Source organism: Phyllostomus hastatus, unplaced genomic scaffold (assembly GCF_019186645.2).
Source record: "Phyllostomus hastatus isolate PE091 unplaced genomic scaffold, TTU_PhHast_1.1 phas_scaffold_78, whole genome shotgun sequence".
In the NCBI taxonomy this organism is placed as follows: Eukaryota; Metazoa; Chordata; class Mammalia; order Chiroptera; family Phyllostomidae; genus Phyllostomus; species Phyllostomus hastatus.
Window position 1 is genome coordinate 71,207,457 of NW_025334041.1, and position 283,817 is coordinate 71,491,273.

Below are 283,817 nucleotides of genomic sequence, written 5' to 3' on the forward strand. Positions count from 1 at the left end.
AGGTGGGCTGTGGTGAGGACTCTGGTTGTTATTCTGGGTGCGATGTGAAGCCATTAGAGAGTTCTGATAGGGGCCCAGTATGACACAGTGCGTCCTTGACCCCTGCTCATGGCTGGGTGGACATTTCACTGTAAGGAGTGAGGACAGGGGCAAGGTGACCAGTTAAGGGTTATTGCAATACTCCAGGGGAGAGAGCTTACAGTGGATTTCAGAGAATAGAACCAAAGCCAGTAGTTACGAGTTTACATGGAGGCAGATTTTGGCATAGAATGAGTAGGATTTTTTAACTTTCAGGGATGATGGACAATATTGGGCTTCAAGGGTAATGATTCCCTTCCATGCAGTTGCTGAGGTTGAGTGTGATCCCCCGTTCAGAGTTAGGAAGCCACAGGCCTCCCAGGTCCCTCCTACCCAACTAGTCCCCTCTGTTGGGCACCATACAGGTTTCAGAACCCATCACAGGACACAGGCCTGCATCTCAGCCTCTGGAAACACTCTTCACAGTAGTTAAGAATGGACAGATCTGGCTTCTAACGTGGCTAAATTTCTTAGTAGCTATGTGATTTTAGGTAAGCTTTGTCATTTCTCAGGGCCTCTGGTTTTTTTGCATGAGAAATAAAAATTAATGGCCCCTAAAGGGTTGTTGTGAGGATTAAAAGATTAATAAGGTACATCTCTGACAGCTTTAACAAACAGAACAAGCTTTCGATGTTGGTTATGTAAAACTCCTGGGAGAGTTACTTACAAGGAGATGGTGGATGTTCCCAATCAGATGTGAATGAGGTGTGGTTCATGCAGTCGGTGAATCAAGACAGTCACACCTCTGTCCCCAAGGCGGTCCGGAAGAAACTTCTCCTCTGTAACAATGCATCTGGCCTTGGCTGTATTTCATCATGGTTGTCTTTGACACGTGAACTGCTTTGGTTTGAACTGCTTTGGTTAGCACAGGACCCCAGAACGGCCACACCTGTGTTGCCACACAGTCACTCATTGACACTTCACGGGATCTCTATGCTAGACCAGCTTTCTTAACAAAGTGGGCACGCCCAGAACCAGGAAATGACCCTCTTGCCCATTAAAAGGCCCAGGAGTCCTAGACAGCTGGTGTAGTCTGACGTCGGCCCAGGGACAAGAGCATCTCTTGGAATGGAGGTAACTTCTGCCGCTCAGAAGCCATGTGTAGGGCAGCTTCTTTCACTGCTCTGTGTCTCATCCTGAGGAACCTCTGGGGCTGAGGGGCCTGGGGTCTGAGGCACAGGGCATCAGAGGAGCTGGGGCTGTTTCCACAAGCATAGCTGGCTGCTTACTCCCTCCTAGGGATAACAGTAGAATTGAACATGGGGGGCCCTGAGGCAGGGAGAGTGCTGAACAACTGGTTCTCACTGTAGGGAGTCTGTGGTCATTTGGGGGAACTGTCCTGGTTCCCCAACTCAAAGCCCAGAGAGATGCCGTCTGACAGTGAAACATCTAATGGAGCCAGTGGATGTCCATGGATCCATAGAGATGCCCATTTGGATGGGGAATGGGGGGAGATGGGGGTCAGAGAGACAGGCTTGCTGAGAGTTATTTTGAATGTTCAAGCTTGAAGTCAGGGTAATTGGTCACTTACCAGCTGTCGAGGCCTAAATAGAGAATACACACTCCCTTCCTCCTCTAAACCTAGAAACTTGTTGTCCTAGAAGGCTGCTGGGGGATGCTCTGGAATCCCCTAGCAATCCCAGATGTGATGGGTGGAGGGCACCCCAAGGCCATCACAGCCTGGAAAGCCAGGACCATCCAGTCATGACAGAGAAGGAAGCTTCCATTTGGGGGTCTCTGGCTTTGGACTATGCTCTTCCCATCCTTAGTCTCAAATGTGCACCAAGGACAGGATCTCAGGGCATCTTCCTCCAAATGATATTTACACAAATTTATCCAGGTGGATGGGAGAGCAATGAATAACACACTTTTCTTCCTTCCTTCCTCCACAAGACCAGCTGCTCACAATCTCCTGGTGAACACCTACCTGACCTTGTCCTCTTTACAGAAAGCCCTGAAGCCAACATGTCGACCCCACAAAGTAAGTGGCAAATTACAGACCAGCTTGGCAGTCTCTGTCCAGCCTCCCCAAGAACAATAGGGCACAAGGGCCCCTTTCATTTGCTCAGTTATAGTGGTATTTGCTAAAATGTTTGTATCATGAAGCCTACACTTTCATTCTTGTCTTATTACATATATTTGGAACTGTTTACTTATTTTGATAAAGGGGGCAAAGGAAGAAACAAACTACATACAGATGACCCATTGAAATACTTTTGGGTTATTTTAGTACCCAGAGACTATCACTCAGAAAAGGACAAGTCACTGACATCCTAGAAAATCCCTGGGGATCGTGCATGCACATACGTCCTTTCAGACACCTTGATGCACAAACCAGCCCCTGCCTTGGTTCCCCTCCCTTCCTCCTCAGAGCTGTTTTCTCAGAACAGTGAGCCTACCCTAGACATTCAGAAGCCAGCACAGTTGCCTCCCTCATCTGAGGGAGGTATGTTTCAAGATCCCCAGCAGATGCCTAAAATCACAGATAGTGCTGAACCCTGTATGTACCTTGTTTTCTCTCAAACGTGCACACCTTTTCACGCAGGAAATGCTTTACAGCTGCTCTTTGGTTTATCTGAATTGCCAGCATCACTACTCTTGTGCTTTGGGGCCACAGTTACGTAAAATAAGTGTGACTGGAACACAAGCACTGTGGTACCACAGTAGCAGATTTGATAACCCAGAGGGCTATCAAGTGATGCATGGGTGGGGAGTGGACACAGTGTGGACATGCTGAAGAAAGGGATGATTCCCATGACAGGTGGGATGGAGGGGATGGTGTGAGATTTTGTCACACTACGCAGAATCGTATGCAATTTAAAATTTATGGATTGTTTATTTCTGCAAATTTCCATTTAATATTTTTGGACCACAGTTGACTGTGGGTAACTGAAATCAAGGGAAATGAGACAGTGGATAAGGGGGACCACTGTATTAGAGAGTGCAGCTGAGCTCCTGAAGTTTATAACTCCACATGTGTTTTGCACTTTTTGCTGTCATCCGGCAGGTCAGGCCACTCCAGGATTATATAGTATTCGTGATTCTCACCAGATGGTGTGGGTCCTGGAGGGAAGCTCTTTAATCGCAGTTCCTTCTAGCAGCAATGTCAAACCTGGTGAGTGACAATGAAGCCACTGTTACCTGTTTTAAAAAATCCTCACGCAAGGATGTGTTTTATTGATTTGAAGGAGAGAGAGAGAATCAATGGGGTATTGAACCCACAAACTTTAGGTGCCGGGGATGATGCTCCAAATGGCCGAGCCACACAGCCAGGGCCACTGTTGCCTCTTAAAGGGACGCCGGCTCCAGTGGGGATGAGGCTGAGCTTGTATGAGCCTGGTTGTGGCCTCTCCTACTTCTGGGCACCAGCTCAGTGTCCACAAGAGGGGCAAGAAAGGGCAAGGTGGTTCCTGCTCACAAAGGAAACCCTGTACCTAGAAACAGGTGTGAGAGGTGGGCAGCTCCCCTTACCCAAAGAAAATATGATAAGAGGGGATGGCTCATTCAGTCAGCAGCTGACCTTCTCCTAGGAGCTTCTCCTTTAAATTTCAACCATTGCCACCATGTCCTCAGATTGAACACTTTCACACTCCACCACCAAACCTGTGCATTTTCCTAACTTGGTGTCCTCTCCTCTAGGAAATCAGAGAATATTTCTTTCTCCCATCAAAAGTCAATTCATCTCATGTAAATTACGCCTCAATAAAGCTAGGGGGAAAGTCCAACTCAGCTCTTTCCCTTTGCCCAGGACTTCAGTGTTTGATCCCATCTCTCTGTTCCCTACATACCCCACCTTTCTCTGTCTATTGGGTCCTTTCTGACACTGGAAAACATGCTCTGACACAGTATTTCCTGGCTTAATAAATGTTAAATAGCTTCTCCTGATGCCCACATTTCTTCCGACTGTTGTTCTGTTTTCCTATACACAATGTGCCATTCTATACACCAGCCATGGCCAAATTCCACAGAGGAACTGACTATATGAACTGTTTCCATGTCACCTCCTGCTCACGCTTACCCCAAACACTTTCATGTCTAAACTGACCTTTGACCCCTCCCCTTGAGCTCCTTTTTCCAAGGACACCCAGTGTGTTTCTCTGTGCTCACATCTGGTTCTTTAGCCACAGTCAGCACGACTGCTAACTCTTCCTTTCTTGAACACTCTCCATCTTCTCATTCCGTAAGAACATTCTCTTGTGGTCCACATCCTCCTTTCTGATTCCACTTCCTCTGTAAAATGTCCCAGTGCTGGGAACCCTCCGAGCTCAGTATACAGCCACTCTGTCACGAGTGAAGGGGCTGCAAGACTGTCTCTTGGGTTGATAAGTCACCTCTGTCACTCTGGCATTAATGCTTTCAACCCAGATGAACGTTTCATGCCTGTTTAGTGTCCTTTTGGACTCCTCTAACTTTGTCTAGCCTGAGTGAAACTACAGATCTGACTTCTCGGAGCGGCTGACAAACTCACTCTTCCCCATCTCTGTCACCACCATGGTCCTATCCGCTTGAGCCAGGAGCAGGGGAACCCGTGACTCCTGTTTCTTTGGTCTCCAGCCAGTCCATCAGCAAAGACTGATGAGTCTACATGCACAACAGGCCTTATTTCTATGATTATCATCTCATCTGGAGTCCAGCCCCTGCATCCTCACTGCCCCCCATCCTGCCGCGTTTGTGCTGCCTCTAACCGTCCTCCACCAAGAATCACGAGTGACCCTCTTCCTGGGTTAATTGAAGAGTATCATTCCCATGTGTTTGTGATTTGGGGTGGGGGGGTGGGGGTACATAGGAGGTGGGGAGATCCCAGCCTCTGCAGTCATCTTTGAGGCCTTTAACTTAACAAGCTCTTTTCCACCTGTGGCCTTGACCATTCCTTTCCCCGTAATACTTTCCCTCCCAACTCCGTCCCCCACCCTCTATCCCATTTCCTCATTTACTAGCTTCCTCTTAGCTTTAAGGCCCCGGATTGACTTCACCTCTGCAGAAAGGTCTTTACTGGTTTTCCCCTCTAAAGTTGGTCTCTTTCCTACTGTCCCAGGCTTTGGTCGCTTCCCCCAGAGCAGGTATTACAATTTATTGTGGTTCTGGCCATTTCTCTTCTTACAGTTTTCATCTCATTTTCCGTGGGGTCCATGACAAGGTCTGCCTTGTCCTGAGTGTACATTCGAGAATGTGAGAGTGGATAAATTCCCTGCTCCCTGCCCAAAAGGAGCCCCTGCCTGGGCTCCTGGGCTCAATTAGCCAGCAATAAATTCAGCTGATAGTGACATAAACTCAGCTGATTTACCCATGTGATGCAACTTACATAAGATAACATAGATTTCTTTCTCATGTGAAAGAAGCCTGAGCAGGCAAGCTGAGGCGAACGTGGTGAGTCCATGATGCCTTATCAATCTCAAGGCCACCTCAACTCTCACCTAATTGTAGGAAGAAGATACAGGGTATAAAGGAGGAGCTCCTCCCAGCTGAGTTGGCTCCCCTTGAAGAACATTCTGGAAATCCCACAAAACACTTCCACTTGTAGCGCATGGGCTACAACTTAAGTACATGGTCAAAGTTAGCTGCAAGTGTGGTGGGGAATTTTATTTTTATTTTTGGGAAGCTATGTGCCCTGATGACAGCTGGGTTCTGATAGTAAGAAAGAAAAAGGGAAATGAGTTTCTAATTACAACGGAGGGTTTTTAGCACATGGCTAATTGGAGGAGCCTTCCAGGGCAGACCTGGCCACGGGAGTAGCCCAGTGTTAGGCAGACCTGGACTTCCTGCTGCCTGGGGCCTGACATCTGTTTCCATTTCCAGTCGTCATTTCCTCACTACCATGCACAGATGCAAACGTCCCTATTGAAGGAAAAGGCAGCCTGATATACTTGGGAGTCATGGACACAGACCTCTGTTTGTTCTGTGCAGAAACTGAGGGCCAGCCTACTTTGCAGCTTAAGGTGAGTGGTTGTGCAGCTAATGAAACAGTACTATCTGATGAGTACTATGAGACAAGTTTTTATTTCATTTACTGTGTTGCTGAATAAAAATAACATTGTTTCAATCCTGGATTATTAAGTGTAAGGAAGCCTGAGTTGGCTGATCCCCAAATCAACACATGCTACCTCTGGAATGGCTGTAACACTTATTCCACTCTCAGAGTACCCTCTGAACACCAGAAAGGACTCCCACAAGATGCGTGCTTCAGAAAGCCTGGGACTGGTGGCTTTTCTACTCTCCATCCTCTTTAACTGCCTTCTAGAAATCCTCTGAGATGGTGGGATGCTCCCAATTATGCAAAGGCCACCACACACAGAAGAGACAAGGGGAGAATGTTAGTCTGGATCATGTGGATTTCACATCTGTGGTCCCTGCACTGAAAGCAGCATTAGGGGTCATGATGGATGCTGCAATGTGCAAACAAACCCACTAGAGACTGGGAATCCTGTGAACCTGGCCCAAACCTGCAGATGGGTGCCTAACAGGAACACCTACGAGATAATTAACCCCGCTTTGTTTTCGGGGAAGATGGTGTTGTCTCGAAGAATCAGAAGCACCTGGTTTGGGGAACCAGCATGTTGCCTATCCTGACACCTGTCATCCTCCTCTTGTCCCTCCCTTTGGGGAAAGCAGTCACTCCCAAGGCTGAATTAGTTTAGCTCCCTCCTCCCAGTAATCCTGTCTAATAGGCCTCTTTCCTGCTCCTAGGAGAAAAAGATAATGGACCTCTACATGGAGAATGAAGCGCAGCTGCCCTTTCTCTTTCTGCACAGCATAGAGGGCTCCACCTCCACCTTCCAGTCGGTCGCCTATCCCGGCTGGTTCATAGCCACTTCCTCTGAGGTGGGACAGCCTGTCATCCTCACCAAGGAGAGGGGCAAAACTTACAACACCAACTTCTTTTTCAGTTCTTGGACGGGATTTCAGTGAATCCCACCTGGGTCTGGGGTGGCTGATTCGGAGACAGAGGATCAAGCAGTCAGAGAACTTTCTAGGTCATTGTTAGAGACCACGGAGCACTGATGCCCACCTCATGCTCAGCACCCAAAACCGCCTCCTCTAGGCACACACTGGCACACCACACCCAATGCTGGAGCGTCACCCCCATATGGAACCTGAGAGTCACTTTTCATTCTTGCCTGATCTTGTCCCACCATCCACGCAGCGGCCAAGTCCAGTTAAGTCGACATCTCAAATGCTCCTCCTGACAACCTGTGGCCCAGAGATGATATTTCATGTAACTCTTTCAATAAAAATGTTTTTTATTAACTGTATGCATGTTCATTATAAGTATTGTAGTATGTACTCCCAACGATAAATCTAAAGGGTAAGACAAATGTGAAATGTAATTTTACATGTCAATAATCATGATGAATTTTTAATATCATTAGTTAATAATTTGACACATAATCTATACTTTAGTTAAGATTAATTGTTTAACAATAAGAATGCAGATCAATCCATGTTTCGAAGAATCACTTATATTGGTTTGAATTTTTTTTCAGGCAGCTCCTTAGAACTCATTGTATTTTCCTTGTTTTTACTTTCTAAAGTGGCTGGCAGTAGGAGGGCCCCTGTGAGATTTTCTTGTTATCATTCATACTTCTTTGAATTTTAGTAGAACCTTTGATCTTTATGGGGATGCTTTTAAGCCCATTGTCTACTTTGTGAGGGTTACTTCAGCTGAAGCCTGTAATAGAATCTACAGATGCACTTCACCAATCACATATGAACCTGAGTGTGAGCACGACAGGCTCTTCCCTCAGGAAACATTGCCCTTCTCTGCATGTGACAAGTGGAGTTGTCAGGTTTTGCAATGGGTACCTATTGCTAACTAAGTTCAATTTCTTAGCCAAGCACAATCTGTTCCAAGACCTATCCTTCTGGCATTACCATCTGTTGCTTCACTGCCCATGAGTCTTTGGGATAACACCTTGAACCTCACCTTATACCCTGTTAGCCTACCTTTTTCTCAGTCATTGCTGTGCTTTGAGAACTTTTAACCTGACAGCATGTCATCTTGGCTGCACCAACCATCTCTCCCTGCTCTGGGGCACCTAGGACACCTGGAGAAGGATACTTGCAGGGACCTGCTTGGCACTCATGCATGCACGAGAGCTGCTCCAGAAGAAACCTTCACCAATCGGAGATGGGAGTGGGTGGGGAAATTCTACCTCTTCCAGCTCTCCAGTAGGTAATTCTGAGATGCATTCTATCTACATGATCCTCAGAGAGTCCCAGCAGGACTGTGTCATAGTCTCCCATGGCAGTCTAAGCCCAGGAACACACCCTTGCATTGGCTTCCCTGCTTCAACTCCCCCAGCTCCCACTCCTGTTCCCTTCAGTCATTCTTCATCATCTTGCAGGCAAATCCTTTTCTCAGGCTCTGCTTTCTGGTGTAAATCTAGGCTGAGGTAGATTCAGTCAAAGCAACTTCTTTTCTCTACCAGCTACTTGAAGCGCATTGGCTTTCTTCCCTCCACACCTTCTCTCATGCAAACATCTCAAACACTTTCATCCCTGTGTATCTCACCTACGCATGTCTCTCACATCCTACATTGGTCTGAAGTGTTTAGAGGTCTCTCCTTAACACCCCAACCTCATGCAACATCTTATTTTCTTTGAAGTCCATTGCATTTTGCCTTAACATGCAATATTTCTTTTGCTGGACTTGGTGGTAGAGCTTTTCCCCCTTGCCTTGGCCCCCTTGCTCTCTTCCTTTCAACCAAATTCTAGGTACACAGAGAGCAGAGATTGTATCTTTTAAGTCTATTTACCCCCTGTAGGTGTCAACTATTACCTCTTATATAACAGTTTCTCAAAAAATATTGTAAATACATTCTTTATTTTCAACAGACTGACAATCTACCCTTCAATGTGGCTTTTTCAATTTATATTCCCAACAATATTTATCCTTCTCTGCTCAAAGCTTATTTTTAAATTAAAAATCATTGTTCGTCCAATGTATAGAGAATAATATCTTGTTATTTTAATTTGTTTGCCTCTGATTACCAGTAGGCCATTCACTACTCAGTACATTCCAGTCTCAGCATCTAACTTCACCAAAACCTTTCTTTTGAGCATCACCAGTGACGCCTCTGTTGCCAAATCCAGTGGACACTCTGCTGCCCTCATCTTAATCAGTGTTGGACATAGCCTGCTGCTCTTCCTCATTCTTACACTCATACTCAGTGGCTCTGTGGCCAGTTGTCCCTCATTTTCCTCAACCCCAGTGTCCTTTCCCTCTCACTCCTCTTCTCTGGGTCCTCCTCATGTGACTTCAAAGGTTGAAGTTCCTCAGGGCTCATCTTCAAGTCCTCTTCTCTTCTATGCTGTCTCCCCGGATGACATTATTAGATCTCATGAATGGAACATAGTTCAGATGGCTGGTGACAGTTTGGTCTTATCCAAGGCTCCTGTTGGAACACCAGTTTGTATTGTTTCAGAGTGTGCAGATTTAATATGTCTTAAGTAGTGCCCTTGACCCTTTCCAAACATACCCAATTCCCACACCCAATTACTCAACAGAGAAACTTAGGACTCACCTTTGATTCCTCCTTTCCTGAAGCCCTATATCTATCCCATCAAGTCTATCTCCAAAGACGTCTACCTTCAAAATATACCTCAACTCCACCCATCTCTCTCCAATGTCCCTGCCACTCATCACTGCATGTAAGACAACCACCGTCACTCACCAGACTGTAAGTCAGCATCCTGGCTGGTGCCTCCATCCATGCCTCCAACTATCTATTAAATCCATTCTCCATGAGTCAGCCAGGATTATCTCCATAAGTGGAAATTCAACTGTGTCATTCTAATGTTTAGTCACCTCCAATGCTTCTGTTTGCACGTACAAGGAAATGCAAATTCCCTATCTCTGTCTCCAACACCCATTCCAGCTCTTACTTTCCCTCCATTGCTATCTTCGGCCATGCCAATCCATCAGTTTCTTGAACGTTCCAAGTTCTTTATAACCCCAGAACCTTTGCATATGCCATGCTCATGTATATTCCTATTACCTGTATTAGTTTCTCTTCAGTACTTGCCTTTCTGGACTCTTTGTTACTTTTTCATACGTCACCTCCTCAAGAGGCCTTTCATGCAGCTGTCCCCTCTCTGCACTCTGACTTGTGATCTTTAACAATTTATCTTTGTGGACTCTCAGCTTCATCTCCTCTACTTGAGTAGAATGCTGGGCTCTGCCTGGGTTTCTCTTCCAAAGGATCACTGTCCTCTCCTGGCTGATGCCCAGTGCTCTCAAACCATTGTTTCACAGGTTTTATCCTTTTGTTTTTGTAGACTCAGGTAGGAAGTTGAATTGGTTCTTATTACCACACCTTTCTGGAAGCAGATACAGGAGTCTCAGATTAGCTTCTGGGTGATCCAGTACAAGTTAGGCTTTTTTTTTTTAAATCAATTTGGCTATTTATTGAGTACCTTTTGTAGATATGGTTGGGGTGGGGATGAGGAATACAAAGATGAGAATTTTTTGGGGGGGGAGGGAAGGGAGAGGGGGAGAGAGAGAGAGAGAGAGAGAGGGAGAGAGAGAAACATTAATGTGCGGTTGCTGGGGGTTATGGCCTGCAACCCAGGAATGTACCCTGGCTGGGAATCGAACCTGGGACACTTTGGTTCCCAGGCCACGCTCAATCCACTGAGCTACGCCAGCCAGGCACAAGTTAGGCTTTCAATGTGTCGGATGAACTAGTCTTCTCAGGACTGGACTGTGTGGCTGCAGAGATAACTCACATGGACAAAGGCCTTACCAGAAATACCAGAGCAAAGTTAGGATGCAGGGGATAATTCCAACTGATGTTCATAGCACAATATAGCTTTCTGGTCTAATATACATAAAGCCCATAAAATTGGTCCCAAGTTAGGTATTGTAGAATATAACATGCTGAATAACAAACATAAATTAATTTTTTGAATATGTATACAAAATTTAAGTTAACCATTAGAAGAATAAAAATGGAATTGTATGCCTCTGACACTTAGCAGAAAATTAAGTGAACCCCCCAAAAAAGAGAGAGAGAGAATAAATCAAACAAAAAGCATAAATGGAACAAAACCAAAATTATGGGAGACAGAAAACCTAAACTAAAATGACAAAATAAGCCCAAATATATTAGTTATCCCAATAAAAGAAAATGGATTAAATTTATTAGTCAAAGTGGGACACTTTTAAAAAACACATGTAAAGACAGACTGTTAATACTTATGTTGAAATAACAGGGGTAATCCTAAACTTTTCCCAACAAACTGGACCATAACAAAAAGCAGACAGTGTTTGGTAGGGATTAGGGGTTGGGGTGGAGGCCAGATGTGGCTATAAAGGGGGAGTGTGACAATGGAATAGTTCTGTTTCTGTATTGCATGTTGTTGTACAAAACTATAGTTGGAGAATTCAACATTCCTTTCTCCATCATTACTAGAACAAGTAGAAAGAAAATCAGGTAGAAGAGACCTAAAAAACACTGTCAACCAACTAGACCTGTTTGACATTTACAGGACTGCCTACCCCAAACAGCTGAATACACTTTCTTTTTCAGTGCACACAGAATAGTTACCAAGGTAAGTCATATTCTGAGTTGTAAAACATATCTCAATAAATGTAAAAGAATGGAGATTACACAACATGTATTCTCAAACCACACCTGAATTAACTAGAAGTCAATAATACTTCAAAGCTTACTACAAAGATGAAGCAATCAAAATGGTGTGATACTGTCATAAACAGAGACATACAGGCCAGTGGAATGGAGCGCAGAGCCCAGAAATCAACCTGCACATACGGTCCCATGATTTTCACCAGAGTGCCATTCAATGGAAAAAGACAGCCTCTTCCACAAATGGTGTAGGGAAAACTAGCTATCAACATGCAAAAGAATAAAATTGGACCCTTATCTAATTAACACCATGTACAGAAATGAACTGAACATGGATCAAAGACCAGAATGTAAGAGCTACCCAATAAATCTCTTAGAAGAAGACCTAGGGGAAGAGCTTCATGTCACAGAGTTTGGCAAGAATTTCTTGGATATGACAGGAAAGGACAAAAAAAAAAAAAGAAAGAAAATAGATAAATGGGGCTACATCAAAGGACACTGTTAAATGTCTTTTGAGTGAAAGAATGAAAAGCCTTTCAATAATTGGGAATCATATATCTGGTAAGATGTTAATAGCCAGAATATATAAAGAACTCCAACAACTCAACAACAACAAAACAAACAACCCAATTCAAAGACAGGCAAAGGACTTGGACAGTTTTTTTTAATTTCTCCAAAGAAGACATATAAATGGCCAATAAGAATTTGAAAAGATGCTCAACACACTAGTCATTAGGGAAACACAAATCAAAACCACAATGAGAGACCATCTCACACTTGTCAGGATGGGGATTAAAGACAACAACAAAAAAGTGTTGGTGGGAACGTGGAGAAATTTGGACCCTTGGCATGGTTAGTGGGATTGTAAAATGCAGCCACTATGGAAAACAGTTATGATGGCTCTTCAAAATATTAAACATAGAATTACTATACAATCCAGCAACCCCAGTTCTGGGTGTACACCGAAAAAGATTGAAAGCAGGGACTTAAACAGGTATTTAAACCCCTATGTTCATAGTGGCATGATTCACAACAGCCACAAGGAGGAGGCAACTGAAGTATCCATTGATAGATAAAAGGAAAAATAAGGTATGGTCTATCCATACAATGGAATATTATTCAGCCTTATAAAGACAGGAAATTCTCATACATGTTACAACATGGGTGAGGACACTTTGTTAAGTGAAATAAGCAAGTCACAAAAAAAGTATGCTGTATTATTCTACTTATATGAGGTACTTAGAGTAGTCAAATTCAGAGACAGATATAGAATGGTGGGCGCTAGGGGCTGGGGGAGAGGGATGAGGAGTTATTTTTTAATGGGCTCAGAGTTTCTGTTTTGACAAATAAAGGTTCTGGAGGTGGATGTTGGTGACAGCTGCACAACAATGTGAATGTACTTAACATCACCAAACCCTATTGTGTGTTACCATAATTAAATATAAAAATAATAAAAAAATAGAAAAGACATATGTACAAACATCTATGTAATCATTATTATCAAACACACACATAAGATATTAATTAAAAAGGAAAAAAACAGTCCTCATTCTTGAGGGGCTCATGGAAAGGGATGATTCCACCCCACTGGTGCCCATGTCACCAACAAAAGGAAGGCTGGGCCTCCTCTGGGGGAGCCTGTGCAGCTCTCCTTGCCCTGAGTGGTTCTGCTGTGGGGGCTCACTGCTCCAAGTCCTTTGTGGAAAGAGGCAGGCAAACAGGAGGAAACACTTCATAGATGGTCAGGTAGATGTTTGCCAGATGTGCATGCAGTGTGCCTGCCCCACCCAGCCTGGCTGAGAGCGCCCTCCCTGGTGGGCTCATAGCTGTGCACACAGAGCCTGTGCTCTGGCCAGGATTTCATGCTCCAGAATCTGGCCCAAGTCCTACCTTGAGGTCCACCAATGGCCAAACCACATAACCCCAGGAGGCGAGTAAGTCCTTGGGCTCTGGAGGCCTCTGAGGTACAGCTGAAGGAGATTCCTGGATCTTTCCTGGAGGGTCTCTCTCACCTGGATCCAAAGGGAGGGGGTTACCAGTGGCTCTGGCCCTGCCCTTAGTGACTCAGTCTGGAGAAATTGTCTGTAGGTGTGACATACAGAGCCTCACCCCACCCTGTGGGTTACACAGCACCCCATCCTAGCTTATAGAACTGGCCCTCCTCTAGCCCCCATCCCTTAGTACGGAGCAAACCCATCTCTGGCTGAGCCCCTAGCTGCTGGGCCCTGACCCACAGATTCCCTGTTATTTCACAAAGATTCCATGTTTCTCAAAAGTGCTACGAGCAAAGTGACACTTGTGCTCTGTTGCTCCCCACAGTGACCCAACAATGTGGTTGGAGTTGGAGCAGAAAGTCTGTGTCTACTCACAGCTCCGTGGAGGCCACGTGTCTGTGCATCATGGCCATCTCTCCCTTGCTGGGTGTTTTATGCCAACAAATCACTGCAAGGAGTGGAAGTCTCTGGGTCCTGAGGTGGGCCACACTCTATCTTGGTGGAGCCTGTCTCTGGACTAACTCTGCTGGTTTCCACGGTCTTTCCTGAAGCCTGTTCTTCTCAAGAAACCATTGGTCCTTGCTGCACACAGGCTTCTGGCAGGGAGATCACCAGCCCCCACTCTGCCCTCCATCCCTCTAATGCTGGAACCTGTAAGCTTTACGTGGCATATTGGTTCACAGCGGGGAGTGGGGTGGTCAGTGTGTAATTTAACTGCCAGGGCACCAACACCAGGTACATCCCTTACTAGTTTGGACCTTGAGTGGCTTACCCTCTCCAAGCCTCATTTTGTCCTATCAGTGAGATGGGAGGAGAATAGCACTTACCTCACAGGACTGTGGTACAAGGTGGGTACCACTTTTGAGACAGTGAATGTACAGCACATGTTGACCTTTCTTGTAAGTACAATAATTTGAAAACCCCACGGCATACGCTGCAGCCATCCAGCCAGGCTGGGCCGGCCTCCTCCCTCTCTGAGTCAGCTGAGGCATGTTAGCAAGGGCTTCGTCCTGCACTGGTCTCGGATTTAGGTTGGTGTAAACCTGGCTTCTGCCACATTCTCTGTGCCCTCTTGAATTGCCTGGGATGAGTGCAGGAGAAAGAGACACACGAAGGACAGGGAGCCAGTGTCACTTTGTGCTAAGTGCCGACTCTGGTCTTTACAGCCTCTGACTCAGCTCATCCTCCTGACAGCCCAGAAAGGGGGACATGACTGTCCTCTCTATGGAGAAACAAAAATGAGGCTCAATAATTCATCAAGTCAGAGAGATGGAGCAAGTTTCCCCAGGCCATGCAGCTGACAGCGACAGCAATGACGGCATAGCTGACAGGTGGGCCCCGACTGCGTGCCAGGCACTGCTCTCTCACAGGTGTCGACTCACGTCAGCTTAGCAACCACTCCTGAGGAAGGGCTGTTTTTACCCCCACTGTATAGATAACTACAAAACACAGACAGCCTAAATAACGCGACCAAAGGCACACGCTAATAAGTGACAGATTTAGGACTTGAATCAAAAGAGTTTTGACGAGTGTTCAGCAAACTTTCTTTTTAAGAGAAAGGGCCATTTCTGTCACTAATATCAGCCCTGCTGTTGTGGCACTGATGCAGCCACACACTGTGGAAGCAAATGAGCACAGCTGTGTTCCAATGAAACTTCACTTATACAACAGACAGTGGGCCCATTGTAGCCTACAGGCCACAGTGTGTCCACCTGTGCCCTTAATTCTACATTAAGAGGATGAGGACCCAGAAACATCATAGCTGTCTGAGAAACAAAATCATAATTGTGAACAATATGTTGACAATTCTCTGGTCTTGTCAATGTGATACAGCATACAGTTCACTAGTGATGATGCAACATGATTTATGGAAGACAGACTGTATAACAGGTACTACCTTCCATGCTTGGAATACATCACCAAACAGAATCGACAGGACACACCTCCACATGAGCTTATCTTCCAGCAGGGATGGCGGGGGAGCTGGTGAGTAATGTTTATCACAAACACACACAACACACAGCTGAGTTATGCAATATGCTGATAAGTGCTGAGAGGCCGGGAGAGAAGTAGATCACAGTAAAGGGTGTGGGAACAGGAAGAGAGGCATGGGATGGTGATGCAGGTCTCAGTGAGAAGGTGACATTTAGGCAAGACTCTAAGGAGGTAAGAAAGGAGCAACGCAGGTATCTTGGCAAAGAGCTTTGCAGGCAGAAGGGAGAGCCAGTGCAAAGGCCCTGGACTGAGAGCAAGAGGCCTTTGTGTCCTGAGAGCACTGCACAGGTGGTGAAAGAATGAGGCCAAGAGCTAATGAGAGCCTGATTTGAGAGGTCTCAAAGCAGGGTGAAGATGTGCCTTCTGCTCTGAGACATGTGGAGCAAAGGGGTGATGCAGTCTGACTCAGGTTGTGAAAGGATCGCTCTGACTGCTGTGTTGTACCTCAGGGTCAGTAGCTTTAACTTAGGTTTCCTGGATTTGGTCCTGACTCTGATACTAATTTCTGGTCTTCCTAATAACAGGCAACATAATTAATCATTCTATGCTGGGTTTCCATATCCACAAAACATAATAATAATATTTACCCCACTGAGCAGTTATAAGTCTAAAATCAGAAAATTCAGGCAAACCACTAGACAGAGTTCTAGGGACATAGTGAACACCACATGAATACTAGTTATCCTAAGTATTATAAAATTTACCTTTCTAATAAAAATGACTATTTTTCTATAATGAGCTGTTTGTGAATGTGTGCCTCTACATGACACAAGTGTGGACATGTGGGCTGTGTGAGTCCTCACCTCCACAATGACAGCAGGTGCCACCTCACCTCCAGGCCCTGCCACTCACGAAGGGTGGTAAGAGGTCACTGTGGGGCAATTACCCTCTGTAGACTGGGACAGCTTCTGGCACCTCTGCAGTCACACAGACATCCCATGAGAAGTTGAGATGTTTCCCAAGAAGGGAGGGTACCCACTGAAGACTGTGGGGGATGAGGAAGCAACAGGAGGAGAAAGTGCCAATAGTGGCGACCAGGTGTGCTAGTTCCCAGCTACTGTATAACAAATATCCCAGACTGTAGCAGCTCAGAAAACAGCAAACCTGTATTGTTTCATGGGTTCTCAGAGTCAGGCATCATGGCAGGGACATCAGCTGGGGGTCTGACTTGGAGTGTCTCTTGAAGCAGCAGATGTCAGTCAGGGGGGCAGCATCCGAGGTTTGACTAGGGCTGGGCAGGGGACAGGTTCTGTGTCTATTGCTCCCTCACATGCTGTTGGAAGAGGCCGTAGTTCCTGACTGTGTGCGCCTCTCGACAGGCTGCCTCACTGTCCTGAGAACATGGCAGCCAGTTTCCCCCCAGTAAGTGATCCCAGAAAGATGAAGCAGGGTCTACAGTGCCTTTTAGGATCTGGCCTGAGAAGTGGTACCCTGGCTCCTCTACCACATGGCATGTTCTTCAGAAGCAAGTCACTAGGTTCAGCTTACACTCAAGGAAAGGGACTCAAGCTCCACCTCTTGAAGGTCAAGTATCCAAGAATTGGTGGACATATTTTAAAACCACCACACAGGGTGTATGAGCTTGGGGCACAATAACATTGTCTTTATGTAGTGCCAGCTTAATTTTCAGAAAGTTTAAAACATGACTCTCATGCAAACACATAGTGAGGACACATAAAGGTTTACGATTATTAATAAATGAGGAAGCAGCAGAATGATACAGTAGATTTAAAAGATAAGCCAGGAACAGAGGATGAAATGTGGAATAGTTTGGCTGACTTAGATTTTAAAAAACTGCTTAATGAATTGCAAGGCGGTAAAAGGCACCCTTTGGTGCTGTCTTTTCTATAAGGCAGTCATTCAATTGCAAATTACCATCCTTCTTTTAGTTCAAATCCAGCTTCACAGAGTCTGGTATCTAATACAAAGTATTAGTAAGTTAGAAGAAGGTGTGCTCCCTAGTGAACAGAGTGACTTCTGGTGGGCTGCCTGACAATGCTCTAGTGTGATGCATTGGGCACACGCAATGATCATTTTGTCATATTTTCAAGTTTGGAGAACTTTTCTTAACAAGAGTTTGTTTTATCTTTCTCACTTTCACCTTCCTAGCTCATTCATTTGTCCATATTTGTCTCCACTGAAGTGCATTACAGTGTAGATAGCTCTGGCAGAGGCCTGCCCAGCACCTCAAGGAGCCCACTGGCCTGGGGTTGGGAGAGGGGCGGGAGGGCGGAGGCGTGCACCAGCATCTTTCTTTAATAGGCAGAAGGAAAAAAGTTCTGTGAAGCTGCAGGTTCACTAGCATCAGGGGCTCAGAGAGGGCAGCCTGGGCAGACAGCATTTTACCTTTCTAGGTGAAATAATGTCCACTTCTCCAAAGTCATTTTGCAAATAAAAGCCTGTTTGCTTAAAGTCACTTTGCCTATAGACCAACACCTTTGGGAATTTCTTTCTGTTTTTGCTTTTGTTTTTTTGCAACTATTTGCAATTATTGTCATTTTTTAAAAGATTTTATTTATTTATTTTTAGAGAGGGAAGGGACGGGGAAAGAGAGAGAGAGAGAAACATCAATGTGTGGTTGCTGGGAGTCATGGCCTGCACCCCAGGCATGTACCCTGACTGGGAATCGAACCTGTGACACTTTGGTTCGCAGCCCATGCTCAATCCACTGAGCTACGCCAGCCAGAGCACTCAGTGTCATTTTTATTTGACCAATTTATGGTTATTTTAATAATTTTGTAATAAAGTAACCTCCACATCTTTTATTTTTCTGAAGGTGTTCATCACATTAATGGCATTATGTGAAAAAGAGAAGACTATTTTCTATCTTTTGAACAACTTGATATTTTATTTATTCTTGAGCACTTTAAGGCTCATTTAGGCCAAAAACCTGAAGACAGTTTTCAAAAACTGTATGTCTTAACAGTAAATAGTTATCAATAGTACTCAAGACATAATTAAATTTCATTATTATGCTTGGACACTTACCTTTCATTCAGCTTGATCATGGAGAGTGTGTGGGTGTATTAGCACTGCCTGAGTCACTACACAGTCACATCGGACTTTACCATTTGGAAAGGAAGAAAGATCAATCACAGAGAGCATGAACTAGATTTTACTTCCTACAGAAACCATTAGACACATGAGACAAGATGCTGACACAAGGATGCCTGTCACAACATCACTTTCAACAGCAAATAATAATAATAACAACAATATAAAGGACTGCTAAGAATTGATTACTGTAAATAAATGATGTTGCACCTATGCAGTGAAATACCAAACAGCTATTGAATGTGATGACATCATGATCTATATTTGGTATGGGAAGATACTGTGCTGCCTTGCTACATGCACAAGCATGCTGGCTGAAGAGAGCGTAGTCCTACATCCAGTCATGTGAAAAAGCCATGGGTAATGTGTCCACGTGCAGAGGAAAAGCTGGGCTTACAAGTTTTCCGATGGTGCTATAGTAGTGAAGACAAATTTTCTTCTTTGCCAATCTAGATTTTCAAGTTTTTCTACAATGGCTATGCAGACTAAACATCCTGTAAGCAGGAGAAAGCAGGAAAGCCCCACCTCTAGGGACTTCCACAGGCCTGAGGGTTTGGGGAAGGAGGGAAGGAAAGAAGGAAGGATGGAGAGAGGGAGGAAGGAAGGCGGTAGTTCTAAAGTCTGCTTTCTGAGCTGCTGTCTGCACTGACACCTTTGGGTTTGGAGGGACCTGAGATCCAGGAACCAAGTGCTCAGGAAGACCTAGGAAACCCCAGGATGTCTTCAGAATTGTTAGAAGGAAGACAGTCTCCAGAACCTTCCTTCCCTGGGAGAGATAGGGTGGTGTGAGGTCATCGTGGGAAACCCTGCTCCTCCCATCTGCAGGAGTTTCAGGCCTCTCCCTAGCATGTTATTAAAGGGCCCGGGCGTCCCTGTGCTCATCCTTGCAGGAGCAGCAGGCAGACACGGTAGGCTCCGCCAGGAGAAAGGAGTGGTCTTAGGTGTCCCTGGGGAGCTAGTTTCATTCTCCCCAGCAGGACTGGGGTTCTCTTCTGACCCCAGACCTAGGACTCCCAGCTCTGTGGGGGCTGTCCACATGATGGGGGGTTGGGAGGCTGCCTGCTACCCAGGTCCCCGCCAGCTCAACTCTGTCTCCTCCTAACACCTGTTGTTTCACAACAGGACAGTCCACACGCTGAAGGTCAGGATGGTTCTGAGTGGGGCCCTGTGCTTCCGGTGAGTATCTGAGCCTCTGAGTTGGCCAGGTCCTGGGGGAAGTGAGTGCCAGGTGCACCTGTTGTCCAGCCTTGTCCAGGAGGGGGGGACCTGGACCAACCGAGCTGCAGCTCCCCAGTTTAGATGGGCAGGTGGGTAATTGTGAACAGCCGCTAGCTGCCCTAAGAGAAATTCTTTAGCCTCTTCAGTCAGGTAGCTACCTCATGGGGGCTCCTCCATGTGAAGATGGACAGGTGAGTCACCTGTGTGGAGCTGCAGCCTCATGTGTCCATGTTGAGAGTGGAAGTCAGGAGACCTGCTGTTACACCTGCTGTGGTGACCTGGCATCGCCGGCCCCTCTGCTCCACTGCTCCCTGCTGCCCTTTGGGACAATACAACAGCAACAAAATTACAGCTAGTTTGTCTGTCCTTGGGTGTGTGCTGACCAGGCACTCAGCTACACTCCGGACATCACAGCCACGAATGGCACTCGTTCTTGCTCTTGCCGAACTCAGAGCCTAATCAGCCTTTCCCAAAGTGTGTTCTGTGGAACCCCAGTCCTACAAGCTTCTTCATTAACACAGTGGGGCTCCCTGATCAAGTAAATGTGAAAAATACTGCTGTTTATGTCTCCTCATATGTGAAAGTAGGTTGGGAGCTCTGAAGTAGAGATTTGTCTGTATTTAGCCAACTTTGAACCAATTTGTACACAGCATACTTTTTTCCACGTAACATCCAGGAAAACCCACTGTAGGATATACCATCACCTCACAGGAGGCCAGAAAATCAGCTGTGCTCACACATGAGACATACATTTGAAAAGTCAGAGGAAAGCATTTTAAATGTAAAGAAATTCTTAATGTAGTAGGGGATGTGTGGTCCAGCAGAAGTAAAAGCCCCTGGATGTCTTCAGTAATTACTGAAGAATTAGATGTTAATCTGGACGAGGCCTGGGCATTGGCTAACTCACCGTCTTAGCTTAATGATGGGCAGACCCGAGCCCAGAGGGGATAAGTGGCTTGTCCTTTGTGACCTAGCAGCAGTGGGGAAGAGTAGGACGAGGACCCAGGGCTCTCGTCCTACTCTTTCCAACATGACTTTCCAACATGACACACGAGGGACTGCTCGGTATAGAGAAGATTAAAGAGGGTGAGGGACAGAATCCTTGACTTGTAGGGGGTAGTCTGTGGGGTGGTCCCCTGGCTGGACATGAACCCAGTGGGGCTGGGAAAAGGTTGTGCCATTCCTTTGGCACAGCAGGCAGACAGGGAAACAGTGCCTGGAATGGGGAGACTCTGGAGCTAGGCCAAGCTGGACACACACCCACCCTTCCCTGACTAAGTGTCATTGTCCTGGTGTTCCAGAATGAAGGATGCAGCATTGAAGATACTTTATGTGCATGATAACCAGCTTCTAGCCGGTGGGATGCATGCAGGGAAGGTCATGAAAGGTGGGTACCAATCAGGACCCTTCTTCCTTAGGGCTCTGTGCTCTCTGAGGGAAGGGGATGGAAAGACTTAGAACAGCCACATAAGACCCAGGCTTGACACAGTAGCCAGGGTACCCTGAAACCAGGCTCTGAGCAAGGACAAAAAATGCTACACCTTCTGGCAAAGTGAGACACACGCCCCAGTACCACCTGGTGCCTCTAAACCGAGGTGAGAATGTTTCCCGAGGAGAATGCTTTGTTCTTCCCTCACAGGTGGACCTAGGTCACACATTCCTTTTCCTGGGAGCCAGTGCTGGAGAGAAGTAATCAGGCTCCCTGTGTCTTTATTCCCATTTGGGGGTCCCTTCTGTTCTTGGAGATCCCTGGTCACTCAGAGTGGGAGCTGGTAGCACCATCTGGCCTGGTGTTTACTCAGTGTGCACCAGATACCGCAAGCAGCAGGCCCTTCTCTCTAAAACAGCATGCACCTGCCCACCTGGCACACGTTCACCAGGCGCTGGGGCCAGGCAGAACCTCTGCAAGGACGTGTGTGCACACATGTGCACATGTGTGCATGTATCTGTTATGCGTGTGTGGGTGACACAGAGAGGACTGAGACCTTCTCCTGTTCTTAAGAATCTCACAGGGAGTAGAAAATGCCCACATAACTTTGAAGAGTTCAGAGGGCCTAAGGGTATGAAAGGAGGAAGTCCAATGTCCTGCAGGGGTTGGAGAAGACTTGAAGATCTGATCCTGAGCAAGAGGGTGGGCATGGGGGTGGGAGGTGGTACCATATGCTAGTGCCTGGATGTCTTTTGGGCCAGTTGGCAGGAGAGCACCCTTCTCCACATGACAGTTGCTGAGACCTGGGAACAGCATGCCTCACAGAGACCTGCTTCCCAAAGGTCATGATGGGGGAGGGGGAGGGAAGGCAGTCAAGGCCCCTGAATCTGGCTTCCTTCATCTAGGCGAGGAGATCAGTGTTGTTCCCAATCGGTTTCTGGATGTCAGCCTTTCTCCAGTCATCCTGGGTGTCCAGGGAGGGAGTCAGTGCCTGTCGTGTGGCACAGGGCAGGAACCAACTCTGAAACTAGAGGTGAGTCCTGTGGAGCATCACCTGGCTTCACTAGGCAGCAGATGCTGGACCCCTGGGGTCCATTGCTGCTCTGTGTCCCATGTCCTCAGCCCTGGCTTCCTGGCCACTCCACTCATACCCCTCACTGCCATGCCCTTTGCTCACAGCCAGTGGACATTATGGAGCTCTACTTCAGCCACAAAGAATCCAAGAGCTTCACCTTCTACAGGCAAGACACAGGGCTCACCTCTAGCTTCGAGTCAGCCGCCTTCCCGGGCTGGTTCCTCTGCACTGTGCCCGAAGCTGACCAGCCTCTGAGACTCACCCAGCTCCAGGGAGATGACAGTGGGGACAATCACATCACGGATTTCTACTTCCAGCAATGTGACTAGGGCAAGGCACCCCTCAGGGTCTTGTGGACAGAGCTGACCGGGGCAAGTGGAGGAGGAGGAGGCCCAGGTGACCGCTCCACCTCTGTTCTTGGGCTCCCACCTGATTGGCTGGGCACATAGCCGCTCTTCCTTCTCCTGGTTCCCAGTTTGGGTAAATTCTGCTGAAGACTGGGGCTTAGTTCACAATTTCTTTCCATGCTGGGTGGCACTACTGGTATGGAGCCCTGCAAACATGGCACGAGGGGAGTGGTGGAAATCCTCTGGGCTTTGAGGTGACTTACCCAGTGTCCCTGAACCCCACAGGCCAGTCCTGTCCCAGGTTGAGCCTATTATAGCCACTAGCCACTCACATGGGGTCCTCTCACCACCCCATCCAGAATATGGAGGGGGTCAAAGAGTTAGAGACCCCAGGACCAGCCCTTCCCCCCTTCCCTTTAATTCAGCTGCCATCCTGTGTGCCTTTTCCACCCCCACCCTCTCACTGTCACCATGGGCAGGGCAGGGTAGTGCTGCCCAAGGAAATGGCTCCAGCTCAGAAGACCCAGGATGGGCAGGCATGTCATTCCTTTTGCAACCCAGATACAATTAAAATCCAAGATGCTGGTGTCTATTCACATGGCAAGATGCTCATGACATAGTAAGTGAAAAGAGCAAGTTACAAAGTGGCATATCTGTAATTCTGTTTCAATTAAAAATACTTATTTAAATAAAAAATAGAGAAAAATGTCTGAAAGAGTTTACTTCAATTTTAGCAATGTTGGCATACTGGTATTATATGTGGCCTTCTTTTTGTTTTTTAAATTTATTTGTGTATTCTAATTATTCTATGCTGAAGATGGATTACTGGTGTCATAATGAGAAGAATTAATCTTGAGGTGAGCAGACCAGACATCATTTCTGGTTGTCCTCAGCTCCCATGTTCCCGTACTGAGATCTAAGTTGACTGCATTCTGCTGCTTTGGTCGGCAGCAGCAGGAGTTGGGTCTCAGGAGAGCTGCCAAGGAGGAGGTTAGTGATGGGTTCCTGTGGCTGGAATCTCCTGGGGAGGGGATTCACAGAAAGAAAACCCTGCACTTTGAGCTGGAGTGGTCATGGTCCCTGAGATTTCATGGTGTGGGGTTCAGCCTCCAAAGGTCTTCTGTGCTGGTTGAGTAATGTCCCCATAAATTCATGTCCTTCTGGGAGCCCCAGACTATGACCTTATTTGGAGATAGGGCCTTTGCAGGTGCAATTAGTTGAGGTCCTGCTGTGTTGGGGTGGCCCCACATCCAGTATGCCTGGTGTCCCAGTCAGAACAGGAGACCTTCCTGGTCTACACAGGAAGACCATGTGTAGATAGAGGCTGGACTTGTGCTACAATAAAGCAGAATGCCAATGGCCAATGCTCCTGTCAGGAAGAGGTGTTGTCCCCAGACCCTCCAGGGGAGCATGGCCTGCCAGTCTCCCCAAATAAGACTGGTGTGTTAAACCACCAAGTCTGTGGTAATTGGTCATGGCAACCTTTGGAAATTAATGGTCCAGATCTCCTGGTGTCCCCACACTCTGTCCCCTCCCACACTGCACCCATCATCTCTGTGACCAGTGGAATATGGCAGAAGTAAGGCAATGCTGCTTCTGAGGTTCCCGCAGCTTCTATGTTCGTCTGTTTCCTTGTTCCCTTGAGCTGGGGGAGCAGCTGGATGCTGTAAGCAGCGACAGAGACCTGAGTGATGGAAAATGAAGCTTCTTGCCTAGGGTCACATGAGTGAGTGTGGAGGCAGCTCCTCCGGCCCTAGTCAGGCTGCCAGGATGGTGCCGACTGCAGCCTGGGGAGAGCATGATGCAGAACCACCCAGCCAAGCTGCTGTAGGCGCCAACCCTCAGAAACCATGTGAGAAGATAAATGTGTGGTGCTTTAAGTGGCTGAGTTTTGGAGTCACTTGTTAGGCAGCAATAGATGACTAATACACAGGGAAGAGAAGTAAATGCTTTTATTTATTTTCTTTCTCAAAGTGCACATTGGTCCCTCATTTCCCCAAACATTGTATTTAAAAGCTGATCATACAAAATTTGTTGAATAGTCTCTGTTTTTGCAAAGTTTAGCTCTTCCTTGACTTTGCACCTCCAGCCATGCGTGCTAGGGACTGTGACCCCAATGTTTCCACCTAAACCCTGGGGGTGAGAGCAGAGGCCAGGAAGGAACCCAAATATGAGCCAGGTGTTGCACCTGCTCCTCATCTGTCAGTACAACCTGGATTTCACTGAAGGACTAGCAGGGGGTAGCCAGGCCAGAGGGTCTGCCTCCTGGACCTCCAACTGCAGCCTCCCAGGACTTCGTGTCGAGAACACAGCTCCAGGCCCCAGGCTCTTTCTGCAGACCCAGTTCACACTCTGTACCCATGGGCTCACCCATAGACCCTGATTGCCGCCTCCTCCGGGGAGCCTTTGCTGAGTAAGGATGCCTGGTCTTCTGCTTTGACAGTCTTGTATGCATCTCTATGCAAACTTTCCCTCATTGTAATAAGTTGACTTGGGGTCTGTGGCCCCTAAAATGATTTCAAGGTCAAGGCTGCATCGACTTGTTCCCAAGCTTCTTGCACTGTGTTTGGTAATTGGAATTCAGTGAGTGGAATGTGGAAGCTGTTTCTTAACCTGGAACATTCTTTCTCTTCCACCACATAAATTTCATATGCTCCACCCTCAGGGAGCAGCTGAAATTTTCTCATTCCTGAAGCTTCTTCAGCCTGAAGTGGCTCTTCATCATTTACCAGGCAATAGAACTCAAAAGGGCTTTAGCAGGGATGAGCTGACACATGATGATCGAAAAGGAATGGATTTAAAATGCTATGTGTATGAGTCGGGGTTCCTGGCATCACAACATTCAAGAGAAGCATGTCTAGTGGTTTTAGATTTCTTCCATTTCAGTACCAGCCCCCAGCCTTGGGTGGTATTTACAGAGGTGTGTACCCAAGGCCCGTGCAGTCTGTGCCAGTTGTCAGCACTGAGGACCATGGTGTGTCCTGAAGAGCAGAGGGGCCCAGGCCAAGTCTCAGGGAAGTGGCAAAGGGCTGGGAGCCTGTATCCCGAAGAATCCAGACACTAGGGGCCCCTCCAGTACTCCAAGGCTGCCGGTTGGAGGACTCACTTGTTCGCTGTAATTCCCCAACACACAAGCAGGGCCGGTGAGAGGACAGATAGAGCTGCTTTCTTGTGTGACCTGGAAATTTTAACTGTAAGGACAACATACACCATTAGGGTTTCTCCAAGAGGTTTGTGAGCTCCCTGGCCCTGGAGGTGTTGGAGCAGAGCTGGCTGAGCCTACTTCTCAGGGATACTGTAGCACCAATTAAGTCATGTCTGAGGCCCTTACAGTTCTAGAAATTTGTTTTTCTAATCAAGGAAATTGTCTGCCTGTGTGTTGTCTCCAACACAATAGGCTTTTGGCCCAGATCAAAATCTGGTCTTTTTTTTAATCCTCACCCCCCCGCCCCCCCAGATATGCTCCATTGACACTAGAAAGAGAGGAAGGCGGTGGGGGAAGGGGAGAGAACCATTGACTGGTCCCCCACCTCAGTATGTGTCCTGGCTAAAGATTGAACAGCAACCTGGTTATGTGCCCTGATCAGGAATCAAACCCACAGCTTTTTTAGTACACAGGGTGATGCTCCAACCAACTGAACCAACAGGCCAGGGCTAGAGTCTGGTCTTCTTATCTTTCCAAGTGTTTATGACTTAGATCCCCAGCTGGACTGTAAACTAAACTACTCTGTAGGGACCTTGTGCTGTATTGTCTTTGTCACACAGCAGTGTGTGTGCTCAGTAAACACTCACTGATTACCAGGGACCATACCCCCCATGCTTCTGCCCTTTACACAGCGGGACAAGACATTGAGAGAGGGGGTCAAGAATGACTACTGGCCTTAGAAAATAGAAATCTGGTCCCATTCCTGCCCATCTTCTCTTATCTCTCGCTCTGCAGGTGTCTGGGTGTTGAACTGACCTCTCTCCGTCCTCCCCAAGCCTTTCAATGGAACTTTGCAAATGACCTGAGGGGAAAAATTACAATAGGGAAGTTGGTCCCCAGAGAACAGTATACCTAAGTGTTCTGCCCCTTGTGAGTGGATAGATGGACAAATGGATGGATGGACTGAGTTAAGTTCTGTCAGTTCGGGGCCTGAGTGTTCACCCTGCCCTGCTCCCACTGTGTCAAGTGCCCTAGCTGTCCAGGGCACAGGCTGCCTGTTCAGTCCAGGGTGGATCTAAGGTCAATGTCCTCCTGAGGTGGGTTTTCTAAGATATTCTATCTTGTTGCATTTATACCAGTGATTGGATGCCCTCTCATCTCCCCAGACAGGGTCATACTCACCATGTGGTGAGCCCCACTCTCCCATTGCTGGGCTTCAGCTATCAGACATTGTTCTGCCCTTAGGCCCCTTGGGCACACTCCTTTTCCATGTGCTGCCCTGAAGCCTGGAGTGGAGCCCATGACACACCAAAGGGAAGGCAACACAAGGACATCTGACCCCAGCACTGTTTACCTGGTGGCCCAAACCACCAATAACTGTCAATGACAGTAGCGATGAGCAGGGGCCCAACACCTAGCTTCTACAAACAAACACTCATTAGTACCCTCACCTTCTCATTATCCAGTGTGCTGCAGACATTGTGAAATCCTCAGGCTCTTCTTCCCCATCCTAGAGCCAATTTTAAAGATGCTGCAGGCCCAACCCACCTGTTCAGACAATATAAACCCTGGGCAGGTGCCCTGAAGAAATCAGGTGGCGGTTCCAGGCACCCAGGATCTACAGGTCAGTGGTGGGCAGGCAGTGTTCTCTCTTTTTATCTCTTTTCTTCTCCCTTCTGCCAGCATCTCCAATATGCCCCTTTCCTTAACTCCTCCTGGCAACTTTCTAGATGGCAAGATGTCCTACCCATAGAACATTGGGATTGCTAGATAATTCCAGGGGCACAGAGAAGGGATTTGAGGAGAAGCTGTAGGTTGCGTTAGATATTTTTGATACTTAGAACCATAGATTTTAGAAAGTGATGTCAGAGGAAATATCTAGGCCAGTGGTGTTCAGTAGTGTTTGGTAAGGTGTGGGGTTCCTCAGAGATACCCCAGTGCCTGCTTCAGTGGTCAAGGAAAATGCTCACAAGTTCTGGCATCTCCATCACTCCCTGACTCAGCAAAAGCAGGCCACTTTTATCCATTATACTTTCATTAAGATTCTGTGTACAGATTCAGTGCAAAACTTAGTTTTTAAGAGTATTACCTGCCCAAACTCTCATTTCAATGAGAATAAGTTGTTGGAAGCCCAGGATAAAGGGAGCTTTCCAAGGTGGCGAGGGGAACCCGAATCAGTACCAGCACTACATTTTGAACCCACCCTTGCCATTGAAGTCAGCTGCATGTGCTTCTGTGCCCTGCCCACAGTAGCATTCATGTCAGTTGGGAGGCTGTAGGAAGCTAGGGCCATGCTTCAAGATTGTGTTACTTTTCATAAGGAAAACAAATGTCTATATATAGAACAAGAAAAAATACAGAGAAATTTAATAGGAGTACAGAGGAGGGTATAATAATAGTAAAGGAGAAAATCATTAAACTCCGAGTCATGGCATCATAGATGGTTTGATCTGATTCTTAATAACCACATATTCTAACTTCATGATTTTATAGATGCTGAAACTGAGGGTTGGAGGTTAAGTGACATAGCCTTATATACCTGAGTTGTTACTCTGAGCTGATAATTAATTTGGCAGAACCTTTAGGTAATGATTCCATGTTTAGTGACCCTAATGCCACAGGTCAGAGTGGACAGCAGTGAGAAGGGGTGACTTCCTAGGCAGGGAAATCAAAGACAGCCCTGAGTGTGCCCGCTGGAAGGTAAGAAGAAGTCGCATGCCTGGAGGGGTGGTTCCGTGTCCACAGAGAAGTAAGATACACTCACACGAGGAAATCTGGGCCGGATGGTGGTGAAGTGGGCAGCCACTGTGGATTCTAGAGCTGCAGGGGATGTGGCAGAAGCAGTTCTTAGAAGATGAGTCCAGGTTGGTCTGGACTGAAGGTAGAAAAACCAGGAGTACGGGTCCAATGGCTGTTAAGAAGTCAAAGTTACAGTTTAAAGAATAATCTATCAGAACTTGCTGATAAATCAGATTTGGTCAAGGAGATTTGGGAGAAATGGTCAATGATCGTTAGGTTTTCGAATCTCATGGCTGGAGGAAAATTACGTCAGGGAGAGAAAGAAACTGGGAGGAAGAATGGGCTGAGGGGGCAGGAGGCAGTTAATTTGACCTTAGAGATCTTAGGTTGGGCGTTACAGCAGGATGTCTAGAGGGGGTGTCCTGTAGGCTAGTGGAGGTAATCTGAGGTGTTCCGTCTGGGTTTCAGGGGGAGTAGACCAACATGATTATTGCAATTGTGGAAATGGGTGAATTGAAACTCTGGGAAATGAAAGAGAAGTGGTTAGGACTTTAACTTGTGGCTTCCAGCCTTAGGGATGCCCCCCAAAGGGACGAGAGAGTCTACGACATCTGAGAAGAGGACATGGAGAGGTATGAAGGTGATCCATGGCAAGGGTTCCTTGGGGCAGAGGCCAAATATTGGAGGGATCGAGAAGGAGTCCAAATTTAGTGCCACAGAACCTAACGTTGGTCTTGGATAACATATTCACACACGTAACGTGTAAGGTAACGAGGAGAGGGTAAGATGAGGGTGGTGTGCAAACAGCATGGCGGATGTCTGGGGTGCTGGTGTTTGCTCCAGGATAGGTAAACTGATGAGCTCTGAGACAGCCAGAGACAGTGTTTAGGGAGGGGTACAGCACAAAGTCCAGTGTAAGGCCACTTAGGGACAATAGAGAAGGACAAGTTTGGGAATGGAATGTGTGGCACCCTGGGAGAGACCGAGGCAGCTGTTCAGCAACAGGACCCCTAGGCTCCCTGGTGGACCAGACAGGACTTTTCACCCCTCCTCAGTCCTCTGCACTCCAGGGGAGACACTGGCATTTGGGGCTGCGCCAGAACCAGAGGCTTCTGGGGCCCCAGGGGATCTAGCTGGACTGGACCTGCACTGAATTTCTGCTGGCTCTTTGAGCTGACACTGACTGAGAGTGAGAGTCATCAGTCCCCTTGTCCAGCCTCACAAAGGCACGCCCCCCTGCCAGACTCCGGCACAGCCACCAGGATGCCCATGTTTCTGCTGCCATGACAAAAGGACCCCCAGTAGTTTGGCTGAGACAGAGCACAGCATCAGGTGGCCTTCGTTGAGGCCATGCTGCTGTAGGCCTCCCTGGGCTGGGGGATCACCTAGGGCTTTGCTACTCAAAGTGGGGTCCAGGGACCAGCAGTATTAATGTCACTTGGTTGCATGTTTGAAATAGTCTTGGGTCCCACCCTAGATGGAGGGAATCAGAATCTGCATTTTAATGAGAGCTGTAACTGATTTATTTATATGTTCATCAGAGAGAGATGAACTGAGCTGGTCTAGCAGTCCCAGGGCTGGCTGATCACTGGAATCACTTCAAGCCCAGGAAACTCCCCTCAGTAAGGGCCCCCAGGGGATTCAGTGGGCCGGCACTTTTGAGAACCAGTTAGTCTAACTGAACACCTCCCTTAAAAAAATTAAAACTTACTTTACACTAAAAAGAAAATTCATATTCATACAGGAAGAATGTTGAGGTGTTAAAAAAACAAAACCACTCATGATCCCGTCACTGCAGGTCAGTGCCGTAGCAAAAAGTGGGCAGTCTTTGCTTCTCTGTGTGTCTTGGAATGCATGTGGGTTTAAGTGGAATCATAGCATGTATTATTTATGTCTTGCATTTTTCACTCAGTATATTTTTAATGATTTTTATTGTATTTTCCCATTACCATTCAGTCCCCTTATAACTCCCTCCCCACCTAGCACCACTCTATTGTCCATGTCCATGAGGTCTTTTTCTTTTTTGCTCCATCCCTCCATCCCTCCCCTCTCCACCCCTTAGCTGTCATCCTGTTCTTTATCTATGAATCTGCCTTTCTATGTTGCTTATTAGTTCAGTTTGTTCATTAGATTCCACATATGAGTGAAATCATTTGGTATTTTTCTTTCTCTGACTTGCTTATTTCCCTTGGCATAGTGTTCTCCAGGTCCACCCATGCTGTCACAAAAGGTAAAACTTTCTCTCTCCTCTTTTTTATGGCTGAATAATATTCCATTATGTAAATATCCCATAGATGTTTTACCCACACATGTACTGATGGACACTTGGGCTGCTTCAATATCTTGTCAATTGTAAATAATGCTGCAATGAACAGATGGGTGCTTACTTCTTTGAATTAGTGTTTTAGTTCCTTTGGATGTATTACCAGAAATGGGATAGCTGGGTCAAAAGGCAGATCTATTTTTAATTTTTTGAGGTATCTCCATACTGCTTTCCACAGTGGCTACACCAATCTGTATTCTCACTAAGAGTGCACAGGGGTTCCCCTTTCTCCACATCCTCACTAGCACTTACTGTTTGTTGATTTATTGATGATAGCCATTCTATCAAGTGTGAAATGATATCTCACTGTGGTTTTAATTTGCATTTCTCTGGTGATTAGCAAAGTTGAACATCTTTTCATACGTCTATTGGTTTTCTGTATGTCCTCTTTGGAGAACTGTCTATTCAGGTCTTTTGCCCATTTTTGAATTGGGTTGTTTGAGGGTGTGTGTGTGTGTGTGTGTGTGTGTGGGTGGGTGGGTGTGTATTGAGTTTCATAAGTTCTTTATAAATTTTGGATATTAACCCTTTATCAGATGTATTAGTGAATATGTCCTCCCATTCTGTGGGGTGTCTTTTTATTTTGTTGATGGTCTCTTTTGACATAATTTTTAAATCAATAGCCTGTCTATTATTTGGACACTTAGCTTATTTCCAACTTCTCACTATTGTAAAAAGTGATGTCATAAACACTTTCATGACCAAATGTTTGGGCAACAGGTGAAACTGCCGAGTACACAGACTTCTTTCACACTTTGATCACCTCACCAGCATTTGTCCAGATCTGTACTCCTGCCAGTGCCCTGTTATCCTACACTCGCACCAACCCTTGAACTCTCACCACAAAGCCCAGGGGTAGGGAATGGGATGTCTCAAGGGTCCTAGTGGCAGATTTGTCACTAAGGTTGTCCCTGCTACACCCTCCTAACGCCCAGGCCATGGAGGTTGGTACCACTGCAGTGGCTGGAAGCCCACCATCAGCATCACCCTGTCGTCTCACCTGCCCCCCGAGCGCCCCCAGTGCTACCCTCCCCCTCTCTGAGCCCTGCTCCTTCCCCCACCTTCCTCTTTCCCACCCCCTCTTATTTTCTGCACTCTTATCTTTTTTCTACTATTTTCCCTTCTTGGTGAGAATCTTATCTATTTTGTAAACCTCAGCCTTAGCCATCCTTGCATTTTACTTTTCTGGGCTATTTTCCAACTCTTACTGCCCTCATGCCCTAATTTGATCTGGTTCTTTTCAAACTAGATTCCAGACCAGTCTTTTAAAAGTCATTTTAGGGACAGGTTCTAGGGCAGATAACCTGGTTGAAGGAGAGGAGCCTCGTGGGGCTCTGTGGTCTGGACTTTATATGGGGACACAGGCTTCAGTGTAGAGCACTCATCCTCAAAAACACAAGTGTCTATGCATTGAGCCCATCCTGTTTCTGTGTGGTATAAATGGGGGGTTTATCAGGCTTTGGATGATCTCTTTTCCCTGGTTTCAACAAGGCAACTCAGGCCCTAAGAATAATGCTCTCTAACTCTGCAGGACACCTGCCGTCCATCAGTGCTGGGTCCTCCCCCGCTGCTAAGGGAGGGTGGACTGCAGTGACCCTATGCCACCGGGAAGTGGGACAAGGTTTGAGTGGGCTTATCCTCAAGCTGTGAAGTGAGAGTCCATCATTCCCTTGCCCTTCCCCAGGCTCAGCCCTGGGAGGTACTCCTGGCCAAACAATTTGGGGAAACTTGTTCTCTGGTTTTCCAGGGCTGGCACCAGAGCACAGTCACACAGTCACACCCAGCCAGCTTGACCTGTTCCCAGATGGCCCCAAATGAGGGCTGCCAGAGCTGCCTGGAGCTTGCAGGGCAAGGGAGAGAGTTCTGTGGACTCTGGGGGCCAGTTATGGAACAGCGCCCTGATGGGAACTTCCACCCTGTGACTGGGTATCTGCCCCCAGCCCCACTGCCTTCCTTTGATGGCTCTTCCTTCCTTTCCCCCAGGAAGGACCAGTCACCCCTGCAGGAATGTGCTCCCTCCCCATGGCAAGATACTACATGTAAGTCCTTCCTTTCCTGATCAGGAGCCTGGGATGACACAGGAGAGGGAAAGAGGCTGAGTCAGAAGGACAAGCCTCCTTCTTACCTTAGAAACCTCAAGTGCCCCATAAGTAAGCTTAATGATCACCCCCAATAATAATGGCTTTCTTCCCTGAACATCTGCAAGATGCTAGTCATTCCACTGTCTTGTCTCCACTCTAAGGAATCCAAGAGGTATCACTAAACTCACTTTACAGATCTGGAAACTGAGGCTCAGAGGTTCAGCGAGTTCCCTGATGTCCCCCAGAGCCAGGACCCAGACTGCACATGCCCTGTACCACCCCACCCTCTTTCTACAGGATCAGAGACCAGTTTGAGTCTCGGTGACAACACCTGTGTATGCTGGCCTCTGTGGCCTTTACTCCCAGTCTAGGTTTCCAAGTCTTACTTGTGTTTTCTCCCATTTGACATTTTGGTGTTTATTGACAGTTTACTCTTTACTGTCTGTGGTTTGTGTTGTAAATTTCCTCCAGCCCTTAGGGAAGAAGATGGGATGTAATGAAAATAAAATGTGTTAGCTTCTGGGATGTCTTTCCTCAGCTCCTGCATGGGCCTGTTGTCCTGACAGGGGGCCCACTCAGGGCCCTAGAAAGTTACAGCTTGGCTGGAAGGCAGGACACAGGTACAAAATATGCTAATGACCAGATAGGTACCATACCTTAGAGTATCTAGCTTGGGTCCAGGTCTCCAAATAGCCTGTTGCTGGCAGATGCATGGTGTAGTCTTAATGGACCAGCATGCAAGCTCAGGCTGCTCAGATCTTAATTTTTTATTGTATAAGTGAACTTGTGTTAAACACCTACAGTCATTAGCTAAGGGCATTACAATTAGCTGTTATTGAGAAAGGAAAAGCTCCTGGAGGCAGTGGCCTTGGCCCAGAGCTTCTGCCCTAGAAGGTAAAGAAGCCTTCTTGGACCTGAGGGTGGGTAACAAATGTCTTTGAAACCAGCCGGGCAACTGAGCTAATAGCTGGCTTGACTTTGATGTTGCACGTGCTCGCTCACCAGGGTTTCTCCCCAGCCCAAGGCACATAGCCACCCTCCCAGGCCCATTGTTACAACTGCACCCAAGCCTGGTGACTGCCTGCAGGCCCACTTCAGCTCTCTGCTGACCTCCTTACTTGGCACACATAACGTGGTTGTCCCAGAGCTCACCTGCTTGGTGCAGGGGGCACGTGGCACATTTACCATCACATAGGAATTCTTCCAGTTGTGGATTTTCTCCTATTGAATGGTCTTTAAATATCTGAAAAGCAAATCACACTTCAATATACATTCAATTGATTCCTTTAATAGGACAATAAATATCTATGAAAAATTGAGGCAAGCCCAGAAAACCTGGGATAAGGCTCACTGTATCCCAAAGACATTACAGCCTCATGTGGAGATTTCTCCGGAAGGCGGTGGAAAAGGGCTACATCATCAGGAAAATTCCCTGCCCCTCAGTGAAATGGCATCAGCTCCCTTCAATGCTTTGAAGGCCCTGACAGAGCCCAAGCCTTATAAAGGGCAGAGGTGCAGCCTCTGACAAAATGCAGGACGCCTTTCTTGTCTTAAGATGACCTGGCCTTTACTTGCCCCCTTCACACCTGTGGAAGGAGAAGAACCTCCAGATACTTAGTAAGGTGATCAAACTGTGGGATTTTGAACTCAGTGGTGGTGGAAGGACGTGGGTCATGAGCATTGCCATCCTGTTTCAGAATTAAGGATGCAGATCAGAAGGCTCTGTGCGTAAGAGACAACCAGCTCCTGGTGGGAGATCCTGACTCGGACAACTGCTGTGCAGGTGAGCCCTGGAGCCCCCACCCACTGGGACTCTCCCAGGCTCCCTCTGCCACAGGTTCTGCCCTTCTCTCCTGCCTCTGGTGACACTGAGAAGAGACAGGGAACAGCTGAGGACCTCTCCTAGTGAGAGGGTCATGACCCCAGTAGGAGTCTCAGTTTATCCTACAGCTTGCTTGCAGGGTCCAGGCCAGCTGTGCCCTGGCCCAGTTCCTGCCTGAACTTATCTCATTGAGAGCTTGCAGTGTGGGTCGCCTCACATTCTGGCTCCCTTCTTTCTTCCTTCCCAGAGAAGATCTGCATACTTCCCAACAGAGGCCTGGATCGCACCAAAGTTCCTATCTTCCTGGGGATCCAGGGAGGCAGTCGCTGCCTGGCATGTGTGGAGACAGTGGAAGGGCCTTCCCTGAAGCTGGAGGTGAGATATGGCCTGTTTAGGGGGACCCTGTGGACCTGCCTGTCTTCCAGGACACTCTGGCATCTCTACTCCCATCTGTGGGTTCCCTGCCAGGTCCCCACGTCCCCTCCTGCGAGTCTCCACTATCTCCCTCTGTACTCAGTGCCAAGACCCTTGCCCTTTAGAGCTCTCAGGAGGCAGTTTCCTGGCTAAAGACCCCACCCTCCATCCCATTCAGTCCCTCTCTGGCTAAGTTCTGAGGCCTCCAGGCTGACTGCTTACTTAGCAGCCTCATCCTACAGCCGGTCTCTTGTCCCCCACAGGATGTGAACATCGAGGACCTGTACAAGGGTGGTGAGCGGGCCACAGGCTTCACCTTCTTCCAGAGAAGCTTGGGCTCTGCCTTCAGGCTTGAGGCTGCTGCCTGGCCTGGCTGGTTTCTCTGTAGCCCAGCGGAGCCCCAGCAGCCAGTGCGACTCGCTAAGGAGATTGAACCCTCTGCCTGCACTGAGTTCTACTTCGAACAGAGTCGGTAGGGAGGCAGGGACTGTGCTCAGGGACTGTGGTAGGCAGAGTAATGCCCCCAAAGATGTCCATATCCCAGTCATCAGAATATAGGGATATGTTACCTTAAAAGGCAAAAGGGACTTTGCAGGTGTGATTAAGATAAGCATCTCGAACTCTGGCTATTGTGGTTTAGTGGATTGACTGCTAGCCTGTGAACCAAAAGATTGCTGATTCAGTTCCCAGTCAGGGCACATGCCTGGCTTGTGGTCCAGTTCCCCAGCTGGGGGTGTGCAAGAAGCAATGATCAATGTGTCCCTTGCACATCAGTGTTTCTTTCCCTCTCTTTCTCCCTGCCTTCCCCTCTCTCTAAACATAAATAAATAAAATATTTTTAAAAAAGAGATAACAGGACTTCTGGCCAAATAGAGGTGTAGGTAGACACACTGTGCCTCCTTGCACAACCAAAAGAAGGACAACAACAATTTAGAAACAAAAAACAACCAGTACCAACAGAAAACCAAACTGTATGGAAGTCTGACAACCAAGGAGTTAAAGTAGATACATTCATCCAGACCGGTAGGAGGGGCGGAGATGGGCAGCCGAGATGGAGAGGGCTCCGGGCAAAGCGGTGGCTGGCAGACCCCAGGCACACAAGGCAACAACTGGCAGACCAGGTGATCCCACATTCCCATGCAGGTAAACCAGGGGAAATTGGGGACTGAAACAAACTGCGCAACGCAGGGTCTCAGCTCAGAAAAATAAAGCCTCAAAACACCGATTGAAAACACCTTTGAGGGTTGAGGTGCTGGGAGAAACTCCCAGCCTCACAGGAGAGTTCACTGGAGAGACCCATAGGGCCTAGAAAATACACTAGCCTACCCACATGGGAATCAGCACCAGAAGGGCCCAGTTAGCTTAGGGAAAACGGGGGAAGTGACTTAAAGCCTGCAAAGAGCGCAGCAAGCCACAGTGTTCCCTCTTGGACCCCTCCCCCACATACAGTGTCACAACCCAGCCACTGGGTTGCCCTGCCCTGGTGAATACCTAAAAGGCTCCACTACTCACTACATAACAGGCACATTAAGACAAAGAACAAAAACAGAAACAAAAAAAAAGGCCCAAACAAAGGAACAGATCAAAGCTCCAGAAAAAATACAACTAAGCAATGAAGAGATAGCCAACCTATCACATGCACAGTTCAAAACATTGGTAATCAGGATCCTCACAGAATTGGTTGAATTTGGTTCACAAATTAGATGAAAAAATGAAGACTATGCTGAGCGAAATAAAGGAAAATGCACAGGGAACCAATAGTGATGGGAAGGAAACTGGGATTCAAATCAATGCAGTGGACCAGAAGGAAGAAAGAAACATTGAATCAGAAAAGAATGAAGAAACAAGAATTCAAAAACATGAGGAGAAGCTAAGGAACCTCCAGTACATCTTTAAACATTCCAACATCTGAATTATAGGGGTACCAGAAGGAGAAGAGGAAGAGCAACAAGTGGAAAACTTATCTGAACAAATAATAAAGGAGAACTTCCCCAGTCTGGCAAAGGAAATAAACTTCCAGGAAGTCCAGGAAGCTCAGAGAGTCCCAAAGAAGTTGGACCCAAGGAGGAACACACCAAGGCACATCATAATTACATAACCCACGATAAAAATTAAGCAGAGAATCCTAGAACAGCAAGAAAAAAGGAGACAGTTACCTACAAAGGATTTCCCATAAGACTATCAGTTGATTTCTCAAAAAAGACCTTACAGGCAAGAAGGGGCTGGAAAGAACTATTCCAAAGTCATGAAAGGCAAGGACCTACATCCAATATTGCTCTATCTAGCAAAGCTTTCATTTAGAATGGAAGGGCAGATAACATGCTTCTCACATAAGATCAAGTTAAAGGAGTTCATCATCACCAAGCCCTTATTATATGAAATGGCAAAGGGACTTCTAAGAAAAAGAAGATAAAAAGTGTGCAAAGGAAAATGACAGTAAACTCACAATTATTAACAACCACACCTAAAACAAAAACACAATAAGCAAACAACTAGAACAGGAAGAGAATCACAGCAATGGAGATGACATGGAGAGTTAGCAACAGGGGAGTGGGAGGAGGAAAGAGGGGGAAAGGTACAGAGAATAAGTAGCATAGATGGTGGTAGGTAGAAAATAGAAAGGGGGAGGGCAAGAATAGTATGGGAAATGTAGAAGCTAAAGAACTTATGGCACATGGACATGAACTAAAGAGCAGAATGTGGGTGGGAGGGGGTGGGCAGTGTGGAGGGGTGAAGGGGAATAATGAGACAACTGTAATAACATAATTTAAAAAATACATTAAAAACAAAACAAAACAAGAGATAAGGGTCTTGAGGTAGGGAGACCATCCTGGGTAATGGGGGGAAGGAGGATGGGCAATGTTATCGCATGGGTTCTCATAAGAGGGGTGCAGGAGGGCAAGAGTCAGAACAAGATTGGAATATGCTGTGCTGCTAATTTCATTTCATTTTTAAAAATTATTTATTTATTTTTATTTAAAAAAATATTTTATTGACTATGCTATTGCAGTTGTCCTATATTTTTTCCCCTTTATTCCCCTCCACCCTGTACCTCCCCAGCCACCATCATTCCCCCACCTTAGTTCATGTTCATGGGTCATACATATAAGTTCTTTGACTTTTCCATCTCCCGCACTATTCTTAACTTCCCCCCTATTTTGTACCTACCATTTATGCTTCTTATTCCCTGTACCTTTTCCCCCCATCCTCTTCCCACCCCCTACCTGCTGAAAACCATCTCTATAATCTCTATTTCTGTGATTCTATTCCTGTTCTAGTTGTTTTCTTAGTTTGTTTTTGTTTTTGTTTTTTTAGGTTTGGTTGTTTATAGCTGTGAGTTTGCTGCCATTTTACTGTTCATATATTTGATCATCTTCTTTTTCTTAGATAAGTCCCTTTACCATTTCATATAATAAGGTCTTGGTGATAATGAACTTCTTTAACTTGGCCTTATCTTGGAAGTACTTTATCTGCCTTTCCATTCTAAATGTAGCTTTGCTGGATAGAGTAATCTTGGATGTAGGTCCTTGCCTTTCACAACTTGGAATAGTTCTTTCCAGTCCCTTCTTGCCTATAAGATTTCTTTGGAGAAATCAGCTCATAGTCTTACATGAACTTCTTTGTAGATAACTTCCTCTTTTTCTCTTGCTGCTTTTAAGATTCTCTCCTTATCTTTAATATTGAGTGATGTAATTATGGTGTGCCTTGGTGTGTGCTTCCTTGGGTCCAGCTTCTTTGGGACTCTCTAAGCTTCCTGGACTTCCTGGAAGTCTATTTTCTTTTCCAGATTGGGGAAGTTCCCCTTCATCATTTTTCAAGTATGTTTTCAATTTCTTGCTCTTCCTATTCTCCTTCTGGCACCCCTATGATTCAGAATTTGGAATGTTTAAAGTTGTCCCAGAGGTTGCTAAACCTCTCCTCATTTTTTTTTTGAATTCTTATTTCTTCATTCTGTTCTGGTTGAATGTTTATTTCTTCCTTCTGCTCCAAACTGCTGATGTGAGTCCCAGTTTCCTTCCCTTCACTGTTGGCTCCCTGTCTACTTTTCTTTATTTCACTTTGCATAGCCTTCATTTTTCCCTCTGTTTTGTGACTGTACTCAAGCATTTCTGTGAGCATCCTGGTTACCAGTGTTTGGAACTCTGCATCTGATAGGTTGGCTATCTATTCATCACTTAGTTGTATTTTTTTTTTCTGAAACTTTGATCTGTTCTTTCATTTGGGTCATATTTTTTGTCTAGGCATGCCTGTTCTGTTGTAAGGGGCGGAGCCTTAGGTATTTGCTAGGGTGGGGCAACCCACTTTGTTGTGTTGTGGTGCTGTACATGGGGGATGGGGTCTGAGAGGGAACAGTGCTGCTTGGTTAGCTCTTGGCCAGCTTTCAGTCATTTCCTCCTCTACCCACAATCAAATTGGGCCCTTCTGGTGCTGATTCCCAGGTAGGTGGTTTTGTGTACATTCTGGGATCCTGTGGGTCTCTCCAATGACTTCTCCTGTGAGGCTTGGAGTTTCTCTCACTGCCTCCACCCCCACAGGTTTCTTCAGATGGTGGTTTTGAGGCTTAATTTCCCTGCACTGGTACCCTGGGTTGCCTAGTCTGTCCCCCTCCCTGGGTGTTCTTCCCAGTTTATCTGAATGCAAATGTGGGACTGCCCACTCTGCCGGCTGAGCCTTGCCCCAAGTCCTCTCCACCCCACTTGCCTGTGTCTTCCCCTCCTCCCGGTCTGGAGGAATGTTTCCTCTTTAACTCCTTGGTTGTTAGACTTCCGTACACTTCGATTTTCTGGCAGTTCTGGTTATTTTTTGTTTTTAAATTTGTTGTTGTTCTTTTGGTTGTGCGAGGAGGCAAGTGTATCTACTTATGCCTCCATTTTGGCTGGGAGTCTGTGCTGCTGATTTTAAAGGTGGTTTCTAGAAGCTGAAAAAGGCAAGGAAACAGATTCTTTCCCAGAGCCTCCAAAAGGAACCAGCCCTGCCGGCAACTTGACTTTAACTCCATGAAGCTCATTTCTTGCATAAATGTGTTGTTTTAAGCACTAAGCTTGTGGTAGCTTGTTACAGCAGCTGTGGGAAACTGATACAGGGCCTCAGGCTCTTGTGTGCTGTGTCTAATGAATCTCAGTGAGTTCTTAGAAGGCTGGCCACAGCTTCTCCTCCAGCATTTCTGCTCCAGAGCTTCTAGGAACAGCCAAGAAGCTCCAGGCTGAACCCAGCTCTCCTCCTCTGTCCACAGACAATGCCTTGGGCAGTTTGCAGTTTCAGTTTTCATTCAAGTCTTGCGATTCTTCTGTCAGATACTTCACAATGTATCAGTCATTCAATCTATCAATCAGTACCTTTATTTGTCTCCTAGTTCTGATGTGTGTAAGGAGCAAGGAGGGGCAGTGAGGGATAGGCAGTGGGCTTCTATGTTACAGGTTGACTTTAAGATTCCAGTGCAACCTATTTGTTGAGAAGACTGGTTACAGCTTGGAATACAGGGCTGAAGAGTTGCAATTAGAAGGGACTCTTGTCCTCAGAGTCCTGGTCACTTTCCATTTCACAGATGATCTATGGTAGAGCTCCATGCTGTGAGAGGGTGGGCTGCTGGCTGGCGCTTTTCCTCTCCAGTAAAGCCATTCAGCATTCATGCACAGGTGCCGTGGACCAAGGTGTTTCAGAATAATGTCTTCACCCAGAATGACTGCAAGGGAAGCTCTTTACTCATCCCCCACCTTTTTAAAAACCCTCATTTGAGGACAGTTTTTTCATTGCTTTAGAGCAGGAGTCCTCAACCCCTGGGCCTCAGACCAGTACTGGTTAGGAACTGGTCTGGAACCAGGCTTCACAGCAGGAGGTGAGCAACTTGCAAGTGAGAGAAGCTCCTTGTCTTCTCCCCCAGCCCAGCCCATCCATGGAAAAATTCTCTTCCATGAGATAAACATTGATGTGATAGAGAAGCATCAATTAGTTGCTACATTGATCGATTGCCTTCTCATACATGCCCTGACCATGGTTTGAACCTCCAACCCAGGCATGTGCCCTGACCAAGAATTGAACCTGTGAACTTTCAGTCTATGGGATGGCACTCCAAGCAACTGAGCCACCTGGTGAACACCTGAGTAACTTTTGACAAGTGAGAAACCTGTACTAAGAGAAATGAAATAACTTGCTGTACATGTAGGAGCTCAGGATAACACCTGGACCATTTGAACCCAATGACATTCCTCAAATTTTATTCTACTCTTATTCCAGAAGTTGGGGGTAGACTGAACAAAACCAAGCTCCCTTGGAGTTGACAACTGAGTGTGAGCCATGCTAAAGAAGCAAATAAACAAAATATAAAACAAACAAAGACAATTTATTTGATAGAAGGTGAGGGCAGTAGGTATTCACGGTAGCAGAGAGGGTAGTCAGGAATGTGACTCTGACTTTTTTGAGGGGGTAACATGTGAGGTTGCAGGACAGAGAGGAGTGGGAGAAGGAGTGATCCAGGGGTGAAGCAGCAAACGCAGCGGGTCTGAGACAAAGGGGGGCTTGGTGTTCACATGCCTGTAGAAGTCCAGGGTCACTGGAGCATGGAGAGCGACCATAGGGCTGGATCAGAGGGCCTCGAAGGCAAAGTAAGAGTTTTGGTTCTTTTATAAGTGCAAAGGGAAGCCAAGGGAAGGTTTTAAGTAAAGGATAGACATACTGGCTTCATGGTTCCAATGAATTTAGATTCTTTTCCTGCCTCCCAATGGCCTGGTGTTTATGTGTGGGGACTATGCTGTGCCTTTTGAGGACGTGTTTTGTTTAATTTTGGTTCACCAGTGCTCAGAGCAGCTGCTGGCACACCAGGAGGTGCTGAGCAAATACAAAATCTTGAACAAATTAGTGGATGATCACTTGGTTCTTGTCATATACGGCCTGAAGAGAGCTATGGCAGCAAGGGGACAGATACCACTGTAGCACGAAGGGGAAGCTGGCAGAGGGGCTGGACAGGGTTTCAAAGGACAGGGCATTTAACCTGGGCCTCAGAGGAAAAGTATTTTTCCAGACAGAGAGTGGGGAGGAGCATTCCAGGCAGCAAGAATGACTCAGGGAGGTGTGATGACAGAGAGCTCACCTGGTGCATGGTGAGTCATCACAAGGCTGGGAATCAGGGCTTATGGCTGAGAAGTTGCTGAAAACTAAAATGGGAAGATAGGTAGGACCTGATTGTGAATGCCTTGGAAGGAGGCTAAACTTTATCTAAGAGGCTTGGAGGAATCATCCAAGTATTTCAAGTCATACCTGGATTTTAAGCTTTGGAATTCAACAGTATACTCACCAGCTGCTACTAAAGCTTCAGCTCAGCCAGTTTCCTCTCATTTCCTCCTCACACACATGCCTTCTTGGCATTGCTGAGGGGACAAGTTGGCAGTCTGGTTACAAGGTTGGCTTGACCCATACCTTGCCATAGTCACTCATCTTCATTCATGGTAACTCAATGTGATGCAGCTTAAGCAGAGCCCACAAGTGACAGAGACGTGGGTATGCCTGGGTAGCCATGGGCCCAACCCACAATAGAGGGGCCAGCCAAGGTGAACTGGATCAAGTTCTCTACTTATGTAAAAAAACATTTTGAGCATCTACTATATACCAGCAGAAGAGGATACATGAGATTTAGAAGACACGGTCCCAATGGGGAGCCTTCCAGGCTCTGGTAGGAATAACGATGGATGTTCTGGCCCTGTGGATTTCAGAGTAAGAAGTGGAAGTAACTTTTGCCAGGTGCAGTTCAGAGATGCCACCTTCCAAGGCTGTCCCTTAAATTCTTCCTCCTCCCTGGTGACTACACCTAAGGCTTCATTCCACAACCAGCCCATTAGAACTATTATCACATAAGTTCCCAGGAGAGGCACACTTTAGTTATTACCCATTGTTTATATCTCAGAATAAACTAGAATGTCAGAGCCAGAGAGATTAAACTGGTAATTAGAATGTACTGTGGTAATGTCTCACACAGCATGCGTGGGGCCAGACAGGTGAGGAACTGGGAGGCATGGGCAGGTCAGGATGGTCCAGGCAGAGGAGAGAGCCACAAATAGGCCTGAAGGAAGCACTGTGTGGGGCCATGTGTGTGTCAATGCACACACACACAGACATGTTTGTGATATGCATGTGTGTACACATGAACCTGTGCCTACATGTGTGCCATGTGTGTGCATGGTATCTGGGTGTATGTATGCATGAACTTGTGTCCACTTATGTGCATGTGTGCTGTGTGTCATAAGTGGGTGTGTTCTGTGTGTGCATGAGTGTCCAGGTGTGTGTATTGTGTGTATCCACTAGAGGATCCACACAAGGGCAGTGGCTGATGCATAAAAGGCCATGTATTTATTCCAGGAAGCTCTGGAGCAACACCATACCAGAGGGTGATATGTTCAGGGTTTTCTGTAATCCATGGTGATTCCAACCAGGATTAAAAATGTAGTCACATTCCCTTTTGACTACATGTTCACCTCGTGACCCCACCACACATCAGTGTAGGCCCTACAAACAACTGCTCAAGACGTCAGACACAGAACTTCACTGATGCACAATTTAGGGCAGTTGTAGGCTGCTCTAAACCCAGACTTAGGGAGGAACAGTGGAAGTAAGGAAGAGAACTCTAATGGGAAACAACTTTCCCTGGATACCATTCTGCTAAAATAGATACCCATTTCAGAAATGAACATGACAAAAATGAGTAAAATGAGCATAAACAGAGAAGTTTATGTCTTGGTCAGAAACACTGGCATTTGAGTTTCTACTACATTTCAGGTGGATTTTATATTCATGTAACTAAAGGGGTTTGCTAGTGTTTTACCAAAAAAGAGTCTATCTACCCCCAAGCAAATTCCAGTCTCTACCCTTAAAATGTGTTACCGCTCAGCAATGTAGGCCCATCCTTAGAGCTCATTCTGAGGCCAGGAGCCTGCAGCTCAGGCTCCTGCAGCTCAGTTTTTGGTCCGCAGGTGGCAACAAAGATCTACTTCCATGGCATTTTAGGGGCTGAGCTGTGTGAGCTATTACACTGAAGTCTGGGTATTTAGTATCACTGGTGACAGCTCTGTGGCCCGTCTCCACCTCACTTACAGTAGTTTCATCTATCTCAGACGGTGTGCAACTCCTTCTTCCCCACAACAGCACTTTCCCATCAACCCCTAACAAGAGGAACAGGGTGCTGCTCCCTAGGACCTTAGAGCCTGGGAGGGAAGAGAGATGTAAACACATTTTCTCACCTTTTGTGAGTATATGTAAAGGAGCAACCATGCTTGATTCCCCCTCCCTGTGATGGCCACGCAGCAGTGAGTCCTCTGCTCCCATCCTTTCCCCCTCTACCCGTCTTGGGACACCCAGCCCAGGATCTGCTCATAGCAGGTGAGCACAAAGAAGGCTGGAGCCTGGAGTTTCAGGGAGACTCTTCACTGGAACTTTCCCCACGACTTTTCTGGAGACACAAAGAACAGCATGATCAGGTGACATGTGTACTTAGAGGACTGCAGGCTCAGTTTCTCCAAAACCAGTACCTTCCAGGCTTGTTCCAGGGAACATGGTTCCAGGGGACATTCATGGGTTTATGGGGAAAATGAGTCATTGTGATGGTTAATTTTATACATTAACTTGACTGGGCTAAGTGGTGCACAGATGGCTGACACCCATTATCTCTGGGTGTGTTGATGAGGGTGTCTCTGGAAAAGATTCCATTTGAGTCAGTAAAGCAGATACCCTCCTCCATGTGGGTGGGCAGCATCCAATACACTGAGGGCCCTGATGGAACATAAAAGCAGAGTAAGGGTGAGTCTGACCTCTTTTATTGAGCTGGATTGTCCATCTTCTCTGGTCCTCACACATCAAAGCCCCTGGTTACAGGACATTTGGACTCAGACTGAGTTCTACCTCTGGTTTTCCTGGTCCTTCAGGTTTCAGACGACAGATGGTAGGACTTCTGACTTCCATAATTTCATAATTGTGAGCAAGTTATTATCTATCTATCTATCCATCCACACACACAACTGGTTCTCTTTCTTGCAAGAATCCTCATACCTGTTTGCTCTGCTTTATCCACACTGAGCCCCTAACCTTTCTCTAGAGACTGCAGGCATTGTGCTACCCCAGGGCCTTTACATCAGCCTTCTGTCTGGAATCTCACTTCCTCAATGAGGGCCACTCTGACCACTTCACTTAAAATTGCCACGTGCTCCCCTCCCTGAATCTCTGCACTTCTGAGTCCCTGTGGCACTAGCACATTCTCACACACTCTACTGTGATCTACTTTTATTTATTGTACGTTTTCCCTTCTCCCTCCACTAGAATACAAGTTCCACAGGGCAGAGTTTTTTCTGTTTTGTTCGTTTCTATATCACAAGCATGCACACATTTTTATGACATATGCCAGGCACTCAGCCACATTTGCCAGATGAATGTAGGACTAAATGCACACATAAATTGGGGAATATTGGTTAGTTAGGTCACCATGGTCCCAGGAAACTCAAGTAGGATTTCTGAAATGGTCCACTTTGGAGGTCAGGCCCTGCAGAGAACTGCACGAGGACACCATCCCCGATTTTCAGGAAAGACGGAGGTGGGAGCAGTGGAGAAGGGTCTGGACAGGATCTCAGGGCTCCCAGCTCATGCCTGAAGCACTTCGCAGGTGTCTCAGTTATCCATTGCTGTGTAAAAATCAGTTCAAAACTTAGCGTCTTACAATAGCACTGTTTTGTTTTCCATTATTGTGTGTTTTGGCCCATTGTTCCTCTGCTGGATTTTCCTGGGTTTGCACACATTCAGTGAAGGGTCAGCTGGATCAGGAGGTCCAGAGTGGTCTCACCCACACACCCGGGGTTAACACTGACTGTTGGTTGGGGTCTTGGCTCTCCTCCGTATGTCTTTCCATCTTCCAGGAAGCTCAAGAGACTTCTGTGTGTGGTATCTGAGGGTAGCTGTTCAAAGGTAAAAGGATGAGGCTGCAAGCCCTCGTGTACCTGGGCTCTGGAGCTCTCGTGGTCACTCCTTCCATATCTTACTGGTCAAAGCAAGCTACAGGGCAGCCAGATTCAAGGGGATGTAGGTGGAAAAATAGACTCTACCTCTGGATATGGAGGGTCAAGAAGAGTTTGTGCCCATAGTCACCATGAGGAAGTGGAACGGGTTAAGGTCAGGCAGAGTGATTCCTGAATGCTTACTCTTGACTTCACATTACTCTGCCTTCACAACACGGGCTGTGTAGACCAGCAACCTCTTCTTTCATTCGTTCACTCACTCACTCCTTCACTCCATGATCAAATGCTACTGAGCACTGCAGTGCTGGGCACAGAGGATACAGAATGAGATGGGCCCAGCATGCGGTGCTCCTCAGGAAGATGGGAAAGTCAACCTTGCTCAAGCCATCTCAGATGGTCTTCATTTTGCTAACCAGAAACCCAAGGGAGAGGCCCAGCCTTGGAGTCCAGAGGGAAGGGAAGTCTGCTGGGGCTTTAGTCTAGGGGTGGCCAAGTAGTAGAAGTAAGGGCAGGATCTATGGCTTGAGAAGCACAGACCCAAACAATCTGGAAGTGGAACATCAGAAAACAAAGGGTCTGTGACCCAAGGAATGGGCTGTGAAATAGAGAAATACTTTCTGCCTCTGAGAAGCTAACCTCTGGTGCCCCCTCACCTTATTCAAATAAAAGAACTTGTGCTATTTTTCTGATGTTTCCTTTCCTCCCTTCCATGACTATTTAGTGAACCCTACTTTAGATTCTCTGTTGGGAGATGTGTGTGAGGTTTGGCTTCCTAGCCTTCTTGAGCTCAGAAATTGCCACTCATGCTTCTTCCTCGCTCCCCAGAGCCCCAAGTTCATTGTTGGCACAACTGAGATCAATGGCTCTGAGTGATTCTAAGCTGTGGATGCAAACTGAGAGGAAGACCAGAGACCATTTTCACATATTCTCAAGAGCAGCCTGACCTTCATCCAAGATTCTCTCCCCTTCACACTCTATAAGTCAGAGGGTGACATTCACACTGTGGACAGTATCGACGTGCATGTTTACTATGTTAAATCACAGTTCATCCTCAGAGCACCAGAGGTTCTCAAATCTTTTGACTCTTTATACAAGAATCAGCTGGTTAAAAATATAGCTTTGGTTCCCAGCCCAAACTGGCTGATACAAAATTGTGGGGCTGAGCCCAGGAACCTGAATTTCTAGGAACACCCTAGGTCATCCTTGGAAGGACTCTGAAGCTCCCCATTGTACACTGAACTTCACACCCTCCAGGGTCAGCTGACAGAAATTAGACCCCAGTCAGTGTACGTGATGCTGGGATGTGTGTTTCCATGACAAAAAGGGAATCACTAAAACAGGAAGCTGACATTCAAAACATAACTCTCTTACAAAAAGCATGTGCCACAAATGTGACCAACATGTCACACTCTCTGCTGGGCTTGTTAGTCACAGAAGATCATGGAAAATCATCCTCATCCAGAGGTTGCTCATCAGCCAGTACTTACCCACACTCTGCGAGAGGGTCACTCACATCGAAATTCAGAGAAGTGGATTCTGGGAATTCCTTAGAACAGATTTGGTGGGCTGGAGGTGTTTCACCCAAAGCTGGCTGGTGAGAGCAGGGGCATGGCTTTTGGGAGATGTTACCTCTGTCCTGGAGATTAGGTATCTCTCTTTACACTGTTGTCCATGGCTGCACTTTTGTTGTACCTTGCAGATGGCACTTCCAAAACTGGCCAATCACTTAATCAAAGGGATGGGAGCTCCTGCTCTAAAGGGATCCTGACAAGAGAATACAGTGTGGCAAAGCCCGTTCCGCTCACACAGACACTCTGCCAGAAGGCAGAAGTGTGTGCCAGAAGGAAGCAGATGCTGGCCTTTTACCAATGCCTTATCAATGGCACTGGACTGTGAGCTCTAAGGGGCAGAGACTGGCATTTTATCTCTGTGTGCTTACTAATGGGCACAGAGCTGCCAGGATCACCACATATGAATGTGCAGGTGCTTCTGGGGGCCACCCACATTTGCTCCATAGGCTTGAGTATTTATTATGATAATATTATGATGGTTGGCACCAAAGGATCCTTACTAAAAAGCCAGTATTTCAAATTACTTTCTAGCTGATGAGAATAAAATCAGGAAAAGAAGACTTTTGTAATTCATTCCAAAGGGCCATAGATGGTTGGAACAAAGTGAACAAGGAAAGGGAGTGCGGGAAGGATGTGGCTTTGAGGAAGATGCTGGCATGCTAGAAATCTGGTCCCTAACAGGAAGGCAACACAGGTGGCATGGGTGATTTTAAGAAGGGGAATGACATGTCCAATATACTTCCCAACATAATGGCTTCTGGCCACCGTGTGGAGAATGGTTGTCAGCATGGCCTCCCACAGGCTCCCCTGCCCCTGGTTTGCTCACATCCAATGCAGCTGAGAGCTGTGACGGTTGTTGCAGGAGATCTGGAAGGAGTGAATGGGTGACAGGCATAGGATGAAGGTAGAATTGGCAGATTTTGGTGATTATAGGCAGAAGGACGTTGATAACCAGATTTCTAGATTTGGTGTCTAATGATAGATGTTTCTACTCCTGGGTAATGATCCTATTCACTGACACAGGAATAAAGAAGGAGAAGGTGGCAAACGATGGGGAGAGAAAAGCTCTGCTGCTGACTGTGCTGAGTTTTGAGTGTGCAGTGGGTCATTATTGACACAAATCTGGAGTTCAAGAGAGGAGTCTGAAGTGGATATTTATATTTTGGACTTTAAAAAAAAGATTTTTTTCTTTCTTTTTAGAAAGGAGGAAAGGGAAGGAGAAAGAGGGAGAGAAACATCAATGTGTGATTGCCTCACACACTCCCCCTATTTGGGACCTGGCCCACAACCCAGGCATGTGCCCTGACTGGGAATTGAACTGGAGACCCTTTGGTTTGCAGGCCTGTGTTCAATCCACTGAGCCACACCAGCCAGGGCTATATTTTGTACTTTTTGAGAATAAAGAAGATACTTGGACAGATTTCCGGCCAAGATGGAGGCATAGGTAGATCTACTTCACCTCCTCACTCAACCAAAAGAAGGACAACAACAAATCGAAAAACAGAAAATAACCAGAACTTCCAGAAAATCAAACTGTATGGAAGTCCAACAACCAAGGAGTTAAAGAAGAAATATTCATCCAGACTGCTAGGAGGGGTGGAGACAGGCAGCCAGGGTAGAGAGGAGTCAGGGCAAGGTGGTGTCTGAAGGACTGGGGAGGGCGAGGCTGCAGCTGGTAGAGCAGGCAGTCCCACATTTGTGTGCTAATAAACCAGAGAGAACAACTGGGGAGCGAGACAAACCAAGCAACCCAGGGTTTCAGTGCAGGGAAATAAAGCCTCAAACCCTCTGACTGAAAAAAAACTGTGGGGGTTGCAGCAGCAGGTGAAACTCTCAGACTCCTAGGAGAGTTTATTGGAGAGACCCACAGGGTCCTAGAACATACACAAACCACCCACCCAGGAATCAGCACCAAAAGGGCCCAGTCTGCTTGTGGGTAGTGGGGGAAGTGATTGAAAGCCAGCTGAGAGCTGAGCAAGTGGAACTGTTCCCTCTTGGACCCCTCCCCAACATACAGCACCACAATGCAGTGACATGGGTTGCCTCACACTGGTGAATACCTAAGGCTCTGCCCCTTACTACCTAACAGGCATATGGAGACAAAAAATATAGCCCAAATGAAAGAACAGATCAAAGTTCCATAAAAAATACAACTAAGCGATGAAAAGATAGCCAACCTATCAGATGCAGAGTTCAAAACACTACTAATCAGAATGGTCACAGAAATGGTTGATTATGGTCACAAAACAGAGGAAGAAGTAAAGGCTATGCAAAGTGAAATAAATGAAAATGTTCAGGGAACCAACAGTAATGTGAAGGAAACTGGGACTCAAATCAATGGTTTGGACCAAAAGGAAGAAATAAACATTCAACCAGAACAGAATGAAGAAACAAGAATTCAAAAAAAAAAATGAAGAGAGGCTTAGGAACTGCCAGGACAACTTTAAACATTACAATATCTGAATCATAGGGGTGCCAGAAGGAGAAGAGGAAGAGCAAGAAATGAAAAACTTATTTGAAAACATAATGAAAGAGAACTTCCCTAATCTGGCAAAAGAAATAGACTTCCAGGAAGTCCAGGAAGCCCAGAGAATCCCAAAGAAGTTGGACCCAAGGAAGCACACACCAAGGCACATCATAATTACATTACTCAACATTAAAGACAAGGAGAAAATCAAGAGAAGAAGCAGCAGTTACCTACAAAGAAGTTTCCATAAGACTATCAGCTGATTTCTCAAAAAAGACCTTACAGGCAAGAAGGGGCTGGAAAGAAGTATTCCAAGTCATGAAAGACAAGGACCTCCATCCAAGATTATGCTATCCAGCAAAGCTACACTTAGAATGGTGCTTCCCAGATAAGGTCAGGTTAAAGGAGTTCATCATCACCCAGCCCTTATTATATGAAATGTTAAAGGGACTTACCTAAGAAAAAGATCAAAAATATGAACAATAAAATGGCAGCAAACTCACAACTATCAACAACCAAACCTAAAAAAATAAGAAAAAATGAACTAAGTAAATGAATAGGAATAGACTCACAGAAATGGAAATCCCATGGAGGGTTATTTGGGAAGAGGGAGGGAGGAGAATGAGGGGAAAGGTACAGGGAATAGGAAGCATAAATGGTAGGTACAAAATAGATGGGGGAGGTTAAGCATAGTACAGGAAGTGGAGAAGCCAAAGAACTTATAGGTATGACCAATGGACATGAACTAAGGTGAGGGAATGCTGGTGAGAGGGGCAGTATAGGGTCGAGGGGAATATAAGGGAGAAAAAGATGGAACAACTGTAGTAGCATAATCAATAAAATACATTTTAAAAACAAACAGAAAAAATAATAAAGAAGATAATTGAACTTGTGGGGTGAGTAAAATAGGGGGATTGATTCTTTTAAAGGAGAAGGTAATCCAGGACAGAGAGGTATTTGAGAGTCAGGCAGAAGATGTAGAGCCTTCAGCAAAATCTCAACAGTGAGGCCATAGAGATGCCCAGGGGATGTGGAATGTGGATGTCTAGAGAAAGGAGGGCTTCAAAGTGAGTCGGGAGTGTGGGCACTGACGGTGCATCTGGTCTGGCAAAGTTCAGAGTGTCCATATTGGATCCAGGTGCTGAGAGTCCCTGGAGCTCTTTCAGGAGAGTGGCTGAGCAAAAATCAGATGAAGGGTCTTCAGGAGTGACATCAGACAATCCACAGCTCTATCAGGTAGTACGATGGGAAGGTGGGGCCAGGCAGTGGGAATATTGACCAAAATGGCCCCAGTGAGAGGATGGAAGGAAGTGAAGACAGGAGGAGATGGCAGAGCAAAGCTGACTAGGTCAGAGGATTGGGTCCCTGGTGGTAAAGGACATAGAGAAAATGGGGCAAATGCAGGAGGAGTGAGGGACAGAGGGAGAAAAAGGAGAGAGGGAGAAACAGGTGAGGACATGGAAACAACACATAATTTTTTCAATAAATCTGGCTGTGAGGGTGAGAAAGAGACACAGATGTTACTAGAGGGAGACATGAGGCTGGGGAAGAATTTTTCAGTATGTGACTGGTTTAAACACTTGTAGAGTTTATGGGAAGGAGGTAGTGGAGAACAAGTTGGGAAAAATAGAGGATGCACTAGGGATGACTAAGGTAAGTGCATGGGCTGTGGAGGAAATTTACCTGAGCTTAAATTTCTACTCTGCCATTTCTTAGTAGAGTCAACAGAATGAAACAGACACATTCTAGTTACCTTTAGAATAGTAGATATAACAGTCATAACCTTTTATCTCTCCATGATGCATCTGAGAAGAAGTGCCAATGACCTTCTCAGACTTAACAAGTGTCAATATCACTTAAGGATATGAAAATGCTCTTTAAGGATTATTTCCAAGGCACCTATTTCATTTATGTATTATTGTGAAATAACCCGCCTGAAACTTAGCAGTTTTAAAAAGCAGACAGTATTTATTCTGTTTGTGAATCTGCACTTGACCAGAATTCAGTGGGGTCACCTTGTCCTCTATCCACCCCATGTTAGCTGGGGTTGCAAGAGCAGCTGGGAGCTTCAGTCACCTGATGGCTCACTGACTTGCAGATCTGGAGGTGACACTGGCTCTCCATGAGACTTCACTGGGGCGGTTGGTCACAGCATCATCGCATGTCCTCTCCAGGAAGCATGGGCTTCCCCAAGGCCTGGTGATTGGCTTCCAAGAGTGCCTGTCTTTAGGGAGAGAGCCAGGTAGGAGCTGTGTAAGTTTTGATGACCTGACTGCGGAAGTGATCCAACCTGGCCTTCTCCTCACTCCATTCATTAGAAGTTGTATCACCAATATCAGCCACCTTCAAAAGGAAAGAAATCAGATTCCACCTCTTGAGAAAGTCTCAAAGAAAGTGTGGGCTTGTTTTTAAACCGTAATAGTAATATACTGCCAGTGAAGACAAAAAATTAAAATTACAGGTTTTGGGAGATTATTTGATGAGACAAAACTTTAGTATAAGAACTAAAGTTTTTTAGTTCTATAAAACTTCAGTTTTATAGAATACTGAAGCCATCAGTATTCTATAAAACTTTTTTGTTTAAGTAATTCTTACAAGAGCATATTTATTTTAACTAGGAACAGAAAGCTGGTGATAGTAATTAATACCCATACAGATTTTCATAGTGCACAGGAAGAAAAAGCAACAATCTTGTGGCAGTTCTCAATTCATTGCTTCTCGGAATGGACACTTTGAACTAGTTTATGAGGCAGAACCCTATTTCGTGGTGGAGCCCTGAGGCAAAGGGAACACCCACTGTACTGCTGAGACTTTTTTGTCTGTCATTATGAAGACTAACACCATAGGCAATATTATTTGTATGATAAGCATAGAGCTGGCCTTTGCACTTAATTTTACCTGCAGAAATGGGAAAAGGATGGAATAGCATTTTATTTCATGATAGTGGAATAAGGAGCATAGAGTGTGTTTCTTCTACCAGCTGTGAACTTGGGCTAGTAGAGTGGGTGTGCTGACAGCAATCACCACAGCATAGCTCTCTGGGGAGGGCCAAGCAAGCCAATGCGGGCAGAGCCCCGAGCAGGGGCCAGGCACACAATGTGCTCACTGGTAGCCGAGAATGACTGCTGATGTGAGAACCTCAAGCAGTCTGAATGAGATGGTACCTTGGATAAGAGTGGGCTTCTGCTGGATGAGAGGGAAGAAAGAAAAGTTTCAGTAGGCTTCAGTGTTGGCTGATGGGGAGTTAAGAAAGTCTCCTACCAGTTCTATTATTTTGCTGTAAGTGAGGAAAGAGGAGGGAGGGCAGGAGATTGAACAAGGTGGGGAACATTTGGAATCTTTTCTGAGAAGATGGGACAGCCAGAAAGATACATGAAAGGGTTGCTAAGCAACCATAAGGCTGGTTGCTTTGGGGTATCATAGATGTGCAACGCACTCAGTGACTTTAGTGTGAGGTCCAGGGGGAAGACATCAGACAATCCACAGCTCTGTCAGGTAGTACGATGGGAAGGTGGGGCCAGGCAGTGGGAATATTGACCAAAATGGCCCCAGTGAGAGGATAGAAGGAAGTGAAGACAGGAGGAGATGGCAAAGCAAAGCTGACTAGGTCAGAGGATTGGGTCCCTGGTGGTAAAGGACATAGAGAAAATGGGGCAAATGCAGGAGGAGTGAGGGACAGAGGGAGAAAAAGGAGAGAGGGAGAAACAGGCCATAAAGATGGTCTGTTGTGGTCAGAGGGTAGGATTTTGAACTTTTTAGAGCAAAAGAAGTTGTGAGTGATGACAAAGCACAGGGTGTGCCCCTGGGACTGGATAGAAAGGGGAGAATAGGAGTGCAAGTCGCTGGAAGAGAGAAAGACAAGTGACTGAGTATTCCTTTGGGGTTTAGGACAAAGAGGAGAGTGTGGTTCCAGGTACCAAATATTACCACATAGAGCTGCTCCTGGCAGGAGGCCAGGAGCTCAGACCCTCAAGGAGAGGTGTCAACTTCAAAGCACTGGGGCTTCTGTTTGTTTGTTGTTGCTTGTTTATTGATGGGTTCTTCATTTGTATGGAGGTCACAGTCTTATGCCAGTGGAGAGGTGACCCAGTGTTGGCCTGACTTCCTGGTCTGAAATGTCCGGGCATGAGTTCTCCCTCCCTCAGAAAGCTGCAGAGAAAGCATGGCGCCCAGAGGAGAGCCACATGCCAGCCAGGGCAAGAATCGGGGGAGTATTTGGAAAAGAGAATGGAAAGATAAATTCATTCATTTACAAAACAACCATTGCACACCTGCTGTGTGTATGAAACTGCTTTGGGCTTTGGGTGTATCTGTAAATAAGAGTAAAAGAATCGACATTCCAGTGGAAGAGACGGAGGATAAACACCCAGGTAAATGTACACACAATAAAATGTTGCATTGTGATATAGACTGTGAAGAAAAAATAAACGGCACTATCAAATGGAGAGTGAAGGGTGTGTGGAGGAAGGGAGGACTTGTTTGTCACACACAGTGTCCCCCGGAGGGAATGGAGGGTGCAGTGGGACATGCATTGTTGAGAAGCCTAGATAGGCCATTGGATGAAAGTTTACTGAACAGACAGTTCTGCTTAGAGCAGATGGAGGAGAGCACGTTGGGGGTTGCAAACCATCGCTGTGGGACGGGTGATTTTGCAAAATAACTGCCAAGTTTTCATAGCAGTTCTTTCCCAGTGGAGCCCCCAGGGAAGCTGTGGTCAGTGCATGACCTGCGCTACGTGCCTGACCTCAAGGGCAATGACAGACATTCGCAACCTCTGCCCTCACGTCTAGTAGGTCTCGCACCACTGGAAAGCAGAGACACTTGCCGCCTTGCGGGTGGACAGTTCACAGGCAGCTCAGGAAGCAGTGGTGTTCTTGAAATTGAGCAAAGGGAAGTGGTTCACACTTTAGACATGACACTCTACGAGGCTTAGAGAAGAATTTTTAGGGCAAAGAAAAGGAAGTTTTAGTTTACCAGAAGTTAAGTGCAGGAAATTTACTTTCATAGATCTCTAGATACAGTTAGTGGGAGACCAGGAACAATACTGGCAGACAGAGCTGTAACTGACTGGTAATAAGAACTGGGGACTTTGAAGGGGTCCTCACACCGGGCATCCCCGAGAGCTACACCTTGGGCCCATGTGATGCTGTCTGGTGCCCTGACGGCATCGGAGACGCCACTCAGACCCGGATGGTTGACCCCACCTGATCCTCCTGTGTTGTATCTCAAATCCTGAAGTCCTATTTCTTCATTGTCTCCTCACCTGGGCTACTCCTCAAGATCGTGAGGAAGATATATTTTTCCAGCTATAGTGAGAGCCCTTTCCTTTTAAAATGACTAAACTAAGATATTATTAATTTTTTATTCCAACTTTTTGAGCACTTACTTTATTCAAGATGCTATTGTAGAAAATAGAGACTCAAAGATAAAAATGTGTTAGTTCATAATCCAGGAGGACAGTTGGTTTTTATAAATGACATTACAAAATAGCACACTGTCTCTCTCTCAGGCCTCAGTTGTCACTCACAGATCTTCCATCTGCAGCCTGTGTTCAATTTCAGGTGTGTTAAGTTCAGCTGCCACCTGCACTGGGTGCCCCACCAGCTTCTCAAACAAGTCACATGACTTAAACTGAGTTTACCATCCCCCTCCACAGCCCTCAGAACAATCCCACCCCACTCCTCGAGTCTCCTTCCTCAGTCAGTGATGCCACTGCCTCTCCGTTACCTAAGCAATAAACATGACTGTCCTTGATCTCCACCCTCAGTCGTCACCAAGTCCTGTTAAATTTGCCTCCTAAATTTTTCTATGGTCTTCTGTCCATCCTGATGATCATCTCCATAGTTCACACTTTGTCTTATCCTCTGTGGGTTACCTAGGCAACCTTCCAACCATCCTCCTTACCGCATTTGCCTTGTTCAAAACCTTGGTCCACTGCTACATCTGGGTGGTCCTCTGCCTTTTCTTCTGCCATGGTTCCCCTATGTTTTTGGCAGAGCAGATCCCTCATATTCAGGGCCCTGCCAACCCTGCAGCTTGTCCCTCGGTCGCCCTCATGACTCCCTGTGCACACAGCATGTCACAGGCACTGTAAATCTCTTACAGGTATCCCAGGATGCTGTATGTGCTCTCTTATAAGCTCACTGTTGGCATGTGCTGCTCTTGGTTAGAAATTATACTTCAGGGCTCAGTTCAGGACTCAGCCCCTCAGGGAAACAATGTGTACCTGATTTTCACAGGAAAGTGGCCCAGGTAAGTGGCCAGGGGTTAGGAGATGTGCTCAAGATTACTCAGCTAATAACAGACAGAAACCAGACTCTCACTGGGGTCTAATCTGATTTTAGACTGTGGTACTTTTTTTTTACCATTCCATGGTATTACGGTTCTACTGCAGTTCTGAGGAACAAAGTCAAGACAGGAGACAGAGGTTCTGATTCTTCTCAGTAACACAGATGAGGTCTTCAATAGTTAATGTCAGGGTTAAAGGGGGCATTTTGAGAGGTAAGAGGTAAGTTCAGTGCAATGGCAGTAGGATAAGAGATAAATCTTTGGTAACCTGGAGGAAATGCTTCTCTGAAGGAAAGTTTCTTCACATTATGAGGTCACAGACTCCCAGACCAGTGGGCGTCACTGTGATGTCAGCAGTGACTCATTGTCTGTTGTCTCAGAAGACAGAGGGGGCGGGAGGCTGGATGATGGCCAGGGGACATGACTCCTCCTGCCCCTGCACCAGTCTCTGGGCCCCTCAACATGGACCCAGGAGGAAGTGTGTGAAGGAATTTCCCCAGTGTCTAAGAGCTCCAACAGGACAGGAGAAGCAACTGCTAACTATCGGACTCAGAGTTGGACACCTGTTGCCTCAAGGCACTGGGGACCCCTGTGCTCCATACATCTCCACAGCCCACACCACATGGCACTGAGCTGGGAGCAAGGAATCTGGTTCTGGTCCACAAGCCTGAGTGCATAGCTAACACTTATCGGGCACCTAGCATGTGTTGATAGCCTTATGAAACCATTTTTCTTTCTTTCCTTTTTTATTCTTCTTTTCCTAATAAGAAAACAGGAGTTCAGTGAAGCTCAGTAACTTTTCCAAAGTCAAAAAGAGAGTCAATGATGTGCCCAAAATATATATATTTATTTATTTAATCCTCACCGGAAGACATGCTTCTAGAGAGAATGGAAGGTGGGGAGAAAGAGAGAGAAAGAAAAGCATCAATCAGCCCTTTTGCATGTGCCCTGGCTGAGGACCAAACCCTTGACCCTTAGCCTGCAGGGTGATGCCCAGACAAAATGAGCCACACTGTCCTGGGCCATGTGGCCAAAATTTAAAACTAGGCTTATCCAACTTGAGATCTCATATTTGATCCAATTTTCTATGAGATAAACATGGTTCTTATTTCAAGAAATTCCAAGTAACAGTGAGGAAACAGAAGAAGTCTCAATGTACCCTAACACAGTACAACCATGTGGGAGTAAGGAGAAGGGCATGCGAGCCCTGGGGAAGCTCCAACACTGATGGGAAATGTGTGGGCATAACTCTCAGGGGAGGTGGCCTCAGAGTTTAGGGTGAATGAGTTTCTGGACAGAAGAAAAATCTTCTGAGTAGGACCAATGTGCAAATACATGAAGATAGTAAACATGTTTGGGAAGCGTGAGTAGACTGGTGACCACCATGATGAGTCAAGAGCTCATGGCATCAGGGGCACTGTTGGCATGATGATGACTGAGGTGCTGTAAAAAGAAAACCCCCTTAACTCTTCCAGATGAGCCCTCATCAGAACCGAAAAGGTGAACGTTTGGGCCACTCAGCATTCTGTTCCGTGATCTTTATGTTGCTCACTGGGTATGTGTCAGGGTAGTATTTTTAGTGGTATCTGTTTGCCCAAAACTGTAAAGTCTATACATGTAGTCACAGGCTTCTTGGTATGTTACTCATACAGTATGCTCATCAACCATGAGGCACAACCATCCGCTCGGAACATTTTGAAGGGAGGAATATTTGCATCCTCATTCCACCTCCTCTGAGAACGGTGCACCTCAGAAATGTCCCTGCCTTTTCTGAGCCTGGTGGGTGAGATGACACAGTGTATTATAAGCACTTTTCATATTTGCTACCTGAATTAAACATTTGAAATAGCTGCATAATTTAATTTAAATTAAACATTTCAAATAGCTGCATAATTTTCTAGCAATGTAACATCACTAATTAGTTTTCCTTTTTTGAATGTTGAGGTTTCTTTTACTGTTTTGCTGTTCTCATCTTTGCTGAAACCATTGTGTGGTTTTTATCCTTTGTATTATCTTCTGTTCAAAGATTCCCTGAAATGGGAGCAAAGATTCATCATATCTTTGTGGGTTTGGACACATGTCACACAGTCACCTTCTTAAAAACCTGGAGCTGTAGCCTGTCGCTGGCTTCAGGTTTCGCTGCAGCCTCACCAATGTTGGGAAATGTGCTTTTGCTAATTTTGCTGATTTACAAGGTGTATGTGCCTACTTTAACTATGACTCCCTTCTTAATAATAGAAGTTAAGCATTTTCTATATTTCTGTTTTCCATCTGATTTCAACTTTTTTGCAAATTTTTCTTTGCTCACTTATCTACTGGAATTTTAGTACGTTTCTTTTCAAAATCACATATGGAAAAATTGGCGGAAGTCTTTCTTGGAAGCTACATAAAGATGAACCAGAAGCCAGAATAGGGAAGAGAAAGTGAAAAAAGATATAAAGTAATAACTTAGAGTTTATTTTCATTTTTGAAGTTTCTCCAGAGTAGTGACTCTTAACCTTTTTTGAGACTACATCCTTTTAAGGTGTGGGTCCTTATCTCCAAAATGAACCTAACCTATTGCATAAAATTTAAATGAGATCATGGACCCCATGAAGTCTATCCACAGACCCATGTCATTCAAGGTCCTTTGTTTTACAACTGCTTTAACTAAAATGTTCATTTAATTATGCTGATTTTTGCCTGTCTCAACAAAGAGCTAAGTTGTTATGTTTCATTAGAAGGTTAATGTTATAAATAATTCAATGTAGTTTTTATTTCTCCTCCCACCCTTTTTTGAGAGTTTTCAGGTTATTTCCAGGTGGACTTCCAAGTTCCAGATGGGAACTGGGCTCCATCGTGCAGATGCCTTCAGCTCCATTGTGACGCAGCCTCCATGAGGTGGGGGCTCAGAGTCCGAGGCAGAAACAACAGACTGAGCCCTCCCCTCGCAAAGACTTCAGAGTGATCAGATTCAGACTTTTAAATTACTGTATTTGAAATACTTAAAGTAAAAAAATGAATCAAAAAGTAAGCAAAGACAAGTATAACAAATGATCTGGCAGTTCTGAGGAATAATTTAATCATACTTTTAGAAATAATAAATACAGTATTTGAAAAAGAACTCAGCATATGAGTTTTGACAACAGAAGGAATGAATTGTTGTAAGAAAGAATTATTGCCCTGGAAGAGCCCAAAAAATGACACAGAGTGCAGAACACAGGACAGGACAATTTGATAGGTGGCAGATGTGTTGAAACACTGTGAGGATGAGAAGACCTAACATACATCTGATAACAGCTTCTTAAAGTGGGAATATAGAGCAAAGAAGAAAATGTTCAAGGAATTAATAACTTGGAATATTCCAGACCTGATAAATAAATGAATCCACAGAGCCAGGAAACATAGCTCATCCAAAGAAAGATAAAGAGAAATTTGTACATAGTTACATTGTAATGAATCTGTAAACAAAGTAAAGAGATCATTTTACAAGTAGACTGATGGCTGACCTAATAATAGAAATGGAAGCAGGAAACAGTAGAATGTCATCTTCAAAGTGCTGAGAAAATTAACTGTTTATACAAAATTGTGTACTTACAAAACTATCTGTCAAGAGAAGAGACATAATACAGATATTTCCAGAAAAACAATAAATGAGTTTACCACCAGCAAGGCCTCATTAAAAGAAGTCTAAAGGTTGTTTTTAAAAACAAGAAAAATTGTCCTAGAAAGAAAGTATATTGTTTTTATTAGCTGCTATAACAAAGTGCCACAAACTTAGTGACTCAGAACAACACCAAATTACTCTCTTCCCTTTCTGCAAGGCAGAATTCTAACCCAAGTCTCACAGGCTGGGAACAGGGCATCATGGTGTTGGTGGAGGCTCTGGGAAGAATCTGTGCCCTAGTTTTTCCCACCAGCTGGAGGCTCCTACCTCATCGCTGACGGCCCTTCCTCTGTCTTCAAAGCCAGGAGCTGTGGTTGGTTCCTTCTTGCCTCACATCACTCTGCTTCCTCTCTGCCCTCCTTCTCCATTTTGAAGCACCTGTGAGTCCACTGGGCCCAACCAGATGACCCAGAACAATCTTCCTAGTTTAAAGTCAGCTGATTAGTGACCTTGATTCCATCTGTAACCTAATGCATTCACAAGTCTGGGGATAAAGATGCAGGTGGCTTTGGGAGGCATTCTTCTGCCCATCACACGAGGTCTGGGATGTAAGTAAGAATGATGAATCAAGAAACCAGTAAACATGTAGGAAAATTTAAACAAACTTTATAGTATCTATTAAAAAAATCTAAATGTGGAGTTAAAAAAAGGACAGACCTAAAATGCCATCAACAATGACATACAGGCTGAGAGGGAGATGATTAAGATTAAAAATGCTGATAGATCCATGTATTTGGGGGGAAGGGAGTTTAAATATGTATTAATTATGAAAAGTAAAATATTCATGTTAAATTTCAATGGTAACCACTAAAAGAGCAGAAACAGATTGTGTAACTTCTAAACCAGTAGGGGATTGGGAACTGAAATAAGTTAAAAAAGAAGTAACAACAGCCCCCCTCAGATAAGGCAAGAAAGGAGACATTTGAAGCATTGAAAAGGGTTAAAATAGAAATTAAAAATATAAGTAGTAAAGCAAGTCTAAATTTATTAAAGATTATAAAAAGTGAACATGAATTAGGCTTCCTAGGTGAGAGACAGATTGCAAGACTGGATTTTAAAATGTGGCTTCATGCTATTTATAAGAGATGTGCCCAAAATATTGAACAGAAGAATTGAAAGTATAAGGACAAGAGAGCACAGTCAAGCACTGCTCGGCAGGGAGCTGGGCCAGTCTAGTCGCTCAGAGCACAATTCCTTTGAGAACAGGAAGGGGGCAGCTACCACACGGTGACCAGGTATTTACTTCACAGCAATCAGATGACACTCTGAACTTGCATTGCTGCCAACAAAACAGAGCACCCCAAAACTTCAACATATATAGACTTGGAAGAGCCAGGCTATCAGCTGATGTGAGCATACTGTGTTCATGTCACTCTACTAAAAACTTTGCATTTCATCAAAGTGCTGTCCTCACTCCCAGTTTTCTGATGGGAAGCCATCCCCACAGAGGGAGGGTTTAGACTGGGACCATGCCTTCGCCTCTTCTGGGCTCTGCTCCATCCTCACTGAGCCCACACCTCATCTGGAGGTCTTTGCATCACCCATCAGCGTGAGGAGTAGTGCGCCTTTATCAAAGGGCCACAGCCACACTCTCAAATGTGTTTAGAGAGATCTGCATGGAGGCTTCTCTGGTTGTAAATAAATGAAGAGTCCGTGCCATACACCTGAGCACATGCCAATCACCACATGCTCACAGAACAGGTGCACGTGCACACACGCAGCCCTCTCCTGGCTTGACAATGTCACTAACACCCCATGCCCACATCCTCCTCTGACGCTCTTTAAGAAGCCACTGCCATGCTGGGGCTGTGGGACAGCCGCTTCTCTGTGCCCTTGTCCTCACCCAGAGGTCCTTCATGAGCTGGGGGCTTGAGTCGTGTCTTCAGCATCCTGCAACTTTCTCTGATCAACCACATCAGGCCCCCTGTATATTAACCCCAGAAAGGGCCTCAGACCAATCCCCAAATTCAAGAACAGGGCTTGCTCCAAGAGGTGAAGGCTCTCCTTCTCTCCCACAGCTCGAACTTCTGGGTAGAAACAGGTTCACATGCTGGCTGGCCCTTAGAACTCCCAACATCCCTTCAACTACAGCATTGAAGTCAGTTCCTCACCTGGCAAGTGGCAGTCACGTGTACTAGAGAGGGCCAAGGCCCTACCACTTCCCAGCTCTGTGCTCTTAATACATCACCTCCTACTTCTGAGCCTCTGATTTGCTGGTTGACGACTGCCTTTAGCAATTGGAGAGATGGAAACATAACAGAGCTAACACACCTGGCAGGGTGCCCACCGCAGGTAGGCATCTTTCAAATGTTGCCTGATTCCTAACCCGCTGGGCAGGCCCATGTGCTCTTGGATGGGCTGGCTCATATTTCCATGGTGGCATCAGAGCCATACTGAGGCTATGGTGGACATGATTCCGGGGACTGATTTTTAGCCTAAGTTCTGTCTGCAGACTTTCCTGTCACCTCCATTTCTCCACTTGCCAAACGGAAGCTTTTGTGTTTGGCTTCTGCCACTTGGAGTATCCAAAAGGTTTAGGACCCAGGCCATCCTCAGAGATTTGGGGTGGTCTTATGCTGTCATCTCTTAGATCACGTGCTGTCGCTCACATGCAATAAGAATTCCACCTTATACATGTATAGAGTTAGCAGTTCACAAAGCACTCCCACATCCCCGGTCTTGTTTTAATTGGTCTTGGCAATGATTCTATAAGGGAAATGAAAGCCAGGTCAGGTGTTATGATCCCCATTTCAGAGCCTGGGAAGTGGGATGTCAGAGGGGAATAAGGACTTGTCTGGGACACGGGTGCTGGGTAATGGGAAGATTGCGTTTCCTGAGTGCTAGTGCTTCATTCTTAAGGAGGTATCATGTGGTATCATGGGCTCTGAGTCAAACAGCTCTGTGCCTCAGTTTCCCCATACATAAAATGGGGATAATAGAAAGGCATCTGAAGACTTGTGAAACTCAGTGCAAGTGTCTGTGTGACAGCATGAAGGCTGCTGCGGTCACTGCTACTGTAGATACTGTGTGTGCCCCCAGAGCTCCTCCCTGCCCAGGAGAATGGCCTAGAGCTAAAGAGACCACAGCTCTTCTCCAAGGGAAGCCTGATCCAATGACCAGTCAGTGTGGGGATAGAAAGGCCCGACTCCCTTGCCAGGGCCACCCTCCCCCCGTCTGGGCCGAGGCCTACATTGTGACTGCATTACACTTCAACCTCATTTTCTGCTGTGTCCTTCTCTCTTCACATCTCCAAGTAACTCCCCAGTAAGTGCCCTGTATGCAAATCTCCACTGCATGCTAGGCTTGTGCACATATGAGAACCATCCTCTGCGAGTCAGGTATGAAACACAAAGTGGGGGTGTTTGTATGGAACCATCGCACAGAGCCCCCTCCCAGGGAACACAGAGGCCAGTCTGGGTTGAGTATGCATCTATGTTCTTACAACAGACCGAGATGGGCAGGCCCTCCCACGATCTAAGTCCCGGAGCAGCCTCCAGGCCTGCCTGGGCAAGCCCCGACCCTGGGTGTTGTGTTCCTGGGCACAGCCTTCTTTCCCTAATGATGCAACCCTGCGCAGCTGACCGTAAGACGATTGCTCGTTCCTGTTACCCAGCACAGAGAGGCTTGTGGGTGTCTCTTCAGGAATTCTGACACATTGCAAGACCCTGTGGTGGGAATGTCTTTGCTTTCCCACAAAAGCCTCTGGCCTCAGAAAATAAAGTGTTTTCAGGAGACCGACATTTGGGGCAGGGCTTCCCAAGGCTCATCCACCTTGTGACATGAAACAACCTACAGAGATACTTAACTCAAGTTGTTCTTCGGGGTTAAGACGCTATAATTACCATCAACTCCCCCAGAGAATCACACAACGTAAGAGTGAAAATGCAAACTAAAGAGTTGCCAAACTTTATCCTGTGTCTCCCCTGTCAGAAGTCCTGCCACCTCAATTCTGCTCCAAGTCCAGGCTCCTTGAGGGGGTAATAGGAAAAGGGTCCAGAGGCCAGTCCCCTGAGCCTGTGGGCTCCTCAAGTGGCCTTTCCCCCAACCACTGCAGTTAGTTCTGATGACTTACACCTGTCTGAACACCCACCTAGTCATGCTTCCTCTCACTGCCTCCTGCCCTGCTTGTCCCACTCCACTCCTTGACGCCACCCCAAGCCCCTATAGGGTGGCGTTGTCCCACTCTGTGCTCCCACAAATCTGTGCTTCCTGTGTCCATGCACATATCACCCTGGATGCAATTTCTGGAAGTGGAAGACTCAGACCCAGAGGACAAGGATGCACCTGCCATGCTCCCCGCTGTCCCCTCAGGGTCTTGTAGAACACTTGGCAGGACATGTGGGGCCCAGAGCACTTGGTTTGGTTGATTATTGATTGTTGTTGCAGAAGCTGACTGGCTTCCGCAAAAGCAAGAGGAATCACCCCTTTTCCTTCGTCTCTGCTCCAAAGACACCAGGAGGGTTGAATTGTTCTGACTGAGTTCTATGCCTGATGCCCTGCCATAGAACAGGGGGATGGTGGGAGTGAGAAAAGGAGGAGTGGGCTCCCAATGCAAAGCAGGATGCAGGCAAACAGATGGGGTCTGTGGGGAGCTCGGGGGTGGGGGTGTGCTCTCAGACACAGGAGCTGCTGGGTCCGTTTGTCCCCTGTGCCCACCTGGAGTCCATCCCTCTGCATTTTCACTTTCATTTGGCAGACTTCTCAGTTCCCTTGTGTATCACTTGTTGGCTTGCACAGGATTATTTCAGGTATGGCTCTGGTTGCAGAAAATAGATGTGTTTGAGCTTTAGCTGTGATGGAGAGCCTATGAGACAGAACACAGTGACAGCACATGTAGCCACATCTCACGGGAGATGGTAACTGGGAACAGGAAGGTCATGGGACACAAAGGCAGTCATTGCAGCCTGTCTGTTGGTTACCATCACCCTCGTGTCTGTGTCTCTTCTTCCTTCTAAACTCCGTCTGTGTGATCCTGAAGACATCTGTGAAACAAGGGTCACACAACTGCTCACCTCATGGGGTGGTTGAAGGACTCAGATAGTTAGTGAAGGTCAGGTAAACCTCCAGGCACCAGACCTGCTTCACAGAATGGCCCTCCTGATGTGATAACAGATCCGCACACCAATGTGACAAGATAGGCCTTACTTGCAGGTTCTCTGGCTGTCCCAATGCCCAAATTTCCAGGTCTACAAATCTAGTTCCTGATTTAGAAAAGCATTTCTCTACAAAAGCTGCTTCAGAAGTCCTCAGCTCAGGCTCAGAGGTCTTGGTTCTTGCTGGTGAGCCCAAGCTGAAGAGCAGGAAGTGAGGTTGTGGGAAGTCCCCATGGTCTGGCACAGAGGACAGCACCCTACCCATTTTTCAGCCAGATTTGAGGCCCTTTGGACTGAGCAAAGAGACACTGGGCATGAGTCCAGGCCCCCAGAAACAGGGCTAGGGAGGTGTAAAGGGCTCCAACAGACCCGCTGGACATGTTTACTAATGAGTAGCCCTTCTGCGAGTGAGCACAACCTGTCTGTCCCCACAGAAGAGACAGGTTTGAAGGCAGCCGCCAGAGGCAGCCACTAGGTGCATCTGCCCCTTGCTCTCTACTAAGGTATCACCCACAGCAAGTCCCTGTTTCAATGCATGTACTGTGTAAAGCATTTTACAGTCTGGCTGCCATTCCTCCTTCCAGCCTGCCCCTCATCTAAGGTGGGGTGGGGAGTGCCGGCCATTTTACAGCTGTCAGATGGAGCCCTAGAGAGCAGAAGGGACCTGCCCAGAGCACAGATCTGGGACTTTCATTCTGCTAAAAGAGACCTTGCCTCTGATTCCCCATGTGCCGACCCAATGGCTTTAAGGATTCTGAGTTTATGGTTCTGAATGGCCAAGAGGCGATGGTTTAGACAATAGGGGCTTCCAGAGAAGGGCAGCGTCATGCCAGTACTGGGATGTGGAGCCTGGGGTTAACTGGAAAAGACAGACGCCCTGTTGCTCCCTAAGCCATCTCCCAACCATACTGGCCTGCATGTGATCCTCCGACCACAAAGAACCACAGCCAGGGGCCTTCGTGATTCCTGTTCCCTCCTCGGGGAACACTTTTCTTTGACCTCACTCAGGTCTCAGCTCAAACGTCATCCCTGAGAAGTCTTTCCTGACCACTTTTCCTACGTCCCTTACAAACACCATGTTTTAACTTCCTTTGTAGTGCTTACTGTCACGTGAAGTTAGTTTATTTGTTTACTTGTTTCTCATCTGCCTTCCTCCATTAGCATATCAGAGCCTTGACAGCTTCTCCCCAGTGCCAGGAGGAGTGCCTGGCACATAGGATTAAGTCAGTCTGTATTGTCTGGATGTAGGATGCATGCATGGATCCTACATCCATGGTGGGAGTTGGGGTAGGGTGGACACAAATGTCCAGGCTCACCGTTCCAGCTCAGTGCCTCACACGTGACCTCAGTTCTACGCGGATCAGAACCAGTTTGGCTTCTGTTAGCCTGAGTCACCCTTCTGGCAGCAGGGCCTCACCAGCCCTGCGTGGGCGTGTGGGAAGGCAGGCTGCCGCTCTCCCTCTTCCTCTCCTCAGGTAGTCAAAAGGGAGCAGCAGGTCCTAGGCTGGCACTGGTGGGACAGGTACTGCCCGGTGTCCTCCTTTCTGTGCAGCAGCTCTATCTGGAGCCAGGGGCTGGAAGACCTCGGAAGACCTTGTATTCTATCAGGTTCTCCTCATGGCTTTAGGTAAGCTCCTTCCACTCCTATTTTTTCATCTGAAAAATGGGGAGGAAAAGGTCCAACACCGGTGTTTACTAAATGCTTCCTGACTCTGAAGAGCAAGCTTCCAGGTGTGGAAGCTCCAGGCCTGTTTGGGAGACCTGGCCACCGTTAGGAGACCACGCAGCCATGGCGCCGGGCCAGCAGATGGACAGAGGAGGCTTGCTGCCATGAGGAAAACCATGGAGCTCTTAGGTCTACCTAATAATGAGGCTTGCTCATTATCCATTGTTGATAGAGTGATGGGAATTGGAGAGATATTTCTGTAAAATGGAGAAAGGACAGTGTGAGCTCACTGGGAAACACTGAGAGAAGCTGGTATGGGCCACAAGATCTGAGGGGTCCTAGACGGGGTGGTGGCTGTCACGAGTGAGTTCCAACAGATGCTTGCCCCCATTAGTATGAAGGCTCAGGTGGCCAGAACTTCTTATTTTTCAAGAGTCAGCTATTCTGATTTTGGTATGCATAGTATTTTGATTAAATAAAACAGTAGAGTGATCAAGTAAAACAGTCCATGGGCTTCTGGCTTGCAACCTCTCGTTAAGATCTGTGTGGGGCACAAGAAAGATCTTATGATTGGTGGTCTGAAGACCCAGTTTCCAATTCTTAGTTGGCATCTAGTGGCTAAACTCTTTTTCCTCTGGGTCTCACTTTCCTCCATGTCAAGAGGAGGTTGGCGAACCTTCAGGGTTTCATGGACACAATACAGGCACCTCATTTTATGGTGCCTCATTTTGTTGCATTTTGCAGATACTGCATTTTTTACAAACTGAAGGTTGTGACAATTCTGTGTCGAGCAAGTCAATCGGTACCATTTTTCCCATAGATTTGCTCACTTCATGTTTTGGTGTCACATTTTGGTATTGCAATATTTCAAACTTTTTATTATTAGATTTGTTATGGTGATCTGTGATCAGTGATGTTTGATGTCACTATCATTAATTGTTTTGGGGCACCACAAATGGACCCATATAAGACATCAAAATTAATCAATGTTGTGAGTGTTCTCACTGCTCCACCGACTGGCTGTTCCCCAGTCTCTCTCCCTCTCCTGGGGCCTCTCTACTCCATGAGACACAGCAGTGCTGTAATCAGGCCAAGAATGAGCTTACAACTGCCTCCAAGTGTTCAGATGAAAGGAAGAGTTGCACATCTGCTCCTGGTGAAGATGCTGTGAAGATTGTTGAAGTGACAACAAAACATGGAGACTATTACATGTACTGAGTTGACAAATCAGCAGCAGAGTTTGAGAGGACTGACTGCAATTCTGGAAGAAGTTCTATGGCAGGTAAAATTCTATCCAACAGCTCTGCATGCTACAGAGAAATTGTTTGTGAAAGGAAGAGTCCGTTGATGTGGCAAGCCTCACTGTTGTCTTATTTTAAGAATCTGAACAGCCACCCAACCTTCAGCAACTACCACCCTGATCAGTCAGAAACCATCACCATCAAAACAAGACCTTCCACCAGCAAAACGATTATGACTTGCTGAGGACTCAGAGGGTGGTTAGCATTATTAACGATGAGGTGTTTTTAATTAAGGTGTGTACACTGTTCTTTAGACATAATGCTATTGCACACTTAATAGACTACAGTAGAAGCATAACTTTTATACACACCAAAAAGCCAAAAAAAGTATGACTCACTTTATTGTGATGTTTGCTTTACTGCAGTGGTCTGGAACCCAAACCACAGTATCTCTGAGGTGAGCCTGCAACAGCAAACATGCCCATTATGCTTACTGCTAGCCAAGTGCTCTGCTCAGCTCTTCACTGGGTTTATTTCATTTAATCCTCACAACAGCCATGTGAGGAAGGACTGCTATTGTTCACATTTCCAGAAGAGGAAACTGGGGCTTAGAGAGGTTAAGTGTTTTGCCCAAGGCTAGACAGTCACTATAAGGGGAAGAGTCAGGCTTGCCTGCAGACAGTCTGTCTCCCCACTGGACTATGCTGGAGGGACCGGAGGCCGAATGAGATCACGGAGGGAGAAGTGCTTTGTAAACCACAAGCAACTACTCCTAGGGCAACACTCCTCCTCCTTTCCCCCGTGGGTGTAGCAGTCTCTTGTGCGATGTGTTAATCTATGAGACCATGGTCCTATGCATTCTTCAAATATGTAAAGGAGAGTGCTGGAACCACTCCCAGAACCAGTGATATACCATGAAAAAAATCACTATACTTAAAAAGGGTTCCTTCCAAAATATTTTCAACTGGCACATAGGTGCTAAATAAATGTGTATATACCTGAATTGGATCAAATTCAGGAGACTGTGCATGTAAGCCCAGTGAGGACACCATGCTTCCTGGGAGGAGGAATCACCTTCTCCATCTAAGGCCAGAGGCACAGATAGCACCACAGCTGCCAGGCAGAGCAGGGCTCTAGGAAGCGACAGCATGGAGAGATTCGTGGTTTGATTGAAGAGCAGGGAGAGTGAGGACAGAGGAGCAGGATGAAGATGGGGCCACCCAGTGTACACCTTGGGCAAGTCATCTACCTCACTGGACAGCTGCATCCTCTCTACACCTCTGACCTCAGGGTAAATCCTTTTTAAGACCCAATTTGAAAACAATTTTAAGCTTCTAAATATTGACCACATAATGTTTACATAGTTGGAGGCAATTAGGTATGAATAGCTAAATTAAACTAATTGATCACTGTTGTATCTACTATGGTCTCTCGAGCAGAAGACTTGGATTTGGGGGGTGCTTTTGTGTGTTCTATCTATCTGTCTATTTATCTAATAGAATGGATTGTGTACATCTCTGCTACTAACAACACGTTGAACAGGCAAGGTACAATGCTTGTTAATTGTGCCTGCAATTTAGGGCATCAGCCACCAGATGGCGTCAGCACTTTTTAAAAGTTCATGTAATGTGGTAACTATATCAGTTTTCCAGGGACTGAGGGGTTCCCAAGATGTGAGACTTTTAGTACTGAAACTGTGCAAGTCCTAAAGACCAGGGCAACTGGCCATCTTATCTGTAAGCAGTTAAAGAGCTTTCTCTTTAACCCATGTAAGGTTTTAGAATCATGCTTTTCTTATACAAAAAAAAAAAGGAAGAAAAAAAATACAATTTCAAAGCAACTCTGGAGTAAATTGCTGTTCTGTAAGATATGAATTGAAGCTGATAGGAACACCATAAAAACAAATGTAATTTGCTTGCTTCTGTGAACTGTGATGTGAAGCAGAGAAGAAAAGCCAGCTGCTGTGGGGAGGAATACAGGAACTGGGTTCAAATCCTGCCTCAGGCTATGAGCAAGAGATTTACTGTTTCTGAGCCTTGATTTCTTATTCTTTAGAGTGATTATATGTATTTACCCATTTCAGAAGTGGGTGTAAATGTGCCCGACTTGCACTGCTTACTATTATTGTTATGAAGACCAAACAAGATCTATGTGAGAGAGGAGAACACAGAAGCTGAGCATGAGTTCCAGCTCCTCTCCTGCTCCTGGAGAAGCTGCTTCATGAAGCTTATAGTCAGAGCCAAGACAGCAAGAGCAGACATGTACCTCTGGAAACATGAGATAACTGGATTTTTAAAAAATGGCTTTCAATGCAGATCAATATCAAACCCAGAAACTGCTGGACCAAAACCATCTTGGAAGAAACTGGAGAAGGACTCACTACCAGCTGACTACTTGTACCTGGAATGAGAGCAGGCTTCTTATAAAGCAGGGAATGTGACGGTTGACTTTCTACATACTCTCCTGATGGCCCTTCACTGGCTGGAGGGAAGCTATGGTTACCCTGATGCTGCAGCTCGGAGGGCAGAGATGCCCAGGAGAAAGTCTCCAAACCTGGCCTGCTACTGTAGGGAGCATCCAGTAAGCTGCTGATTTGGCTAAAATGGACTTGGCCACAAAGCAGGGCTGGGTAGATGGAGACTGACAGAGAGGTTGACCGATCGTATTGTATTATCCCTCCTTACTCTGTGGACTGAGGTACTTACCCCTCTCATGGAGGGAGCAACTAAAGTCTTCACACCATTATCTTAGAAAAATTTATATAGTTTGGACAACAATACTGCCAGTATTGCATGCTGTGTGCTATAATACTCAGGCACTCAAGAGTCGGCTGAAGAACCTCAGTATGAGATTCAGTCAGTACAATTTAAGGTGCACACCTGTCCACCCAAAGCTAACTGCTTAAACCTATACTAATGGTGCTTGGATGACATGGAGGCACAGCTAAAAATGTTTGCACTGAGGTTCATTTAGGTTTCCTGATAAACTGGATTTGTCAGTAGGAACTGTTTTCCTACAGATAGGTTTCCTGTCTGCAAGGGGACAGGACCTGTGGGTGAGCTACTGGGCTGGGGAGGGATAAGGTCGGAGTTGGGAAAGGGGATGTTTCTCTCTAGAAAGACTGTGGAAGAGTCAGATCTCCTTGCCTCTGTGGGGCGCTGGGGCCAGCAAGGCCCGACTGTGCACATCCCTTTCCAACTACGCACTCCATGACGTCATGCTGGTGGCTTGAAATCATCCACAGAGAAGGCACTTACAGCAGGAAAATTAGCGATTGCTTCAAATCAAAATGTTTTGTTTTTGAGATCTAGCTGTCAAACATTTGCCAGCATGCTACCACCTGCCTTCAGGCTCAGTCTTCACAAACCACAATCCAAGTCTCATCCATCCGTCCACTGTGCCCAGGATGGTCTTAAAATGAATCTGACAACATCACCCTCTAGTTTACTTGAACATGAGTTCCCTGCTTCCTGGTGTGCAGCCCTTCCTCTTCGGGTTTCTGCCCAAACTTAAACATTTCTTCTCCCCAAACGCTGCTCGGAGTCCAGAATCATGAATAATAAGACTTAAAAAAACAGGCAGCATTAGGTTCCACCTCTGGCCTAGCCTGTTTAGGACCAACCAGCCTTCCTGCTGGGACACCTGGTAAAACTAGACAAAATGTATTTCAAAAATATCTGAGGGCATCAAAGAATTACCAAGGCTTTTCAAAAAATCATTTTTTATTTTTTTAATTACAGTTGACATACATTATTACATTTGTTTCAGGTCTATACTCCAGTGATTAAGCATTATGTAACTTAGTAAGTGATCATCTCAATAAATCTCACACTCATCTGACAGTATACATAGTTATTAGAATATTATTGACTGTATTCCCTACACTGTATTTACATCCCCATAATTATCTGTAACAATCAATTTGTACTTCTCTATCCCCTCACCTTTTCATACTCCTCTCATATCCCTCCTATTTGGCAACCTTCAAAAAGTTATTTGTATCTATGAGTTTGTTTCTATTTGCTTTTTTGTTTATTTTGTTGTTTAGCTTCAATTGTTGATAGATATGTATTTATTGCCATTTTACTGTTCATATTTTTTATTCTTTTCCCCCCTTTTTCTTCCTAAAGAACTAATTCCTATAGATTTTCCTTGTCTCGGATGCTCTTTATGTGTCCTTTGATTCTAAATGAGAGCTTTGCTGGATAGAGTAATCTAGGTTGTAGGTCTTTGTTTTTCATGACTTTGAATGCTTCTTGCCACTGCCTTCTGGCACACAAGGTTTCTGTTAAGAAATCACCTGACAGTCTTATGGGAGCTCCCTTGTGGGTAACTAATTGCTTTCTCTTGCTGCTTTTAAGATTCTCTCTTTGTCTTTAAACTTTTACATTTTAATTATTATTTATCTTGGAGTGGGCTTCTTTGGGTTCATCTTGTTGGGGACTCTCTGTGCTTTCTGGACTTGTATGTCTACTTTCTTTACCAAGTTAGGGAAGTTTTCTGTCATTATTTTTTCAAATAGTTTTTCAATTTCTTGCTCTCTCTTTTCTTCTTCTGGAACCCCTATGATGAGAATCTTGGAATGTTTGAAGTTGCCCCAGAGGCTCCTTATACTATTCTTGCTTCTTTGGATTTTTTTTCTTTTTGCTATTCTGACTGGATGTTTTTTGTTTTTGTTCTTGTTTTTGTTTTTGGCTTCCTTGTATTAAAAATGACTGATTTGATTCTTGGCTTCATCTACTCTACTGTTGATTCCTTCCCTGTAAATTATTCTTCATTTCAGTTAGTATATTCTTCATTTCTGACTAGCTCTTTTTTATAGTTTCTATATCCTTTTTCATGCTATTGAAGTTCCATTAAGTTCCTTAAAGTTCTCACTAAGTTTCTTGAGCATCCTTATAACCATTGTTTTGACCTTTGTATATGGAAGTTTGCTTATCTCCATTTCATTTAGTCCTTTTTCTGGAGATTTTGCCTGTTCTTTCATTTTGAACCTGTTTTTTTGTCTCCACATTTTATCTGCTTCCCTATGTTTGCTTCTATGTATTAGGTGGAGCTGCTATGTCTCTCGGACTTGATAGGGTGGCCTTGTGTAGCAGGTGTACTGTAGGGCCAGTGGCACAGCCTCCCTGATCACTGGAGCTGGGCCCTCCAGGTTCACCCTGTATGGGCTGTGTGCACTGTCCTGTTGCATTTGAGCTTTGATTATTGTTGGCATCACTGGGACAGATTGACCCCCATGCTGAGCAGCTGTGAGGACAGGCTATTACTACAGCAGAGGAGCTTCTGTGCAGGAGTCAACCCAATAGATCAGGATTTGCTTCAGTGGGGTTTTGGTCCCCCCCCCACCTCACTTGAGTGTGTCACTCATGGAGATGGTAGGGTTGTAATCCAGTGTAGTCTTAAGCTCTCCACTGGGTGCATTGGCTCTGTGGAATCTTAGGAGGTGCAAGGTCAGCCATCACCTGTGCCCTGGCTTAGGCCACTCAGCATGAGCTACAATGCCATGTGCAGATGGATACTAATTGTGCTGGGCTTGGAGGTGCTCAGCAAAGGCCAAAATGTGAACCAAGGCCAGCTACTTCTAGTACTGAGCCTTGAACCACTTAGCAAGAGGTATGGGGTACACAGAGGCCAGATGTTGCTTTTTTGAGAGATTTTAGGAAAGTCTAAACCATAAGGCAAGAGAAGCCATTTATATGGTAAAGCCACTGGAAACGGCTTGAGTGGGCCCACAAGTTGGGTGGGGCAGAGCCTCAGGGAACCACCAGGGTGGGGAGAACAGTGTTAGCTAGGTGATTGAGTCTCAGATACAGTGTCCACTGCTCTGTGGCTCTATAGGGGGAGGGGTCAGAAAAGGGACAATGGCCTCTTCCAGCACTTTTGTCTGGGAGAAAGTTGTTCCCCCACAGCTCTCACCCCAATGTTGGACAATTTAGTTCTTCCCTGTATGTCCCTGGTACCTTTTGAGCTGCCACCCTAGTGCAGGAGCTCTGAGGGAGTGAGTCTGAGTGAGTCTGTGCACGGGCCCTTTAGGAGGAATGCCTGGGACCTCAGAAGCCCTCTGTCTCACTCAGCCTCCATCTCCTCTGGCTTTTACAGGCAGAAATCACAGGGACTTCTCTTCCCAGCACTGGAACCCTGGGCTGGGAGGCCTGGTGTGGGGCTAGGACCCCTCACTCCTCAGAGAGGACCTCTGCAGCTGAGACATCCCTCCCCATTTTAAACCACCACACGTGGGTGTGGGACCAGTGTGTTCTGCGTCTCTGCCCCTCCTACCAGTCTCTGTGTAGCTTCTTCTTTAAATCCCTGGTTGTAGGACTACTTCCATTCAGCTAGATTTTAGGTAGTTTTGAATGATGATCGTCCTGTAATTTAGCTATAATTTTGATGTGGTTGTGGGAGGTTTCCAGGACCATGTTTACTTATGCCACCATTTTGACTAAAAGGTTTCTGGCCAAGGCTTCAAGGCACTGAGAAGGTCCAAGGAGTTAGAGCTTAGCATCTGGGCCTTTACCACAGAAGCATTTGCCAGTTTCAAAAGCTGCCACTGATCTTTGTACACACTGGTCGGTCTTGGGGGCAAGGAAGATAACATTTGCCTTTATCTCCCACTGAGGAGGAGGGGCCCCGATAAACACCCCAGGCCTGGGCTGGGACCCCAGAGGGTCAGGAGTGACGAAGTGGAGCAGCCTGCACACCTGCTGAGTCCTCTCCAGCCCTGCCTGGGGGAAAGGCGCCTGGGCTGCAGCATCCTGGCCACACTGCCCGGTGGAGCCAAAGGGAGACAGCCTCATCCAGAGCCTCGTGTGATCCCGACAGTGTATATTATACGGTGTCCAGCAGTCAGCAAAAAATACTCCGGCACAGACCAGGCCCCCTGTGCACAAGAGAAAACAGGCAATAGGAGACCCAGAGGGGGGTTCAAATGAGGGAGTCATCAGGGGCAGCCTTTACATGAACGACAAATAAAATGTTGAGGGATTTAAAAGATGAGAGTGAAATTTGGGCAGAGAACTGGAAACTATACAAGAAAGGAACCAAATGTAAACTCTAGAACTGAGAGGGGCAATGAACTGAAATTGAGAAAGGTGGCATTTATGTGAGTGTCGCTGTGCTGAACACTGTATAGGCACAACAATTAGGGCTTCCCCTGCAGTCTCCGGAGACCTGCCCAGTGCCACTCCAAGGACCCAGACAGCCTGCTTTTCCGATCTCCCTGTAAGTGGTACTTGGTCATTTCTGCTCTCACAAGTGCATAGTCAGGCAGGGCTCAGCATGTGAAAGGCACTAGACACAACCGTGGTGCCTGGAGCTCAGCGGGAAAGGTGAGGGCCCCACAGGGAGGGCCAAGTCCACTACATGATGCAGTCATTAAACTTAATTCAGGAAGCGGAGTGAGGCATGGAGCACCAGAACTGAGAATAAAGTTAGTCAGAGATTTCCTGTGGGCAGAAATCATAGGGACACCAACTGTTTTAAGATGGAACCAAGAGTGGAACTGTGGCCAGAAGCATGAAGAGAAGGAGGCAGCTTCTCCTCCCCCTACTTCCTCCTCACCCCAGGGAGCGAGGACCACAGTACAGGGCAGGGCTGACTGGGTCACGCACATTCTGATTGATCTTACCCCCTTTACTTGGGATGAAATGCACACTCAATGGCAACCTGTTGAGTATTTCCTATGTGCCAAGGTCAGGTCTAAGTTCACCATATTTAGTACCTCAGTTCTCATAGTGACACATGACAAAGCTTCTGTTCTATTAGTCCCAGCTAATTCATAATGAAACTTGGACCAAGAGAGCTTGGGCACATATCCTGGGTGGCCCAGCTCGTGAATGACATAGGAAGATGCAGTCCAGATTCCCTGACATCAAGCTTAGCCCCAGGATGCCCACCCCAGACCCAGAAAGGCCCACTTCTTGGGCACACTGGCCAAAGGGTACATACCTCAGAAAGGTGGGAACTCATGGCTTCTGCTCTGCAGGGGAAATCTGCCTCTGAATTTGGGTTGGGGACTGCAGAACATTCCCAGGAGCCGAACTATAGGAGGACCTTGACTGTGGGTTCATATGCATCACCTTCTTCAGGCAGCACCCCGAAAAGCCAACAAAGACAATAAAACAGCGCCTTGGCCCTCAAAGGGAGATACCATTTCTCAAATGTGTTTCAGGGCTGGACGATTCCCAAATAACAGGGCTATTTGTCCCTCCAAGCAAACACCTAGGGAGGTGATACAACTTTTACATAAATATTCCATTTGCTTTCATGAGCCCTTTGAAGGTATGGGAAATTCCTTTATAACCTTCCTCTTCATTTTCTTATTGAGGTATAATTGACAGATTATATTGGCTTTAGGTGTAGAACATAATGATTTGTTTGTCACAATACATGGTCATAGAATTTTTTTCTTATGATGAGAACTTTTAAGATCTATTCTCTTAACAACTTTCAAATATCCAGTGTAGCCTTCCTCTTTGAAGGGTTTACCCTCATTTGGACAAAGACTCTGATTTGTTTGTTGAAAATCAAGTCAGACTCATTATATCCACTGCTGCAGCAGAACAGCTGGCTGGGGGTCATACTTGTGCCATTAACGAACTGTGTGACTTGGGCAGGTCCCTTTCCTTCTTGGGTCTTTCTGGGTCTTCTTCGAAAGAGTGATGGGGGAGAGAGGGCTGCTGAGCTCACATCCAGCCCTGAAATGCTATGATCTGTTTCTGTGCTGACATGTGTACTCCCATCGTGCCGGTCAAGTAGAAACTCTCCTCATCTTTTTTCTACCCATAAATACAAGTGTGTTTACCTTTCCCTTAACTCTCTAGGAGGTAGTAAGGAAGGAAGTTAATGTTTATTAGTGCCCACTCTGGGCCAGCATTTTCCCCTTCCAACCCCCTCTCCTCCTCTTCCTTTCCTTTCCTTTCCTTTCCTTTCCTTTCCTTTCCTTTCCTTTCCTTTCCTTTCCTTTCCTTTCCTTTCCTTTCCTTTCCTTTCCTCTTCCTCTTCTCTCTCTCTTCCCTCCCTTTCCTCTTTCCCTCCCTTCCCCCTCCCCTTCCCCTCCCCTCCTCTCCCTCCTCACACTGTGAGGAAGATACTACTGACCTCATTCTGGGCATGAGGAGGCAGAGGCCCAAATCAGTGAAGTGACTTATTCAAGGCCACACATGTGGCTACAGGCAAGTGGCAGAGGTAGAATTTGTATCAATTTCTAGCCCAGTTCTGAGTTCCCCCCAGTGTCTCAAGACCGTAATTGAGAGCTGTGGACAATAGGACAGAGCTGGCATCAGAGCGCCTCCCAGGAAGCTAGCTGTCTTGGAAGCAGGAGCCAGAAACCTTCAGGCAAATCCACTGCCACCGGTGTCTGTAAATAAAGTCAGATGGAACCCAACCAGCTTGTTTGTTTACAGAATGTCTACTGCTTTTAAACTCTGACATTGAGTTCAGTGATCACGAGACTGCATGCCCCACACATCCTAAAATGTTTACTATTTGGTGCTTTTCACAGAATGTTCACTGTCCCTGGCCCAGAGTCCAGCAAGGTTGTCCTTCCTGCACGGGACACAGCAGGACACGAGACAGTCCCTGTGCCCTGGCCCTGCCACTCAGCATTAGGAAGGGGGACATTTCTACTCAAATTTGTTTTACGTCAACACACAGTTGCTGGACACCTGTCGGGCGGAAGAGCGTGTTTGGCTTGCACTGCGCTTTCTTCCCAGGAACCCAGTGAAGGGAAATGGAAATCTCCACTTTGGGGAAATTGCACCGGGGGAGGAGAGCGGGATGGTTACAACACTGTGTTGCGACACCCAGCAGGGCTGACCGTGACAACAGCAAGGGTTTCTCGTTTTGGAAATTTGAGGGCATTTCCGTTGCTGAGAGTGGGACAGGGCGGCAACCTCTGGTCTGGGTGAGGGACTATCTTCTTTATAAGCAGCTCCCCTGGGCCCGAAATGGCAGTCCCCAACGCCAGCGGTGCCACAGGATGGGAATCTGCAGGTGCCCCCCAAGTCACCTAATCTCTCTCCTCCTCTTCCTGTTTGCTTCAGAGACAGCCTGCCGCCCCTCAGGGAAGAGGCCCTGCAAGATGCAAGCGTTCAGGTAAGGCCAGCCAAGAAGGTGGGGTGGGCCTGTCGCAGCTGTCTATGCCTGGGCTGGAAAACGATGTCCGTGAGGTTGGAAAAGAGGGTTGCTGTGTGTGGGGCCTTCAGGGCTTGTGTTTCAAAATATCCAAGGTGTGCAAGCTTGGCTGGCTTTGGAGGCCTGGCTGGCTTTCCCTGATACCCTGGCAATGAGTGATGGGCACGTGACCAGGAGCCCGGCTGGGGTTTGCGCTGATTGTGCGAGTGTGCCAGGCAAAGCAGCTGAGAGGGCACCAGGGCAGGGTTGTGCCAAGTGTTAGGTGATGGTTAGCAATGCCTGTCTGTGCTGACATGGTGGAGGATCCTTCCCCCTGGGGCCTCAGTTTCCCCATCTGTGGACACAGGTTTACAAGGACCCCCTGCGTGTCCACCAGAGTGGCTGTGGGGATGGCAGCATGATGGTGCTTTGTGAGCTCTAAAGGGCCCCCTAACTGCTGTGATTTGTAAAAATTGGGCCAGGAGCTCTGTGGATGTCACCATCACTGTTGTGAAGATGGCAGGCTATGATGCAACCACAGGTGCCCTCTATCTTGTCACCCATGACCGAGCTTGTCTGGGTGACTTCGCCATCCAGTGCTGAGTTTCTCTGGCCGGAGGCTGCAGGCCAGACTGTGTGCGCATGCTCCTGGAAGTCCTCCCCTTCCTAGACATGGGAAGGTTTGGTCTGCCTCCTCTTGTGGGATGGGAGCTCCAGGAGGAGCCCCTGGAGGCCTCCAGAAGGGGCTGTTTAGTCCCTTCAGATGCATGCACCCAGAACAAAGAATAACTACAAAAGGTTCCGTGGCTATTTGTGCAAACAGCTTTATGGTTTGCCTGACCACCTCACCAAGCTCTGGGCTCCTCGAAGCCACCTGCTGAGGTGGTGCTGTTGGCAGCACCTCCCAGGACAGGAGTGAGGCACAGGTCTGAGGTCGGGCCAGCAGGCAATAGGGAGCAGAAGGCCCACATCCATCTCATGGCCAGAGAGACCCTTCACCAAGAAGACAAAACCTGGAGCCAGAAACAGACTATCGGGTGAGCTAGACAGGACGCTGACCCCTTCCAGGGACAGCTGCCCCTGTCAGAGCCAGAGCAGGCCCTTGGTGGGCGGTGGACAGACTTGGGAACAGACCTTCCCAAGTTACAAGGTACTCTGTCTCTTGAGACTTCTAGTCTCAGATGACACTCTATGTTTACATTTAAATTAATACTTAATAAAATTAAATTAATAAAAATAAAATTTAAAAATTCAGATCTTCAGTTGCACCACATTTCAAGAGCTCAGTAGCCATGTGCGGCTGGTGGCTGCCATGTGGGCAACAGACCAGACACTCTGCATCCCAGAAAGTCCTACTGGCAGGGGCTTCCCCGGGGCTGAAATCCAGGCACTTGTCCCGGGAACTGGAGGAGGAAGAGCAGGGCAAGTGCTGGGCCTGTCCCCTAAGCAGTGCTGGCCTCAGTCGCCCCTCATGCCGTGGGTGTGCGAAAACACCACTCCCCAGGCAGAAAGTTGGGTGCAGACTCAGTGAATTCAGGGGACACAGGCAAGGCCTGCACACAGGGCCCAGCACAACAGTGTCCAGTACCATGGGTCCTTTCACTTTTCAGAATCTGGGATATTAACCAGAAGACCTTCTACCTGAGGAATAACCAGCTAGTTGCCGGGTATTTGCAAGGACCAAATACCAATTTAGAAGGTGAGTGGTTGCCAGGAACGCTGTTGTGTGGGCTCTGGGTCGCTCTGCCTGGGGTCTGCAATGTTGTGGCCTCTGTGCCATCGGAGGGATGTGTGAGGGCAGGGAGGGGGAAAGCCTAGGTGGGGAGCCACCTCCTGCAGGCCCAGTGGTCCCAGGGCCACAGCTCGGGGTTTGGGGGCAGGAGGCAAGAGGGACCTTTCCTTCCTCCCGTGCCCAGTCAGCCCCTGGGTCCTTTAGTGTTTAAACTCAAACTCACTCACTACAAACACACCACGCAAGTGGGGCCATGTCCCTTATTTGTGGACACGCATTGAGCAGGCCCTGGGCCACATCCTACATAAGCCAGATGAACTCGGGCAGCTGCCCCCAGTCTGTTCCTCAGTTTTCCCTTTAGTACGATGAGGGCAGGTGTGGGGAGAGGTCCAGCACTGGCCTTCTGGGATGCATCGTCTTCACCTCCCCACCCTGTCCCTCCCCTGTTCTCCCCAACCCTCATCCTGCGGGAGGACAAGGCCTGCATTTCCAGTCCTGTATTGCTCCTAGTAAACATGCTAAAGCAGAAGGGCTTGGCTTTACTGCTGCGTGAGGCCCAGGGACCACTGAAGGGAGAAGCGGGTTCAAAGCCACTAAGCTCTAGGGCCCTGCTCACGACCTCGTGTGTGATTTTCCCCTGATCATGAGCAGCACACCTATTGACCTGGAGCACAGGTGTCCCAGGGATTGAAGGAAGGAGAGAAATCACATGGAGCAGAACCTAGGCAGCTGTGTTCCTGAGGTGTGGAGGTGGTTGTTCTTGGTTGGATCTTCTGTTTAGATGCAGACCAAAAAGATAGGGCCTCACTGTGCTCATGACCTTGGGTGTAGTTAGTGGGACAGAAAAGCCCCAGGGAGTCTGGGCTCTTCTCCATCTGTGCCTCCTCCTCTCTACAACCTGACCTTCCCCTCTGCTCTTCCCCAGAGAAGATAGACGTGGTGCCCGTTGAGCCACATACTATGTTCCTGGGGATCCACGGCGGAAAGCTGTGCCTGGCCTGTGTCAAGGTCGGCAATGAGATCCGGCTCCAGTTGGAGGTAAGGACCTGCCTCAGATGACAGCCACCCCGACCACAGTGGCTTCAAACAACCACAGTATGTCCTTTCTCGTGATTCCGCGGTTGTCGGTTCTGTTTCCCAGGGCCAGTGCTGCAGCTGCATCCAGCAGGTAGCTCGGCTGGGGCATCAGGATAGTCTCCCCTGCAGGCTCTTCCCCATGGTCTCCAGTATTTGGTGTTCAGCATTGGCATCTTTACAGCATTGCCTCTAGTTTCCAAGAAGGATTTTCCAGAAAACACACGCACTTTTTAAATGCTTGCTTGCATCATACTGCTAATGTCCCCTTAGCTGAAGCCCATCAGGTGGCTGAGTCCAGCCTCAGTGCAGGAGGGGACTATATAGTGGTCAGCAGTGGGGGAGGCTCATTTGACAACTTCAATCTCTGTGCACCACTCTCTTGTCTGGGGGCCTCCAACCTGATTAGACTTGACCTCTTCCAGTAAAGCCCCCATCTAGGGCCTCTTTCTCCCAATCCTTGTCCACTCAGACCGTGGGTTGGCATCCCATCCAGGGCCCCGCACACTTGGGTCCCATGCAGTGTTAATGGGCTGCCCTCAAAAAAGATAGCTTTGTCTCAGGAGCTTATTGGAACAACTATTAACCCAAATGTGAACCTTGACCCACAGTGGCCATAACAGTGGCACTGTCAGGTCACTCCACTAGTGGGCAGGGCACTTTTTCTGAGAGTGACTTGCCAGTCTGCCTGTTCTGTGAGGAGTGGGATGATGTTGAGTGGACTGCGATGCTCTGCCCACCTCCTGCACTGCCCCGTCCTTGGAGGTGTAGGCTAGCACAGCTCAGCCTCCACAGGCCAGGGTGTCTGCTGATGATGCCACCTGTTCATTAAGCTTTTTGACCCCTGGAGACAGTGGCCAGATTTCCCCAAGCTAAAGTGTGAGGATGGGATGTGTAGTCTCCTGCAGGGGTCTCCAGTCTGCATTTCTCTGGCACTTACTGTGGGCTGGCCTGGGGGCCCTGTCGTGGGCTGGAGGGGTTGATGGCACAGGAGCTCTCACCTGCTCATCTCTTGGCTTCCAGGAGGTCAACATCACTGACCTGAGCAAGACCAGGGAGGAGGACAAGCGCTTCACCTTCATCCGCTCAGAGAATGGCCCCACTACCAGCTTTGAGTCCGCCGCCTGCCCCGGCTGGTTCCTCTGCACAGAGCTGGAGGCAGACCAGCCAGTCAGCCTCACCAACACACCCAAGGAAGCCATCAAAGTCACCAAGTTCTACTTCCAGCAGGACTAGTGGTGCCACCACACCACCGCCCTGCTGCCAGCACCGCTATGACTCCAGACGCCTCTCCACCCTTCCTGTGGTCCCAGTTGTCGCAGGGCTCTTAGAAATACAGCCTTTGCTGGTGGACCCTCAAAGAAACTACAGGGGCCCTGGTGTGAGGACTCTGTCTCCAGCCCCTCAGCTAATGCAGCCTTCCTGCTGCCTCCACAGCTGTCTTTCTAAAGTACAACTTGAAGCACAACACAGCTCACAGCCCTTCCTTCAGTGTCCCCTGTGCCTTCCCAATAACACCTGGGCCACCTGGCCAGCCTGACACCACTGCTCTCCTCTCCCAGCTCCCCCTCCTGCCCCTGTCCATGTTCCAGGTCCCCAAAGCCACTCACTCATCTCCCACCAAGTGGCTCCCAAACCTTATTTTGCAAACTTTGGGACAGCAGCAATGTTAGGCTCTGTGGCAAAAAGAAAAATAAGGATTTCATGATATTTTTTAAAAGCCTACTTTATCCAAGTTTAAAGAGTACTTTATTTGGGCATTATATCCTTCATAGAAGAGGTTGGGAGATCAAATTACTTCTCTGTTTACAATAAACCTTGAGAATGCGTCTACTTTGTTGGCTGTGTCTATGGCTCTGGGGCGCGGGGCAGAGAGTGCTGCGAAATGGAGAGGCCGAGGGCCTCCTCGCCCCGGGCCAGCCTGGCTGCTTCTCCTCTGAGTCCTTCTCTCCTTGGGCCTCGCTCTCCCTGGGCGCTCGAGACCAAGTGTCCCTGCAGGAAGGTGTGTGGCAGCCTTGTCCACAACAGTCCCAAACCGGAAACAACCCAAACCCCGTCACAGAAGAGTGGATCCTGTGTGTTTATACAATCCAGCTCAACAGAAAAAAAATAAAAAGATGAACCACAGCCAGCAGCACAGAACCAAATGGGTGAACCTTGCCCATACTATGGGGACAAACGTCACAGGAGCAGAGAGAAGATTCCACTTATGTGGAGCTCAACATAGGCAGAATCGAGCAGCTGTGTGGAGGGGTGTCTGGACAAGAAGGGGAGAAGTGCAACAAAAACATGGCCTCCCCGACTGCCGGCAGTGGTGGCTCGGGGACATGGAGGGTCAGCTGGGGCCGCCGGAGCTGTGAGGATCCAGGCAACATGCTATTTCTTGGCACAGACGTGGTCAGGCAGTTTTCTGTACGTGTGTTGTATTTCAATTTTAAAATGCCCAACAGATAAAAAGCCCGTCCCCGGATGTGAGGGAGGGCCATCTGGGACATGACAGGATCAACAGGGGGAACGTCACATTTGGCCCCGTGAGGTGGACGTGCTAAACCCGAAGAATGACTGCTCATCAGAGGTCCCTTTGCTAACAGGCGAACAGGGCATGCTGCCGTCCCTCCTGCCGGGAGTCCTGGAGTCAGGCCCAGCTGGACCAGAAGCCCTGCCTGCTCCAGGAGAACTGACTTAGATCTGGTTTCCACAGAGGGCTCCCTAGGACCCTCTCCCAGTGACTGGGGAGGAACTTCATTAAGTGAGGCTGAGCAGCTGGGCTCCCCCCCTCACCCCACTCAGCTTCCTGCTCACAAGCTGGACTGCCCAGTGTTACTGGAGAAGATCTCATTGCTAAGAACAAACTACATTTGGCAGGTTAAATAGCAACCGATTGGAGAAAATTTTCACGATCTTGTCCAGATCTCAGATCCTGTGATGACAATGAGGTCAAAGAGGTTGCCCATCTCAGCTTCTCTTCCTCATGTGTTGAGTTGAAGCAGCCACGCCTGCTCCACCGGGACCATACCTGGATGAAACGAGGTGATACAGGTGCAATGCTGTGTGATAAAAGAGCCTGTGAGGTCATGTTTCCAGTCCAGACAAAGGGGGAAGTTCAAGGCAGAAAACCATTCAAGGATGACTGGTAACAACAGCAGTGAACACGTGATTCTCTGCAGCCATCCTGCCCTTCACATGCTTCATGTGATGAGGTTATTCCAGGTGAGGCAGGGCAAAAGCCCTGGGACCCTGGAGCCACTTCCTGTTTGGATGCATGCTCCTGGACAAGGTCTTGGAGCCTCAGTTTCCTCATTGCTAATGCACAGGGTGGAGTTGCCCCATTTAATCTGTGCAGGGCCCTTCTGTGGTAGGTACTATCATTACTTTTACTAGTGTTGATCCTGGAAGAGTCAACACCCAAAGCTATCCACTTTAAAGCATTGTTGCTCAAAGTGCTGTCTGAAGACCAGGAGCAGCAGCATTTGGGAGGGAAAATGTAGCACCCCAGCCCTCAGGCCAGATGCACTGACTTAGGGCCTAATCCTGAGCAGTCTTCAGGTGATTCTACATGGGTTAAAGTCTGAGAAGCTCATCTTTAAAGTGCAGTACCTCCCTCCAGCTCACTGATGACAGTGAGACCTCCATCTCAGCACCTCTTCGCCGAGGGCAGAGTTCTCCAGGACAGCAAGGGCTGGGAGCCATTGTCATCCTAGAATGTCTGCTCCACACATGCAGGGGTTTCCATGTTTTCTTCTGTGATGCATGCCAGGCACCCAGATCAGTGGTCAGCATGCCCTGCATGTTCAGTAAACATTTGGTGAATAAATGAATTCGCTACTGATAAACCAATAGGAATTAATGCAATCCCTGGGTCAGAACATTTGAGAAGGCAGGGGACTTGGGCTATCAGAGTTTTGAAAAAAGACTAGAAAAAGGGAAAGGCCTAGAGTTAGGAGGTTCCTGCGGTTTGGGGCTTTCGAGGAATGAAATATGAGCATGAGGTGGTGAAGGCACACTCAACCTTGACTGGTGATGCTTTGACAGGATACTTTGGGGAGCCCCCACAGTAGGAATCAGTCCAGAGACCACTCAGTGGTTGTAGCTTAGAGGACAGGAAGGCACAGGGCTGAGGGAGGGGAAGGGGGAAATGGGGCTCATGTGTCTGGACACATTGGGAATCTCGGGGACAGAGAGCACCAAAGGACAGCAGAGCTTGAGGTCTTTGTGGCCTGAGCTTATCTATGGCTGGCAGATGTTCAGTACAGTTTTGAGGGAAGTGCAAAGCAGGCAGGCTCTAAATGGCTAAAAATCTGCTTGGTTGGGTGATGTTTAAAACAATTGGATATGGACACATTGAGTTTGGCATTGGGTAGGCTACTGAGCCTGCTGTGAAGAAATAAACCACCCAGAGCTGGTACGTGGAGGCCACCTCTTGCTCCTTGGCATAACTCAGGCCAGGGATATGGGCCAGGGACCCAGGCTTGGGCAGCATGCTGCAGTGAGGCTTCTGTACAATTCGGGGGAATGTGCAAGGGTGATGGGAGGTGGGGGTTTCAGGTAGGAGAGAAAGCGCAGAGATGGAAGGCAGATGAGAATCCCAGAGGAATGTGGCCTTCCTGTCATATGTAGGCCTGACTACACAATAAAGTCACAGAATACTGATAAACCAATAGGAACAGCCCATATGAAAGGTTGAAACTGAATACACAGCACTCCAGTCTTTAAGGCTTTCAAGTCTACTCAGGGCTTCCCCACTAATGAACAAGGTGACCGTGGTCCGGCAAACTCCACTCAATTTCTCACTTAAGGAGGTAGGGATTAGACTAATCTGTGTTCTCATTAGGCTCACCTGCAGAGTCTTTAAAAAATTATGCCAGTGCAGTACAAACCCCCAGCCTCAGGACTGGTTTGTGGTGTCTGGGGGATGAAGCCATGACATCAACCTGCCAGGCCCAGGGCCTGATTCAAGGACCCTGAAGTCAAGTTCTCCCAGCTGCTCCCTCACTGGGCCTCTGTCTGAAGCTTCTGAAAATGCAAAGGAGAGAATTGGCCTTTCACAAGATAAAAAGACTCTACCAAGTCACAGTGTATTCTGACTGTATTTTAGTTTGAGTTGAAGGGAGAAGAAGGTTTGTTCCACTTTCTCTGGTTAAGATGCAGTTCAAGTTTCATTTTTTTCTTTTTTGGCATAAAGTGTGCTATAATAGCAGGTGTTAAGTTGGGGTTAAATTGCTGCAAATCTTGGGAAAACCAAATAATTTTGTGTTTCATCTTCACATAACTATGAAATCTCTAAATCATAGTGGCAAACCTCAACATGCTTCATAATAAGCCCAGTGCTCAGAAAAGTTTGGAGAGATAGCGAAACGCATCTGTGGGGTTCTTGACCTCAAACTGAAAAAGCTTAAATGTTGAGAGCGGGGCGAGATGGCAGCAGAGTAGCAGAGTAGGTACTAGTTACACTGACCTCCCCCCAGGACCGTATCAGAGTAGTGGCTAAAGAACAGAACAATCAACATGGATAACCATTTGAAGACTAGCTGAACAGAAGTCTTATAAGAAAGGTTTTATAGAGGAACCTGCATCAAGACCAGTAGGAAAAGCACAGATGCAAAAGGAGCTGGCCCCACACCCATAGGTGGGAGGTGAGAATCCAGAGGGCTATCTGGCCTGAGGGGGATCACTGCAGAGGAGCAAAGGGTCTCAGCCCCATTCTAGTGTCCCTACCCAACAGCACTAGAGCCAGGAAGAGAAGCCCACACAATATCTGGCTGTGAAAATCAGTGGGGCTTCTACCTGTCTTAGTGAGAAATGGGACAGCTCTCTTGAAGGACCAGCACGCACAATCTCAGCTGAGGCACTCACCCTGGGCTCTGACAGAGGGGCAGCAGCTTGGAGTGGACCAGAGTCATAAAGGGAAAAGTTGAGAGGCACGGATGTGGGGAGAAGGCTAGAGTGACAGCAGCAAGTGTCCCTATGCTGGGTCTCTCTCCCAAACCACCTGCAAATGTCATCTTCCCTGGGTCAAGCATTCCCATCCACACAGCATCATCCTGGGGAGTGCCACTAGCCTCTCCCTGCTGACTCCTGGAGGACCCACCCTGCCAGGGTCACTCCCAGTGGAGAGGTCTTTGGAGGACGCCAGCCTGAGCCTGTGTGCAGACCTTACTGAGGAGCTCTTGAGGAAAATTGGACAGGCTTGAACAGTGCCAGAGTCACATGAAAAGAGACTGAGCTGTAGGGCTGGAGAGGGGCCATGTTTTCCCCTGTGCCTGAAAGGTGCCTCCATTCCTGTGAGGAGCTCTCCCACCACATGGCCAGATCTTGGTCTGTTTTAGTTTGGTAAGCTCTGCTGGCCTCATCCTGATGACCCCCTGAGACCCTGGCCCACCACCCTGAGACTTTCGCCGAGTGGCCTCAGACCCAGCACTGTCACTGAGTGTAATCTGTATCAACCTGGTAAACACAACTTGCCCCAACCTGATGACTCACTGAGAACCTATCTCATGCAACTCATTCAACTTGTGCCCCACCAGAGGCTCTCCCAAGGACCGAGACTAACAGGCAGCAGGCAGGCAGAAGCAGATCTCTGGGTGCCTTGGGCCTTTTGCTGACCTGACCTTGGGGTCAGAGCTAGTGGAAGCCAGGCTTGGTATGCAGCTTGGACCCTCCCACGTGCACCCATCCCCAGCAGAGGCAGCCACAAACTGAAGATCACTTGGTAGCTTCAGACAGGTAGCCCAAGACCAGGCAGTGTCTGACACTGACCTGTACTGGAGGGTCTTCCAAGAAGCCCCAGAACCAACACAGTCATTGGTGAACTTCAGACCACACCAGAGCACAACCCAATTATACCAGTGGCACATGAAAAAGATCTCTGGAGGCATCAGATCCCACTGGGGCAAATTCTGCTCTGGAGGTCAGCCCCCACATAGCAGTTCGTACACTGTGGTTAGGGTCAATCCCACCCACAGACAGGCCAACAGCAATCAAGACTCAACTACAACAGGAGGGTTCACATAACCTGGAGCACCTAGCTCAGGTGGTCAAGGAGGTTGTGCCACCAAGTCCCACAAGACACGTACTACATAAGACCACCATAAACAGACCAGGAGACATAGAAGATCTACCTAATCAACAGAAACAAATGCAGCGAGGCAGCCAAACATGGAAAATAAAGAAACATGCCTCAAATGAAAGAACAGGAGAAATCCACAGGAAAAGAACAAAATGAAATGGAGGCAAGCAAGTTACCAGACCCAGAGTTCAAAACAGTGGGTATAAGGATGCTCAAGGAACTTAGGGGAAGAGTACATGAACTAAATGAGAACTTAAAAAGACAGTAAGAAATAAAAAGGCGATAGAAGCCATAAAAAATAACCAGTCAGAAATGAAGAATACAATAACAGAAATGAAAAGTACACTAGAAGAAATCAACATCAGGTTAGATAAAGCAGAGAATCAAATTAGCAATTTGGAGGACAAGGTAGCAGAAAACACCCAAGAAGGGCAGCAAAGAGAAAAAGGAATTTTAAAAAATGAAAATACTCTAAGGACCCTCTGGGACAACATCAAGCATAACAACATCTGCATCATAGGTGAAGGAGAAGAGAGGCTGCAAAGGATCGAGAACCTATTTGAAGAAAATGACAGAAAACTTCCCTAACCTGGTGAAGGGATAATATACACAAATCTAGGAAATGCAGAGGGTCCCAAACAAGATGAACTCAAGAGGCCCACATCAAGACACATCATAATTAAAATGGCAAAGATTAAAAACAAAGAGAATTTTTAAAGCAGCAAGAGAAAGACAGTTAGTTATCTACAAGGGAGCTCCCATGAGACTGTTAGCTGACTTTTCAACAGAAACTTTTCAGGCCAGAAGGGATTTAATAACAAAATCTGATTATGAAAATCAGATTTGAATGAAATATTCAAATTGATGAACAGCAAGGACCTACCCAGCAAGGCTACCATTTAAAATTGCAGGAGAAATAAAGAGCTTTCAAGACAAGAAAACCTAAAGGAGTTCATCACCAACAAACTAGTATTACAAGAAATGTTAAAGGAACTTATATAAGAGAAAAAAACACAATTATAAAGAATAAAATAGCAATAAATACATACCTATTATCAATCACTTGAAAAGTAAATGGTTTAAATGCTCTAATCAAAAGACATAGGGGCAGCTGAATAGATAAGAAAACAAGATCTGTATATATGCTGTCTCCAGGAGACCCACCTCAGAATGAAGGATACACACAGACTGAAAGTGAAGGGCTAGAAAAAAGATATTTTATGCAAACAGAAATGAAAAGAGCTGGGGTGGCAATACTTATATCAGTCAAAATAGACAATTAAAAAAGGCTATAATGAGAGACAAAGAAGGTCATTACATAATGGTACAGGGATCAATACAGCAAGAGGATATCACCCTGCTAAACATCTATGCACCCAACATAGGACACCAAAATATTGTATATAAAGCAAATATTGATGTACATAAAGGGAGAGAGATGGTAATACAGTCACAGTAAGGGACTCTAACACCCATCGGCATCAATGGATAGATCTTCCAGACCAAAAAAATCAACAAGGAAACAGGGGCCATAAGTGACATAGTAGACCAGATGGATTTAACTAATATTTTTCAGAGCACTGACCCCCAAGATTGCAGGAAATACATTTTTAAGTGTACATGGAACATTCTTCAGGATAGATCACGTTAGGCCATAAAACAAGCATCAATAAATTAAAGAAAATTTAAATCATTTCATGCATCTTCTCCAACCACAATGGTATAAAACTATAAATCAATTACAAAAAACTCTGAAAAACACACAAACACATGCAAGCTAAATAACACATTACTAAAAAATTAAGGGATTAACAATATGGTCAAGGAAGAAATCAAAACACACCTTGAGACAAATGAAAATGAACACACCACAACTCCAAATATTTTGGACACAGTGAAAGCAGACCTAAGAGGGAGAGTCACAGCAATACAGGCCCACCTCAAGGAAATGAAAAAATGTTAAATTAAAAATCTAATCTTACACTTAAAAAAACTAGAAAAAGAAAAACAAAGCCCAAAATGAATAGAAGGGAAATAAGATCAGAGCAGAAACAAATAAAATGTAGTCTAAAAAAAATACAAAAAAATCAGTAAAACTAAGAGCTGGTTCTTTGAAAAGATAAAAAAATTATCAATAAACCTTTAACCAGACTAATCAAGAAAAGGAGAAAGAATACCCAAGTAAATAAAATCAGAAATGAAAGAGAAGTAACAACTGACATCACAGAAATACAAAGCATTATAAGAAAATACTATGAGCAATTATATGCCAACAAACTGAGCAACCTGGAAAAAAAAGATAATTTCCTAGAAACTACAAATTCCCAAGCCTGAATCAAGAGGAAACAGAAAATCTGAACAAATCAATTACAACTAATGAAATTGAAGCAATAATAATAATATAGTAATAATAATAATAAAAACTCCTAACAAACAAAAGTCCTAGAGAGGATTACCTCACAGGTGAATTTTACCAAACTTTCAAAGAAGAACTAACACCTATCATTCTCAAACTATTCCAAAAAATACAAGAGTAGGGAAGACTCCCAAGCCCATTTTATGAGGCCAGCATTACCTTGATTCCAAAACCAGATAAAGACACAACAAAAAAATTATAGGCTAATGTCCCTGATGAACCATATATGCAAAAATCCTCAACAAAATATTAGCAAAGCAAATCCAGCAACACATTGATAATTTCACACACCATGAGCAAGTAAGATTTATTCCTGGGGTGAAAGGAAGGTTCAACATCTGTAAATTAATTAGGTGATATACCATATAAACAAAATGAAAGACAAAAATCATATGATTCTATCAATACATTAAAAAATTGACAAAATCCAGCACCCATTTATGACTAAAAACTCTCCTCAAAGTGGCAATAGAGGGAATATATCTCAATGTAATAAAGGCCTATATGACAAAACCACAGCTAATATCATACTTAACAGGGAAAAGTTAACAGCATTTCCCATAAGATCAAGAACAAGACAGGGAAGTCCACAGTCACCGCTCTTATTCAACATAGTACTGGAAGTCCTAGCCACAGCAGTCAGATAAGAAAAAGAAATGAAAGCTGTCCAAATTGGAAAGGAAGAGGTAAAATTGTCATTATTTGCAGAGTACATACACTGTATATAAAGAACTCTACAGATTCCACCAAAAATTCTACTAGAACTGATAAATTAATTCAGTAAAGTATGCCAGGATACAAAATAAATATTCAAAAATCAGTTGCATTTTTAGACGCTGATAATGAATTATTGGAAAGAGAAACTAAGAAAACAATCCCATTTACAATTTCACTTAAAAATACCTAGGAATAAATTTAACTAAGGATGTAAAAGATCTATACTCAAAAAATTATAACACATTGAAGAAAGAAGTAGCAGAAGACGCAAATAATTGTAAGCATATACCATGCTTATGGATAAGAAGAATCAACATTATTAAAATTTCCATACTACCCAAAGCAATCTGTAGATTCAATGCAATTCCTATCAAAATGCCAATGGCATTTTTCACAGAACTTGAACAAATAGTCCAAAAATGTATATGGAAACACAGAAGACCCCGAATAGCAACATCAGTTTTGCAAAAGAGGGACCAGGTGGTAGGTGCCACACTGCATGATAACAAACTACACTGCAAGGCCACAGTAATAAGAAATGCTGCTGGTATAAAAACAGACACACAGATCAGTGGAACAGAATAGAGAGCCCAGTAGTAAACTCACACCTATATGTTAATTAATCTGTGACAAAGGAGGCAAGAATATATAATGGGGTGAAGACAGTCTCTTCAGTAAATGGTGTTGGGAAAATTGGACATATACAAGCAAAAAAAAAAAAAAGAAACTAGACCACCTTCTTACACCACAGACAAGAATAAACTCAAAATGGATTAATTAAAGACTTCAATGTAAAACCTGAAACCATAAAACTTCCAGAAGAAAACATAGGCAGTAAAATCTCAGACATTTCTTATAGCAATATTTTTTTACATATCTCCTCAGCCAAGGGGAACAAAAGAAAAATAAACAAATGGACTACATCTAACTAAAAAGTTTTTGTACAAGTGGGGGAACCATCAACAAAACAAAAAGACAGCCCATTGAATGGGAGAGTATATTCACTGATGATACATCCAACAAGGGGTTAATCTCTGAAATTAAAGAACTCTAACAACTTGACACCAGAAAAACAAACAACCCAATTAAAAAATGGGCAAAGAACCTGAATAGACACTTCCCCAAAGAGGACATACAGAGGGCCAACAGACATATGAAAAGATGCTCAACATCACTAATCATCAGAGAAATGCAAATTAAACCACAATGAGATGTCACCTTACACCTGTCAGAACAGCTATCATCAATAAATCAACAAACAACAAATGTTGGTGAGAATGTGGAGAAAAGGGAACCCTTATGCACTGTTGGTGGGAATGCAGACTGGTGCAGCCACTGTGAAATGGAATTCAGTGTGGAGGTTCCTCAAAAAAATTTAAAATAGAACTACCATAGAAAGTCCCACTTCTGGGTGGATATCTGAAGAAACCTGAAACCAATTCAAAAGAATACACACTCCCATATTCATTGCAGCAGTATTTACAGTACCAAGATATGGAAGCAGCCCATTTTCATCAACAGATGAGTGCATACACAAGCTATGGTACATATATACAATGGAATATTACTTGGCCATAAAAAGGAAAGATTTGCAGGAGCATGGATGGACCTTTGGGGTATTATGCTAAGTGAAATAAGCCAGGCAGAGAAATACAAATACCATATGATTTCACTTGTATGTAGAATCTAAAGAACAAAATAAATGAACAAATAAAATAGAAATAGACTTATAAATACAGAAAACACACTGATGGAAGTCAGAAAGAATGGATTTGGGGGAACAAGGTAAAAAAGGTGATGGGGTTAAGAAGTACTAATTGCTAGTTACAAATCAGGCATGGGATTGTAAGATAAAGCACAGGGAATGTAGTTAACAGTATTGTAATAACTGTGTATGGTGCCAGGTGGGCACCTGAATTGTCTGAGGTAACACTTTGTAACAGATATGAGTGTCTATCTGCTGTGTGGTACACCTGAAACTAACAAGGAAGTGCTGAATGCAAACTGCAATTGAAAAATAAAATTTAAAAACTGTCCACCAGGGGTCAGCGTTTTCCCGATGACAATCCATATGCAGACCTTTCTTGGCTCCTCTGTGTGGGTGGTTGACATGGAATTACCCCCTCACCCCCACCCCACACACACACCCCACCTTTCCCCAACTCAGCACAGGAACGTGGGGCCATGCCCGCAGGGGAGACATGTGCTTTGCCCTGTTGGTGGGTGGTAGATGGAGCTCACAAAACAGAAACAGAAAGGCAGAGACAGTGCAGTGAGGACTGGATCCGGAGGGAACAGCCAGGCCCCGCCTCTCCCATGGAGTCAGATGATCAGAATATGACTGGAGTCAGAGTAGAGGGTGACATGGGTGGCAGTGGCTTCACACGCCAGCTCCTTGTGACATCACCTCCCCTCTGAGAGTCTCCCTGACAGCGGATGGGCTGTCCATGCCCAGTGTGAAGGCGCCCTTCCCTGGGCCACGATGGGGCACTCTGGCACCTTCTTCTTTCTCCTTGGCAGTGTTCCTGGTCAGTCAAGAAAGTTTCCTTTCTTCACTGGCTTGTGGAGGGTGCACAGGAACAGGGGCAAAGTCAGCAGGGATAAATCCCGCCCGGCCTGGCTGGTGATAGTCAGGGTTGCAGCTTGTGCATAAAGCATGGACCGGCCTCAGACAGCCTGGGGCCTAAACCACCACCACCCCTCCCCACTGCCGACGGAGTGCATGCTCTCCTACGCGCCACCATTTTCCTACCCAGCCTTCAAACCGGGCACATGGGAAAATTTCCCGGGAAGACACTGAGAATGTCTCATGCCAGCCATTAATAACCTAGTCTCGAAGCTCCACCAATACTGTGGCCCAGACCCTGATCTGCTTCATACAGGTGAGGCCTTTCCAGGGGTGCATGTTTGAACCCTTAAGGTATAGACTAAGCATTTTGCATTTTGCAACCTCCAGAGCACCTGGATACTTACTGGAAACTGATTCATGCTCATTCTGAAGTATGTTAACTTCCTGTACATGACCCATCCTCTTCCCTCTGCTCAGAATTCTCCACCTCAGGAGACCCACTGGACTTGTTTCCTCTCCTTTGCTGAGGCCACTGCACAAATGGTGCCTCATCAGAGAGGTATTTTTTGGCCACTCCATCTAACAACATCTACCCCTGAAGCCACCTGTATCTCCTTTACTTACAGTCTCTGTATCTTGCTTTACTTTTCCTCCTAGCAATGTTACCTCTGATCTGTTACATATTTGCTTGTTTGCCTACTGACATCTAGTTAGTTGCCCACTGCATCACGGCAGGAAGGCCCCCCTACATCAGTGTCCGGTCACTAATTCAGCGAGCACCTGCTCTGTGCCAGGTCCAGCCGTGGAGACAGCGTACAGAGGGCCCTCCGACCAGCCTAACCAGGAACAGAACTAGTTCAGATATGCAGCATACTTTGCAGTATTTTTACACAGTTAATTTTTGTCTCTGGTTTTGTCTTTTTTCTCGTGTGTTGTGGGTTGAATTGGGGAAACAATGATTCCTTCTATTGGGGTGGATATGGGGGCCCCGGGGGCACTAAGTGGGTGTCTCTCTGTCCTTGTCGTGAAAGCCACAAAAGTCTCAGTTGAGAGTCTTGGGAGGAATAAATGAAAGGAAAAGAAAGGTTGGATAGTGAATGGGGGTCATGGCAAAAACACCATAAGCTACGATCAGAACTGAGTAGGAGACACCACTGCCCTAAACATTGGTGGCCTTGCCTCCCACAGGCCAGGGTCCCAAGGCCTGGCCCAGGGCCTCGTTCCGGGCCCCTCATTCTGCTTTCCTGAAGACTATCGCCACCGCTCTCCAGCTGCCAGCCCCCAAAGCCCATATTTCTGTGGTGTCTCCCGTGAAGAAGCTCCCACCTCCGACTTCCCCCACCCGGGTAGGTTCAGGCTCACCTCCGCACATCCAAAGGGACAAAGGGGATGCGGACTCCAGGAAGGCAGAGCCCTGAAGTTCCCGGGCTCTTTAACATCACATTCTCAGGAGAACTTCCACAGCTTGCAAACCAGAGCAAACACCCTGGAGGAAGTGCACTTTAACCCCGGCTGAGACACTGGGCGGGAAAATGTGTGCCGCCCCAGCAGGGTGAGGGGAGCCAGCGGTGGAGACAGCTGGTGTCCCTACAGGCCACTTTCAGGTGGAGGGGATGGCATAAAAAAAGAAGTCTCTGATCCAAAGTCAGAAGGCCCAGACATAAGGTCCAGCTCCACCATTAACAATTGGACAATTTTAAATGAGCTGCTCAAGCTTCCTGAAGATCATTTAGGAAACCGAGATCATAATACTTCTGGGTTGATTTGACAGTTCACATGTGAAAGTACTCTGTACAAAAGCACTCTATAAAAATCGTTTTAATAACGTTATAATCTACCGTTTCCAGAAGGTGTAGCCTGTGGAAGCAAAGCGGGTCTCACCACCCAGGTCCTGGTCCTGATGTGATGCCACCCCACTCGGTATTTCTGGGTGTCCCGGTGAGAGGCCTCCCTTGTGTCTGTGAGAACCTTCTCCCCAAACCTTCCCCACTTCCCTCCTCTCCTTGTAGGTCCTGTTTGCACCAAGGATGATCTCTCCAGATAATCCCAGAGCCTCCAGTTCTCACCGTGGCCACGTGGGTTCCAAGAGATGGAGAGAATATTTCCCCAGCTCTGCACCACCAGGTGGCGCTTGAATTCCCCAAAATCACTCTGTGCTGCCTTCAGCCCCAGGGAAAAACTTGGCCTGGGATCATTGGTTTCAATAGGACACACATTCCCAAGGAGAAGCAACGCTCTACAGACACAGTAAAGTCAGACCCCAGTCTGGAGAGGAGGCACAAGGAAGCTGTGTGGGCAGATTCGGCCCCTCGCCGCGTATCCTCTCCGTCCACACCGTCCACAGACCGACTCTCCAAAGCCCCCTTTGGGGATGATGGTTTTGTTTTGCAAATGCATAGTCAAATGCCCCATTCTGTGCCCAGAGCAGAGGATCCACTCACCCCAAATGCCTTTCCACACGCTCATCTTTCTGAAGACAATATTGCTTGCTGCTCTGAATTTCCCTCCAGCCCCCCACACCGGGTTTACAGTGAGGTCAGGACCAGGGTCAGTCCCTAGCAGTACAGGCAGGACAGCTGTTGTCCCTGCTGCATCCCCATCACCCTCCTCCACCCTCTTTCCCCAGCTAACTCAGGAGCAAGAAAATAAAATTTTGTTTATGACCTGCCCACTGGCTGGTTTCAGATGGAGCCTGTGGCGTTAACATCAGGTGACACTTCTTCTTCTTTCTTTTAATATAAATTTATTTAGTTATCATCATTAAGCCCACATAAGAGTGTGAATCACTCAAGGCCTCTAAGTATGTCAGGGAGTTAGATTCTGAGCCATCATAAGCCATCAAGGATTTTTAAGCTAAAAGGTGAAAGGATTTGGCTAGCACTTTCGATTGAGGTATAATTTACAAACAATATTGTTGCAAATTATACCTCATGACTTTTAAATATTTGGCCTGTGAGTTTTGGCAGATGCAGATATTTCTGTAACTACTACCACTCCAAAAATGCAGAATGTTTCCATAACTCCTGAAAATTTTGTCTCTTTCTAACCACTCCTCCCCAGAAGTTAGTAACCACCACTCTCACCTCTACCCCCATAGCTTGGCTGTGCCCAATTTATGACTTCCTCCTGTAAGCGGGAGGACGTACTCTTTCTGTGTGGCTGCGTTCTTTCACTTAGCATAATGTTTGTGAAGTTAATCCACATTGCAGTATCACCTTGGTATGGCCAAATAACATTCTATTGTATGGATGTACCACATGCTGTTTATCGATTTATCAGTTAATGAACATTTGGGTTGTATCCATATGGAGCTATTATTAATAATGCTGCTACCAAAATTCATGTATAAATTTTTTATGTAGACGTGTACTTTCATTTTTCTTGGGAACATACCAAAAAGTGCAACTGCTGGGTCATATGATATTTTTTTTATCCTCACCTGAAGACACACTTATTGATTCTAGCGAGAGGGGAAGGGAGGAAGAGAGGGAGAAAAGCATCCATGTGAGGGAGAAAATTTGATCAGTTGCTTCTTGCTCTGATTGGGACCGAACCCACAACCCAGGCACGTGCCCTGACCAGGCATCAAACCTGAGACCCTTTGGTGTACAGGAGGGACAACACACTAAGTGAGCCACACTGACCAGTGATAGGATACTTTCATGTTTACCTTTGGGAAACTGACAAACTGTTTTCCAAAGCTGCTGGAAAACCCCACCAACAATGCATAAGGGTTTCCATTTCTCCATACCCTCCCCAAAACTTGCTGTTATCTCTTTTATTATGGCCAGTCTAAGACATTTCTCTGATGGCTAACGATGTTGAGCATCTTTTCCTGTGTTTATCGCTCATTTGTGTCTCTCATTTGGATAAATACCTATTCAGATCCTTCACCTATTTTTTCAGTTAGGTTATCTGTTTTTTTTGTGATTGAGCTGTAACATTTCTTTATACATCTAGATATAAGTTGCAGGTTCTTTTTTTAACCACACAGGTTTCTAGGTGTTCCAGAACCACTCATGGAAAAACTTTCTTTTCCCCATTGAATTATCTTGACACCTTCATCAAAAGACACCAGATGACTGTAGATGTGTAGATCTGCATTGGGACTCTAATTCCGTTACATTGGCCTGTTTATCTATATTTATGCCATTTTGGATTGAAATATTTCCTAATTTTCCTTGTGATTTCTTCTTTGACTTGTGGGTTCTTTCAAAGTGTATTACTTAGTTTCCAAATATTTGGGCATTTCTAGATAAAATACTCTTGTTGATTTTTAATTTGATTTTATGGTGTCAAAAATATACAATCTGTGTGATTTCAACCCACGAACACTTACTTACAGGTCCTTTTCGGTCAGTTCGCACAGCTGGTCTGGCTTAGTGTTCCGTGTGTACTTGAAAAGAAATGTAGTCTGCTACTGCTGATGTGGTTTTACAATGTAGTTTCTGGTTAAGATGAATGACAATGTTTAAATCTCCTACATCGTTCTTACTCATTTTGTGTGTACTTGTCATTAATTACTGAGAGAATGGTGTTAAAATATTCAGCTAAGCTTGTGGATTTTATATCTCTCCCTTTGGTTCTGTCAAATTCTGCGTGATGTATTTGGAAGTTCTGCTGTTAAATTCATACATATTTAGGATTATTGAGTCTTCTTGAATTACTGATCCTTTTTATTTTTTAAAATGAAGCTTTTTATTTTGGGGACCACTCATTGTATTGAAGTCTACTTTGTTCAAAATCAATATGGCCACACCAAGCTTTCTCAGGCTTAGTGTTTTACATAGTATATTTTTTCCATCCTTTTAAACCTGTGTTTTTATATTTAAAGTGTGTCTCTTCTAAACATATGGCTGGGTGTTCTTTTCTTAACAATTTTGATAAGCTCTGCCTTTTAATTGGAATGTTTAATATAATTACTGATAATTTTTCAATTTTGCTATTTGTTTTAAATGTCCTCTCTGATTTTTGTTTATTTTTTCCTCACTTTCCTGGACTTTTTTCCCCAGTAATTATTGTTGTGTCCCACACCATACACTGCTCTGACCCTCACAACACGGTCCTTGCGTGTTTTTTTCCCTCCTGTGCTTGGTGCTTTCCTGTGCACACACCTGGCTTTCACGTGTGTTCAAACCCCAGGTGGTGTTGTTTTCTAATGGTCAGTTGACTTTTAAATCATTTAACACAAGGAAGAAAATGGTCTTTCACATTCACTCCTGTGTTTATCTCTTTCATTCCTCTTTGTTCCTTTCTGAAGACTCTAATTCTCATCTTGTTTCATTCCCTTCACCACAAAGCATATCTTCACTTTCTTAAAGTCTGGGTGTGTTGGGGTTTTGTTTATTTGAAAATGTCATTATTTGGCTTTCTATTTAAAATATGTTTATAGCTGGATACAGAAGTATGAATTGACAGCTTTTTTTTTCTGTTGGCACTTTAAATAGATGTTCCATTGTCTTCTGGCTGATGTCGTGTCTGATAAGAAGTTAGCCATCATCCCTGTCACTGGGTCCCTGTGTGCAGTGTGCATTTTCCCCCGTTTTCTCTTCATCTGTGTGAAGTCAGGAACTGTGAAAGAGCCTGAGATTTGATTTTTCTCTGCTAGCAAGCCAGCAAGTTGGCATGCCATGGTTTTTATTGTTACTGGCAGAAGATGAGACAGCTAATGACTCACAGTAATAGCAGAGTTATCTCCTCGCATCGGTTCCTGACTGTGGCCCCACAGGGTAACAGGACTGGGGCCAGAGGCTGCCTGCACAGGCAGTAGGCCATGTGACAGCAGAGGAACCCCAGTATTGGGAGGCCCTGGTCTCACATAAGGAAAGCTGAGAAACTAATCCACCTCCTGTCTGGCAGGAAAAGGTTGAGGTACGTCTTCATTCCAGGGTAATAAAGACAGATATTTTCCTCCCGGGAGCGGATTTATCCATACTCCACTTGGCTGTTTAATTTTAAAATAATGGTATTCATATCTTGGCTAACATGTCCTATCTCTTTGCCCATTATATTCACCTTTTGCTATAGGTTCTTTAACATCTTTGTCATAATTTCCATTTTTAATTTTTATTCTCTGATTCTGACATCTTGTCTACAGTTCTGATACTGTGATATAAGAAATGTAGATTTGGTTCCTGATGCAGAGCTCCTAAACAAAAACACTTATAATTTCCTGAGTGACAGAGTGATGGGAGCATCTTTTGTTTAGTCAGTTTTTGTTGTAGAGCAGATGCAATGAATGATACACTGTAGATACTTTGGGTCCTGTTATTTTCCTCTGAAGAGTGTCAAATATGTTCCAGCAGGAAGTGAAATTACTGGAACCTCACCTTGGCTTTGTAGAGGCCAAGTTTTAGATTTTGGATCGATTTCTTTTGGTTTTGTCTCTAGTTCTAAAGTATGTCTTTTAATCCTGGGACATAGTCTTTATTCTTTTAATGTGGCAATTCTGGGTTTTCAGTGGACAATCCAAAGTGTTTACCAAGCCCCTCTAAAATGGCAGGACTTGAACCCCAAATTCCCTAGCAGCAGGCAACTTACTGCTCAAATGTGTGCTCAGCTGCTGTTTTCCTTTGGGTTGTTCAGATTCTCACCCCACATGTGTTCACTCAGGTGGTAGCCAAGGATCTGAGGTCAGTGTGGGAGGGCCTCTTCCCATTGTGGCTCCCTCCCTCCTAGGGTTTTCCCTCAGGGAGCCTGCTCCCCATCCTTTACATCAAACTACTGCTCACCTCTGTGCCAGGATGCAATCTTTTGGAATATTTGGCTCATCCTACCCCACAGTGCTCAGTCAGTTCCTGACACACATACACTAAGTGCACAATGAATGCTTGTAGCGTGAACAGATGAATTATGAATAGGATTGCTGACCTAGCACCAGGGACCCATCTAACAAAGACAAAGTAACAGTGCCTTGTGGTGAATAAACACGGCTTCCGGGTCCCGTCTGTCCGACTGCGCGGCCTTGGGTGGGGGTGCGCACGGTGGGGCGCGGGGGATGCAGAAGACGCCAGGGAGCGCACAGAGCGAGAGCGAGGGCCGAGCCAGCCAGGACTAGTCCTGCCCCACACCGCAGCCGTCAAACCAGTCCGACTGCTACGCACAGGGCTGCCCTCCCCGCCCCACGCCCCGCCCCGTCTCACGCCCAGCCCTCCCCTCGCTTTCCCTCACCGCCCCCACCGCTGAGCAGGGGAACCAGTTTATCCCGCGAGTGCACGGCGGAGCTGGACAGCCCAACCCACGCAGCTGCCGCTGGCAGCCCTCGCTGCCCCGGTACCTGGGCACCTAGGCGCCCGGGCACCTGGCCATGGGGCGCCCAGGCAGGCGAGAGGCCGGAGCAGGAACCTGACGGGAGATGGGTAAGGGCCAGGGGGAGGCCAGGCTGGCGGTCCTGCTGCCCCCTACGGGGACTGTGTGCGCTGCGCATAGCGCCAGGCGGGGAGCATCTGCTGCGGGGCAGGGCGGGGGCGCTGAGGGAGGGCATGGGGGCCAGAGCCAGGAAGAGTTGGAAGAGGCTGCAGGGGTGTCGAGAGTGAGTGGGGTCTTTCAGCGTCTAACTTGGTCGGGTGACAGGGATGGGGACAGCAAGGGGATACTCTGCTGTGCCCCATTGGGAAAGTCGGCGGGACCTGGGTGCGGTGCCTCCACTGGCTCCTCCAGCTGGGCCGGTGGAGCTGGGCTGAGCAGGAGCAAGCGTTCGGGCCACCCAGTGATCCAAAGTCAGATAAAACTGGGTGACCCTGAGGGCTTTCCTTCATGTCCCATCACCCCTGTTGCCTCCGTTGTCCTGTCTGGTGTCTCTGTGGCCCCTGGGGGGCGTGGCCAGGCAGCCCATCCCTCCGAGGGCCCCTGCCTGGTAGGGGCCTGTGGCTACAGGCAGCCAGCCCCCCAGGAAAGCTCTGGACAGAGAAGAACCTAGCTTTCCTTAACCCTTCTCAGTGTGTCTGGCCAGAGGCATTGGAGAGATTCCTGGAAAAGTAAACAGTATCTGCTCAGCTGACAAACTCACATGCCCTTCAGGGTTCCTTTCTGGCCCTAGAACTGAGTCTGGCTTGACCTTTCAGGAGGGCCATGGGGCAGCAATTTGAGTTCCCTGCAGTTTTTCCAGACTGCAAGATGGATTCTGCTGCTCTGGTCAGTGAACTCACCTAGGCCCCTGTGCCCGTGACCTGCATGTTTAGGTCAGGAGGCCAGCATCAAAGTGAAGGCCTGAGCTGCCCTTGAACCTCATTAGCCTGGCCCTTCTCTGGGCCCAGAGCTGATTGAATATAATTAGCAACTAATTGGGTGTCTGTTAGCCTCTCTACATAAGAAACAGCAAGATCAAGTGTAAACAGTGGATAGTGTAGATGCGCTCTTCCAGACATGGCATTTCTTCTGGGCATGGGGTACGGAGAAGAGTTGTTCCTTCATCCAACAAATATCAACGGCAAATATGCAGGTGACCCATTCTTTCAGAGTGATAAGTGCTATAAAAACAAAATGAAACGGGGTGGTGGTGGGCACAACAGTGGCGCAAGTGGGAACTAGGCCCTGCACTGGAAAGGGCAGCCGGCAGGCCTGCTGAATGAGGGGGTAGCACAGCGCTGTTTCAGGCTGGAAGTGCTGGGCACAAGTGTGGGATATTATTGTGAGTAGGATTTAGGGGCTTCCTGTAAAGCAGGAGTGTCCAACCTGTGCCCCATGGGCCGCATGCATTCCAGGATAGCTGTGAATGCGGCCCCACACAAAACCGTAAATTTACTTAAAACCGTATGGTATTTTTTTGTGATTACATGTTGCAGTGTATTTAATGCGTGGCCCAAGACAATTCTTCCAGTGTGGCCCAGAGACTCCAAAAGGTTGGATAGCCCTGCTGTAAAGGATCAGTGAGCAGGGGAGGGTGGATGAGTGGTGAGCTGTCCCTCTCTGAGTCCTGAGAGTGCATTTCCTGCTGGGAAGCTTCGTCTAAGGAAGAGACGTAAGCTTCCCCAGAAAACATGCTCTGTGTCTCCTCACTCGTTTGTTCATTCGTGCAGGCATTACTGAAGGCCCCTACGTTCCAGGCACTACTCCAGGTGTTAAGGACACAGCAGTGAACTGGACAGTCCTTGCCCTCACAGAGCTTATTTTCTGGTTGGGGAGAAATGACAAATAAGAGCAGCAATTTTAATGTCAATTCAGATGAATGCTATGAAGAAAGGCAGAGCAGCTTAAGGGTGACGGGGGCTGCTGCGTTTAGCAGAGACGTCAGGACAGGCAGTGTGGAGGGGATGGGATTTGAATGGAGACCTGAATGTACACAAGACACAGTCATGGGACTCTCTGGGGGAAGAACATTCCAGGCAGAGGGACTAGCACATGCAGAGGCCCCTGAGGTGTGAAGGAGGTGTGAGCCTGATGGGCATGCTGACCATGCTGCAGGAACTGGACAGAGGCCAGGAGGCCTCTCAGAGCCTTTCCTTAGAGGGCAGGGTATGGGGCAGGGTCAGCCTGGTGGCCAGAGGCACCCCAGAAAGCAGATGTTGTTCCCAGGCAAACTCAGGGTCAGGCTCGGCTGTTTAACCCAAGCGGGGGACAGCAGATCTCCAGCGAGGGAGTGTGTCTGGGCAGGAGACGAGTCACTTGCTTCTCCCACACGCAGCCTTTACCCAAACATCATGGTCCACATGGAGGGAGCTGAACTGGGAGCAGACTGGGTTTTTCAAATCAGTAAAGACTCTGAATGCTGGAAATGGGGGGAAGAACTGTTGCCTTCTAGGAAAATTCCAATAACCTTTCATTGTTAAAGTAATTAGGTGATCTCATTAGTTGGCTTAAAAGCAGAACAGGAGAGTCTATGCTAATGGATGTGTACTGAGCACGCAGTGTGTCCCAGGCTCTCCTTCGGTCGCCCTCACAGCGAGTCTGTGCAGCGCACTCTGTCACTGCCCCGTTTCACAGAGGGGAAAACTGAGCCGGCCAGTGTGACAGCCGCCCGCCCATCTGTACCCAGCTGGCGAGTGTGCAGGTCGGGGTTGCAGTCAGGCGGTGCAGTTTCCTACTCGAGTGCTCTGAGAGAGGTGTGGCCGACCACATGGCTGTCGCAGGTGAGGTGTCGGTCGTCCCAGCCAGGGGGCTGGAGGGGGCTGGTGGGGTCTGTGAGCCCCCTCTGCTTCTGTTCCTCTTCACAAGGTAATATTTGCATGGGTAAATTTTCTCAAAAAATGTTTTTAAAGTTAATACTTTATTTTTATAAATGTTAATTCAGACAGCCCTGCAGGGATGCAGTGAAACAGCTCCTTCTCTGCTGCCCTCAGATGCCCAGTTCTCCTCAGCTTCGTGAGGCTGCGCCTAGAGAGACAGTTCTACTTGTAAACACGCGTGCATCTGTGTGTGCCTCCCCTTTCTCTCTTTCCCTCTTTCTCTTTTTTTATACAAATTATAATAATGCTCAGATCTATACTTCTTAAACTTACACATGAATATACTTCCCATTCTGAGTCAGGACATACAGACGGCCTCTGTCCTTGTTGAGTGAATGTGCAATATCTCACAGAGTGAGCAGGTAAATGTGGGAGGTCTCACGTTGACCTGCTGTTTCTCTCTGGCTTTCTGGGTTGTTTTCTCTGTGACTGTCTGTCTGTTTCTTTGTTTGTAGTGACAGACAGGAATGCATGAAGCATGCGGGTACCTACATATTTGCTCACTTCTGCGTTTGTTTTAGAAGAAATTCATAGCACATGGACTCACTGATTTAAAAAGCATGTGTATTTTAGATATCAGACAATGCTGCCAGCTTGCGAGACTCAGTTCTGAGACTGTTTCCTTGTGGCTCCATCAATTGGTGTGTTATCAACTTCCTGTTCTTGCCAACTTGACAGAAAAAATGGCATCACATTGTGGTTTAATAGGTGTTTTTTGTGAGTTGTGTTCTGAGTCTCACATATGTTTTAAGCTGTTTGTCTTTCTCTTTCTGTGAACTGTTCATGTCCTTGGCCTATGGTTTAAATTGGGTTGTTCCTTATTTTTTGTTATTAAATTATAGTTGTCCCTCATCTCCAGTCCCGCTGACTGCCCCCCACCACCTTCCCCTACACTTGAGAGCAGCGGCCACTGTGACATGTTTATGATACGTTTATCCACAGATCTGGATGTATTTTAGAGAAATATACAATGTTGATTTGTAGATACATGTATTTTAAACTACGTATATTGCATTGTGCTACAAATTATGATCTTTTTACTTTGTTTAGATATTTTATTTTATTTAGGTTTAGACAGAGGGAAAGGGAGGGAGAGTAACATCAAAATGTGGTTGCCTCTCATGCGCCCCCAACTGAGGACCTGGCCTGCAACCCAGGCATGTGCCCTGACTGGGAATTGAACCAGTGACCCTTTGGTTTGCTGACTGGCTCTCAATCCACTGAGCCACACCAGCCAGGACAATCTTTTTTCCTTTTTAAACTTGATACTGTTTTGAGAAATGTCTCTGGCTGCTGTGTGAAAGCTGCACAGTGTTCCATGGTTAGAATTTATTACGTTATCATCATAACAGTTGATTCTTATTGACTTGATCTTGGAAGGTTGTTTGGAGAAATGGCGTTTTGGGTGTGTGCCTTGGAGGGTGAACAAGAGTTGACAGATGAAAAGGAGGATGGGGAAGAGGACAGAGCTAAGCAAGAGGCAGCATAAGGACATGCTGACATGTGAAAGTACTGAGAACCTCCAAGCAAGCCCCATAGGCTGCTGGGGTCCCATGTGGGGCGGTGGCCTGAGGAGAGGCTCAGGGTCAAATGCCAGGACTGGGCTTTCCCTAAAGGTACAGGGTGAGGCAGGGGACTGGGGTTCAGTTGGCAAAGGTTTAAAAGGGCAGGAGTGATGTCTAGAAGGAGAACTGGAGTGGACTGTGGATGGGGGTGTGAGGGGCAGGAGGCACGAGTGGTCTAGGCTGGCATCAAGGCTGCTGACATGGGAAACTGAGCGGATGTGGTGCCACACACAGGACACAGGACCGGACGCAGGAGGGGCAGGCTGGGCCAGGGATGGGGAGCGCACTCATGGACACATGGCCATGCTGTTGCCAAATCCCAAGTCCTGCTCACCCTGCCAGGAGGATGGCGAAGAGACCCCTGTCGCAGTTAGAGCCCTCCAGGCTGGGGAGGGTTTGGTGAACAGTTCCGTGAGCAGGTAGGAGGTGAAGGCGTGTGAGTGAGGAGGAGGCTGCCCAGGGAGAGAGTGTGGAAAGGCAGGAAAGGCTCTGCAGGATAGAGCCCTGGGCAGGTATGCAGGGTTAAGTGGGTGGACAGGCCCAACCAGCTGGGGAGGCTGGCTGCACTTTCGAACTCTGTCCTTTCCTGGCCAGACAGCCAGGAAAACATCCTGGGCAGAGGTCGGGGACAGTTATAAGCAAGGACATCCAAGAAGGGGTCCCTGCCTTCCTGCCGCCTCTCACTGGGGCCTTGGAGGATGCACAGCAGAGCCGAGACAGGCCAGAGGGAAAAGGGCTCCAGAAGCACAGGCAGCTTCGAGGGGCTTTCTTCTTTGTGATTCGCTCCCAGGCCGCTGTGCTAGGCCTCTCCGAGCCCCGCCTCCCCTCTCCCACCCCCGCTTGCTATCATCCCGCTGACTCCTGGTGACGGTTCATAGGGTCTGGAGTACGATGGTTCCTGGTGGCACAGAGAGGGCACTGGGCCCAGGGCTTTGCTGCTACAGGCAGGGGAATCGTGGGCACCCCCTAGGGGAATAGCAACCCTTCAGGCGACCCAGGAGGTGCCCTGCTCTGAGCTCTGTCTCCCTCTGCATCGCTGTGGCAGCCAGCAGACCTGTTCTCTGTTTTATGCGGCGCCGGAGCCTGGCTTCCCTGCTAAGTGGGAGCCTGGCGTCCTGTTCCACACTTAATGGCAGATTACAGCTAATGAGCATTACTATTAGGAAAACTCAGTTTTTCCTCCAAAGGAACAAGTGCTTGTCACAGTTTTTGACATAGTTTTCTACCTGTGCTATTATATTTCATGTTTTCCCTTGAATATACATAACTTGAAAAAACAATATAAAGTAGGTATGATATAATTACTTTAGCGGAGTCCTAGTGTAACACCTTATGAAGTCATATGTTTGCTGTATCAATTATTTTTCATGAAATTCACATAAATCCTTGATTGTTTAAAAATTCTCATTGTGTCCCACACACGCATGTAGGCAAACCCAGCCTGAGGTCGTGGAGGCGGTCGTCTCTACTATGCAGGGGAGGGCAAGTCTTTGCCTTTGCGCTCTTCAATTTAGTGACGGGGGCCTAACAAAAGACAGCTTATCAGTGGAGAGGGGTTTACTGGCATGCACACGGGACCAGTCAAAGACATAGCTGGCTTGGTATGCTGTGAAAGTTAAAGGCTCATATCCCTAGTAGAGCAATGGAGGGGAGAGAAAAAGCTTCTATGGCAAGACAAATCGGTTCTGGTAGGGCACTGTGTTTTTAGAGCAAATGGAGATGAGAAAATCTGTGGTAATGCTTGAGTTCACAGGTCTGAGTGGTGTTTCAGCCTTCGGGGCCATCACTGCCCCAGAGAAGGGATTCAGTGGCTTCGGTGAGTTCTCCTCGGGGGCAGAGCTGCTCAAAGAAGGGGTTCATGGTGGCCTGTTTCTGAGAAGTCGCTGTTTTTATCCCTTGAAGGAAGCTCTGAGAAGGTTGGGGTTTTTTGCATCTGTCAAATCTCAAATGTCTTTACCCTAAAATAATATTCAGACCAACCATGGAGTTCCAAGTGGGTCCCCACACCAGCGTGAAAGAGGCCACACTGACAGCCATTTGAGAGGTGGTCACAGTGAGGTCTTGCAGCAGTAGCTGCCATGCACGCCGGGTCACACCCGGTCACACCCACGGGGGCCCCCGCCTGCCCAGGCCCGGGACAGAGGCAGCAGAGAGCCTCTGGCCTGTAGAGTGAATGGAAACATTCAATCATTACTTAATTCAACAAATTTAATTTTCTAATGCCTTTGTTATTTTTGCTGATGATTAACACGATACATACTTATTTTAAAAAGCTAGACGCATACCGAAGAGCATCAAGAACTTAACCATGTGCACTGTTACCACACACACAGACAGCCGCCATCAACCTACGTTTCGGGGTTCTATTGTCTAAATACACAAACACGTTTTCAACAATTGAGATTGTACTGAATATATAAATAGTTTTTAAGTTTTTTAAATTAATTTTCGAGTGAGAGAGGAAGGAAGAGAGAAAACACTGGCTTGTTGTCCCACTTACCTATGCACGTTGGTTGATTTCTTGCATGTGTCATGGCCCGGGGGTCGAACACACAGCCTTGGCATAGCGGGACAACGCTCTAACCAACTGAGCTATCCAGCCATGGCAAACAGTTTTCTTACTTAATGATATACTCTGAGCATCTTTCTACTTCATAAAATACTCTGCAGCGATGAGGTAGTCGCAGGCTGCGGAGACGCACCACGTGGTCCTATGGTTTGCCACCGCCTGCTCATCCAGCCCCTGATGGTGATATTGACAGGTCAGTGTTCTTGCTGTGTTGGTACCTGCATGCACATCTGTTTCAGCAGATGTTTTGCAAGTGTCTTCTGGGTGCCAGGGGGGCTTGGGGACAGAGGTGAACGACTGTAGAGTCCTAGTCACGGCTGCATGAGGACAGACCCATGACAAGGGGCTGCAGGCAAGGTGCTGACCTGGGGCACACTGAGTCGGGAGGGAGCTGAGAAGGGAGAGAGGCCGGGATGGGGACCTGTGGCCCGAGTGTCCTCAGCAGAGAAGGGTTAAATTTAGAAGGCTATTGTGCCCACTAGGGATTGGGCAACTGGGCCCAAGAAATAGAAGTGTGTCATTCACTTCCATAGTCACTTTCTGCCTGCTCCAGAAAACCCAGGACCACACTAGTACCGACCAGGTACTGGGAGGCTGGTGACGGTGTTCCCGCTGGGATGATGCCCTTTCTTGCCCTGCCCCTGGGACATGCTTCCCTCCCTTTCTAAGACCATAGGCATTAGGGGCACCTTTGACCAAGGCCATGGGCTCAGTCACTGGACACCTCACTTGGCTCTACCTCCAGCTCTGCTCCATCCCCAGGGAGTCCACAGTCAAGCAGAACAATGAGACTACAGCCTCTGACCTGGCAGAGGAATGTTGGGAGGCAAGTATCCTCCTATCTGACCTCCCCAAGGCTGGAGAGCTGGAAGGGAGGGGCCTTTCCTGGAGGAAACAGCATGTGGCTGCCCTGCTCTAAGGTCTCCAGTATATTCAGGGACACAGAAGCCCACTGAGGTGCTCCTGCCCTGGAGCTGGTGCCCCTGGAAGGACCATAGTAAGCTCCATCCACTCTGATGTTTTGAGTTTTGTGTTGGGAGAGATGAGTTCAGGCTGTGCTGTCAGTAGCTCGTGCAGGAAAGAGGCCCGCTTCTTCATCCCCACAGGCTGCAGAGTCAACGGATGTAGCAGAACACACGAGTGCACATGCTGTGGTTCGGCAGTGCCAGGTTCAAGTCCAGCCTCAGTAACTGCTCTGGCCCTCAGTCTCCTCACCCGTTCTGTAAATGGTGATAATGACACCCACACCCACCCAGACTCACGGGATTGGAGGTGCCGCCTGTAAAGGGCGTGGTGCACAGCAGTCAGCACGTGGGCTGCCCCAGTAAAGGCAGCTGTAAGCCACATGCCCATGCCCGTCCTTTGCTGCCTCTTGGAAGGCAGACCTTGTGCTGAAATCCCCAGAACTGTTCTTCTAGGGGTGGGCTCCGCTCTCCTGTGCTTTCAGTTCTGAGATGCCACCTCCCCACCTGTGCTGGGCGGCTTCCTCTGTGGGCAAACAGGAAGTTGCTCATCTTGGGGGAGGCAGGAAGGGCTGCCCGGCAGGGCTGCCTGCCCACAGCTGTGGTCAGGTCCAGAGACTTCGCGTCCTCTGGGCCCTGGGGAGGGGGACAGTGGCCGAGTAGGGAGCCTCAGGAATGAGGGGGAGAATGCAGGGGATCAAAGGTCAATGCTGGCAGGGGCTCTGGGGCACAAACCAGCTTCCCCTCTGTGCCCTCACCATCTGTCCTCGCCAGCACCCTGGGATCGTCCAGCCAGGGCTCTGCTCCTTGCAGACTTGGGAAGGAGATGAACGTTCTAGGAAGAGGAACAGAACTGGTGGTTGCAGGAGTCTGGGAATCTCTTCTTAAAGTTTTATGTATGCAGGAACCACCCCCCAGCCAGGCCCCATAAGCCCCAAACACACACCCCCTCACATCCCAGACCCAGCACTCGGAGGAGAGGGAGAGGCAGGTTCCCCTTCCCAAGGGCTTGTCTGGGAGTGGTCAGGGAGGAGGCGATGAGAGCCTGTTCTCACTCACCACGTGCTTGTGGAACGCCGTGAGCCAGGCACCACTCAACCTGGGCATGGACAGCGAGCCAGTCAGCCTGGCCTTTGAGGTGTTCTCAGTAAAGGGAAGGAGGCGGATCCCTGGGCCTCTCCTGCCCAGCCCCATTGCAGCTGCGGGGACCTGAGGACCCCTGGGCTAGTGGAGAGGCTGGAGCAGAGGGGGCAAGATACTGACCCCATCCTCACTTCATGGCCACCTGGCTCCTGCTCCCCCTGCCCCCTACCCTTCACCCTGCTTGTCTGTAATCTCCCTGTGGCCGCATTTCGTGGTCACTTTTACTGTGTATGTCTCTAACTTTGCAGTAGTGTATGCTAGAGCCAACCACTTCCTTTTCTAAAGTTATCTCCTCTCTTGTCCTCTGTGACAACCCGTTAGAGTTTCTTTCACCTCTTTGACAGTGAAGCCCTCTCCTGCCCGCTCTCCACCACCTCCAGCACGGACCCCCTTTCTGCTGGTCACACACATGCCTGTTTCTCCAGCCCAGCCCCTCCCGTCCACTCCATGTGTGTTTTTCAGTTGTCTGCTTGAGTATCTCACAGATTTCACAAACCTAATACTTAAAAAGTCATTGATTTTCTCCCCTAAGCCTCAGCTCCCTGGTTCTGTCTCATTCCAGCAGGTGCCATTACCTCTCACTGAGTTGCTCCAGCCAGAAGTCTAGAAGTTACCTGACTCCCCTGTCCTCTCCACCTCTCATCTGCTTAAGTGGCAGATACCAGTCATCCAGTAGACACCCCAAGTCCTCCGTGTCCCCTCCTCTCCATATTCTTGCCCTTAAAGCTACCATCCCACCTGCCCTGGCCAGCCTCAGAGCCCCTCCCAGTGTGCCTGCTCTCACTGAGCCTCTGACTGTCTCCTCCATCCAGCCGCTGGAGATCTCAGCCACTGTGCAGAAACACTCTCTGCCCTGTCACTTCCCTGCCGACCTCGTGCCCTGACACTCTAGCCCCATCCCGGCCAGGCCCCCAGCCCCCCAGGCCAGGAGCTCTGACCAAATTGGCTTGCTTCTGTCCCCTTAACTTAGGGAGACCCTCGGGGCCTCAGGTGAGGAAGCAGCTGTGCAATTCCCTTGGCCCCATGCTCTTTGCCTGGGCTGCTCCCGGGTGTTTCTGACCTCCCTGCTGTCTCATTTCTCCCTACTCCTTCCCTCCCCAGCATGCCGCAGTTTACGGTCAGGCACTGATGTATCCACCTGCTTACTTACTTTGTCTCTGCCACAGAACTGGAAGCACGCTGAGAGCAGGGTTTGTGTTTTCTTCCTGGTAATTCAGCAGCGTTTCACATAGGTGGCCATGTGGAGGAGGTGCAGGCTAAGCCGATGGCCATATTCCAGAGGCTGGCGAGGCTGCAAGCCAGAAGGGAGGGCCTGCATTCTGGTTTAGGTCACTGGGTTTCTGGTGCATACCAAGCAAAGCCCAGATACAGAAGGAGGGGCAGCTGGGGGATGGGGACGCCAATGAACCAGGTTTGTTCCACTGAGTTTTAGGTGCCCCTAGCAGTTTCCATCCCAAAAAGAACAGTGGAGGCTCCATCTGACGTGGGGTGTATGTCTAGGTCATAACCACAGATGCCGAACTATCACAGTGTTCTCCCACCTCCCACCTTAACCATGAATTAGGATCCTCAGCCTCCTGGGAATGCGGCTGCTGCAAGAGAGCTGACCGCCAGCCTTCGGCCCCTGCCACAGTCTGCTTTTCTTCCTGTTTCCCTCCTTGCACGAAGATCTAGGTCCTATCTGCCCCCATCCCAGGGCTGGGGCTGCATGGAGCATCGAAGCAATGCCCCCACGGCAGGAAGAGGCCATGCAGGCCTGGGGGGCAGAAAAGTCCAGGCTTCTGGTGCCTGGAGCATGGTGGAGAAAGGTCGGGTAGGCATGTCCCCCTGGACGCTCACCCTGGGGGATTCAGCTGGTGGAGGGCTGCAGCTCCGCTCTGCCCTCTGGACAGTGGGCTGTGCGGCCGGGCCTGAAGGCAATACGAGCGGAGGAGTCTCCTGAGCAGTTAGACTTAAGAGGACTGGAGCTGGGCTGGTGCAGGCACCTCGGGATCCTCAGCAGACTGGTTGGCGGTCATTGGAGCTGGAGAGGCAGGCTGTGTGGATAAACAAGGAGGGTACAATGGCCTGCCCTCCCCACGACCTGCCTGTCTCACACTTGTGGATACCTGTGGCCTGTGTTCCACAGGAAAACATCTGGAACTCAGTGTGGGGGATGGACACTATGTGGCTCCTGTGGTCAGAGACGGAGCTCCAACCCCAGCTGTGTGACTTCCCAGCTGCACAGCCCTGGTGGTGGCTTTGTCACGCTGAGCCTGCCTCCCATATAATGAATGGGTACAGTCATGCTTCTTAAATAGGTGCAAGAAGTGACTGAGGCACTACTGGGGAGCACTGTAACTACTGGACAGTTGTACCAGGTGACAGAGATTGAAATGTCTACTATTAAAAACAAAAAATCACAGTTGCCCGTAGGGCCTCCTCTGCCCCACCATGTGCCCTGCAGGGAACTGCGAGCTGCGCAAAGATGAGAACCTGGTGACAGAACCACAGGCAGGAAGGGGAGGGGCCTGTTCACAGTCCAGGGCCTGCACCTTCCCCTTTCTCTCTCCCAGGCCCTGGGGGGAGAAGGGCGTGATTCTCTCTGGACCTTTGCTGGGGTAAGGGGGTGGGGGGGGGGGGGGGGTAAGGGCCCATGAAGCACTGGGCCTGGGAGTGGAGGCTCCTGTCTTGTGGGCAGGAAGTGTGAGGTGCACAGCAGCTGGGGAGCCCTGGGGAGGCCAGGGGAGTGGAGCGGGAGGGGTGAGAGTGTCTGGGGGTGTGGGGAGCGGAAGTCGGAAGCTCCAGCCACTACATTCACCACTCACGGGGCGGACACACTGTGCAGCAGGAACTGCTCCCTGGGGCCTGGCTCACTGGTCCTTTCCTGGGGCCTTTGAAGGTGAGCGAGGTGGGCCTACTTGGGGTGGGCCTGGGCCGGAGCTGGGAGAGTAAGGCATGGAGAGTCCTGTGTGCCCTGGGGCAGTGGCTCGGGCGGATGGGCAGAAAGGAAGGCGCTGCGAGCCCTGCCGTGCACCTGCTGGGTTGAGCCTGGCCTGAGTTGTACCCAACCTGCCTCCTTCCCTCTCTTCATCCCCCTCCTCTCTCACCCCTCCCACCTCATGTGGTCCTTTCTCTGCTTTTTGCTGCAGCCCCACCAGGGCCCTTGGGGTCTGCAATAGTGAATGTGGGGGGCCGAGCAAGTTTCTGGGGTGCATGGTGATTGCTGTGGCTGGGTGCTCAATGGGCACTCTTGGGGGCTAGGGTTCAAGTAAGCCTTGACCCTCGACCTTTGAGGGAAAGAGGCCAGACAGACTGGGGTTAGGGCAGATGGGGTGGGGGGCAGGGGGAGCTTTGGGTGTCGTCACTGCGGGAGCTCAGATTCGACTCTTAGGGGCTCCCAGAGAGGCTGGTGAGAGGCAGGGACCTGACTGACTTGCCAGTTTGCCAGGTCAGCTCTGTTTGTCCCTGTTGACCTGATGGGCAGCAGAAGCCGTGTCACTCTTGGTGTCCCTGTGAGGTGCTCCGAGGCCTTCCTGCTGCAGCTGTGCCCTGAAGGTGAAGCCAGCCTCCCAGAGGAACACCTCTCACACTGCCCCAGTTCTTGAGCCTGAGGTGCTGCGGTTGGAGTTTCCTCTGCCAACAGGCTGGGGTGGGCGACCTGTCATCAGCCAGTATTATCCCCTCAGGGCTGGGGGCCTTTGCAGGGGGTGTTTGAAGGATGGGTCTCAAATGGGCTTGTCTCCCCAGCCTCCTGGGACATCTACAAATAAGGAACCAGCTCAGGGCTCAGAGCCTGGCTGCTGAGCTGTTTATGGAGTGGGGGTGGGGGGGTGCGTCCAAGAAGGGGTGCGGAAACCAGCCAGGCCTGAGCACCCCCCCCCCCCGTGCCCCTTGCCCCTCCCAGGCAGCAGCTGCTCTGAGACCTGTCTGTGCTCTGCCTCATCCTCTCTGCCCTTTTCATTCTTCCTCCTGCCCCAGTCCTAGCCCACCCACCACTGGGCCCTCAGCACCCCTGAAGCCTCCCCCTCCCTCGACACATTTGCATGAGTGCTCCGTGTGTGGGCAGGAAGTGGGGCGGCCCTACGCTTGTCTTGTCTCACGGTGCTCAGTCTCCAGGTTGAGGCGGGGCCTCAGTCCTACAGCTCCAGAGGACTCCCCGCTTGCCTCCTGAGGGACAGCACTTCGGGCCCGCTCCTGCCCGGGCTGCACAGGGACAGCACTGGTCACTTCCTCCATCCCTGGACGGGCCAGCAGCCTTTACTTTTTCCATAGGAAGGAAAAAAATTCCAGAGCAAAAAGAAGGCGCATTTGCTGAGTGGCAGCTTAAAGGGAAAGACACACACACACACACAGTCCTGAAGGAGATTCGGGGCTGGCTCTGGAGGCCGCTGAGTGAGCGTGCCCACCGAGCCGCCTGTGCTCAGGGAGGCTGTTGTTGCTTCTCTGAGTGGACTTTCAAAGTAGCAGAGTTAAACCGGCAGGACGTGGTACTTCTGAGCGCTGACCAAGGCCCAGGCCCAGCATGGCACTCAGACCCATTCTCGCTTTATAACAGACCAGTGAAGTAGCTTACTTCACCTTATTTCCGTATTTTACAGATAAGGAACCAGGTGGAGTTTCTGACCGAGTCAATGGCTGATCAGTTGTAGTTAGGATTTGAGTGCAGTCTGTGAGCCTCGGACGTGAGGCTTGCAGAATGCCCAGGCTGTCGCCTCTCCCTCAGGGCGGGCTGTGCTCAGCCCCCCGCAGGCAGAGTGCAGTCTGTGTGACCACGCTGGGGGGTGGGGGGGAGAGCAAACCCACTCCCCAAAACCATGGTCCCAGAGCCAACTGGGTTCCCTCCCTTCCCAACATCAAAATGAAACTACCTTGAAGCCCAGCGTGGCGTGGAGCCAGCAGTGAGTGGCAGGCACTGCGTCCTCTCAGTCCCCCAGCTCAGTTTGTGTGTCCTTCACCCTGGCAGCTGGGCACAGGCGTAGCCCCTGCAGAGTTCTCCTGGAGAGACCCCTCAAGATGGGAATTCGGTGAAATGGATTCAGCCATCTGTGCTCAGAGGGGTGTGGGGGGGGGCTGGGGCCACAGCAGACTGTGATCTCCACTTTCCACCTCTGTGCCCTCCCCTCACTATCTCCAAAGCTTAAGCATTTTCTTGTATTCCAAACAACCATTCCACTTCTCCCAGAACTTATCCTCAAACTTGAGAAGGAAAGGATGAGGCAGGGAGAGGTTGGTGGGGTACGGGGGAGGGAGATAGAGATAGATAGAGAGATAGATAGGTAGATAGATAGACAGACAAACAGATAGGTAACAGGTAATAGATAGGTAGGTGGATGATAGATGTTTCTTAAACCCTCAGTTGCAGTGTCCCTTCCACGGGTAGAGGGCACAGACAAGAGCACTGTGGGTTCTCCGGTCTCCTCTCTGTCCAGCTGCTCCTGGGAGCCAGGAGCATATGTGAGCGTGTTGCCCGCTGGCCCAGCAGGAGCGCCCAGGGGCAGGGCCCCCCCAAACCCTGAGCACTGGGCTTCCAGGGAGGATGTAGTTGGCTCGTGGGCAGCCTGGCCCTCAGGTCATAAGGTCACATGATGCCAACTCGTCTGCCAGTGCGGGCTCACCAGGCTTCCAGTAAGTTAGTCAAGGATCTGTCCCTCTGCCTGATTCTCACAAACGCCTCTGGAGTGCCGCCTGAGTCCAGCAGGCCTCGCTCTGGACAGCGGGAACAGGTGAATGAGTGCCCTGGGAGCTGGTTGGTGGCAGGAAGACATTGATGTTAAGAGGGCCCCACCCTGCTTCCCTGCTGAGTCACCACATGTTTCTCAAACTTGGAGCCTCAGCTTCTCCACTAGTGGGAAGAGAAGATGGTACAGCTTGTCCTGCCCATGGAGTGGCTGGCGGGAGCGCGCAGTGGAGCTCGGGCAGTGGTGGGCGTGTCCGGGGCCCTACGCACTCCTGCGCCGTGCCCGTGGGGCAGGGCTGCCGGCTGAGACACAGGATGCCCACTTGTGTTTGCGTTTCAGATAAATGATGAACAGCTTTTAAGTACAAGTATGTCCCCAGTATTGGGAATGGGGGGGGTGGGCATCCTATATATTTATTTGCAGAACGTGCCAGCCTGGCTCTGGCCTCCACTGGAACAGCCATCTGGAGCCAGGACCCCACCACCGAGCTCTGTAAGCCCATGTCTCACAGGTGGTCCTGAGCTTCTTAGTCAACACCAATCGTTACTTTTCCAATATGAACTGACACACAACAAAATACCCCACCCTGAACTGTGTGGGTGGGAGTGAGCACAGCATCAGCAGTCGCTGAAGTCGTTCAGCCACCGGCCTGTCTCTAGTGAGACGCCCGGAGCAAGAACCTGCCTCCGTGGTGGCCCGTGTGTGTTCTGGGAAGGGGGAAACGAGGCTCGGTGAGTGCTCTGGGAGGGCTGGAGTGTAGCAGGCTGAATTTCACTGGTTCAGAGGCATGACCCCATCGACCTGCGTGCTTGTCCCCCACCAACTGCTGTCAGTCTGTCAGTCTGTCTCTGTTTGTCCTCTCATGGCCTTGGACTCCCATCCTCAGACTCCCTGCCCTCTTCCAAGTGCTGCAGACCTTGGGCCCCTGCACTGACCCTTCTCTTTATTCTTGGGACCTTTGTGCTTGGAATCCCTTGAGGAACACCTGGTTTCTTCTGGGGTTGCAAATCCAGCATCTAGCGTAGAATTACCATTGACCTATGTGGCTGCTTTATGTACATATACACATTTATTTGTAAGTACCTGTTCACAAAGATGAACGTATGAAAAGTCACAGGACACCCTTTTGCTCACCCTGCCCACATCTCTGTTCCGTTACTGGCTTTTGAACTTCTCCTGTCAAGCGAATTCACTAGTAACAGCAGAGGTGTGACGTCACTCAGGCAAGCCGGTGCCCACAGGAACTCCTAAAGCTGCATGCACTCAGATGCAGGGGTGGTGTGTGGAGGAACGAAGGCGACCTGGACAAGGGTCCCAGAGGGGGCAGCTCACACAAATAGGTCTCAGAAGGGAGGGAGGGGCTCGGGGGTCTGGGAAAGGTGCTGGGAGTGCCCATGTTCAGGTCCCTGTAAACCAGGTGCTTTTCTCTCTTCCCTTCCCCTCTGCCCGCCCCCTCCCCAGATTAGATGTGTCTTCTTAGAGTGAGGGTGTTCCACCTCCTGCTCCGTCTCAGTCACTCCCCGCCAGGTGGGCCCGGGCAGGGAGTCCAGGGGGGCTGCCCAAGTACATACTGTGGGTCCTGAGGCTCACTCCTCCTGCCCTCTTGGAGATGGGATCACAGCAGGTCTCTCAGCGGGAGAGGGTGAGAGCAGAAAACAGACCACTGCTTGTGGGGCAGGGGAGCCAGGGCCTAAGGAGCACCCCGTGGACTGCCCAGCCAGTAGCTTGGGAGAGGTGTGTGAGGTGGAGAGAAAGGCCTGAAATGACCACTGAAGGTTGGGTGAAGAGATTGGGAGACCCCCAGGAGACAAGGGAAAGGCAAAGACAGTTCCAGTGAGTTTGAATCAGAGCATCAAATACACAACTGAGAATGAAAAATGGGAGGTCCCAGTTGTTGGGGGTCAGGGGTGACTGAGGACCCAGCAATAAGTGGGCCCTGAGCTGGATGAGGGCCTTGCCTGGGGCTAAAACTTCAGAGCCCTGAGGCCGTCACTCTGCAATGACCTGTTCTTGCTAAAAATGAGGGGGGTGGGGTTGGGACTGAGGGAGAGATGGAAACCCAGAAATGAACTCTGTTTCTGAGGGTGGTTGGATTTTGAGGGAGGACATTTTCAAGAGGAATAAAAAGCTGCAATTCCTGGTGGTCCTGTTTCATCTCCCGCAGGCACCCTCCTGCAAGAGGCACACAGCCCAGGCTGCGCTGCCCGGGGCCTTCGGCAGCAGGGCCCGTCTGACTTTGGTTTCCCGCTCTGGGCTCCCATTTACGGGGTGTGTAAGGTGGGACGTCGGGTGGGTGAGTCACACACAGTCGCAGGTTGTCCGCATGTATGTGAGTGTATTAATATGTTTGTTCCACCAAATATTTCATACAGATGACAGGCACACACAGTCTTCAAGATAGAACTGTATGAGTGAGGGGTTTGAGGGAAAGGGAAAATAAGAGAAGATGAGATGAGGCAAAGGGTGCATTCCAGACTGGAACGGCATGTCCTACAGGCCTGTCTGCTTAATCTCACACTTCCTGAGAGCTGGTACAAGGCAGAGACCGTCCAGTTACGAGTTGCACAGTGGCCAGGAGAGCAAAACTAATCAGTTGTTCTGAAGAAGCAGCCCTTCCCCCCACTGCCCTACAAGACAGGCCGCAGCAGATAAGGCCTTGCCCTGAGCTCTGGCACTGGTGCAGCTGCTGTGGCAGATGCACGGAGCAGCTCCGAGCAGGTGTGGTGCATCCCGGGCCACATGTCCCCAGCCTCCCCATCCTCTGCAGGAAACATCCACTTTCCAGGAGACCAGGCCCAGCTTAGAGCTTAGTGGGTGCCTGGACCTGCTTCCACCTGGCTGAGCTGTGCAGCTGTAAGTGCAGACCAGCTGGCCAGTGGACAGCTGGCCAGTCTCACAAAGGAAGCAGGCCCTGAAGATACGAGCCTCGGGGAGTGGACACAAGGCAGGTTGTGGCCTCCTTTCTTAGGTGCCTGCTTCTTCCATGAGAGATTCTGTTCCATCTTTTTTGACTCTAGTCTGTGTCTCTGGCTGCCACCTGCTTTGGTTTACATGTTGTTTTTGGCTTGCCACTGATTTCACGCTATTTTGAGGCATTTCCATCTTCTGCTGCCAACCCTGTCTCCATTCTCCAGTCTAGATCCCTGAGAGGAGGGTCTCATTTGGCCAGTCCACCTTTTTTCATTGAGGCCACTTGGGCCACCTTCAGCCCACAGATGGGTGTCTTTGGAGCAAGCAGTCAAGATGGCAGGGTCGGGGGCACGTGCGCATGCTGTGCTCCTGCAGCACATCGCCGTGGAGGGCAGTGTACCCCAGCCGGGCCCGGGGACCTGACAGGGACTCCCACACAGCCGGCTCACTAGACAGAAGCTGGAAGCCCTTTGCTGACCTGCATTTGCTTTGGGCACTTCCAGGGCAGAGCGGATTCCCGATGCCCCTGTGGCCAGTGCTCCCCCAATCCACAAAATGAGACTGTGAAGGTGGACACTTCTGGGGGTTCCTGCACACTTACTCTCTGTGGATGATGGGTGACGAAAGACTCTCTGAACACCCCAAACCTGTGGAAGTTCTTAACGTCTATTTGGGAGACAATCTGCAGCCCCACCAAGGAGTGCACCCAACGGAAACATGCAGCCGTCTGGACCCGCCCAAACCTTTCCCAGAACAGACCTGGGCATCCGACCTTTCTGATCCCACGAGGCAAGATGCTCCTCCTGGGGGCTGCAGCGCAGAGCCCGAGGGCCAGGGGAGCAGGTCTCCCCAGGGGGGTCCACGGCAGAGCCAGAGTTCATCGACCCAAGTGGTGTTCTGGGCGGGCATCCTGCAGGCCCAGATGTGCGTCCTGGACCTGGAGGAGGAGCTGGAGAAGACTGAGGAGCTCAGGGCAGGGCTGAGGTCCTGCATCCCCAGGGCCCCTGCGGACTGCCCCCCTTTCTCCTCCAACCTGGCCAGCCCCCTGAACTCGGGCCTCCACCCCAGCCCACCCGCGGAGACAGCCTCTGGGGAAGACAGCCGCAGAGCTGAGGGAGAGAACCCGGCCTTGGGAAGCCCAGGGGAGGAGACTCCAAGCTCCTCCCCAGAGTGGGATGCTGAGGAGGAGAGCGCGTTCTATGATAACCCCCTCTTCCTGGGGAGCCCTCGCTCAGACACCAGTGCTCCCGGAGAGCACTTTCCCTGGCGGTTCCCGGACTCCCGCGCTGATGTGAAGCCTGAGAGCCCACAGACCCTGGAGGCTCCTCTGCTGGGAGGCAGCGTGCCAGGGGGACTGGGAGATGAGCCAGACTCAGGGGATCGCATGGCCGATTCCAGCGGGCACACCACCCCTCCATTCCCCGTGCCCATCTACAAACCGCACTCCTCCTCCCAGGCAGCCCTGGGCACCACCCACCAGGCTCCGGCAGCACCGCCTGGCCTGGGCGAGAGCGAGGTAAGCCGGGCCCGGGAACTGAACCGACCCAGAGCGGTGCGTGGGGACACAGCAGGACGGGCCTTACTCTGCCATCACAGGGCCCAGGACACTCTTCAGATGCCAGGGCCCTTGGGAACCTGCGGTAACATAACAGGAAGGCAGGGTCAGCGTAGCCTTCAGAATTATGGGAAATGTTACTGGTGCCATGATGTCACCTGAATGTGATGCCATTGCCTCCAGTGTCTCCAGCCCCCCAGTTCGGAGGGTGGTGTCTGGCGGCTGCTGCAGGTGCAGCCTGTTGCGGCCCTTCTCAGACTCTGCCCCTCCCACCTGCAGCACATTCCCAACTGTAGCCGCGGGGGTCAGCTGCCGAGGGGACCTCTGTGCCTGGCAGGAGAGTTCCACTAGAGTCCTGTCCTCTCTTTTCTTAGAGATTTCGGCATTTCGTTACTTTTAGCTCACCATCTTTCATTCCTCCTCCCTGCCCAGTGTCAGTAGATCAAGCTCATATGACAATGGCAGAGGTCCTTGATAGCAGCTCAGACAAGTTATGGGGACAAGTGTGTGGGACAATAGAGAGCACAGTTTTCCCAGGGAGGCCTCTGCTGAGGAGATAAGGACACTTCAGATGGCAGCGCGGGGCTGTGACTCTCTAATCTCTCGATCCCAGAGCGCAGGGGGGACCTGTTACCAGGAGAGCAGAGGGACTGCTGAGTGTCACCCCTCCCCCACAGGCTGGGGTCCCAGTGTGGGCGGACCTTCCTGCTCTAGGCCCTTGGGGTCATCAGAGGAAAGGCTGAGAGCCCTGTCCTCGTCCTCCTTGGAGCTTGCAGTGTGTTCCCACCTGGGATGGCAGACCCTGCCCAGTGCCTGGCGACTGTTGTCCTTTCTACAACACAGCCCCTCCTTGAGCTGGTGCTATGGGGGGCCAGGGAGGGAGGGTGACGGGCAGGGAAGACTAGAAGAGATCAGTGGGCATGGACCTGGGGCCCTGGAGGCCTCGTGGGGTGTGGGAAGGCCTTGGGAACTGTTTCCCCAGGTCAAACCGTTCTCCTCTCAGGCTTCTCTGGCAGGCAGTCTTGATCCTGCCACATCCTGCGTGGACAGAGCATTGACCTGGGAAACAAGAGATATCAGATCTGACCCTGGCCCCGCTACCCATCCTGTGCAACCTTCGGCAAGTAGCTTCCCCTCTCTGTGCCTCACCTTCTCCATCTGCAAAGGCGGAGTGTGAACCCAGTGTTTCCAGGGCTCGGTACCAGCACCCCTGGGATGCAGGTCTTCTCCTGTCCAAGGTTCCTTCTCTGAGCGCAGGGCCCAGGTTGGGTGGGAGGGCGGCGGGGAGGCCGGGCCCTGTAACTCAGTCATTCTGCCCCACCGCTCCCTGCCGGGACTCCCCCTTCACCTCTCCGGGCTTCCAGGGCTCACGACTGCCCTGTACCTCTCAACAGGCCCTGTCCGGTCCCGAGGGCTGGCAGACCGAGCAGGGTCCTCCTTGGCCCCGGGTGCCTCTTACCTCCCAGGACAGAGGTGAGACCCATTGTGGGGTCTGGGACATTGGGTGACGGGAGGCTTTGGATCCGGAGTGGGACAAAGGTCATTCTTGGGTCCACGGGTGTCATTAAGGGCCCTATTGCACCCTGTTGGAGCCAGAGAGACTGGGGGCTAAATCCTGCCGCTGCCTCTGTGACGTCATCGGGACCGTGGGTTTTAAATACTCCTCTCATAGAGTCCATGAGGAAATGTACAAGGGACCCAGCATTTCTGATGCCTGGATCTTAGTGGTTAATCACTGCTGAGCCCTGGGGCTGGAGTCCTGGGAGCCCCATGCCCTCTGTCTGTGCACGTGGGAGGTCACTGCCCACAGGAGGGGCGGGGCGTGTGGCGCAGCCGCAGGGAGGGAGCCTGGGGAGGAGGCAGAGGGCTGTCCTGGCACCGCCAGGGCTGTCCTGTCCTGCCAGCTCACTCCTGCTCTTCCTCAGATGATAGAGATGCTGAGTGTCCCCAGGAGCCCACTCCCTGCACCTCGCCCCCTGGCCCCTGGTGGGGCCCAGACTCCTCGTCAGAGCCCAGCAGCCCTGAGTCTGAGAGCAGAGGCCCTGGCCCTGTGTCCTCCCAGGAGGGCAGACCTCAGCCCCAGAGCTGCCACCCCAGCAGCATCTTCCCCACGTGGACCCTGGAGCCTTCCTGCCCTTCACTCCTGGAGACGGATGGGGCAAAGCCGGGGTCCTTGGAGAAAGAAGAGGCTGGAGAAGCCCCAGCCCCAGGGGAGGAAGTGAAGAGTGAGGGCCCCGCTGGCGCGACAGATGCCAGTGCCGTCCAGCCCACTGCTCACCTGACTTCTTCAGGAGGGTGAGTGCGGGACTGGTGAGCCGGAGGGCCCTGGTCTGGAAGTGGGAGGAGTGCATCCTGGGATTTAACACACTAGTGTCAGCTAAGCCAGGGCTGCATGCCCAGGCACTAGCAGGGTTTTGAGGAGGGTTTGAATGCACCGGAAACCGAAGAGCAGAGTCACCCACATGGGGAGGATTTCAGTGTGTCGAATCAGCACCCCAAGAGACCTGCTCCAGGCTGGACAGCAGGAGAGGCAGGGCGGTGTCCAGGAAACCTGACCAGGGCCAAGTGCCCAGAGAGATGGGAGTCGTGCTAGGGGGGTTCGGGTTGCAGGAGGTCAGAGCATGCGATGTGGTTTCCACAGGCTGCAAATCTGAGGAGGCGTCTGGGGGAAACTGGTCTACAAGCCTGGGCCCGGGGAGCTGGCTCAGATCTCAGGGAAAGCCAGAGCAGCCGGGCAAGGTTTGAGTGGGACCAAGGGAATGGGCTGGGCCCAGGGCAGGACGGAGCACCCCCAGAACTGTGGCCAGAGGTGCGAACAGGCCAGGTGGGAAACCAGCCTAGTTCTGCCCCTCTGGCTGGTGCGTGAAGACACTGGCCCCTGGGGTCTCCACTCAGGAAAGGGCCCTGCTTTCCGGTTAGCTAACAAGGGTCCTGTTGAAGAGACCAGCGACGGCTTGGGTCATGCACCTGAAGTTGTACTGACTGCAGAGTCAACCCCACTCCCACCTCCGTGTCCCCGGGTGACGGCCTCGGAGCCCATCAGTCAGTGTCAGGGTTGAAGAGCCAGCCCCTCATGTGTCTGAAGATTCTGCTGTCCCTGGACATGCTCAGAGGCTGGGCAGAGGGGCCTCTCAGAAGCCAAGGGAGAGTCCACTGTGCCGAATCTAAGGTCACTTCAGCCCGAAATAAGATAAACAAATCCATTAAAACAGAAGCCACACTTTCATAGTGAATAATGAGAGGTTTAATTGGGGCTTTCCTTGACAAGCAATAGTAAGTATTCCATAAATAAGTTTATTTAATCTTATAGTTAACACAATCTAAGAGGTTTAATTTTCTTGCCACAAGGCTCGCTGGCCCAATAGATGTCTTTCATTCACACCTGCCTTTCACAGTAGGATCAAAGAGGTTTGTTTTACTTATTTATTTTTATTGCATTAACAGCTCTATTAAGATACAATTCAATCATCCACAGCATCCAATCCCATGACGGTTTATATTTGTAAAGTGTCTCTCTGTCTAGGTATCATTTTAGGAATGACACTAATCGATGAGGTCATTGTGTGAACTATTTTCGGGCTTCGCCAGCTGATTCTCCAAACAGTTCCCTTTAGATGGGACAGGAATGTTGTTCTCTCCTGCTCTTCAGCTGTTCACTGACCTGCCTGTCCTGGCCCCTCTCAGTGTGGTTCCTGTCACTGCCTTCGTGAAACCCTAGGTTTTTTGTTTTTTTATGAAAGATTTGTAATTTTACTTTTCGGTTGGTTTCCATTGTGTTTGGCCCGCCCTGTCGGGCCTGTGTGAACCTCAGGGTGCCGTGAGAAGCTCACTGAGAAGAGGCTGACCCAGTCCGGCCAGAGGGGCAGTTTATCAGGAAATTTTCACACAAGGATGAGCGCCGATTCCCTGCGCAGTCCCTCCCGGTGGGAACCTGGATAAGAACAGTGTTCACGTAGGGAGGGCGCCCTGCTCCAGGCTGTGGCAGAGGAGCCGGGCAGAGGGGGACGTGCCGACTCCTGGTTCCGAGTGCCACTCTGAGGCTGTGGGGGCTGCCGGCCCGCACTCACTCATGACAGGTCACCGTCCGTCTCCCATGGCAACGCACTCTTGGTCACAGTGCCAGGGAGGGACAAGGCCACCTGACTCCCCAGCCTTCACCATTTCTGAAGTCGGTGTAGCTTCCTGTTCTCGACTCATCCTCACACCTTTTTGGGTTCTGGGGGTTCAAGCAGTGAAGCTGGAGCTGGGGTCGGGGCAAGCTCCCTGAGGGCCCCTCCAGAGTCTGAGGACATGGATGGACTTTTCTAGGCTTCCTGAGGACCCCATGCCCCAAGTGAAGTCCCCAGAGGAGGGCCAGAGGCCGCAGGCTGCAGACAAGCTGGCTAACGGCGTCAGGACCGAGAAGCTGGCCTGGGACCTGGCCTCCCGCCTCTACCGCCTGGAGGGCTTCCGGAAGTCCGAGGTCGCTGCGCACCTGCGCAAGAAGTAAGGGGCTCTGAGCCTGAGCGAGGAGGCTCTAGGGCTAGACGGAACAGGCGCACTCCCCTGCCACCCCTACCCGTCCCTGGGTCCCTCCAGCCCACTGCTGACCTCTGACCCCATTGCTCCTGGTTGCGCCCCCTCCCCGTACCCTCTCCACGCCTACCTCTGCCTCTGTCACACTGGTGTCATTGCTTCTCCACACCTTTGACCTGGTTCAGAGCCACTGGACCGGCCCTTTGCCTCCCTGCCCTCACTGCACGGTCCCTCCCGCCCAGCATGAGGGCGGGTGCCGGTACAGACCAGACCCTGGCTGTCCCTTGCCCTCTCTGGACCCCAGGTCCAGCTGGCTGGGCCTTTGCCTTGCCCAGCCCCACTTCTCAGGTCCCAGGATATGTGCAGGCCCTGGGTTCCCTCTGTGCCTGTGGCCCCTGCCCAGACCCTCAGCCCAGACTTACCTCCACTTCCCTCCACAGCGATGACTTCAGCAGGGCTGTGGCTCAGGAGTACCTGTCCTTCTTCCAGTTTGGTGGCCAGAGCCTGGACCGTGCCCTCCGGTAACGCCTTGGGCCCGCTCTGGGGAGGAGGGATGGCGGGGACCTGAATCAGCCCGAGCCCTGGGGCGTGTCCCACCTGGGCACTGTCCTGATTCTGGCCCTCCTCCCAGGGGCTTCCTCCAGGCCCTGGTGCTCAGCGGGGAGACCCAGGAGCGGGAGCGAGTCCTCTACCAGTTCTCCAGACGCTTCCATCAGTGCAACCCTGGGCTCTTCTCCTCAGTGGGTAGGAGGGCAGCGGCCTCTGGGGTGCCCAGGAGGGCAGGGCATGTCCCCAGGCCTACTTGGGAGTTCCCTACCACCCAATGGGTGGTAGCTGGGGGGAAGGGGGGCTGTGGAGAAACACGCATTTGGGGGTCACCCACCCAGTGTGGGCAGAGGAAAAGCAGAGTTCGGTTCCAGCACTTTCTCTCCACTCACCCCTCTCTGAGGAAGATTCCATACACACCTTGACCTGTGCCGTCATGCTACTGAACACGGACCTGCATGGACAGGTGAATGGCTGGGGAGCACACCTGTGGGACCCGAGGCAGGGACCGGGACAGGGGTAGAAAAGGGCCGTTGAGTCCAGAGGTCTGGGATGGGGTCAGGAAAGGCCCTGAGCAAGTGGAGAAGGGTCCAGAGTGGCTGGCTGGGCGTTCTCCTTTTGCGGGGAGGTGCCAGCTGTCTCTCCTCTCTTCATGGCCACAGAACATTGGGAAGAGCATGAGCTGCCAGGAATTCATTACCAACTTGAATGGCCTGCAAGACGGTGGAAACTTCCCCAAGGAGCTGCTGAAGGTGCGGTACAAGGGGCTACTCACGGGACGGTTCCCTGCTTGGGGCCTGGAGCCTGGCTCCTCATCCAAGGGGGAAACTCCAGCTCTGGCCTGGCTCTGCCCACATGCCCTCCAGAGGACAGGGCCTGAAGGGTCATCCTGGGATTTGTTAGTTTATGCAAATTCCCAGCCCCCAGCCCGGATTTACTGAACCAGACCTCTGGGGCCGCCCAAAACCATCATTAAGCTCACAGGGGATTCCTAGGCCTGGGAAATCTGAGAAGCACTGGGTTTTGGTTCTGCAAGTGAACAGAGGCAAAACAGCAAGAAGAAAAAGTCTAGAGCCAGGAGCGCAGTGCTCCAGGGTTTGAATTCTTGTCTTGGACAACCTAACCAGCCAACTCGGGATCCCCCTGAGGTAAAACCACTTCCAGTGTTGTCATCACGAGGGCAAGAAGGGTGTCAGGTGCTCAGCGCAGGGCTGGGCACACAGCACGCTGCTCGTCAGCAAGCGCAGCAGTTGTTCCTTTGTCTAGTCAGTGAACGACACTTGAACATTTACTATGTGCCACGCACCTGTGTCTGTGCCCAGGGCTACACAAAGCTGATGGGCTGTGTCTGCATGAGTACTCTTCATTGCATCATTTCCAAGTTTGGCACCTCACTCATTCATTCACCGCAGTTCTTAGCCCTGTCAGTCAGCCAGTCCAGCTCTGCCAGCTCCCTCTGGGCAGGATGGCATGTGGATGATTCGTTTCCCTTGGAGAGAATAAGTTCGGGCCTCAGTGAGCTCAGGCAGGGACCAGGACAGCTGTGGTCACCTTGTGTCGGTTTCTAGTGGTTGTGTGTGTGTTCATGCTAGATGCGTGGATGAGCTCCTTCCCATTCAAGGGAGGAGGGCAGCTGTGCTGGGGGTGGAAGAGGCAGGCTGCAGCATGCCCCCACCCCACCTCTGCCAGGTGGAGTTTGGGCCTTGCAACCCCAGGCTACCCTGCCACCTGTGTGCCTCTGTTCCAGGCCCTGTACTGGTCAATCCGAAGTGAGAAGCTTGAGTGGGCAGTGTAAGTGAAAGCACCCTCCCTTCCCCGCACCCCTGCCTCACCTCTGGGCCTGTCCTTCCTCTCCCCACAGCCCACCTGAAAGAGGGACAAGTTCAGGGCCCAGGGCCCGTCTGAGAGGGTGGATGTGCCCAGATAATACCTGGAGGAGCCAGAGACAGGGGATTTGAGGATGACAGGAACTAGTGGGTTGGCTTTGAAGGATCCCCTCTGGGGTGTCCTGAGGTGCGGCTCCCCAGTGAGAGAGAAAGGGTAGGGGTGCTGAGGCGGTGGGTACTTCCTGGTGGCCTCTGCCCAGGCAGCACCTCCACCTGATTCTCTCTGTTCAGGGATGAGGAAGACACAGCCAGACCTGAGAAGGCCCGGCCATCACCCACAGTTGGCAAGATAAACAACCCCTTCCTCCAGCTGCTCCAGGACCCCACAGTGCCCACCTACAAGCAGGGCGTCCTGGCTCGAAAGATGCATCACGACGTGGACGGCAAGAAGAGTGGGTATCTGCTGCTGTGTGGGGCCTGTCTGTGGGGGGTGCCGAGCAGCCCTGCTCGGGGACACGTGCCGACATGTGCGCAGGTTGAGGACAGGTGGCCCATGTTCATTCCTTGGCGGTGACCTTGTGTGGGGTGCTGGGACCGAACACTCCTGCCCCCCCCAGCCCCTGTGCTAAGGCAGACATCAGACAAGCCCGTCAATGTCGGAGAGGTGCAGGAAGAGCTGGATCCAGTACAGGGTGTGGCAGAGAGCAAGGTCTGGAGTTTTGTTTTGTGGGTGGGATGCGGGAGACCGAAGGGGTACAGCTCCTGGGAAATGATAACGTCCGAGCTGAACCCTGGAGGGTCTGGGTATTTGAGGTTGGGCAGAGGGTGCCCTTCCCCCGGGAAAGGAGCAAGCGTAGTTTGTTCCAAACATGGGGTGTGTGAAAGAGATTGGTGGGAGATACATTTGGGCAAAATTGCCCAGTTCTGCAGTTGGGAGCTTCTGCAGGTGGTTGGAGCTTTTGAGCAGGGCAGCAACATAACCAGAGCAGGAATCCCAGGTCGGATGGGCACCAGCCAGGGAACTAGCACTCCACAGGCCCTGTACGGGGCCAGGGGGACCGCAGGGAAGCAGGCCCCCTCCCGCCCAAGGGCTTGAGCCCTGTGCCTCTCTGGAAGGGTTCCTGAAATCGAGATCACCTTGCAGGGAACAGAAAGATGTCTGGGTTGGGGCTGTGCTTGTGGGTGGGTGTGTCTGGAGAGGTGATGATCTGTCTGAATATCAAATTTGTTGTTTGTCAATAGTTCCAGTCTGTTTTGGTTTCCATGTGTGACTGCCCGTGTGTGACATGGGTATGTGCCTGTTTGTGACTGTGTGGTTTGTGTGTGTATGCTTCTGCATGCTTACATGCACCTGGGGGTTGGGGCGGGGGGAAATGGAGCTGGTGTGAGGGCTGAGGAGAGGGGGCCTGGGTGTGTCTGGGTGGGGTGCCCCCACCCACCTGTGTGTTCTGCCCCTGGAGCAGCGCCATGGGGCAAGCGTGGCTGGAAGATGTTCCACACTTTGCTTCGAGGAATGGTCCTCTACTTCCTGAAGGTAGGAAGGGTTCCCACACTCTGAGGGCAGAGAGGGTTGGAAGGGCCCAGAATGACCGCAGTGGTGGGCAGCTTATGAAAACCTCTTTTCTGAGCCTCTGTGCCCTGTGGCAGGAAGAGGACCATGGCCCCGAGGGGGAAAATTTGATGGGGCAGATGGTAGACGAGCCTGTGGGGGTGCACCACTCGCTGGCCACGCCGGCCACCCACTACACCAAGAAGCCATACGTCTTCCAGCTGCGGACTGCTGACTGGCGCCTCTACCTCTTCCAGGCACCGTGAGTCTGGGTTGGATGACAAGCAGAAGGGCCCCAGCTTCCTGTCCCCTGAGCCTGGCCACCTCTGGTGGCTGCTGGCCCTGCCCTGATGAGAGCTGCCATCTTGACCAGCAAACCTTAGCACAGTTGGAAGGGGTCTAGGGCTCCTGCTTCCCTGCCCTGTGCCCATGGCCCACATTACCAATGTACTTGCGCCTCTATTCCTTGTAAGTCCAGAGCCGCCTTCTGGTTCTGAACAGAGGATTTCAGGAAATCACTAACGTGGTATTTTTGGCATTTGATATAAAATCTGTTGCCTTCCTGGATTTTCCTCTGATGAATGAGAAACAGCCAGCAAGAGGTCAACCATTCTGCTAGCTGCATGGCTTCTGGCTTTGTGAGGCTCTGAGTCCTGCCTTCGCTGCTGGACTGCTGTGATTGCACGGGAGGTGAGGGCGGGACAGGCCACAGGACCCACTCTCGGCCTTGCTGCCCTCAGCACCGCCAAGGAGATGAGTTCCTGGATCGCACGGATTAACCTGGCCGCAGCAGTGCACTCTGCGCCGCCCTTCCCGGCGGCTGTGGGCTCCCAGCGCCGGTTCGTGCGGCCCATCCTGCCTGTGGGCCCAGCCCAGAGCTCGCTGGTATGTCCGCGGGGAGGGATTGGGACAGCGAGGGAAGGGGGTATACGGACTGGAGGACTAGATCGGAGATGATGGGAGTGCGGGGCTGCGCACCTGGCCTGGGGAGGAAGAGGGGCTGCTGAACACCTGGGCCCGGGAAAGTGATGAAGCTGCACAACTAGCTCTGGGATGTGCAACGGAGTGGGTGGGGTGAGCTGTGCACCAGGAAGGAAGGGGGAGTTCGGGATTGCTTCCCCCGCTGGCTCCTATTACTAGGAAGAGCAGCACCGATCCCACGAAAACTGCCTGGACGCTGCCTCCGACGACCTGCTGGATTTGCAAAGGAAATTACCTGAGCGGCGGGGTCGCAGCCGGGAGCTGGAGGAATACCGCCTGCGGAAGGAGTACCTGGAGCACGAGGTGAGACATCGGCTCACGCCCTCCTCCTCGTGGCCGCATCCGGCACTGCAGCCTCGGCCCCCGTGTCTCAAGGCTCGCCAGGTGCTCCTGTGCAATGTCTGCACATAGGTGCTTGCGCAGGGTGTGTGTCCTTGAGTTCTGGGACCACAGACCAGCCGCTTGTCTGACACACTGTTAGGGAACATTATTTATATAACTTTTTCTCCTAAGAGTGTATTTGACCTTTCCTAAGTTGAAGGAAAAATGTACTTAGATGAATTGTTTCTTCTAATACCTACCTGATTATAGACTGTATTTGTAGAGCTTGTATTACTTGCATAGATTATCTTCTTAAATTACTAAAAAGTCTGTGGTAGGGACTGTGACCCTCATTTTATAGATGAGGGAACTGAGGCATGGAGAGATCAAAGAACTTGTCCAGACCTGATAAATTTACATGCTACTCTAGTCATTTACGGTATTAACTAAGGAATGACCTTTATTAGTTCTATGATCAATTCGAAATGTTTTAACCCCCAACCTCCTGCCCAACTTCTGCTTTGGCCTGACATCGGTGCACATTCTAGGACCTAAGCAGCAAGGAAAGGCAAGGGGCAGTGTGACAGCGGAGGGGTCCAAGGTGATCCAAAGGCAGAAACCAGAGAAGCTAGCATCAGTGTCTCCTGCTGGCTGTACCACTGGGCCCCTATGCCACTCGGCCTGGCTGTCCTCTGGCTTGTTGCATCCATGGCTGTGAGCACAACACCTCCCAGAGGCCTCAGGGTTGGTTCTCTGACAGGACCCAGGTCTGCCTGCAGGATTCCAGCCCCTCCACACCACCGACCAGCAGGATCTGTAGCAGTTGAGGCCTCCTGTCCTTCTTTATAAGCAGGGGTCGGTGGTATGTGCCCCACCCAACCTCCCAGGCTGGGATGACGACCTCGTGGGATGGAGGGTGGGAGAGCACTGAGCAAACTGGGAACCATATCTGGAGGTTCTAGTTACAGAGGCCCTAGGAGTGTTGAGCACATGAGAGCCATTGGCATCACACTCCCCAAATGCCAATGTTAAAATGCTGTTCAGACTCAACAAGGGTTCGGTGCAGATATGGGCTGTGTGCATGCGGTGCTGTGCAGATCTCAGGTCTGCCTGGTGGGCCACAGATCTTTCCGTGTCTGGGAGATGTCAGTTACAGCACTGAGTGGTATGGGCTGTTAGTAAAGGCTTGGCTCATCAGCGTTACTATGATGCTGTCCAGATAACACTAGTTGCAGGTACAACACAGATGCTAGCTGTTGATCCAGTCCTCTTTCTGCAGAAGTTTTTGTCACCATAGCATTATACACATGTGAACTGTCTGCCCCTCATGGCTCCAGCCTCCGACCCACCTGGGGCCACATGGTGCTAAGGTAGGGGTACCTGTGTGTTGCAGAAAACCCGCTATGAGATGTACACGCAGCTGCTGGTGACCCGTCTGCACTGCCCCTCAGATGACCTGGACCTGTGGGAGGAGCAGTTGGGGAAGGAAGCTGGAGACGCCCAGGAGCCCAAGCCCAGCCTGAAGAAGTCCCACTCAAGCCCCTCTCTGCACCAGGACGAGGCTCCCACCACGGCCAAGGTGAAGCGCAACATCTCAGAGCGAAGAACCTACCGGAAGATTATTCCCAAGCGGAACCGCCATCAGCTGTGAAGCAGTGTCACCTCACAGACTTTGGCCCCTGCTCTGACGTGGACCTGGGGTGAAACTCTCTGGAGAGCCCCTGTCAGTGGCCCCCTGGCCAGGATCCCCCTGCCCTCCCTTCACTGCTGGAGGACAGCCCGTCTCCCTCTCTGAGCTTTGCCAGTACTGCTCTGCCTGCCCCCCTGTGGCAGGTCCTTTGCTGCCCCAGTCCCTGGCCCTCCCGAGGGAGGAGGGAAGCCAAATATTTGGCTTCACCCCCAGAGTTTGTCCCTTGTCACTCTCCACTCCTCCAAAATCCAGAGTGGCTGTGTTTCCTGAGCCTGGGGGCATCTCAGCACTTGCTGGAGAAGCAGAGCATGATGGGCCCTGAGCTTCCTGGAGAGCCCGGGGCAGCAGAGGCCTCTGGGCAGTTATGTCCTGGGGGTGGTCTTGCTCTAGGAATCAGGTGACCTACCGGGAGAGGCCCTGGAAGACCCCAGCCAGTCTCCTGTGACTGAGGGAGCAGGGTCACTCCGGCCCTGCCCTGGGAGGGGACAGCGTTTAAGCAGGCAGGCAGGCCTCAGGGCTCAGGGAGGCTGACTGACACTGGGGCTGTGCCTTTGTCTCCCCTTCCCTACAGTGGGCCCTGCATCAGGGCAGCTGAGAGCTCCCCACCTCCCGTGCCCAGTTGCCAATCAACAGAACAGGGCCAATGGCTCAAAAGTGGTGGGGGCTCCAGGGGAGCCCTGGACGACGGGCTGTTAGGTCCCCAAGACCAGGAAAGAGGTTCAGCCCCCTGGGGAGGCTGAGAGTAAGAGGTGGTGACCCACCCCCTCGGGGCTGTCTTGGAAGGAGCTGCAGCTGAGGAGAGTTTGAAGACCAGACCCCCTCCCACATACTCCATCCCTTAAAGCTTCATTCCCCAGGACCACCATGCCCCCCTGCACCCCTGCACTCCCTGAGAAGTGCCCTTGAGCTGCCCTCTGGCTGCTCCCAGCTGAGCCTGTTCTCGGAGGCAGGGGGCAGGTGGGGGTTCTGGACACTCAGGGACCGGAGGCTGTGCCTGTGGGAAGGAGCCTGGGCTGGAGGAGCAGCCACCATTGTCTCTGTTCAGCCAAGTGTGCCCACAGGCTGCCGCCAAGAGGCCTCTCTGCTGCCCGCCTGCTGCCTGCTGGCTGGCGTGCTGCCTCCCCAGCCTCCCCGCCGGGCCTCCTCCTCCCCTCCATGTTCATGCTTGTAACCAGCCCTGGGGCCTGCAACTCTCCCAAGTGGGGTTGGCCCCTGGGGATCAGAGGTGTCTGACCAGGCCCTGGGGCTGAGCCATGCACCCAATGGGTGTGCAATAAATACAGGTCAGTGAAGAGAGGTGTGCATAAGTGTGTGAGGATGGGAGGGCTGGGCAGTTGGGGCCACCTGGAGTTTGTCAGGCTGGATCCCCTGGATCATGTGCAGACACATGAATGTCTGTGAGTGTGTATGTGTCTCTGTGTGTGTCTGTGTGTGTATATGCCTGCCTGTGCCCGTGTGTAGAGCATTGTGTGTGTGTGTGCAGCAGTCGCACATCTGCTGTCACACTGGAGGGGACCTCACCCACTCATTTGTTCATTCATTCATTTCCCAAGTAACACTGACCAATTCATGGGCCAAACAATGATTGAACGTGTCCCTGACTTCCCCAGAAGTGACAATCTGCCCTCTGGTCCCAAGCTGGTGGCAGAGGAGCAATCATCTTGCTGTGAGGGGGAGCTGAAGACACCTTCCTGCCTGTGCCCAGGGGCTCGGGTTCAGTAGGGTTAGTTCCGGGTGTGGACGTGCACTCCCAAGGCCCCTGGGTAACTGATGTGCGGTGCAGGTAACCACACAGGGGAGCTCAATTGTTTCGTGTTACTGAGGTGGAGGCCGTGTGCTGGGTGGACATGACTTGACCCAGGACTGACACTTAAGCTAGATGGCCTCGGATGAGTTATCTGACCTCACTGAGAATGCATCCTTATTTCTAAAACCAGCATAAAAGGCAGAGGTTCGTCTGCATGTGTGCACATGGGTAACACTTCATGCTTCTTTGCTCATACAGAACTGGCACTTCCCTTTCACCTGGGTGTGTGAGGCCCACAGAGCCACGTGATGGTGTCCAGGCCCTGGGCCAGGGCTGCAGGGTAGTGAGTGGAGACTGGGACATTGGGCTGCAGTTATGGCAGGTGGCCACTAGGAGGCGGGCTTGCATCTTCCTGGCTCCTGGGCCCAGGTGTCTGCTGTTGCTCCTGGCTCACTGACAGCAGGAAGTCAGTCTGTCTGGTCATACCAGAACCAGGAGTGGCCCAGGCCAGGCCTCCAGCACCCAGACATGTCTCCACCATGCAAAGGGCAAGGACTTCAACATCATCCTGCAGATGAGAGGGAAAAAATGTCTGGGGCCTTAGGGGGACAGCCTAGAGCTTCCCACAGAACTGTCTCAGGTGACCTACAGAAGTGGAGAGAACCCCAGTCCTGGGTGTGGGGCAGGTCAGGCCCACAGGCCTACGTCTGACCTTCTTGCCTCCCCACTGTCCCACAGGCTGTGGGTTGGTTCACCTCTGCAGGAGGGTGGGGGGCACAGGTTCTTAGAGATGAGCTCGGCCTCCTCAGGCTGGTGGCAATGTGTCTTCAGTTCCTCCTTCCCACCCAGGGGAGTGCAGGCTCCGGAGCCCTGAGCAGTCGTGACCCGGGTGGGAACCCTGACATAAACTCTTCCCTGACTCCGCATCTCTGCTACGTCTGGCTTTCTGTTGATGACCTCCTTAGTCTGTTGATCGCCAGGCACCAGGGAAGAACAAAATGTCACTAAGGCCTCGGCCTGGGTCCTTTCTCTGGGGGCCCAGAGTCAGATGGAGACAAGTGGGTGTGTTGAGTTGGAAGGAGCTGGGCTGGGGGCGTGGGGAGGCAGGTTGAGGGATGCACAGGGTAAGGGGGCTGAGGCCAGATCCTAAGGGACCTCACCTGAAGGAGTGTAGTTCTCCGATGGTGGAGGACATGCTCAGTGCTTGGAGAAGCCTTGCGTTAAGGAGGCGAGATGACCTGAGTATGTCAGGCCAGCTGGCAGAGTCTGAAAACCGCTGGAGATGCTCTGTGCTATTAGTGCAACTCTTCCAAAAGTCGAAGGTCAGAAATAAAAGTGGGAAAGGAAGATGGCGGCCTGGAACCCTGGGATAACGTGCCGGCCCCACACCTGCCCCTCCTCCCCAACCCCATGTGCTCCCACGTGCCTCCGGGTTTCCTGAATGTCCTGCTCTCCCTGCTGCACCTCTGCCAACACCTCCGCCTCCAGCTCTTCTAGGTGCTGGTGCCCCTCACCATTACCTGTGGCTCACACCTTTACCTGTCCCTTCCTCTTCCCTCTCTGGAGGCAGGAGTGCTCTCCACTCTCCTAGGACTGACCCCTGCCCTGAGCCCTCACACAGCTCACCCGCTTCTCTGCCCACACCCTGAGCCCGTCTCCCTCAGGGGTCCTGGCTAGGTCCTTGGGCCTAATTTTTACCCCTTCACTATCTCGCCTTGCAAACACCTTAAGTATCACCATCATGAAAGAAAAGATGGTCTTTCTAGCTGTTTCTCTCCCTCATCTGGCTCCTGGCTCCCATTCACGCCTTGCAAACTGGCTTCCACCCCACCCCTCCCTAAAATGCCACCTCTTGGGTAGCCAAGAAGGGTCACTGATGACCCTCCATCATCAAATCCAGTGTCTTCTCAACATTCGTCCTCCTCCCCTCTCAGCGACCTTTGGCCTGTCGGCCACATGGCCTGTGGGACCTACAGGCCCTGGAGTCAACTGCCCGGGAGCAAGTCCAGCTGTCCCTCATGTCAGCCCAGGGGCCAGTGCCTTAGCCTCCTCTGCTCCTGTTTGCTTCCCTATAAAAGGGGATAATAACACTGCTTACCTCACACAGCCCTTGCAGGACTAAATGAAGTTTTGCATGTAAACACCTGAGAACAATGCCTGGCCAGGAGAGTTATCTATTAGTTCACAGCCTTGTGGGCCTCACTACAGGCACCCTCCCCTCCGCTGGGCTCTGCTGGGGCTGCACCCTCAGACGTGTGAGTCCTGATCGAGGCTGGGCCTCTGCGCACCGCTCTGCCTGCCCGGGTGCTGCAAGTCACAAGACTTGGTTGGGCTTCAGTGGGAAAGGGCAGGGATTGGCTCTGATAACTAGACAGTCTGCATCCAGGTCAGGTGAGCCTACTCTGGAGCTCCTTGGGCTCCATCTCCCAGGCTTAGGAGGCAGGAATGGTCCCCTGGTGGTACCAAGATGGCTCAGACCCAGGACCCCCTCTTCTGGGTGCAAGTCCAGCCCACAGGGAATGTCTGCTCCTTGGAGGGTGCAAACTGAAGTCCAGGAGCAGAGTTTCTTTGAACAGCCTCCCCTGGGCCATGGCCCATTTCTGAGCCAATCACTGGGGTAAGGAACTTCAGGTAATCAGAACCCATTTTCTGAGATGGGAGTGGGGTGGGGTGGAGGCAACCCCCGCAAAGGACAGGGCCTAGGACTTGCTCTGGAGAAATTCCAGGTCCTCCCAGGAGTGGGAAGAGGAGGAGCCCACTGACAGCCCGATGCCAGCTCCTGCAGGAAGCCTTGCTGGAGCCCTGCTCCCTGGTCGTTCGGCATCACACCGAATCTGTAGCTCTCTACCCGCCTCCCCACCCCTCCCAACCTTCCCCCTCTCTGCTGCCCAGAGAACACAGCTTCCCGAGGGTGGGAACTCGGCAGTCTGGCACCCGCTGCATCCCTAAGCGCCTCCCGCCCCCCACAGGGCGTGCCACCTCCCACCTCGGGTGGAAAACCCTGGGCCTCGGGCTCCTACCTCCCTTGGGCCCAGCACTCCATGTGCCCCTGGCTCTTCTATCGTACTCATATGTTTGTTCTCTGCCTTCCTTCCTCGCTCCTCCCACCCTGAACCCAGCCTTTCCATGGGGGCTGCTGTCCTTAGGGCGTCAGGGAACTTCTGCAAACTGTCCTTGTCTAAGCCTTCTGCCCATCTCTGCTCTGAACTTCAGACCTGCAGTTCTAACTGCCTGCAGGACGTGGAAGTGGTCACTTTCTGTGCAGATGTTACTTGTTATACCTGAGTCTGAACTAAGCGTCGTCTCCTCCTGACTCCCTGTTCATGGTCATGGTTCTGTGACCACCGTTTGCCCACTGCTTTGAAAGACAGCCCTCCAGGATGGTAGGAGGCTAGAGCCAGAGAGGACTCCACCTCACCTCTGGTGTCGGGTAGAAACTTCTGCTCTCTGATCTCTTTGTCCCTATCCGGTGTGACAGGGACAGGGACAGGGTTGGAAGGAATATGCACAAAGAAGCAATGACTCCTGTGTCCAGCAAACGAATCAGGTAAGTGACCAGACAGCCCTTCGACCTGGTCACTGAGAGAGAGACTCAGGCCCAGGTGCAGCGCCCCGAGGCCACTCAGGCGCAGCAGACCCCTCCCTGCGTGTGTCCTGTGGTTCTGGTGCTTCGTTTCTCAGCAGTATTTTACTGATTTACTGCGTGCACTTCCTGTGAGCTGTCTCAGGCCCTCTCTGGAGCAAGTGGAGAATACATGAATATTTAAAATAAGATCAACAAAATGTCAGTGTGTGTGTGTCTTAGGCTGGAAATTCCTTAAGGGCAAGGACCATGTCTGTTTATATAGCACCTGGCATAGTGTCAAATTGGGGCTTAACAAATGAATTTTGATGAAGATGAGAAAAAAGCTGCCTGCACGAAGACACAGAGGTCTAGGCATCTCCGTCCAGCTAAGCCTCCTCCAAACCCCCTTAGCAAGGGGGACCCCTCGTCCTGCCAGCCCAGATCCTCACCCTATTCCTGATCACTGGGCTTCTTTCTGTCATCCCTGCCCTGTCCACACCCCCCATAACCACCCTTGTCCTGGCCAGCACTCTGCTGTCAGAGACGCGCCCCTTCCTCACTCAGATGCAGCCACAGCCCCCTCTCGGGGCTTCACCCTGCCCACCTTCCCCGCCGTCCGGCCCCACAGGCGCATCCAGGGCCGGGTGCGCTCTCTCGTGGTACGAAGAGATGCCAGCAGCCGAGCCATTGGAGGTGCTGTCCCCAAGCGTGCCTTGGCCCTGTGGGGGACTCCAGCCAGGCGGGGACCTGGCAGAGGGAGGGCGAGGATAAGCGGCTTCAAAACTCCAGATGCAGCAGTTAAAAAGAGGACAGAGGCAATGATCCTTCAAATTGCCACATCTGTATAATCTGCCTTTTATTTTCTGCTTCATGAAGTTTTATTTCCTATTATTTATTCACCTCCCCGCCCTCCCCTCCCCCACCTCAGCCCCTCATAGCAGGAGACATGCCCAGATGGGTCCTAAGCCGGGTCCGGGCCACCCCCAGCTCCCACCCTGGGCCGGCTGCCGCCAGAGGGGCACCTGCTCCCCCCACAGTGTCAAAGTCCCCAGGCCCTCCCTCCAGCCTCCAAGTAGAGTTGGAGGAAATGGAGATAGAAGGGACCAGGGAAGTGAGGCCTGTCCCCAAGGCCTGTACCACTGTCACCACCCCTGAGCTGGAGCTTATGGGGAGAAAGAGCCAGTTGAGTTTCCACCTCCATGTACCGGTCTCCCCTCCTGTGCCTCTTTCCCCTTGTCCGTCCAGGACCCTTGTCCTCTTCCCTTCGGCATCTGGACCTGTGGTCACATGGCTGAGCTGGTCCCAGCCTCACGAGGAGGGTCTTGTGGTGGGGAGAAGGGGACCAGCCAAGATCACGTAGGGAGGGGCAGCTTCCACTCTGTTTTAAGGCCCTGGGAAGCCCCCCGACCCTTTCCCTGCGCACCGTCTGAGCAAGGCCCAAGTCCTCCAGTGCAGCCCCCGTCTGGGTGCCCAGGCTGGGGCCAGGCCGAGCCGGAAGGTATTTGGGAAAGGACATGTATTTCTTGCCTACCGCCCTCCCTGAGACACAGAAACACGAGGGGAAGCCCTTTCCCAGGAAGCCTTTAGGCCCGAGGTTTAGAGTCTGGAGTCGGTTGCTGGTGGCTGCTCCTTGGAGAAGCTGAGAATGGCAGAGGAAGGCCTGGGGCCTGAGGGGCTTTGCAAATACCACCTGGCCCCCCACAGCACTTCCTGTCACACCTCTCATGCCTGTCATTGCTGTCCCACCTTGCTCTGTAAATTACTTTCACGAAAGTCTCATTTCTAAGCTCCAAGGGTTTTTTGTTTTGTCTTTGGTTTATTGTTTTCGTGGGGGATATAACAATCCAACTGGATTCATCTTGTTTTCTTCTGACTGCCTGCCACAGGGTCTGGCACACAGTAGGTGGTTTATGAGAGACTTCCAAATGAATGAGTGTGACTTCTCGAGCCCAGCCTGCACCACCTGCAGTCAGTGGGCTCTGTTGTCTGCCCCAGGCTGGAAGGCTCTCGACACCTGGCTGTAACTCAGCCAGCTGAGGCAGCACCCTAGGGCCCTCACCCCCACCCCAAACAGAGATGGGATTCCAAATGTGAGAACGTGGCTTTGGCCTGTGGTTTAGCGGAAAAGTACCTGGGGAATTTGGGGGAAGGAGGGCCTCATACCTGAACCAGTCAGACGAGGCTGCGTTGCCTTCCACTGACCCAGGTGACTGTGGAGTCACAGTGCTGGGCTGCACGTCACCCTGGCCCCAGCCTCGCATTCCACAGCTGAGGAAACTCAGGGCCCCAGGAGGCTCCAGTGCGGAGGGTGCCAGGTCCAGGCTCAGGCTCTTTAGCAGAAGGGATGGGGAATGGAGGTGAAGACCTTATGACAGGGGCTGGGTACTATGATTGTAACTAACAAGCCCCGAGGACCCCCACGGCTCAGTCCCTGAAATGGCTGGAGGAGCAGCCCCTCCCCCACCCCGGTTTTGCCAGGAGTCATCCCTTCTTTCTGCCCCGTCTCTTTCCCTTTGGTGGGAGCTGAGTTTCCATTCAGACCGAGCTCATCCCTTGCAGACACTTTCTGTTCTGCTGCAGTGAGGTCCCTGGGGATCAGGTAGGTAGACTGGGCCTCTTATCTCTCCAGCAGGTAGTTGTGGGGGGATCTGTGTGGGCCACAGTTAGGGCCTCCCCGCTGGTGCCCAGGAGGCAGGGGCAGGTATGAAAAGGCAGCTGGAGGGTGGTGGAAAGATGAGGTGGCGGGAAGGTGAGCTCCCAGTCCAGGCTCCTAGCAAGGTCTTTGTTGTCAGTTAAGCTTACTACCTATGACACCACCCCCCAAAAGCAAACAAACATAGAGCAAACAAACATTTATTTGTAAATACATACATCTCTCCCCCAGGCTGGCTCCTGGGTTTAGGGTGGCTTGTGTCTGACTGGTACGTGGGCCTGGGCTCTCTGACACGGGAAGTATGTTTCCTGGGGAGGAGCTCAGGGCAGTGGGGGTCTTGGGCATGGAGGGGGCGCGATGTTGGCTCCATGCTGCTGCTGGTTTGATTTATCCCTAATGAGTTCTCAGCACATGGCTGCTCCCAGCGCACTCCAGGGGCCAGCGCGGCTTCCCGCGGCCCGGCCCACAGACTCCGCAGCAGCCGCTGCTCACTCAGAAAAGAGCCAATTTCCACGCTGCACAGTCCGCTTCACTCGCGGGAAATCACATTTCCCTGGGAGAGCCGCAGGCAGCGCCTCACTCCCCAGCCTGGCCGGCTGCCACGGGCGCAGATGGAGGAGCTGGGCCACCTCCCTCCCCCACCCAGCCCCCCACTTCCCACCCCCAGGAGACCTGAGCCCCTGCTCCAAATCTCCAGGAAGCCTGTTCTCAGCTGGGACCTGGCCTCCACTGCCCGGAAAGGGGAGGAGAAAGGCTGCTGTGCACAGAGGATGCTGACTGGAGGAGGCCTGGCCTTGCCTGGCTCCCCCAGCTTCTTCTTCTAAGGAGCCGGGCACCAGCTCTGTGTGAGGGGCTTAGAGACTGGAGGGGGCTGATGGTAGTATGTGTATGTGTGAGGGGAGAGGAGGGAGCAGGTGTCTGTCACCAGGAGGTCAAGGCCCCCAGTGCAGTGTCCCCAGCACCCCAAGGACCCAGAGGAAGAGAAGAAAGCAATGAGAAGAATGGGAAGCCAGAGAGAAGGGGATGGACAGGGCATCTCCTGATCATGTGCAGGGACTCAGAGCCCTTCCCACACCCTGGAGATGCAAAGGTCTCTTAAACGGTGGCAGGAAAGGAGTGGTTACTTCGGACCTGGCAGAAAAGGGGCTGGAATGGGAAGCTGAAAGAGGAAAAAGGAAAGAGAAGGAGGGGAGGGAGAGGCAGTCAGCCGCCTTTGTGGGATGGGGGACCCTTGCTTTCACCAGAACGACAGCTGAGACCAGCTTAGCTGGTCACTCCTGTCGGAAGGTGACACACAGCCTGGGGCACAGGCACACCGGAGCTCCTTCGGGTGGAGGACGTGCCCCGTGGCCCTGAGGGCTGGAGAGCCGGGGCTCAGGGCCGAGGATGGAGTGGAAATGGGCTCAGCCTGGCTCTCCCCCTCCACCTAAGGGCTGGCCTCTGGGCCTTCCACCCAGGACTACTCTGCCTGCTGGGAGCCAGAAACTCTGCCCACCCCCGCCCCAGCCCCACCCCCTCCCAAAAGCAAAAGGGCCTGAGGCCTCTGCAGAAGCTGGGCTACCACCAGACAAGGCCTTAGAGGCCTTAGAGGCCTTAGATGAGGGTGCAGATTCAGCTATGGTCCCAACTCCTTAGAATGGCCTTGAAAAGGTCATCTCTTGTTCTCAATTTCCCCAAGTGCACGATGGGGCTAGTGTCATGAATTAGAGAGGAAAATGGGTGGATGTGGACAAGTTTTACAGACAGAAAGACACTACGGCTAAGGGGAGGGCTGTCGTCACTTCTGAGGGTGAGAGGAGACAGAGAACAGGAGGAGTTAACTGGGTGGGGGTGGGGTGGGGAAAGAGGGCCAGGAGGGAGCCCCCAAGCCACTGGGGGTCAGCCCCCTCTTCCTGTACCCACTCCAGGACAAGGACACCAGGAGAGTGTGAGGAAGACTCAGGTGGATGTGTGGGAAAGGCGTGTGTGAGGGGAGGAAGTAGGAGAGGGGAGCCCTCAGCAGGCCCCCAACCTGTGGGCTGCCGAACTAACTCCCCTGCCTGAGGTTGTGCGACCACTGAGTGTGTTCCTGGCAAGGAGGGGCAGGAAATTCATGTTCTTTAGTAAGAACGTACAGCAGGAATATTGGAGAAGCTAAGGGAGGGTTGGACTCAGCCCAGGGCTGGCCGGCCTTGGAGGCAGGGCTCCCAGCGGCCCCGTCCCCAGCCTGAAGCACAGAGGTCTCAGCAGCTCCAGCCCACCTTAGAAAGATGGGCTCTGCCCCACCTGGTGGGGCCAGGTTGGGTTCGAGCTGCTCTGTCTCCCCCCGTACAGGCGTTGCCTGGCCCACACGGGGTCTCTGTGGGCTCCAGGGCAACCTGCCCCCTTCCCGTGAAGCTGCCTTGAGGCTTCCCACCTTCCCACACAGCCCCAAGACAGAGGCCTCCAGCTGAAGCTCTGCAGCCTCCTCTGTCCCCCACACCTTCTCCTCACACCCTTCTCTGCTGTGCCCACACGTGCCACCTCAGCTTGTCCCGTCAGTGCCTCAAATCATCTTTCTCCCTCAACACACAGATGACGCATTTCCTGAGTCCCAAAAGGGACCCACAGTTTGACTGTGGACACTGCCCTTGGCCCCACCACACTCACCAGCACTGTCTGAGCAGTGTCCCGGGTGCACGGGCCACCTCAGGGAACCAGTCACCTGCAGCACAAGCATAGGCCAAGTCCCTTTGTCACTCAAGGGCGGGACAGGTCCAGCCAGGTGCACCAGTGTCTGATGCTCGGCAGGCTCCCTGGGTGCCATGCGTCTCAAAGTGATTTTGGACAGGGACCCAGGAACCAGGTGGGGGCTGCCTTGGGACCTCAGGAACCCAGAGCTCAGGATCATGAGGAGTCTCAAGTATATAGAGTTCAGTCCCACCGCCAGGCTGATAGCCAAAGGGAAGCTGTTATTGAAGGACAAATGTCATCTCAGGTCCCCTGGGAAGCGACGGGGACCGGTTTCCTCCGTGGGAGCGTCCCCTCACCTGCGGATCCACGCTGCCCTCAGGGAGCATCCCCGGCCTCTCCTGTTTCTCAGGCTCTGCCCTCCCAGCCTCTGGGTCCCCGGATGCTGGCTATTGGGGTGAGGACTCCTCTTCTGTCTGACACAACCCCAGTGGCTGTGTGCCCAGACGTCGAATGCGCCACACAGTCCTGCTTGTTGCAGAGTCCCCCACGGAAAGGGTCCACATGGGCAGCAGGGCACCCCTGGGGCCAAGCTCTGTGTTGGGGACAGGACTGCTGTAGCCACCGCAGTATGTGCCCCCTTGTTCTCCAACACTTATTAGAAAGGCGGTGTCCCGACAGGCTCCCTGCTTCTTGGCGTTGCCACCCCATGCCTCTCCATGGCTGCCCTGCATCTAGAACCCTCTGGCAGCCATACAGGCCTGAACCTACCACCTCCCCTCTTGGATTTTTTTTTCTGAGCGTCAGCTTTTCCACAGGTAACCTGGGGCTAACCCCACCTTCACTGATTCGAGGCCTCCACCCTGTGTCTGGCACAGCAGCCCAGTAAATGTCTTCCCACTTCCCTCCTTCACATCCTGGGGCTGCTGGGCTGCTTCTGTGAATGGCCACTCCCGGCACAGTCACCAGCCTCCCCACCGACTGTCTGGTTTCTGTGAACAACAGCAACCACTTATGGGGCATCTGCGACTGGCCCGGGACTGCGCCATGTGCTTCCTTCATGCCCCCCTTTACCCAGAGCTGGAGAAGTCAAAGCGTGGGTTAGGTGGTGTGCCTGGTGTTAAACACGGTAAGGCGGAGGGAGAATACTAAGCCAGGCTCCTGGGCTTTAGATGGCCCTTTGCACCCCGGCCCCAAAGTGTGCTCACTGTCCACTGGACCTGAGATTCTCTGGACAAAGCCTAGTCCAGTGCCTCCTCCCCAGTCAACCCTGGAGCCTGAAACGGAGTAATGCTTTATTGAGTTGAGTGGCAATGGTGGTGGTCGTTAAAAAAGAAAGAAGCATTGGGGAGAGAAGCCCAACATGGCAGGGAGACAATTCACTGAGAGGCCACAGTCTGGGTGGACAGAAAGAAGCTGGACCACGCAGAGCTGCATTTACAGTATTTACAGTCAGGCCGTGGGGCAGGAGCTGCAGGTGCAGAGGGAACCTGCATCGCTGGCTCAGGAGGCAGCACACCTCCTCCGGTGCGAGGGGCTTGGCCCGGGTCCCCAGCAGCTCTGCCTGCTCTGAGCAGGGCCCTTTGGAAAGTCTGTGTCCAGCTGTAAGAGGCTGCTCTCTGGGATGAGCTGCAAGAGGAGAAGCCGGGTGCACTGGTGCATCACAGCAGCAGGCAGAGGGAAGGCCCCTTGACCACTGGGTGGAGCTTCTGGGTGACTGGACCCAGCCCTCAGCTGGTGGCCAAGAGAGAGCTGCAGGAGGAGCAGAGCAGGCTGGGTTGGGGAGGTGGACGGCAGGAGCCTCAACTCTGAGGCGGCTTGGTAGGAGTGACCCTGAGGGTGACTGTGGGGACAGCCTTTGCACTGGCTGTGACTTGTGGGCTGGACGGAAGTGCTAACAACCCAGGAACACTAGAGTGTGTTGATGGTAGAGCCACAGCGCCACCCTGGGCCGCCAAGCCCACTGTGGCCAGTCTGCCCTCCCTCCCAGGCACTCTGCCGCTCCCTCTTCTCTCCACATTTCTCCAGTTCTGTGTCTTTCAGGATGGGAGGTCCCTCCCTGGGAATCCTGCACTCACTGAGGAATCTTGGAGGACAGTCTGGCATTCTCCAAAGTCATCCTGTCTTTCATGGTTCATTAAGTCAGCCACACAGGGAGTATGACCCATGAGGCTGGACTTGTGGTTATTTTCATGTAATAAATAAAGATTCCTTTCTGTGACTCTCTGGGGCCTGTCCCAGACCTGGTCCTCCTGCTGCTCCGTCGCTCCCACTGTCCCCATGGCGACTACAGGTGGTCAAAGGCCGTGGCGGTGCTGGGTGGTGCGCTCGGCCTTGATGTGGAACTGTAATAATATGGGGAACCTGGGCATGCCAAAAAAATAATAACACCACTGGTCAGAAGGGGAAATTGTACCACAGCCTCCTTGCATCTGCTAACCTTTAAGACAGCACAGGTTAATCATTTATCCCCCTGGCCTATCTGATCATCAAAGATTAACTCCTCTCAGCCTGTTTCCTCCTTCTCTGACCTCACCTTTGAGTTTCTGGCCAGAATGAGGAGGTGGCTTCTTGTCCCTCCCCCTATGATTACTGTGACCTTCAACGCCCTTGTTTCAGAGAGAGGGCAACAGGGAGCAGTCACACCTGGAAGCCTGAGAACACGCACACGGGGAGACCCTAGGGGTTCCCCTGCTTTGCCCAAACTACGAGGTCGCAGAAACTTCCTCCTCCAAACCAGAGGGATTCGAGTCCCGACTGGTCAGTGGGGGCTGTGCACTGACAGCCCCCATGCGGGACGCTCTGCAGGGAGGTGACTGACACCCCCCCACCCCCACACATCTCTGCCTCTTCAGTCTTTCTGGCTAAACGCAGCAGAAGGTGGCTGGAGGTGAAGTCATCCGGCAAACAGAGAGAGCCCTGGTCGGCCACCCTCCCAGCCATTTCTGGAATGCCAGCAGAGGGGCGTCTCGGGGAGTGGACGGTCTGTCCAGGCCCGCGATGGTGTCGCAGGGACAGCCACGCTTGTGCCACTGCCTCTCTCTGGCCCAGATGGTTCAAACTCATCCCTCGGGGAGACTGAGTAGGATTCCTCAAGTTCCGCACTTGTGGGGCTTGGTTTTCTGAAAAGCTTCTCTGCGCAGCCCAGGCCCCAAGGCAACAGGGGTGCAGAGCAGCCTGCGGGTCACTCTCCAGACCCAGATTCTGAGGGCCGCCCACATCTCAAGCCAACTTCCAGGAGTGTGGTGGAACAGAGGACTTCTGTGCAGGGTTGTGCTGCTGCCACACGAGCACTTGTGCGCCACTTAGATGGGCGATGTGGGCAGCAGGACAGCCCTCGGTGCCATCAGCACACTCCCAGGCAGGGGGCAGCAGGCACTCCGCATGGCACCCACCAGCGTCTGCCGTGGCCGGACTGGGAGCCCCTGGAGGTGGGGCATTTACTCTGAGGCTCCTTAATCCACCCTGGTCTTTCCGAGGCCTAAGCCCTGGATTCTACTCAAAAGAAGGATCTCATAGACGTGGCTTTGGGCACTAAGAGAAAGAATGGTGTACGGAAGTCTTCCTTCTGCCCTCTTCCCCAAACCACCTGGCCACAACCTGGCACACTGCCTTCCTGCTGGAATTATGAGTAACACCTGTCTCCCCAGGCCCTGCTCTAACCTGGGCCTCCCAGATTTGAGATGACTCTGGCCCAGCTTTGCACCCCACTGGCCCTGCACAGCAGAGGGCCTGAGAGGCCCAGAGGGACTTACTCAGCAAGCTGGAGTTCGGGAAGCGCCAGGCCTCGCTGTAGGACGAGTAGGGGGTGTGGCCATAGGCATTGCCAGAGTATTCACTTCCTGTTGGAGGCACATAGGTGAGACGTGAGGTGGAGCACGGATGTGGGGCTGGGGTTGGAGAGAAGGGTATGCGGGGCTGGCACTGGGTGAGCCCTGGGGAACAGGTGGAGCCGGGGCAGGACAGTGGGAGCTCAGAAGGCCCTTCCCTTGAGGGGCCCTCAGCCAGCATCGTTTTGAGCAGGGTCCTTTCCACCAGATACCAGACCCCTGCCCTAACAAGCCTGTCCCTCGCAGGAACCACAGAAGGCAGATGTTCTTATTATGCCCATTTTCCAGGTAAAGAACTAGAGCCTAGGGATTTGCATATGCTCACACAGCGGGGGGTGGTTGTTGGAGTTTGGGAGCTGTGACTCCAGGGCCCAGGTTTGAACCCCTTCCACTGCTGCCGCCGGGACCTTCCATGCAGGAGCTCCAGGAGGGGTCAATGGGGTCAGGGGGCAGAGGGGGTCCCACTGACAAGTCATTCCTGTGCCTAAACGGCTCACGCTCCCGGGCATGTTCGTCAGGGAGGGGTGTGTGTGTGTGTGTTGGGGGAGAGATGTTGGAAATTGGGGAAGGAGAGGCAGGAGAGGCCCTGGAGGCACCAGCCTCTGGGGAAATCTGTCCTGGGAGCTGCTCTGCGGGTCTTGTCGTCCCATCCCAACGCTGCCACTTTAAGCAAACTTGGTGCATAAATTTACAGAAAATAATCAGATCGCTTCTTTCTGTGAATGCATTCTTGGCTTTACAAAAGGATTATTTACCAAAGAAATTACTTAGGAATGCCCTTGAATAACCACCAAGTCAAGCGGGCACACGAGTTGGTCCTTCCGCACATGCCATGCCCCTCACGCCCACGGCCCTCCTGCGCAGCACTCCTCCCGCTGCCGGTTCACAGAGGGAGGTTGGGGGCGCGGTGAAGTGGCTGTTCAGATCACACCTCCGTGAGGGGCAGAACTTGACCGCAAGGCTCTGTGCTCTGCACTTCAGGCAATCCCTTTCTGCAGTTAGAATTCCCATGACAAAGCCGGGTTCTGGCCAACCCCGAGATCCCGTCCGTCCGTATCCACCTGTCTTTCTGAAACTCGTTGCTGAGTGCCTCTGTGGCTCCCGGTATCCTTCCCAGACTTTGAAAGGGAGGCTTGAAACTTCTGAGCCTCGGGTCAAATCCTTGCCCTGCCCCCTACTTCCTGGCTATGTCTCTTTGGGCAAGTCACTTAACTTCTGTGAGCCTTGCTTTCCTCATCTGTAAAATGGGGCGTGTTGTCGTCCTTATCTCTTGGGGTTTTTGTGAGGATTGAGTTAGATAATGTACTACATTAAACGCTCAGTACCATCTTTGGTGTGTAAGAAACACTCAAGGAATGCTAGCTTTTATTCTTTCCCCATTAATTAAGAACATGCTCAAATAAAGCTCTAAAGCCCTGGTTGGGGTCTGGCCCTGGGGCTGCCCTGCCAGAGAAGGAGGAAGCACTAGTAGAGGAGGGATGGAAGAGAGGAGGAGGGGCAGGGGGAGGAAGCAGAGGGAGTTGGCAGGCTGGCTGGCCTTGTGCAGTAACACAGCAAGTTACTTAGCCGGGAGACTAGGTCCAACTCAAATCAGGCTCAGAAAAATACATGTAAAGTGGGAGAGGCAGGGAAGGAGGGAGGGAAGCAGGAAAAAAGCACAGAAAAAGAGAAAGGAAGAAACTGAAAAATAATCTACTCTGACTGTTCATTTCCCACATGAAGAAACTGCTACCCAGAGAGGGAAAGACTTTACATAGCTCAGTGCCACCTGTGCAATGGAGCTTGCACCAGGACAGGCCCCAGCTCCTACTCCAGCTCTTGTTCGCACCCTGCCATGCAACAGCCTGCTCCCGTTTACTGCTGGTGTAGGCAGACCCCTGGTTTCACGGCACCCAGGGAGGAAGCCAAGTCAATGCTGGCTGCACAACAAGGGCCCCCGTGCCTCCACCGCCCCCCCCCCCCACCACCCAGTGCCAATACACTGGCTCTACAGGACAGGAAGGCAGATGGAAAATGCAGTGTGTCTGCCCTCTCATTTTGTCACTTACTCATGCATTCACTCACTCACACACATAGTCACCTACTGAACTCACGTCCGCTGGCTTCTGTCTGCTTCAGTCACAAGGAAGCTGCGGCAGGGACGGGACTAGGGAGGTGACACAGCATCCTCCCACCACCAGACCTGTCCGTGTCCCTGCACCCACAAAAGGCCAGGTATCCTCTTTGCTCTGCATCCCACCCCACTCATTGTTGGAAGGCCTTGGCCCCGACAATGGATGCCTTCTCCTTTCTGCTTCATTGGTTCTCCCTTTCTCATTCATCACTTCCTTTAGCCAGCAAACATGCTTTGTTATCTTCTCTTTTAAAATGCTCTTCCTATCCCACATCCCTCTTCGGATCCCAGCCCTTCTCTCTGCTCCACTGTCTCTGGCTTCACCTCCACACTTCCCTCCAATCAGGCTGACCCCTCGTCTCCCCCAGCCTCTACCCAGTCATTCCAGTGGTCACTCTGTGTCCACCACCCCTTAAACTCTCAGCTGACTGTGACTCAGCCACCTATCCCTCTCTCGGGGTGTGCGTCCTGACCCACTGGTCTTTCCACCTTACTCTCTTGTTTACTTCTCTGCAAGAACTCTGAATGTTGAAGAGCCCCAGGGCTTAATGTGGGAGCATTTTGTGAATTTCCACCCACATCCTCTCTCCCAAGATCCTGTCAAACCTTTGGCATTAAACAGCAGCTCTGAACAATGGCTGAAATGCAGGCCCTCATTGGAATGGTTTGCTGGCTTCAGACATATGTTGTGCCTACTGATTTACTAAATTGTGTGCCTAGGAGGTGTCTCAATCTTAACCTGGCCCAACAGAACTCTAGATTTCCAACTGCCACACCCTCTGTCTCTTCCTCTGCTGGTCTCCCCCGTGGGTACTCGCCACCACCATCCACGCAGTTTCCCAGGCTCCAAACCTAGGGGTCATCCTTGTTTCCTCAATGTTTGAACCCCTACAACCAATTCACCAGCAGGTGTTGTTGGCTCCACCACCAGCATTTGTCCTGAGTGTCTCTATTCTCCTCCTTCGCTGCAGCCCCTAGCCCAAGGCCACTGCACGAACAACTGCAATTGCCCCTCCTGTAACTGGTCTCTGTGCTGTCTCTATCCACTGCCTACCATCAGTTTTCAAAGGAGCCTGAGTACTCTTAAATTGGACCCTGCCAACCTCTCATCGTAGTCCTTTCCCTGCTCACTCACGCCCTTTGTCTGTGTGCAACCCCACTAAACTAGTTCCTGCCTTGGGGCCTTGGCCCTTGTCCTTCAGGGTGGGGGATGGTCTGCCCCAGTTGGTCACTTGGCTGACCACTTCGAACACCTCAGAGAGGCCTCCTTGGTCACCCAATCTAAAGTAGTATATCCTCTCCCTGTGGCTTTGTATCACATCATCACATTTTGTCTCTTTACAGCATTTGCTGCTATCTAAAATTATCTTGCCTATTCATTCATTGACTTGTTTACTGTGCTTTTTTCTCCAGTACTAGGTTGTAAGCTCCATACATGGACAGGCTTGTCTTGTTCATTGCTATATCCCCAGCATCCTATGCCGCAGATCCTCCACCGTATTTGTTAAGTGAAAAAGTAGTGGGTGGGTGGATGGTTGAAAAAGTGGATGATGAAAGGATAGATACTGAAAAAATGGATAGATATGGAAGGAGGGATGTATCAAAAAATGGATGGGTAAATGGAAGGATAAATGGATAGATGGATGGAGGGATGGAGGGATGGAGGGATGAAAGGATAGATAGATGGATGAATAGGTGGAACGATGGATGGACGGAGGGATGGATGGAGGGATGAAAGAATGGATGAGAAAATGCCTGTACATATGAAAAATGTATGTAAAGATGAATGGAAGAAAAGATGGATAGATGGGTGGATGGATGGATCAAACCAACTCTGAAGCTGTTGGTTCAGCTCCAGAACTGGTGTGAGCATCATTAACTATGTTAATGGGCCAGGGACAACAACAACAACCACGAGAAGGCAAAACAAGAGAAATCTGTGTCCTGTCCTGTTCCTGTGTTGCTGTCCTATAGCTGGCGTGTCATTAAATCTGGCATGGTGGGAGGCAGTGTTAAAACACCTGTTTTTGAACAACTCAGTCACTTAGTATGGCTATCACCCTGAGCATACATACCACCTTGCTTTTCTAAGCTTGTTTCCTTATTCTGATAAACCTAAGCAATGCCAGCTTCCCAGGCTTATGGTAAGGATAAATGAAAAATAGTGATATCTGTGAATGGCCAGGCACACAGAAGTGCAGAATAAGTGCTCTCTTCCTTCCTTACACAACTGACTGAAGATGCCTTGCTTGAAGCATTTATTATGTACATAGCACATAGTAGGTGCTTAATGAAGGTTTATTGATTTTAATGGAAGGGATCCTCACAGTCACTGGGAGGTTGTGGCCACTGGTAAGAGATGGACAAATAATTTTTCTACAAAAAATTCCCTAAGAATTTATTTGCATCATGAAGTTCCTAGGAACCAGGTGAAACAATTAAGTAGCATATTTTCTAGAAAACCGGATTAGCATGTAACTTATCAGGAGCCGATCCACCACACAAGGGCCCTCCCTTTTGCAATTCACTTGCAGTGGATGCTGTGGTTGTGCTATTTTTTTTTGTCCGCAACACCCACGCAGAATGAGGTCTTTCTGGAAACAACCTGGAGGCCTTTGATGAGAGGCCCAATCCTTCCAGCTACCTCACAGGTCAGATTCTGGGCCCCAGGAACCCTTTGCCCTGGGCCTGCCCCTGGGGATGATTCATAATTAAGAGAAAAGCCCTGGGCTTTATGTTTCTTCCTCCCCTCTAAGCAGGCGGCAGGGGAAGGTGGAGAGGTTGGAAGGGGGATGGGGGAGCCGACTGGAGCCTGGGATTTTGATTGAGAGGCCCCATTATCCACACTCTTAAAAAAATAACCGAATCTTTTCCTTTTTTATCTTGACCAATCTCATTTCACGCTCCAGAAGAGGAAGGGAGGGAGTGAGGGAGTCCGGGGCCAGGAGGGAGAGAGGAGTCAGTATTCTGTATTTTCAACGCTGCATTAAGCACATCGCCACGGTAACCAGGCGGCAACAAGTGCCAGCTCAGCAGGTTCCCAGGGAGCATAGAGCCTCCTTTCCTCCCTAGATTCTCCCTCCCTTCCCTCTGCCCAGGAGAGCCCGGTCCCCTGCCTCACACAGGGCACCAGAGTGGGTGGCTGGCAAAGGCAACCCCTACCAGGGACAGCGAAGCAGGCCTGGGTGAAGGAGCTTCACCCAGGGGTCAGGCCAGGGCACCTGACCCAGGGCTGGCATGGGGGTCACAGAGGCCCTGATTCAGCCCCTTCCAAAAGCTCCAGGTCCTCAGGCCCCTGGGCAATGGATATGGTTTGATCTTATCCTCCCATCCTTCCTATGTGGTTCCTAAGAGAGACACTTTCCCAAAGAGACTCTCCTTGTTCTCCTCACTTGTCCAGACCTCGACACCCTGGGTCACTGTTGGGTGGTGACCACGCCGGTGGACAAAGAAGTCTAAACGACTGGAAGACAGGACTCCGGGACAGTCCATTGGTGATGGGGAAATGTTCCCAGCTTGTCTCGCACTCTGCAGTACCGCTGGAGTATCTAGAACGAGGGTCCCTCCCATGCACGGCTGAGTGAATGTGGGGTGTGAAGGGGGCTATATTTCAACCATCATCATCATCATTGTCATCATCATCTATACCATTCATATTTAAGTGTCCCAGAAAGTAAACTGAGATTCACCAGTTAAGTAACTAGGAGACCGTGGGTTACCTAAAGGCTGGGTTTGTTTAGCTGCCAGTGTTTTCAGCCCCAAGAGCCCTCCCTCAGGCCCCCCTGAATGGATGGAAGAAGCGGCTGGGCTCGGATCTGAGCACCAGTCTGCCTCAGCTGCTCCCTGTTCATCACTGAGGGTGACGTGGGAGCGTCTGGGAAGAAGGAAGCCAAGCTGGGGAGATTCGGGAGCCAGGACTGCACTGAAGTCTGTCCTCCAGACATTTACAAAGACATGCACTTGCCCTGACCAGTGTGGCTCAATTGGTTGGGTGTCAGCCCTCAAAGCAAAAGGTCGATGGTTCAATTCCTGGTCAGGGAATATGCCTGGGTTGCAGGTTCAGTCCATGGTCAGGGCAACCAAGTGATGTTTCTCTCTCACATCAGTGTTCCTCTCCCTCTTTCTCCCTCCCTCCCACTCCCTCTAAAAATAAATAAAATACTGACAAAAAGGAGAGATGCACCCTTCAGTCCACCCTTCAGTGCCCTTTAAAAAGTCTGTGTGTGGGACACACCCTTCCTCTTGCTCCACCTTTGGCCAACACTTCCTCTTGGCAATGTGCCCCCAGCCCCTGCACGGCCCATCCCCTTACCTGCCACCATGCCTGCGATGGCAGAAGAGGCATAGCTGCCCTGTCCGCTGGTGGGGATGTGGGGTGGGTATCCGGGCAGTGTGGGCCCCACCATCTCTCGCCCTGGAAAAACACAGCAAGGAGTCGTCAGTGGGGCCAGAGGAAGCCCCTGGACTTACTGTCTTGCTTCCTGGAGGGCGAGCGGACCTTCCCTCCAGTGACGCTACCCACTCTCAAGCCTACTTCACCGCCACCCCTCACTGTGCAGCACACCGGCTCCACCAAGAGGGGGCGCAGCTGTCGCAGTCCCACATTGTTCCCTGCTCTCCGGTGATTTTTTCACGTGAATCTTCTTCATCCATAAAATGTCATGGTGTTGGAGGGAGGTGGGGGCTATGTCTTCTGGGTCCTCATTATCCCCAACAGCGTCGAGCACAGCAGTGGGCACAGCTGTCCTAAACAAGTACATTAGAGGTCCCTGCACTCAGAGCTCACACCCCTCCAGCCCCGGCTCCAAGCAGAACCGAGAACCAGGCCCTACGTGGGGTGGCATAGGTGTGGCCTGCTGGCCCCTGCTAGCCTGTTTTGGACCCGTGGAAGACACTGCTAATCAGTCACTGCACTTTTCCCCCTCTGAGCCAGGGGGGTTCCTCCTGGCCTGACAGGTGGATACCATCTATCAGAGTTACAAAGGGCCGGCTGGCTGTCCCGACCTGGAAAGAAGATATGGGCCGACATGCATGTTTACACGGGCCCACAACTCCCACATCTGTCTATTCCATTCCTGAAAAAAATTTTTTCAGCAAAGCAGACGCCCATCTCTTTGTTAATCCACATTTATGGGTGACGTTCTTGCCCTGGTGACACTGAGACAGCTCCGTGAGGTCCCCAGGCCCCTGGTTCCACCTGTCCTCCACATCAGGAAGCCAGGCCTTCCCATTCTGGAGACCCCCCGTGAGCTGGTGAGTTCCTGCCCACCCGCACCCTGTGCTGACAGCCACAGGTCCCTCCACCCACTGCTCCTTCTAAGAACCTGCAGGCCCAGAGCAGGCTCCCTCGTCAAGGGTTCTTAGCAAGGTGATGACACATGGTGGCCTGCCGAGGTTATGACAACTGTCCCAACACACTTATTAATAACGCCCATTTCACTCTCAAAAGGCCCCAGTTTGAAGGATGAATTATTTGGTCGTCTGAGCTCTCAGTGATGTTCTGTGGTTTCTCAAGCTCCATACTACTGAAATAATGGGGTTGGATCAGTCTCTGTGTGGGGTGTCCTCTGCAGAGCAGGGTATTCAGGGCCATCCCTGGCCTCTGCCCACTGGATGCCAGTAGCAGTTCCCACCCAGTGTGACAACCAGACATCTCCAAATACTGCCATGTGTCCCCTGGTTACAAAATTGTCCCTGGTCGAGAACCACTGTGTTAGATCGTGATCCTTTCACCCAGGACCTTCCATCTCTCCCACATTGGGGGCTGCTATTTCTCCTAGGGCTCATATGGGCCCCTCTGAGTCCCTGCCAACCAGCTTATCAAGTCCATCCCCTCTACGGCACTGCCTGTCCACTCCCCTCCCGTCAGTCCCTGTAGGTCCTTCACGCCCCAGCCTTTCTGGGGTGCCTGGTAATGACAGAAGAGAAGGTATGTCCATGGAAAGCTATACACTGTCTAAACCACAGTGACTAACTCCTCTTTACCTCTCTTTCTGGAGACTCCCTGAAGGCAAGTTCTTCATTCAACAGATACTTATAAATGAGTACGATATACTGGGCACTTTTCTGACCACTTGGGGACACAGCAGGAAGCAAGAATGCTACATTAGCAAGGCCAGGCACTAAGTCAAGATGGGGTGTAGACTGAGATGAGCACTGGGAGCCAAGCCTAGGGGATCAACAGACAGTACCAGGCCCACTAGACTTCTGCCCTTCCTTTAGAGGGAAGCATCTAGGAATCTGAGGGCCTTGGTTCTTATCCAGCTCACATCCCAAGTGCCGTTAGACCAGCTGCCTACCTGCACCACGACTCAGTCCCTTCACATGCGAAGTGGGGGAAAAAAAAAGAAGGGAACCTTATGCGCCCGTATCACTGTTACTATCGTATCATTATTGCTGCGATGTTATCAGTGCCAGGTTTTGTGCAATGAGTGAACACTCATCAACACAATGAACGTATTCTATGAATTGTTACATGTCAGAGGAGCCTTTTAGAACAAATTGTATTTGAAGTGAGTTATTAGTGAAACTGAGGGAAGGTGTTGATACAAATAAACACCACTCTAATTTGTTTCACCTTCAGTGCGATGTCTAGCTAGTTACAAATGGTGCTGGACCAAGCGGAATGGAACCCGCTGGGATTCTGCAGGTGGGCGTAGTGCACTGACGCAGGGTCCAAGCAAGCAAGGGGCTGGAAATGTTGGCGAGGAAAAAGGAATTTTAGTGTGTTTAGAAGTAGCAGGAAAAGGGTGCAGAAGGTATACTGGGTACAATCTTATCTTTCTTCAAAGATGACTGCAGTGTGGTCAGTTCTCAGGCTCGGCCCTCAGCCCTTGGACCAAGCGCCTGGCCAGGAGCCCACGACAGACAAGGAGTGAGTGACATGGCTACTTTAAGGGCAGTGGGAGCACAGAAGGTGGGCAGGTGGCCCGAGCAGGAGAGTGATGGGAGAGGTGGTGTTTGACTGAAACTTGCAGACTTCTCTCTTCCTTTCTCCCTACTTCCTCCTCTCAAGGGGGGAGGGTGGAGCCTAGGTCCAGGCCAGGCTGAGGAACACATTACTTAATTGCTCTGAACCGCATCTTCCTGCCCGTCTTTCTCATGAGAAGCTAGGTTGGATGAGAGATGGTGAAGTGGATTCACCTTACTTCTTGATGGACTGCTGGGGCCCCCTGGTGCACCGGGTGGAGGATTCTGAGGCTGTGTCTGTGTCCACCGCGAGAGGGCTGGGGCGCGAATGTTGGGCTCAGAGCTCAGGCAGCCTCCTTGCTGGGCTGGCCTAGGTACTGTCCAGGGCTGCCCTGCCTCCTGCCCTCATCCTGTCCCTTCTGTCTCCTGACCCTGCTGCTGCTTGAGCAGCTCAGTGGGCAGAGCTCCAGGGCACATACTCCCCTTAAGCCACAACTTACTTCAGTCACAGTTGCCCCCTGGGAATTCACACAGTTGCCCCCATGAGAATTAGCCTCCAAATTGCTCTTGGACACTGAATTCATCAGTCTCATTCCCCTGTATTCTGAGACTTTAATCCTTGTTTCTCCTTAGTCACCTAATTTCCTCCCAGCAGAACAGAGGTTTCTGAATCAAATGCCAGAGAGGACCTTGATGGCCTCCTCCTGTGACCTTGGCCTCTGGACAGGCCATTGTGGCTCCTTTCAGGGCAGCCCTCTTACAGACTGCAGTTCCACAAACTTTCCTTTCAGTCCCACAAAACTCTGCTTCAATTCCTTAAATACATGGTTTCTTCCTCAAAAGCCAAGAACCTTGAGACCTTCTTGGAAATGAAACCACGGAAGCCGAGAGGCAGAGGCCCTCCATCACAGCCTAACCATGCGCTTTTATCTACTTACTTATTTTTAAGGCTCTTCACCATAAATTTATCTTTGGCTTGGAGTTCTGTCTCCTCTGCACTAAAAGATACTTCCAACACGGTCTTATTTTTAAGAGCTGGCATAGACACAGATCCACACTGAGTTGTCATAAAGGGGGGTTCTATACGAAAACACGAGCACCTGGATATATTGGCAATACTGTAATACCAGTAGGGAGGAGGATCAGAACCACAGCGTGGAGGAATTCAGAGGGCAGAGGGGGTGTCAGACAACTTTATTTGCCCCCTTTGATGTCTGCCCTCTACATGACCCTTTTCAATTCCTTATCTTGTTCTGATAGCAAGGAGAATTTATGGCAATCCAGAAATCTCTCTGGCAGAACTAAATATAATTTTGCACAAAAGGATGGAGGCAGGTAATAGACTCTTTGATGATAACACCAAACTCAGAGGCTCCTGACCAGCTGAGCTGGAGTGAGCCCTGGAGCAGCCAGGACCAGGCGCCTCCAGACCGCTCCTGGCAAGTGGGTCGGGACCTCAGACTGGGCATCTGAAGGGAACTGGGAGGAGTGGCTGGCTATCCTACGTTCCCCAAACCCTGATGCCGCCTCACTCTTGGCTGGTTTAGGGAGAAGCTGCGAGTCAGAAAGACAGCCAGAGCCTCTGGGTTGGAAAAGGAGTGACCGGGGGAGACTGTGAAGCAGGCAGAGGTTGCAGGAGGCAGCAAGAGGGCCCCCAGGGAGCCCCAGAGGAGGAGGGTCCATGGAGGTGGGGGCTGAGCGGGTCATGGAATGCACAGTCACCACCTCCCTCCTCTCCCCTTGGTCCTGGCCTCCTTTCTTTTAAATTCACCTCTTCCTCCATTGAATAGGTTTTTAGTCCCCCCACCCTTGAGATCCTTCTCCTTCGAACCTCCTACCCTTCCTTCTGCCTATGTGGCCTCCTAGTCTGCTCACCATGATTCAGCCTCATGGTCAGTGTTTAGGTCCAGTCTCGACCAGGGGCCGCATGTGGACACTCTTTAAGGAGCTCCAGGCCAATGCCCTGGGTTCAACATGGACACCAGCCGTCACAGGCCTCATGCCTGGGCCACAGGGCTGGCCCAGCTTTGTAACTGCGGCCCTGACTTGCTTCCCACTCTTGGCAACCTGCCTGGACCCAGTCCCTGAGCCTGGGCTGCTCGCTCTCCTCGGACCCCTGACTCCGTGCTGGTTGGGCCCTTGGCTGGCCATCAGCCTTCCCAGGGGTCACACCCTGAGCCTCAGCATCACCTCGGCCTGAGCCGGGCCACCAGCCTGAAGGACACACCCAAGGTGTGCATTTGCTGCATGGATGACTCCCGGGCATCTGCCGCTAGCTACTCTGCCCCGTGGTGCATGTCCCGCAGCTGGTCTGGAGAGAGGGCATGTCACTAAACTAAGAGCTGACAGAAGTTGGAATTGTCCCCTGATTTGACTGCATGCTGCTGGGGGTGCTCGAAGCCTGGACAGGATAGCAGGGTAGGGGAAAGCTGTGGGGGCTGTGGGCACTGAGTTTGCCCCAGGCTGTTCCAGCTACACTTTGTACCAAGACCCAGGCCATGCTCTGGGACTTCTGTTCTTTCCCCTCGCTTGGATGGCCCTGGTCCCCACACTCACATGCCTCGTCCACACCCTTATCCTCTCTCTACCTGCCTCACTTCGGTCCATCTGACCTTGGCTTGCCATTCACAAGAAGCAGGCGGCCCACCCAGTGATGGCCAGTCCCCCACAGGGGACAGGGCCTCTTCTGCTCCCCCTTTCTCCTCCCCGCCCCGTCCCATTTTCTCTGGCTGACATCACTCCACCCAGCTCACAGATTTTCCTCCTTTCAACACTTTGGTCAAAACAAATGACCCATCTCCACTGACTTCACCCTCTTTTGAAATTCTGAACTCTGAGTCAACATTTTCTTTCTTTCCACCTGCACACTGGGCTTCCTTCATTAACCCTTTGCCTCTGTGCCCTCCTCTTCTAAGATGGCCTTCCACATCGGATGCGGGGATGCCCAGAGGAAAAATTCCAGGTGCCCAACTGAGGTGTAGAGTCTTTATAACAGAGGGTGGATGAACTTAGGTCAGATGACCCAGGGTCCCCCGGGCAGGTGGAGGTGTTGTTCTTCTGAGGCAGTGGTTTTCAAATCCCAGGACTCTTGGGGGGCAGAGCCTGGCTTCCAGCAGAACCTGTCATCACTTGTCTGGCTGGGGACCTGACTTCCATAAAAGCATTCATTTCAAGAGAGAGCTGCGAGGTCTCCAACGTGTTTGAAAACCACTGGTCAGAAAGGCTGTCCCCTACCCTGGCTGGTGTGGCTCCATGGATTGAGTGCTGGCCCGTGAACCAAAGGGTCACAGGTTCGATTCCCAGGAAGGTGACGTGCCTCAGTTGTGGGCCAGGCCCCCATGGGACACATTGATGTTTCTTTCCATCTCTTTCTCCCTCCCTTCCCCTCTCTCTGAATAAATAAAATCTTTAAAAAAATTATTTTTTAAAAAAAGAAGAGCTATCCCCCTTCTGCCTCCCCCATGGGTCCTGGTTCAATGCCCGGGCACACACCTAAAATAGCCCCATCGCTGTGGGGGGTCCCTCCGATATCTGAGGACAGTTATGGAACTCTGCCCTCCACCTTTACTCCCCTGAAAGCCTTCTCTGCCCAAGCCACATACCTCACTCTCTCAGCCACTGCTCAGGCCCTGGCTGGACGGCCGATGGCCTTCTGCCAGGGAGACCAGCCTTGCCAGGGTCGGACACACAGGGCACACGGGGCCGAGCCCTCACCTGACCTCACTCAGGCCCCAGTCGGCCCCTTCTCCCTGGGTCTGCCTCTTCTCAGGATAAGGGCTTTGCTCTAGATGCCCCTAAGGTGCTTCCAGCTTGAATGCTTTGAGGAGCAGAGACTCTCAGGTGGGTGAGTTGCTCTGCTGAGTGTCCTTCAAGGGCGGCGCTGTGACGCATGCACAGTGGGAGCTACACTATGGAGACCCGGCTGTGACTGCCCCACTGTCCTCTTCAGGAATTTGATGTAGAAATTGCCTCCAAAATGCAATGCCCCTTTTTCTCCGAAGTTTGGCCAACGTTTTCCTTCTTTTTAATTGTTTTTATGCAGACCAAGTGTTCACCACTTCACAGCACCTGGCTCCTGGCCTCAGGTCCCTGCTCTTCCATGGGGCCTCAGGGTGAGGTTCTAGAAATCTACCAAGCACCCACTCCAGGCACCCCCAGATTGCCTGCCCCCAGTGGTTTGATTTTGCTACTTGGGCCATATTCTGGCACCTCCAACAGTTGCCGGAGGAATTAGGGAAGACGCTGGTGATGGACAGAAATGAGGTCCAGAGAGGGGACTGGACCCCTTGGAACCAGGGGATTGGCCCTGATGACCCTCCCACCCCCACGAAGGCTGCAGGCCCAGACCTCCCTGTCATACCTGAGAGGAGGGCCTGGCCCGCGAGCTGCCCATACACGGAGGCAGCGTGGGGAAAGGCATTGAAGGGTGGGACCGAGGCTCCCGCTGGGACCCCAGAGCCGACTTGCTGCAGGTCCAAAAAGGCGGAGCTAGATAAAGAGGAAGGGGTGGAGCTAGAACTGGACACCTCGGGGCTTTCCTGCTTTATGGCGAAGGGTGAGTGAGGATCTGCCGGGGAGGGAGACAAGGAGAGAGGGTGAGATGATGGTGGGAGCATGCACAACCAAGCCATGAAATGGGGGGTGCGGGGCTCAGGACAGCGGGCAACCTCTCTGAGCGGGGCTGGGCTGGGTGCTCCTCATGCCGGGTGAGGTGGGGAGCAGCTCTACCTCTGCTGTGCCTCTGCCAGTGTATGCAGAGTGCTGCTGCACCCACCTCTCTGGCAGTGGGGTCACAGGCAGAGGAGGGGCCAAGCTGAGAGGGTCAGACCCTCGTGACCCACCAGGAGGCCCAGCCAGCACAGCCCTCTCTTCTCTCCAGGTCCAGGGCCCTAATACTTTCCTCCTCACACCAGCCATGCCCTGCCTTCACCTGCCCTCCAGTTCATCTTGGCAGCCCGGGCTGCATGGCCCAGGAGATTCTGGGCATCCTACCTGTCACCACGGGGTAAGTCTGGTGAGTTGAGAGGCTGCGCCCCAAGGGTGTGTTGGAAGTAGTCAGGGTGGCCTTCCCATCGTCCAGGGCACTGTTGAGCAGAGGCAGTGGGTAAAGGCCCTGAGAAAAAAAAGAGAAGTCAACATAGAGGCCCCTGGAGCAAGCCTTACCTGCAGCCAACATCAGAAAATACCCCCAGATTGTCCCCTTCTTCTGCTCATTCTTGACTCCATTCAGTGTGTTTAATTTATTCTTATTCTCTGACTCACAGCCCCACTATCCTTCTCTTAATCCCAGACTCAAAGTTCCCCCTCTGCAGCTGGCTGGTGACTGTTGAGCAGACACAGGACGGGGCGTCTCCCTTCAAGCACCTCACCCCAGCTGGACAGCAGGTCCCCCTCCTTATCTGCTCCCACAGTGTGAACCCACCAAGGACAAGATACGAGGTCAAGCCTTCGGCCCAAAGGACTGTGTACGGTGTTTCACTCAATCCTGTATTTTCCTCCAAATAGGAAACATGGGTGCAGAAAGGTCAACAAATGTGTTACTTCGTCATGTGGGGCAGAGCCAGGATTAAACACCAGGTGCCTGGCTCCTGGGCCGTGCTCCCAGCTGCTGCTCTAAACTGGTTAACATCAGCTGCACTTACACCTGCAGAGAGGTCTGCCTTCATTCTCCTGATCTGCCCCTGCCAGCACTGTGATGTGGGCAGGCACTGTTGTCTGTTGTCTCTGCGGAGACCTAAAGCCTCTTGTGAAACAGGGGCTGCAGTGTGGGCCCGGGCCCTGGCCCAGGTGCTCTCTCCTGCAGACGTGGTTCATCCCTAGAACAGGTGGATTTCCTCTCTCTCTCTCTCCATGTCCAAGCAAATAGAAATGTTCGGGTTCAGCTTAAAGATGCTATTTGGGTTAATTTTGTTTGAAAAATTCGTTATCAAGTAGCTGGGGTTTTCTTTATTAAGACCTCATATTAGGCTCTCCTGGTCTCCACTGCACAAGGGGCCCACCTCCGAAGGTGCCCTCTCCAGAAAGGAGTTGTTCAGTTCCAGGGGCACACATCACTCCTCCCAGTGGCCCTCCCACCAGAGGGCGAGGCAGCGCACGACACAAACTCGCTATGTGAAACTGTGCAACACTGAACTCAAGGAATGTTTCCTGAGCACAATTGCTTCCAGTAACTTCTATCGAACTGGCTCTCCAAGGAGATACAGCGCTTTCTGGTTCAGAGTTGGGCACTTCTGGCAGCCTCAATCAATTCTGGGGGCCACCGGGGCACCATTATCGTGCAGAGCGATTACCAACTCAGTGGCACTGCAGTTCCACGCCTGCAAGGGGCAGCGTCAAGGCAGGGCGGAGATGTTCACAGCCCAGCTTAGCAATTGGACAAAATACCTAATTTCTAGAGTGGGTAAGGCAAGTTTGAAATGCCTTGTGAATGTGTGGTTTCCATACCAAAATACCTATTGAAATCCTACAGCTGCTCCAAAATCCAGGAAATTCTGTGAAAAAAAAAAAAAACAAAAAACCCTCCAACCTGTACAGCCAGATATTTTGGTGACGTTGCACAGAATGGCTTGCACATCTCAGTGGTGACTGGATTTCTCACGGGGACTGGACTTGAATTGGGGTGCAGGGTGGCACGATGCTTCAGAACTAGGGTGAGCTCTGGCTCTGCACTGCCAGCCAAGAAGCTGTCGTGTTCTGACCTCTCAGAGCCTGACTCTCTCACCTGTGTAACAGGGGCAATGGGATCTGCTTCGTGAGGCTGCAGGAAGGACTGAGGTGTCACACATGCACAGAGCAGCCAGCACAGAGTGCCCGGAGCAGCGTGTGCTCTATAAAGAGTTACCACAGGCATCACTGTTGCGGTTATCGGGAGAGGCGGGAGCTGCCAAGTTCTCAGTCTCTGTCACTCTGCCATTCACTTCTGTTGATCTGCTTCTCAGTGCACTTGGAAAACAGGAATGGGAGCTGCAGAGACTCCCAAGTCTGGCAGTGAAACGGGGACAGAGACGAGGCCACGTGACGCTTCTGTCGCACCCTCTCCCTCTTTTTGATTTTACAGAAAATACAGTGTGTCTTTGCCCCACGCCGAGGCCAGGTGTGAGGACCTGTGCTTCTCTTGGCTGCCCAGACCAGAGGGTCTTGCCGTGCCAGGTGAGAGGACACGGGTGTTCCTTCGGCAGCACCATAGGTCAGCAAGGGTGGGAAAGTCACCACATGGGCTGAGCTCTCCCTGCCCCTCCAGGCGCTGGGCCAACGATGACCAGCAGGCAACTTACTGGGGGAGAGAAGCATTGCGGATGGACATGCTGGGCCTGGTCTCCTTGCCTGGAGGACGAGGGGGTGGAGCAGTGCCATGGCCTTCAAACTCTCTTTTCCAGTCCTCAGAGAAGAACCCACCTAGAAGCGCCGCCTCTACCACAGTCGGCCAGTCTCAGCCAATGCCGGCGCCTCAGGTCTGAGCCCCGCCACTGCTTGCTCGGGCCCTCCCTGCCCTCTCTGGCCCTGGCTCATCTCCACACAAATGAAGACCCTGGGTTTTGTGGCCCCAAGGTCCCTCTAGCTCTGACTCCCTCACTCCACAATCCCCTGTGCTGGTGTGCCCGCGCATGGTGCAGAGTCTCAGTTTCGAGATTGAGCAGGGTCCCTAGAGGGGCTCAGGAATGGAGCCAGGGGATGCCTCTGCAGCCCAGCAGGTGCCCAGGGCCTCAGCGACAGGGCTCTTCCACTCTGCCAGGATGGCTGGTGCTTGCACGCTGGGTTCTGCAGGTTCCTTGAACAGGGTGGGCTCCCAAGGCTGCACCCCACTCCCTCCAGAGCCATAAGCTGACTCTTGATGAGCACCCAGCCCTGTCCCCAGGTCTGCTGACAGACAGCTTTCTCTGCACCCCTGTGGCTGCCACCACCCAGGCTGATAAAATCGCTGACGCAGATCGCCTGCCCAGCTGCAGGCACTGGCACGGGCCCAGCTGCCCAGATGGCCATGGGCGATGGTTCAGCTGATTGGTAGCTTCATTGCCATCGTCCTACTCAGTTCTTAAAGGTGTAAGTGTTTACCTCACTCCTGGACAATGACAGTGTGGGCAAAGAGGGGAAGCAGACATGGCCCTAAAACTCCTCAGCCGGCAGACTGGCTGGGTAGGGCCAGTGGGGGGCGGGGAAGACACGTGACTATTGACAGATAGTATTGACCAGAGGCAGCCTCCTGGAAGTTCTGTCAGAGCAGCAGTACTCACTGGGCCCAGGGGAGGTGTCTGCTGTCTCTGCCACCTTCCTAGAAGCCAACCCAATACACACTCTCACCTGTCTTGAGCACTGGAAATGAGAATGCCCTTGGAGTTTGCAATCTATTGCCTGGATTTCTCAACTGGTTCACTCATCCCACTTTCACTGAGCGTCTATTATAACAGGGCACTCGAAGGTAGAGATTTGATAAAGGTGCTCCAAGATGCTGCCCACTGTGTCGTCACACCTGTGTCCACTGGACAGCTGCGACCCAGCATGAGGAGTGGCGAGGAGTGGTAGGCTGACGTGCAGAAGCACAGGAGGGAGAGGGGACACACACCTTTGGGGAGGGGTGGGGTGGGGAGGACTCATGGGCAAAGGGATGCTTGAGCTGAGTCATGATGGCTGGGTGGTACTTTTCCAGGCAGAGAAGTGGGAGGAAAGGCATTCTGCATGGAGGCACACAGTGTGCCAGAGCAGAGAGGTGTGAACAAGAGTGCGTGCTCGGGATGTGAGTAATGCGGGGTCATGGGGTGAGCAGGAGTGCGTGGCCGAGGTGGGACTGGAAGCACTGCTTACAGCTGTGGCATAAAGGCTTTGGGCTGCAGCTTGAAGCTGTGGGACCTGCCCCCATGGTCTGGGGAGGCGCTGGGGCAGGGGGACGCATGACCTGGCTGTGTGGCTCCCCGTGAAAGCTCTGAGCTCAGTATGGGTGAGGGAAGGCAAGAAGGCTAGGAGGAGAAGGAGGAGGTGCCAGTGTCTGGGACAACAGCAGATGTTCTGAGCTTGGAGCTGCGTGAAACTGGTACCCCCAGCCACCGAAGCAACTTCTGGCTGCTTTGGTGGTAGGACTGCGGGCAGCTCAGGGGTCCTCAGAGTCTGCCTTGCCCAGCCCCAGCGTGCCACAGCCCACCTCCACCCCTGCTTCTCACCTGCTCGCCTTTGGTGTGGCTGGGGGAGGCATAGGCCTCGGAGTAGTGCTGCCGCTCAAAGGGGCACTCGAGCGGCTCCAGGTGGTGCTGGCTGAAGGCGTCCGTGCGGAGGTGCTTGCGGGGCCCACTGCTGCTGCTCTGGGAGTCGATGCTCAGCCGGCAGCTGTCCTGGTCACCTGGCACCCCCGCGAGGGGAGAAAGCATTCAGGAGACCCGTTCACCCATCCCCAGGCCAGGGTGGAGAGGCAGACTGAACTGCAGAGGGAGGGAAAGGGCCATGTCCCAGGCCTCGGAGCCTCAGGGCTGTGGCTGCCTCAGAGAAAGGCCACGTGCTGCAGGCCGGGAGTTGCCAAGACTACAAAGTCCGAGGCCAAAGTGCGGCTTCTGCCCCATCAGAGCCTGAGCGAACCGCCCTCCTGCACCCCATCCTGCCCTCCGTGCCCCCCACACTCACTGTCATCCATCTTCCTCTTGCTGTCGCTGCCAGGCTGGGCGATCCCCAGCAACCCATTGATGGAGTATGTGGAGCCCAGAGAGTCGGACTGGGGTGACTCCGGGGGTGTCACAGCCGAGCTGGGGACTGCAGGGCACGAAAGGGACAGGGTCAGGTTGTGGGAGGGCCAGCCTGAGAGTCGGGGCCACCAGCACGGAGGAGTCGGGGTGCCAGTGGGAGGGGTTCTGCAGTCAAGGCAGCGGGATGTGTCTCCTAAAGATCTCAGTGGCTCGTCCCTGGAGCGCGCCAGGGCTTGGTCCCCACGGAAGAGCTTGGCCCACACGGAGAGTGGGCTGCATGGGCGTGTGGGTGACCCCACGTGTGCACAGATGGGCACGTGTGTGCTGGGGAGTGTGCCTGCAGGCCCTCAACACTTACTCAGCGAGTGTCCTGGGCTCAGGGACTTGGTGGCCACGCAGTTGTCCATGGGGAGATTGAATGGCTGCTGCACTTTGGTCCGGATGATTCTAGAGGAAGAAAGGCCAGTAGGGAGAAGAGGGTGAAACAGGACCCATGGCTGCCCCAGATCCAGCTGCTTTTTTGAAATCCCACTTGTGAGTCTTAAAAGCACCTCTCACTCAACCTGTCCATATCACACCTATGACCTTACTCCCCACACCTGGTCCTCCCAGCGTTCCCATTTCATGAGTGGTACCACCAGTCACTCAAGGAGTAAGTACAGGCGGGGCTTAACCCTGCCTGCCCCCAGGTCTGCTCTCAAACTGCCCTCAGGTGCTGCGCTCTGACCCCGGAGCCTCCCCAGCCTTGGCCCCTCTCTTCCTCTCACTGCGGTGCCTCAGCGTGCACCGCCACCCTCACACTCCCTCCAGGTCGTTCGCTGGCCACCCTTCCCTCGGGTGAGCTTCTAGTCTCTTCTCCCTTTTGCAGGCTGACTGGACTTTCTGAAATGTAAGTCAGCCTATGCTTAATACTGCCAAGGGCTTCTTGTTGTTCAAGGGCAGAGGCAGGAACTCCGGCCGGGCCCCTATCCCCGAAAGGGCAGCCTTTGCTGATGGCTCCACCTCAGCCTGATTCCTGTTCCCCTCCTCTTTATCTACTGGCTTTCTTTTAGTGTCTTGTATAAGATCCTGTTGGCCACAGGGCCTTTGCATGGGCTGTCTCAGAGCTCACTCTCCTTTTCAGCTAGTGGACTCTTACTCATTACTTCTCACTCAAGGACACATTGTCAGAACTTTCATAAACCAGGTCACTCCATGCGAGCTCACACCCCCTCATGTTCCTCTCCTTAGCAGGGCTGGAGCTGCATTTTTACAACTGTTCATGTGGGCACTTGTATAGCAGGTGTCTTCCCACTAACTGTACGAGTAAGCTCTGCCAGAGCCAAGACTTTGTCCCCAGGGCCTGGTGTATAACAATGAATTGTGTGTTTATAAATGAATAAGTGAGTAAGAAATGACTGATTAAGGTAGTGAGTGAATAACTGAATGGCTAAACAACTGAGTGACTATCTCTCTGAGTGAATGAAGAGTTTTGTGACCAAAGAAAGGATTAATTCAAGGAAAAGATTCTGTTATTGAATGAAAAATGATGTGGTGTATAAAGAAGGAAACTGCAGAGAGTACAGCCAGGTAGGCAACGGGCTGCCTGTGGCCCTGAGGAGGCCAGGGGGTGAGATTCCTGCCCTGTGCTGGTGGGGGGCTTCCCGCCCAACTCCGGGGGGGCCCTTCCCAGGTCGCTCCACAAGCCAGGGCCTTCCTCAGGTCTCTCTCATAAGCCCCAAGGCCCCTGGCTGCTGTCCGTTTCTCACCTGTTGATGGAGCTGACACTGGGCACGGTGTCATTGTCACAGACGCCCTCGGCCAGGAGCCGATCTCGGATCTCCCAGGCAAACATGGTGGGGTTCTGTCGCTTGTAGTCCCCGATCTTCTCCACCACCTTGGGGGTGGCCACCTTGGGCTTGGAGCCGCCTATCACCCCAGGCCGGATGCTGCCAGTCTCGTAGTACCTACTCCAATAGACAACCCATAGATTACCCAGTAGGCAGGCGGGGCTCTGGGCATGGACAAGGGGGGACCCCCCCCAGAACTGGAATTTACTTATAAAGAGTTGTATGCTTATTCTTACATGTTTAAACTCAGTCACCTTCAGAGTACTCTCCATTTGATACAACACACCTATTGAGACTTTCTTCTACTGCTAAAAGCAATTTTTGAGCTTGTCAATTTTGATGCCTTTTAGTGCTCCTGCTGTTTTTTGTTTTACCTCTTCCACATGGGCAAAACGTGTCCCTTTGAGGATTTTCATCCAGGAAACAAAAAACAGTCACTCCGGGTGAGATCAGGTGAAGAGGGAAGGTGTAGTGGAGCGGGAAGGGGGTCCTGCTGTTTTGGTCAAAAACTACTGAACACTCAGCCCAGTGTGGCAGGTGCACTCATAAATCACCCACCATGAAATGAGAAAAAGCACTGAAAGAGTTTTCAAAACAATTCACCAAAGCCAAGTGCAGCCTCTCACAGCAATACCAGCTGGTACACTGATACAGATGGGTTCCTAGAACACTCAATTATGGTGTTTTGGGGGTCACTCCTCATAGCCAGACCCTTATCCCCTCTGAGGCTTCTGGGGAGGAGCGCAGGGTAGAATGTGCCCCCTGGGCTGGCCTCAAATACTTGGCCTTCCAGTGCTATTTCCCTTCGCAGGCAGGTTTGTGCTGCTGCCTGGCTGGAGCTTCTGCTGAGGCACTCAGCCCGGGCCCCTGGCTTCTCCCTCTCTTCTCCCTCTAGCTAGCATGAGCACCTACAGGGCCCACTTTAGGGGGTATAAAAGATTCCCCTTTAAGAAAGAGAGTGTTCACGCAGGTGCCCTGTGAATTATGGGTTCACAGTGGCGGTTTCCTCCGTCCGGCTTCTCTTGGCTACAGCATGACTCACTCTTCTCCTTGGCCATCCTGGGTTTTTTCACCCCTCCCCAGGAGACCAGTTGGGGTCACTGGGCCCTCTGCCCTGTCTGCTGGTTCACCTTTGCTCCCTATTCTCCACCCCCTCCCTCGACAGGCACTGGTTTTCTACCAGGTTACCTGGTTCAAGTGGAAGCCACTCCTCATGAAGTCTGGAATCCCTGCCCAGCCTGTATCTCTGGCCTTGTCCAGCTCCTTAAGCTGAGACTTTGCTCCCAGGGTCTCCTTGCCTCCCCTCCCTTCATCTCCAGCAGGCTCTTTGTTCTGGAAACTCTCTGATCTCCTCTGCCATGAAATGGCACCCACTCTTTAAATTCTGTCTGTTGCCACCACCTAGGGACCACCTCCTCTCTGGTCCACTCAGCCCATCCTGAGGCCCCCTCTCCTGACCCTAGAAGGTGCCACACTTCCCTGACAACTTTCGTGGGGGACCCACAGGTTCCCATGGTTTAGTGATAGGCCCTTTGCCTCCTTAAACTGGAGCTCCTCCTGAATCTGCCCACTTACCTATTCAAACACACATTTACTGGGGAAGGGAGGCAGGTACCCTGAGCTGACTTGAAGCTCCCAACCATGTGCCTCGGGGACACTCCTGATGGGAGTGGTTTTCCAGACCAGGTTGTGTGGCTACAACAGCCTGGATACAGGGCTCTGCTGCCCCTGGTTTCTCCTGAACCTGAGCTCGGCGGTTCTCGGCTCTGGCTTTAGGACATGAGAATCATTTGAGGGCCTGGATAATACCAAACCAGGGTATAGAACTTCCCCTAACGTTCTGTTTTAACGGCCATGGGCTGGGGCCTAGGCCTTGATTTTTTTTTAAATTGAAGTTTCCAGGTGACTTGAACGTGCAGGGTCACCTGGTCATCACATAAAGCTCAGAGCATCCAGGCTGCCAGAGAGGGCAGAGGCCTGGGGACCTGTGTGCCATCAAGCAGCCCTGCGCCTCTGGGGCAGGTGCTCGGGGAGTTACAGTTTGAGAAGCACAGAGTCAGACATCCCTCGTGCAGGGGTTCCACCTTGGAAGCCACGCCTGATAGGGAGTCCCTTCCCTGGGGGCCCCCCTCCCTCAGTCTCAGCAGGGCGGGAGCTTTGGGGAAGAGTCTCCTGCTGCAGGGTGGAGAAGCCTTTAGAAAATGAGACGTGAGGCGAGGAGAAAAGGAAGAGGGAGGAACGAAGGAAAGAAGAAAAGGCTAACGAAAGAAGGAAGAAAGGAAGGGCAGGAACACAACAGAAGAGCATCGGCTGGGGGCCCAGAGGTACTACCACACCCTGTCCAGGTCCTGGGACCTTGGGCCCCTGGCGGGGAGGGTGGCTGCAAAGTTGGCAGGTGCAGAGACCAGCCCTTTGGGAAGGTGGTATGTGGTAAAGTTCGTGCTTACCTGCCAAGGATCTTGCTGACACAGCCATGGCTGACGCGGAGCTGGCGGGAGATGTCGCAAGGCCTCACGCCCTGGTGGGCCAGGTCCACGATGCGCTGCCGCACCACTTCCGGCAGGGGTCTGCCGTTCACAAAGGCCCCTCCCAGCTGGTTCAGCCCTCCGTGGCCTGAGAAGACAGTAGTCCCAGTACAGTTGTCAGGGCCAAGTAGGGCAGCCCGGTTCACTCTGAGTGCACCCACCAATTCAAGCACACATGTATTGCATGCCTCCTATGTGGCAGGCACTGTACTGGGCCCCGAGGATGCCCAAGTGAATAAGGCAGATGTGACCTCTGTTCTTGCCTCACAAGGTTTATAAAAGTGGGGCCCAGACTGCCAACAGCCCATTAACACACCGCATGACCACTGCTGGGGGCATGGAACCACAGGAGGGGACCAACCTCAGGCTCAGGAGACCACAGAAGGGCTCCTGGAGGGGTCTAAGCTGAGACTGAAGATAAGAGTGTTAGCTGCACGAAGGGAGAAAGGAGGAAACCAGTCCAGGCGGTAGAACTCCAGGGGGAGGCGGAGAAGTGAAAAGGGGGTTTTCTCTTAGACCGATCAGCTCCCCAGAGCAAGCCGGGCTAACGTCACTGCTGCGGCTCCTGTGTCCTGGTGAGGACCCTGGGCTGAGAGTTTCTGTGGCTTGATTCCTATGACCTGAGTGACTCCGCTTGTATGAAGAGGAGCCAACATACAACCAAGGGCTAAGGTTCCCACCACGCTTCCTGGTGTGGGCCTCATGGCCTGGACCGACCCTGGAAGCTGGGCACTGGCCCTGCAGCCCTGTGCCGAGGGGGCACAGCCTGGGCACACGCAGTCTTTTCCCTCCAGGGCAGGATGTGGTGACTGGCGGTGAGGGTGGAGCCCTGCGGGCGGCCGTGGGCTGTCGGGGGAGCAGGCAGGCGAGGAGGAGAGCAGAGCCAGGCCTGCTGGGTGACCCCGTTAAGGACTGCTTACGGCCGAGATGGGAAGTGCCTCTGCTGGGCACATCGTGCCCATACCGCCCACTGACTTAGCACATTCAGAACTGCTGTGCAATGTCTCCTCAGGGGCCCAAGCTGTCTTTGGTACAAGAGTCAATGTTCAAAAAAAAAAAAAAAAGGCCAAAAGCTTCTGTCCTGGGCAAGAAGTCAGGGGGAAAAGCCCGTTGGCCAAACACTCGGCAGAAGGGACACGATGACCCATCTTCTCGGTGAGCATGGGTACAACTTCCAACCTTGCCATTCCAGGCAACATGACCTTCAGATGTTTTTCTACCGGGGCTGGAAGAAATCTGCAGGGCATTGGGGCTCCCAGAAGGTGGAGGAGTGGCCTGGGCCCACTCCTGAGCCCATCCCACTGGCTTCTCACTTGCCACAGCCTGTCCCTGGAGAATGGCTGCAGCCTATTGACCTGCATTCCCTCTTGGCTGCCTTCAGCTCTTTGGGGTGCAGACACTGAACACAAGGGGGCGCCAGATGGCCACTCAAACCTAGAGAAGCCTTTGAGTGTCCAGCTCTGCCCCCATTTCCCAGAACATGGCTCCTGGTCATCTACCCAGGCTTAGGTGTTTGCACTCGGGCTTCTGGACCTGGGCGTGAGGCTCCCTACAGGTGGGGTTCCTCACCTGTAAACCGGCAACAGGTTTAAAAAAGCCAAACACCACTTTGGGGTGGCATGAATTGGGTATTTTGACTTAAAAAATGTACCCCATTTCTCCACTGAAGCTGTGTGGGTTGTTGTCCTTGATCTTCTTGAAGGGCTGACCAGGATCCTTGGAAGCCCACAGCCCCCAGGACCCCTCCTGAAAGGTGACTTACTGGGTCAGCCAGCGTGGGTGTGAAGGGAAAGAGAAGTTCATGCCTCTAAATTCTGAATTCTCTGGTGCTTTATTTTATTTTACTGGTTTCTGAGTGACTCTGGGTTACTGTTCAGAGAGGTGGGCTGATTCCTGCCTTGACTTTGCCTGTTTTTATTTTATCATTTGAGAAAGTTGGGTTTTGTCTCAACCTCAGTGTTTTCATCCAATGAATGGAGCTAAATAGAACCAGTCACTGCATCTGCTGCTAACCTGTAACAATTGTTATAAAAAGATGGGGAGAGGTGAGAATGGAGAAGTGTGTGTTTAGCTGAAAATCTTGATATAAGTGTCAAGGTTTTCTAATGTTTAATGTTGATATGGTTGCAGATTACCGCCCAAGCTCAGCCCCAAGACAGGGCCAGTGGTGCTCAAACCTGAGCGTGTGTCAGAATCAGTGAGGGGGCTTGGTAGAACATGGAATGTGCAGCCCTCTGGCTTGAGGTTCTGACTCAGCAGGTCTGGGATAGAACCATGAACCTGTGTTTCTGAGATGTTTCAGGTGGGGTTGTGCTGCTGGTCTGGAGCTGTGTGTTGCGAACTAGGCAATGGCTGGTAAAGAAAATTTAAGAGAATAACTAACTACTTGTATACCTCCGACCCCAGCCCCACCTTCTTCTAGAATAATAATTGCTATCGTTTTTATATTACAGTTTCCATTTCTTTTTTTCTCAACACATATGTGCCCAGTGCCCACCATGAATTGGGTACCACCTTGGACAAGATGAGAAACCAGGCCGTCGAGGAATGATGCAGCCTAAGGAAGACGTGTTTTGAGAGAGGTAAGTCCAGGTACTATGGGGCCCATGGGTGGTTGGAAGGAAGCTGTGGGGAGGGATGGCCGGGAGGTAGCCAGGTGAAGAAGTTTCCACAGGACAAAAGTCCACGCACAAGGTCTCAGTGCTCTCGAGACGTGAGAGGCTCACTGCAGCTGTGAGCCAGGCCGGAAGGGGCACTCGGAAGGGGCCCGCTGGCCGCAGATGGAGAAGGCCCCTCCGGTCTGAGGTTTGGAGCAGAGTCCCTGTAATGGAAGGTCGTTTGTCCTTCCTGTGTCCGGTGTGGGGGAGTGGACTCCTTTGGGTGAGTCACACCAAATGCCCAGAGGTGGGTGCAGCCTTCCTGCACTGAAGGGCTGGGACACCCACTGAGCTGACCACCTTTCTGTGTGGCTGTGGACAGGTGGGCTTTGAGTCTGGAAGCTAAAACTGAGTGGGAGTCCCTGGTTGGGCCGGGAGGAAGCTGTGGACCAGGAAGGGGCTTGCAGCTTCCTAAACAAAGGCCCTTTGCATGGTCTGGAGAGTCGTAGGCACGGAATGGCGAGTGTGGAGGAGGAAGACAAGGTGCCTGGCCGGACCCAGCAGGCTCTGGGTGTGAAGGCCCTCAGACAGGGGAGTGCTAACTCTCTGGGGCCGGAGAGGGTTTATCCTGCAGTGAGGCTGTTTGGAGGTCAGAAAGCTCTGGCTGAAGCCTGCTGTCCAAACAGGTATTCTTTGGAAAAGTGACCATTTGGGGAAGTCATAGGACTTTCTTTAAAAAAAAAAATTTCAGTTACAGTTTACAATGTTCAGTATCATTCTGTACCAGTTTCAGGTGTGCAGCGCAGTGTCTAGATGGTCATCTGCTTTCAGAGCGGTCCCTCCGATACTTCAAGCACTCACTTGGCCCCATGCATGGCTATTACAATACTACCAGCTATGTTCCCTGTGCTGTAGTTCGCATCCCTGTGACTATTCTGTAGTTACCAATCTGAAGATTAAGAGGTACAAATTAGGAGACTTTCTTTGGTAATTTCTCCACCCCTTTCAGGCACTGAGGAGTAGGGATGGTAGAAGGAAAGAGGCTCATTGCCTGAAATTCTCGTCACAGCCACCCACAGCGAGCCCTAAACATACGGGTGGTTTCCATGGCCCTGACTGCGCTGTAGTGACCGGACCTGCTTACACGGCTTCAGGCGCCCTGCGCATGTACACCCAGCACCCATCACAAAGGTTTGATTAATGCCTTGGTAAAACACACGTGATAGATGAATGCTCCACAAATATGAGGGGTGCAGCGATGGTTGTCGAGTGCATTCCCCGCCCTGGGCCTCTGAGCCCTGAACTCAGTTACTTTCCTCTGGAACCTGCTATCTGGTTTCTCACACCTCTGCCCCGTCCTAAAGCGGCAATGGTACAATGTCTTGTTCGGTGAACATTTCCATTGAACTACCCTGGGGTTTTTACTTTAGCCCCAAAGAGCGTGTGGTGAGGGTTTGAGCCTTGGCAAGACTGTGGTGGAGGGTGGGGTGTTCTTTAAATCATGCTGTGCACACACGCCTCCTCCACGGCGTGGCGGTGCCAATGCTAGCCCGTCCCGGCTTCTCAGCCCGGTGGTGCTGTCTCTCCGGCAGGCTCACTTGCAGGCTGTGGCCTCCACTGTGGCCTGCCACCTGTTCCGCCTGGCTTGATGCCTTTCTGGAATAAGCCCAGTGCTCCAACCTTCCACCCTGTGTCCACACCGGGAATCACTCCCACATCCACGAGGTGGTGGCACACAGGCCCTCCCATGAGGACAAAGGGGCTGGAGTGCTGCAGGCAGCACCTGCATCTGGCTGCGCCCCAACCGGCTGTGTGGCCCTTGGCCTTGTCTCTGTGCTTGTCCTCCGGCTCCGAAGGGAACCGACTGGAGATACAGCCATTTCTTATTGATCCCTTGCCCTCTGCCTCTTCTGGGTCCAAACTCCATAAACTCTCCTCCCTTCCTTTTATACCATTTACCCCTCCCCGTCGACTGGGGTCTTCCCCTGGACTTACGAACACAATCGAATCCATCCATTTGCTGCCTCCCCAGTCCCTGCCACAACATACAAACACACAAAAAGGAGACCCTTCCCTCGACTCTCCAATGGTTGCTTCCTGTCGTCTTCAACCAGATTTCTCAAAAAGTCTTCACACTTGCTGTTCCCACCTCCTTTGTCCGCTCCCCGCTGCCCAGAGGCCCTCAGGCTGAGCCCCACTGAGCTGGGCCGCCCCACAAAGTGGAGGTGGGGGTGGTGGTGCTGAGTTCTCCCTCTCGAGGAGGTCTCCAGGGCAGTGCTGTCTCCTGGCTCTTTACACCTCCAGACATGCTTGCGGTTTCTTTGTAATGAGGTTCTCTGCCCTCGTTTGCCTCACTATATCTATTTTTTTTTCAGGTTTCTCTCAAATCCCGGTGCTGCACTCACTCGGCGCAGTGGCTCTCAGGGACCCCACCCGATCTCGTTGTTGGACCTGCTACCCACATACGGACGCACGGTGGGCTGGGCGTCCGGCACCTCTAGCCCGGCTCTCTCCCCCACTTTACATTCAACTTCCTGCTAGAAATCGCCTCTGGAGCTGCCCTGTGCTTCCCTCCACCTGCAGTCTTCTCGTCCCTCGTATCTAGTCAGCCCCCACCCGCCCTGAACAGTTCCCCCCAGCTCTGCTTCGCCTCCCAGGGCCAGTTAAGGCTTCTGCTTCCATGTTCTCATAACACCACTTACCTTTCTTGAATGGCTTCATCACTCACATTTTAGTTTTACATTTATATGCATGATTCTATGCGTGAGCAGTAACTGTCCTCCACCACCACCAAAGCTTCATGAGGGCAGGGCCATGTCTGTTTGGTTCATCATTAGCTGATAGCTGGCGTTCAGTGAATATATGCCATGTGAACTGATGGACTGCCTTTAGCTTCCATCCCCCCACGCAGAGTGCTCATCAAATTGCAACGTTTTTCCCTCCTAAATATTTACTTAACCAGTCCTGTCCAGGCATCCCCAGCACAAACACATCCATGGGTTCCTTTATCCACTTGACACATGCTTACTGAGCCTCTATCTCTCAGTCACCAGGCATTTTGCTAGAACTGATGACGTGGGACTCATGAAGTTTGCATGTGGGAATAGTGAAATGCACAAATTATTGTACAACGTACAGTATTGTAAGTGTACAACTATTGCCTGGATGGGTGCTAAGGAGGACACAGCAGGGTGCAATATTGCAAACTATGTGGGGAGGGTGAGAGATGGAGTTCTTTCCAGGTGACCAAAGAAAACCTAAGTGACATGGACTTCGGGACAAAGCTGAGTAGGGGTTAACCGGTCACCTGGGCTCACTGGTCTCTGTGCCCAGCCTTGTGCATGTGACCCTCAGCTGGGAGAAGGACTTTTAAAACCCAAGCCTGACGATGTCACTCCCACGTTTAAGAAAGCCAGGCATGTCTCCATGACCTGCATGGTGAAGTCTAAGCCACTAAATCTGGAGGAAGGTGCCCACAGGAGCTGACCGTGGCTTACGTCCTTTCCTACCTGTCTGAGGCTGGAATATGATGCCCTAGCCATACAGCACTGCTGTTCCTCCTCTGTAGCATCCGAGTCCTCCCATGTCCTTGTTTATGCTGTCCTCCGTGCCGGAGTGCCCTTTCCATACCTTCTCCTGATCAGGTCACACCCGTGCCTGAATTAGTTCAGGAAGCTACTGCCTACAGAAAGGCCTCCTCCTTCCCCGCTTTTTGTCTCTGGCCCTTTCTTTCAAACAGGCCAGCAGAGTAGGGTGTACTTATGCTGGCTGTGTCCTGCTGCACCCACTGTGTGCCCCTTGATGGGGGGCATGGCTGCTTTATCTGGGAAGCCTTAATATCTAGTGTAATGCAGAATGGGTACCCAGTAAGTGCTGAATGAGTTAATTATTGGAGTGAAGGATGGAGGGAAGGAAGAACAGAGGGAGGACAGCAGGTCCCAACAACCTCAGTGGGGCCTACACATTATGTGTCCTGAGCGGAACTCTGTCTTCACAGGCATGCAGCCTTAGACATGAGCTGTTTGAAGACGGGGGTGCAGATATCATCGCCAGGAACAGAGACGTTCGCCCTCTGTCAGAAGCCCAGGGGATGACTCTTGGCCCTTCCATCATGCCTTCGACATCCACTTCCAATGTGTCAGGCTCAGGCCATGGGGAGGAACCTTACGTCTCCTCAGGCTGACCCTTCGCTGCAGCCCAAGAGACCCCAGGTGGTGTGGCCATGAGGACCAGCTCAGCTCCCAGCCACCCACACTCTGAAGTCCTGGCCAGTCGGAGGGCCTGCTGAGGCCCTGGGGACAATTGGGCAAGAAGTCTAGTTCCTTGGATGCTCTTCCTTAGATCAGCCCAGATGGTGGGAGGTCAGCACTGTTCTTCCTTCCCCAATAGGGAGAGCTAGCCAGTGGGGGGCAGAGGCAGGAAGACAAAGGTGGACAAAGAGGCCTCCTCTGGATTAGCCCCTGGTTGGGAAAGAACCCACCTTGGCTGGTATTTTAGCAGTTCTGGACTTAAAAGAAGGGGAAAGAGGGGAAGGAAGAGGGAAACAAGGCTATTGTCATTATTCGACCCCTTCCTCCATGAGTCATGCTTAGGAATAACACCTGTAGCCAGGTGGTAGGAGGTGCTTGCTCTGGAGCCAGGTGAGCAAGACAAACATACCTTGTCCCTGAATTCTCTGAATAGGCGTTAAGGAGGCAGTGCATTATCCCCACCGTGCAGTTGAGGAGATGAGAGGAGGAGGCTGCTCCGTCACCAAGGGGCAGATGGAGACTGGGGCTGCGGCCTGGGCGGAGCCCCTCCCACAGCCTCGCCCTGGCAGGGTGCCTGCTCTAGGACAGTCAGCCCTTCTCTATGAGTGAATGTGACTTCACGTTACCGCCAAGTGTGGGCGCTTTCCAAACCCCACTTCAGAATTCTCGCCAGGTTTTCATTTTGTCAGGGCCTAATTTTATGATTTTATGATTTTCTTTAGTCAGAGAACAAACCTAATTCCTTTATATTCCCCCCCTTCCATGTCGGTTTATGCCCCTCCACTCTTATTCTCACCTCTCCCCCCTCGCCTTGGCTCTGGGTTTTATTCTTCAGTCCTCAGTCTCTCCCAGGTGCCTCGCTTTTATTTCCATCCCTGCTGCTCGCCCTGCTTCCCCTTCTCATCTCCTCCCAGCCCCTTCCCCGCCCCAGTCCCTGCCTCTGGTCGAACATGGCAGCCCTCCCTCCACATCTCCCACCCATTCACCCTCAGAGCCCCCTTCTCTCTGCCACTGCTCCTTTGGCCTGTCCCCTCCCTGCATCGTCTTTATCGCCTGCATGACTGCTCAGGTTCCTTATCCCATCTTCCCCTCAAAGGCATTCACAGCTCACTGTTATTCTTGTATTAGCATTGAACCCATTAAAGCTAATTTGTTTGCCCTAATCTCCATTTATTTTTCCCTAGTTGATATTAGATTTCCCTTTCTATTGCTCCAGCATGATTTTCTCTTTGTCTTCCTAATGGTCTACCCCCCTTTCTTCCTCTATTAATCTGGTTGGCTTCACTGCTTGGTTTCAAGGCCTTTCTCTGCCTCCCCCAGCCCTTAGATTAACCCTGTCCCCTCCCTCTCTGGATGTCCCATGCCCAGTGGATTGCTGAGGACGGGGCTGCTGCATGTGTCAGTAGGCCTGCAGGCTCCCTAAGAGTAACCCTCCCTGCTTGGGGAGAGGCCCTGCCTTGTATGGATGCCTCAGGATCCCCGGGCAGGGAGAGCTCGAGGCAAGTGGAGCACAGATGGCTGCCTGATCCCTGAAGGGTCACCAAGGCCGAGGGTTCCTTGCGTAGGTTCCCGTTTGGGGCTCTCTCAAAGATTTCTGGAGGCCCCTGCAAGCTTTTCCAGGTTCTATAAATTAAAGATGGGCCACTTACTCCCTACAACTAAGATTAGACACCATCTCTCCTCCATCCCCATTTCTCAAACTAGAGACACACCCCTCCCCTTCCTGAAGAGGCAGATGTGTCTACGGGGGTGGCTGCTCCTCACTCTGCACTCTGGTCTGCGTGTTCCCCAGAACAGAAGCCTTCTGAGACCAGCTCTCAGGAACCTCCACCATTTCCACTATCTCCCCGCCAACCTCTCGCTCTGTCCAGCCCTCCATCTGAGCCTCAGTGTCCAGGCCAGTGCTCTGCCTGTCTTCTTAACACCCGGCTCCTTGAGAGCAGGGGCAGCATCCTGTCTGACTGCATGAGCGTGCCTCGCAGGGAGGAGGGCCAGCCCTGTCCCACCCCGGCTGCCACCAGAACCACCAGGGTGTTCCAGCCACTTCCCACCTCTGGTCAGATCAACCAGAATCTCTAGACATGGTGTCCCCAGATATGTATTTTTAAAAAGTTACTCTGGTGATTGCTGAGTTTACAATCACTCAGTAGATGGTCAATATACTGAAAGCACTAATTAATTGAGTAAACATGAACTTCCAGTGCTCGCTGGAGGTCCGCTAGAGGTCATTCGCCTTGGCTCCCTCCCACTGAGCTCCTAGATGCCCCCAGACTCCGGGCCCCATGTAGCCGGGACCATGGTGAGAGGGTCAGGGTCCCTGCATGTGGGACAGCTGGAGGTGAGTGGGCAGGTGTGCCAGCACCAGGGTGCCAGGAGTTGGCAAGCTCACACCCTCTGGGGTCAGGGGCCTATGGATATTAATGCCGTTTTCTAAAAAAAAAAATGGGTCTTTGTTAAAGCAATTTTCAGTTCATTAGATTTCAATTGTGAGTGAGCCACTCTGTGTCTAATAATATTCCAGGCTGTGTGGGGCGGGGAAAGGCAGCTTCTGAGTAGAAGACATGGTCCTTGCCCTTGGGAAGCATGCACGTTAATAACCCCTGACGTGTGTAGAACCTGAGAGTTTCTAAATCCACTCACATGCACTCCATCCTGCAGTTCTTTCTACGACCCTGAGGAACACCTGTGTGTGTGTGTGCGCGCGTGTGCGTGCGTGCTCATGTTCACTTGTGTGCGTGAGGTGCAGAGCCCTCAGAGCAGGGTGGGGGCTGGCCGTCCTGAGGACTGAGCAGCTAGGAACAAATGAAGAAGAACCGCTGTTCCAAGCCTGACATACCGAGCAAAATCTGTGACGAACCGAGTATCTGGTTTCCACACCTGTTGATGGCGGACTCCCAGAACCATAGCAAAGTGGATTATACTCTCTGAAGCCACTCACCACTGCCTAAGGAAACTAGAGGGAACAAGGGGAACAGATACAGCCTGCAGGCTGTGGTTTTAGGGGAGGAAACGGGGGTGCTGAGAATGAGGAGGTGGGGGCTCCGCCCATGCTGACCTTGCCTGTCTGTGCTTCAGTTTCTGCATCTGGCTGAAGGGGAGCAGATGGCCTTTACTGTCCTCCAGTCCTAACATCTGCAGGACTGGAGGACAGTAAAGGCAGGACAGCCCTCAGGCCAGGAACAGAAGGGGGTGCACAGAGCTCTGTGGGGGGACCTTGGGCAATCTCTCCACACAGACAACTGCCAGGAGTGGCCTGAGCTCACTCATGTGAGCCCATGGGCAGCCACACAACCTGTGTGATGCTCTGGCTAACACAAAGTTGAGGTAGACGTGCACCAGAGTTCTGGGGCACATCTGAGAGCATCCCCGGCCAAAAGGAGAGACGGCCCATCTACTGTCACAGAATCACTTCCTGGTGGAGCCAGGATGGCACTAACACTTTCTGACCTAAGTCCCTGCTCACTCCTCATCCCTGGAGGCCCTTGGGGCCACCTTGGCAGCTAGTGAAGGAAGAAGGGGGTGGGGACTGGGCAGAATGGGTTCTAGACCACGGCATGCCCTGAGTTTTCTGGGCCTCTTACCAACTTGTTTGCTTTTTGTTTTTATTATCTCAGGTGGTAAACCCAGAAAGGAGGCTTTTCTGCTGGGTCCTGGCTTTGGGAAGCAGGTCTCCTCCTCTGTGGGAGCACTGGGGTGGGCACGACAAGGAAGGCTCTGGAGACCATGTGTCAGCTTGTCGCCCTTTCTCTGTCAGTTCCAAACTGGGGCTTCTACAGCTGGTGTCACTTGGACCCAAACCCACTGAGAGTCTGGGTCAGGGCTGGGTGGTGGGCTCAGCTAAACCAGGAACATGCAACACTCCGACTTCTGTAGGTTGAACTGTGTCCTCAGATCTCATATTGAAATCCTAGCCCCCAGTACATCAGAATGTGACCTTGTTTGAAAATAGGGTCCTTGTAGATGATCACGTTAATATGAAGTTATTAGGATGGGCTCTAATCTCATTAATCCCGTGTGACTGTGTCTTTATAAAAAAGTAAAATTTGGAGAGAGAAAGAAACAGAGAGAGAGAGAGAGAGAGAGAGAGAGAGAGAATGCCAAGTGAAGATGGGAGCTTGCTGTCACAGTCAAGGATCAAGACATCAGCAAACCACCAGCAGCTACAGGAGACAGCATGGAACAGATTCCCCCTCACAGCCTCAGATGGAACAACCCTGCCTCACCTTGTCTCAGCCTTAAAGCCTTCAGAACTGTGAGATAATAAGTTTCTGGTGTTCAAACCCTCAATTTGTGATGTTTTGTTATTGCAGCCCTAGGAAACTGATATGCAGATAAACAGGGCTCTACCTCTGAATTGGACACAGCAGGTTTGGGGAGCCCCTGGGCTCCTCTCCTGGGGTATCTGGCTGCCTCTCCAGTGACTTTTTCAGTGTAAGGCAGGCTCAGGGAGCCAGGCCAAGAGCAAATGTTTTCTAACACAAGTGTGCCTGCTTCTCTGACTTCACTACCTACCCGCAGAGCCACCCTGGTGTCCGTTCCTGACCCCTCCGTCACGCGGCAGACTCTTCTTTAATGCAAGGGCATCGGCATGTCCGTGTGGGGAAGACTCCCACCAGGCTGGGCTCCCCGAGGCCACCAGGATGTCCAGGTTCCTCCTCCCATTAGGAAGTTTTTGGAGACCCAGTCTAAAGCTGGTAATGAACTCACCTAATATTTGTAGAGCCCTTTCAAAGTGCTGTCAGGTAAGCATTCTTAAATTTAATTCAATTCAACATGTGAACTGGGCCTTGGCTTTCACTCTAGTCCCCTGTGTATGACACACACACCAACACACACAGGGACATGTGCTCACACACACATGCACAATACTCAGCTTTCACACATGAATACACCATGCATGCCTTCACAAAGTACAGTGAACACTGTTCTAGCTCTGTTGGTGATAAAGGCCAGAGAAGCACCCCCCTCACAGAGACCCTGAAAGACAAGGCCATGAAATTGCAGGAGCAATTGATGAGTCTGGGTCGAGTCCACAGCTGCTGAGAAGGCTCCCATAAGGAGCACCATAGGGAAAGTGGGATCCAAGATTTCGGAGAATCTGCTCTGTGCTGTGGGTCAGCTCTGGTCCACTTAGGCATGAGGTCACTGACCTGTGACCTCCCTGTTTGTGCAACCTCTTGTTGGAAGCCTGAGCACAGGAACTCGGACGTGCAGCCACACCTCCCCACCCTACCCGACCTGGCCTCCCACTTAACTTACAGGACATGGGTGGTCCTGGGGCCTCTACAGAGAGACCTTGTTTTCAGATGAGGCCTAGGGACACTGTCATTTGCGCAGGTCACTCATCTGGCCAGTGTCAGGTCTGCTAGCAATGCTCAGTCTCAGGAGCTCATGGTGGCTCTTCCCAAGTGGGGACAGAGTCATCGGGTAGGCAGGCAGCAGCAGCACGTGTCTGTCCTAGAATCTGGCCTCTTGCCCCCCTCAATGCCAACACTGAAGGCGTTCTGGGGGCTGCCACCAGCCGGCTCCTCCACTCAGACCGTGAGAGGGCACTCTGTAATATCCCGCTTCGCTCAGAATTCCTGGGAGCTCCCTGAGCCCAGTGCGAACACGCCTCTGTTCACAAGCCCTGTTGGACACGTGAGTGTGAACCTGTCTCAGGGGCTCATGTGCCACGCTAGTTGCAACAGCACAAGGGGCTGCTTATTATAAATTATATGGTGTCATCGTGAATGTTTTATACATTTGATCGACAAGTATTTATGTCAATTGCATAAAGTAGTGACTACTAGTGTTTCTTGCAGGGTGGGCAGAGATGCTTGTTGATGTAATAAAGCTGAACAGTAGTGGCAGGAAAAGGGACATTTGTGGACTGAAAAACTTTGGAGATAAAGGTGTAATTTCGTGCCCTGGCCAGTTGGATCAGTTGGTTGAAATGTCATCCCATACACCAAAATGCTGTGGGTTCAATCCCTGATCAGGGCACATACGGGACATGGGGAGTGGGGGCAACTGATCGATGTTTCTCTCTCACATCGATTTTTTTCTCTCACTGATGTTTCTCTCTCCCTCTTCCTCTCTCTAAAATCCATAAGCATATCTTCAGGGGAGGATTTTTTAAAGGTGTAATTTGGTTATTTAGGGGCCGCTGCCTCATACATTCCTTAGGATCTCAGATCCGACCGAGCAGCACACTGTGGTTTTCACCATGTTGAGCTGCTGTTCTGCGGGGCTCTTTGCAGAGCACCGTGCAGCACCTCCCAGCAGCCTGTCTCCCGGCCAGTGTCCGGAGAGCTGGTGCTGGGTGAGGCCGGCACGGCCTGATGCCCACAGAGTGGCCGTAGTGCCCAGCTCTGTGAAATGATGGGATCCACACGCCTGCGTCAGAGCAGCCTGAGCGCTTCTGTCAGGGAGTGGTCACACTGCATCATCCAAGAAAGGCACACATGGTACATGGCACATGTGTCGGCCCCTTAAGGGGCCCAGTGGCTTTGTGGTGTTGCAAGGACACACACAGGAAAGGTAGGCTGCTGGACCCAGGCCTGCTATTATTCAGCGCCCCTTGCCCATCACACCTCAAGCAGTCACTCCTCTCGTTGTCAGCATCCCTGGTACAAACCTGGAGCTGTGACACCTCTGTTCAAGATTTCTTCTGAAGATCCTGTCACCCTGAAGCCCCCTTCCCAGCCACCTATCTTAGCTCAGCACGTCACTATAAACCACCACAGACCGATGGCTTACACAACAGACATTCATTTCTCACAGTTCTGGAGGCTGGCACTCCGAGACCAGGATGCCAGTGTGGTCAGGAACTCCTCCCGCTGCGTCCTCATGGGGTCTTCCCTCAGTGAGTGCCCTGCTCCCAGAGAGCTCTGCTGTCTCTTCCCTCACAGGACCCCACCCCCACGACCTCATCCAGCCCCAATTACCTCCCAAAGGCCTTGTCTCCAAACACCGTCCTATTGGGGGTTAAGGGCTTCAACATGGGAGTCTGGGGGGCACACAAACATTCAGCCCACAACACCACCCACAGAAATCATGATTTAGTTTTTTCCTTCTTGGTCCACCATCCAGAGACACTGCTACCCTCTCTTCTCACCTCCTGGCCTATTTCTCCCTGAGTGGGTGCTCAGTGTGGACCCCATGCCTGGATCACTCTGGTTTCACAGTTTCACAGCAGCTCCTAAAGAAGCACCTGGTGTCCCTCAGTCTCTGCCCCTGGTCCCAGCACTTGCCTGCAGTGGCCCCAGGGCTGTGTGCCATCGCCCGAGGCACTGGCGCCAACTCTCAGCCACCCCGTTCTCACAACATGCTCTGAGCGGGCCATGAACCCTTGGCCACACAGGCCTAGAGTTCTACCTCAAGTCACTTCAAAGAGCGTTATGACACTAAAGTTTAGTTCAGTGTGTAAATGTCTACCCAGTCCTTCAGAATGGCAGGCATGGAGTTAGGCTTTGGGTTACAGAAGTCCAAAGACCATGGCTCTGCTTTCGCTGACATTCTGGAGAAGAGGAAAGGCTTCAGTGCAGAGAACAGGAGGTGCGGAGTGAGCAGGAGAGGGCGGAGCACTGAGTTGTATGGGACAGGGGTGGGATTCTCTCTGAGTCAGAGGCAGAACTCCACCAGCTGCCCGCAGAGGGATGAGCAGGAACAGAATGCGGGGTCCTAAGAGAATGAGCTGCTCCAGTGACCAGAGTCAGCTCGGGAGCTGGGGACAGGAGTGGAAAGACAGGTGGGGTTCTCACAAAATGTGGGCTTTGACCAGGAGAGTGCAGGTGTTAATTCTGACCTGCCATCAGGAAGCCTGGGTCGCGTGCATTCAGGCATGAACTTCCATCCTCACCTGGGTCGTCAATGTCCCTGCTCCTTCAGAGTCAGGCACCTAACTCCTCTGTCCTGAGGTTCATGGCCTCTTTATCAAGTGGACAGCGGTGGTAATGATCTGCGGGAGCTGGAGAGTTTGCATTATCAAATGTTCTTTCTTCTCTCCATTTTCAGCCCTGTTCCGGATAATCTCAGCCTGGTGATTTTCCAAAATAATCTTAGAGTCCTGACTGTACTTCCTTTCAAACCAATCATTAACTGGCATTTGCCGACAAACCACTGGTGTACAATCCAAGAAGATTCCTTTCTCACTTCCGGACCCTATTTCCCACTATTTCTGTATGTAAACTCACATTCCAGCCAACTAGTCTTTGCTTCCAAACACACCACGTACATCCCCACCTCCAGCCCTTGCCCATTCAATGACAGTGCCTGGAACACCAACCCCAATCCCACCCCCTGACAAAGCTCAGGCAAGTACCTTCTCCTTTACCAGAATGCTCACAGATACCCTCACCTGTAGGGGCCGTCCCGTCTGACTTCCCTCTGTACCGTGTCTGCTCCCTCACTGGGCACTCAGGTCCAGTTACCCACCAGTGGGGCTTAGCTTCTCACACTGAAGTCCTGCCTCGGAGGGGGGCAGAGTAGGAACAGTGGTTCTCGCTCTCTCCCCAGCACTTTACACGAATCCGAAAGTCAGTGAAGCCTCCACAGATGTCTTCGGTGGTAGTGTTCACATAATTCTACAATAACAGGCTTTATTGTTTTGCCAGTTGGCCTAACTTGTACAATCAAGTTTTGAAGTTTTCCTAACATGAAGCACACTGATCCTTTCACATGATGGAGCTGTGATTAGTTTTCTGTTCTTTATAAGTGGCCATTATGGGACTGAGGAAACAAAGTTCCCTTCGAGGGAATTTGCTGCCACCATAGAGGCCTGGGCTGCCCCAGAGGGACACCTCCCTGGTCCTGGGGATGGATGTCTTGCTGGCCTGGGCTCAGATGCAGGGTGGTGAGGTTGGGCAGTGCTGCCCACTGAAATGCCAAACATTGGCAGGCCTGGGCAAATCCGACCCAACATGGGACCTTTCTGCAAGACACCAGATGTCAGTTTGGCAGGGTGGTTGGTTGGATTTAGAGCATCTATGAGGACCAGCAGGTTGGGAATAAAACTCCCCAAACAAGATCTGGCACAGAGTAGATATGTAGCAGGTGCTGCATAGATATTTGTACAGGTGTTTCTAGTGTGGTCTCTAGGGCAGCATCAGAACCTCCTAGGGCTCTGTCAGCAAACCAACGGCCTGCAACCAGCACCTTCACAAGGTGCTGGTGGTTCTGCTGTAGGTCAGCGTCTGAGAAGAACAGGCCTAAGTCAGACACCCGAGGCCCAGCCAGAGACCTGTCCTGTGTGGAGCTCTCCTGCCAGCCCACTGGGGAGAAAAACCTTCTCCCTGCAGGGCGCTCCGCTTCTCGAAGATTTGCAGCAGTGGATCAGATGCAAATGCAGACACAGCCTCAGGTCCACTCCTAACTGGCCATTTGACCTTCAAATTGTCATAAAAAACAGGGCTCAAACTGCCAACCCCACAGGCACACAGGGTGCAAAATGTAAGGAGGCCCTAATTTGCCCTGCCCTTGAGTGATCTCACAGGTGAGAGCCTCCTAAACTTTGCAGCCTGGGTTCCTTTGTGCCTACTCTAGTCCCAGTCTTGGCTATATGCATGAGTGTGTATGTGTGTCTCTGTACAATGTGTGTATGAGAACGTGTTGTGTCTGTGTGTGCATGTGTGTATGAGTGTGTCTCTCTTGTGGGCCTGTGCCTCTGTGTTGTATGTGCATGTATGCATATGTATGCATGTGTGTGCGTGTGCATCTGTGTGTGTGTACAAACTTCACCAGTCCACATCAGCAGAGGCCCCTTTTCATCCCCCTGGGTGGTGCGCACTCAGAAGAGGCTGCAATCAGCACTCCCTCGGCTCAGCCAGCCCTCGCCCCACCCCATGCCCGCTCTGAAAGGCATTCCCAGTCAGGCTGAGAAGCCCTGTCTATCACATGGAGGCCCTGCTCTGCCTGAAACCTGTGGGGTCTGGGCAAGGCATGTCTCTCTGGGTCTCTGTTTCCTGGTCTGGGAGCCCTTTTAGCCTGGGTCAACTCTGGGTCCAGGTGGACCGTGGGTGTAACAAGTCCATGAAGCTCCTGCAAGGTGTGAGGCACTTCCTCCCAGGCACTAAGGTAGCTCAAGTGTACAAGGTGAAAGCTGGAGAGATAAGTGTTCCTATACCAAGTAGAGGGTAAACAGGCCATAAAAATGAAGTGCTGGGGCCTTGGGGAGTGGAGAGGAGCAAAGAAGTTGCAGAAGGCCTTAGCTTTGAGGATGCCAGGATGTGGGGAGCCCGTGACTCAGAGTTTCACAAATATGAGCTCATTTGGTCCTCAGCAGCCCACAGAGGCAGAAGCCACAAGTCCACTCTACTGGTGAGGTCACGCAGGTTTAAGTGTTTGAAGGGGATGCAAAACCAAGTGTGTCCTTCTCTGAAGGCTTAGCCAATAAGAGGGCAGATAGGCTCCCTGGCCTGAAGGCCAGCACCATGCACATGGAGAAATGGTGAACACGCACAAATGATAGGAGGCTGCACACAGCTGCGTGTACACTTCGGTACAGACAGTGACTTCCAGGAAGTAGACAAGAGCAGTGTGGGCATAGGCACGATGTGCTCCTGGCCTCAGATCTCTCAGAAAGATGGACACCTTCCAGCCAACAGGATCAGCCAGGCCCTCAGGACAGCAAATGAGTCGTTGTCAGCAGGTCTCCTGAGAGCCGGTCCCATATGCAAAAGGGTGTGCTCGAGGCCCAGTCTAGACAATTCCGTGGCTCGCGGGAGTGGGGGGCATGTAATCTTCCTGGTATGGACACTGTCACAGCATCACAGAATACAAGGGCTGGAAGGGCCCAGGCCTTGCCACACTGTCAAGGAGACGGGAGGCCCTGAGGGGTGTCCTACAGAGTGCAAACCTCTGAAGGCACAGGGGTTAATTAAGCATGGGCGTGTTCAGCAAGCATTTGATTTGGCAGAATTGAGCCTGCCTCCACGGCATTTGCACCTACAGCTCTGCAGTGTTTTGCCAGGAGCTCACCAGCCACCCTGGATCTAGAGCCAGTGGAGACCATGTGGAGCCGGTGGACCCTGCAGTCTCATGCCGCCTTTCCGGAACATCTGGGGGCCCAGGCCGGATGAGGTTTATCTGGCATTGGCAAAGGTGTGGTTGGACTGGGTGATTATTCAGAGAAATGGCTTTGGTGCGCCCACCACCAGGGTGTTAGTTTCCAGTCTTGTCCCCCCGCTGACCAGTTCGGTCTGATTCTTTCCCCTCCTGCTGGTGCTCCAACTACTTGAGAGGGAATCACAGGACTACAGCTCCTGGTCCTGAGGGAGCATCTCACCTGTCATCTACCTTGACTCCTTGGCAGCAAATGCTGCCAGGGCTGGTGTGGCACCTGCCCACAGCAGGCGGCCTGTTACACTGAATTAAACTGCAGGCCTCAGATTCCAGCCAGCTCGGAGCTTGGGTCTGGTGCCTCTCCAGCTCCAGCACCAACCTCTGCCACCCCTGGCCCTCAACAGCCTTTCCTCCTCCTGGTTCCCATCTCAAAGGCACAGCCAGGCACTGAGGGTGAGTCAGGGGGGCACCCCCTTCCTGCCACCTCCTTTTTGAGGGTGTTCAGAACCCTCTCAGTGCTGAAGAGCAAAACAGAGCAGGGCGCAGGGATCTGGGGCTCAGCTAGTCACAGACTTTTAAAGGTGCCAAAGCTGGGCTGTCATTATTACACAAAGTAGGAAAATGTAAGACAGTGGGTGGGGAGGGGAGAGAAGAAGACAGAAGGTTAGTGAATGCTCATTAAAAATAAATGTATGGCTCTAGGTCAGTTAGGAACAAGTCTTCCTGTGGTCCTGCCTGAGCTGCACACAGAGCCCGCACACCCCCGTCGGCTCATCTTTCCTCCGAGACCAGCTCCACTAAAACCCTAGGATGTTCGGGAGTCCAGCAGGAAGTCCAGGAGCAGCCGTTCTACCGCCAGCCAGCCGGCTGGGTGCTTCCCCTACCACCGGGCCTTCTGGTGAGGGAGGCCAGGAGCGCTTTTCCAGAGGGCGGGGCAGCTGCAGACCCGCGCGGGCTCTGAAGCAGCACATCCGCGCAGGGCCCTTTCCCTTGGCCTGATGCCGCGAGGCCTTTCACTGCGTCTGCGTGGGGCACGAAGGGCCTGCCCCAAAACAAAGTTTCGGCCCAGGGTTCTGAGTTATTCGTGGGAAGTTTCAAAGAAAATATTATGAAAATGTGAGGTTTGGGCATCTATCTGCCCTGGAGGACTTTTGGAGACTGTCCTCCCGGTGACCACTGTATAGAGAGGGGGAATCTCTCCAGTAGCTGCTCTGCGCTGCCGGGTCAGCATCCTGGTCTAACCTTCAGTACTTCCTAGAAGCCCTGATACAGATGAGGAAATTCAAGGCCAGAGAGACAGTTGACTAGTCTCAGGTCACACGGGGAGAAAGCAGCAAGGTCAGGTCAAGGTCAGGGCTTCCCAGGTCAGCCCCTTCTGCTCCTGCAGAGATGGGGAGGCTGCCCACTGGGCCTGTTTCACAGTGACTTCAAAAGTCCCCCTCTTGAGACCTCACACCCTGAGTTTACCCTGGAATAACGGTTCTGCTGACCTCCCAGAGAAGCAGAGGAATCAAAACACACAGAGGGCCCTGGGTTTGTGCAAATACACAGTTCCCGTGATGACAGCAGATTGAGCTGTTTCTCTCAGACGCGACGCCCAGGCAGCTCCCTGACCTCTCCGCTGTGCTGGTCTGACAGCAGCAATATGTCCCAGGGGACTAATCAGCACTAAGTACTCAGGTCACTCCAAGGCCACTTAGGAGAACAGTGCAGAAGACAAAGCTGATGAGCTTTGTGGCTGAAGATGGGAGAAAGAAAGGAGTTAAGAGAAGGGAGCAAAACAATTTTTTTTCTCAAGCTGTCTGCTTGAAGGGTTTTCATCAGAGAAACGCCACCAGCCCAATCTGCACAGCAAAGAAGTGAAATATTAAATAAAGAAGTAAAATTAAATCTCTTTCCTGCCAGTGTTACACTAGGAGCACACGACTGGGTTTGAACCCAAGTGAAGGGACCCTGAGGAAGCAGCAGAGGGACCGAGTTCAAACTTGGAGAACGGGGATCCAGCATCTCGAGTGCCCACCGCTCGCTGCCTGGGGATGGGGCCCGGCAACCACACTGACTTCAGGGACGGGTCTTCCCAGTACCTGGGAGGCTGATTCCATCTCACCCACTGGACCACTGGTTTGTGACATGGACCCAACAGGGAGGCCAAGTGTGGATTGGAGATGCTCAGGAGTAAGTCTATTTTTTGGCCTGTGATTTATTAAGGTGCCCGTGGAGAGGTGTGGGGTTTTGTTGTTGTTGTTGTTTGTTTGTTTGTTTGTTTGTTTTTGTGGCAGTGGTGGGGAAACATAGCAGCCCGGGGGTATGTACCCAAAGAAAGCCCCCTCTCTCTGCCTTCCCTGTTGGTCAATCATCTCCTTCCTCCTCACAGGCACCTCCAGGAGTGCCGTCCAGGTAGAAACCACTTCCCCCACTTCACAGATAGAAAGACTGAGAACTGCACTGGAGAGGGGGCTGTTCTCACTGAGCTGGAGAGCTGGGAACACTGACGAGGAATGCAGGCTGAGGGACCGAAGGCCTGCCTGCCACCGCTGCCGCCATGCAGGCCCTTGTGCCCTCTCCCAGGCTCGGGCCCGAGTTCCCAGTGGAGTTGCAGGTGTAGACCGTCTGGTGCCGCAGGGAACTGTGATGAGCTGGGCTCTGGGACAATGAAAAGGGGACTTGGAGTCACATCCACTGCCGTCTGAGCAGCAATTCCCTTCTCTTCTGCAAATGTGTCAGGACAATCCCTGCCAGGAGAGTCCTGAATCCCATGCCTACCTCGGCCTCAATGGGAACAAGGAGACTTCCATTTGTTGAGGGCTCCCTGGGGCCAGGCACACTGGCCTGAGAGCTCTTCCTTTGGGCATGAAAGGGGCTTTGGCAGAGCTGGAGCAGCTGGGGGCTGACTGTGCTGAGCCTTCGCCATACTTGGCTTCTTTTGTGGCATTCATGATGAGGGAAGGATGCACAGGAGCCAGTACAGAAACTGAACCCAAAAGTCTCTCAGGAAGGAGACTCCTAGGGAGGGGCCCGCAGTCACTGTGGAGCCCAGACTCAGTGATGTGAGCTGTGCATGGGAAACAGAAACTGTCCTACGAAGCTGCTCTGCTGTGTCCCATGTAAGAGATGTTTATTTGCTCATCACGTCCCCACATGGCTGGGGGAGGGCTCTGGAGGGGCTTTCAGAAACCCAAACAGGCTTGTCAGCCCAACCCAGGACTTGAGAAAATGATTATGAACTCTCAAAGTCCTACTTAAAAGTGTGTGGCCACAGATACACAGGGAAGGGTGGGTGTTTCTGGCCAACCCTGACATGGAGCCTCCACCCAGGGTCTCTGACCATGGGCTGGGGGAGCTGGGATTGGCCTGGGAGAGTGGTCAGGAATGGAGACCCTTGGACTGGGCCTCTCTGAACCCCTCCCTGCAAAGAGAAACCCAGCCCCTCAGCTGGACACGGTCCCTGCGCATCCCCAGGCAGAGTACCTGGGCTAAGGCGGTTCACTGTGGACCCAGAAAGAATCACCTCCCCAAGGGTGCTGAGTGTGGGGCTCATTATTCTCCCTTCAGGGGGTGTTTCACATCCTTGAGTTCTGTCTCTGAAGGGAGCGGGGCTGAGAGACTCAGCCTTTCCCCAAGTCTCAACTAAAACAAAAGCAAAGTGCAGTCTTGAATGGGGGTGTGTTCCCCTGCCTCCTCCTTTTAAAATCATCATTTTGTTCCTAAACAAAGTTCTTTTACCAAACTTTGGCTCCTTGTGTTCTCAGAAGCACAGAACTCAAATCTCTCTCTCTGCGCAACTGGAAGCTCAGCACCTCTTGGACTGGTAACTACAGCTGCTTTAAAATGCTTAGCGTGGAAGACAGACCAGACCAACTGTGGTGAGGGAGTGCAAACACATCCCGCACAGTCACACAGAGCAGGCTCCTCCTGAGACTACAGACTGCAGTCGCTGCCTGAGCTGGGGGCGGCTGGTGCAGCCTGGGCAAGGGGGGAGCACAGCCGAGGAGCAGCCTCCCTGCCTCAGGTAGTTGGTTGTGTCCCAGAGCAGATGAGCCACCCAAGAGTCCACTCAGGACCTGGTGTGGGTGTCTCTAAGCATAGCCAGCTCTGCCAACATGTTACTGGAAATGTCCCAGGATAAGAGGAGCAGCTTTATTCTTCTCCTCTAATGGGGGCTCCTCTCCCCACCCCCACACTTTGTGTGCAGGTGAAATTTGCCAGCAAGACAACTGGGGCATTTTGCAAAATAGAATGGGATCACTACATAATCTCATGTGCATATTTGAGGAAGTTTTCCTATGAAAAATAGATACTTTAAACACACCTTCAACCACACACACACACATTGTTTTTATGAGAGCCGATTAACAAATGCTAATTCATTCAGGCATATCTCCACTGAATTACTGTTTCATTTAATTGCAGGGGAATTTTCCATTACTAAACTCTCCCTTGCTGATTTTTTTTGCATTATTTATATATTTTTCAGTTTCACTAATAGTGAGGTTGGTATGTGATATTATCTGCTCTTTGTGCGTCTTAAATTTCTTTTTCATCTAAAATGTTTCCTCATTCTTGCAGCTCCACGTAGTCTGGGAGAAACATCATTAAAAGCAGACAAGATTTGACACATAAATGATTGAAAAGGGCACTGGCTGAATTAACCCGACAGGAGGGCACCTTGTCTGCCGGTGCTGCTCTCGGTTCAGGCGTGCACGTGTGCACGAGGGTGCCTCCACTCTGGGCCAGTGTGGGAATATCTTCCTGCGTCAGGGAGTCCCGCGTCTGTCCGTGAAAAGACTGTGGGTGCACAGCTAGGAACGAAGCCCACAGGGGCTTTAATAATAAACACGCAATCTCTTTATAAGTCCCGAGAGCGCAGTGCATAGCTCCGGCTCCCTTTTCATGGATGCGAATCAGGACTCGGACATCTAGATGTCAGAGATTCAGACCAGCTGGCTCCCAAAGGCCGTGCCTTCTTTTGTTCCTGGAGAAGTAAGGGGTTCCGGTGATGGTTAGGGGTACTTAGGGGAGGTGGTAGGAATCGTGTTCAAAAGGATGTGTTCCAAAGTAGAATTTCAGTTTTCTTATATTGAATGGCCAAAGTTCCATGCACCTGGCTACCTTCATTTCTGAAATAAGTTTGCTCATTTTGATTCTCCAGCCACCTTTTCCCTGCCCCCACACAGCCTACTTTCAGCTTTTCTTTTCTTTCTTTTCTTTCTTCCTTTCTTTCTTTCTTCCTCTTTCTTCCTCCTTTCTTTTCTTTTCTTTCTTTGTTTCTTTGTTTCTTTCTTTCTTTTCTTTCCCTTGTTTCTCTTTCACAGAAACAAATTCTGGAGGATGTGAATGATTAAACTGTTTACTCTGAGGTTTAGGTATGAAAAGACATGTCACTGTAAATAAAGTTTCACCTTTATACTCAACTCTATCAATAATTACAGAACAAGGATGACTATTAGTAAATCTCTTACAATTAGCTCTTACAAAAATAATGCCATTTATTCTAAGTATATTGGATTCCATTGATTTTACTTTACACAAAAATTAATTACAAAGTCGAGTAACCTCCAAAATAAAGTCAGCATATGAAGGGATTGTGAATGTTGTGTGTCCACGGGAAACATAAACCCATGAAGCATGTTCCCATTAAAATGGGAGATATGAGGCCCTAAATGCAAAGTTTTGACATACTATTATAGGAGTAGACATTCTCGGTGGAACAAAAAAATCTATTAATAATTATAATTCTATGAGATTGATTTTTGTGCTGTGTTCCCTCACTTCCTTTGTCCTCTTCAGTAGAATTAGAAGAGTCCTTTTGGGTATAGATTGATAAAATTAATTAACTTTCCTTCCACTCCAAAAATAAGTCCCAAATAAATGCTTCCAATAAACATCAAAAAGTGTCAATTAGAAATAATTACTTCTTATCAATCAGTGGGGCAATTAAAGTGACAAAGCTTGAAAAGATACTTATCTGAAAACTAATTCACAAGGTAGCTAAATTATCTCCTAATTAACTTGCGCGGAGGAGGGTGGGAGGAAGGAGCATCTGGAAACAAAGATGAACTGAGGAGCCCTGGAACCTCTTCAAGCCCTTTCAGACCGTCTCCGTCCCAGGAAGACCTTACTTTCGACCCAAGCGAGAAACCTGGGAAGAAAGCAGGCCCTCCTCAAACGCCTTTGGCCCCTTTCCGCCTTCCCAAAACCCGGAGGAGCGCTCAGGGCTTCGCGTCTCGGATCTGGGGAGCTAGAGACATGCCCCTCCGCGGTCCCAAGTCTCGTTTTATCACTTGCATAGCCCGATTTTCAGGAGCTCGGCGACAGGGCTGAGGCAAGTTGTTCCACATAACTTTTAATGACAGCCCGCTTGCTTTATTAAATCCTCTTCCGCACTGACACACTATTGTTTACATTAATATTTATGTGATGTTTATCACTTCCTATACCTCTTTGAATATTTAAAGAGTGTTTTTACTTTAGAGGATCTTTGGTCCCCGATGCTACAAAATTCCCAGTGGTTTTTACGAAATGTTCCGCCCATCGCTAACCAGCGCACACCAGAACAATTCGATCTTCGCTCTCCACATCCCTTCAGAATAAAGCTGCAGAAAACAGGCATGAGGCAAGATCAGCCGACAGGGAGCCGAGGACCGGCTGGCGGTCGGAGCGCAAAAGCGCTCGGGACACTCGGGAAAGAGCACCTCGGCTCTTTGAAAGCGGTGCGCCCGCCCTGCTCCCGCGAGCGGCCGGGCGGCCTTAGCCCCGTCCTGCCCGGGAGGAAACTTAGTTGGGGGTCTCCAGATGAAGGCCTTTAGAAATGGAAGTGTTGGAGGAAAGAAGCCGCTAGCACCTAGGCGAGAAAAGCGCTCGCAGAACCAGGAGGAGTGAGTTTATGAATTGAGCTCTACATTCAGGGCAATAGCGTTGAGTAAACTGATGGGAAAGACAGGGTCCTCAGTCGGGTTAGCCCACACAGGGTTTAGAAACAAGCAGTGGCAGCCTTGAACCCTTTGGGCCTCATTTTAGGCAACTCCCTTTTATTTTATTAGCATCGCATTAAACTAAAGGAGAAAGTCTCATTCTCCCTCCCGCTCAGCTTTATTTCTTTGTTTGGAGGAGGGGGGGCCTCTCTGGCTCCCCTAGACTGAGAGAGACGGACCCCTCCGGCCGCCGGGTGCGCCGCTCCCTCCCCAAACCAAGGATCATTTGCTTGTGAGCACTCGAAACCCTTGCAACACCTGGGCCTGTTGCTGATTTAAAATAAATAAAAACGGTGTCCTTTTTCTTTCTATCTTTTATTCCCATTTATTCTAATGAGTGCTTCTAGAATGAAAATAAGTAGCGAAAACAAAATCAAGTCAGCCCAAGGAACTGCGACTTCCTCTTATGTCTCAAAGGATCTGGTCCAGCGCTGTAAATTCGGGGTCCGAGAGCACCTGCTACTAACACCGCCAGAAAGGTCAGGAGAAAGTCGGGGGGCGACGGGGTGGAAGCGCTGGACCAGCCTGGCATGGGATCCCGCACCCGGCTAGCGCTCGGCCTTGGAGACCGTCCTGCTCCCGAGGCGGGGCGACGCCCGGCATTGTACCCGATTTGGCTAAAGACTAACGGGCGAAAACATAGTTCTGGCCCCAGAAAGTGGTCCATGAGCGCGCGTGGCGCCCGAGCTCGGCTGAGCAAGGGGGTGCTGGGGCAGCCCCGCTCCGTCCCCCTGCTCCGGGAAGGGCCGCGAGGTCTCCGACCCGCGCCCGCGGAGGGATGGCAATGGGGGGTTACCGCTGACTCTGCCTCCGCCACGCAGCAAACCCGAATAAGAAAGAGCCCGGCGCCGCGGGCCTCCCCGCGCCCCACACCGTGGAGCCTGGGCCCGGAGATCCGAGGCTGCGCGCAAGCTGGACCTCCGCGCTCTGGCTAAATAGAGACCTCAGCCGCGCGCTGCGCGGATCCGACCCTCCTTATTATAACAAATGTCCCGTTTGCCGAGCGGACTTCATATTCGCCGAGAATTCATCTGAAATATTGATTTCCTCTCACTTCGCTGGCCCAAATCGATAGCGCTGCGCCCTGGCCCCATAAATCGCTTTCCCCGCGGCCGACCCGGCTCCATTCATCACTGCGGCCGGGCCGCGCCTCTGCCCGCTGTCCACACTTGCTGCGCGCCGAGTGGCCGTGCCCAGCGCGCCCATTAGCCTGGTCCTAGAGCTCCTTCCGGACGAAGACCTGCACCCCCCAAATCTGGCCCGGCCTGGGCCAGGAGAAGGAGAGGGCAGGTGCCTCGGTCAGGGGCTCAGAGCGCCTTTGAAGGCCCTGGGCCCAGGCGCCAGTGGGGAAGGGGTTCGGTCCCGCGGGCAGCTCAGTCCTTGCAAGCCGAAATCCCCGCGTGGCTCCCCGCCTGGCCCGTGCTCGACCAGGAGGAGTCCGAACCCCAGGCTCACTCATGGCTCTCAGGCCCCGAACCACGGGCTACTTTCCCGTTGGGTTTAAAGGTGCGGGGGGCTCACAGTCCGGCCAGGAGAGCTGGCCCATCTCTAGGAGAGCTGCGCGCATCCGGACAAGGGCTTAGTGGTCGAGGCAAGGGAACTGCAAGTCCAGCAGGGGCCAGCCCACACTCACGGGCCATGCCAGCCAGGGGTGGGCGTGAGGGACAACTCTCTAAACCCACGAAGGGCTCATCGCCGCTCCGTGTGGTCCGCACAAACCAAGGCCTGCGGAGGCAGCTCCGCCGGACCCAGGGAACCTCAGGGCCGAAAGCCGCACGCCGGTCGCAGCTGGGAGACAGGCCCAAGGCGACCCAGCTGCGTCCCCACGCAGGAGGAACCCACGATCCCGGCGCGCACGCCCCCAGCCCTGCCGACCCGAGCGCACGCACGGACGCACAGCGACGCGGGGCTCAGGGTCCAGCCACGCGCGTCCTTACCGGATCTGATGGAGTTGTGAGGCATCGCGGAGGATCGCTCGCGGCCCGCGGCGGGCTCAGGGAGTCCTCACGCAGGTCCCTGCCGCATCCGCCGCACCGCTGCCCTGCAGACCCGGGGAAAGGGGCATGAGAGCATGTCTGCTGCCTTAGACCTCCGACCAGGCCCTGCCCCCTGGCCTTCGTAGCGCGGCTAGAGTCGAAGGGTTTAGAAGTGTGGGCAATCTCAGCCTGGCCTAGCACACACTTGGGGGTCTGCCACCAAAGTCCCAACTCCAGCCCGGGTGCGCTCTTCCTCTGCTGCCCCAGCCTCACCCAGTTTAACTTGGGAGGGAAAAGGCTTCGTGGGACCCTCTCTTTCTCGAACCAACCCTCTCCCCTGGTCAGCTTTCAGCCAGCCCTGTGCAGCATACCTGGCCGGCAGCCGCAGGCCCTCAGTGCCTGGGTCCGCCGCAAGGGTGCCCTGGGCCTGCCTTTCTCCTCGATCCCAAGTTTGTTCCCATCCGCCAGGCATCGCCACCGGTTTTATCCCGCCAGGGCCCTGAGACAAGGGTCTGGAGAGGCTCGCAGCCCGCCGATTGGCTGGCTGGGTGCAGGGGAGTGCGGGAAGGGGAGGATTTTGCAAGGGGGACATGGCTGAGTGGACTCAGGAGTTAGAAACATTCTCTGGAGCTTCTGTTTCCAGCGGAGAGGAGAGGGAGGCAGCCGAGTCCGAACTCAACGGGCCTGGGAGTGTTCAAGGGTTGGGAGATGGAGACCCCAGGGCCTGACGATGAGGGTCTCTGTGCCCTCTGGGGGCCACTGGCCAGCAGAGGGGAGAGGCGCAGCTGCTTTACAACATGCTGTCCTCTTCTCCTCACAGGCAAGGGGCCTTTCTCTCACAAGAGGGAACTTTTGTTTCTATTCCTGCTTCTTAAGGCTGAAGCTGCTCACCTGCTCACCACTGGTGTGGACTTCTTCCAGGGGGAGCCCTGCAGAGCCCCTGAGCCCCTTCCCTCCTTACCACCAGGCAGGGCCCCCACACTCACACTACCAGGTTAGTGACAATGGTCACATAGCCAGCTTCACAAGGACCCCTCTCTGCCAACACACACATAGCACCAGCACTCTTTCTTGTTCCTCGGGGATTTTGAACTTGGGAGAAGAGTCCAGAGGACTGGCAGTGAGAGCCTAGATTCCACCTCGATGTGGAAGGGTGTCAGAAGGGACAGGACTGGGCTGACTTCTGGCCTTGTCTGCAGAAGCCAGCAGCCTTGGGGAGGTGAGGGCCTGGGTGTGGATAAGAAGGGTCTCTTGTGTGGGGCCAAGGGTCGCTTCGTGGTGGCAAAAGCTGCCCCTCCTTCCTCAAGGACAGAAGGGGGGTTTAGGCAACACTGTAGAGGGAGGCAAGGCCTGGATGCCCCTTGATCTCAGGCTAGGCTCCTGGACTCAGGGTCGCAGGTGAGAGGACATCGGTGCTACCGGGCCCTGAGGGGCTGTGCTGCCTGCAGAGGCCGCTCTGGATCAGGGGGGCGGGAGGCACAGGAGTGAGAGGGCAGGGAAGGGACCGCGGAGATGGCTAGTTCGGGCCTGTGTGTGTGTGTGTGTGTGTGTGTGTGAAGTCATGCAATTTTTCTTAATTAGAAAAACGTTCTATCTCTCAGGCGAACCCACTTGCTCCTCCCACCCAGACTTCCTCATTTCTTGATTTGGCAGGAATTAATCATTTTGTGGAAAAAGAATACGTATGACCCTAAATGTATCCTCCACATTTGTGAATGTCTCTAAACAAAACAGTAGGTGCTCACTGTTTTAAAAGTCTCTCTGACGTTGTTACTTGCCATCGCTCTGTTTCCAGATGTGTAGCGCCCACTCTCTGGTCGGACCACAGGGAGCAGCTGGAAGGACGCTGAGATGGAAGCGGGCCTCGCATGGCGTCGGTCCCACCACCAAGTGGCAACTGGCCCCCTGCTTCTGCAGGGCAGCGTAGGGGCGTGCATTGTCCTGACCAGCCCCTGTCCCAGGAGTTCCGCAAACCTCAGAGGGCCGCCCACTGAGGGGCTGAGGGGCTGAGGGGCTGGGAGACACCAGCAGTGCTGGAACTCAGGCCTCCGTCTTGCTCATGCTCTTCTCTCCTCAACAAAACAAGCCTCTTCCTTCCCTGCCCCACCCCCCATTTTTGGCAAAAGGTCTCAAAGGACAAAAACCCAGCAAGTCATCAAAATGTTCTGTTCCTGTCCCATTTGTAAGCTTATCTTTAAAAAGTCGTTTTAATATGAAAACTTAGTGTACAAAACCTACCTGCACTCACCTTGAGAGCAGCCCTTCCCCAGACTGCAGGTGGCAGGAGGAGGCAGCTGAGCAGAGAAGTCCTTCCGGCCCCACAGGCAGGAGGAACTCGGGGAGCCAGCTGCTCTGCTCCCGCCCTGCTTTCTGGTCTCAGTGGGGAACAGGCCTGGGCCTTTGCCTGTCCTAGTGCTCTTCAACCGAGGCCCAGAAAAGGGTTATTAACAGCACCCACCTGCTTGGGGCCAGCCTCCTTGTCAGCAAAATGACGAGGTTGAGAGAGATATATAATATTATATATAAATATATATTTATATATACTTATATTATATATAAATATATATATATGGTGTGTGTGTGTATTCCTTTTATCATGCTTTTTTCCCTCAAACTTTAAAAAAAATCCATGATTCTTGGTTAAGAATGAAAAATCTCAAGCCTTCTTTTGATGTTACTTAACATTTTGAAATAAATTTAGCATCACGAGTAGGAGACTCTCGGATCAATGGGAAACTCAGAACACGCTTTTTAGAATCAACACCTTCTTCTTGGGCCCTTCGCTGACTCGATGCCTGTGAGCCTGTCGTGCTGAGATTGTCGACCAGCAACCTGTGGTTTAAGCCTAGTTACAATTTTTTAACCCAGTGTTTTTCCCAGAAAATTTATTTAGTTGTCAATATGAAAATAAATAGAGAAGAGAAAGTAACTCTGGCTTGCCTTTAAAATTTTGACAGATCTGGCCACAGATCTGAGTGTTTCTGTGTGGAAGTGAATGTTCTTTTCAGGTTAACATTCGAAGAGTTTAATATCCGTCCCAGGCAACGAACGGCCTATGTCCAGTGAGTAGTCTGTGGTTTTCTGATTTTAGGTTGATCTGCTGAGCTTTCTAAAGATGGTCTTTTTTCTGAGGCTCAGCTGAAATCCACTGAGCAGGTGGGAGGGGTTGTCAGGGGCCAGGCGGAGGGTGATTGTTCCCTGGACGTGGAAGTTGGAGTGCTAACACTGACTGTCCCAGGCAGACCAGGATGAGCTGGTCATCTAGCCGATGGAGCTGGGAAGCAGGTGGTTTGGGAAGCAGCTCGGGGTTTACACTGACTACGGGCGGTGTTCAGCTGTGCAGCTGGAGTCCTGCCTCCTGACTCCGGCTGCCTGGCCCCTGAACTCCAGCATGGACCAGGTGCCCCAGGAGAGGCCAGCCTAGGGGGAGGGTTTCTGCCCCCAAGAACCCTTCTGGGTTACCTGCCCACCCCGCACCACGTGGTGAGGACCTCCTGGGACTCCAGTGCACTCTCTGGGCAGGAGATGGCCACTCCTGCTTTGAGCTGGGAGGTGAGTGGCTGGGCCCTGGCTCCCTGGGTTGGGCCCATACCTTCCTCTGAGCCCCCTTTCCCTCTTCTTTAGAATGTGGGTACATGTAGGTGTGGCCAGGGCAGGCCTGTCCTAGCTTTGCTGTCAGATGAAAGGAATTATGGATGCGAAAGCTGTTTGAAAGCTGCAGCTCTGCACAAAGTTAATTATTATTAGACAACAAAGGCAGGGCAGCACTTCCAAAAGGGCAGAGTTAAAACTGATCTCAAATTTTGCAGTAGAAGTCGGTTCCTTTAATCCTTTCCCCAAAGCACTATGAGTTTTTCAAAGAGCCACTGAGCCCCTGGGTGATGGACAGGTGATTTCCTGTGGGCAGGAAAAGGCCAGTGAGTGGGTGTAGGTGCAGGGTGGGTGTGGGGGCTGCATGGGGGCAGGGGTGTCTGTGAGGGGACCCAGAAAGAGGGAGCACAGTCAAAGGCAGAAGGGGCCCCACAAGGGCAGAGCCTCCAGGTGGCAGGGGTTTGCAGAGGGCAGAAGGGCTCAGGGCATGCTCTCCTCCCTGACCTGCCCAGTTGTGCCGCAGCCACACAGGATTTCCACCACGTCCCCACACCTCAGGAAATGTCCACAGCCTGCCCCCAGGCCGCCTGCTGGTGATGCCAGAGAATCAATCATTAATTATTCTGTGTTCCTCCCCTCCTCCCCTCAGGCTTTCAAAACCCAGAAATAGAAATACAGGTCCTGGCAGGTGAAAGGAAAGGGCCACCAGTTGTGGGAAGCACTTTGGAAAAAGCCACTGGTGGCATTTGTCCAGTTGGTGTTGGGCTGGAGAGGTGTCCTGGGCACACCTCTCTTGAGCTCCTTGACTGCCTGTAGCACCCTGGTGGCTGCCACCTGGGCTGTAGGGTGAAGACTGCTGTTCCCAGGCTTGTGCAGGACAGAGCCTCACTGGGGAGCAGGGAGGAAGGTGAGAGGAGAGGAAAGGGGTCATGTAGAGAGGGGATAACACAGGTCAGTAATAGTTTCTTTTTTTTTAAGTTACAGATGATGAGCTAGGTCCTTTTGCAACTTATTTTGCAGATGGGAAAACAGGGCCCCAGGAAAATAAGTACCGTGTCCAAGGTTCTCAGCTGCTGGGTGGGTGACTCAAAGTCCTAATGAGCACTGGTGACCCAGGCCTTAAGTATTGGGCATTCCGCTCTCCCAGCCTAATCCCTCCCTCCCCTGCACCCACACCCCTCCCTTCAGGAAGGTTCTGGAACCCAGGGAGTGGCCAGGGTGAGGTCAGACCCTGGTGGCTAGAACACTTCCGTGCACCAGGAGAGCGGTGCAGCTCACTCTGCAGGAATGCCTCCCCTCAGCCCAGCCCCTGCCTCCAGCCCCCAGGGGCCGGACTCAGGGACCCTCCCCGGCCAACTCAGGGCACCTGAGTGGGCTGCCTTCCTGACAGCTGTTCTTGGGGAGGTGCCAAGGAAAAACCCAGGCACAGGGCTCTTTGCCAGACTCAGGGCTGGCTTTGTTCTCCGTGGCCTTGGAATGCCAGAGGTCCCTGCTTTTGGCACAAACCCCAGAATAGAGCCTGCCCTCCCCTGACCCTGGGCAGTGCCCAGGGGCCTGAGGAAGGGACCGGGACCCTGGAGGCAGGGAAGTGGGACTGGTTGCCTGCCCCGGAAGGAAGGCTCCGCATCTGAGCACGGATCCTGGCCTAGGCTGCCTCCCAGTGAGACGTCTTGCCTTCTGCTGCAGACAGAGAGCCCCACCCCCTGCACCTGCAGGAGCAGCCCTGAGGATTTAGGGCCTTGTGCCCATGTTTTGTCTCTGGGCCCCCTACCCAGCGACAGGGCCACCCTTGGGGCCACAGGGCCCACATCTGGGGACAGACATGCCCTCGTCCTGAGGCAATGCTGCACATGGTGCTCATTTCCTTCCAATAACAGCAGTCATCTGTACTATTATTTACTAAGTATTATTAAATGCCAGGTACTGTCGAGTGCCTTAAGTATAATCCCATTTATTTTCCACGACATCCAGTGAGGCTGAGTTTGAGGCAAGCAGCGCATAGAGATTGCTCTGGGCCAGTCTGGTGCCAGCAGAGTTGGGATCGAACCCAGGCTCATCTGGACCCCGAGCCAGCATTCTCTCTGCACCCAGAGGGTGCTTCTAGGGCCCAGATGTAGTAATAGGTCCAGGAAGCTACTGGAACAAACTAGAAAACAAACTAGAAACAGGGTTTCCTTTGTTAGTTTCAGGGTCGCCAGGCCTGTTGTTGGAGGAAGGCTGACCCTCAGTGAGGAGCCTTAGCTTTCCCAGGAGGCCAGAGGACCGGGGAGTGAAAGGGTGAGGGAAGAGCGAGGCCACCGCCCCACCGGAACCCCCAGACACTGGGCAAAGCTTAGCCACTGGCACATTGGTGGCCAGAGAGAGAGAGTGAGTCACACACCTGTGCGTTTACAGTTGCTTTTTTTTTTTTGCTCTTCAGCTTTGAGGTAAAACTAACAAAACAAAATCGTAAGGTTGCATTTAAAGTGTACAACACAGTGACTTGATATATATACACACACTGTGAAAGGATTCCCATCTAGTTAGTTGACACCTCCATCCCCTCACATGTTCATCGTTTTTTCAATGGTGAAACGTTTACATTTTAATTTCCTAGGAGCTGCCACGCCCGATGGCTTCCATGTACGTCGTCCGCATTCCCTGTCCCGTTCAGACTCAGATGCCATCTTCTCTGTGGCTTCTGTTTCTCGCAGAATCACCGCATGCAGGCTCACTCCGGCGGAGAGGGCCCAGAGCCCGGGGGAAGGGTCTTTTCCCACTGGAACCCTGGAGCTCCAGTCCTTCCATGATGCGGAGACAGTGCAGGAGGATGACCGACTATTGACGGAGGGGCTGGGACCCTGGCACCAGAGCCAGAACCCAGGCACGGTCTTGTCCTGCCATGGGACCTGTGCGGTCACCGCCTGCCTCCACTGAGACTCAGCAGTGAGACTAATATGGTGCTTGTGTTGCACTGGGATGATCAACCACACGAAGTCTGTGGAGCATGTGGGTGGGGCTGTCAATGTTGGTGATGGAAGGTAAAACCAGCCTTGATAGAGCGGACAGAATGGTGCTCATAGACCTAAAAGAGGTGTCCCTGTCACCATACTCAGGACACCAGGAGACAGGGACAGGTTCCAGAGGTGGCAATGGGGTGAGAGGACAGAGAGGGGGAGAATCTAACCTCTGGGCTCCGTGAACACCCAGAGCACAGGGCCCCGGCGGGCCTGAGAGCTGCGTCCTCAGGCCACTCCCCATGGGGTGCACACTCGCCGGGCCTCCTCAGAGCGCCCAAGACTGCGCGTGTGGCCGCGAACCTGCTCTCTGCGTGGACATGTCTCCTCCCAGGGAGTGTCCCTGTGGCTCCAGAGGGTGGGGGCAGAACATGACAACCTTTCTGGGAGGGCGGATGAGCTCAGCGGGCTGGTGGGCGACTCGGACCTAACTGTCACTTTCTGATTCACTGAGAAGCCACAGTCTTCCCCAGTCTTCTTTCTGTTTTCGTTTATTTTTAGCGTGTACACATAATACATCATAAATAATTCGCACAGTGGTGATAAATGTCTCCCTTCTTCCACCCTAGCCTGAGGTAACCCTGTTGTTACTCGGTGTTCACCCTCGCAGACTTTTCCCCCGTCCCTGTCTCCTGTCTGTTCCCATGGAAACGGGGACTCCGTTTTGGGGTGTGGGTGTGGCACACGGGAGCAGCAGCGCGCCAGCCCCGCTCTGCGAGGCGCGCTCACTCCCTTAGCGACGCCCGGGGCATCTCCCCGTGTCAGGACCTGTGTCCACCTGCTCTTCCAGCTCCGGCACCAGAGTCCAACACGTGGACGTAGGACGTCCCCGCAGCTGCCCCCTTTCTGTGCACATGTCCGCCCACCCCCACCTTTTTCTTGTAAAAGTTGTTTTGTGGGGAGCTCGTTGTGCGCATGTGTGAGTGCTTTCCTGGAGAACTCGGAAATGAGGAATGGAATGGTGGGAGCATGGGGTGGGCGTCTCTAAATAGCAGAAGTGGACTCCCTCAAGCCTAGTCTGCCTTCTCTTTTCATTGCTCTCGAATACACCTTGGAAGATCGAAGGTGAGCAGGTAAGAAGAGGGAGCTGGTGAGGTTCCCCAGCCCTGCAGGCAGTGACGCTGGTGCACCGAAGGTCGGGCAGCCGTCGCGGCAGGGGATGCCCTTCACCCCGAGATCATCCTTGACTGCCCAGAGCTGACCAAGAAACAAAGACGGTGTGACCTCAGTCACCCAATGCTGCCTTCACAAGTCAAATTGAGTGACCGGGTCCAGCATTATAATCCAGATGAATTTGGACCATTATGACTATGCCTTCAGGATTCCAGAGAGAGCTGGACCCATGTGCTTGGAACTCAGTCTCTCTGTTCCAGAACCTGAGAAGCTGTGAACTCAAAGTCAGAAAGACCTGGCCTGAGCTGTGTGACCTCAGGAAAGCCACTCACCCACTCTGATCCTCAGGTTCCTCAGTTTTAAAAAAGTCATATGTTATTCACATCCTATCAGCAGAGTGGTGTGGACGCGATTTGTAAACTGTTAGGAAATGGAGAAACGTGAGGGATGATGAATTTGGACCATTATGACTATGCCGTATGCCAGGGTCTCCTCACCGGGGCAGCCCTTCTCTCCTCTCCCCTTCCTCCTCACTCGCTCTCTTTCCCTCCCTTCCTTTCCATGTGTGTCATGGCACAGACATTTGCTGAGCCTCTACTAAGCGCTGGGCACTCTGCTAGGACCTGGGAACACAGTGGTGACCAAAACAAGAATCACATTGTCCTGAAACAGACAAGCCCTTGCAGGCAGGTGTGCGACATGCTGTGATGGGGCTGCAGTGGCCAGCGGGAGGTGTGTCCGGACCTCACAGAGCAGGGTGCCTCCCAGTCTTCGCTATTCAGATGGGACCTCAAAGCAGAGGCCAGAAGAAAGAGGTGGAACCAACTGGGCAGACAGAGGCCTGGGAGGAGGCGAAGACAGAATACTCTGGTATGGGGGGGAATGACCACACTCGAGGGTCCAGCAGCCAGGGGGCACCAAGCACATTTAGGGAACTGAGTTCATGGTAGTACAGTTACAGGGTATGTGTGTGTGTGTGTGTGTGTGTGTGTGTCCATGCACGCACATGTGCGTGTGTGCAGGTATGGTGGGGCCGGAGAGGTGGGGCTGGAGAGTGTGCAGGGTTAGATCCCAGCATTCTTGTAGGCACATTAAGGAATCTGGACTTTACCCTAAAAACCAAAGGGGAGTGTGTGAAGGGATTTTATCAGGGGAAAGGAATGGCCAGACTTACGTTTTAGAAAGCTTTCCTGGCTGCAGTGTGGAGAATGGGTTGCAGCTGGGAGGCTGTGTTCCCATAATTCCCTGAGGGCTGATGGGAGCGCTGGGGGTGGGAGAAGCAACGATGGCCATGGGGTGGTGGGAAGGTGGTCAGAGTCAGCCATGGACTGCAGTGTCATCATCAGTCTGGTATTGAAAGGATGCAGCGCTGTGTAAACCAGATCCAGTTTAAGCGCTGGCCCTGCTCTGCCCTCTGGAGGGCTCAGAGCTTGGGCCCCCAAAGTGATGGCCACTGCAGGCAGGTCTGGCTCTTCTCCCAGCGGCCCAGGAGAAGTTCCTGTCTGATTGTGTCAGACCAGACAATGAGAGGGAGGTGCGGGTCTAGGACCCAGACTGCACAGCTGGGCCGACAGGGTGGGGAGGAGGCGGGGCCTACGCTTGCCCAGGGTTTGGGTCTCAAGTCCTACCCCAGTCTAAACTCTGGAATGCAGCCCTGAGGCCAAGCAGCAGAGAAAGGCTGACCTGGAGGAAGGAGGGGCGGAAAGTCACACAGGACACACCTGCCTCTGTAGAGGGCCATTGAAAAGCTTTGGCCAAGAGTCAGCAGGGTAGGTCCCAGGCTCAGGACCCTGAAGAGGTCCCGTGCCGCACCTGGGCCTCGGAGTTCCCGTCTCTGTCGAGGTGGGAGTGGGAAGGCGGACAGCGCCCTGGCCCTCAGGTCGCAATGCAGCGAAAGTCATCTCCACGCCGTGCTTTCTCATTTTCCACACAAAGTGCTGAGGGACAGCTTCCTTCTTAATCTCCATGGGTTGGCTCCTGCGAACTCCTGGGAGTGAAAGCACTTTGAAACCCTGCAGGTTGAAACAGCACTGTAGACGGATGCACTTCTTCACAGTGAATAAAAGCCATCGTCCATTATCTCGGGTCATGCATCCGTCAGTGTGTGTGTGTATTCCCACACATTGCTGTCGCGTCTTCTGTATCATAATGCAGAATGGTGTGTGTAATACAATGCGTCATTCTATGTGTCAGAGCAGGCATGCAGCTCTAAGAGAGTCCAGTTCACTCCCAGGTTGCCGAGAGACTGCAGGGAGCACACACCGCCTCCCGAGTCCAGCTCCATCGCCCACAGCGCTCAGTTCCCCTGTACCTTCCCCCTCCTCCCTCTTGGCTCTCTGTTCTGCCCCAGCCACACTGGCCTCTGCTGTCCTCACGGGCACCAGGCTGTTCCCGCTCTGGGCCTTTATGCTGCTGCTCCTTCCCCATTAGCTTGGTGCTCGCCCCTGTCCTCCATGTGTTGGCCCAACTCACCTTTGCAGTGAACCTCCAGCCGCACTGCTGCAGCCCTGTCCCGTTACTCGGCTTATTTCTCTCCACCAGACTTATGCTGACATGTCATACAAGCCACTTACTTGTTACCACGGGTCTCCCCCCATGCAAGTAAAGGGGTCACTTCTGTGTCCTCTGTGTCTAGCACAGTGCCTGGCACACCGGAGGTGCTCAGGAAAACCTTGTGGGGCCTGACTGGTGTCTGATAGAAGGAATGTGAGTGGCAGAGACAACTCGATGACCTCACTGTGACAGTGTGCATCCTAGCACTGGGCACACACTGGGCCAAAGTCTCAGCCATGTGTGCCCCTCATTGGTTTTTGGCAGCTGGTGGTTGAAGCAGAAACTCAGCAGCCTTTACATTTATCTGGGGATGGTGTCTGTGTGTCTCTTCTTTGTTCTGGGCAGCCAAGGAGCCACTGATAGGATCTGCAGGGAGGTGGGCTCAGATCCTGACCAGGGTCAGGAAGAGGTACAGAGGGAGTGGCTGCCCAGGTCCCGAGGCAGCGGGAGACAGCCAGACCTCTCCTCTCCCCTTTGGTACTCAGTCCTGCCACCGAAGGCTCCAGAACTCTGGGCGAAGGTCACAGCACCTGCTGCCCAGGAGCCATGTGACCATCTGAGCAGTGCTGAGTTGGACAAGCCACACAATCAGGTCATTGTGCTAAACACGCAGGTTCCCTTGCCAAGCCACACCCCATTCCATCACTGCCAGACCTTTTCTGACCCTGATTCACAGGGGCCCCAAACTGGGGAGGATGTTGTCCAGTGGCCCTGGGGGGAGGGGCCTGCTCTGATACCCAGGGAGAACTGGGTGGGAGCAGGAGAGGCAGCGAGCCCATCTCGGCTTCAGGCCTGTGCAGAGGGCCCGACACTGAGAAGAGCACTGCTGTCTGACTGCTGGTGGCGCTGGGACGTTAAGCACTATCCTCCAAAACCTGCCTTGGGTGGGGAAGACTGTGGATTGCTGACTCTGATTCTTTCACAAACCCAAGGCTCTCCTCCTGCCACGACCAGGTCCAGGAACTCACACTGAGTCCACTCTAGGGGGGAGATCTTCCTTCATGGAACCGGTCTTCCACAGGCCATGGGGCAGGGATGGCCACTGAACTTCGGGTAGCCCTTCCGATCTCAGAGGGCATGGGAACGGGGGGCGGAGGTCAGATGAGGGCGTCAGGGAGACTGTCCCAGCCTTGGCACCTGAAACTGAGTGGCCCTGGGCCACCTGACCTCTCTGAGCCTCGTGTCCTCATCTGTGAGAAGGGGATGAAGATGTCTGTCATACTGGAGGGCAGATGGTCACACACGGAATAGTGTCCTGCACAACACGAGTGCCTTTGTCACTGTCCTTCCAGGAGTGGAGAGTTACACAGGGCTCTGCACGTGGCAGGCCCCCCAGCAAAGCGCACTGGTGGGCTTCACCGCACAGGCCACTCGGTGACTGTAAGGGACTGCCCCGCTTGGGTTGCTTATGTTGTCATTACAGGTGACTCTAATGGAGATGACACATGAGGGGGCGTTCAGCTCGCTGGCCACAGCAACCCTGACTTCAACAGGCAGGTGGGTAAGGAACATTCCTTTGCTTGGCACACCGCAAGGTCTTGAGTGCTGGTATGTAGCAAATGCAAAAAGGAGGAGCATCTGAATCACAGACCTTGAGGTAAAGCCGGACTACCCGGGCCCCAGGGACTTGTTTTGGGTTCAGAGACCTGCCCCCGCTTTGCCACCATCCTCACTCCACCTTTCCATCAAGGGCGAGGGAGACGGTCAACACTCACCTTCTCCACCTCAACTTTTGCAGAAAATCTGGTCAAGAAGCCAGGATCCAGGAACCCAGATGCTCTCGCCTGTTGGCCTGGCCTTTGGGGCCCAACAAATGATTTTTGTGCCCTGAGTTTTCTCTTTCCAGAGTCATCCTCCAGGGGAACCAACCTCCACCACCAGCAAGTGAGGGGACGTCTAGGCCTGGGAGCGCCTTTACGATTATTGAGCACCACTTACACGTGCTGTCCCAGGGCTGTGTGCATGCCATTTCCACCAGGTGCCAACCCAGGTGCTCTTATCCCTGAACGAAAGGCCTAAGACCTTGAGCTGTGGAGTTGGATGGTCTTGGAGGCTCTACTCTGCCATTCGCTCGAGTTAGCTTTGGAGGCTCAGTTGCCTCACCTGTGAGAGGGAGACAATTTCCAGGGCTGCTTGAGGATTAAATGATATAAGATAATTAAAGCACAAGACATAGGGCTTCTTATGGGTTTCAGTGATAAGATAAAGTAATCTGGGTTCTAAAAGCTTCCCCTAGCTGTTACCCTGGGGGTTGGGCCCACAGGGTGGCGGGCCAATCTGCCGCATCAGAGCTACTCCAAAGCACAGAAGGGCCTTCCTTTCTCCCTGAACTAGGCTTCGCCCCCAGCTCTATGGCGGGTGGGCAGGAGGAGTGGTGTCGCATTAAGGCCGTGAGTAAATGGTGGGCCCTGAGGTCCAGCGGCTTCCTCCCTCCTGGCAGCACAGCTCAACCTGCTCCAGTTCCCTCCTCACACCGGCTGGTCTCCAGGCTCCTTCCTTTAATTAAAAGCATTTAGCCTTCATTTGTATGGGATTCTTTTCTTTATATAGCCTCATTTCAGAATGAACTGGGAGGTTTGCCGAGCGTGGTCACGCAGCATCGCAGGACAGCCCCGCAGAGCCGCGCTGTTGTCCTGGAGAGCCTCGTCCCCATGCGCTCCAGTTTCCTCTCCCCTCCTTCCCTCCCGCTCTGTCCCTGAGCTGTGGTCAAGCTGCCGGGTCTCTAGTCTCTCTGCCCCACCTCCTCAACCCTCCTTGAGTCCCCAGACCCCTCTAGGAAGCGTGTTACAGACACATCTCTATTGGTCCTGCAAAGCCAGTCCTCTGAGAGCATCTGAATCCATGAGGAAGGTGGGCATTTTCCAATGACCTTTGTTTGCCATACCCTGGACTGAGTGTCTGTGGAATTTCAGGATGAGCCACATGTCCTGCCTGTAAGGAACTAAGGCCTGACACGAGAAACAGTGTTGGGTGTTGGTGAGTACACAAAAAACTATGATGTCAGTAAGAATTCACCTGAAGGGGTTCATAGGAAGGCAGGATGCAAACTGCCAATCATACTAGACCCTTGTTAGTGTTAAAAAGAAGATTCTGATGCTTGAAAAATCAGGCAGATTCACAAAGGTCATAAGGATGGTCTAAACACAGGCCATCTGGTCTCGGAGGCCCACCTGGTCTTGCTCAGAAGGAGAGGAAGGGTGCACCTTGGCGACACTAGACTCCTTCCCTTCCATGTGCTCTTGGTCTAACTAGAGGACGAGACACTGGCCTGAGACTCTAAATCAGGACCTTGGCTTCTGACCCCACAGTCACCTCAATCTCATGGGTCTGGCCTCCTCAGCAGACCTGGAGTTTTCTCCAGGACCTCCCGCAGCCTGCTCAGTGCCCCATCCACCCATCACCAGACCAATACCCACCCTGCAGCTGCCCCAGTGTCTCAAGGCCAAGGAGACCAGAACAAAACCAACAGCCTAGTTCTTACAGATGAGGAAGAGGAGGTGCAGAGAGAGCTTTATCTCTGCTTATGTTGTTATCCCTTTTCCCAAACTGATTCTGAGGAGTCACCTCCCAATCTCTATGAACCAGTTTAACTCTTCCTTTCTATAAAATCCTTTTCATATCCTTAGACTGGGAGATTGGCTCCATAGGGTGGGATACTAGCGTTACTGTGGTTTCATCCATGCAGTTTCTGGTGTAGAGTGGACAGCCAATAAAGGAAGAAAGAATGAATGAATGATGAATATATGAATGGGCTCAGAACTAGACTCAGCCTTCCATGTTAAAGACAGAGGAGGAAAGAGATAAGACCCAATATGGAAGGGCTTCAGACCCCTTATTCACTGCTGTGCCCTGGATTCTTCCCAAGTGTCAGCACCAGGGTTAGGTGATGTCAGCCCCTCCTGCAGAACTGCAGGGGAAAGCAGGCAACATGCCCCCTCACTTGATTAGTGAAGCCTCTGGACCTGGGACGCCTCGGGGCCCAGACATGTAGTTAACACTATTGTAGGCCCAGGAGAAGATAAGTAAGTTCAGGACTTGTGTTGAGATGTGTGTTTTCTAAAAGATTTTATTTATTTATTTTTAGAGAGAGGGGAAAGGAGGGAGAAACAGAGGGAGAAAAACATCAATGTGCAATAGAAACACCAATCAGCTGCCTCTCTCAGGACCCCAACTGGGGACCTGACCTACAACCCAGGCATGTGCCCTGAATGGAATCAAACCAATAAGCCCTCAGGCCAGCACTCAATTCACTGAGCCAGCACTCAACCACTAAGCCACACCAGGCAGGGAGAGAAGTGTTTTTAGTAGCTCATGCCCTTTCCTGCCAAATGGAAGATGGACACCTTTCATTAGCATTTTCTCAGCCATAAACCCCAGAGTGGAGTAAGCCCTCCCTTCTCCATCTCCCTTGCCATGGGTGCTCTGCAGAAAGCGGGGAGGTCGGGAGACAGCCATGGACAGCAGCAGTAACTAGCACCTGCAGAACACTTTTCAATAGCATTGTCTCTGTCATCCTCATGAGCAATTGATAAGGTTAGGGTTGATCTGTTTCATAGATGATCTGTTTCATCAGAGCAAAGTGAGGCTCTAACGGGCTAGGTAATATACCTGAGGTCACCGAACTATTGTGTGTTGGGGCCAGGATTGGAACCCAGGATGGGAAGCCAGACCCTCCAATTCCAGAGACTAGAGGGGTTGGGGAAGACCATCTGGGAGCCAAGTGGAGCCTGGCCAAGACCCCTGCACCTCCAGGCTTTGCTTTCCTGGAGATTGACCTCTGTCAGATTGCCCAGTGTTTGCTGATGGTGATGGGCCTTTGGGTTGATGTCATCATACTCTTCCCAAGAAAAGCATTTGTTTTAATAAATCTCAGAGTTGCAGTGCCTTAATTAGAGAAGAACTTTGATGAACCACCAATCAACAGTGTTCATTGGTAATTCTAGTATTAGTTTTAGTCCATACTCTGGAGTGACAAGTTCCATTCAGTTCACCACCTAAAGCGTGGTCAGCCTCAAAGTTGGTGCCCAAATGATCCCTGCCTCCTGATATTGGTGCCCTTGTGCAGCCACCTCCCACACTACATCGGGGTTGGTTTATGTGACCACCGGAGCATGGCAGAAGTGACATGTCACTTTTGAGGCTAGGTTATAAGACAAGGCTTCTGTCCTGCTGCCTCTCAGGTTCCTTGTCCTGGAGGAAGCCAGCTGCCATGTCATGAGGACACTCAAGCCTCCCCATGGAGAAGCCCATGTGACAAAGATCTGGGAGGCTACTAGTCACCTTACGCACAAGGGAGACATTTCGGATGTGCATTGTCCAGCTGCAGTCAAGCTTTCAGATGATCGCAGGCCTGGCTGACAGCTGCCTGCAAGCTCGTGAGAAACCCTGAGCCAGAGCTGCCAGCGAAGGAGCTCCTGGATTCCTGACCTTCAGCAACTGTGTTGGACATCACGTGTCTGTTGTTCTCAGGGCTGAGTCTGTGGTCATTTGTGTCATGGCAATTGGTAACTGGTATTAGAGTCAGTCTCCTATCTGCCCTGAGAAATTCTACTCTTGGCCATAAAAGTGTTATGTCAGCAGACTGCTCAAAGAATGTTTTCATCACTAGAGCAGAGAGTGGAATTTCTTCTTCTTTCTTTTTTGTCCTAGACTGACTTCTTCAAGCTTTAAACTTGCCTCTAACACTGACACTGAGGCTTGGTGAGTGCACATCAATTCATTCTTGGCATTTTAGACGTGACTGTGATCAATTCCCAGAGGGGATCCTCCCAGCAGCTGGCCTGGGGACAACAGGATGTCCCTCAGAGTCCAGTCAATGCTTTATTCTGCTTTGGCTGATGTTCTGGCTGAGGCAGGGGGTTACCCTGGGGAAGAAGTAACAGGGAGAGAACAGCCAGGAAGAATGGCAGAGTTGGGGACAGCAGCAGGTGAGGCTGGTGAGACCCGCGTCTCAAAGTCAAAGAAGAAGTCAGTCTTGCATTTCATGTCCGTGTGCACATAGAGGGGAGTCCTTCCACTCACAGACTTCAAAGAAGCAGAGGCCAGAACCAGTACTGGTCGAGTTTCACAAGTTTTGTTTGTTACTTTTTTCCTAGTTACTATACTTGTCACAGGAAGGGGAGCTGGGGGAATGGGTGAGCACAAAGTGGGATACGGGAAGGAGAACAGACAACAAACACCCCAAATCCCTGAGGGCTAAGGCAAAGGAAAAAAACAAGTCTCTGAATAGCTGGTTTGGGCCAGTGAAGGAGGTGTGGGCACTTGTCCTGGGCTCCCCAGTGTCTACTGGGTTCTTTCCATGGCAGGACTCTGCCTGCAATTCAGGTAGGTGCCACCAGGGGGAGAAGTGTCCGCCTTGCACTCAGGTGATTTCCCAAGGGTATGAGTAACAAAGACAGGGTTTCACCCTCATGCTTACACTGTTCCTAAACTCACACACACAAATCACAAAATACTAACTCCTGAGAAAGAACCCCTCCAGTAACCAGCGTTGTAAATTTGTGGGAGTTGCTCACCCCTAACTCCTCTGCAGGCCTTTGTTGCCTCATCTTTACAGTGAAAGGCTCAAGAAAGTGACTTCCAGTATCCAGCTCTGAAATTATTGCATCAAAGGCCCACCTTAATGACTGCACCTAACTGGTTACATCTGTAAATACTCTATTTCCTAATAAGGTCACACTCAGGGGCAGCAGGGATTAGGACTTCATCATGCCTTTTGGGGACACAGTTCAGCCCACAGCGCTGTGCGAATGTTCTTACTGCCTGTTCATTCCCTGGCTTCTTGTAGTCAGGTTTCTGTCCACAGCTTGCTGCTAAATTCAGTGGATTTTCTCTGTCCTCGTGTCTGTCCTGCAGCATTTGCCATGGTCACCTTTTCCCTCCTTCCCTCGGGTAACCCGACATCCAGGTCATTGTGCACACCTGAGGTTCTTCCATCTTCCAGATTGTTCCAGGTGTGCCTTCTGCTCCGACTTTTCCTTCTCTCCCCATCTCCAGGCAAAGGTGCGTCTGAATCCTGGGGACTTGCTCATGTTCTCTTCTTCCAACAGCCTCTCCTCTGGCCGGCTCCCAACCTCTGTGCTTCAGTGCTGTCGTCTAAGTACGTAACAAATATCTCTCTCCGGCTTGCCTGTCTCCCAAGCTCAAGGCGAGCATTGCCACTTGGAAATCATCGAAGAGCCTTGAAGGTAACATATCCCAAGCATAGCATATCCTCACACACACACCCCCCCAAGATGTCCAGAAATACTGTGGCGCTTTGAACGTGGACAGGCACCCACAAGAGCGGGTGGAAGCCATCCAGTGAGATGGGCCTTGTTGCTGTTACTGGGCCCCATCTTCAGGCACAGGCTGCTGTGGCCAGGGGGAGTCTGGGCCACACCCGCCTCTGTTGCCCGATACTCTCAAAGCAGCAACTGCAAAGGCATAAGTAGCAGACAGTTTAGTGTCAGACCCAGTGTGGCCCAGCAGTCCTGTCTCACATGCCGCTCGACTTGGATGTAAGATTTCCACTTCACTTCTGCATTTCTTTCAGACCCTCTGGTAGAGTGCCTCGCACGTAGCTGGCTTCCTAGGAATGTGGCGGTATGATGGAATTTGCCTGGGTGCTTATCTCAGCCGTAAAAGCTTTACAGTACACGTGCACTCCAGGATCTGTAAATAAGCAGTTGATGCCACTTCTCTGCAGCCCAGAACCTCCATTCCCTGCACAGCCAGAGAGCATAATAACGGTGATGTTTAAGATTCAGGCCGGAGTGGACCGCAGAGATGACCTGCTTCCACCCTTCATTTCATCGACAAGGAGGCAGCCACTCTGAGACGTTGGGAGACTTCCCCAGGCCTTCCCTGTGTGGTCCCCCGACATGCTATCCACCTTTATTTCCCTTCTCTTTAGAAAGGACACATGGACAAAAACTAGGGGGTAATGGAAATGGGAGGGATATAGGGAGGGATGGGAGGTGGTCTGGTATGGGAGTAAAAGACAGAAAACTGTACTTGAACAACAATTAACATAACAATTTTAAAAAAAGAAAGGATAGCATCGAGCTTGATGGCTGTTCCTGGGGCAGGCAGAGAGACCTCCATGAGCTCATCAGCCTGCAGTGTGTGTGTGGGGCAGGGTGCAGGCCTGTTGCACATTTCATCCTGAGACATCCACCCACAGTGCCATGGAAATGCTGCCTGACAGCAAAGCACCCTGGGAAACCTTCAGGGATACTGTCCCGGGTGGATCCTTGGCGTCGGGAGGGCCCTGCAAAGGGAGGGCGCGGACGAGGAGTGTTAGGGTGGCCAAGGGTGCTCTGTTCTCAGGGACTCTGTTGGGACCTAACGGCCTCTTCCAGTAAAGCAGCCGTGTTGGGCAGAGAACCAGTGTCAGTCTCATACAGGGGCAGGCACAGTAGGTTTACAGTGGTAATACAAGTAAACAACAAATAATTAATGAGTGATAACACACGAATAAACTCTGTGTTTCCCTTACTCACAACTAACTCTGTGCCTCCTTTTGCCCACCCCCATATAGATGTGACCTTTTCTGGGGCCTGGATGACGCCTTGTCTAGACGTAGCAGTTTATACAGACCAGGGTCACAGGTTTTATTTTGTCTTATATTTAATTTAATCTATTTTATTCATGTGTGTGCATGTGTGTGTGTGAGATGGGTGCCCAGTGCTGGCCAAGGTCCAGGCACAGGGACCTGCCGGCTCCAGAGGATGCCACGTGGCCGGGGAGTGAGAGCCTTTGGAACAGAGGTCCAGGCCGCAGTGGGGTGCCAGTGAGTGAGAGGTGGGCAGCAGGCATCGCAAAGGGGCGGGGTCCCATCACCCAGACATTTGGGCCTCCCCTGGAAATGAAGTCTTTGGTCCCGGGGTCCTTGCCCTCTGACACTTGATCCTCACTGCATGTGGCCTCATCGGGCTGCTGTCACTGTCACATAGGGTCTGGAGTCAGAGGGCCAAAGGACACAACAGGGGGAAACCGAGGTTTGGCACGAGGGACTCAAGGAAACACAGTCCCACCTGTCCGTGTTCGCAGCACAGCAGGGTGCACGCCAGGCTCCCCTGTGCTGGTGCCCCCATGGCTGCCTTGTCATCCCCTCTGCCTGCTGCTCTGTCTCCTTTCCACCAAGGCTGCAGTGCCCAGCTCTGGAGATGAGGAAGCAGTGAAGCTGTTCGGCTGTGCACCTCTTACAAGCCAGGCATTCGCAGTGGCTCCTGTGATCCTCTCTGCAGCCTTCTGAGTGAGGCGAGGGTTTCTCAGTGTGCACTTAAGGAGTTTTCACTCCCAGAGGTTAAATAGTGTCCTTGAGTCACTCAGACCCTCGCTAGGACGCTGCCTGCCGGGAGAACTGGGACCAGACTCTCACCGCCCAGGCCTCCTCAGCAGCCCCTCCCTCCCGGGGAGCTTACCTGGGCCAGGTCTGGAGACTGCATGGCTGGCGGGTGACACATGGAGAGCGTCGCCTCCTGCCTGACAGCCAGAAGACAAACAGCTTCGCGTTAAATCTCGCTTAATGCTGATATTTATAAACTTATTCAGCTGTGTTTACTGAAACGCGAGAATGCCTAATAACATAATGTGCTTCATCTCACATGTTCCTACTAATGAGAATGCAAGTATTGCTTAATTTTTTTTTAACATTTCATTTGCTTTCCTCTCCCCTCATCTCCTCCTGTTGTTGTTGGCTTGGCTTTTAATCTGTTACCAAATTCCAAAAAGTTTGGCCTTTGGGCGTTAGTGAAGAGAGGGCCAAAGTGGGCCTGGAACATGCACTGGACTCAGCCCTGTCCCCACAGCACTTCGCCACTGGATGCTGGCGCCCATGGGGTCAGGGTGCGGGCTGGGGTCACGGGGTGGAGCACACTGACATGAGAACAAACACCTCTTCTGTTTTCTGCTGCAGTTTGCAGAAGCTGCATGGTTCCAGTCAGAGTTGCAGTTTTGGGGGTTTTAGGGACAGGAAATTTAAGGCAGAGGGCAGGGAGTTAGTGTCCTTGGCTTTGGAGAGACAAGGGGGATGGCCAGGGAAATGGGCAACATTTGTGGGGCCTTGGTGCAGGTGTGTGTATGCATGTGAATGTGTTTGTCTGTTCAAGAGATATCTATACTTGTAGAGAGAGAGGGAGGGAAAGAGGGAGGGGAACGAGAAGGGAAACTCTACTTTTAACTTAGTTTGATCTACTCTCTGTGAGTTAAGATAAAGGCCTTCCTTCCCCTGGCCGTTCATCCCACTAAGGCCACCAGGCGGCCTTCACCCAGCCAGGAGGAGCCCTAAGACCAGAGCAGGGAGGGATGGCAAAAAGATCAGCAGAGCTCAGGGTGGTGTCTAGAAGGCTGGAGTGAGGGTTGAGGAAGGGGAGAGCAGGTGTGGTCCTGCTGGGCTTCCTTGGGTGAGGGGGAGAGGGGACTGGGTGTCCACCTGCCAGGCCTCGGTGGCCTGAGGGGAGGACACCATGCAGAAGTCTGGAATCAGGACCTGGGGAGGAGGAAGGCTGGAGAGATGCTGACCAGGAGGGGCAGGACCAGGAGGGGGCTGTGGTGGGGCACACACAGTGGGAAGAACAGAGAGATGCTGGCCAGAGAGAGGCGTTGAGAAGGAGACCAGCACTCTGGCCCTGACCCCTCTGACCTTGGATGAACCACGGCCTCCTTGGGCCTCATGACTGAAAGCTCCAGACCTTCTGGTTCTGCTCTGCATGCAAGTTCCAGTCTGGGTGTCCTTTGCTGGGTAGGCGGAGCAGAAAGCCAGCCTGGCACAGGTGGTCACTGCTCTGGAAATGATACTCTGCTTTTCTCTCCTTCCAGGGGCAGGACAAGGCTGTCTTCCCAGGGGCCTGGCATCTTAGGGAGGCCATGCCTTTTTGGCATTATCCAGGAAGCTGGGACCCGCATGGAAACCCAGAAGACTGGGGACATTGGGGCACGGATGGAGGCTCCAGCTGAGCTGAATGTCAGGGGTCCGGTCCCCCCCAGGGCAGGAGATGAACGATGCACCAAGTTCCAGTTCTGCCCATCATGGGACCGGGCCCTGCGCAGGGCCCTCTTCCGGTCCAGGCATCAGATTCCCTGTCCAATCATAGGCAGGTTGTTATTAGGTGACAACAAAACCTCTCCAACTCTGTCTATGGCCCAGGCAGCCCTATGCCATGGTGTCCTCACCTGTATTGCCCAGACTTGCAGGTTAACCTGGACAGTGCCACACCACAACCAGCAAGTCCTGGTCCCTTTCACTTGCTTCTGTGAGGGGCAGGCGACAAGCAGGTGGCAGCGATATCGGGGCCCTGGGTAGCAGATGCCTATTTGAGGAATTCGAGCAGTTAGTAGAAGAGCTCCAGGCCCAGCCCCTGACATCTTCTCCCCTGAAAGCCAGCTGTCTCCACAGGCAGCCCGTGTCCCCATCTGTGTGCACATCTCTGAGGCCCATCAGGATGGTCAGCCTTGCCCTGCTCCTCTCTGTTCTGCAGCAGCAGCAGGAACTTCCTTTGGACATCCCCCTCTCTGGGCCCAACTCTGCTTGGGGTTCCCCAGGGGAGGAGGAGGAGGGGCACTGGGGCTCATCCCTCTCTTTTGTGCTGTCTCTCCCTCCCACTTCCGCTCCCTGCACTGCTCCCAGTGACCTTTCACCCCTCCCTTGGATGTCCTTCAAAGGCTGCTCCTGGGGTTAATAACTTTGGCTGGCAGCCCCACACAAAGCCAGGGCCGGAAACCATTGTCCCCAGGACAATGGTTGTGCAGCCCAATAATGAGGCCTCCGCAGTGTTGTCTGACGTCCTACGTTGCCCAGGCAAAGGAGGAGGGGTGCGGGACTGCCCTGACCCCCAAGATGAATTATTCCCTGCACCCATTGTGGGTCCTCCTGAGGAGGCACCAAGACTGCTGCGCCCTCCAATCAGCCCCATTTCAATGTAGGGTACATGGGACCCAGAGACACCCCGATGTACACACCACTCTCCAGGTCATTGTTCTGCTCCCCTGACCCGGGTGGGAGCACCTCACAGTTTAGCAGTTAATTGGCTCTGGCAAATCATTGAGGTTGGGGAGAGCCTGCCACCTGACAACAAGCATGTGGCAATTTGTGGAGTCAGGCCTCCCTCTTCCCTTCCTAGCCGTGTGACCTGGGAAAGCTGGGTGATGTCTCTGAGTCTCTGCTTAAGAAGGGGCGGTGGGAATGCAGAGAATGGCTCTCAGAAGTTACCTGGGAGGTGAGTGTCTGAGACCTAGCGGGCAGCCAAGCCCTGGCTACTCTATGGGTGACGAGGGCCCTGTAGCCGTGGGAGTGGCCCTTCCTCAGCTGTAATTTAGCTTCCTGTTATGCCAGCCCCTGCCTTCTGTTCCCAACCAGACTGTAAGTTACTCAGGGACATACTGTGTCACATACTGTTCCTCTGCCCTCTGCCCTCTGCACAGCGCTGGGCACTCAGGATCCCAACAGATCCCAAGGAAGTGGTTGCTGAGGGCCCTCAGCCCCACTGTCCACTAGAATTACCTGGAGAGGCTTAAAATACCCGGAAAGTTTGACCCAAGCGGTGTGGACTGTAGCATTGGGACTGTGTGTGTGAGACAGGTGGGAGTATTTTAGCACGCCGGAGAGGAAACACAGTTTGTACACTGAGAACACGTGCCGCTTCTCCTTTACACGGAGCGCAGCCCTTCTGCAGGGGGAGAGACGGACCGTGAGGTAAGACACTGCTGACGTCCTTGGTACAGTGTTCCTCCTGTTACAGCTTTGCTCCCAGGAAATGATTTAAGGCCAGGGGTAGTGTTCTTTTAAATCAACTTTATTGACAAATAATACAAATATACTGAAATGCGTCCATGCAAAGCACACAGTTCATGAGTTTTGACAAATATATACAGCTATATAATTACTGCCCCAATTGAAATACAGGATAATCTGTCACCCCAGAAAGACCTGTGAACACCGGATTTTAAAGTCTCCCCTATTGTTTCGAGATGCAGCCCAGTTTGACACTCCTGTGTGACAGCGTCAGCTCTGGAACCTGAGAGAGCTTGTCACTCCAGCATGCACAGCATCACCTGGGGAACTGGTGAAAGGCTGGCTCAGCCCCCGGGGTGAGCCTGGGACTCTGCATTCCTAACAAGCTCAACCACACTTTGAGGTTTCAAGTCCCTCATTTGCAGATGAGGAAACTGAGACTTAGAGCTTGAATGTGGGCAGCTTGCAAGCCCTGGTCCTGAGCTCCCAGCCAAATGACAATTGTACCCCATTGTCCTCCAGTCCTTTTCTTTTTGATCTCTGCCCCAATCCTAAATCCCGTAAGAGGTAGGAGCGTATTAGCCTCTCTGCTTCTTTCCCTCGGAGTGTTGCCTCTCCCTGCCCACCCACTTTCACTTTCCCTGCACCCACGTGAGCCCCTTCCTCGGGAAAGCGCCCTGTTCTCTGCCTATTTCTGAAAGGACTGCCTATTCCCATGGACACCTACCTTCCCCGGTCCACTCCTGTCCTCACTGTGAATCATCAGTTCAACCTAATGACCAAGTGTTTATTAACTAATCAAGACTTGAGTGGAGTGGATCTCATCATCCAGGGGAAAGGTAAACCAGAAGTTGTGATGAAGTTAATCCAGATGGCAACTGTATGATAGCATGTGTGGGTGGGGGGAGACCCTAGCCCACCCAGCTCAGGCTCCTTATTTTACAGATAATGCTGAGGAGCAGCAACCTCTCCCTCACACCTCCCAGCCCCAGTTCCAGCAGCTCCTGTTCCAGGAGCAGGCAGAGCAGACCTGGAGGAGGAGCAGGGGTTTGAGAAGGACTCTGAGAAAATTGTAGGAGAGGGAGGAGACAAGGCAGGCATTATGGTCGAGGGCGAAGAGGAGATGCTGCTGATGGAAACTGAGCCCCTTTTCACAGAGGAATCGGGGAGGAGGTCCTGGGGATGTGGCTGGCCAGACAGCTGGCACGACCTCCCTGCCGGGACACGGGAAACAACAGGGTGGTTCTCCTCTACCTAGGCCCCTCTGCACTCCGTGTGTGGGGTTCCACCTCTGGGAGCACCACCAGGGCGTGTGCCTGGGTGGTCTGAAGATCAGGCTTCACTAGTGGCAGGCCCCGGAGATGTCTGAATGAGAGAAAGAAGGTGTGCCGTCTGGGGTCCCAGGGCCATGTGCAAACACTGGCAAGGCTGTCGAGCAGAGTTGGTTAGTACTGTGGGCTTTAAAGAGAAGCAGGTTTCACTTCACACTTGGGAAAAATTGGGTTCTAACACTTCTCTTAGACTGAGCCACGGAGGAGGAAGGGTCTTCAGTCCCCGGATATGAAGAGCTAAGACCAGATGAAGACAGAGTTGTCAGATGTCCAAGCCTCCTTCCCATTCCCTGAGAGTCCACCAGGGGAAGCCAGTCACCCCAGTGGCCTCGTGTACATCTGTGTCTGAGATGTAGCCCCAGAGCAACTTTCCCTGTGGCTACCTGGCTTGGCCGTGGTATGGACCTACAGCAAGAACACAGTGATAGCTAGAGCCAGGAACACAGATGACAGTATGGGGTTGGAGGAGAGGGAGGAAATGGTGTTCCACCAGGATACCTCTGAGGAATCTTTATGTATCTGAAAAAATAGGTCTGGAATTTAAATAGAAGGCTGGTGCCAACACTACAGAAATGAGAGTTAATATAGTGGAGTGAGGCCTAAGAAGGTCATGAGGCTCCAGATTGCTGTGCGTTGAATGTCTTGTAGGGATTAGGGAGGATCATATGTGAGTGGAGTTTGGCCATGACCAGCCCTGGGAGTCAGCTCAGCCCTGCCCTGCCAGCTGCATGTCCTTGGGTACACTAAAAGTGAGTTGCCTCCTTTGCATAGTGGTAAGATTGTCTTCAAGATACTTAAGGTTGCATCCAGCTTCCATACTCCAGAATTTGGTGGTTTAGGAATTCAGTCCAAATTCCCATCCAGCAGTAGGAATCAGGGCTGAGCTGACCCACCTTGGGGGAATGGCGGGGTCAGTGTCCAGCAGGGCCAGCTGTGGTTATCCCAAAAGGCCCTGAGCACAGAGCGGGGGATGATAAGGATGACTTGAGGCAGGGAAGAAAAAGTTGGATTGTCCTTAGTTCCTTCAGGCAAGCACTGAGGAAGCTTTTCCTGCCTGCCAGCTGTCTGCCAGCCAGACCAGGAACGTCCCCACGGGACCTTGCAGGGGTTGCCTGGCCTGTGTTCCATGAAGCAGGAACAACTGCTGGGTCATTGTGCAGACGTGAGGTGAGGCACACAGCTGTCTTTGGAGCGAAGTTGTAAGGAGCTGTAATCAGCTCCTGGCCAGATGAGGGGACAGATTTCACGTCCCAGCAGAATGGCCCACAGGGCTCGTCCAGCCCACTCCGTGCCTGACCCTGCTCTCTGTTGGGAGGACAGAGCCTCTCCCCCAGCTGACTCTGTGGACAGGATGAGAAGCCCGGCTCACAGTGTGGCCCCAGGGACTTGGTACGCTGCTCTGGCTGTGTGGTTCATCTCGGCAGCTCAGACCTTCACCCTGGAAGGAGACTGGACCTCAGCATGAGTGCCATCTTAGGGGGTATTGATTAGGAGCCCTGAAGGATGATGCATGTAGTCTTCAAGATGGGCAAGCCAGGATGCTGAACACCCCTCCCCCTGGATCCCAAGGCACTCTTTCCCACCAGTTCACACTGACCCCAGAATATGTCTCGGCCCTGATCAGTGGTGTTCCCACATTCAACAAACCTTTGGCCCTCTGTGCATGAGACAGTTAGTCCCAACACTAGCAAATGACTTTGGGTTTACCTATGGGATATGTTTCCTCTGGCAACTGCACAGAATCACCTATAAATATCACCTCTGCTTGTGTACAGGACAGGAACAATATGGATAATACAAAATATTGGGCGTTATCCATTGTCACAACACCGGTGCCAAGTAAATCCACAAATGGTTCTTTAGAAGTTGACTAAAAAAGTTACTCACGATCACTTTTCTACTTAATTTCTGAAAAGAGCAATTCAAAATCACATGGGGGTTCCTACACTTTTGGTCAATGGTCAAGAAAATTGCATGTAGCAGATACTTATCAAGTACTTTTTAGTGAATGAATGAATGAATGAATGAATGAATAATGAGTGATAGTAAAGCTCTACCAATTTTTCTCAACATCACCAATATTCTGTATTTCTTCCTGAAACCTTAGCATCACTTTGTAAACCTTGTCAAATGATAGCCATCCCTGTATTGACTGCAGCATGCTGGTGATGAGGTTTCCCCATGGAAACATTTCCATCCCTGCACGGTGAGCTGCTCACCCTCTCTTTCTGGGAAGCATGTCTACCTCAGGGTGGAGCTTTGCAAGAAGGGTTCGCCAACCCCCAACAAGGTGAGAGCCATAGCTGCTCCACGTGCAGAGGTATGTGGGCCTACTGAGGGCCGAGTGTCATGGTCATCAACTTTGTAAACTGACTTTCTGAACAACTGTTTTCTGTAGCTCTGGCATGCACTCACTCAACTCTTTTCTAGTACTTTCTCTTTCCTAATTATGTTTGCGTTGACTTATTGTAATATCAGAGTGCAGCTCCTGAGATACTCTGCAGGGTGAAACAGGAGTGTGTTGTGAGGCTTGGTGTAAATGAACTGCCAGCCAGCACAAGACCAACCACTCAGACCAACCTGGCCAGGGTTGGGCATCTTGGTGAGAGCCACCAGCGTTGGCTCATTTCTGCCCATGGGTTCCAGGAATTCCAAGTGACAGTCTTCTCCCTCTCCTTCCTGCCACCCCCACCCCTGACCTTGTCTACAAGCACATCAGCCCTGCAGGCTGGGCGGAAGCCCAGGTTGGTGAGCAGGAGGGGTGGGGTGGGAGAGAAAGAACACTTTCCTAAGAAGGCACCAGATGTTACGGAATTCCATGTGTCTGAGATGGAAGGTGTACTAAGGAGCATCTAGTCCAATATCCTTATTTCAGGAAACAGCAAACCGGCCTCTGAGAAGGGAGGAGCCATGTGACATTAACAGAGCTCACTTTTGAGAAAACCAGGACTGCAATCCAGGTCTGCTTACACCTCATCCTGTGCTCGCTCCCGTGTCCCGTGCTGCTCCAGGATGGACATCGAACACTAGTTTGAAGTTTCTCTGGGAGCATCAACAGTATCTTACAAAATCCCGAATCCTCAAGGTCGGCCAGGCCAACTGCAGAGCTGATGGAATTGGCCCTGGGTTTTGTGGTAAACACCCTTTTATCGTCACTTTTTCTAGTCTCTGCATTCTTACTGAACTGGAACACTTGGTACATTTTAAAATAGTTTAAAAATATTTATCATGTCATTTATCCTAAAAACAATTGTGGGGCAGAGCTATTATTTCCATTTTATAGATGGAAGAACCAAAGCCAAGTCACACAAATAGTAAGAGGCTGGGATGGCACCCGTGTGCCTTTGCCCTTCTCCTTCAGTCACCCAGCCATTCTCCTCACCGCTCAGTTGTGTGAGACTTCCTATGCAGAAGGGACAACTTCTTAAAGGGGGAAGGGAGTAAGGGTTAAAATCTCTTTTGCAACTTAAGACTCACCTTCAACTAGATTTCCAAGGCCTAAAGTAGACCTGCTTCCTTCAGGGAGATTAAAGAGTCAAGGACTGATGGGAACCGGGGTGGAGGGAGCAGGAGATGGGGTTCATGTTATGCATGGGTTTGAAGCCAGCCCTGTCACTTAAAAGCTGTGTGATTTGGGGAAATATACTTAACCTCTCTGAGCCTTTATTGTCTCATACAAAGATTAGCATGTGGAAAGTGTATAGTGGAGAATGTCTGGGATCAGTACCTGTAGAGGAAGTAAAGAAATCCCAAGTGGGATTGGACAGAGGGAGAGGCAGAACCACGCTGTATCGCCTGCAGAGCTCTGAAGCTGTCCTGAGCTGGAGTGAGGGCTCCAGGGCTTTAAAGCCCTGCATTGACCACTTGTCGGATGCGGGGCTTGGCCTTGGGTGGGCTGGCTCTCCAGGAAAGTCCAAGACCTGGGAATCAAGTCCTGCAGTCTGTAAGGGGGACTGGGTGACGAGGACAGTGTCCACCATGGTGCTGTGCAATGTTGTGCTGGGACTAAATGAAGTGATCAGAATGCGTGCACCGCACAGGAGCTGGGACAGAGAAGGTGCCCAGTTGCCATCAGGCCCTTCCTCCTCCTACCTCTTGTTCCTGGTTAAGAAACCTCTGTCTGACTTCCAGGTGAACCTACAGGTAACAGAATCCCCAGACCTCAGTGAGATCTCAGGGGACCAGGGGGTAGGAACCTCACTGGACACCTGGCCTGGCCAAGTTGCTGCAGGGCATGGAGGGTGTGTGTGTGGGGGGTGTCTGTGTGTGGTGTATGTGTGTATGTGCTCTCTAACAAATCACCTATAAGGACAGGAACCATGTCTATATTTTCATTCTCTTTTTCCAAATAGATCCTTTGCTTTGTGTTGCAGGACACAATGGAGCTTTGTTAACAAGATTTAAATCTATTTGTGGTCTATTTGCTTTAAAACATGTTATAAGCTTTGGCTGGTGTTGCTCAATGGATTGAGCACCAGCCTGCAAACCAAAGGGTCACCAGTTCGATTTCCAGTCAAGGCACATGTCTGGGATGCAGGCCAGGTCCCCAGGAGGGGGTGTGTGAGAGGCAACCACACATTGATGTTTCCCTCTCTTTCTCCCCTGCTTCCCCTCTCTCTAAAAATAAATAAATAAATAAAATGTCAAAGCATGCTATAAAACAAACATTTAAATAAAGAGGTTGAAAATGGTGGAAAGAGGACTATAGTAACCAACCAAGCACAGTTATTCTAAGACCTCAACACAACCACACATATGTAGGCACTATGCAAACCTGGGAGCTGAACAAAGTCCCCATGAAGGGGCTTCTGAAAGTCCTCACACAGCTGCGAAGCATGAACCATGGGGATGGCATTATTGTAGTACATGGAGGGAGATGAGGCTGATGCAGCAGTAGTCACAGCCACCTTGTGCCAGGGCTGATACACTAGGTTTTCCTTAATCTTGAGAACCGTACATGGTGGGCACTGTTCCTATCTACCTTACACAGATCAGGAGCCTGCAGCACAAGGCAGTCAAGGCACAAGACCAAGCTGACCCAACTCGCAAGTGGCAGAATGGAGTCCTGCACCCGAGAGTCTGTCTCAGGCTATCACTGTGCTCCAATGCCTTGCTCTTTTGCCAGAGGTTCCCGCCTTTCAGAGAAAAGAAGGTGAATCTGGGCATCCTGTGGAAAAGGGAAAAGCAAGACCATGAAAAACTAAAATGGCCCATCAGCCCACAGAAAGACTATGGGGGATGGTGAGCCCCCTCCTAAGTGGGAGTGTGGGATTGGGGGCAGAGGAGAAGTCTCAGACTGGAAGAAGTTTAGGAGCTGAAATGAGTTTGTGAAGAAGGTTGTGCATCTTCTTCCCCAGAGACCACTACAACTAGGTCACGGCAACCATCAGTGGCAATAATCAGTGGTTCGCTGCTCATCAGAAACCGGGGTGGGCTGATAAAATACCGGCAGGGTCGGCCCAGCTGTCCCACTTCTGGACGGCCTGCTCTGCCAGCACAGGTCTGGAGTCCAGGGGGGTGGGGCTGGCTGGTTAGCGAGTCGTCTTAAATGCTTTATGCCTCTTACATAACATCGAGGAGCCACTATTTACTTATTTTTAAGGTAGAATTTGCATACAACATTCTATTAGTTTCAGGTGTACGACAGAATGATTTGGTATTTGTATATGCATATTGCAAAATGATCACAATATGTCTAGCTAACAGTTGGCCACACATAGTTACAAAAATGGTTTTCTTATGATGACAAATTTTAAAATCTACTCTCTAAGGAATACAGTATTATTAACTAGTCACCATGCTGTACATTATATTACTATGACCTATTATTTTATAGCTGGAAGCTTGTACCTTTTCACCTCCTTTACCCCTTTTGCCCTCCCTCATCCACCACCGCACTCCTGCTTCTGGCAAGCACCAGTCTCTTCTTTGTCTCTATGAGCTCATTTTCCCCTAAGATGCCACATATCAGTGAGATCATACAGGGCTTGCCTTTCTCTGCCTCACTTAGTGTAACACCTCGAGCTCTCCCCGTGCTGCCACGTATAACAGGACTTCTTTTTTACCAAGAATATTCCATTGTGTATATGTGCCACATCTTCCTCATCCATCACTTTGTAACATGTCAGACCCCCCCCACGACACACACTGTGTGACGGCACATGTGACGGCACGTGTGCACACACTGTCCAGCAGGGGCTGCGGGCTGTCTCCCTTGGTGTCACAGGCGTCGGAAATCTGTGACAGGACTGACCGGTGTGCTCTGCCGGAGTACCATCCTTCCTGTCAGCCCCCACCCTGACGCTTTTACCTGGAGGTGCCTGCTCTTCGCTGCTTACTTTTGCCGACTTCTGGCTCCAGATCCATTACTCTGCTCTCTGCTGCAGCCTGTCACCCCTCCAGCAGGCCCCGCGATGGTTTTTCTCTGGGGCCGACTTTGAGTTCCCTCTGTACGTGTGCCTTACTCACCATTTGGGTGGGCTCTACTCTGGACTCCGAGTAAAGCCCCTCAGATAAGGAACCCAGATGTGTACATGTCAGCCCCCAGAACTGGGAGGGCCAGGAGGTGCGGGGGCTTAGAAGGAAGAAGGCTTTCAGCAACACCCATAACTCAGCTGTCCTGCGCAGCCTCTGTCACATACTCAAGTGTACTCATCCATAAAGTGGGACATTCATTCCTACCTTCGAAGTCGTCAGGCAGGGTTTGCAGAAGTCATAGTGCTGTGGTGGTCATGAGACTAAGATGGTCAGTGCCCTTCAGGGCTGGGTGATAAGGAGTAATGGTGAGAGAGGGGAAGCCAGCTCTAAAGAAAAATAGGCACACTGAGGACCCAGGCACAGGGGACACCCTCAGGGGCTGGAGACAGTTCTGGGAAGTGTCACTGTTGCCACTGCTGCCGCAGGTTTGCCTAAACCTCACTTGTCTTGGACCCCAGGACTGTGCTGCTGGGAGCTCACTCCAGCCCAAGGGTTTGGGAGCTCAGTATGGATCCCAGAACAAAACCTGACATTACCAGTGCTCTAAAATTTAGGTGGTCTTACCTCCAACAGATCTTCTCCATGACTACAAGTTTGCTTCCAACTTCTCAGAAGGATGCAAGTTACAAAGCAGCTCAGGAGTCTGGACCTTTTGCATAGAAACAATATAATAAGTCCTTAGAATTCCCACATCAACCATGCAGAGTGCAGCTAAGATCCTGTATATTGACAATGAAATGAGCCTTCCTATCACATTGCGCTGTGTTCATAATTAATTACACAATCCATCTCAAAGTTGAATAGACTGTTTGCATTTACTCTGAAAGCTGACCTCTTGAAGAAATGGAATTGCCTGGGGGAAGCCAAATGGTAGACCTTTGTAGGGACCCTTGATGTTCAAGGACCTGAAGACATCCAAGCCCACTCTCCTTCTCACTGATTCAGATAGACCCCTTGCATCTATCAGTCATGATCAAGGTGATTTTTGGCCCACTAGCAGGATGACTAAGGGAGAAGGAGGGATGATGATGGAAAAGGAAGCATGCAGGTTTCTTTAGACACAAAACAACAGCTGATTCAAAAAACAAAATGGCTTAGGGTCTTCTGCACTAGGTCCTGAAGGACAGAGGCAAAGAGCGGAGGATGACACGACACTCAGTCAGGGAGCAGCAGAGAAAAGTGGGAGTGGGACACTGAGGTGCTGTCCACGCAGGACACCCTGGCTGGAAGATGGATCAGTGGTGGGCAGGGGCCAGCTGGGGGAGGAAACACAATGTTTGTACAGTCAGGTATCTCTAATTTGAGATGAGTAAGGTTTATACGACGGGGAGGGTGTAGTGGTGGTGGAAGTGGGCTGTTCTCTTAATATTATTATTAGGGGGTGTCACCCATTTTATGTCAATTGATTGATTAATTTTGTTCCTGTACATATTAATTGAGCTCCCACTTCCTCCAGTTCTCTGGTTACAGTGATGAGTAGCTTGCAGTCCGGGAAGGAGGTAAACACGAGTCACATAACCACACAAACGCACGTAAATCTGCATCAGAAACAGACAAGGTGAGATGCAGTCTAAACGGAAGGGTTCGACCTGGAGGACTCTGCAGCAAGCCTTCTTTGAGCAAATGAGGCTGCACTGGAGATCTGAATTACAGGAGCCGCATGAGTTGAGAGCTGAGAGGAGGCCAGTGGGGCAGGTGGGCTGCAGGCGCAGAGGCTGTGTGGTGGGAGGGAGCCTGATGGGAATGGGGCTCCCAAAGGTCAGAGCTGCTGGAATGAGACCAGAGCTGAAGTACAGGGCAGAGGAGGCTCAGCCGGGTGGCCTGTTCAAGAGTTACAAATGAGGATGCTGAGACTTAGTGAAATAAGTGGTTTGAACAACTTCAGACAAATCAAAAGAACGGGCCTGACTGTCAGTTCTTGCTGGGAAAGCCTGTGCTCCCTGTTGGTGTTTTTTTTGTATATTAGGGATTCGGTTCAATGTGAGGGCTGGGCAAAGACCATCGTATTGTAGCTCATTAAAACATTAGCAATATTATGTATTGCTAGTGAAGTATCTAGAATACACACACAACACCATGATTTGTCTTATACTAATATGAACATTAATTAAATATGTACATAATAACCAGTCACTCCTTGTTTAATTATCAAGCATATGTTTCCAGAATCTTTCTGGTTAGTGACACCACACTAGCAAGAATGAGTAGTGCGCTGGTGAGTTGAGAAGCACGCCTGCCGAGGGTGGGCAGGCTGCCCCGGCCGCTGTCTGCGGTGCTGTGCTGGAGCACACCCTTGCAGGCACCATGTCTCCGCACAGCAGACACGTTCTAGGGACACACCTCTAAACTGAGGTTGGATGACTCAAACAGTAACCTGAAGAATCTTCCAGAATTAATGCATTCACACAGCTGTCTAACAAGTTTTCTTAAAGCAGGGCCTACCTATAATATGGCTCAAGTGATTTATTAAGTCACGTTCCAGGGCTGACTTTGACCATTGTAACAACACTTTCGCTGTCTTCCTGTGAGAAGATGGCAAGTATACAGATTGTAGATCTACTTGTGTCTACTTTTTTTTAACCTGGTAGCGACTGTGTATGGTCTCCATCTAATATTACATATAAATAGATTGACTGGCCCCTGTACTAGGCTGGAAGGCTTCTTGGGAGGGTTGGCACAGGATGATGGAAGCTAGATGGCTAACCTTCGAGATCTCTGATCCAGCACCGTGCAGCATCCATAACGAACTTCCCCCTCCCGGGCAGGATGTGCCTTGTGCTAAAAGCCACCTCTCACACAGGCTGCAATGTCCTGCCCTGGTTTCTGGAGCTGCCTGTTCTCCCTGCACTGCCCTGGCTTCTTACACCATGACCTTCAAGCCCATCATCTGTGTCCTTGTGTTTTCTGCCTGGGTGCTTTGGCTCACTACTCAAACCCATCTCATAGCTTTCAACTTCCACTTTTTCTTGTTGACATTTCATCTTTTCCCTTGGACAAGGGGAAGTCCTTGATTGCTTACAACATAAGTATCTCATTCTTTCTTACAGGCAGAGTCAGTGTAGACCTGGCCAGGATGCTCGATGACGTGGAGGTCTAGATGATGGAGAAAGAGCTTTGAAAACAAGCAGACCTAGGTTTGAATCCTGACTTCTCCGATTGAAGTTATATATAACTTGGCAAGTTATTTCAACTATCTGGGCCTCAGTTCCCTTATCTATAAAATGGTGAGGAAAATCCCAATCACACATGGTTGCAGTAAGGATTTAATGAGTTGAGTACACAAATCATCTGGTACATAGTAGTAGGTGGTAACACTTGATGATTCTCATTTTATTATGAAGGTTGTAGAATATAACAAGAAAATCTTGAGGGTAAGCCTAAGAGATCAGCAGAATTTTGTCAAGTTCAAGGAATAAGTACAAATTTAGGAACAAGATGGCCTTCAAATATAAGAAGTCAGGCAGATACTTAAAGGTCAGGCAGATACTGAGCAGATTTAGCCACCTGAGGAAGGGTAAGAGACAGTTGTCAGGTGAGCTGGAAGGCAGACTCAGCCCCCATTCACTGGTTACAGGCTGCCAGGCCCCACAGTGAGGGGGGTGGTCTTTTAAGAACCTGGGAGAAGAGAAACAGGAACTTACTTTCCTAGTTAAGCAAGTCCTCTGACTGCTTCTCTGGCACCAGTCAGTACTCCCAAAAGTCCCCTCTCCTGATCTGATTGGCCAGGTTCTTCCAACCCAAGACTGTTTTATGTATCACTCAGTTTCTCTATTAACTGTTCTTATTTCAACCAAAATAAATTTGAGTCTATATCACTTTGACTAATACAATTCCGGCAGTGACCAATTAATTTTTTGTTTCTAAGACAGAACTTCCACTTGGCTCATCAATAGTGTTGATCTCAGCAATTTCCAAGTTTCATGCTATAAAACTGTGATGGTTTTATTGACCAATTATCACAGGTTAATAATGATTATTTTTATGAAAGTTGGTGGGTCACCCTCTGGACAGCGGGTAGAGCAATGTCATCTCAGCCTTAATCATAGATCATAAAATGTTAGAGTTGGAAGGGTCTCAGAAGTCATGTGGCCCAACCCTCTCACTTAATAGAAGAAAGAACTGGGGCTTGGAGAGATTAAACTCTGGGTTAGAAAGGCCACCAGGACAGAGAGACATGGAAGCGCCAGGAGGGCAGGCATTTCTCCTGGATGACTCAGTAAGAGTCTCTGGCCTCTTCCTTACAACCACAGAACATAGGTCTCCTGAATGCTAAGTGCAAAGATGATGCGGCGATCTGATTTATGAGGCCAGTATGTGAGAAACTGGATATTTGAAAGGCTAGATGACCTCTGAGATTTTGATCACCTCTGATATTCTAGGGTATTATTTTGTATGGAATGCATGATACTGCACACATACTAATTTACTTATTTGTTTACATTCTTTCTCCTATAAAGACGTGTCTTAAAAGCAGGGCTGTGTTCCTCATTTTTGCTTTTCCAGCAGCCTTGCTGATTGTGTGTGCTCCGTAAAAGATATGCTGGATGAAGGGATGGGTGAGGGTGTACTGAAAGGGTGTGACAGTGTGACAAGGAGTGACCAGGCTCTTGACACGGAGAGCAGAGTGAGTTTGAGAGCAGAGTAGACTCTCTTGTCTTAGTTGACAAGACTTGAGAAAAGACCAGAGATTCATGGGGTGGGAGAGGATTAGGTTAGAATTAAAATCATGAGAGCTGCAGTCTAAAGCTTTTCTGCAAAAAGAAAGAAACATCTTGCAAATGGCAGTGCAGCCTCTCGCTTCAAAAAGAAAGTATGTAAGGACTAAAGATGGGACAGGGACCACCTCCACTGGGAAAATGTGTAGAGAGGAGGATAGGGTTGAATCAACAAATTGTCTGAGGCCCTACTGCCAGCCCTCAACAGCTCTGGCACCACTCAGAATCCTGGGCCTGGCACACCTCTCTATCCTGTGGCAGAGTCACTCTTGGCTAAGAAGAAATGAGCACAGGAATCTGAAGTCCACACATCTCAGAGAAAGGAAGAGACATGTGGAAATACAGTTCCATTTGGTTCACACCTCAGTGGACTCCTTTTTCACTAGCCCTTGTGTGAGGCTCAAAGGCCGTCCCTCCAGCCATTGCCTGCCTCTGCCATCTGGAGATGCTGTACTCACCTGGACTCCACTGCATCTGGGCCAGAGGACCCTGGCTGCTGGCACTCCCCCTGCTTGGCAGTCTCTGTTCCTAAAGGGGATGGTGGGCTGATGGGTTTCTTATAACTTACTGGATCCTGCTCAAGGTTGTTGATCTGAGCAATCTTAATCATCCAAATGAGTTTGCAGCTGTTCTCATCAGGAACACAGATTCAGCACTATCCTTAAATTGTTGGTTTCCACACCGGGTGCTGGAGAGAGGGGCTCTATCCCCTGGGAGACAACAGAAAATTAAATCTGCTCCCCAGCCTGGGAGAGGAGACACACCCTGAGGAGCCTGGAGAAGAGGAGAAGAGCCTCTGGGTGTTGTTGACAGAGTTTCCATCCGAGAGCATCTCTGTACTCCTCCTTCCCCGCATGCCTCCCTCCGTCCTCTCCCCTCTGTCCCTTCCTTCTGTCTTCTTTCTTTTCTCTCCTTTGCCTCCTTCTTTTCTCCCTTTAACAAACATTTATTGAACACCTACTAAGTACGAGGTGTTAAGTCAGGGGAAGTGTGGAGGGAGGGGATACCAAAGTTGACAGACTGGCTTCTCTTTGGGAAGAGAATTTACACAAGAAAATTGCAGGTAGATAGCAAAACTGCCAACAGATGTACCTGTCCAAACCCCACTGGAAAAGTGTCACAGGCAGGTCCACGCAGAGTGGGTGTTTCCTTAGGAGACACAGTGTAAACGCAGCTCAGGATCAGAGATGCTATCACACAGGGCATGTAAACTGGTCCTCGAAGTGTCTGCGTTGAAGGTGAATAGACCGAAGGTGATGTCTCCCTGGATGTTCATACCCAGATGGGGTTTTTCCCTCTCTGAGGTTCACAGGGCTTCACCTGCTCTCTGACAGTGTCTGTGAAGCTCTGTGGGTGCCTCTCCTACCCTCCTCCAGGCAGGCGGCCTTCCGTCACAGGGAACTGGGGCCTGCTCAGGGATTTAACATGCAATCAGACAGTGACGTGGACTTCCTCACTAAGGAAACACAGACACGATATTACATATTTTAAAAAGGACTTTAAAATGGTAGCCATTTTGTGTTATCAAAGTCCAATTTAAAGAAGGGGATAAAAATACCTCATGCAGTCCTGTTTGTTTATTTTTTTCTTTTGTTTCCCTTGGCTGAGGAGATATATCAGAAAAACTATTGCTATGAGCAGTGTCTGAGGTTTTATTGCCTATGTTTTCTTCTAAGATTTTTATGGTTTCAGGCCTAACATTTAAGTCTTTAATCCATTTTGAGTTTACTCTTGTATATAGCATAAGAAGGTGGTCTAGTTTCATTTTTCTGCACATATCTAACTTTTCCAAATTCATTTATCAAATAAACTGGTTTTAGCCTATTGTATATGCTTGCTTCCTCTGTCAAATATTAATTGACTACAAAGGTGTGGGTTTATTTCTGGGCTCTCTATTCTGTTCCATTGAACTATGTGTCTATTTTTTATGCCAATACCATGCTCTTTTGATTACTGTGGCCTTACAGTATAGTTTGATATTAAGTAGTGTGATTCCTCCAACTTTGTCCTTCTTTCTCAAGATCACTGTTACTATTTGAAGCTTTTTGTGGTTCTGTATAAATTTTTGAAATATTTGTTCTAGTTCTATGAAATGTATCATTGGTATCTTGATAGGAATTGTGTTGCATCTATAGATCACTTTGGGTAGTACTGACATTTTAATGAATGTTAATTTTTCTGATCCATGAACACGGTGTATACTTCCAATTATTTGTACCTTCTTCAGTTTCTTTCTTTAGTGTCTTATAATTTTTCAAGTATAAGTCTTTTACATCCTTGGTTAGATTTATTCCTAGGTATTTTACTCTTTTTGAAGCAATTGTAAATGGGATTGTTTTCTTAATTTCCCTTTCTGATAGTCCATTATTGGCATATGAAAATGCAACTGATTTCTGGGTATTAATTTTGTATGCTGTTAATTTACTGAATTCATTTATCTGTTCTAGTAGTTTCTTGGTGGGATCTTTAGGGTTCTCTATGTGCAGTATCATGTCATCTGCAAATAATGACAGTTTTACTTCTTCTTTTCCAATTTGGATGCACAGTTTCCAGAGAGGAACTGTGACATTTGGGAGCAATGGCAATTGGTCTTCCACCAGTCAGTCAGTCTGGGAGGGCTTCATGGAGGAAGGCCAGTGTCAGAGACTGAAGGAGCCAGCCGGGCAGGGGTCTGGGGTGGGAGTGTGGTAGAGTACATGGAGCCCACCACACCTGAGCTTCTGGAGGAAAGAGACATGTGACAGGGGCTCCATATCCCAACCACAGTGTGAGGCCCAGCACATGTGTGAACGAACCATGGACCAGTGTGTGGGAGACAGTGGAAGGCTGGACAAGACAGTAGAGGAGGCTGAGGTAAGGATGACTGAAGGGGCTGAGAAGGTGGGCTGGCACAGAGCAGGGCCTGTGGGCACCTCCCCTAGGTTGCTAAGGTAGAAAGGTAAGGTAAGGTGTGCTGTATGAGGAGAAAGCAGTCCCAGGCTTTCACAGTCAAGACCCATCAGGGCTGTGGGCAGGGATATCGTTCAAAGGACGGCCCAGGAGCACAGAGTCAAGAAGTGGCTCTGGTAGCATCCTGTGACCTTGGGCAGGTCACCTCACCTTCCCAACCTTGCTCACCATCCTGCCACTGTAGAGGGTGCCTCCGATTATTGTCTGGTGCCCTAGAAACCCAAGGTCCTGAGGTCTGAGCAGAGTGGGGTGGACAGTGTGGAGGTGGAGAGGAGAGGACAAGGATGTAAATTACACACCAGTACCAGGACAACTGAGAAAGACATGAGAAGCTACAAAGTTTGGCAACTGATTTATTATTTGGGAGTCAAGACAAAAATAAGCAGGGGAAACAGTAGTCATTATTGGGAGCTTAATATGTACCTATGGCTACATATACATTGTCTACCTACTAAGAGGGTAATTATTATTATTATTATTATTATTATTATTACCCCACTTTATAAACGGGGAAGCCAAGGCTCAAAGAGATAACATGACTATTCCAGGTTAGCAGTTTATAAGTGATACAGCTGGAATTTGAAAACTTGGTATTTTTACGCACACCAGAGCTCTCAGCCCTGCTTCACGCCGAATCACGAATGAGCCCTCACCTGGGTCTTCAGTGGAGCCATGCAGGTTTTCCAGGAGGGGCCGGCTGGGAGGCACCTGCCGTCCCCAGGTTCAGACCTGTGATCAGTGACCATGTGCACAGCAGGCTAGAGCGCAGGGACAGGAGGAAGGAGGGCTGGGGAATCTACCACCAAACCAAAGGGGAATAAGAGGCCTCTCATTTGTGAAGTGCTTTCCAGCTTTTGCCTTAATTGACTCTCACGACTGCCCTGGGAGTTAGGCTTGGAATTTTTCAATCCCACCTTCCAGCTGGGGAAGCTGAGGCCTGGGGAGGAGAAAAGCATTCTCCTCCCCCAGTGTCATCCAGCTGGTAAATGGCAGGAGTGGAACCTGGTTCTCTTTCCCTGGGCTCTTGTCAGGGTTGGGCATGAGGCATCTTCCGGGGGCACCCCCTTCTGGGGGTCAGAGGGCAGGAGAGCAGAGCAGGAATGGCTGGGTCCCAAGAGCTGAAGTGACAGAGGCATGAGGACTTCCTCAAAGCCCCAAGCAGGGTAGGGGCCTGGGTGCTGAGGGTCTGCCTGAGAGTGGCCTAGCCTGAAGCCAGAGCTGGAGGGTGATGCCAGTGGGGCCCCTGCTCCAGATCCCAGGGGGTGAGCAGAAGGCAGGGCAGGAGTTATAGGTCTGCCCTCTCTAAACATCCAATGCCTTAGGCATCAGGAGGCCCTTGGTCAGCAGACTGTCAGCAAGCAATGCCGACAGGCAGGTGCCCAGCTCTGAGCTGCAGTGGAAAGAACAGGATCTTTGGAGACAGATTGCTCAGGGTTCAAACCCTGGCTTTGCCATTCCTGATTTGGTGACTTTGTGTCTTGGTTGCCTTATCTGTAAAATGGAATAGCATCTTCCTTACAGTCATAAAGTGTGAATGAGTGAATACATATCCGTGATACTGAATAAATTTCATTCGTTTCAGTTACACTGCGTACCAGTGCTGTGTTAGGTGCTGGGATGGGACAGTTCTGGGACCCAACCAGACAAGACTCACTTTTCTTCTCCCACCTGGAAGGTACCTGAATCTCCCCTAGCGTGTGGGCTCTGTCCTAGCACCCAGGGAGGAGGGGAGAATGGGAGGGGAAGCAGAACTTGAGCTTTGCTCTGAGCCCACAGTTCCTAAGCCAAGCAGCAGCCAGAGGTCGGGGGCAGAGCTGGGGGCTGGGATGAAGTGAAGGTCTGCGGTCCTCCTGTCAGGCTCCCTGCACTTCAGAAATCTGGGGAGCTTGGCAATGATGACCTCACCGGTGTTCAAAGCTTCCCCAGGAGACCAAAGGCAAAGCAGAAAGCACTGGAGTGTGCGAGCGCTGACAGCTGCAGGATCAGAGAGCCTGGCCAGGGATCACAGGCTGTGGGGGTGGCCAGGCAGTACACAGATTCAAGGTCCTGCCTGGGCCCCCAGGCCAAGTTCACCAACCATAGACATTCATGGGTGGTGCCCCTTCCTCATCAACAGCCTGCACTCTGTGTTCGATCCTTTTCCTCATGAGTTACCTTTTCCAACCTGCCCAGGCCCAGAAACAAATATCATTGCCACTTTCTAGATTAGGACACTGAGCACAGAGGAGTACCAGTGGCTTGCTTAAGGCCTCACAGATTGTCATCATTGCTGAGATGTGGGTTCCCCCTCTGTCTCCATCGCACATGTGTACACATGTGCACACACGCTCAAGTGAAAGCCTCGAGACTTCCCCCCTAACCTGGCTAACATAGTGGACTAGACAACCCCACTGGACCTCCATCCTGCACCTGTCCACCTGTCGTAGGCAGTAGGGACGGGATTGAAAGCAGGAGGACAAGGAGTCCCACCCAGGGTCCAGGTTCCTGGCAGCTCAGGGCACAGAAGGTGGCAGAGGACGTGATGCTTCTGTCCACCAGTTTTTTCTGGGCTGAGTCTTTACTGATGTCTCTCTCCTTTCTGTTCACATCTTTGGATCCATTCTCTCATCTTCCTGCATCTCTCCTGCTTCTTGGTTCATTTCTGTTGCCTTTTTCTGTTTTCTTTTCCTCTTTTCACTTGGTCTCTCTCCCTTCTCCTCCTTCCCTCTCTCCCTCTCCGTGCTCTCTCTGGACCTCCTTACTCCTTCCTTTCTTACCCTCCCTCCTCCTCATCTCTTTTGTCTCTCTTATCTCCTTCCCTCCTTTTCTGTTTGTTTTTCTCCCTTGGTGCCCCTCCCTGCCGGGTCCTCTGTCTGTGCCCCCAGCCTCCCTTCTCCTTCTTCCCCTCCCCTCAGCTCTTGCTCTTGGTGATTTATTACTTGCCCTGCTGCTTCTGACAAACTATTTGTAGGAAAATGAGATTTGGTCCACGCTGGATGGCTCCTCTGGGAGGCAGCGTGGGGGTCGGTGTCGGAGCCCTAGTGCGGCCCCCACCAGAGCCCCCGGCGCTCGCTTGCAGAGCTCTTTAAGATAAATGAGCAAAATTAAGAGACTCACTGGGGGGAGAAAACGTTGGATGGCAGCGAGTGAGAGCGGGTGGTGCCTGGTTTCCTCCCAGAAATGCACCCACGTGCGCCCCGCTGGGGCTCCCCATCTGCTCAGACTCCAGGGACTCCCTCCCCAGAAGAGCATGGAGCCTTGGGTGCATTTCTGCCTTCCCAGGACATGGTCCTGAAAAGAGCAGAAACCTCTTCAGCGTTAGCAACAGTTTGAGGTGGAGCAGCAGGTCTTCGGAGGTGGTTGACAGAGACCTGCTAGGGGGGCGGAGACAAGGGACAGAGAGCAGAGCAGGTGGATGACAGAGGGCAGCGGGGTGGGCTGCCTGGTGGGGTGCACACATGCGGAGCAGCTCTAGGCCCACCCCGAGGCCCAGGCTGCTCCAGCCGTACCAGATCCCAGGAGACCTCAGCAAGATTCATGTCCTGGGCACAGGTATTTGGAAGACAGGAGGAGTGGAAGCCCTTGCTCCCCCTCCCTCTATATAAGGGGCTTAGCTTCTGGCTAGTTGGGTAGCAGACTTGAAGCCCCTGGGGGCAGCTGTTAGGTCTGTGGTTTTCCTGTAGCACCTTAGTGCTGGGCCACCACTGGCCTCCTGGTTCACCTCTTGCCACCTTCTCTTCTGACATGAATACAAGAATGTCTTGCAAACTCTAGGCTCTATTTTTAACCCAATGGGATGTGCCCTGGAACCAGTTATTCAAGCTATTTTTCTCTTATTTTAAAAGCCGTGCACTTATTTCTCTATCAAACATTGAGAAAACAAAGATATGATAAACAAGAAAATAAAAATCACCTGTTATTCTATAGTTTTGTATTTATCATAGTTTTAAAAATGCATATATTCAAAAAACAAGGTCATATTGTACACAATTTTGAACTGTTTTATCCACTCAACATTACATGTGCATTCCTTTCCAAAGACTAAATAGTCTTCTGAGATATCATTTTAAATGGATTTGCTGTTTTAGTATATGTTTGTATGTTCCTTGTATAATTGTTTTTAACAAGGCATTTATTTTTGTTCATTTTGATCACTTCTAAATTTTTGCTGTTATAAAGATGTACTAGCCTTGGAATTATCCAAATTATCTAATTCTCATCATAGTCAGTAATAAAAACAGTGATTTCTGCTCTTTCCTGGCTTCATAAGAATAAACTGTGGCATACGTGAAAGCCCAACGACTCCCGTGGGCCTGGTCTGAGAAGCCGGCCATCAACAGGCCTTCTGCACTTTGTGGATTTTCAAAGACCACCTGAATCTGTAAACCAGGGCCTTCTGAGAATGTTCTAGAAGAAAGAGAGGCAGTTAAGACTTCAACTGCTATATAAATCAAAAAAGATATCATATTTAAAGAAAAGGCCTATTTAGCTTGAGTCTTGGTAGCACATTTACAAATAAAACATGAGCCAAATTATAATAATGGACCAAGTTACCTCTGATTGGTGTTCGTGTGTTGTAATTTCAAAGTGTGTTAGAATGCAAACCTTGGAGATGTGGTAGTCATTCTAAGAGTCTACTGAGAGAAGTGCCTAGCAGGGCATAAATGGAGAAAAAGAGAGAGATTCAATGTGTAAAGATGGAGAGAAACTTTAGTATCGGTGACTACGCGCAGGTACTCCCAAGTGACCATCACTTCCAAGGTATCTGTCTCTACATCTGTCGGTCTGGGATGTGTGGGTCTTGGGAAGAGAGGATAATGATGCAAAACTACTGGATAATTTGCCATTTTGGTTTGTGTTTTCATCAACACTTTTCCTATAAAACGTGCATGGCTTGTGCCAAGATCTCTGATTTGGGAGGTTCCTTCCAATCGGCCTTTTCTTGGGGCCTTTGAGGTCAACTCACATCACTAGTTATAAACTTCAGTGTCCCAAGTGGCTGTCTAAGGCTGTGGGGAGATGGAGGAGTCCATGAACTATTTGCAATATTTGGAAAATATTTGGATTACCTACAATAAAATTCTCTGGTTGATAAAATGTCAAGTTTCTTTGCTTTGGGTTGATTTGTACCAGCTCGATGGGAATACTTACTATCTCAACTGGATTGCTCTGACTGAGAGTTTCCTAGGTCTTTGATTCATAAATGACAGGGAGAGCCCATTGTTTAATAGAGTCTCTGTTGCCTAATTACCTAGAAGTTCATGGCTGGACAGTAAAGGAGTCTTTGATGCACCCAGCTTGGGAAGTGGCAGCAAACAGTGTCACCCATTGCCCTCTCTCTACTGCCCAGTGGCCAGTGGGGCAAAACCTGTCCAAACAGGAGGATCCTGAAGTTACCATCATGGTAGAGATTTTCTAGACAAATCCATCCAAATATCTCTGCACCGGATCATGAGGGAGAGAGGCGACATCTATTGAGTGTGCTGTGTAGTGGGGTTGCCCACTGACGGCTGGAAGAGCATCTGAGAAAAACAGGGGCCCGCTCACGGCTGCCGATTTGGTCTGGAGTCCCCCACCCCGCACTTTGTTTTATTAGGAAGAAAAGATGCAGGGAGGGGTGTGGGAGGAGAGAAAAGAAATTAAAACACCATGATTCCTTTAATACAACCTGAGATTTACTCTGCATAATCCAGCCATATTTTTTATAAGAAATTCATGGCTCCTCTGTCCCCAGTAACAGAACAGTGATCTTTATGGGGCTGGCGTGAGGAAGCTGGTGGGCACGGCCCCTGTCACATTAAACTGTCTCACTGAAGAAGCAATTTGTTTGATATTAAGAGTTATAAAAATATCAGCACAGAGCGGTTATGCTGGGGATATTGCAAAGCCAATCTGAATTTTAATGTAGTGTGAGCAATAAGCACTGTGTTCCCCATGCCCACGCCACACACTCGCTCTGCAAATATCTGAAAAGAAAAAAATGGAGGTACTGAGTGTTTGCTCTTTTTTACTTCTGTCTCAGGCAGGCTCAATCCTCACCAGATGTGTGGGAGCTGGCGGGCACCTAGAAGCCAGTTGCATTCTTACATTTTTGGGGTACAGAGTTGGGAACACAGCCAAACACTCAGCTTTCTCTCACCCTGTCCATGTCCTTCGTGAGCAAGCAACCATCTCAGTGCTGCCCAAGACTCAGCCTTCTCTGCCCGCTGGCACCTCAGGATTTTCATCCTTTAGTTTCCTAATACAATGGAATGCTGTTTCCCAAGCATCTCCCCCATCCTCTAAATCCATCTTAAAATGCCCTTCTTTCCCCTTCCCATGCTCTGACCACACCCCATCTCTTTGTCTCTCTCTGTGGCCTGTAGGTGCATTCTTTGACCTCTCCTCTCCGTTTCCTTCCATCACTTTTCTCATTATTTCCATCTTCCATCATTCCTCTTCCCTCACCTCCCAGTCACCTCTTCCCAGTCTCTTCTCCCATAAATATCCATTCAGCCTTACAGATAGATCTTTCTGAAACATGCTAACCAATTAATTTTATTTGCACAGGGTGCCTGCTTCTCACCAGACATTGGCTGGTGGCAGGAGGAGACACAGCTTGGGCAAGACGGGTGGTCTCTGCTCTCCAGGGACTCAAGGTGCCTTTGGGAGGGGTGGTGGGAGTGGAAGTGGTGAAGGGTGGTCCTTTTCACTCAGGGTGGAGTGAGATAAGGTCCCCAGGAGAGGCCTGAACAAAGGGCCTGAGGAGGAGTCAGGGACATGTCATGGAAGGAGTGGCTCATCAACTGGGCCTCCAAAAAGGGAGGCCACTGACAGGTGACAGTTGAACTGGGAGAAGAAGAACACACAGTAGACAGAGTTAAGAAAGGCTCAGTGGGGGGTTCATGGGGAATTTTCACAGAAGAGTGAGTCCTCCAGCTTGGCTGAGGAGGCTCAGAGAGTTCAGGGATGTGCCCAGGTGTCTGACTCCTGGTTCCAGACACGTCATCACAGCATAGTGGTGACACCAGGGTGGTCTGAGCCCCTGGATGCTCTGAGACCCTCTCAGGGGGTCTGTGAGGCCAGCACTATTTTAGAATCACCTTTGCCTTTCACATTTGCTCCCAAGTGTCCAGAGGATTTTCTATTGTGTACTTGGAGTCCTGTGCACCAGGAGCGAACAGTTTCCCAATGACCAGTGCACAAGGTTGCAAACCCTACCTGGGCCAGACGTCAGTCTAGGCAGAGATCAATGTCTTCTTCAGTGAGAGATGCGAACCTCATTCCACAATGCAGTAGCCTTTAAGAAACTACCATTTGTTGAATTTTGAGGAAGTATTGAGAATAATATCCACAATTGTCTGAAGGGTGATTAATATATTCCTCTGTTTTCCAGCTACATATTTTCATGAAGCCAGAGTCTGTTTCATGTATGGCAACGAAAACAATATATCACAACAGCCTGGATGCAAAAGCAGGTATGAGAACCCAGCTATTGTCTAATTAGCGGACTCCTCATTAAAGAGATGCGCAAACATGTACAATAATGACAACTGGCTTGGTATTTTTTGAAAATACAGAATAAATATTGACACCTATAACCCATATAACCAAATGCTTATGGGCTGCTACATAATTTCTTCAAGTATAAAAAGACCTTGAGATCAAAATTTTGAGAACTGGGGGGCCGGAGTGCATTTCTAAAAGATTATTAGTTATAAGTTTGAGTATGGCATAGAAATAACAGGCCTGCTCTTTGTCCCCCTTCTTTCTTCCCCCTCCTGATGGCTCTGGAGCTCCCTGAGCCCTCTTGCACCATCTGCCTGCACAGCAGCCTCCCCTTGAACACCTCCTCCATCAGGAAGTCCCTTCCTCCCCCTTCTACCCAGCTCCTCTTTCCCAGCACCTCCAACCACATCACTCACTCCCTCCCTTTCCACAGATTCCAGATCCAACTACTTGCATTCCTCCAGCCTCCCTTTCTCCATCCGCTGTTATCTTCTTCACCTCAGACTCCCTTTCTCTATCCGTTCTTATCTTCTTCACCTCAGACTCCCTTTCTAGTCCCTCATAATTCTTTCTCAGACAAGCTCCCGGTCTCTCCTGGCATTTATCGAGGCCACACATGCTCCTCAGCTTGGCTCACCAGCTTCTCCCAGAGTCTATTTGTCGCTGCAGTGACAATGTCTGCCCAAGGGCTGAGGACCAGCCCAGCCTGGGACCTCCTCTGAGGGCCAAGGAGGGACACTGTGTGTCTGGGGGAGGAGGCAGACAGATCAGGCTGGAGTCCAGGAAGGAAACAGGGCAGCTTCACCCAAATCACTTGTCCTCCGTTTATAACGTGAGGATCATAATACCAACCCAGCAGAGTTCTTATAAGAATTAGAACATATATGTATGGCAGGGAGCAACTCCTCACGAAGATTTGCTGTTATTGTCAGAGAGAAACCTGGTGGTGATCAGTACATGTCGGTTTTACAAGCTAGTTGATTATTTGTCCTGATAACTAAATTAAGGTCAACTCTAGATCACTAGTTCCCAAACCTTCAGGTAAAGTAGAATCACTCGGTCAGCTCGTTGAATATGGAGAGGGTCACAGCATACGACGGGATCCACACACCTATTTCTAACCAACTCGGAAACACACCAAATGCTGCCCACGTATTTCCTGAATTTTCCTGAATCACATTTTCCCACTATTTTGTGGGACTTCCCAGTACTCAAAAACTGCTCAGTTTGTATTTGACAGAATTCTTACATCATCTGCATCATATTTATTGAATGGCTGGCTCGCACTGTGTCCCCAAGCTGTCACTAAGCTCCCCCACCTCTTCCCCTTCAGCAGAGTGAGGTGTGCAGGGGAGCATGGGCACCTTGGGTGTCAGTTAATGTTGCTGAACCTTTGTTTCTTTGCCTTTAAAGTGAGGATAGCCATATCTCATAGGATGTGGTAGGAATTATGTGGGGGTCTTGTGTGACATACCATCCAAAGTCCACTTTAATTATTTTTCTTTGTGAGAAGCCCAGTTGCCTACCCATGAAAAGAGGGAACTGGGGACTTGGTCTCCCATGTGTCCACTCTTTTTGTCCTGTCCTAACCCCCCACCACCCCAGGATATCACTGGTCAGAGAGCAGGGAGGACAAAGTGACTGGCTTCCTGCTGCACCCTCCCCTCCTGCCCGGCCCTGAGCAGACCGAGCCTCTGCCCACCTCTGTCTGCCGGCACTCAGCTTCCTCCAACATACTCCAGGCTCAGAAAGCCAGCTGTCTAGTTGTCTTTCCTTCCTGCTTCATTCTTTGGACTTGTTTGATGTATCTTCAGCTGGAGGATCGGGATATAACCTATATGCCCCATCATGTTACCATCTATCGGTATAAGGAGGTCACTGTGAACTGTGTGCCTGGCTCCTGGGGCTAGAGAGTTCACTGTGGGAACTCAAGGCCATGACCCCCACTCCCCATGGCTCCTCCCATCATCTCAGCCTGCGTGGGTGTCACAATGCTCTCTGGAAACCTCTGCTCTCCTCATCTGCTGATGCTTCCTGCTTCTTGGCCATTGTCACTCTGCTCAGGCAGGCTGCCTCTTGGAGGGTGGCTGTCACCACTTGTTCTAGATAGTCATTAGCTGAGCATCTGCAAGTGGAGAAAGAAAAGGCTCCTCTCTCCTTGTGTGGCTCCACTGAAGCAGCTTGAACCCCAAGGCCTTGGACATGTACAAGGCCTTTTCTCTTCAGAAGAGCACCTGGGCCGAGGGAAGGCTGGGCCAAGTAAGCTCAGGTGGTGTTGGCCTCCCCTCTGCGGAGCCATTCCCATCTGCTGCTCAGGCCTGGTGTCCTGAATTTGCTCACTGCCATGTGGCTCCCACAAAGATCCCTCAATATCACCGGATATGCCTGTGTATGCCCAAACCCCAAGTTGTTTTCTCAGGAAGCTTCATAGCCCTGCATAAATCAGTCAAAAGATGTGTGGGGGTGTGAGGAACCCTAAAGCTCACCCTGGATGTACAGTTACACCCAGAGAATAGCAGAGGGGAAAACCCTGCCCTACACTTCATGTGAGGAGCAAGTCCAAGGAGGCTTAGAGCTGGAGCGTGCAGTGGAGGCAGGTGCAGCTGACCCTGCCTTGTGAAGAAGTTACTTTCTTTATTCTTTCTTTTGCTATTTGTCTATTTGGAAGATGGCATCACAGGGTGAAACTGAAGGGAGAGGAGCATATGTTCTAGACAGGGGTAAAGTAGCTGGGCGCACAGAAACAGGAGAGGCCCACAGTGGGCAGTGAGTCCCCGACACAGCCTCTCTTCCCCAGCTGTCATGTGGGTGCCGCTCAGTGAGGGGCAGGGTCCAGAATCAGGAGAACTGGAGGGAGGGGGTGGTATGAAGGTAGGGAAGAGGGACATGTTTCCAGATTGCTTTTGAGTATGAAACAAACTTGAGAAATTAAGAATCGCCCCCCATCAACCTGCAGAACCACTGCATTCACCTTGGGAAGGCAGGACACAGACAACCCTTCTGCTCAAGGAGAAGCCAGAGTGGCATCCTTTGTTGTTTCCTCATTCCCTCGTCACACACACACGGAGTGCTTCTTGTGACTATGCCGCAGGCAGCACTCACTTTTGAGCACATCTGCATCAAGGCATTGGCAACAGCTGGACCTGACTGTGCTTCCACCCAGAGTGCGCTCAGGGGGCAGTGACAATGGAAGCCTCTGAATTTGGGAGACCTGGCTGAGAAAGAACGGGCAAGATGCAATGAGGGAGTGAATGCCAAGAAAAGGGAAAAATGAAGAGCAATGACTGTGGGTCCCAAGGCTAATTGAGCTGCTAGCAATACTAGGGAAGTGGGAGGAGCTCTGGTTGGGAAGGAAAGATAACAAGCTCCACTTCAGACAAGTTTTGTTGCAGGGGTTGAAGGTCAACCCAATAGAGATCTTCCATAGACAATAAGAAATGTGAGATAGGAAAGGGCCAAGGGGTCAGGGTTTGAGATGTAGGTTGAACAGCCATAGGATAATTGGACCAAGGCAGGGCTGGTGAGATAATTCATTTGTTTGCTTAAAAAACATTCAGTGAATGCATATAGTGTACCAGGCATGGACCTGAGACCTGAGGGTACCATGAAGACCCAGTAGGGAAGGCATCTTGAATGATTTGTGGGCAGAAAGAGAATAAGAGATGTCAAGTCATGAGTGGGACCCGGGGGAGGCAAGCTTCAGACTGGGAGGTCAGCCTGGAGGCAGAACGCCAGGAGAGGGATGGCCAACACAGTGGGTCAGTTAGAACCTGAGCTGACCTGAATATAATAGGAAATCCAAATAACAGTGACCTAAGTAAAGCAGGGGTTAGTCTCTCACACAGCAAGGAGTGTGAGTGTGACAGCCCAGTGCTGGTGCAGGGACTCCACTGAGTGGCTGGAGACCCAGGCCACCACCCCTCCCGAGCTGCATTGTTGACTGCCCACATTGTGTGACCAGGGTCAACCACGGTCCCCTATCTCCCAACTCCAAACTCTGCATGTATTTCTTCTCTAATTTAAGGCTTTTTTTCTTCAAGTTTGTTCGGTGGATTCCTGAAAACTGTAGAGACACTTCAGGGGCAAATGAGAAGGCTACAGAGCAGGCCGAGGGGCTGGTCCTTAGCCAGATCACTTATGTTTCCATATATTGTATATGATCATATAAATATTAAGCATCCCCTGAAAAAGAATGAGCATTTTTCTGGAAAACAGTTTGCCTGAGCAGCCCTATGCATGACCATGGGCTCATTTAGTGAGACCACTACAGTGAGAGGTGTGTGTACATGTGTGTACACACACACAAGTACATGCCACATGTGTGTGACCCACTGGTATACACTCACTGCCGTGTCCCTCAGTGCCGTGTACCTTTCCTCCTCTCAGTGACCTGAACCCTTCCCTCCCTAACCACATCTACATCCTTCCACTCAAAGTCACTCCTTACCCACTCCATACCTGGGGTCTTCTCTTAGATTCCTGCCCCAAAACACAGTCCCATGTTGTAAGTCTATTTAGGACTTGCAGATCTGGGGCATTGAGGTGGGGAGGGAGGAGGAGAGATGGGAAGGGGAAAAGGTAGCCCGGATGAGGCACAGGACGCAGGAGGAACCCTGCGGGAAAGTGCAGCTGTAGGGCCACAGTCCTGGATGCCATCACTGCAGAGAGCTGGGAAGGGGCCTCACATGTGTTTAAAGAGTAGATTCTGTTCCTGATTGTTCCATGAGCTCTCACACCACCCTTATATAGGCAATTACATACTCACTTTACAGATGAGGAAACCTTGCTTTGTTCATACATGTGGTCTGCTATGAAAGCCAACAGAGCACATGTAAGGTGTCCATGTGCATGGGTGGTTAGCACTGGCTAACTACCCAACTGGCTCACTTAGTACCCAAGGAAACCCACTCCCCTCTTTCTGCCCCAGCCTGCTAATGGATTGAACCATGGAGGGGAGAGGCCCAGAATGATGTCTGCTTCCAAGGGAATAATGAGAGGCAAGGACTGCTCTACACACCTCCAGACTAGCTGCAGAGAAAACAAGCAGACTCAGGTTTGAATCGCAGATGCATGTGTAACCTCTGGCTTTTTACTTCTTCTTTCTAAGCCTTGTTTCTTCATCTGTAAAATGGTATCTCTAACAGGACCTGCCTCATAGGGTTGTTGTGAAGAGAGAGTAAGTGAACACAGGTAGAGAACTTCACAGTGTCTGTCACATAGCAAAGGCTTGGTGGCTTCTAACAGTGGTTATTATGGTTTACAAATGGGGAAACTGATGCATACATTCCCCAAATCGGGACCTGGTTGGGGGATGTCTCAGCACATTTTGCACTGAACTCAGAGTTCAAACCAATCCCTCCCCTGTTCCTCGCTCAGCTGCTTCTAGCCCCTTCTGCTGTTTACACATGTGGCATGGGAAGTGCCATTGTGGGAGGCGTGTGAGCCAGTCTTTATGGCCACAGGCTGGTTTGGGGTAGTGTTTCCCATCCCCAGGTCTCATTTCCCAGTCTGGCAAGGTTTAACAACCCCTCCCTTTTTTCAATGCCCCCCACCCCCACCCTCTCCCTTTGTGAGAGGCCTATTTCCACTCTTGGCTGTGACAGTAACAGCTGGGAATCTCTCCATCCCAAATTTCCAATTTCACTCATTTATAACTGTCTCAAAAGTCATCTGAAGAGGTGAAATTTCCCTTATTTCATCACAGACCCAAGTAGAATCCTTTAAAGTTTTTTTTTATTTTTAACTTTTAAAAAATACCTGGAACTATTTTAGAAGCAGGTAAGCATGAATGAGTGAATAAGAGAAAGAGGGAAAGAGAGAGAGAAGTTTCTTTGCTGGTTGATGTAATTGGAACAACAAGACATGTGATGTGGGGTTTGGGAAAGCCTCATGTGTGGCTGGCTGGCAACTGGTCCCAATACGAGGGCTCCACCTCCCTGGAGCAGTGAAACTGAGAGACAAACCTGGACCCGAAGGTAACAAAGACAGATTATGAGAGGGGTTGGCAGGTGGGTTGTGTCACTCAGGGGCACAAGCTGCCCAGCAGTTTTATCTTTGTACTTTCTGGAGAACTGAAATGTGGGTGTGTCAGGAACCTAACATGAAGGATTTGAGTGGAAATATCCTGCCATGGCAACCTCAAAAGACCTCAAAAGCTGGAACCCCTTCTCTCACATTAGCCACTAACATTTAGACCAGAGCCTACAGGACCCAGGACACTGAAGTCTGGGATGGGCAGGAAGTGGTGAGGCTCAGGGAAGGGGTGGGCTTGAGCCCCACAAGCCAGATTTGGAAGTACCAGCAGCCCATGAGTTGAGGGAGAGCAATGCTGGATGGAGGGGAACACAGACAACTGGAAGGCAGGTTTTGTCTAGTCTTCACTTTCTCCTTGGGCCAGTCCAATATTTTTAAGACAAAGGCCCTGGAAATGGAGGTGGGTTAGATTGTGGTTAATGAAATAAAGGTGGTTTGGATTATGAAGGAGATGAGAAATCAGAATATTATATAAAAAGCAGTATGTTAAAGGGTAACATCTAGAAGACATAATCTAGAGAAATTCATATTGATGGGGAAATATGAAGGGTTCTTGAAAATAGTGCAAAAACAGAGATACTGGCTGTGTCTAAGGACCAGGTGCTCACACATACAAAGTTGGTGCTAACCAGTGCTGTTGGCTGGACTGATGATGACAAGGTGTCTGCCTTCTTAGAAATCCTTTGAAATCTCTTCCTGTTAGTGGCAGGGGGCCTCTGAGGGAGGAGGAATTGTTCTGACACCTTTGAAATGGACCATATGCTCTGCCTCCCACCCTCACACTTCATCCTCAGCATACTTGACTCTCAGAGCTAAAGCCAGAGTCTCACACAGGGCCTCTCATCTTTAGGGGGTACTGCTCCATGCAGAGCCTGAACTCACAGAACAACATGGCTGTAGGTGTCATGACTTGACCCAGGAGATGAACATCTGCCAGGGTGATTTCATTTCTCTTCTCCGGGTTTGAATGATCACCCTCTGTTTTAAATTAACAACAAAAGGTAAAACAACAATGGCAACAACAGTACCTGAACCACATCTTCTCAATAGTGTCTTGAGTTTCACCAGCCTGTGGGTTCAGGTGATGACACCTTAGTGATTTTGAGTTTTGCTTTCTTTGAGCTCCCACCTGCTCATGCACTCTCTTCTTCCTCCCCAAACAAGGAGTAGTTTATGCAGGCATTCAGTCTGGGCTAATACATTGCTGGCTTCTTTCATTTGGGGCCGTCACCCCCACTGGTGAGCAAGAGTCTTTGCTCTTCCCTGATATACCACCACCAGGGGCTCCTTCATCTGAAGCCACTGTTGATGGACTCAACCACTAACCCTCTTAGGAAGTGAAATCATTGTGTCGTCTATGCTCAGCTGGGGGCAATCTCAGAGTGCTGTTGCCTATATCCCCCCCAGAGTCAGAATTTACTAAAACATTTCTTTCAATGCACAAACACATAGACCTTTTCTGTCTTTGCATCCTCAGGATAACTGAATTGGGTCAAGTCCCTAAAGTAACTCAAACGCCATACAGAATACCACCATGACCCTCTAACCTTTGGCCCTGCTACTGAGTCTGGCTCACCTTGAAAGCCTGTCCTGACTTCTGGCCAAGATGGAGGCATAGGTAAACACACTGTGCCTCCTTGCACAACCAAGATAGGGAAAATAATGATTTAGAAACACAGTAGCAACCAAAATTGACAGAAAATTGATCTGAATGGAAGTCGGACAACCAAGAAAATAGATGCGGTTCATCCAGACCTGTAGGAGGGGTGGAGTCGGGCAGCCAGGTGCAGGTCGCAGCGCAGAGAGCAGAGAGCATTGGACCAACATGTGAGGCATCCGGGGTGTGCAGGACCGCAACGGGTGGACCCTGAGTGCACAAGCAGCAGCTGGCAGACCCCGGCCAAGGGGTGGCAAACGGCAGACCCATTGAGGCGGCAATTGTGAAGCAAGGCACTGCATGAAACCCAGGATCACAGAGCTGGGAAATAGAGCCTTGGGGCACTGATTGAGGACACCTGTGGGGATTGAGGTGCAGGGAGGGACTCCCAGCCTCACAGGAGAGGTTGTTGGAGTGTCCCACAGTGTGCACAAGCCCACCCACACAGGAATCGGCATCAAAGGGGTCCAATTTGCTTGGGGGAAGCAGCGGAAAGGACTGAGGTCCCACGGAGAGCAGAGCAAGTGCCATTATTCCCTCTGGGACCCTGCCCCCAGATACAGTGTCGCAACCCAGTGACTGGGGTGCCCCGCCCTGGTGAACACCTAAGGCTCCACCCCTCATATGTAACAGGAGTAACCAGACCATCCCCCCGCAAAAAAAGATGGCTCAAACCGAATTGAAGGCCCCACAACCAGTTTTTTTAAGCGACCAAGAGATAGCCAACCTATCAGATGCACAGTTCAAACACTGGTGATCAGGATGCTCACAGAATTGGTTGATTTTGGTCACAAATGAGATGAACAAATGCAGGCTACAATAAGTGAAATGAAGACAAATTCACAGGGAACCAATAGCAATGGAATGGAAGCTGGGCCTCACATCAATGGAGTAGACCAGAAGGAAAAACAAACAAACAAACAAACAGAAAACAATGAAATAAGAATTCAAAAAAATGAGGAAAGGCTTAGGAACCTCCAGGACATCTTTAAATGTTCCAACACGCGAATTATAGGGGTACTAGAAGGAGAAGAGGAAGAGCAACCAGTGGAAAAGTTATCTGAACAAATAATAAAGGAGAACTTCCCCATTCTGGCAAAGGAAATAGACTTCCAGGAAGTCCAGGAAGCTCAGAGAGTCTCAAAGAAGTTGGACTCAAGGAGGAACACACCAAGGCACATCATAAATGACATTAGCCAAGGTAAAAATGAAGGAGAGAATCCTATAAGCAGCAAGAGATAAGGAGACAGTAACCTACAAAAGAATTCCCATCAGACTGTCAGCTGATTTCTCAAAAGAGAACTTACAGGCAAGAAGGGGCTGGAAAGAAGTATTCCAAGTCATGAAAGGCAAGGACCTCCATCCAAGATTGCTCTATCCAGCAAAGCTTTCATTTAGAATGGAAGAACAGATAAAGTGCTTCTCAGATAAGGTCAAGTTCAAGGAGTTCATCATCACCAAGCCCTTATTTTATGAAATGTTAAAGGGACTTATCTAAGAAAAAGAAGATAAAAAACATGTATAGTAAAATGACAGCAAACTCACAATTATTAACAACCACAGCTAAAACAAAAAACAAAAAGAAACTAAGCAAACAACTAGAATAGGAACAGAATCACAGAAATGGAGGTCACATGGTGGGTTAGCAACAGGGAAGTGGGAAGAGGAGGGGGGTAAAGGTACAGAGAATAAGTAGCATAGATGGTAGGTAGAAAATAGACAGGGGGAGGGCGAGAATAGTATGGGAAATGTAGAAGCTAAAGAACTTATGACACAGGGACATTAACTAAAGGCAGGGAATGTGGGTGGGAGAGGGTGTGCAGGGTGGAGGGGAGTGAAAGGGGGAAATGGGACAATTGTAATAGCATAATCAGTAAAATATATTAAAAAAAAGAAAGAAAGAAAGAGAGTCTGTCCTCCTAATGATGAATTATCCTGCACGGGCCCTGTCATTCCTGCCTTCAAATGGGCTTCCACAAGGAGCTCACCAGGCATGTCTGTCTATGTACAAACACCTACAGACTCAGTTCAGGAATCTGCTGGGAAGTACCTCAGCTGTGCTGCAAACAAAGATCCAGATAGGTTCCTGGGAGAGAGGTATTTCTCAAGACTATCTAATAGATTGTACTTGAGTCTCTGCTCTGACCCAACTGGGAAACTGTTAACTCAAATTCACAGCATTGACTAGATAGGGGGCCCAGGGCTAGAGCTTTCCCTAGGATCCACCCTCCTGAGAACTGGCAGCAAGGAGAGTTACCCTGACTTATCATGACACCATGGTAAGGCCCAGGGCAACACTTGCCCCTGGATCCCTGCACCAAGTTATCCTGGCACTGAGGATCCCCAGCCTTCACAGAAATATCCTCCTCTGTCTTAGGCACAGAGGAACATCAGAGTCCCAGAAGGGAGAGAATAATTTGCTTTAATTAGCATGGACTAAAATGCAAGGAAGCTGTAACCATATGCTACAGTGGATGTTCCTGAAAGAAGGCAAAGATCTCTTTTTTCAAACCCATGAAGTATCTCATAAAGTGCCTTCTTCCTGCCATTTATTACATGTGGGTCAGGCAAATATACCTGCTCGGATCCTTGCTATAACACCCACTCCTCATGATTTTTCCTCTCTGATCCTTCTTTCCTTCCTTCCATCCACTGCCTTTTTCATCCCCCTTTATTTCTATCCCTTCCCTCTCTCCTTTTCTATTAATTAAATACTTACTACATGCCTCACACTCTGCTGGATGCTAGAGGAATGAGAGATGGGTAAGACATTGTCTTTGTCCTTGAAGGGTAAGCACATCAAACAGTGGGGAAGACATATGTGTACACAATTAACTATAATAAAATATGGTGAGTGACATAATGGAGATCTGCCCCAAGTGTCACAGAGCACCAGGAGGAGTGAAGGCACTGCCTTAGAGGTCATCAGGAAAAGCTTTACGGAGAAGGTGATTTCTGAGTTGCCTTTGAAGAGTAAATAGGAATTTTCCAGATGAACAAAGATGGGAAGGGCATTCTAGGCAGGGGGACAGTGGGAGTCTCGTGTTGCAAGAGCATGGAGGGTGGATTGGCCATGAGCATAGCAGGAACATTCTGAAAAGGTAGCTTATAACCAGAATGTGATAAGATCTGAATACCAGTCTTAAGAGCTGACGTTTCATTCAGCACATGACGGAGAACAAGAATTTTCCTGCATGGAATTTTTCTTTGGATGACATTTCTTGGCTGGCAAGGTTAACAGAGCAAGACTCAAGGTGGGCAATGAAAATATGTATGTAATAGTGTTTACTTGACAACTGATAGAATATTTATTATTGTATTATAATACAATGGTCATTGTATGCCAGGGTCTGTTTTAGATATGGTGAGATTGCAAAAGCAGCACCACAATTCATATATTATAGAAGGTAAGAGTGATTCTCACTTGGGATGAGGAGAGAAAGTACAGTACAAGACCATGTTGTTGAATGACTGTGAGTCAGAGGAGCCTGGGTGGGCTGCCTGGAAGAGGCGGGTCTGAGGGACCAGTGAGAGGCCATTCATCATTGAGGAAGCTACATGGGCAAAGATTTGCATTGAACACATGTGGACAGTAAAGAATCTGGCCTGCCTGGACACATGTTGGGGGTGCAGGGAAAGAAAAGCAGCACAGGGTTGAGGCTGCGTACAGGAGGGCCTCAGAGTCAGACAGAACAGCACAAGACCTTGGTAGGGGAGGACCCTTAAAGCACTGCTAGGAAAATCCTCCCCACCTCACCAACCCCACATGGTTTCTTCTGTAACATCCCTACACATGATCACCAGCCTTTCTTGGAACATACATAGAGAGAGGAGCAGATAATTTTGTCTCTGGATATCTCCAACTATTGGAAAGTTCTGCTAAAATCTAACATATTATTTGTTGTGTCCAGATACATCCCTCTGAGTGTATTGGCATCTCCCCTCTGCTGCAGAGAAACTCTTCAGATTTTCAAATTAATCTCAAATATTTAGCCTCCCATCTTCCAAGTTGGGAACTCTTCATTTCTTCAACTGTTCTTCCACAAGGAGGCTGTGACCTGGGGTCACAGCTATGGCTGGTGCTTGATGACGCCCCACCCAGGCCTTCCTTCTCTCTTGACGTGGGGCTCACTCAGTGCTGTGCCGTCTGGACACAACTGAGCAGGGGGTGACAGGCTTCTGTAAGATGACCTAGTGGAAGTGGCAGCCTGTGAATGGGTCAGGCTCCGGGTGCAGGGTGACTGAGATGGGTAGACCGGGGAGTCAAAAGCTGGGGACCTTGGTAGGAGTCCAGACATAAGAGCTGCAACAGAGGATGAATAGATAAGAGTAAAGCCAGGGGACACTTTAACAGTTTGATAAATGAAAAGAGAGATGATGGTGACTCTAAGTTTCTGATTTGAGAGCCTGGAAAAGTGGCCATGGTAAGGGCTGAAAGGGGCAGAATGACACTGACTTGGCCACAGGAGCAGAGCACTTAAGTGGAGATGCCCAGAAGGTGGTCACAAATGTGCCCTGGGAGCCCAGGAGATTAGAAGTTGAGTTGGAGTCATGAAAGACAGGACACCTATCAGGGAGTGAAAACAGGCAGAGGAGGAGCCATCCATCAAGACAGGTGCCCAACAACATCTGTACGTGCAGACTGAGCAGCAAAGATGTTGGGATGCAGGCCAAGAGCTGCTAGAGTAGAGCAGTATTGAGGTGCCAAAGCAGCTTGGGGATCTGAGGAAGAGGTACTGGTCAGTGACACCACACCTGAGAGGACAAAGGACACCTACCCTACCCAGGGGAGGAGGGAGATCAGTTTCAGCAGGAAGGTGGGGGCGAAGCAATCTTGGAGCAGATTCAGGGAGACTGAGTGACTGGTTACCCTCTCCCCACACCCCTACCTTGGTAGAGCCACTTACCCCTTCCCCTCAGCTCACCTGTCCCAATGTTTACCTTTCTACTTTCACTGCCAGTTTCCCAGTGGCCCAGCTGGCCACTCAGAGTTGGTGGTCTCCTCAAGTGGCAAGGCTAAGTCACGTCCCCAGGGAAGGACAGAGGTGACTCACTTCAGGGTGTAGCCCCTCAGGAGAGGCTGAGCCACCTCAAGCCACCCAGCTCTGCAAGAGCAGCATGAGCGACACAAATGCTGAGCTGGGGCAGGAGAAGGACTAGGTGCTGCTTTGACAATGACAGCCTTGAAGGCCCCCAAGGATGCAGCTGAACTGCCCACATCTATTTGCCTTGACATCTGAATACTGTGGTTTTCAGAGGGCAGAGGGCCAGCTGACGAGCTCCACCTCCAGCTTCACCTCTTCTAGGTCAGCCCTTTTCCCAACAGGCTCTCCACCTTCATCCCCCCCTGCACCCCACACCTGGTCCCCCCATTACTGCCCCACTCGGTCCCCCTCAGTACTGAGCAGCCATGTCTCCCCTTGCCCCTCATCTCCTTACTGCCCAGGAGCTCATCCCAGGCTGTGCCAGGGGCAAATATGTCTACAGAGGCTGAGGGGCTATTTTCAAGCTTCCTAGGCAAAGACTCCAGAATTCTAGCAACCGAGAGACAGGTTATGCCAACCCCACTCCTCCCAGGGTGCACTGGGAGCCTGGGAACCAGGAGGGAGGGAGGAGGCTCAGCTGAGGAGCTCAGGATTTAATTCTATGCATCATTAAGTAGTCCTCTGAAAGTAGTGTCCCCTATACATCATCCATGCTTAGTAAACAGCACGCTGACATTACATTAGCGGCTGGAAATGAATTTTCTCTTTTATAGGGAAATTGAGAATCCGCCAAGAAGAAAGAAAGAAAGAAGAAAAAAAACCTTCAAAACCAATTATCTAGGCATTTATGAGTTCCACCCTGGTCCCTCTCTCTCTCCTCTCTCACTCAGATGCAAAGAAGCATTTAATATTTAATATATTAAGAAAAGAAAGAAACTTTGATAGATTATGTGGAATCTGGCATTAATTCCCATTGCCCCTCCTTTCTTCCTCACTCTCCCCTCACAAAAACCAGCACCTGGTTCAAGCTGACATTTAAATGGATTAAGGTGTTCAGATTTCCTTAATAGTGTTGACATTTTGGAAATATTTCTGGGCTTTCTTTCCTCTCTTCGAAATAATAAATAAATAAAAGTAAATAAATAAATAAATAAATACTGGAAAGGGTCTTCCCCTCCACCTGACAGGCGGCCTCCAGCTCAGTCCTGCTCTCCAGTGCCAATGCAATTTACATTTTCCATTCTCACTTACAAGATTAAGGACAGAAAGAAGTCACAGTCCTATTTGGGAGATGCTGGGGCTGAATGTGGGAGTGGGGGTAAGACTGGTCAGGAGGGAATTTTGCTGACCACTGAATTATTTCCTGGCCTCCAGCCCCTTCCCCCTCTTCCTGGAGCACAGGGAAATGGTGCCTCTCTGCCCCTCTCCAGGGCCCTCTCTCCCCTCCACCCCTGGCTCAACAGCTCCTCCTTCATGCGGTTGCACCATCCTCCCTCTGACTGATGCATGGTCTGGCTCATTCGCAGACCTGCTCAAACACACCAGACAGACACACCTGCGAGTGCTCTCCCATTGGGAAACATGGCCCTGCAGTGCGATGGTGAAGACGAGGGGAGAAGGTGGATTTGACTCTCTGCCCACTCTTCCCTGGAGCTCGAGGAGCCTTTCTTGTGCTGTGCTGCTCTATGTTTCCTTGTCTAGGCACCAAGGTCCCTGAGTGTGGGTCCACTTCTGCTTTATCTCTGTATCCCAGCTCCTAGCATAGAGTGGGTGTTGAGAAATGTTTATTTAATGGAAGGCAGGTAAGAGGAAAGAAAGGGAAAGCGTAGGGGGAAGAGGAGGGAAAGGAAAGAAGGAGGACCACCAGCAGCAGAGAGTCGTCCCTGGTGGACGTTCTCAAAGCCCTGACGTTCTGTGTAGCCTCCCGCAGAACTCAGTCAGCGGGCATACTGGGTTGCAGTCTGCCCGGTCTGTGCTACTTCGTACCCACAAATTTTCCATGTTCAGTCTTTGTTCTCAAAGTGGATAGGACTCTCTGACAATACACAGCCATTCCTTAGAGATGTCTCTTTATGAATATTGACTAAAAGAAGGTTAAATCAGAAGGCCCTGGAGATTAACTTCTTCTCTATCATTTACTAATGGCTACGTTACCTCTCAAGACTCAGTTTTTTCATATGAAGAATGGGGCAGTGATCCATTTTTGAGGGCACTGCTACAACCATTACAAGAATAAACACATTCATGGATTAAGATAGGTGCCGCACACGGTGACTGTCAACCAGCTGTGGTTGCTCTATGGTTGCTGTTGGTAGGCGCTTCACCCGGGAGCCCAACAATAATAGCTTTCACCAGTCAGAATAAACTAGCCAAGGTTTGAGAATATTCCAAAAAGAAAAAACAAAAATAAATCATCAAAACCAATTATGCGTTCAAATTTGAACTCCTTTGGTGTATAAATAAAATAAAACAACTGGGATAGATTTTTATTTTCTTTATTTTTCATTCCAGAGAGAGAAGAGGTTAGAGAGAGAGAGACAGAGAGAAATATTGACCAGGACATGCCTTGACAGGGGACCAAACCCACAACCCAGGCATGTGCCCTGACCAAGAATTGAACCCACAGTATTTTGGTTTATGGGACAGGGAGATGACGTTCCAGGCAAATGAACCACACTAGCCAGGACTTAGATAGATTTTCAGAGGAGGAGTTTCTAGCAGTATCTGCTAAAAGAATTTCAACTGAGTCTTGGTCCCTCCACCAGAATTAGGACAGGATCTGTGCAGAGCAAGAGGTCAGCAGCGTGGTTTATTCCGTCCAGGGGCCACAATTCTGTGTGTGTGATGTCTCCAAGCTTCTCACTCACTTTTCTGTTTCTGCACCTCTTCCGGGCCTTGTCATCTGCCTGCCTTTTCCTGGGAGCCCTGATGTGAGTGTTTTCCAGGGACAGATAACAAAAAAAAAAAACATGTTTGTCTTTAATGCCCTATTTTCACTAAGCTGACTTTCACTGAATTTTTTAAAGATCTCCCAGCCCAAACTTCATGGAGCTATTTGGTCCCATGGGCTATGGGTGGCCTGTGAGGTGATTTGTGTGCATCAGGCTTGCTTTGCTTAGCGGGGGCATCAGCAAGGCTTCAGGGCTCAGTTCACATTTTTTTTTAATATTTTAGCCATTTTCAGCCTAGAGTCTACTTTGTAACTTTGCCTTTCTTTTGATTTTGAGCGACTTCCACTAATCTACCAATACTTGAGTTTTGGAGTTGTCGATTTTAGAGTCACTGCTTTTAATAGAATACACCTCTGTGTCTGTTAGTTTCCAAAGAAACTAACCTGTGATCTTCCAAGTGCTGCAATAGATGCAGGATTAACAGATGATAAGACACATTTCCCTGCATCGGGCTCACAGCCCAGCAGGGCCCAGAAGGGCCGGAAGCTTGCAAATCAGTAAAGAGTGACCATAATCGAAGTGCATTCCAAGACTGAATCAGCAAGGTCTGGGGAGCAGGGCTCAGGGCAAGGCACGAGGCGTCGGCCGACTGGTGAGCATTGGCTGGTACGGAGAAGACCGTAGAGAATTAATATACTCATAGTCTTCTTTCCATTTAATAGAGAAGGATTCAATTAGGCTTATGTTAAGTTAGATGATCCTAATTTATCTGATTAACTGCCATTAGGAAATAGGAGGAAAAAAGTTCTGGTCTCTTATCTCAAGTGCTAGATTTCTGCATCCTTCTCTCCTTCCCCCTAGAGCTTCTGTTCAATACCTTCCTACATTTGGGCTTTGAGCTGGCCACCTCATTCAGTCATTCATCTGTCCACCCACCCATCCAATCAATCCTTCACCAGTCATTACCTTATCAAATGATTATAATGCATCTGTGACGTTCCAGCTGCTGTGCCAGGCGCTGGCCGTGCAAACAGACTTCCACAAGAGGAGCTTAGTGTTAGTGCTGGGTGAGCTGTGCACAGAACACTGGGTAACTGTTCAATCTGCATTACAAATATTAATTTTCCTCATCCAGGTCTTCTGCCAAACTCATGCTCACAAAATAGTCTATACAACATGTATAAGGTGTAAAGACGGATACAAACGCCAACACAAGCACCACAAATCCTGAAACAGAACATCACCTACAGAACCATCGGAGGCCTTGAGCCCCTTCCATCCAGCAGGGTGCCCTCTATCCTGAACTCTGGGTTCACTATTCCTTTTACCATTTTTTGTAGCTGGCCTTAAGTCTTTGTGTCCCAAACAATAGATTATGTACTGTTTCATATTCTACAATTGTATATGTTATGTCACAAAAGGTATATGCTTGTGCAGTTTAGTTCTTCCCATTTTGTTCAGCTGTATGTTTGTGAGGTGCCTGTGTGTGGATGTTGGCGACTGGCTTTACTTTTCAAGGTCATAGGCTCTTCCAGTGGAAGACTAGATCACAAGTTACTATCCATCTTCCTGTTCATGAACATTTGTTCTGCCGATTTTTCCCAGTATGTTTTTCTGTCACAGTGATGCCACCATGGACATTCTTTACAAAGTCTCGCTGCATAGGCCAGGCCTTCCATGTGGTGCACGCCCAGAGGAGTGCCTGCAGCAGCCCCCACGCCCACCGGCAGGAGAGATCTCTTGCGCCACGTCTTCACCAACACCTGGCATTAACAGACTTTTACATTTGGGGGTGTAAAATTGTTTCTCATTTGGTCTTAATTTTAACCTTCCCGATTAGTGAGATTGAGTGAATTTGTGTATGTTGATTAACAACTGGTGTGTCCTCTTCTGTGAAATGACTATCCATGACTACTTTTGACTATTTTTGTTAAATTGTTTGTCTATTTCTTACTGATTTTCAGAAATTCTGTTCTGAAAAATCTGTTGTTGATCTTGCGGTGCGAATACTTTATTCCAGTTTTGGCTTGTTTTTTTTCATCTTATTTATAGTGTACTTTAATGAATCCTTATTCTTAATTTGAAAACAGTCAAAGTTAACAATCTTTTCTTTATGAGCTTTTTTTTTCTTACATTGACAATAAAAGTATTTTCTATCCTGAGGTTATAAAAATATTTCCCCACATTTTCTGTTGAAGTTTCAAGTTTCACTTTTCACATTTAAGTTATTAAGCACCTGAAACTGATTTTGGATGTGCTGTAAACGAGATTTCCAATCTAGTTTTTCTTTATCATTGACAGTTTCCCCAGAGAGATGTACTGAACAGTCTGTTCTTGTCCCTCTCTGATCCGCGGTGCCAGTGGTCTCCACACTCAGAGGGGCCCACATGCAGGTGGCTGGGCTCTGCTGTCCATCCCATCCGATAATTTGTCAGTCTCACCCCTGCTGATGGACTAGAAGATTCAGGGAAGCACTTAAATCAAAATGCTGTGTGAAGGAGCCTGAAAGAATTTTTCTGATTCACACGGCCTTATTTTAAAAAATAGGGGCCACACAGTGAAAAGAACACTGGACTTGAAGGAAGGGGTTAAATTCCCAGCTCTAAAGGTTATCAGTGTGGCTTTGGGCACATTTGAAATTTCCTCACTTGTTAAGTGAAAATGGTGATTTCGACCCCTAGAAGCTAAGACTGCATTTTTTTATTTGAAAGGTTGTGAGAGTGCCCAGCATTTCAAATGAGCCTGGAAGGGTTTGTTTCGCAGTACCCCCAGCGCGGGCCGCGGGCAGCTTCTAGGGCTCCAGTGCAAAGCGGGTCAAGTCTTGGCATCACCCCATAAGAACATGAGATCAGCCCTCCCAAGGAATTATCAGTTTCAGTTCACCAAACTCTCTTTCCCAAACCTACTGACTTAGTTCCAAACTCATTTTAGAGGGCATGGGCTGTGAAGTTTCTCTGCTAGACATGACTGAGCTATGTATTACTGAGCTGAGAATTGCAGATGAGGAAAAATGTCGTGTAGGCAAGTCATCATCAAATGCTTAAACTCCAGGCTCTGAAGTCTCACTTAAAGAAATAATGGCTTTCTTACCATTTATGGGCAATATCATAATAATAACATACAGTATTTTAAATTTTATAAAGTGCTTCTATATCATTTGGCCCATTTTAGTAGAACGGTCTGTTTTATTCTTGGAACACCATGAGATGGTCTGAGGTTGGAAGTTGGCTCTGGGAGTCTGAGACACAGTCAAGTTCACAGAGCAAGTAAGGGAGGTTGCCAGGACTCAAACTCAGGTTAGCCAACTCAAACCCTCTTATTACCACACAAATGGTGATTCTACCTGCATGTGGGGGCCAGTTTCAAATCCGTCGCCCCATCATCCTCATATGCTCACCTGCAAGTCAGATCATAGTCTTCAGTTTGGGGTTCAGAACATGTCGTCACTGGGCCCAGAGAGTGAGCAGAACTGGGGCTGGGCACTCTTTCAGGCAACTGCCAAACTCTCTCAGCTCTCAAAAAATGCTAGCAGCTTTTGAAGTATTATTTTTACACAGATGGGAATAATTTCTAAAGGGTTTCCCCTCATGCATTTGCCATAAAGATCCAGGTAGGGTCACTGTCCTCCGGGGGTATATTGATTTGTGGGTAATGATGAGACTGGTTAGATGCCACTCACATACCAAGGTGGCACCAGGCCATAAGTAATAAGGGAGGGTTATTATGAGCCCCCTCCTCTGCACCCTCAGACCTTCAGACATTTCTGTCTGCACCTGCAGAGAGCTTCCTTCACCTTCCATCTTGTCTGCTCCCTCCATCCTTCACCGGTCTGTCCTCCTCGCTTCACTCTTTCCTCTTTATCGAAAGCCCCCTGTGCCCATCTGCATAGCATATAAACGACCTTTTACCTGACCTGCTGCCTGCCCCACCTCCCACCAGCCACTGTCCTCCCCTCTTTTCTTTTGTAGCAAGGAAGGACGGGAAGTCACGCTGCTGGCTCATTGCCTGCTCTTCTCAACATCTCTCCCTGACCCGTGGATATGTCCATCTTCCCGGTTCTTATCCTCTTTAACCCTCCTGGTCTTTCAACTCCCTCTTCTCTTAGTTTTCACAGCACTTCACATTTTTACTAGCATATAACCTTCCTATAGCCTCCCTAACTCTTTACCTACTCCTCATTGTCAGTCTACTTTTCCGACTCAGCATCACCCATGTCCTCTTACAAGTGGCTCTCCCCCAGGCCTACCCATCTGTCATCTGCCCCACTTCAAACACAGAATCACCCTCTCATTTTATGCCATGCCGGTTGAACCATACTTGAAGTTGCATCTTTGCTTCCAGGTTTTGCCCTCTCTGAGAATTATTGCACACTCAAGGATATTCAACAGAGGGGGACCAAAATGGCGATGGAGCTAGAAGCGGCTCATCTTATGGAACACTTGAGACAATGGGGATATTTAATCTACAGAAGAAAATCAAAGGAAATATACTCATTGCTGTCATAAAACATTTGAAAGAATGTAAAAGAAAGTTTTTGTTGAGCACAAGCTGTGAACCAAAGTGTCGCAAGTTCGATTCCCAGCCAGGGTACATGCCTGGGTTGCAGGCCATAACCCCCAGCAACCACACATTGATGTTTCTCTCTCTATCTCCCTCCCTTCCCTCTCTAAAAATAAATAAATAAAATCTTTAAAAAAAAGAGAAAGTTTTTGTTTACCGAGTTGAATCCCTACAGAAAATAGAATTAGACAGAAATTACAAACACATATGGAACCACTAGTAAGCAATACATTCCAGTGTTGTGAAGGCATTAAGAGCACTAGGCTCTGCAGTCAGGTGACATAAGTTCAAATCCCAGCTCTGCCACTTAGCTGTATGACCCTGAGCAGCGTTTCATTTCTCTTTGCCTTTGTTTCATCATCTGTAAAGTGAGGGTAGATAATGATGGTCATTGTAATAAAGATTTGTTATTCCCTGTGCTAGACATTGTTTGGGGTATAGACACAATTGTGTCTGACGATGACTCATAGTAAAGGGGAAGCACTGGATGCACACGTGGGTAATTCAAACAGAGAGTAGATCACTGAGTGAGAGGAACCAAATAAGACGGGGAAGGGAGCACTCACACTGACTGCAGGGCCAGGGAGGAAGCAGTGTGAGTGAAGACCTGGGCATGAGGGAAGGTAGGACTTGTTTGGGAACCAGCAACACCCCATCAAATTGCATCTCTGTTGTGGTGAAGGCAACCTAAAGTGCTTGTCCTTCTCAAAACTTCTGTAGCACATACCTCACGCTGCCAATTATCATTTCATGTCACGAGAGGGAGATTTCAGCCGACTGCCTATAAAGCTATATCCCAATAGGAGCTGAGCCCACAAGCCACATCTTTGATCCAAAGGGCAGATGGTGGAAGCCTAGAGTGTAGCCCAAGGAGAAGACACTGAAGAATATATCTATTGACCAGGAAGCCAGCCAGAGGGAGGAGCAGGTTCAGAGCAGGCAGGGTGGTTCTCAACCTGGGTAGCTGGAGTTTGGGTACAAGTTTCCCTTCATGTTCACAGTCAGGGGCAGAGCCATGTAGACATTTGGCTCCCCACGAATGAGTGAGTGAATGAGTAAGTTAACATATGGTACCACATAGGCTCTCGTATATGTTGTAGTATATTTTTACATATAATCTGGATCAGGAAGACGTGTAGACATTTGAACAACCTGCAGTTCTTACTGCATTCTGGTGAAGCGCTCAGCAATCCACACACACTGTTGAGTGTCTAAGAAAATAATTTCTTTGTGTTTTGATGCTGTAAGATATTGTTTGGATTAAAAGGGCAGGAACAAATTGATGGATCTGAAATTTTTTTTCTGTTGGCTTGGAGATGACAGGGCAATCCATCAGACAACTTCCTTGGCTCCCTGTGACATTTCAAGCTCAAATGTTAGAGCTTTCTTATTTTTTCTTTTCTCTCTTTTTTCACCCCCTGGCTTTCTATTGAGCTGTGCCTCTAGGAAATGCATCCTGTAGACGTGGCTTCTTTGACACTTGTCATATAGCAGGCACTCAAGGCTTGTCGAATGATGGCTGGAGATATTCAGGCTAGCTTAGCTGGTTGTACTGAGGTTGAGGTAGCTCCCTAATCCACCTGTGGTGCTGGCCCATCAGTGCCTGAGAGCATCCTGCTAGCTCTTGAAAAACAGAGCAAGCTCGAGAGAAGGGATCAAGATGCAAATGTTCACATCACATGATTTCAGTGGCTGGACTGTGTGCAAGGAGGAAAGACTAGAAGTTAGAATGCTTGGCTTCTCTCGTTTCCTACACCAAGCATAATGTGAATGCTCCAAGCTGCAGCATCTCTACCACTGGGCCAGAGAGGACAAGGATAAGAATAAAATGAGACAATGACTGTGGATACATCGTGAAAATACAAAATGTAATTTGGTGACAGGCCACCTCTGTATTAGTTATCTATTCAAACTCAGTGAATTCAAATGAAATTTGTAATCTCAGTTTTTGTGAGTCGGGAATCTGGATAGGATGTAACTGGGAGGTTCTGATTCAGTGTCCCAGGACACTGGCCGGGGCTGCATCACCTGAAGATGTGACTGGGGCTGGACATTTGCTTCCAGATGGCTCATCACGTGGCTGCGGGCAAGAGGCTACAATTCCTCACTGTGTAGGCCTCTCCATAGGACTGCTTGAGTGTCCTCTAAATTTTGGCAGCTGGCTTCTTTCAGTGAGTGATTCAAGGCAGAAGTTGCAATATGTTTTAAGATCTAGGATCAGCAGTTACAATCGTGATTTCATTAATATCCACCCTCTACACAGGTCAGCCCGAATCAATGGGGAGAAGACTAAACAGGGGCATGAATTCCAGGAAATCATCTTGGTGGCTGACATTGACACCCTCTCCCAGTTTAAATGGTTCCTCTGGGAAATGAGGGACATAGCTGATTATATTTAAGGTCTTCACTCTGTAGCCACATCTCTGCTTGCTGCAAACAGCTCTCCAGCAAGCCTGCTATGCAGCTACTCTCCCTCACCATCTGGCTTAAAATTCCTGCTACGGCTGTCAACCCCATGTTCCCGTACTAAACCCTGGGAGTCTGGGAGCCCGTATCCCACTGGGCCACACTGGCTGTCACCCTCTCGCAGGCACAGCCCTGCCAGTTACTTGGTGCTACTGCACCTTTGTCCCACTTGTGATGGGCCTCTGCTCTGAGAGCCAGTGAGGAGGTGACTGACGTGGGCAGTGAGGGAGAGGAGAGTCAACGTCTCCAGCTTTGGCAATCTGCCTCATATCTTGTTTTCTAAAATGTGCTTGTTTCTGGGCTCTCTATCTGATTCTGTCAACTCTGAGGGAGACAGAGCTGCATTCTCTCTTCTGTTTGGGGGGTTGGAGAACTAAGTCCTAACTGAGGCATTTGCTGGAGCAGGGAACACAGGAGGAAAAGCTATTGAATGGTTAAAACATGGGGTTCGGCTCTAAATGTCCTGAGCTTGAGGTGTGTGTGGCTCAGTGAATGAGGCTAATGTGCAACCTTGAGCAGAGCTTCCAGATGATTAACTGGGCATGGAACAAGATTTAATATCCTGATTATTATGCTTTACCTGCAAATTTCTCCACTCCTCCAGCTGTTGTACTATTTTCTGACTTCTTGGTCCTAGATGTCCTTCTGGGTTGGTTTCCTCAAGGCCATCCTCCTAGGGCTCATGGACCCCATTGGCTTGGTCGAAATCAGGTTCAAGGTCCCCACAAGCTGACTGGGAGCTGCTTTCCAGTGGGGAGGTTCTGACAGAGGGCCCCACAAACCCCTGTAGAAAAAAAAAGAGTAGGGAGGAGTTGCAGCAGCATGGGCTTCACCATCCTCCAGCAGAAGCAGAGTCTTCCAAACATCGTCCCTTCATCCAAATGGACCTCCATTTCCATAAGACCATGGGGCCTGGGACTGCCCTAACCACTATTAGCTGTGAAGTAAGAGAGTTGCAAGTAAAAGCACCTTGGGATGAACTCCCACAGCTACTGCCCTTTGCTGTCCCCACCCTGCCAACGGCCGCCAAGCAGCTGACCCCACGGGCACCAGGGAACCCTGCTTTCTGCTGCAGAGTCTTCAGGAAAACCACAGGAGTGGGGTTTCTGGGCGAGGCAACCACACATCCAGGTCCACAAGCTCTGTGAGCAGCTGCTCTGCCAACCTCATCTCCCCTCTGCCTCCACCGAAACCTGAGAAAGACGGAAAGGGGGAAGTGCCCTGGTTTCCCAACACAAATAACCCCACAGAACCTTCTCAGCAGTGACCCTTAGCCTGTTGTGTCAGCCTCAGGCTGAAGGAGGAAGGAAATAGACCTTCTATTGAGTATTTTTCTTCCCCTGTCAAGAAGATCAGAGGAGCTGAGACGAGGAGAGAAAAGGAGTCAAAAGCACCTTGTTGCTCCTTCTGCAGGATTTGTGTTGCTTCCCTCCCCTCCTTGGCTCTAAGTAAACACCTCCCCAGCCAAGGAAGGCCTGAGGCCCACTCCAGCCCGGCCATAAATAAGAGCCCTTCAGCCTTTCACTCTCGCAAGTAGAGAGGGCACTTCTCAGAGGAACATTTGATAGCGGGGGAGCGGGTAGTGGGGGAGAGTGCTCGTGTTAATTGAATCCCAATTTCCTTCTCCCAGGCCTGCTCTTATCTTTTTAATTATACAGGCCTTTAATCTTCCTGAGACTAGTCTCTGTCATTAATGCATGATCCCTATTAGAGATAGGGGACTGGTCAGGGCAGCGGGGGCTGCAAGCAGAGGCCTTTGGAAACTTTTTTGCTTTTTAAACACTCAGACTTACCCAGGGAGAGTCCTGGCTGACTCGGGGACACAATTGGGCTCCTCTCAGTTCAGATGAAGTTCTTTGTGCTGTCTGTGTTTGAGATTAGGGACAAGAGCCTCTTATGGCCAATATGTGTAGTGGCCCTAGCAGCTAAGGGGCAGATGAGGGACTTGTGAGGCCCTCTCAGGTGACCGCTTCAGGGGAAAATGAGTCCACTGTTTCCACAGGATGCTGGCACCGATGTTGGAGCCCAGAATAAGGGGATAGTCTGTGTTTCCTAAACTCTGGGTGTTTGTTAGTCACTGCAAATACAGGCATGTTCTCATGGGCTTCCCTCAACACCACAGAGACACATCACCTCTGGATGACAACCCTCTCGGGACTCGGGACCTTCGCTCCAGAGTTACCTTTCTCTTTAAACCCTGTCCTCCCAGCTGGCCTGTCAAATGGCTAATGAGTTGTAAACTGATACTAGGGCTGCAAAGGACAGGCCCTACTTGAAGAGGTTTGGCACATTTCAAGTGTTCAATAAATATTTGTTAGATGAGTATTGAAGCAAGTGTTCTGAGAGCCATTCAACTTAAAATATGAACCTACAAGTATTTATTAAGCAATTATAGCTCCTCATTTATAGCTGTAAAGTCTACTGCAATTCACCTTTCTGGACTGCACAGCGGGCTCCAGGGTCCCTTTCCCCAGGCAGTCTGATACGGCCCGTGTCAGGCTGGCCCTGAGACTGCAGGGTGATGGGCCAGGCAGAGCTCTGGGCTCCGGTGAGGAACAAGATTAATTTTGTTAGTTTTAAATATATTATAAATACAGAGTGGGGCAAAAGTAATTTACAGTTGTCCACATAGAAACCAATACAATAACTGATTAATAACAATACAAGAATAAACTCTGTGTTTCATGTACTCACAACTGTAAACCTACTTTTGCCCCATTCTGTATATGTAAGTATGTGTGTGTATGTGGCAATATGTATGTTATATACATCCTATGCAACTGTGTTTATGCACAACTAACACAAATACATAAAAATACATATATGTATATGTGTGTATGTGTATAAATAGAGAGAGAGACGATTATCTTCAGAAAAGTCAGTTGATTTCAAATGCATATCGCTATCTATCTATCTATCATCTATCTACCTACACAAATATGTAGCTGATACCATAGATTTCTCTGAAGATGGAGCCCACACACAAAGTGTGATGTCCCACCAGCTCAGCACTATACACAGCCACCTTAGAGCCTACAGAGGTGGCCTGGCTGTTACTGACAAAGGTCACATAACTACAAAGTTCAAGAGTCAGGATTCCAAATCAGGACGTCCACAAGCCTGGCCCTCCACCCTGAGCCCCATTGCCAAATTTCCCTTCTTGCTTGAAGCCACAGTTTGCTCCTGAGTCTATGTAGTTCTGGCCAGAGTCTTCTGTGAGACATAAAGAACCTGGACATTGTCCAGAGAAAAGCAGTTAAAACACTCAAGGGAAAGGACAGGCTTCTGTTTGAGGACAGACTTAAAAACACACACACTACAGTCTGGGAGAGGAAGGGTGAGCAGGGATAAGGTAAGTCTGCTGGAGAGTGGAGGGGACAGAGACTGGGGAGGCAGAGGTGCCTGCCAAGGGGGCACTCGCTGAAGCTTAGAAACAGCAAGTTTAGGACAATGACAGGAAAGTTCTATTTAACACGTTCCATAAGTTTGCTGCCTGCTGTGTGATCCCAAGAGGTGGCATAGGCTGAAAACATAAATAGATTCCTGGCCTATGAAGGTACTGCTGTGAGGTCCCTACAAAATGCCTGGTTTCTTATTGTCCAACTCAACCTACTTTGGTTTCTAATGGTCTAGACTAGGAGTTGGAAAATTTTTTCTGGAAAAAAGCAGACAGTAAATATTTTTGATTTTGTGTTTAGCCCTATTGCAATCACAGTCACCCCTTGGTACCCACAGGGGATTTGTTCCAGGACCCCAGTGGACACTAAAATCTGAAGATGCTCAAGTCCCTTATGTGATATCATGTGCTATTTGCATATAACCTATGCACATTGTCTTGTATACTTTAAATCCTTTCTAGATTACTTATAATACCTACACGATGTAAGTATTGTAGAAAGAGTTATTATACTTTATTGTTTAGGGGATAATGACAAGAAAAAAATCTGTACATGTTCAGTACAGACACAACCATCAACCATCATGGACATGACACATAGTACACATCAGCACCAATATAACTTCTTTTCTGAATATGTTTGACCCACAATTGGTTGAATCCATGTATGCAGAACCCGAAGATATGGAAAGCAGACTGTACTTAACTTTGCCATTGTACTCGGAAAGCAGCCATAGGTAATACATACAAATGGACATGGCTTCATTCTAATAAAACTTTATTTACAAAAATAGTCAGGGAGCAGAATTTGACCATCAAATTGTAGCTTGTCATCCCTCACCTAGTTCAATTTATGGGTTGACTCATACACTCCAAAACTGAGAAGTAATGTTGGTATACTTGAAGCTATCCCAGAGGGTCCTTACACTATCCTCATTTTTTAAAATTCTTTTTTCTTCTTGCTGTTCTGCTTTCTTGCCTCCTTATATTTCAAATCGCTGATTTGATTCTCACCTTTATCCACTCTACTGTTGATTTCCTGTAAATTGTTCTTTATTTTAATTAGTGTATCCTTCATTTCTGACTGGATTTTTTTAATGCTATTGAAGCCCTCACTAAGTTCCTTGAGCAAATTTACAATCAGTGTTTTGAACTCAGCATGTAGTAGCTTGCTTTCCTCCATTTTGTTCAGTTATTTTTCTAGAGTTTTGTTCAGTTCTTTCATTCGGGCCATGTTCTTTGTCTCCTCATTTTGGCAGCCTCCCTGCGTTTATTTCTATGTATCAGGTAGAACTGCTACATCTCCCAGGCTTGGTAGCATGGCCTAATGTAGTAGGTGTCCTGCAGGGTCCAGTGGCACAGCCTCCCCTACTGGAAGGAGAAGAGAGATAGCAAGAAATTAGAAACCTATTTGAAAAAATAATGACGGAAAACTTTCCTTACCTGGTGAAGGACATAGACATAGAGAGTCCCAAACAAGATGAACACCAAGACACATCATAATTAAAATGTAAAAAGTTAAAGACAAAGAGAATCTTTAAAGCAGCAAAAGAAAAGCAGTTAGTTACTTACAAGGGAGCCCTCATAAGACTGTCAGCTGATTTTTCAGGAGAAACTTTTCAGGCTAGAAAGGATTGGTAAGAAATATTCAAAGTGATAAAAAGCAAGAAACTACAGCCAAGATTATTCTACCCAGCAAAGCTAACACTTAGAATTGAAGGGCAGATAAAGAGCTTCCCAAACAAGAAACTAAAGGGGTTCATTATCACCAAACCATTATTACGTGAAATGTTAAAAGGTCTTCTTTAATAAGAAGAACAAAAAAAATGTGAATAGTAATATGACAATAAACACATATCTATCAATAATTGAATCTAAAAAATAAAATAAACAAACAAGCAAAACAGAAATAGAATACAGATACAGAGAATGTTTTGATGTTTGATGGTTGCCAGATGGGAGGGGATTTGGGGCAATGGGTGAAGAGGTGAGGGCATTAAGGAGTACAAATAGTTAGTTACAGAATAGCCATGGGGATGGAAAGGACAGCATAGGGAATGGAGTAGCCAAAGAACCTATACACGTGACCCATGGGGATGAACAATGGGATTGCCTGAGGGAGTGGGGGGTGCTGGGTGGAGGGGAGCAAAGGGAGAAAAATTGGGGCATCTGAAATAGCATAATCAATAAAATATAATTTAAAAAAGAAAACTGGGAGGTATCTTGGTGATTACACTCTCATTTTGTAAAGCAAGAGAATGACACCCAGAGATGTCAAATGAGCCCCCGAGGTCACACAGCCGGAGACCCATGGCAGGAGGGTTACATGGCTCCTCTGGAGGTGATGCTATGGAGGGTGGCAATGAAAGCTCTCCTGAGGCCACAGTGGTGCGGCTCGGCATTTCTGCCTCTCATAAATATGTACGGAGGCCAAAGTCTGCCTTTTCTTAGAAAATGTTTCAAATGTAAGAGGATTTGGAACTATAGCTTACCTTAAAAAAACTAAGGGCTGCTTTTAAATTCCTAGAAATCAGAAAACAAAATATACTGTTCCCTCTACCTTCCCACCCCAGCCCCCCAGTTCTGAGAAGGTAGACTATGCAAGGGACTTGACCCTCAGAGCTGAACCCCTGACAGACCGGTGCCTGCACATGGAGGCCATACGACTCTCTCCCCTAGGTTCACGAGGGTGCCCGGGTGGGGCCTGTCCCCTGAGAGCATTCCTCACTCATGCTTGGGCAAGACCTTCTTGAGAACAATCCTTGCTTTCCATGCTCTGTTGGCTAAAGCCAGGAACTGCTCCAATTAGTTGACACTCAGAACCCTGATGGGAGGAGTGTGCACATGAGCTGTTGGGGTGCGGCGGGGGGAGCAGCAGCTGATAACTCAGAAATGCATCAGTGCTCAGAAAGTTTTAAGAACTATTACATTTGTGTCTTTTTCTGGGACCCACTGAAGGTCCCTCAGGGAACTTAGAACTCACTCAAGTAACTTTCTACAAGCCCCAAAGTCTTGGTGGGAGAGATGTGTCACTATTCCAGGTATGGTGCCTGGGCCTCTTGAGAGTACCCCAGTTTCCCTGGGCCTCCTTGGAAGATGTACTATGGCCCTTGTGAAAGGGAGCTGGGCCATTTGCTCTCTGACAACTTGGCAAAATGGCTGTGATGAGGGACACAGCAAAGGGGAGGGGTCATTGATTTGCCCCTGAGGGCAGCTTCATGCCTCAAGGGTGGAAAGGGACTCTGTTCTACAGACTTAGAAAGAGAGTCCAGCCTCGGGGGTTTTGATCCACATAAGAAGTGGCCTCCCAGATGCCTGGCGACACGGACACTGGAATCTGAGAAGCCAGCTGTGTTCCAGCCACTCCTGAGCAACTCCTGTCCTAGAGAAGTGTGCATCCCAAGCCTTCCCAAGCCTTCCCAAGCCTGCAGGAGAGGAGCCTCTGCAACAAATTACAAGGCTTCCTACCTGTTTCCTAACCCAGGAGAGATGCAAGCAGGACATGTAACAAGGATCTAGAGCAGGCCTGGCTCCTGAGGAAGGGGAAGCCTCCTCCAACATGGCTTAAGAGGCAGAGGTCCTGAGTTCAGACCCCAGCTCCCCCTCTTTCCCACCTTAGGTCATGGCAGGAGTTATCCTGACTCTAAATCTCAGACTTGGAGCTCAGAGACTGACCTATTGCAGATCCTCAGTGAACATCACTTCCCTTCTCACCGGATGCTCTCCCACACAGCAGCCCTGCTGCTCCACCTCCACTCTGCGCTGGCCCAGCCGAAGGCCAGCCTCCACCTCACTAGGAAGCTGCCATTGAACATGTTGCTGCTGTTCAAATGGTCTTAATACTTTTTATTTGGTTATAATAATTTTATGATTATGTAATGCTTTATTTTTAGATTTCATAAAATTTGAAACACCTAGAAAAGTGGCTATTAAAAAAATCACTGACAGACAGCATGCAGTGATCAGCGCTGTCGGCATTCTGGTGCATTTCTCCCTGTTGGTGGTGGGTGGGCGTGTGGGCACACACATGCTTCGCAAAGTAAGGGTCACATTGACTCTAGGTTTGCGTCCAGCTCCTCCTTCTCACTGACACTGTGAGCATTTCTCATATCGTTAAATAGTCTTTGAGAACACGTTTTAATGGTTGCCAAATTTCTCTATGGATAAGTCCCAAGGCATATAGCCATTTCCTTACTAATGGAAGCTTAGGTTGTTTCTAAGTGTTCGATATTATAAATAAAACAGCAGTAAAACCATCATAGGAAAGTCCTTACCACATTCTGATTACTTCTTTGAGGTAAATTATTAGCAGTTGAAGTCACAGACCCAAGTGTGAGGGTTTTTAATGGTCATGGTATTGAGGGCCCTGTGCATGCCGACACACTGGGTCTCAGTGGTCTGGTTCACTGGGGGTCTCTTCCATTGGATACTTGTCCAGCTGGCTTTCTCAGCCCAAACCCACCATTGGCATCTGATGGGTAATAATTCGTTGCCCTAGCTGTTTACATCCCAGGGACACCCACAGAAAACAGGCCTGGGTCCCTCAGGTGTGTTTCCCCTTCACACTGCCCATTGGGCTCCACCTGCGGCTTCTGCCACTCTGTCCCTGTGCAGAGGTCGGGAGAAGGCTATGGGCTGTTGAGACCTGGGCCTCCGGCGCCACCCTGGCGGGCAGGGCACTTACCAGAAGTACCTGAGATCTCGGCCTGAAACAACATTGGCGGAGAGTACAACTGACCCCTCTGAGAAGGGCTCTTGAGTGACACTGGACAATTCCACGAGGTCAGGGCCCCCGAGGGGGTTACAGGGCTCGGCAGGCCATGGACCCCCTGGCTGAGGTCCTTCAGCCAGACTCAGAGGCAGGCCCAGAGGCTTTGCCAGGATTCGGGCTTGCTTTGCCTCTTTTCATCTTCTTTCCTAAACAGACACAATGTGATTCCTTCGTGACAGTAGCTCTTAACTCACTTGTATAGGCAAGTCTGAGGCACATCCAGCCCTCCCATCGCCAACTCTGACCTGAACCCTACAGGGCTTTGGGCTCAGGTGTATGACCCAACTGGTTCTATCACATCTGTCCCCACAACAGCCACCCCTAGGCTCAGGCACATGCACTGGAGCACAGTCATGGTCCAGCGGGGAGGGCACTCACACTGGGCTCGTCTCTGCAGCTCTGCAGACTCCTCATCTCACAAGGAGAGACATCGCATGCGACTTAGGAGGCCACAGGGCTTAGGACGCGACCTTGGTTGTCCCAGGGTCTGGGTGATATTGCTCTTGGGCCAACTCTATTCAGCCAGCCTTCCAGTCCATAGGTCTCTACGCTTGTGTGTGGAGGGAGTACAGGGGTAGATGTCTGGAAAAAGCAACTGCACAAGCACAGCCAGAAGACTGGAATAGAAGGCATTGGGTCCACATCTAAGGTGCTCTACTTACTTACAGAAAAGAAACTTCAAGACCATGGAAAGATGGTGAGATGGTGGAGAAAACATTGGCCAGGGATCGGGAAGCTGGAGCTCCCATCTGGACCTGGCTACCAAACGCTCTCACCACAGGTTCCAGGCATTTTGGCAGAGGTGGGGGTCTCAGGCATGGGAGGCCTTGCCTCCTGTGGCTCCAGGTCCACAGGGACAAGTGCTCTGTATGCACGGAGCTCACACACCCACTCTGCACTGCTATTGCCCATCCACTTCCCAGCTTTGAGGCAATCTGGCTTCCCCTCCATGTTAATTCAGTGTTTGGTCACAAGGAGAGGGGTAATGCAACTCATTTAATTCAGATCAGTTTAATTTCATCCCATTCAACTCTCCCTCATCAACTACACCTCTGTCTTTCTCACCACCATAGTTTACTGTTTTGAAGGAAATAAAGCAGAAAATATGGGTTAAAAATACCCCTCTGCTTTATACTTCATATTTGCAAAATGCTTTCACATAAAGTATTTCTTTGGAGACTCCAGCAGTTGGCTTCATGAAATACAGTCTCAGATGTAGAATCCAATGAAAAACCAATGAGAAGAAACCTTGAGAGCGGAAGGGGGCCACTGCCCCACCTTGGGAGGCTTGAGGGATAACCAGGAGGCACCCATCTGTGGACACATCTCTATTATGTGCTTGGAAATTTCTCCTCTTGCTTCTTTTGAAATTCTCCTTTACTTTGTAATATTTTTTCCTATTTAGGTATTCTTGGAATCCAAGTCTGAAAATCCCAAAGCTGGAAGAAGCTCTAGTAGTCATCTCTCAGGCCCGTGGCGCTCAAAGTGCATCCCTGGTTAGCAGCGTCTGCCCCTCGGGGAACTTGTTAGGGACACAGCCTCAGGCCCCCCCCTTACCTGCTGGTCCGAGGCTGTGTTTGTGTGTGTGGTGTGTGTGTGAGGGGGTGTGGGGTGGTTGCAGCCATCTGTATTTTCATAAGCCCTTTGGGTGACAATTCCGAAACCCACCCAAATTTGAGACCATTGATCTGGGCCAGCTCCCAAATTTCAAACCGAGGGCTTCACTCCTTGTCTCACATGCAGTGAGCTGCAGAGCCTTGGCGAGAAGACATTTCCGGCCTCTACCCTGTGCACCTTCTCCTGCCCCGCACTCCTTCTGGGCCATCTCCTCCACAGCTCAGCGCTGCGCCCTACACCCCACTCTGCAGCTGAGTGCAAGAAGAGGAGCAGGGCCAGTGGCCAGCATCCCCCAGAACAGCAGACACCACTGCCCCCCACCAGGCTCTACTACTCAGTTGCCTGGACAGCACAGGACTCTGGAAGTTGCAGTGCCTGAGGGCACCTGAGTCTGACAGTCAGAATTCACCTCCCACTCACAGTGTGGCCCCTTTGATCTTTTCTCTTCAGGACAAACCTGTGTGACTGATCCGGAATGCAGTCCCCCTCACTCCTCCTTGGGGCTCTAGGTTATGACCGGCACGTTATCTTGAGTTATAGGAGCAGGGTAGGCCTCCCTATTTTAAATTCCTGCCCAAACATGGAATCCTAGATGGTAGAAGTGTGGGTAACTTGATCCTGGACAGCAGCATTGTTGGGGTGGTTTGAAAACAATAAAATATATTTATTGCAGGTTAACACAGGACCTGAGTAAGGTGGCTGTTTACTGAGCAGCTACAATGTGCAGGGTGGACACCAGGCCTTGCCTCCCCTCAAGGTTCCTGGTCAGTGAGTCACGTTTCTCCTCTCTTCTCTCCATTGCCCCACCGCTGTGCTGCGTGCTCCATGTGTTCACCTGATGGGTGTGGAGAGGGGCTTCCTGACTTGTCAGAACCAGGGAGGCAAAGTCACCTGCCGAGAGCATGGTCAGGGTGGACTCCACACTCCAGAAGACTGCAGGAGTGCTTGAACTGCTCAGGCAGGAAGGGTCTCAAAATGGACATGAGATGATCAAAACTTTGCTGAAGAGAGGGGCATGCAGACAGGTGGGGCCCTTTGGCATGACCTGGGGTATTGCCAGACAGATCTGACAGATCTTTGAGAGACAGTGGCTCTGACAGGTCAGTGAGAATGGTGGTGGGGCCAGACCTGGAGGTCCAGGCTGGATGAGACTCAAGTCCAGGTGACTGGGCAGTGGGAGAACCCAGAGCAGTCAAAAGCACTGTGAGGCCCCTGGCTGGTGTAGCTCAGTGGATTGAGCACGGGCTGTGAACCAAAGTGTCACAGGTTCAATTCCCAGTCAGGGCATATGCCTGGGTTGCGGGCCACAGCCCCCAGCAACCGCACATTGATGTTTCTCCCTCTCTCATTCTCCCTCCCTTCCCTCTCTAAAAATAAATAAATAAAATCTTTATTAAAAAAGGCATGGTGAGGGTAGAGAGGGTGGCTATCACAGAGCAGGGGATGGGGGGAGGCATGGCCAGGGCAGGGGAGCTCTAGTGTGAGAATGCTGGACAGACGTTACCCCAGGGATTACAGCTGGCCAGAAACAATGAATGCACTAGTAATGTTCATTGAACCCAGGCCCTGCGATAAGCACCTCATATATATTTTCTCATTTACTCCTCAGAGTAATTTTTCTTGCACCTGTAATATGTCAGGTACTCCCAAGTTCCTTCCACCTCACATTGTCATTTGGTCCACTTCACCCACTACTGTCTACATCAGTAGACAGATGTAGAAACCAAGTGACAGATATTTTTCGTGACCCACCAGGGACACACGTTGAGCAGAGAGCTAAGCAGGTCCCCACTGGGAAGCCACAGCTCTTCTGACCGTGTCCCACCTGATTCTTCTGCTCAGAGAAGCTAGTGGAGTAATGGCCAGGACAACCTAAGGCAGGATGCCACATGGGGCCCAAAGCGCTTGTTTTCTCTGAAACTGAGCAGGAGAACAGGAAGAAGGAAGCAAAGAGCCAGCACTCGTCCTGAAATGCACCCTGTTCTCCTCCACCACCTTCCCCCAGGAGCGGCGCTGTGCAGAGCTCCCAGGATTCGTGATCAAAGTCCACCCTGCTGGCGGGATGCTCCCGATGAGCCTGTGTGCATCTGTGGACAAGAGCATGTGCCAAGGCGAACTCCCAGGCTGCCATGAGGACCAAAGGAGAGAGTAGCTGCCAGAGGGTTATTAAGTTCAATTTCGATGATAATGACTTCTATTCATTCATTTGACAGGTACCTATGGAGCACCTGTGATGCCATCATAGATGCTCGTACCAAAGCAATGGTCTGAGCTCACAAGTCAGAGGTGAGCTCTCCATGACATGACAACACCGCTCATGGCTCCCACAGGTCATTTTTACGCTCAGGGGTCATCCCTCCTCTTAGTCCTAACATATACCAGCCACAGCTCTGACCTTGGCCTTGAGTAAGTTGGTCAATAAACACTGTCCTGATGTTTCTATTGCACAGATTTCACCTGAAGGACAACAATGGCCCATGATGGGGGTCAGAGAGAGGTGTCTTTTTTTCCTGCAGCTCAGGCCCTCCTGTAATCACCCTGGGGGCAAGGCTGAGGCCTCCCTGACTTTGGGCTCCTTCTTGAAGAAGCCTTACATCTGCTTCCTGTAATAAGACTTCCCCTGACTTAAATGACCTCAGGCATACAAACCTGGCAGGGGTGGGGTGGGGATGATAGGTAAATCTTGCACAAGTTGGCAATTTCAGACAAGTAAAAGAGAGACATTCCTGGCAGACATGATCTTACCTAGTTCTACATATTGGTTTTCAGTGTTCTAATGTTTTACCCAGTTGTTAGGCTTAGCTCCTCCTTGGTTTGGATCTTCCTTGTCCTCTGATTTTCCAAGAAGAATGTCCACTCTGGTCCCAGCTCCTCCTTCTTAGGGCTCTGGATTACTTGCTGGGGTCCTAGGTAAAAACAGTGGAGCTGAGTTAGAAGATCGACTCTGTGCTGACCACATGACCTTGAGCAAGACACTTCTTTTTTTGTTCCAATTTTTTTATCTTCACCCAAGGACATTTTTTCATTGCTTTTAGAAAGATAGGAAGGGAGAGAGAAAAACCTTGATGTGAGAGAGAAGCATCAATTGGTTGCCTCCTGCATGCACCCAGATGGGGACTCACTCCTGTCAAGACCAGGGATAGAACCTGCAACCCAGGCATGTGCCCTGACCAGGAATGGAACCCACACACTTTCAGCTATAGAACAATACTCTAACCACCTTAGCCACACTGGCCAGGGCAAGACAGTTAACTTCTTAAGCTTAAGTTTATTCAAATGTAAAATGGGTATGAAAATACTCACTGCAGTCTGTGTTAGGCTCAAATCATCATCATCACCAGCCCTCTTAACCAAGTGAGCACTTACCATTCCGAGCAATGTGCTATGTGAGCACTTGGTTGTATTACCTTGTTTAACCCTCACAACAAGTCCCTGATCAGACCCTGTCAGTACATCTAATTTACAGGTGAGAAATGAGCTGCAAAATGCTTAAACGACTTGCCCAAAGCCCTGCCGCTGGAAGTGACCGGGCAGAAACTTGAACCTAGGCACACCAACTTCAGGATCTGAGCTCCACGTGTCTGCAGCTGTTCCCTAGGAAGCAGGTCCCTCCTGATTCCCAGTCACCTGTGACCCTTCTCTTTGTGTCTCGCTCTCTTCTGCCTCCTGCTTGGATTACTGGACTTACTTTTAGTTAATTCTTATCTGGATTCAGAGGAGCAAGGAGGCATCTTTTCCATGCACCGACTCTAACGCTCTAGGGCAAACGGCTCTCCTCTCCTGTGTGCTTAAAGATACCCCTCACCGACATCAGTGTGGCTGATCCCTGGCACTTGGGGCATCAAATAGCTGGTGAGGGTCATGACTGGCCTGAGAACAGCAGACCGTGGCCCGTGGAATGAGCTCGGTGTGTGCACTTTCCCAGGGCATGGAGGGGAGTGACAGTGACCTGTCGCTCAGGAAATGCTGGTGGGTGGCCTGGCATCTTGGGAATGTGCTCAGACAACCAGGGGATGTTTTTCCAGCCTCTCCTTCTCCTCCCTATTCTTGGGATGTTACTATTCCCAGGCACAAAAAAAGAAATCAGAGTCCATTGTTTTCAATGCTCTTAGTGCTAATTTGGTAACAGCAAAGCTCTATGTATTGATGTTAGTTATGTGCCTGAATCAATGTGAGGTGTTTGATGTTATCTAATTTATCCTCCACAAATTCATGAAGGGGGAGAGTCAGAGAGGCCAAGATACTTTCCAGGATCATGCAGGCAGAGACAGTGACACGAGGAGCCGCATGCTGGGTCCGGGTTCCTACTGCCTGTGTTGCATTATGACCCACTGGAGTCAGCCAGGGCACTGTCCCACCATCATGCGTGCCATCTGCGTAGGCTCGCCTCCGCCTCTCGTGCACTGAGCTCAGCTCCGTGCCTAGTCCCATCGCATGGGGTTTGGCCTCTGTTCACCCACGTGCAGCACCTACGGTCATTATGCTGGTGCCTCGGCTCCCGGGGCCTTTGTGAGGATAAGTCAGAGGAAGGTGATAAAACACGCTCTCAACCCCTTGGGCATTTATTGAGCTCCAGTTATTTCCTGGAGCTAAATACAAGCATGAAAGGTGACTCAGGTACAGGTCTGACCTCCCGGGATTGTAGATTTTAGGAGACTAACAGTATAAATTTAGTAGCTCAAACCCAAGGCAGGATATCCTGAGTACATGTGGAAGAGAAAATAATCCCAACACTGGAAACATTTGGAGGGGGTGGCCTGAGTTGGACTTTGAAAGCCTTTGGAAGACAGTTAGAGAGCTGGATGGTGAGGTCTTTGCAGACAGTCGGGATGAGAGAATAACTTGGGCATGAGCCATGCGTGTGTGGAGTGTACTCAAGCACAGCGAGCCTGTCTTCCTGTCTGGGGCTGTAGGGTAAAGCAGTGGCCAAGTTGTGCAAGCTCTCAGGCCATGAGCAAGATTTCAACGTATAGTCTCTATGCAGTGCAAAGCTCCCGCTGACTTTGAACGGGGGGGTGGGGGGCGGGGGTGACATGAGGCCAGGTATTTGGGGTTGCACTACAGGGGCGGGGAGAGCCCAGAGGCTCAGAGGAGGGTGGTGGGGGGTGCAATCATCCAGGCTGGGAATGAAGAAGGCCTGAGCAAGAGCAGTCTCAGGAGGGATGGAGAGCACATGGTGAGGGGTCCTGGAGACATTTTGAAAGGAGAATGGACAAAGCTGGGCCAGGGAGGGAGACAGCTTCCTGTCATACACGTGCCAAGAGGAAGCGGGCAGGAGAGCCAGGGATATTTCTCTCAATCTGCTGCCTTGTAACTGCGGAGAGCCAGAGGCCCGTCCTTCCTTTGCTTTACTTCACATGGCTGATTCTCCTCATAATGACTGTCATAGTCATAACTATAATAATTATAGCAGCAATAATAAGATTCTGGATGGATTGAGAGCCTTCCTTCTGAGGATGCTAATATGTGTAGGTGGGGGGAGGGGTCCTACCAGATGTATGACTAGTTCTGATTTGGTGGGAAACCACTCTCAGCTGTGTGGGGAGGACCTAGCTGTAAGGGAAGTGTTTCTGGGCTTGCTCCCCAATAAAAACACAGTTTTTCCTTTGTTAAAAGGGCAAAGTATGTCCCTGCTCCTGGGTGGGTGCCTCCTGGGTGCAGATTTGCTGGGAGTGATGGAGAAGGATGGCAGAGCTTCGCCTCCCTCCCCGTCTCTCAGGAGCCTCCCCCGGGTCTCCGGCACAGTGACCCCTCCGTTCCTACTCAGACTTTCTTACTGCCTGGCCATACAGTTAGCCTTTCACAATAGTCCATAACACATCACGGCATTTTATGGACTACAAAACCTGTTCAAGTTCAGGATCTCATTTAATCCTCGCAATCACAGGGACCAATATTATTATCTTTCCCACTTTACAAATGCATCCAAACATTTATGGAACAGCAGCCATGTGCTGAGACCAGATACTTAAAGGACCGACAGAGACCCAAGCAGGATTTGAACTCAAGTCTTCTTTCTCTAAGCCATTTGCTCTTCCCCTTTTTCCATACAGCTATCTTAATTTTTAACTGTGTGAACTACCAAATATTAGAACTTTTTTCATGTTTCATGTTTTCATAATGCCTTCCCAAATATATGGGAAACATTAATTTTAAAAAATAAGGGACCTTACGATTACAATTTATTACTATTATTACTGAAGCCCTGATTATAGCAAAGAGTGTGCCAGTTTGTTTTATATCCCAAATTATGCTTAGCGACATGGTCGGGCATATAGGAGTTGATCAATAATTATTGGTAACCTCTGAGGGCCCCACACTCCAGCCTCAGCTCGCTTCCTCTCCACACGCTGGTCTCTACCCTCACCACTAACAGTCTTTCAAATGCCGTATCTCTGGCACTTGGAATCTTTCTTTTTAAATTATTTTGCAGCCAGTTTTTAAATGGTGCCAAATATTTTGGAAGAATCTCTAAGAGCTCATTGTAAAGACAGGACAGCTGAAGCAAAGTAGGGGCAGTGTAAAGTTCCAAGTCTCTTTGCGATGGCCTGACAGCGGGTCTTCAGTCACTCAGTTCTTTGGACACACAGGACAGGATGGAGAGCCCACGGTGTCCAGCGGCTGCGCCCTGGCTCCGCGCATTCTGCATGGGCAGTGGAGACCTTTGGTTGACCGCGCGCATGCTGCCACCGCCTGGTGGGATTCGAAGTCTTCTGGTTTTCCGTCTGTGCCACCCTCTGGGGAAAATGCATCCACTTAATGAGTGTGTGGTGTCAGCACAGTTGCATTCTCAGGTGCCAACTCTGGGGATTTAGAGGTGAAAGGAAAGACAGAACTGTTGTCTTTTGGGGGCTTACCCTCTGGGGACTGTGTTGTGTCCGGGAGAGGAGAGGGCAATAAATAAATAAATACTGAGAGCAAATTGGTGCAGGTGGGCCACCACACTCATGAGCTGTGGAAGGAGGGGAGAAGGTTGTGGAGCCTGGGTGTTGAAGAGAAAGAACTACGGTGCATCTGCACCAGACCTGAACAGTGACACATGTGACCACGTGACTGAATTTGTTACAATGGAGGAAAAAGAGGCACCAAAAAGGCCCAGGTCTGAAGGGAGTCCAAGCAAAGGCCTAGAGGCTGGTGCCCTGGGCTGACTTGGAGGCACAGTCTGGTGGTCACTCTTGGACCCATCCTACCCCACCCAGACTTCTAGATGCCTCTTCACTCCCCAGAAACTTCCAGCTGAAGCAGCTGCTCACAGACCTGAGGCCAGGTGCAAGGCTGCATTTTTGGCTGCTGGCCTTACGTGGCACTCCCTGACAGGTCCCAGGCTGTGCTGTATGAACCACCAGCGCCCTGACAGCACACCCAACCCAGGCCTTCTGAGGCAGAGAGGCTACATATGTTCAGGTGACAGAGAGGTTAGGGTTCTGACTTCAAATACAACTTGATTTCATACCAATCATTGTGGCCAAGGGAACATAAGGCTCAGATTGGTGGGTGTGAGTCACAGTCCCATCCTGGGAACAGGGATGGGGTCAACCCTCAGCAGAGGAAATGGGCTGAGAGTTGGGAGAGAACATTTCATGGGAAGAAAACCATCAGGGGCAGTGGATGCCCGTGTGACTCCACCAGTCTTGTCCTCTGCAGTGGTCCTCTAAAACGGCAGGAGAATAAAACGGCTGGAGTTTTAACTGCCTCATCTCATTTGGGTAACTGTGGCCTGGGCTTGACGGTTTTGAGAATAGCTGAGGATACAACCTCAGGTTGGCTGAGGGATGATAGGTGATACTTGTCCCTGAACATAACAGATGGTTTGAATGTTCTTCAGCAACGGACAGGATGTATACTGGAGAAGGACTGGCTGTGGTTCGCTTTCCCCATCCCAGTTTCACCCCCAAAGAGAGTAATTCCTTGGGGAAAGATATTCCCATCCACAGTAGCAAGGCGCTTGTTATGTAAACTGAACCAGAGCCCGGCTGTAATTGGTATGGGGATGTGACGCAGGCACGGGTACGAACACCAGACCAGACGGAGAGCCCAGGGACTGGGTTGTGTAATGCTGGGTGTTATGCAGAGCTGAGGAGGACGGGAAGCAAGGTTCAGTTCAATGTCAGCAAGTAGAGTCATCAGATTGGAAGAGCATGCTCGAGGTTATGAGCAAGGAAGAGCTGATGGGGGCAGGGCCCGGGCCCTGGCTGAGCAGGCTCTGAGTTAAGGCCAGAAGAACGTTGACAGGGTTACCAGGCAGGGAGTGCTCAAGCTCTCATTGCGGACAAATTTCTTTTTACAGGAATCCCCCCAAAGTGCTCTTGGTCCTGGTTAAATGCAGAAGGAAACACCTAAATTTGTCCTGCTGATGACTATAAATCCAGAACTGTGATCAAAGATGAAGAAAAAATTAACATTGAGAGATTTCAATGGGGGCCTTGCAGAGGCTCGAACAAGCAGCTGGATTCCTCAGCCCAGGTTTTCAAGTTAAATATACTATTCAGAGACAGAGAGACAGAGAGACAGAGAGAGACAGAGAGAGACTGGAAAGAAGGAAGGGAGCGAGGTAGAGAGGGGAGAGAAAAAGAGAGGGAGAGAGAGAGAGAGAGAAAGAAAGAAAGAATGAAATGAAGGAGGGGGAAAGTAAGCAATCAGGAAAGCAAGAAAAGAAGAGTTTGTCATGGCAGGTTTTCCAGATGCAGAAATAGTGTGATTTGAAATGGTCCAATTGATGTTTCTCTCCTCTTTCTCCCTCCCTTCTCCTCTCCTTAAAAATAATAAATACAATCTTTTTTTAAGATTTTATTTATTTATTTATTTTTAGAGAGGGAAGGGAGGGAGAGAGAGAGAGAGAGAGAAACATCAATGTGTGGTTGCTGGGGGTCATGGCCTGCAACCCGGGCATGTACCCTGACTGGGAACCGAACCTGCAACACTTTGGTTCGCAGCCCGCGCTCAGTCCACTTTGCTACATCAGCCAGGGCATAAATACAATCTTTTAAAAAATAAAACAAGATAATATTGAAGAAGGTTTAGCAGGCTTAGCTCCCCTCCCCACATCCTCACCGCCCCACACTGGCCTGGGGGCAGCTCCCTCACCCACCCACTGGCCTGGTGGGGAGAGAGGCCCAGGGACACGGACGTTCTGGCCAAGGCCCCGTGGCCAGCTCAGGGCCTTTGTTTTTCTCTCCTCCTCTATTATAAAGCTCAAAAGAATGTTTCCGTACATGAAGGACGTGATACAATTAGAACCTCAGACACAAACTGGAAGTCATTAACAGCTGACTAAAGGTAACAGGGAACAGATTACAAAATTAGGGAAAGA

General features: G+C 50.2%; 6 protein-coding genes and 1 long non-coding RNA gene across 16 annotated transcripts; 6 read left to right on the plus strand and 1 right to left on the minus strand.

Annotated features, from left to right (window-relative positions):
- The first annotated feature begins 1,094 nt into the window (after positions 1–1,094).
- Positions 1,095–6,984, plus strand: IL36B (interleukin 36 beta). The gene is made up of 5 exons (XM_045827277.1): positions 1,095–1,152; positions 1,972–2,059; positions 3,086–3,193; positions 5,875–6,014; positions 6,763–6,984. The coding sequence occupies exons 1-5, from the start codon at positions 1,147–1,149 to the stop codon at positions 6,982–6,984; spliced, it is 564 nt and encodes a 187-aa protein (XP_045683233.1). The 5' UTR covers positions 1,095–1,146.
- Positions 6,985–20,107: 13,123 nt separating this feature from the next.
- Positions 20,108–22,881, plus strand: IL36RN (interleukin 36 receptor antagonist). The gene is made up of 4 exons (XM_045827278.1): positions 20,108–20,115; positions 21,226–21,311; positions 22,259–22,386; positions 22,533–22,881. Exons 1-4 carry the CDS (start codon positions 20,108–20,110, stop codon positions 22,755–22,757), a joined length of 447 nt encoding a protein of 148 aa, XP_045683234.1. The 3' UTR covers positions 22,758–22,881.
- Positions 22,882–32,989: 10,108 nt separating this feature from the next.
- IL1F10 (interleukin 1 family member 10) lies at positions 32,990–35,775 on the plus strand. The gene is made up of 4 exons (XM_045828896.1): positions 32,990–33,021; positions 34,761–34,846; positions 35,133–35,260; positions 35,563–35,775. The coding sequence occupies exons 1-4, from the start codon at positions 32,990–32,992 to the stop codon at positions 35,773–35,775; spliced, it is 459 nt and encodes a 152-aa protein (XP_045684852.1).
- Positions 35,776–66,823: 31,048 nt separating this feature from the next.
- Positions 66,824–83,007, plus strand: IL1RN (interleukin 1 receptor antagonist). 3 transcript variants are annotated; one of them, XM_045828064.1, is made up of 5 exons: positions 66,824–66,979; positions 78,303–78,354; positions 79,983–80,071; positions 81,030–81,142; positions 82,202–83,007. In XM_045828064.1, exons 1-5 carry the CDS (start codon positions 66,970–66,972, stop codon positions 82,412–82,414), a joined length of 477 nt encoding a protein of 158 aa, XP_045684020.1. In that variant the 5' UTR covers positions 66,824–66,969; the 3' UTR covers positions 82,415–83,007. The 3 variants fall into 3 exon arrangements, with proteins under 3 accessions (XP_045684020.1, XP_045684021.1, XP_045684019.1); XM_045828065.1 differs by lacking the exon at positions 66,824–66,979 and adding an exon at positions 78,062–78,163; XM_045828063.1 differs by lacking the exon at positions 66,824–66,979 and having other exon boundaries at positions 78,170–78,354.
- Positions 83,008–101,137: 18,130 nt separating this feature from the next.
- PSD4 (pleckstrin and Sec7 domain containing 4) lies at positions 101,138–133,193 on the plus strand. Of its 2 annotated transcripts, none has more exons than XM_045828230.1 (17): positions 101,138–101,304; positions 119,422–120,434; positions 121,477–121,593; positions 121,868–121,946; positions 122,399–122,768; positions 124,782–124,958; positions 125,429–125,509; positions 125,620–125,732; positions 125,942–126,000; positions 126,197–126,286; positions 127,282–127,325; positions 127,652–127,812; positions 128,824–128,894; positions 129,008–129,171; positions 129,650–129,794; positions 130,050–130,193; positions 131,605–133,193. In XM_045828230.1, exons 2-17 carry the CDS (start codon positions 119,529–119,531, stop codon positions 131,860–131,862), a joined length of 2,979 nt encoding a protein of 992 aa, XP_045684186.1. In that variant the 5' UTR covers positions 101,138–101,304; positions 119,422–119,528; the 3' UTR covers positions 131,863–133,193. The 2 variants fall into 2 exon arrangements, with proteins under 2 accessions (XP_045684186.1, XP_045684187.1); XM_045828231.1 differs by lacking the exon at positions 101,138–101,304 and adding an exon at positions 113,112–113,229.
- An 8,210-nt stretch (positions 133,194–141,403) lies between these two features.
- On the minus strand, positions 141,404–196,701 carry PAX8 (paired box 8). Of its 7 annotated transcripts, XM_045828763.1 has the most exons (13): positions 196,595–196,701; positions 196,185–196,288; positions 169,309–169,474; positions 166,781–166,981; positions 165,391–165,479; positions 164,974–165,099; positions 164,520–164,695; positions 160,360–160,480; positions 159,728–159,937; positions 152,771–152,872; positions 146,271–146,357; positions 144,759–144,879; positions 141,404–144,267 (listed from the first exon to the last, which is right to left on the minus strand). In XM_045828763.1, the coding sequence occupies exons 2-12, from the start codon at positions 196,207–196,209 to the stop codon at positions 144,803–144,805; spliced, it is 1,380 nt and encodes a 459-aa protein (XP_045684719.1). In that variant the 5' UTR covers positions 196,210–196,288; positions 196,595–196,701; the 3' UTR covers positions 141,404–144,267; positions 144,759–144,802. The 7 variants fall into 7 exon arrangements, with proteins under 7 accessions (XP_045684719.1, XP_045684723.1, XP_045684721.1 ...); XM_045828767.1 differs by having other exon boundaries at positions 141,404–144,879; positions 159,728–159,934; positions 166,781–166,978; XM_045828765.1 differs by having other exon boundaries at positions 141,404–144,879; positions 166,781–166,978.
- On the plus strand, positions 171,847–174,487 carry LOC123812094. The gene is made up of 3 exons (XR_006784482.1): positions 171,847–171,968; positions 172,993–173,174; positions 174,359–174,487. It is a non-coding gene; the product is annotated as an uncharacterized LOC123812094 (long non-coding RNA).
- Positions 196,702–283,817: the final 87,116 nt, after the last annotated feature.

Excerpts from the sequence above, each read along its gene's own strand:
- IL36B (XM_045827277.1), top strand. Across the intron at positions 3,194-5,874 it reads TAGCAGCAATGTCAAACCTG|TCGTCATTTCCTCACTACCA; the intron begins GTGAGTGACAAT and ends TTCCATTTCCAG. Across the intron at positions 6,015-6,762 it reads AGCCTACTTTGCAGCTTAAG|GAGAAAAAGATAATGGACCT; the intron begins GTGAGTGGTTGT and ends TCCTGCTCCTAG.
- IL36RN (XM_045827278.1), top strand. Across the intron at positions 21,312-22,258 it reads TGCAGGGAAGGTCATGAAAG|GCGAGGAGATCAGTGTTGTT; the intron begins GTGGGTACCAAT and ends TCCTTCATCTAG. Across the intron at positions 22,387-22,532 it reads AACCAACTCTGAAACTAGAG|CCAGTGGACATTATGGAGCT; the intron begins GTGAGTCCTGTG and ends CTTTGCTCACAG.
- IL1F10 (XM_045828896.1), top strand. The coding sequence starts at position 32,990 with ATGTGCTCCCTCCCCATGGCAAGATACTACAT. Across the intron at positions 33,022-34,760 it reads CCCATGGCAAGATACTACAT|AATTAAGGATGCAGATCAGA; the intron begins GTAAGTCCTTCC and ends ATCCTGTTTCAG. Across the intron at positions 35,261-35,562 it reads GGCCTTCCCTGAAGCTGGAG|GATGTGAACATCGAGGACCT; the intron begins GTGAGATATGGC and ends TGTCCCCCACAG.
- IL1RN (XM_045828063.1), top strand. The coding sequence starts at position 78,239 with ATGGGAATCTGCAGGTGCCCCCCAAGTCACCTAATCTCTCTCCTCCTC. Across the intron at positions 78,355-79,982 it reads TGCAAGATGCAAGCGTTCAG|AATCTGGGATATTAACCAGA; the intron begins GTAAGGCCAGCC and ends TTCACTTTTCAG. Across the intron at positions 80,072-81,029 it reads ACCAAATACCAATTTAGAAG|AGAAGATAGACGTGGTGCCC; the intron begins GTGAGTGGTTGC and ends GCTCTTCCCCAG.
- PSD4 (XM_045828230.1), top strand. The coding sequence starts at position 119,529 with ATGATGGGTGACGAAAGACTCTCTGAACACCCCAAACCTGTGGAAGTT. Across the intron at positions 128,895-129,007 it reads TGGTCCTCTACTTCCTGAAG|GAAGAGGACCATGGCCCCGA; the intron begins GTAGGAAGGGTT and ends GCCCTGTGGCAG. Across the intron at positions 130,194-131,604 it reads AGGAGTACCTGGAGCACGAG|AAAACCCGCTATGAGATGTA; the intron begins GTGAGACATCGG and ends TGTGTGTTGCAG.
- PAX8 (XM_045828763.1), bottom strand. The coding sequence starts at position 196,209 with ATGCCTCACAACTCCATCAGATCCG. Across the intron at positions 165,480-166,780 it reads AGTGTCAGCTCCATCAACAG|AATCATCCGGACCAAAGTGC; the intron begins GTGAGAAACGGA and ends TTCTTCCTCTAG. Across the intron at positions 160,481-164,519 it reads GCCACACCAAAGGCGAGCAG|GGCCTTTACCCACTGCCTCT; the intron begins GTGAGAAGCAGG and ends TTTTTTTCTCAG.